The sequence below is a fragment of the Schistocerca americana genome, chromosome 4 (assembly GCF_021461395.2).
Source record: "Schistocerca americana isolate TAMUIC-IGC-003095 chromosome 4, iqSchAmer2.1, whole genome shotgun sequence".
NCBI lineage: Eukaryota > Metazoa > Arthropoda > Insecta > Orthoptera > Acrididae > Schistocerca > Schistocerca americana.
This window is the reverse complement of record NC_060122.1, coordinates 537806109-538027206: the sequence shown is the minus strand read 5'-3', so window position 1 is coordinate 538027206 and position 221098 is coordinate 537806109. Positions and strand designations below refer to the sequence as shown.

The 221098-nt window shown below is 39.3% G+C and overlaps 3 protein-coding genes and 1 non-coding gene across 11 annotated transcripts; 2 read left to right on the top strand and 2 right to left on the bottom strand.

Annotated features, from left to right (window-relative positions):
• The first annotated feature begins 51854 nt into the window (after positions 1 to 51854).
• Positions 51855 to 133557, top strand: LOC124612656 (metallophosphoesterase domain-containing protein 1). Of its 2 annotated transcripts, none has more exons than XM_047140973.1 (5): positions 51855 to 52336; positions 82134 to 82278; positions 82364 to 82637; positions 116055 to 116281; positions 133157 to 133557. In XM_047140973.1, exons 1-5 carry the CDS (start codon positions 52214 to 52216, stop codon positions 133279 to 133281), a joined length of 894 nt encoding a protein of 297 aa, XP_046996929.1. In that variant the 5' UTR covers positions 51855 to 52213; the 3' UTR covers positions 133282 to 133557. The 2 variants fall into 2 exon arrangements, with proteins under 2 accessions (XP_046996929.1, XP_046996931.1); XM_047140975.1 differs by lacking the exon at positions 51855 to 52336 and adding an exon at positions 52373 to 52651.
• On the bottom strand, positions 133327 to 207981 carry LOC124612654 (ribose-phosphate pyrophosphokinase 1). 7 transcript variants are annotated; one of them, XR_006979558.1, is made up of 9 exons: positions 207882 to 207979; positions 158652 to 158841; positions 158124 to 158307; positions 157345 to 157422; positions 138762 to 138985; positions 136848 to 137021; positions 136605 to 136764; positions 133652 to 133796; positions 133327 to 133610 (listed from the first exon to the last, which is right to left on the bottom strand). XR_006979558.1 is itself a non-coding variant. In XM_047140967.1 (8 exons), the coding sequence occupies exons 1-8, from the start codon at positions 207910 to 207912 to the stop codon at positions 133704 to 133706; spliced, it is 1080 nt and encodes a 359-aa protein (XP_046996923.1). In that variant the 5' UTR covers positions 207913 to 207981; the 3' UTR covers positions 133327 to 133703. The 7 variants fall into 7 exon arrangements, 6 of the variants coding, with proteins under 6 accessions (XP_046996923.1, XP_046996922.1, XP_046996927.1 ...); XM_047140967.1 differs by lacking the exon at positions 157345 to 157422 and adding an exon at positions 143211 to 143234 and having other exon boundaries at positions 133327 to 133796; positions 207882 to 207981; XM_047140966.1 differs by having other exon boundaries at positions 133327 to 133796.
• A 6903-nt stretch (positions 207982 to 214884) lies between these two features.
• On the top strand, positions 214885 to 214959 carry Trnas-uga. The gene has a single exon. It is a non-coding gene; the product is annotated as a tRNA-Ser (tRNA).
• Positions 214960 to 219078: 4119 nt separating this feature from the next.
• LOC124613601 lies at positions 219079 to 219671 on the bottom strand. The gene is made up of 3 exons (XM_047142316.1): positions 219503 to 219671; positions 219279 to 219454; positions 219079 to 219153 (listed from the first exon to the last, which is right to left on the bottom strand). The coding sequence occupies exons 1-3, from the start codon at positions 219669 to 219671 to the stop codon at positions 219079 to 219081; spliced, it is 420 nt and encodes a 139-aa protein (XP_046998272.1).
• Between the last annotated feature and the right edge of the window lie 1427 nt (positions 219672 to 221098).

The window sequence follows — 221098 nt, the reverse complement described above, 5'->3', positions numbered from 1 at the left end:
GCAACTGTAGATTTGTTATAGCACACATATATGTAGTAGTGAAGTATCAGATAATGACAATGTGTTTCATTAGTCATTGCCAAACAAACAAAGCTAAATACTTTAGTATTATTTAGTAATATTTTAGAAAGTGCGTTAATGAATTTTTAAGCAAATGAGAATAGCTTCTTTGTTCATGCATATTGGATACGGTGTAATCTAATCCCGATTTTTGCTGTAGAACCAGTTAAATCACACGTGGAGAACAGTATCTTTCATTGAAAAAGTCTTTAAAAATCCAACATGTAATTGAGTAAATCTTGTTTATAAATTACATGTAAATGTTTCTAGTGTAAAATAAGTATCATAAGAAAATCATTTTTAATTAAATTAAAAAAAAAAAATAGTTTGCACTGTTATTTTTCATTGAGGGGCTAAAATTAAATAATCTGTCTAGGCTAAATAAATATTATGCAATTGTACAAGTATGCAGAGCGCCAGAGAGTAGTGTGAAATAGATGACAGTCTGAAAACTGCTTACACCAGTTTTCCATGTAGGTTTCTGCAAAGCAACGTGCTTGGAAGGAGGTGTGGGTGGTCTTTGGCACTGAAGTACTTGTGTTTGAGAAAAAGCAGTTAGTCCAAAAACTCAAAGCTGCTCTGGCAGCAGCACAGATAGAATTAGAACAGCTGTGATTAGCAGTTGGCAGAAATGATATTATGAACAGTGTAGATCTGGACTGTGGTCACAACTTCCAGATCAAGAAAGATGTGTAGGCATTGCTATAAGTCTGTTAGTAATCTAGATTTCTCCAAAAGCTTCTTTGCATTTTAGGAACAGTGTAACAAGACAGGGAAAAAGTACAAAGGCTAATAATAGTCACAGAAACAGAAAAGCCAAGCAGGTCCTTCTGATAGGGAATAATCAAGGGATGATGATCATATTTAGTTTGTTGGGCACTCAACTGCACAGTCATCAGCGCCCATAGAAAGTCCCAATTTTTACACAATCCAATCTAGCCACTGCCATTGATGATGATGATGATGATGATGATGAAATGATGAGGACAACACAAACACCCAGTCCACAGGCAGAGAAAATCCCCAACTAGGCCAGGAATTGAACCCGGGACCCCGTGATCCAAAGGTAGCAACATAGCCACTAGACCATGAGCTGCAGACGTATGTATAATTAAGGGAGAGGAACCAGTATCGATATTGGGTAATGGCTATTTTTAAGGCAAATTCAGAGCTTAGCAATGTTATTTGCAGGAGAAATATTTTAGGGAAAAAAAGGTCATGTAGTGACTATTGAAGATACTGGATGCTATAACTACCAATTTTGTGTGTGCACCACTTTATAATTCATGCTTGAAGTTTGTTCCTGATTTGGCCATTAGAGGCCACACGGTGTGCTAATATGACAGCAGTTGTGTGCACAGCCTACTGGCTGCATCCCTTGTTGGAACTAATGAATATATAGGCCAGAGCACAAGGCTCCATTGGCCACTTGTGTAGTGCTAATTTCCTTATTGTATTGTACCATGTCTTCCAATTGTGCATACTGTTTGAGCAATAAATTATAGTCTTCTTGGGTTAGAACACATTTTCGCAATGAGTACGATATGCAACTCCATGTGTTCCACTTCAGTCATTGGTCCTTGGAGTTTAATTTTCGTGGAGGTGTTGCTTAAATCTCTTCTCGAGCAACAGCAGTTTCCAGTCTATTGACTACATTGACACAACCTGTGCCCTGCCGACAACACATCCACTGCCATTCCCTGTGGACAACGATGCATCGGAAGAATGGCATGCTTACGAAAAATGCCTGCAGAACATTTCCGGGCACTTGGGGTAACAGATATAAAATTATACAAGGCCCATTTTTGTAGTAGATTTCGCATCACAGGTATCAGTTGTGTCAGTTCACTGCCTTACAAGAGCCTTCAAATCCTTCTTTCAGTTAGACGTGTGAGTTACTTTCCACGTATCACTCACTGTAAACATACTCACATTTGCTGTCACTCATATGGAGTTTTACTGCTGCAGAAAGTGGCCAGAACAGTCATAAAGGGCATGGGCATCATAATTTTGTGGCAAATTTCCATAAGGAAGGCTATGCTGATCAAATGGTTCAGTTGCAATCATATGTTTTGCTCCTGGCAGGGAAGTTTGAGAGCGAGCTCTATAATGTGAAATCCTACACTTAGAGAAGTACTGAATGTAGCTCAGTCATTTGAAGTTTCACGGACTGCAGGTAGTCAGATGGAAGCCTGATCTGAAGTTTCAGAAATCAGTTCCTCTAACCGCTCCCTGCCTTCACTCAGTTCGCAAGAGGACATAAAAGCTTTTGCAGCAATCCATCAGACATCTCAGTGTAGTATAGGTAATCAGCAGTTGCAACAACAATAGTCTGCGTTACAACAGTGATCACCTGTGCTCCACTGCCTTTGTGCCCATACTGCTTCATTCAACGTGAGCGGACCACCCACCTGTTCCAAGCACTGGGCAAAGTATAATAAGTGCCATAAGTAAGGACACGTCGCTTCTGTACGTAACTCCTTCCCAAACCTGAGCGAGGATGAAACAAACGTGGATGTGAACAGTGTGTCAGCAGTGATGGTGTCTCAAAGCAGGTTATATATTGAAGTATGGTTGTTTAACAAATAATTGAAAGTGCAGGTTGACACGGGTGCAGCGGCAGCGTTGGTGAATCCTCAGACTTATGTGGATTTGGGTTCTCCTCTCTGACTCCAGTGTCGTGGAGGCTGGTGAGTTGTAACAAACGACAGATTCCCATTCTGTGGCAGTTTTCTGCACCCATGACTTAGGACTGGGTTGTGCAACAGAAATCCAGGCTGATATTATGATGGAACAGTTTGCACAGCTCCATTCGTTCCAGGCCCGTCAGGTACCAGAAACTTAACGGGATCAAGTAAGAGCAGAATTAGACCTTCTTAAAAATTCTGATGTTATTTGACCTATTTCGTCCGTTGAGTGGTCAGCACCACTGGTGATAGTCAAAAAAGCTACAAGTGAATTATACATCTGTGGAGATTTTAAAAAATCTGTTAACACGCAGTCAGTCACTGATTCCTATCCATCACCGTGCTCTGGTGATCTGTTTGAAAAATTGCCGAGGGACCATTATTTTTCAAAGACTGACTTGGCAGAGGCACATTTACAACTGCCACTTGATGACGAATCTAAATACTTTCTAGTTATAAGCACCCCATTTGGGCTTTATCAGTACCAGCTTTTGCCTTTTGGCATGGCCACTGCACCAGCTGTTTTTCAGCGCTTTTTAGAGCAACTTACTGCATCAGTTCCAAGCTGCATCAACTATTTAGATGACATAGTAGTGTCTGGTGCCCCTACAGATGGACATTTGCAGAACCTTTGTGCTCTATTTTCTGTTTTGCTGTCTGCAGGATTAAAGTGCAATTTGGACAAGACACAGTTTTTCCAACCATCCATTATTTATTTGATTTCTGAAGTGTCGCATGCTGGCATTAAACCATTGTGCCAGCGTAGTGATGCTATTGCCATGTTGACACACCCCATGTCCATGAAAGAATTACAGGCATTTTTAGGCAAAACTGCATACTACAACAAATTCATACCAGATGCTGCTACTGTGGCACAATCACTCCGTGAATTATTACATAAAGATATTCCTCGACACACGCGTCTTAGTTTGGCCTTGGTGCCATCGTTGCTCATAAGCAAGTGTAAGGTTCTGAACAACCTATTGCGTATGTTTCTAAATCCTTAAATTCAGTGCAACACCGTTATCCACAGGTACAAAAAGAGGGTTTAGTGATCGTATATACTCTAAAAAATTGCACATTTTTCTATATATATCTAAGTTTCACCTGATCATAGACCACAAACCACAGGTGTGTGTTTTTAAGTCTTTGGCGTCCTTGCTGGACAAAGCCACACATCACTTACAGCGGTAGACTCTGTCATGATACAATTATGAGATACATTTTTGACATACAATGTGACCTGCAAATGCTGACACCTTATTGCATTTGCCAATTCATCCAGATCCAGGCTCAAAATGTTATTGATGGTTGTCCTATTACCAGTGCTAAAACTGCAGCTGCAGTGGCCATGGATCCTCTTTTAAGAAAAGTTGTTTCTTTTGTGCAAAATAGCTGGCTGGACAAACCTCCGGGTCATGCTTCTGATCCTTTTAGAAATTATTTTGCATTACAAAATCAGCTTTTTGTATGGGATAGCATGCTGCTGCAGAGGGTACTGTTCCACAGGTTGTAGTCCTGTCCACTCTTTGGTGTGAGTTTGTGTGTTTATGACATGTGGATCACCAGGGTGTGTCACATACAAAAGCATTAGCATGCAGATGTGTTTTGTGGCCAGGTATCCACATTCTTTTTTATCTCTGTGGTGGGATGCACAGCAGCCTTGGAAACAAATTTGTGTAGATTTTGTAGGACTTTTTTTTTTACTAGCTTGTGATTGATACTTATTCTAAGTTTCCATATGTGGTGTTGTCTGCCTACATCTGCGATGGTAACAATTTCTGCTTTCTCAAAGACTCTTCTGTGTACGTTAGTTACAGACAAGCACCCCCCACCCCCAAGTTCATATCTCAAGAATTTGCAGATTATTATAAAAAAAGTGGTTTTCATCATGTCACGGCTCCTCCTTTGCACCCTCAATCAAAGGGGGAAGTACAATTATGATATGAACATTTAAGAACTTTCTCACAAACACCATGCAGGACATGACAACAGGTACTGCTTTAATCTTCTGCAACACGAACTTGCAATGATTAGTTTGGAAAGTTCTCTTCCTATTAATGATAATTACCTTTTCTGGTGCTACAGAAGAATGCTGAAGATAAGGTGGGTAGATCACGTAACTAATGAGGAGGTATTAAATAGGATTGGGGAGAAGAGAAGTTTGTGGCACAACTTGACTAGAAGAAGGGATCGGTTGGTAGGACATGTTGTGAGGCATCAAGGGATCACAAATTTAGCATTGGAGGGCAGCGTGGAGGGTAACAATCGTAGAGGGAGACCAAGAGATCAATACACTAAGCAAATTCAGAAGGATGTAGGTTGCAGTAGGTACTGGGAGATGAAGAAGCTTGCACAGGATAGAGTAGCATGGAGAGCTGCATCAAACCAGTCTCAGGACTGAAGACCACAATAACAACAACCTTTTTTCTCTCGTAGTATGATAATGTTGATGACGATGCAGTGGTCATCTTCTTGAGAATTATTCCCATGCATTTGAAGATTTGCTGCAGTGGTTGATGATTCACATAGAGGTGAACAGGGGTACTTGAAGCTCATAGAAATAAAATAGTTTTTTTATGAGCTATCCACTTTTTAGTTGTTAGGCACATAGGGAACAAATATACATTGTACACCATGGCAGACGAGAACAGAAGAGCTATTCTACAAGCATTAAAACAAGAGAGGTGTTGTAAAAAATCTGAAAGTACGTCATTTTTAATTTTTCTGCTGCCCCCTCAGATTGCATTAATGTGGCATAATACAAATTAATATATCTTTGGCTCATTCAACTGCCACCTGTATGAATTAATACATTTCGTTTGTCTATGCAGGTAAACCTTATAGGTACCTACACAACTGCTGCCCTACTGTATACTGACATGGCCCACTATCACTGGACGACGATATACAGTAGTGGTGCAATCCAACATCTTCTATTTTCTACCTTTAAACATTTTAAATTACTGTTTTTGGCCTGTATGGGTACGAAAGACCTTTATTTTAATTTTTTCTTTTCCCAGGATGTGGCAGCATTTTAATATCTACATTTATGTTTAGAGATAATTTACAACAAGTGTATTTGAAAGTCAAAGTTTTTGTTCCCTTGATTGGAGTATAACCGTTGCCTGCTATTAGCATGGTTAACCACATGAAGGACACGCATGCAAAATGGTGTATGCTGTGCGTAAACTTTGTGAGTTCGTTGGTACCCCAGCTACAGATAGGCTTTCCAAGTCTGTGATACAATTTCTCTTTTTATCATGAGATTTACAGGGAAAGTGTTCATCACGTTGCTTCAAAGTGGTGTACTGTGGCATGTGCATACTTACATTATTGATGCTGTGACAAATAGGCTCATCATTTATGGCCCAGGGCAGTTGTTCACCGTAGTAATTCACAAATTTCAGCGATTGAACCCAACTTGTATGTTCAGCTCCACATTGGCAATTGATCAAGGTCAAGGTAAAATGCAGTGTTGTCTGCTTTATTCCAAACCTTCCCTGTTGCCAAAGGTCAAAATGTTTTGCTTATGGTAAGCACTTGCAGTTGTTTTTCACTTCAGCGCATCAGTACATTAGTTTGCTGCATTTGTTAATTGTTCATATAACTTCACAGTTCTGTTTTGAAAAGTGATCTTTCAACATAGACCGTAATGGAATAGATACAAATGAGTTTTACAATGCATCATTATTATCTTAAACTAATTATCTATGGATTTACGTTCATAGAATCACTGACATGCCAGGTTTACTCACATATTTTTCTTCAGGTGTCAGTTACATGTCTTGCCATAGGAGCATCAGTAAAACTATTACTGCCGCATACATTCTTTTATAGCCTCTTCATCCCGTTTACATTTTCAGCACTATTTTACAATTTCATAATGTTTCAGATCTTTTGCTCAAGGTTGATATCTTATATTTTAAATGTTCATTATGTGAAATTGATATTTTTAAGTTTTGTATTCACGCAGTTTTGTTTTACATAAGATATTAATTAACCCAATTTAAGGTTCATCTTTCAATATTAACAGACCAACATGTGCACGTAAGTTTCACATGATGTGCATAAATCTCTGTTGATATATCCTATATGATTTGAGTGTCTGTCATTCCAGATTTTGAAGAGAAGAAAACTTCATGGCATGTAAATCGCGATAAGCCAACATAGTTACACTTAGCTACACCTCTTGTAAGTCTACTAGAAGAAGTTTACCAGTCTACAGGAATGGTTATATGGAAAGAAAGAAGCATTCATTTCACTCTGTTATTACAGACCTTCATTTATCTATAAGAGAACTGTTGAGTACATTCTTCATGAACATTTACTCATTTTTATTTTAACACACTTATTTAATGTTTCGTACCTAATGGCAAATTCTGACAGTACAATACCATGTTATACAAGCCATCAACATCAACTGCTTCAAAATACCTGCAATGATTGTCCTTCATTGTTTGTGACTTATACCTTTTTCACTACAGGATATCACCCTTGAGTATTATGATGTGTATAAATACGTCACTATGAAGATTGTGTCAGTGAATAGCTATAAGACAATGTTTGTGTAGCTCATTATCATGTGCAAAAGCACCAAGAACACATGTGCTTGATGTTCTCGTCAATAACTCATAGTATCTGGTATGACCCGTTGTGGTTTGGTAGTATGAGAACTCAAGAACTCAATTTAACTTTTAGAATGTCTGATGTACTGTAGCCTTTTCATATGCACTCATTCACACTATCACATTCACACACATATTTTTATGCTTATAATTATTTATATTATGGTGTGGCCCTTTTGCTTTGGTGCCTAACACCTAATCATTGTTTTCCTTACGTATCCCAGGACGTGTCCATGCAACATTTGCTGGCAGGAAACTTAAAACTAGGCGCGTAGTTGCTTGATGGCTACCAGTGCGTAACTTTTTCAAAATACACATATTCATTTCCCATCAGTATGCAGCTATATGCATCAATCATCTCATGTTATAAGATCGCAAATGTAGTGCAGCTGTTGTTTTGATTTACCTTTTGCACCTGAAAATAAAAGTGTTATCATAGGCAGGCACAGTCTCATTACCTTTTGTAGCATATTCAAAACTTTACATTTATTCATTCCTTCATTGTACATAGGTATCCTGTTATGGTGTTTAGTGTAGCTGGTAGACTACATAGTCAATGTAGATATTTTTTCAAATATAATTTTTTTAAATTTTGTACACTTTCAATAATCGTGAGATGAATTATTCTCTCCTTTTAGTTTTCACTTTTTAGTGGAGACTCTTCATTTCTGTAGCAGTTAACTTATATTGTAAAGTTTCTAAAATAGAGTTTGATTAGCATTCATTTGCTAAGCTGCTTCGGCCTCCCAGTTACACAGTGTGTCAGACTATACTGTGCTGTGCGCTTGCACAAGACTGTTGACCTGTAAGCTAGCCCCACTGTGCCTGCGTAGTGTCTCCCTCTCTCTTCAGTACAGCATATCTTTTATGTCTCAGACGTATTGCTACAGTGCATTTAGAGAGTGCACAGATTATTAAAATAAATCTTTCACTCAGCATTGGAAGTGTTTTCAGAGCTTTTTATGGCTCATGGACATTTAATTGAAATCTTAAGTAACTAAAACTTACATTCTATTCAATTAACAAATATTAAATATATGAAAATCTTTCCTTGATACTAAGCACAAAATTATGATAACATGTTCAAACAAACTGTGTCATCTTGTGTATATGTACACTACTTCTTGGTTTTTTAACTTCTGCTAACTTTGCCAATGCACAAATTCCCCCCTCCCCATGTTCACTGCTGAATGGTAATGGATTAAAAACTTCACAGCGCAACCTTTCCTCTACCGAGGCGGACCAAAATTTATCCATAAATGCTCTCTCAAACTGTTCATAAGTGTAGCATTGTTCTGCCATGTTCCTGAACTACCTTTTGTGCAGGGGTACTACCTTGGTCTAGCATACCTGCTTCAGACCTATTCTTTAATTCTTTTACGTCTTTGTCAGTTTTTACCTGCTTCTTTTGCACAAACTGAGTGTTTAGATTTAGAACAGCTAGTTCAAATGATATTTCCTGTACCTCTTCTGGTAAAGCTTTACATACTGACTGCAACTTGTTTACAGCACCCATCAGGGTGTCCAAATTCTTACATGTTTGTGATTGTGCCTGTTCATTTTAGTTTGTACATCACTTACACCTTTTAACTCACCTGCCAATTGTCCTTCTGTCATACCTACAAATGACACTGTTCGTTTCAAGTTGTTCATACCCTGGGGTAAGTCAGTGAGAAACACTGCTTTTAATTCATTTCCAGTTTTTATGAGTTTACCCGTTAATTCATTGGACAGGTCAGTGCATAATTTCTGAGTAAGATCATTGAACTGTTGTGTTAAATTAACTTTAAGACTGTCAAACGCCTGTTTTGTTCATATTTAAGATTGTTAAAGTTTTGTGTTTGTTTTTCAGCAAATTTGCTAAACATTTGCTTTTGTTCCTTTGTAAAATCATGTTTTAAGTCATTGAATTGTGCTTGCGTGCTGAATTTCACATCAGAGTATCTCATTATCTCTTGCATTAATTGTGTCATGTTTGGGATACTGGCTGTACCCACCATGTTTCATTCAGTTATATTCCCATTAGGTGCCTGTGTCACAGGAAAAGTATAATTTAACAAATTTGTGCTATTGTGTCTTTTGTTCTCACTATGGGAGAAAATGCCTCCTGGTGAAAATCGAGAAGCTGTTTCATCTATTGTAATCATGGTAGCATCCCAGATTAGAACATTGCTGTTGTCTGTGTCCACGACATTAAAAGGGTATAGTTGGCCGTCGTTGCAGCAACTGACATTTTCAACTTCACTGTCATTTGTTGTTAAGTGTGCATCAGCAACATCTTGTGTCTCCTTATTCACTGATGGACAACCAGCAGTGGGCGTATCTGATGCACTCATTTCTGCTACTTTCAATAAAATAATTAAACAACTGAAAATTGTGGAAAAAAAATCCTTGTAATTGTGATGACACCACTTCACCACCTAATGTGTCGTGCATCACTGGCATATACTGCAACTCATTGTTAGTGTGACATAACTGGATGCACACACTTCTCAACATCAAAGTAATTTGTTAACATTAATATCTATCTTTTTGAAAAGAATGCTTCAAATTAGGATAAAGTTGGAAAAGGTGCTGTGACTACTCCTGGAAGAGGCGCTACTAAGCGCAGTCATGCAAGCAGTGTGTACTAACTTTTCCTACCCGCATGTCACTTTTTTTGGTCTTCTCAGTATTAATCAGCCAGTTAATCCTCTCATGTTTATGCATGCCATGTATTTGCCTCTCCCCCATTATGATGGCAACAATACTCCAACCACAAAACAAAAAAATAGAATGACAATTAATATAATGAAAGATTACAAACCATACAATCATGTAACATTTAAACAAAGACCTGATATTTTCTCTCTTTGGCTCTGTCCAATGAGTGGTCATCATTGTATAAAAATACAGTTAATTTGGTGAGAGAGAAAAGTATGATGATAGTGTCATACTCAGCAGCACCTGTCAATTGGTAAAGTTATTTTTTCTTTTCTTTTCTTTTACACAAATAGCATGCAGGACATGATGATAGGTATCGCTTTCAATCCTCTGCAACATGAGCTCGAAATGATTAGTCCTGGAAGTTCACTTCCCATTGATGATAATTACTTCTTCTCTTGTACAACAATATCGGTGACGTGGTGGTAGTTGTCTTCTTGAAGATTATTCTCATGCATCTGAAGATTTTGTTGCAATGGTTCACGATATTCATAGATGGGAACAGGTGTATTTGAAGCTTGTAGAAATAAAATACTTTTCTTTCGTGAGCTATCCACTTTTTAGTTGTTAGACTCATAGAGGACGAATATATGTCTGTACACCATGGGGGACAAGAACAGAAGCATTACAACAAGAGAGGTGTTGTAACAAATCTGAGGGTACATCATTTTTAATTTTGCCACCACCTATCAGATTACATTAATGCGCTGCAATACGAAGAAGTAACTTAATTTTTATATCTTCTCAACTAAATTTATATCTCCCGTGTTACCCAAGGATTTCTGCTAGGTCTTGTTTATGCGCTATGTTTAACAAAACATCATAATGAAGTCATAGAAACTGAAATGATACACATAGGCAGATACTATTTAGTACCACATTATTGTAGGTACAATACAACTAAAGGGGGAGTGGGTACACATACAACAAGTGGAATAAAATTACGGGCCACATCCTTAATGAGTATTGCTTGGAACAACGCTTTCAGCGCTGTTCTTCAGCAAGAAACTTGGGAAACATACAAGACAGCAGTTCCAGACAGTGTCAGGCCCCCAAGATGAAATGTTTTAAACTTTAGTAGGCAATTAAAGTTATTGTTAGTAAGGCTTTGTAGAAATAGTTGAGAAGACATAGAATCTGATGATTTCAATATTGATTGCATCTTGTATGGTACTGATCAAAGACACTCAGAGTGACTGATGTCCAGCTTTTTTCCTCTTGGTCACCTTCCCAATAAGAGTAGCGGGCCATAATTTGACAACAATAGATAATTTATTTCTTAATTTCAAAGTCTTTCATTAAAGCAGCTGTGAGACCCATAATAAATGATTTTTTCATCATGATGGTCAAATGACAGAAGTAAATAGTTACCATCAGGCAGGTTTAGCTAACACACAAACCTCCAGATGTCAGACAGACAGACAGATATCAACAGAGTATCAGCCAAAACTCTGACATAATTTATGCTACCTGCTGTCATCCAGCACAATGTGCATAAACGGTAAGTAATAAGTCACTCCTACAGAGCATGGTTCCTATGCTGCATCAAATTAGTGAACCACTGGATGAAATTGTTAAGAGTTTGCAGAGGCAAAGATACAATGCATAAATTTGCATGTGATTGTGTAGGAGCATTCATACTACATAAACAACACTTACATAGATACTGTATATTAAAAATTGACTTTACTGGCACAACTGAGACAAAAGCACTTGTGAATCATCAATGAATACCAATGTAAATAAGAATCAAAAATGTAATTTACACAGGTACACTGCAAGATACATTACACTCTGTGCACTATTGATTATTGGTTGTGTCACTCCCACATAGTAATCTCCGCCCGCTAAAGCGTGGAGCACCAGGGATGGCAGGGTACTTAAAGTTGACCTCACAGCCTGCATGAATGTGAACAGCTGGGTGGGATGAGCTGGTGAATATCTTCAATAATGCCTTTGGTTCTGTGATGCGAAGTTCAGGCATGGCACAGCTGACCAGAGATTTGGGAGTTGCTGTTACCATTACAGGAGCATGTGAGAGCATCAGGGAAGTGTTTAAAGATGCCAGAAGAACCAATGTGGGTTTGACCCCTTGATTGGTTTCCATTTGTGTGTGTGTGTGTGTGTGTGTGTGTGTGTGTGTGTGATATCATGAAATGTGTTATAGGCTGGCTGGCTTATGGAGGGTGTAAAGGAGAGGGTACAAGGTCTGCGCAGAGCATGATATGGGAACAGTGTCTCACAGACCTGTGCACAAAAACTAGGACAGTTTCATGTTGTGAAACTTGAGTTGTGTGATCAGGCGCAGTAAATGAAGCATGAAAATAAGCCTGTTTGTGGAGAGTTTATTGCAATGTGTAACAGCTTACAACGAATGGTAGAGAACAATACACACACAGAATAAACAGCAAAAGCCAAAGCATCTAAAGAATGGAAGATAACACAAATCAAAGAAAATCTGTGTTGCTCCTTTAAGATAACATTAACATTGGACCATTAACACCCTCCCTCAGTGTTAACTATTAGTCTCACAAAAACAAATTACAAGCTCTAAGTAAGTTCTAACAAGACTCTAAATTTTTCAAATTTTATTTTACCTACTGGAACATCAGCTTCTTGGCCATTTCTGTTTATGTGCTTTAACATAACTTACTTGGTAAAAATTTTCTCTCTCACAAATAAAATTTTCACATCTATGTGCTTTAGTTTATGATTGAACTGTGTGTTCTTGCAAAGCCTTATTACTGGCACATTGTCTTCATAAAGTACAACAGCTCTTTGATTGCCACAAAGACTATGATCCAAATTACTGAGCCAACAAGCTTCACTAGTTGCCATGCTTTACGCTACAAATTCAGATTCTGTTCATGACAGAGACACTATAGGTTGCTTCTTAGATGCCCATGAAACACTACAACTCAAAACTTTGAAAAGATAGCCACTTGTGGACTTTCTGTATACTCTGTCACCAGACCGATCACAGTCCACATAATCAATTACAGGATCAGTACACTTTCCATCCCTAGTATAAACATGCTCAGCCCTTAATGTAACACAAAAACCTTCTGTACATCCAGGCTTGTACATGATTGATACCTGCTTAGAATACTTATAGCTGTGCAAATATCTGGTCTGGAACCTTACATGGAATACATCAGAAACCCTATTAATTTTCTATACCTTTTCTCAATGTCTTTATTTTCAGATTTGTCTCTTTTTAACATACTGTAATCAAACTTTTCCTCCCTGGTAGTTGAAACAAAATTACATTCAAACATATTAAAAACTTCCAACACCTTTTCAAGATAGGTACTTTGGCAAAGAGTAATACTACCCTCCTTTAAATTTTTAACAATATTCATTCCCAAATAGTTCCTAATCATACTAAAATCTTTCATTTTAAAGTTATCACTCAATAACAGCTTTAAATTGTCAATACTCTGGGAACTTGAAGCTATCAGCAGATCATCAATGTGAACAAGTATGTATGCTTTTTGGCTATTTTCTGTCTTTACATACAAGCAATATTCAAAATCACTTCTTACAAATCCTAAGCCAGTTATTACTGGGCGAAATTTAACATTCCAATTTGTGGATGAGTTCTTTAAACCATACATGTGACATTGCTTCAGCATAGGTGCCCTACTCATAATTCTCCAAATAATGCGGGTGTTGAATTTTCCTCCTGGGTCTAAGATTGTATGTCTTCTTGTCATCAAAAACTACATCTTCCCCTGCATCCTGAAAAGAAATGTCTGTTTTCACTGTCTTCACTGATTTGTTGTTCTTCTCTTGGCTAACTTTTATTTTCTTCCACAATGCCAGTTCTCATTTTTTCTTTCTGTTCCTCTAAATCTGAAGCTTTATCTCTGTTCTTTTCATCACAACAAATAGTATCTGATGCTTTTACATGTACATCAGTTTTCTTCTCCCTTTCAGGTTCTGCTGTTGGCAAGAAAATTACATCACAACGCACATCAATTCTCTTTCTAGAAGGTATAAATATTCTGTACTCCTTCACATCTATATCATAACCCATAAATAGACCTATCTTGTTTTTGGGGTATAGTTTCGATCTCTTTTCTTTGGGTACAAGGACAGACACATGAGTTCCAAATATTTTCAAATCTGCTAAGAATAATTCTCTGCCATAAAAAGCTTCGAAATGAGTTTTTATCTTTTACAGCACTTGCACCAGTTTGATTTAGTACATAAGCTGCTGTGTTAACTGATTCAGCACAGAAATGTTTGGGCATTCCGGAAGTCACTGAACAAGCAACTTCAACCAAGATGTGTATTTCCCTTTCAGCTCTCCCATTTTGCTGTGGTGTGTACACAACACTTCTTTGATGAATTATGCTATTTTCACTCAAAAAGGCACCTAAGTCAGTATTCATAAACTCCAGTCCATTTTCACTCCTTAGAATTTTAATTTTCAGATCAGTTTCTCTCTAAGCTTTTGCAATGAAATTCCTAATAAAGCCTTTAATTTCATTCTTCTATTTTATAAAGAATACTTTGCAATAATGAGAGTAGTCATCATCCAAATGCAAAATGATCTTGTTCCTCCAAGAGAATGCATATCCATAAGTCCACAGATGTCTGCATGAACCATTTCAAGTGGGGCATTAGCTCTTTACAAACTGACAGGGAAAGGCAAGTGATGCTGTTTACCTGACAAATGTGCTTCGCAAGTGACAAAGTTGTCAATGAAGCTCACTCCTTTACATGACAAAAACTCTTTCACAAGTGTAGCGCTTGGATCGCACAATTTTTTATGCCAGACACTCATGATTTCTACACATTTAGACAAATTGAAGAGTCCGTGATCGGTATTGACTGACTAAAGTTCAGTAGTGTCATTACTGTCAACCACAGAGCGTGTTTTGTCCACACGTGTCAAAGCAATCATTGACAGTCCTGATTGTGTTACATTTAGAGAAAACAACATATGATACCTCTTATTGACGCGTTTGGATAATGCATGAACTTCACTTTTACTGTTAAAGAATTCGCATTGTGCCCTGTTTCACACTAAACACACATCTTTGTCTCAGGCTCAGATCTAGGGGAAGGGGGGAGGAAAACTGGGGTATCTGCCCTGGACAGTAATTTCAGGAGGGTGCCAAAATTTGTATTCTCGAAGAAAAAACTTTGTTTCACAAAGTGCATAGCGTCCAGCACATGTTAATCTATCGATTATTCATATGATTTTGAAACGCATCCCCATTAGTATTTGATCATTTTTTAACACATTTTAAGTTGATGTCTGAACAAATTATAAACTGATTGTTGAATGCATGCATAATGTACATTATGTCTCGGCTGGGGGAATCTATGTCACATTTAGAAACAAAAAACTTTCCCATAGACAAAAGGGAAAGAGCTATACAAGCTGAACCAAATAAACCCAAACTGGTGAATGTCAATCAGTATGTGTTTATGTGATGGTTTGGGTGTGCAATTGATCAGCATTATTATAATCATTAGCAAAATCCTTAGATTCAGATCACCATTGTGAAAATAAACAACTAACAGAAATAACAGATAAGAAAGATTACACGTTATCTTCTTGATGTATCCAAGAAAATGAAATTTCGACAGAAAATTTTTGCCAGATTACTACACTTCTAAGGACCAGTTGTACAGTGCCTGCCTGGTTGGCTGGTGCTCAAGTTCTATTCTCCAGATATCGCGAAAAACACTTTTTATGAACGCATAATAACGTGTAACTGGAGAATATATATGTGAGATAACTGAACCGGTGATTCTGGCAGTATTAGTGAAGCTAACTGGAGAATAAATTTTGACAATGGCAGGAATAGTTACAGAATTAATTATGGCGAGATTGTTTGCTAGAACGACGAAGTAGAAGAAACAGGGACATCACACAAATTGTATGGAACAATATGAAGTTTCCAAATCTATATCAAAACTTCATTTCTACTACTGCTACTGCTACTACTTTTCGATCCCATGATATTGATATTTTGTGAATTATATACTGTCGTGTTATTGATGTAGACAGGGGCACTGACTTATAAAAAATCTTAGGGAGGGGGGCATACTGGGGGTCTTTCCCCGAGAAATTTTCTAAATTTTAGATGAAAAATAGTGAGTTTTAAAGTTTTTTAAGCATTTTAGAGTCATATTATCCACATTAGAACCCTGAAAACTGCACTCTCGATAACTCGACACTCCGGGAAACTCAACAAGCCTGACACATTTTTTGCCTTTGAAAAAAGAAACAAAACATAAACATGCACGGTATTTTTGTAATAAGCTAATTTAATTTACAGTAATAATCATGCTTATAGATTATTACAGAGCAGTGAATATATAGTTCTGAAAAGACTGAAATTATATTTAAATAAACCCTAAACTACCATTAAAAGAAAAAAACATAAAATATAGCTGTCACACAGTTATAGCACTTTGATCAATAAATGAAATAGCTAATTTAAGTTTACTTTGAAAAAGGTTAAGGGTTCATTAAATAAAAACAGTATCTCAAAGTTAATGCTTTAATACAGTTAATAAAGTTAATACAGTATGCCTAATACTTTCAGTCAAAAAGTATGTAAATAGCAGGTTTTAATTGGGTCTTACACCCTAACAGTATTTAAGTATTTGAAAATAACTAATACATTACTATAGTAATATGGTAATACAGTACTAAACTAGTACTAATATTTCGAAACTGAAAATTTAACATCATGTATGTATTTTATAAAGATTTTTAATATTGCTCTAAATGCCATTATTAGGGCTAGAGTTTCTTTAGAAAGGTGCAAATGTCGACCGTCTGACTGGATTATTGAATATGAAGTTGTTGATGACTGGTCGGATATCCAATTCATCCAAAACATCTCGGTGGGCATGAAGAACAGCCAAGTGGTTCAATCGCTTCTGTCCCATTGTTAATCGGAGATATGACTTCAGACGTCTAAGGGCGCTAAATGACCGTTCTGCTTTTGCTGTCGTGATTGGAACCACTTGGAGTAGCTTAATGCACTTCAATACTTCACATAACATTTCTCCAACTGCAGGCTCTCGTGTAATGTACTTTCTTACATGACGCATATTTTTTTAAGACCAGTTGTTTTTTATTAGCGATATTGGCTAACATATTCAAGTGAGTCCAGTTGAAGCAAACTGCCCAGTAATGCAAGATTGCACCATTTCACAAACTTCAATGTAAATAGCTTTGCAGTGTTCCTTCGGGATTTTGAAAGTATGCGGTGAGCTGGCTTTGTTGTTTTCATACTTCTTTAGTATACTTTGATTCAGAGGACGTGAAGGGTCATCAACTTATGAAGGTTTTTCTTTTAAACACAATTCCCGAAAGTATTCAAAACTATCACGCCTTCCATTCATTATTTTTCCCACATCAGCAACACTTAGATGAAGACGTTGAATTTTTTTCTTTGAAATCCTCTACTGGGTTCACTGCATGGCAATAAAGACGTAAAAAGAAATTGGTCTTGAACTGTAGCATCGACTCAAGGTAGCCTGCACATTTGTTACCTGCCTCTGTTTTGTCCTCTGCAGAAAATGTTTCAAAAAACTCCAAAAGTTCTTCAAAGTTTTTTAATATTCTCGAGATACTAGAAGCTCACATAGTCCGTATTCCAAGATGGCGGCTACAGTAAAAGTTAAGCAAGTGTCCTTCCAGAAAAACTTAAATTTTGCCGTAAAAAAGAAATCGTGTGAAAATTGTAAAGACGAAATCAAGAAACTGAATGAACGCATAACGAGCTTACAGTTCATAATCGGCAGTTTGAAAACGGACATTTCGAAAATACAACAAGAAAATAGTGAACTGAACACGCTAAAACTTGTGCGAGATAGTTCGTCCGTTACGGAAAAGTGGTCAAATGTAACGTGCAAAAACAGCAAGTCCAAAGTGCAAATTCGGAAAACCTGCGAAAGTTACGCAAGCTTTGTGCACGAAAACACATTTCAAGTACTTTCGATCGCCGATAGTGAAAATGCAACTTACAGTTCGCATGAACGTTGGGAAAAGCAAAATGGCACTTTGGGGAATAAGGTAAGAGAAGAAAATTTACTGACGCAAACAACTGTGAAGGAGGTCAATATAAATGTGCCGACCAAAAATTGTGTCGAAGTGTGTGGTAAAACAATACAAAACGATTCGCAAATTGTGAACTCCAATAACAGGAAACTGTTTGTGTTTTCAGACAGCCATGGTCGTGGACTTCCTAGTAAACTAAAAGAAACAACTGAAACATTTTCGTGTGGTATAGTGAAACCGGGAGCCCCACTTAGCGAAATTAAAAAAATGACCGAATCCGCAGAGGCAAAAAATCTGCATGATAAAGACTTCGTTGTACTTATGGGAGGCGCAAACGATGTCTACAAAAATGAAACATTGAGTGCAACGCGCGATCTTAAACAGTGTCTGAGGAACCTCACTCACACTAACGTAATACTTGTCAATATTCCGCATCGCTATGATCTTGTAAGATGGTCATGTGTTAACAGGGAAATAGAAAGTGCCAACAGTCAGTTTGCAAAAATCTGCAAACATTTTAAAAACGTGAAATGCGTTGATATAAGCAGTATTGGACGTAGATTCCACACGCAACACGGACTTCACCTGAATGGCTTGGGGAAAGAATATCTGACAAGCCTGATAACCAGGGTAATAAAAAACCACCAAAACAAATTCAAAACCAAAACGATAATTGCATTGCCATCGCCTGACTCCATTACGAAAACACTTCAAAAAAATTCATTAGAAACTTCATCAGCAGCAGCAAAACATGTAAAAAAAGACCAAATTTTAACAGAAAGAACAGTGGACATCGATTTCAACAACAAAAGAACTACTGTTCCTCATCAGCCAAGTATTATTTTAGACGAAAATAGCAAAAACGAGAAGACTCCAAGTTCACAAGGAAACAGCAGTAGTGGTAGAACCAACATTTGAAGTGTCAGAAACAGCACCACCATCAACAACAACAAATAGAAGGCTGTTGGACAGAAGAAATGCTGAGCCTCCTTCTCATCTCAACGATTTTTTATGTGTGGGCCCGAAGAAAAAGAAGGGACAACAGTAGGTAGTGTCAGGTGTCTCCTCTCTCCTGTCTCAAGGCAGACTCCAATGGATTCTCAGTCAGGTAACAGCACTAATAGAATGAAAAAGCAAGAGGAAGGCATCTCTTTCTTTCATCAAAATATAAGGGGCCTCTTAAACAAAATAGATCAACTCCTTATTAACATTAGTGAAAAGGACAGTATAAATAATGCCCAGATTTTGTGCTTAACTGAGCACCATGTTACTGATAAATGTGCCTTGCCATCTATAGCAAGTTATACTTTAGTAACATACTACTGTAGGGAAAGTAAAGATAAAGGTGGAGTAGCAATTTATGTTAAGGATAGTGTAGCATACAAAGCTATAGATATTAAGAAATATTGTGTGGAACGACAATTTGAGGCATGTGCCACAGAAATAACAACTAAATTCTATCCAATAATAGTGTTGGCTGTCTACAGGGCTCCTTCAGGTGACATAAAAACTTTTCTGCATTCAATGGAACTCCTTCTGTCATGGTTACTTTCAAAAGCGAAGGATATTGTAGTATTAGGTGATTTTAATATAAACTTTTTGACAGAAAATAAGAATAAAATAGACTTTGAGATTGTGATGACCTTACTCAATCTGACTTCAGTAATAAATTTCCCAACAAGAATTACATCCGAGTGCCAAACTATGATAGACAACGTTTTTTTAGATGTAAATAGACATCAGAATTATATTGTCAGGCAGGTTATAAGTGGGCTTTCAGATCATGATGGACAAATTCTCACTATTTATGACGTTAATCTGTTCAAAAAAGAATTTCCTCGATGGAAAGTCATAAGAGTAATTAATGAAGAGGCGAAAGGAACTTTCAACCACAGGTTGCAGCAAATGGATTGGTCTTTAGTATATAGCCATGATGATGTTGATACTAAATTTAACTGTTTTATAAATGAATTCTGTGCTCTTTTTGAAGAAATATTTCCCAAGAAATGGGTCAGAAACAGTGCTTCCAATTCTGTAAGCAAGCCTTGGATTACAAAAGGTATAAAACAGTCATGTAAAACCAAAAGGGAAACTTATGCTGCAATAAGATTCTGTAAAGATGTAGAAAAATGGGAACACTATAGAATATACTGTAAAATTTTGAAGAAACTAATACAGAAATCAAAAGCCCTTTATTATGAGAAGAAAATAGATAATTCTAATAATAAAATAAAAGCAATTTGGAGCATTGTAAAAAAAGAAACAGGAAGAGATGCAACAAGTAAAGAAGATATAAATAATATCAGATATGAAGGTATCCTAGTAGATAACCCCAAAAGGGTGGCTGAGATTTTTAATAAACACTTCCTATCAGTATCTCAACAGATTGGTTGCAAGCCCGATGTTGATGAAGGTGTAACTCTTTGTCAAGCTGTATATTCTAACACAATTTCAGAAATGCACCTTAATCCTGTCACTGTAGAAGAAATTCAAAAAATCATCATGTCTCTAAAAAGTACGAATTCTGCAGGGGTTGATAATATATCTAGTAATTTATTGAAATATTCTTGTGTGTGGATAAGGGACATTCTCTGTCATATTTTCAATGCTTCCCTTCAGAAAGGTGTTGTTCCCAGTAGACTTAAGTATGCCATTGTGAAGCCCCTGTACAAAAAGGAGGATAAAGCTGAACTAACTAACTATCGACCTATCTCTTTGCTGACAGCTTTCTCCAAAATTCTAGAAAAGCTAATACATGTAAGAATTACTGATCATCTCATGAAGAATGGAGTTCTCAGCAAAAGCCAGTTTGGCTTTGAAAAGGGCCATTCAACAGAAGACGCAGTCTACGCACTTGCAAATGAAGTTCTAGAAACCCTTAATGAAAAAATGCTAGCACTTGGTGTCTTCTGCGATTTATCCAAAGCGTTTGACTGTGTTGATCACCAGATTCTCTTGCAAAAAGCAAAATTAGTAGGAATAAGTGGTGTTGCAGGCAATTGGCTACAGTCGTACCTCCAAGACAGAAAACAAAAAGTTGTGTTGAATAGCTCGGGTGGAGTATGTGACACTTCCTCAGATTCTGAATGGAGTTCCATTACATGTGGAGTGCCCCAGGGCTCAATTCTTGGGCCACTATTATTCCTGATTTTTATAAATGATCTACCATCATGTACAAGCCTGCCGTGTAAATTTATATTATTTGCTGATGATACCACAATTTTTATGAGCAGTAGAACAGACAACAATCTTGAGGAACTCAGTAATCACATACTCTCAGATATGGTTAATTGGTTCAAGGTGAATGGTCTCTCATTAAATTCCAGTAAGACCAGCTTTATTCAATTCTGTACAAAAACAGAAAAAGAGAAAGAGATAAGTGTGACATGTGGTAATCAACCAATAGTCAGAATGGAAACAACAAAATTTCTTGGAGTGCACATTGACAAGAAAATGAACTGGTCTTCACATATTATTGATCTCTGTAAGAGGCTTAGCTCTGCTACCTATGCTTTACGGGTTGTCACTACATGTGTTGAACCTAACACTGCAAAAGTGGCCTATTATGGCTATTTTCATTGTCTCATTGAGTACGGAATTATTTTTTGGGGCAACCAGCCATTAGCAAGGAAAGTGTTCATTGCACAGAAGCGAGCTTTAAGAATTATATGTAGATTGCGCCCAAGAGACTCTTGTAGAAATAGTTTTCGTAATCTTAAAATATACACAACTACATGCCAATATATTTTTTCTCTCATGTGTTTTGTTGGTAAAAATATAGATATATTTCAACCAAATAGTAATTATCATGAGCATAACACACGGAGGAAGAATGACATACACAGTGAACTCAGAAATTTGAGCTTGGCACAAAAGGGTGTCCATTACACTGGAGCAAAACTCTTCAATGCTCTTCCTCCCGAAATAAAGACAAAGATTCATAACAATAGCGAGTTTAAGAAAGCACTAAAAATATTTCTGCTAGAAAAAGCTTTTTACAGTCTAGATTAATTTTTAACTAAATAAATTGTAATATTTTAATATTATATAATACAAGTTGACATAATGCCACTACGAATTTTATTTAACCTGAGATCTGTATCTGTGTGTGCTCCGTATCTGTTTTCTGTAGTGTTTTAATAATTCTAAGAAAATATGTATTTTCTTTTTCTATATTGCTGCCCAAAGAATTTACTGTATAAGTTTTTATATAATTATGTACTCAAATTTCTGTATATGCTATAAGATTATCAGACTGTATTTGTAAAAAACTGACTCGTTCCACGTCCTTGTGTATTCAACACAGTTGACCTATGGAACACGAAATAAATCAAATCAAATCAAATCAAATCCGTGGATTCAGGCAAAGGAGTCCTAGACCAGCTTGGTCGTTGGCAGTCTCACAGTGTATGTTTCTGAAAAGTCCCATCCTTTTGTTGGTTTCCCTTACGTTGTTTATTAAGTCCTTGGCTAAAGTCATAATATCCCTCATAGACGTAAGATGGCGGAGACTGTCTGCAACTGCCAAGTCTAAACTGTGAGCAGTGCAGTGCACATTACGTGCTTTGGTTGTATATCCAAAACTAACTTTTTTAGTTCTTTGAACTTACCTCTCATATTCGAGGCACCATCATAGCACTGTTCTCTTAAGTTATCCATTGACAACACAAGACGAGCAAAAACGTCATTTAAAGTACTAGACAGAGTTTGTGAATCAGTGTTGGGGTTCTTGTATAAGCCAGTAAAGTCATAGTTGATGATTAAGGAATCATGGACAGTACGAATACAAAATGACTATTGTTTGTGAATCGAAGAATCACTTGTTTCGTCAACCATAATAGAAAAATGTTCAGTCTTCTTGATTGAAGCCAATACCTTTCTCAACACAGACTTTCCTAGTAGATCAATGATCATGTTTTGAATATGGTGGGATATCCGCTTAAACCCCGAATGCCTTAACCAATCTTTAAACTCAGGTATGTCATTCTTTCGGAGTTCCAACAATTGAAAAAAAATTGAGTTTACATCTTCGTGCCCTCTAATTGCTAGTCCTTGTTGGCATAGTAGTAAAAATTGTCTCAAGAGCTAAACGGCCTTTCTTCATATCACTATCTAACTGTTCATTTGCCGCGCGGGATTAGCCGAGCAGTCTCAGGCGCTGCAGCCATGGACTGTGCGCCTGGTCCCAGCGGAGGTTCGATTCCTCCCTCGGGCATGGGTGTGTGTGTTTGTCCTTAGGATAATTTAGGTTAAGTAGTGTTTAAGCTTAGGGACTGATGACCTTAGCAGTTAAGTCTCATAGGATTTCACACACATTTGAACATTTTGAACTAATCATTCAATTAGGAGGCCACACTTCAGTTAGTGATAGAACTTAGTGCCAGAACACTTTCTTTATGCGTAAACGGATTTTCATGAAGACGGAATTTGTCCAAAGTCGTTTTCCAGAAGAAAAGTGTAACAGATTTTTAGTGTCTGCCTCTTTGCAAGTTTTGCAAAACACTTTTTCTGTACATGCTTCATATTCTAGCCATGTATATTCGATCAACCAATACTTTCTGAAATGATCTTCCCTAACCGGATTGTCCAGGTTTCGACTGTGAACGGTTCTCGCCTTAAGACAACGAAGCAATTGACGACACAATAATTGTTGGAGGTTGACTTGCAGTATCAACTTCCAAGCGCGCCTTTTTGGTAAGAAATTTATGCATTGCAAACTTAATTCACAATACACTAAGAGACTAAAGTAAACGATTAAAATATATAAAATAGTCCACTGGACGCTAAAGTCAGAACCTTAAACACGTCTGCAGCATGCACTGAACGGAAGTATCCACACTGAATGACTGCAACAGCAGGGTGGGCTTTATATAGCCGCAGTGTCCTAATGTCTCGAAGCGTCAGAGCGACGCGAGACGGAGGGTTCCATGCGCTTCTGCTCCAGTCCTTTTGATGTCGCGGCCGCAGCGCTGGCCCGCCGCCGACAGACTTTACCTGAAGGTTCGCTCATCGTGACAAATTCTACGTGTGCCCGCAGCACCATAACACTATCATGATTCACACCACACGTTTTGAGTTAACCTGCCTACTACCGTAATAATTATTTGTTTTAGCTCATTACTGAATACTGAATTTATTTTAAAAGGTGACTATCATCAAAGAAGGAAAATAAAAAATTCCAACATAATTTTGTGATTTTACAAAGCATAATATAACAAATAATTGTCTTAAATTATGGGGGTCCACCCCCCCCCCCCCCCAAACGAATTTTTTGAGGGGGTCTCAGATCCCCTCAGGCCCTTGCCATTTGTGGAGGTAGATAAAAATGATGATTTGTGTCAAGATACTCTTGCTTATTTGGCGTGTGTTACAATTGCCGGAATATTAGAAAGGATTATTTTGTTTTATCTAGCAGACAGTGACAAAATAGATGTAATCAGACCGAGAAATGACACCAGTCTTCGATACTATTTTTAAGCATTATATAATGACATTTTGATTGTTCATGTAGCAAAACGTTTGACGAACTTTGATGAGGTAACAGAATCTTTCACAGAAATGAAAGCACACTGTATAAAGCTGTAGCGAGATTAGAGAGAAAAAATGCTGGGACCTAAGAATTGAAGAAATGGTTCAAATGGCGCTGAGCACTATGGGACTTAACATCTGTGGTCATCAGTCCCCTAGAACTTAGAACTACTTAAACCTAACTAACCCAAGGACATCACACACATCCATGCCTGAGGCAGGATTCGAACCTGCGACCGTAGCAAATTGAAGAAATGTGTACTGTCTTGCTTGTCTCTTGTCCTTACTGGTTTTATGTTGCCTATATTTAATTTCATGTTACACAAAAGAGAAAGTTATTTGCTAATAGGCAATAAAGAGTGCAAACCTCTCGAAGAGTTGTTATTCTCCCAGTCATAAATAATCCCACCTAGTACTAAATGCGAAGTTTTTTAAATGGGGCAGGATTTCAAACCTGGAGCAGCAGAAGCACCTTAGACCATTTTATTTTCCACTGTTCTGAATATAGGTTTGATGGCTTCCATTGCAAAACATACACGTTTCAATTCCACAAAGCAAAATACAGTGCTCTGCAATGGGAAATGCTGTGTGCACTCTGGCACACTTAAGACAAAACAACATGTCTTACATTTTCTCGAACATATGTGTTTTATATACCAAGCTCTTCAGAAATACAGGTGCTACAAAATGAACATATTTTTGATAAACCGATTTTTTAATTTTTGATGTCGTATTTCAAGCTCTCAGGGGGAGGGCACCACTATCGAGTTTTTGCTCTGGTGCGGGAGATCAGGGGCTGCTTTGTCTAACATAGTTCCTACAGAAAACAGATTGAATTTCAGTTGAGGCACAAAAAGCACTCCACTAAGTACTGTTCTGATAAATTTAACTCCGTCATGCATACAGTTCCACTGTTAGTCTTATCACGCCCATTCACATCAAGAAGTTTACCGTCTCCAACAGTAACTTTCATTGAACTTTGCACACAGTCCAGTTTCGTAAACAGTTCTCTCTTATTGCTCATATTCTCGCCCGAACCTGTATCCATGATCCAATAATCTTCCAGGTCAATTAATTGGTTCATACACATAGAGGCATGTACATCCTAGGCCTTTTTGCCTTCCTTCGATTTCAACAGCCTGCAATCAGACTTCAAATGGCCTGTTTTCTTACAATAACTTCAGCTTCTCGTTTCTCTCTTCGCTTTACTTTTACAGTCCTTTGCATAACGGCCCTTTCTACCACAAGCATGACAGCTAATGTTTTGCTGCGTGCTTACAATGGTCAAAGCTACCTCCTGCTGATCGGACTGATTATTTCTCTCTTGCTCAACGAACAACCTTGAAGTTAACTCATTAAGCGTTTGCTTCTCAAAGGGGACAAACTCCCACCCTGAACGGAAATGTTTCTATCGCTCTGGCAATGATATTAACACTTATGTTATTATCATTTTATCTGAATGTGGTTCACCCAATTGCTTCAGTTTTGTATTAATTTCTTCTATTTTCGAGATACTGTAACCACTAAGTCGTCACCAAACTGGAGCAAGAGAAACTTTTGTACGTGAAGACTCACTGCAGACTCTTTTTCATACATAGTCTTCAGTTTCGTCCACATGCCGGCTGACGTATACGAAAGTAGATTGTTGTGTCCCACTGACGAGTCCTGAGAGGGAGTGGAAGGACTGCAAGAATGCGCGTCAAAGAACTTACTTGACAGGAGGTCTCGTGGTCGTGGGCTGCCTTCTGTGCACCTGCTCCACTGAAAAGAGGGCTGTAGGAAGAGCTAGAATACGGAACTCGGCTGGGATCTCAGGTTACACTGGATGCAATCATAAATCTGTGCATGATGATATATACATATAAAACATCCGTTTTACATACACTCCTGGAAATTGAAATAAGAACACTGTGAATTCATTGTCCCAGGAAGGGGAAACTTTATTGACACATTCCTGGGGTCAGATACATCACATGATCACACTGACAGAACCACAGGCACATAGACACAGGCAACAGAGCATGCACAATGTCGGCACTAGTACAGTGTATATCCACCTTTCGCAGCAATGCAGGCTGCTATTCTCCCATTGAGACGATCGTAGAGATGCTGGATGTAGTCCTGTGGAACGGCTTGCCATGCCATTTCCACCTGGCGCCTCAGTTGGACCAGCGTTCGTGCTGGACGTGCAGACCGCGTGAGACGACGCTTCATCCAGTCGCAAACATGCTCAATGGGGGGGCAGATCCGGAGATCTTGTTGGCCAGGGTAGTTGACTTACACCTTCTAGAGCACGTTGGGTGGCACGGGATACATGCGGAAGTGCATTGTCCTGTTGGAACAGCAAGTTCCCTTGCCGGTCTAGGAATGGTAGAACGATGGGTTCGATGACGGTTTGGATGTACCGTGCACTATTCAGTGTCCCCTCGACGATCACCAGTGGTGTACGGCCAGTGTAGGAGATCGCTCCCCACACCATGATGCCGGGTGTTGGCCCTGTGTGCCTCAGTCGTATGCAGTCCTGATTGTGGCGCTCACCTGCACGGCGCCAAACACGCATACGACCATCATTGACACCAAGGCAGAAGCGACTCTCATCGCTGAAGACGACACGTCTCCATTCGTCCCTCCATTCACGCCTGTCGCGACACCACTGGAGGCGGGCTGCACGATGTTGGGGCGTGAGCGGAAGACGGCCTAACGGTGTGCGGGACCGTAGCCCAGCTTCATGGAGACGGTTGCGAATGGTCCTCGCCGATACCCCAGGAGCAACAGTGTCCCTAATTTGCTGGGAAGTGGCGGTGCGGTCCCCTACGGCACTGCGTAGGATCCTACGGTCTTGGCGTGCATCCGTGCGTCGCTGCGGTCCGGTCCCAGGTCGACGGGCACGTGCACCTTCCGCCGACCACTGGCGACAACATCGATGTACTGTGGAGACCTCACGCCCCACGTGTTGAGCAATTCGGCGGTACGTCCACCCGGCCTCCCGCATGCCCACTATACGTCCTCGCTCAAAGTCCGTCAACTGCACATACGGTTCACGTCCACGCTGTCGCGGCATGCTACCAGTGTTAAAGACTGCGATGGAGCTCCGTATGCCACGGCAAACTGGCTGACACTGACGGCGGCGGTGCACAAATGCTGCGCAGCTAGCGCCATTCGACGGCCAACACCGCGGTTCCTGGTGTGTCCGCTGTGCCGTGCGTGTGATCATTGCTTGTACAGCCCTCTCGCAGTGTCCGGAGCAAGTATGGTGGGCCTGACACACCGGTGTCAATGTGTTCTTTTTTCCATTTCCAGGAGTGTATATACATATAAAACATCCGTTTTATATACAATTCTATGTACAATGCCTTCTTAGTAGTGTAGCTTCTCATAGTTCCCTGAGTTTAAGTCCCAATATAGCAAAGGCTGGCGGGCCAGCCTAAGTGTTGACTACATGGAAATAAGTCTAAGTGTCCTCGTAGTTACGCAACACTGCACTGCGATCTCACAAAATATCCTACCGCCCGACCTGCTGCTCCATCACTACTGTCCCAACAATATGGCGGCTAGCCTTTTTATAGCGATAATGCAGCCGGCACCACTTGTTCTAGAAGTTTCCAGTACTCTCGAGCATTGCGCGTGTGTCACACGGTAGCACGTGAGGCCTACGTGACGAACAGGCCGTACGCCATTGCACAGGGTCAGCATTACATATAAGCTACGTCCGGTCATGTCTGCCTCGCTGGTAACAAGAATTTCCTTCCTACATCTCACTTGAGTTTTAACTTTATTTTCTGTCATTCCCGACAAGATGAGTGAGTGGTCACAATAAGTTTCTGTGCTTTTGCGTCCTTTTCCAGAATTGGATCACGAAGGAAATAATAGAACAGAGAGATACCTTAACAGAAATGAAACAGAGAGAAAATATTGAAACCTACAGGCAGCACCAGAAGAAATACAGGCAGTTGATAAGACAAGAAAAAGAAAAATCAATTAATGAGACTATTTCAAAATCAAAAAATTAAATGAGAGCAGCTTGGAATATAATTAGTTCTGAGAGGGCAAGAAAAAATACTCACGGAAAACAAATTAAATAGAATCATCACAGATAAAACAAAAATTGCCAATATCCTGAATAATAACTACACAGATGCAACAGAAAAACTAAAGCATGGATATAATAGGCAAGGAACTCACCAAACTGGAACTGACAAATGTTATGAAAAAGCTAAAAGCAAAAAAGTCTGCTGGACATGATGAAGCGTCAAACTACCTAATCAAGCAGGTGGCAGCAGAAATAATTACGCCACTACTGGATATTGCCAACTGCTCTTTCCAAGAAGAAGTATCTCCAGATAAACTCAAATTAGTTAAAGTCGTACCTGTATACAAAAAGGGAAAGCATGTGGCAACACTTTGACATTCTTTGTCATGAGAGTTTAGCGCGATCGTATCGCTGACGTATTAGAGCATAATCTTTGCCGCTGTTGGCATAGTGACTTAGTGTTGTTTATGTTTATAGTTGTGTTTTCGAGTGTGAAAGTAATAAAAGTTATTCTGAACAACTGCTTATTATTCTATAGTTCGGGCATACTAGAAAGTCGCCACAGTGGTGACCCTGTGAAGAAAACGCAACAGCACACACACCAAATCGGAATAATGACTACACCGACATCAGTAGCGGAAAACAGTTTCGAAAAGGAACAAAGTACGTCGCCTGCTGCGAGCTCTTCCACAGGAGAACATAAAAGTACTCCTATAGGCCAAGGAAATGTCAGATTCCCTGCTTTCTGGACAACGAGGCCACAGCTGTGGTTCACACAGGCGGAATGTATATTTCAACAACGCAAGGTAGCCTGTGATACTGATAAGTTCAACTTTCTCGTTTCACGCCTAGACTTGGAAGTGATAGAAGAAGTGGAAGATACCTTGTCACAACGCAGTTACGCAGCGTTAAAAGAGGCTCTAATACAACGCTACACTTTACCGACAGAACTACGTCTTCAAAAAATCCTCACTGAACAGGATGTGGAACACAAGCTTCCGTCGCAAATCCTCAGGTCATTACGCACATTGGCGGGCCCAGATTTGCAGCCAGAACAATCTTCACGGGTACTGTGGCTACATAAACTGCCAGCCAACACCCGAGCCATCATCGCCGTACAAACAGATGTACCGTTAACGACATTAGCAAAGAGGGCAGACACCATAGAGTATAATTTACGAGAATCTTCTGCTTGTGCAACGGTTAATACAAACCACAATAGAAGCACGGTAGTATACAGCAATATAGAGTCAGACACTGTGGATTCCGCTTCAGTAATTACTTCCTATCATCACCAGCACACTTCGCAAGAATCCGCCATGGAACAGTTGGTAGCACAAGTGGCAGCCGACGCTGGAAAAGACGCAGGAATACATTCCTCAGAGCCAGTCAGAACATTGGAGCTGGTATCACAAACGCTTCCGCGATTCTGCTCGTCATTATACTCAACCCTGCAGCTTCCCAAACTTCGGAGATGGACATTAATGGGTGCGAATGTTCGTCATCAATCTTTTAGGTGCCCGGAGACAGGGGGAAAACGAAAGGGCGCTAAGAAAACGATATTTATGGTTAGCAAATCGGACAGACTATTCATTCAATGCCTTACATCTGGAGAGAAGTTTCTGATTGATACTGGTTCAGAGGCTAGTGTGTATCCTAGAAGAAATAGTGACATCCAAAGAACTACGTCACATCGCGTGCTCACTTCCGCCAACAACTCTGCAATCCCCACTTACAGTGAGGAACGATTGGCGTTACATCTCGAATCTGACTTCATACTGGTATGAACTTTCATAATAGCACCCTATTATTGGTGCAGTTTTCTTGTGCAAAAATCACCTCATGCCAAACCTTGTCAATCGACGATTGGTTCCGATACGCAAGGAAAAGATACTGCCTCCCCTCACTTCTGCATCGGGGCAAATGCAGTGCGAAGTGCCTGATCGTTATAACACTTCTTCCATGCCAGAACGCGTCGTTACGAATTCGTGCTTACAACAATGCGGGACGCACATGTGTGAGCCACGCAAGAAGAAGTTTCGCAAATGCAACGATTCGTTTGGTGTAGGCAATATGACAACGTCAAAGGAGGACGCATCTTTTCGCAGCATATTTCAACGCTTTTCAGCAATCACTCGCGCGGCGAACGCCACCAGGAAGTGCTTTCACAAGACACAGCATCACATCCACACGAAGCCCGGCCAACCAGTTGCATTCCGTCCAAGACGTCTCCAGATACATTACTTGCGGCGCCAGCGGAGTTTGGTCGACTTTTGGCGACAGGTATAGTAACTAGGTCAGACAGGGCGTGGGCTTCACCCATCAACACGATTCGCGAAAAAGACAGTTCTTGGAGGATATGTGGTGATTATAGGGCACTCATTTCTCGGACAATTACGGATCGGTATCCTGTCCCCAATGTGATGGATTTCAATTATAATATCGGCAATGCTACCATCTTCAGTGCGAAGGACTGTGCGATAGCGTACTTACAAATTCCAGTGGTACCGGCAGATGTTCATAAAAACTGTTTGAATACAACTTTAAACCATTTGGTCTTAGAAACGCGGTCCAAACTTGGCAGCTGTTTATGCATGCAGTGCTACGAGAGCTGCCATTCGTTTTTTGCTACATGGACGATGTTTTAGTTTTCTCCCCATTGACGAAAGAACGCAAAGAACACCTGCAACTGCTTTTACAGCGTTTTGGACGCTATGGCATCTTAGTTAACGAGGCAAAGTGTGCATTGGGCAAACATGCAGTCAAATTTCTCGGATATGTGTTCTCGGCAGCAGGTCTGTCACCGCTGCCTGAACGTGTGGAAGCAGTTCAACGGATGCCCCTCCCAATAACATACAAAAGATTTCGCCAATTTCTCGGCATCCTCAACTACTACCGCCGCCATTTACCTCACCTAGCGACAGCCCAAGAACCACTCACGGCTCCACTCATAGGAAAATATACTACAGGAAACCGTGCAATACGATGGACGTCAGAGGCTGAATCAGTGTTCCATAGCTTAAAGGAACATTTGTGACAATCGACCTTGCTGGCTCACCCAAGAGTACATTCGTCCTTGGCGATTATGGTCGATGCAAGCCAGACAGCAGTAGGAAGTGTACTGCATCAGGAACTTGCTGGTGAATGGCAGCCACTCGTCTTTTTTTTTAAAAAAAACCTTGGACCAAAGGCAGCAAAAGTGGAGCGCTATCGACTGCGAACTGTTAGCCATGTACCTTGCAGTCAAGCTCTTCCATTCATCGATAGGGGGGCAAAATTTCACAATTTTCACAGACTATAAGCCGCTAGTGGCCATCTTCGAGCGTGACACAGACCCTGCTTCACCACGGCAATGTAGACAGATAGAATACATCACGCAGTTCACATCATATATACGTCACATAGCGGGGAAGAACAACCTGTTAACAGACTGCTTATCACGCAACTGTGCTAGTTTGATCGCCATACAATGGTCAGATATAGCAACAACACAACTACATGATCCTTTCCTGTGCCGTCTCCTACAGGGCCAGTCAACGACATTACAGCTTAAACGCATTTCGATTCTGAATGCGCCAGAAGGAATTTGGTGTGATGTGAAGAAAGGAAGACAAAGACCTTACATACCAGAAGAATACCGCCGAGAGATCTTCAAGGCCTTACACGATCTTTCTCACCCTGGAATCCGAGCAACAGCAAGACTAGTATCCGCAAAAGTAGTGTGGCAAGGGATACAGAAAGACTGCTGCAACTGGGCACGCTTATGCCTAACGTGTCAACACAATAAAATCGGCAGGTATGTTTTTGCTCCAGTAGCTCAATTTCCAATACCGTCAGCAAGGTATATGCACATTCATGTCGACGTTGTGGGACCACTTCCAGATGCTGGAGGCCACTAGTATTTACTTACGGTCATCATAAGAGACATCTCAGCCGAGTCAGTAGCAAAAGCATTGATATGCTCCTGATTCTCTCGATTCGGTGTAGCACACAACATTACCACTGATCGGAGCAGACAGTTCGAGGGCCAACTTTTGAAGGAACTTTTGCGATTATGCAGATGCAACCATTTTGGTAGAACTAGTTATCATCCAGCTAACAACGAGATGGTGGAGCGGTTTCACCGCACTCTCAAAACTGCTCTAAGGTGTAGTACGTCTGACTGGTCCGAAGCACTGCCTCTGGTCCTCCTCGGATTACGAACAATCGTGAAAGAAGATTTACAGTGCTCGCCCACGCAATGAGTTTATGGCTAAGAGTTGAGAGTCCCAGGGGAATTAATCCCGCCACAATCCTCTCGATTGGCCACTTCAGAGCTTTACACGCAGTTTGCACAACAACTTAGCAGCAGAATGCGAAAACTCCAGCCTATCAACCCTGTCAGGCATGGGGAACGAAAGGTGTTTGTGCATAAAGACTTGACACAAGCATCTCATGTGTGGCTCAGAGACGATGCAGTACGCCCACCACTCGTTTCTCCATACTGTGGTCCCTACCGAGTATTAGAGAGAGGTGAGCACTGGTTCAGAGTCGACAAGAACTGCAATCAAGAAACAGTGTCCATTGAGCACCTCAAACCCGCGTACATCCACGCGGACAATCCCAGCACTCAACCCATGGTGTCAAGTTCACCCAACGAGGAATCCATGTTGGTGATGCCAGAGAACATGGACGAAAACCCAAAAACACACGCAGAGGAACAGGAAGAACAGAATCGGGTTCCAACAGTGGTCACAAGAGCAGGTAGACAAGTGAACTGTAAATCCCCTGACATACTGGAAGCATAATGTTTTTAAAAAAAAGGGGGGGGGCTGATGTGGTAACACTTGACATTCTTTGCCACATGAGTTTAGCGCGATCGTATCGCTCACATATTAGAGCATAATCTTTGCCGCTGTTGGCATAGTGACTTAGAGTTGTTTATGCTTATCGTTGTGTTTTCGAGTATAAAAGTAATAAAAGTTATTCTGAACAACTGTGTATTATTCTATAGTTCGGGCATACTAGAAAGTCACCACAAGCACAATGACCCTAACAAATAAAGGCCAGTATTTTAGTATCAGGCTTCTCCAAAATATTAGAAATTCTCATGCTAAACAGACTAACTGCTTATTTGGAAAAAAACATAATGTAATAACCCCAGCACAGAACGGATATCAGAAAGAGAAATCAACAGAAACAGCAATTGAATCATTAACAGAATCAATTGTACAGGCCTAGGACAACAAGATGGTAGTGTCTGGAGTTTTTCTTGATCTATACAAGGCGTTTGACACAGTTGATCATACAGTCTTTGTAAAGAAACTAGAGAATACTGGTATTCGTGGACATGCAGCAAACTGGATAACATCATATCTGAGTAACAGGAGGCAATACGTAGCCATTAATAACTTATACATATCAAAAGTTAGAAGCATGAAGTATGGTGTACCTTAAGGATTTGTAATGGGACCTGTTCTCTTCAATTTATTTATGAATAATATACACACATGTGAAAATGAAATCAAAGTACTTTCTGCAGATTATATGACTGTGCTAAATGTTTCCAACAATTTGCAGGTACTTGAGCAAAATACATTCATCTCAGTCAGTAGTACAACAAAATGGCTCTCTGAAAATGAATTAATTATTAATCTGAAAAAAACTGTATACATGGTCTTCAAAAATAAACAAAAAGAAGAACATATGGATGTTTTCTTAGATGAAAAAGGACTGGAAGAAGTAGCTTCAGTTAAGTTTTTGGGCATTACAATATACAGTGAGCTAAATTGGAAACAGCAGATAAATAATGTTTCCAGTCAGCTATGATAAGTGATATTTATAGTGAAACAACTGGCTCAGTATACTCACTGAGACCTCTTGTGCACTGTGTATCATGGACTTTTGAAACATACCTGTGATATGGAATCACAGTATGGGGGAACTCAACTATCACAAGAGTGATGAGAAATTTCACATTACAGAAGCAGGCCATTCGAAATGTATTGAAAAAGAAGCAAAAAGAATCATGTAAAAGTTGTTTCAAAGAACTAAACATTCTAACATTTACATCATTGTATATATTCAAGACCATTGTGAGTGCATTACATGATCAAACAAAACTGGAGACACACAACAAGAGGAACAGAAAACAACTGCAGTGCATTCCACATAGACTTAAGATTTTTGAAAAAGGACCCATATACTCTGCCATCAAGTTAATACAAGCAATGCCAAGGGAATTACAAGACCTCAAAAACGAGAAAACGTTCCCCACAGCTCTAAAAAAGTTTCTGATACGAGGAGAATTTTATAGTGTAGCTGACTACATTACCAAACAGTGATCAAAAGTTCATACTGTGAGTGATAAATCTCACATATCATAAAAAGACCTAGCAACAGAAATCAGTGGTAAAAAAATTAACTGTAATTAGGAACCACTTAAGTATAATATAAGCTAATTATATCTCACTAATTATTATTTTTTGTATGTATGATAAGTGATTTTGTGCTGCATAATATTATGAATATACTACATCATAAGTCATTGTATACGATGTAATATATATATATACTGTAAAAGCTCGTATGTATATTTAATGTGTGAGCTATTTTATATTTGATATCATTTAGATTGTAAGCCTAATGACCTGTCCTATGTTACAAGTACATATCTGCACAAAAGGTAATTTACAGGACCAATAAAAAATCACAGTCACAATCTTTCTCCTGTGGTGGCTTAATAACAATGCCATCGATGATATCTAAAAGGCCTTTTACTCTGAATATCACTTCCACTTGGAATTTCTACACCGCCCAATTGTCCCCTCCAGACGACTTCAAACAATGAAATTGTTGCTTAGATTGTTCCATTGCGTCACGTCAACACCACACCGGTAACGTCAAATTCTGCTGTAATGCACGAAACCACCAAATAAATCTCCGCCAATACACTGAAAACAGACTTATCCACTTGCGTCCATAACCTGTGATCAGGTGCAGTAAATAAAGCATGAAAATAAGCCTGTTTGTGCAGAGTTTATTGCACTGTGTGACAGCTTACAACTACTGGCAGACAACAGGTTCGTTCGAGATACTGTTGCAACCACACATATGCGTTCGACGCAGGCATTCTCTCGGTTCCCGTAGTTTGTGAGGGGGTTCCAACTGTTCGAGTTGCGAACAATGGACGATTGCAACCAGTTTCGACTTTCGACTGATTAAAGGAAATTCTTCTGACTGGCTCCAAAGCGTTTAATAAGCCTGCCCCAAAGAGATCAGTGTTCAGTTTCGTAACAGTCTCGTTGAAAACAAGAAGTTCTAGGTTCCTGCTAGTCTTGTAAGGGAATTGTATATCTCAAACTTGTGAAAATCTAATATATCCTAGTGTAATTTTATTCCCTCAAAGGATTTTTTTCTAGAAATGTGTTGCACATTTAAAGCCTGGGGTATCAAAAGCAAAATGATCTCACTGTCCTTTTAACCTTACTTTTAAAATGAATAAATTATTCTCTTCCATACAAGGTTCCAACCACAAGAGCCGACAATCACAAGAGCATTGCTACAAATGACGAGGGCACACCAACTTGGTTCACTTTAGATGTGAGGCGGCATACATAGAAACAAACATGCTACGCTGTTACACATACATTAATGATATTAAGCAGCATACCATAGTCTTAATCCAGTGGTAGCGATAATTTTTCTTCAAATTAGATAATTTCTGGCATTTTTAATGTTTCGGCATTTACTACCTTGTTGTTTATGAACACTGGTACTGCTCATCTGCAATGTATTGTCAGTCAGCTACAAAATTTGTGTTACGGTACCAGAATCGATGCCACAAGTTGATCAAACTTTTTCATAATCAAAATATGTAATAAAAATGGACGTTGACGAGGAAAATGGTCTCAGGGATAATTAAGAACGTCTTGAGTTAACGATTTGCATCACTGGTCCTCCAAGATGTGCCAACTACAAATGAGAAAAAGGAATCGATGTTTTTGGAAATCCGTCGACTGTTATTCATTCTTTAAATACGTTAATCAAACACTGCACCGCTTACGTATTTTTTCATGCTTCGCGCGACGCATTTCGAAAATTTTCTCGTTGTCATTAGAAAATATTTACATTAGTGTTTGCGTTTTCTGCCGCTTGTCTTGCATTGTAGGCATCTTTTTGTTGTTATAAGATACTTTGCTATCCCTATTATGCAGAAAATAAGACACACGCACACCATCACTCATACTATCTGTGTGACTTCCCAGTGTTTTTTTTCCTGTAGAAGGTATATTATGGTACCTTAACCTCAAATGGATGACACAATACAGTGGAAGAGAGGCACAACTTACATACAAACAGCATATATGATACCTATGTAAATATTTTCACTTGACAATGAGAATAGCTTATCGAAACGCATAGTGCTAAGTAAAAAAAAATACAAAAGAAAAAAGAAATGTACATGGTGCACTGTTCCATTATTTAAACCAGAAACATTTGCGCAACGTGAAGAGGGTAAAAGTGTCAATTAGCGATACAGGTGGTCAGACAACAAACACGCGAAATATGCGTTTGAGTAAACCCACGGGTTTCTGACAGTCTAAAGTATCACAAAGCACCGCGTGCACAGTAGAGACAGAGTGAATATGGTTGCACTAGGTTGTGAGAGGTTTACTCGATATACAAACAAAATAAACAGCTAACGCGAAAGTATCCAAAGAATGGAATATAACACAAATCAAAGAAAAATATGAAGATAACATTAACATTGTACTATTAACAAGTAGCACGAAACTTTGTAAAGTGTTTCCAGAGCTATCGCACCAGGTTGGGTAACTGCACATAGTCAGGAAGTGGAATAGGTGCTAGAAATTCCTCTGAGCCATATAGTTGTTCTCCTTATGCCTACTCTGCTAATGAGCAACCAATGTGAGTCTGCAGCATGTTAGGTAGAACTAACAGCACCAGTGGCAAGACATGTATCCAAGAATCATCTTGGCACATCAGCATGGCCTATAAGGTGGAGTGTCATCTTCTCACTACGCTGTTGTTTGACAGGCGGTAGCTTGTTGTTCAACTGCACCGAAAGCCACATAATCTCGACAGTTCCTGGAAAAGACATGATTCAAACTGGTATCCCTGGTTGGTTGTAATGAAAATGAGGCACCCAAAGTGCGCAACCGAAGTTTGAATGAACGCCCCTGCCGTTATCTCTGTGGAAATGTCTTTGTTCAGGATGGCTTCTGCCCATGGACTGAAACTGACCACCATCGGAAATAAGTACCTATAGCTTTAGGAGGGGGAAAGGGGCCCGTAAAATCAATGTTGACATGGTGAAGTCGCACTGTAGATGTCGAAGTAGACCTCCTTGAGCACGTACATGGTGTCCCAATTTGCTATGTTGGCACTGGGTCTAAGTGCGGTCAGAAACCCATGTATCTTTCTTGATCAAAACCCACTCAAAATGATCTGCCAGTAGTTTCACTGTGGTGTTGGTTTATGGGTGTGACAGGTTGTGGGTGCAGTCAAAAACCACTTGCCGAAACAACAGTTAATGTAAGGTTGAGGTCTAGTAGTAGAGACATCAGACCATATTTTAGCTGTGTCATGCAGGGTTTCCAATAGCCATAAACACAGACTGGTGGATGAGTCAGTTAACAGCCTCTGCAGCTGCGGATCAGAAACCTGGCCACTGGCAAGTTCTGTAAAGTTCAACACTGGGGTTAGTCCGCTAATGCCTGAAAAGTAGTCTGACATGATACAGTGAGCTACATGATGCGTGCACATCCATAGTAAAGTGGCATATGCACTCAATATGGCGAAACTGACGAGGGTACCACTAGTCATTGACTTCCTGGAAAACTACCATGATGGGTTTACAGTTGATGAAAATAGTGATAGGTCTAGTCTCTCTGAAGGGACAGAAGTGTTTGATGCTCTCATACATTGTCGAAGTTCCCTATTACAAGCACTCCAACGAGTTGTGGCAGGCTGTAATTTCTCCGAGAATAAAATCAATGGTGCCAGTGCCTGGTCACTTTTTCATGGAGTGCTACAGCAATTGCGAATTGGCTAGCATCCACTACTAAGGCCAGACATTCTGCAGAGATGAGGTGTGCGAGGACCACTGTATAATCTAGGCTATTTTGTGGGTTCTTAAAGGCAGAATTCATCTCTGGCTTCTATGGAATAGAGCATTTGCTACTTTTGTTGTGTCCATCTAAAATGTTAGTTAGAGGTGTCTGAATAGCAGCATTTCCGGGAAGGTGATGGCGATGAAAATTTACCATTCTGAGAAACCTCCTGAGCATTTGTAGTTCTTTGGTTGAGGAAGAGAACACAACATCTCCAATTTTTCCGGTAGAGATAATGTGCCTTGGGCTGACACTCTCTAGCCAAGATAAGCTATCACTGATTCTCCATACATGCACTTATCTGTTTTCACCATGACTCCATGGGTACTTAGCCTGCTTCACATTTTATTCAAATGTTTCTCATGCTCGGCAGCATTTTCAAGGCCAAAGAGTATAAACAAATATACAAATACCTGAATATGTTAGTCACTGTAGTCTTTGGTATGTCTGGACATTACCACAGGTATTTGATTGTAAGCTTTACAAAAATCTAACACACTGAAAACTTCGGCCCTAGCCAGTGCAGTTCTCACATTCTGAATGCATGGCAGAGGATATCTGTCTGGAATGGTTCTGGCATCACGTGTCTGATGGTACTACATGGATCCCATGACCCATTTTTCTTATGCACACAGTACACAGTTGTCGGATGAATGTGTGTGTCTCCTTCTTGTAACATTTCATTGAAGATAATGATGATCTTGTGTAGTTGATGAGGCTCTATTTGGCAAATGTATGAGGAAAGTGTTGTCCAGATGTGATACAACTTTTTGTGTTTGATCACATCTCTGTTGGTTGTGAGTTGCAGTGATTTGGAGGTTGTAGCAGAGAAGAAGAAACGATTCCTTGTTGTGCTGTGAGCCATTCTGTCATTTTTCAAGCAGCTTGAAGATTGGACCTTGCCTCCATACCAGCAGCCTCAAGGACTTTGTTCTCTCTGCATAATTTGTTTGAGATACATTTATTTGCTCCAATCTTCTCCTCCCAATCTTCTCCTCCGAGTTTTGAGTAATTGATCCCAGGTTGCTGTGATAGTGCTCCCACCAGTTACTGTCATCCTCCAGGTTAAGTGTGTTGAGGTTGTCCATCTTGTGATACATGCAATATGACAGTTGTCCTTTGACTCCTGGAGCAAAGTGGTAATTGGATGTATGAACGAGGTGTGCGTTTTGCAACACCACAATCGACATGTACTTTGTAAGGAAATTGGCACCTGGTCAGTGTCCTCAAGGACAAAGATCCATGGCACTTGGTAGAGAGACAATGTCCAGCATCTTTGTTTTTAATCCAAATGTTCTTATGGCAGAGTCGTTGACTGTTTTCAAGGGAGCTGCATAGGTGCATTTGACAACAGGGAAGGCACTAACTGGCAGTGTGCTGACATTCGACCCAGTATTGACTAAAATCATCAACCTTGCAGGGCAATAAGAAATTGATAGTCTTTGTGATGCTGCATAGCTGACCACTGCTGGGGAAGTCGACTTATATGTAGTAACATGAGCCACAGTTATATGTGGCTCATGCCTCTCAACACTGGCCTGTGGAGGTAGGCCACAATCTGTTGCACCTAAAACAGATTATGAGGGTGACAGCACAGTGATTTCCACTTTGTAGTTTGAAAACCGAAACGCCAATGGAATGAGCAAAATCCTATCCATTTATGTTCATGACGTCCAAGTTATGGCGTGTATTTAGTTTGTGCAACTGAACCGTCTGCCTCTGTGTTCTGGAATTAGATCCTCTGCAGTTGTTTAGCCAACTTCTAGAAGTCGCCGCGAATAGATTGGAGGTCCTCAGTGACCCTCTATGGTCCTCAGTCGGTCATGGCCCCACAGCTTGATGGCGCCGCATCGGCTGGGTTCGGAAATGCTTTGTACCCTTCATCAACAACAGTGGTTGTGGCAATAGGCATGCCAGCTTTTTAAAAGAGCAATCTGTGCGCTCTATGGACCACTTGCAGCAACTCACATGTGCAATTAAAGTTAAGTGCACCTCTGGGGTTATCTGTTGTTGCCAAACTATAACAGCAGTATGTCTGAAAGAATGCTGGAACCGATCATAGTGCATAAGTGTCTCCAAAAGTTGGAAGACAAGCTGTTACCACGTCTCTCTTGGTAAAGAAGTTGTGTTAGTCACTGATCTGCTGGTTTCTTCCAGCAAGAAATCACCACCATCTTGTGAGTGCTGTAGGCTTGCAACAGAGAGGGATGTAAAATAACGTTCAGTATCACTGATGAAGCATGTTAGTTGAGGCTGCAGATCACCAACATAAATTGCTCAGATTTGTCGTATATTTGGAGTTGCACTAAAATGTCCTCTGTAAGAGTGAACCAAATATACAGCTGTTTGGGTACAGCAGCGGAGCTCGAATTTGTAATCATGAGGCTACTGACCGGAAAATTTGTAGTAAATGCAAGTGGCATGTGTACGGTTGTCTGAATTGGCAGTATTTTCACATTTGGTTTGATGTCACACTGTACTGTTGTCAGGTTGTGTGAAACAACGTCCTGTGGCACCGGCACTGAAACTGTTGGCATCACTGGCAGTGTTGATCCCATGATGTCAGGTCTGATATTGGTGTAAGGTAACAGTGGTAATGTAGAAGGGTGTTGTAGAACCCAAATCTTATTGTTGATGTCATGGATTACACTGTCAATGGCGTCTTATATATTATGCATGGACAATATGCCAATATGTAGCGAAGTGAGTTACAGATGAATAATGTATCTACCACCACACCGTCGCGCGCAGCGACCGTGCGGCTTGAGATGCTATGTCATGGATTGTGGGGTCCCTCACGCAGGAGGTTCAAGTCTTCCCTCAGGTATGGGTGTGTGTGTGTTGTTCTCAGCATAAGTTAGCTTAAGTAGTGTGTAAGTCTAGGGACTGATGTCCTCAGCAGTAGGAATTCACACACATTTGAGCATTTTTTTACTACCACACCACTTTAGTTCAGGGGTTATCACTTATGTAGGAGCATTAGTGCCACACAATCAATATGGACACAGATATTGTATAACAAAAACTGACTTTATTAGCACAACTGTGTGATAGGATGACCGGAGCGGGCGACGTGGTCGGGGTTGTAGGGCGTGGCTGGGTAGAAGAAAGTGGCTATTTTTAGCAATCTTCCTCTTTATTGTTGGTTCTTCCAATACATTTTCCGGTAGCTCAGCCCCACCGCTCGTTTCGTGGTGGAGACGTGCTGATGCACACAGCCCAGGGAAAGCGATGCCATGCTCAGTCAGCGGCTGTGCAGACGTCACGGCTCGTGACGAAGCTGGGAGTCGCCGGTGCAGCAGTGGGCAATGCCCTCCGCTGGTCGGTCGTTGGGGACAGGGTCACTGATGATGACGACGAACAGCGACCGAACGCTCAATCGGTCGTACTGATGCCGACGCCCACCTCTGATGCCCTTAAATAGTGCAGACCGCTGCTGAATCCTCCGATTACGCGGCGGCGTGTTTATCAGAATGTTATTGATGAGTTGGCTAACGCAACCGTGCCACACGCGGCCCGCGCCTGCGTAATTCTGCTAATGCTGCGTTCTGGCTGTTGATGGCTGCTGCGCATGTACACACATACCGACGCTCGTTGCAAAACTGTGTCACCTGCATAACGTGCTGGCCAGCCTTTGTCCACTGTCTGCCGTGAGGCTGGCGCATCGCGCACTGAGACACACTAAATCACGATTTCGCACCATATTTCCTAAAAATAACCCCTTTTCCTCTACAACTGATACAAAAGCACATGTGAATTATCAGTGAAACAAGAATCAAAGAATGTAGTTTTATGGAGATCTACTGCACTCTGTGCACTGTCAATTATCGATAGTGTCACTCCCTCACTTGATTTTAATTCATACATTGCTGTATGTGACATGTAGATATCTTGAAATTTTATTTAAAATTGAGAGCAGAACGATGTCTCATTTTAGTCTTGTGTTATTGATAATTATATCAGTTGGGTGGTCACCCGTGATGTGTGCAATAAAGTATACGTGAATTTGCCGACTGCTATCAAATACTTATCATATAATTTTAAGAAAACTATTAAGTGAAAAAATTGACTTTTGCACATCTTAGAATCTGATATCTATGTTCGATAAAGCACTGAATTTCTTTCAGTCGTTCCTCATAGTTGCTGTGGTGCATCAAATTAAATAAAGCATTGCGCAAAATTTTAAAGGGTTTGCCATGGTAAAAACCCATTGTGTAAACTTTTTGTAAAGTTAATTTTAGCCCATAAGTTTCTGTGTATTGCTGTGTGTGTAATGTAAATAAGATATTATTTAAATCTGAGAGCAGAACAATATCCCATTTTGTTCTTGAGTTATTGGTTTTTATATTTGGCAGATGGTTGCAGGTGATGTTCCCCTTTTGGTCTCTGCACTTCAGAAAATATGTTTTTGTAACAAATGTCATATTTCATGCATATTTTGATGACCAAACCTTTCATGGTACACTTGCAATGTTTCGGATGAAGTCATCAAGTTCACACGATTCATTTTTGCATTTCTAACAACACGCATGTTCAACATATAAAGTCCATTTTTCACATAACCTGTCATAATAATATTGCCATTGACTTGTTTTCGAACACAGACATTATTATAACTAAAATTAGTACTGTAGCCTCTGCAGGCAATGGCTCTCACAGAGAACAGATTAGCACTTGCATCAGGGACGTACAAAACATTGTCCATTCTAGCATTGTACCATTTATTGTTTCGTCGAATTTGTATGTAAACTGTTCCTTGACCGTACACACACGTTTTGACATCTTGCTTTCCCAATGAACACCAAATTCACTATACGAAACAAAATTCTGTTATATGGGAGTGATATGATTTGTAGCGCCAGTGTCGCAATAAAATTTATTTGGGTCACTGCGATTGCTGGTACACACACCAAGGGTCTAGTTTAGCAGGGGATACAACCTGTCAGCTTTGACCAAAGACGCCAGAATTGGCCAGAGAGCATGTATCACAAAGATGAAAGAGCTAAGAAGAATGTTCAGAAACAAAGGAATGCAAGAGAGAAAAACTGTACTTCACATATATAAGCGCCAGAAGTTTTCATGCTAACGATATCGCATGTTTGTATCTTAGTATTTCTCCGCAAAATACAACGGAAAGCAATGAATGAGATATATTACTAGGAAAGAATACATCACGTTACATGTATGTCAGTTGTATCTCGAAACTCTTTAGAACTGTATTGCTTAAGTGCAGTACGGGATACAAGTTCAGCGTACGTCGATTTCTTAGTTTCAACTAGCATTGCTGTCCTGTTGTTCACCTGAACTATGTATCCCCTGCTTCACTAAACCGTAAATGAAACACCGGATACAAATTAAAAGCTCACTCTAAGTGTGTTACTTAAGTACAGTACGGAATACGAGTTTGTCGTAAGTCGATTTCTACGTCTTCACTAGCATTACTTTCTTGTTCTTCACTTGAACGATGTGTCCTCCGCTTCAGTAAACCGTACGTGGAACACGGGATACAAATTGTAGATGTGTTGTTTATTTCGTCTGCGCTATTACTAACAGTCCTTTCTTACGTACATATCAGTACTACTGATGACAGAAGGACCTACGTATGTAATATATGTATACCAGACTTCCTTTGACCTCTATATATGCACACTGGTAACGAAAAGGTGGAAATAGACGTAAGTTACATTTGCAACCTGTACCACAACTGAACTACACGGACACAAGAAGACGACACATGTAGAATTTGTATCCCGTACTTCACTATGGGGTACAGTTTCTTGTTGCCTTGGACGCTAATAGCATCCCATTCGTTACTTGAACTATATAGCTATATGCAACATTTGTATCTTGATCGCCAATTGACATATATAGTGTCAGTGTAAAGGCGAAGTGAAGGACAGGATACAAATTTTAGTTGTGTCGTCAGTGTAAAGGCGAACTGAAGGACGGGATTCAAATTTTAGTTGTGTCAGGGGTTTCGCATGTGATATAGCAAGTACACATTCGAAAATGTCGTACTGATACTAGTGCTGGGAAATGAAAGAAGATCGACAGCTGAGAAATTTCTATTACGTACTTCACAACACGAAAATACGCATATTGGTGGAGTAAAACAGTGAAATGTGTCAAAATAGTGAAATACAGTGAAAGAAGCAAATGGAAAAGTGAACTTACCACACGGAAAATCGAGGAATAACCGAAGCTCGCCTAGACAGACAGTAACGAAAATTACATACCCACAAAACAGAAAAATCCATCCCTATAAACGAAAATAAGACAGTATAAATTGTCCTACAATAACAAACTAATACTCCAAATTACCTCAATATCATTGCGAATAATTTTAACGTACAATGATAGCGCTTATCCGTAACACAGAACTGTTTTATTATCTATGCCTCGAAGTGAAGACATTATTATCTATGACTAATGTATGACGTCTTTGGTCAAAGCCGACAGGTTGTATCCCCTGCTTCACTAGACCCCACACTCATAGCATATGAAGTAAATGCAGCGTGTTCACTTTCTCACTTCTTCTCTTTTCTTTTATTGCTGTGGACTCTCTGCTCCCCAGTGACCTAATTGTTTGCATATGTTACACGGAAACTTATGTTTTAATTGTGACTTCGTCATCTTTACTTGCTGAATACTTCTTTCCCGTTTTTTGTTTTAGAAACGACGAAAGCTGCACTTCCATTAATGCCTTGTTCGCGCAGTTCAATAGTACAGAGTTTTTCAAGTAATAAATTCAAGCTTTGCTTTTCTATCGGTATCGTATCCCAGAGATCCTTAAAATTGTCGTAGTCTTTTCCCAGTGTAGACAAAATTCGACCATTTAAGATTCTTTCAGATAGCGTATTTTCTTCATGTTTTGCTAATTCATCGTTCAGGTCCACAAATAACTTCTGCAGTTTGGCCACATGTGCACTAATATCTTCCGTTTCATCACGTTTAACACGGAAAAATGTTTCGATCAACATATTCAAACGCTGAGTACTGCTACGTCAAATCGGGCACGTAATTTGTCCCAGATTTCTTTAGCATTCTTGCACGTTAAGACGAGTTCTGCAACGGGTTTACTTAGCGCACTTGCTATAAGACTTGCTGCCTTTGCGTCGTCCTTGTGCCATTCCACATACGCTTCTTTTTGTGCACTTGTCGCATCTTGCGGTAACTCTACACGTTCACGCGTACCGTTAATAATATCTTCTAATCCATATGAACGCAACACCATAGAGATATGCGATTTCCATTTGGCCTAGTCCTCAGGTCTTTTAAGCTTATCAATGCTGACCTTATAATCACCGCTAGCAATCATGTTTCTTTACAGACATAGGCTCATTTCAAATATTGTTTTAATTAAACTATGTTGTTTGCCTTTACACGTGTACTGGGTCCATAACCTGATGAAAAATATTGTTTTAAAGGCAAGGAAACGTTTTATTAACTTTATAATTACACCCTGGATACGAAAAAAAACACATTTACTGAAAGAAAACACAGAAGTTACACAACAGCAAAGAATAAAGATATTGACACCAGAGTCACGGAGCAGCACATAAAAATAGACCTCAAGGAATTTTCTTTTTCCTTTTCTTTTAACAGCTGCAACACAGACTACTGACAATGTTTTTGTCCTAAACATATGGTGGAGTGCGTTTGCAGAGTTTAGCGCGTCGCCATAGATCCTAACCACCATTCATACTGCTGAATCCCAGAATAACAGTACTCGGAGAAGCAAGTGTTTACTAGAGATGGGCAAACTGAAACACGTAAATGTTTCGAAACAAATGAAACAGTACAATATAATGTTTCGATAGGGTGTTTCGAAACAGTGAAACAGTTTGTGTTTTGTAATCTAATAAACCTACACATTTTATCATCTTGAATGTCTACTGTATAAGTATGTCCATATAAACACAAATGAGGTGCGAGAGCGCTAATCATATCGCAGAAAGTATGAAACTATCACTTAGGCGTCTTGGCAGTTTCGTATTTCCTGGTTCCTGCAGCAAATGCGCTGCTTTTGTTTCATGTGACTTTCATACTTTTCAGTTGGTTGAGGAAAGCCTTCGCTGAAGACAGAAGAACCACCACGAACGAAACTGGAGGTGGGGGCAAACTGCAGAAACAACAGATATGCTACTGGGATTCCCACATTCCATTAGTATGGCTAATATACCCATCCTGCTAATTTCCATGCACACAAAGGGAATCATTGTGGATAATAGACACAGTGACTATCGACTCAGAAATAACGCCAAATAATTTGAATAAATAACAAGATATAACAGAAAAAAATTTTTGTGTTTCAAGGTGTTTCGAACCGTTACTATAAATTTACGATGCTTCCCGTTCACCATTACACTATCAGTGATATGTCAAACAGATTGCTTGCAATTATACCTACATCAAATTTACGTACATGTCTAATAACTGTCACTCTACGCCTTTTTTTATTTAAAATATTGTAGTCTTACTTGCGTTTCTTAATATGATTACTGTACATGAACAGAGAAGCATTTGTTATAAAAAAAGTGTAATTTAACTGAATGATTTTCACATATTTATTATTTTGAATGTGAATAGTATGTGTTGTTTTATTGTTTGGTTAGTGTTTATAAAGCAGATGTAACGCCATTTCGGAATAGGACAGTCAGCTAGAAACGAAGCTTTATTTTCGGATATCTTAAGCTTCATGCTATTGCTTGTCTAAAGATTTCGACACTCTTGAAAGTGTTTCAAGAAGTGGTATGTTGTGTTTCAGTACTTGTGCCGAGCCCGAATCTCGTCCGACACAGAGCGGAATGAAACATCACTGTTTCGATACAATTACACCCTTCCAGGCGCAGGTGGACTGAAACAGTCTTATTTTGAAACGACGATACAGTTTCTGTGTCTGGCTCGAGATCCGAGACAGGGGCGGAATGAAACACCACTGTTTCGAAACAGTGAACCATAGCCTTTCCGAAACACTGAAACAGTTGCAGGTATCGACACACTGTAGTGATGGGCTAAACTGCGATTTTCCGATATCAGTGATTTCTGTGAATGCTACTTTTCAGTATCTGTTATTCTTAACTGTGATTTGTCGCAGTTAAGTTAAGGAACCTAGGTCGTGTATCCCTCCGCCACTGCTATTTCTGCTACTTCCGCGATTTCTACGAGTTCTGCGACTTCTACGATTTCTGCGACTTCTGCGATTTCTGTTACTCCTGCGATTTCTGTGACTTACCACCGTATGAAAAAGTTACATTTGTCCACACAGAAAATTGCATCTCAATAAACCTGTCATTGGTAAGTATGTTTTACGTTTGTTCTTCCGTTGGCTTTAATTTTGTATTGAAGAAACAACTGTGAAAATATTAATAGTGTAATTAATATGTAAGTAGCCATACAGTAGCGTAATAGTTCGTGTTTATAGTTAATGAATTCTACCATATTGTTATGTTCACAGGTACGCGAACTACATTTTAGTCACTCAGTAAAGTGATAACTCAAAATATCATTGTCAACAGATCTGGAGAAATTGCCACTGCGTCTTTAGACCGTTTTCGTCAGACGAGAGGTTAGTTTCTAAGTGTTTCGATGGACTTAATTACTTCAGTGAGATCGTTCTTGCAAATGTGAAATATACCCCATTGAGTGGCTTTCATTAGAGCAAATTTTAGCAATCTACTCTGTCAATTATATTACTTGTAATTAGTGACAGCAAAAATTGTTTAATAATCAGTTCTGACTCTGATTACTGGTTGCTGTACGTATCTATCCACATCAAGGCTGTTGAGAGAGACTCCTGAAGATTCAAGACAGCTCTTAGAAGATTTTGCAGTTTAAAAGTGACATAATTGTGAAATAAGTGTGCAGATGAGTGATTAAACTGTGTTTTATTGAAGTTGTTGTGCGATTTTAAAGGAATAGTAAATGTTAAATACAGTGAGTGAATAATGAAAATCTCATTTTCCACATGTTTAAGCCGTCCTATACCCATAATTTTCCGCCACTTATTTACTGGTAAACACTAGTTGGAGAGTGACATGGCGCCCCCCCCCCCCCTCCCCGTCTCCAGAATCTTGGTGTGGCACTGACCTGTAACATATCCCAGAGTCTACAATATGCATTTTGAGGCTGTTGATATGAAAGTGGGAAGTAGAGATCTTCCATTTAAATCAGGAATAGGTTAAGTGCATTACTTGAAAGTAACACAGGAAAAACTTACTTATGTAGGTGGTAGTAGTGTCGGCAAAAAGTTCTTGTGTGTGAAGTTGCCATGTAGAACACCAGGTGTAAAACTTTTATCCCGAGTCTTGAACTGTGTTGGAACAAAAGTGAGGCATTCATATGACCCCAATAACACTGTTTTCATTTCACTACACTTATACAGATGTCTGAGTTCCTCTGTGTTAACATTGCAAAGTCCTGTAAGCAAAACTGTCATATTGGAAGCAGAATCAAACGCATTTGTTACGTTACTTGATACACTCCTGGAAATGGAAAAAAGAACACATTGACACCGGTGTGTCAGACCCACCATACTTGCTCCGGACACTGCGAGAGGGCTGTACAAGCAATGATCACACGCACGGCACAGCGGACACACCAGGAACCGCGGTGTTGGCCGTCGAATGGCGCTAGCTGCGCAGCATTTGTGCACCGCTGCCGTCAGTGTCAGCCAGTTTGCCGTGGCATACGGAGCTCCATCGCAGTCTTTAACACTGGTAGCATGCCGCGACAGCGTGGACGTGAACCGTACGTGCAGTTGACGGACTCTGAGCGAGGGCGTATAGTGGGCATGCGGGAGGCCGGGTGGACGTACCGCCGAATTGCTCAACACGTGGGGCGTGAGGTCTCCACAGTACATCAATGTTGTCGCCAGTGGTCGGCGGAAGGTGCACGTGCCCGTCGACCTGGGACAGGACCACAGCGACGCACGGATGCACGCCAAGACCGTAGGATCCTACGCAGTGCCATAGGGGATCGCACCGCCACTTCCCAGCAAATTAGGGACACTGTTGCTCCTGGGGTATCGGCGAGGACCATTCGCAACCGTCTCCATGAAGCTGGACTACGGTCCCGCACACCGTTAGGCCGTCTTCCGCTCACGCCCCAACATCGTGCAGCCCGCCTCCAGTGGTGTCGCGACAGGCGTGAATGGAGGGACGAATAGAGACGTGTCGTCTTCAGCGATGAGAGTCGCTTCTGCCTTGGTGCCAATGATGGTCGTATGCGTGTTTGGCGCCGTGCAGGTGAGCGCCACAATCAGGACTGCATATGACCGAGGCACACAGCGCCAACACCCGGCATCATGGTGTGGGGAGCGATCTCCTACACTGGCCGTACACCACTGGTGATCGTCGAGGGGACACTGAATAGTGCACGGTACATCCAAACCGTCATCGAACCCATCGTTCTACCATTCCTAGACCGGCAAGGGAACTTGCTGTTCCAACAGGACAATGCACGTCCGCATGTATCCCGTGCCACCCAACGTGCTCTAGAAGGTGTAAGTCAACTACCCTGGCCAGCAAGATCTCTGAATCTGTCCCCCATTGAGCATGTTTGGGACTGGATGAAGCGTCGTCTCACGCGGTCTGCACGTCCAGCACGAACGCTGGTCCAACTGAGGCGCCAGATGGATATGGCATGGCAAACCGATCCACAGGACTACATCCAGTATCTCTACGATCGTCTCCATGGGAGAATAGCAGCCTGCATTGCTGCGAAAGGTGGATATACACTGTACTAGTGCCGACATTGTGCATGCTCTGTTGCCTGTGTCTATGTGCCTGTGGTTCTGTCAGTGTGATCATGTGATGTATCTGACCCCAGGAATGTGTCAATAAAGTTTCCCCTTCCTGGGACAATGAATTCACAGTGTTCTTATTTCAATTTCCAGGAGTGTATTTTCGGGAGAAAAAGGCAATGGTGCTTCGTATTAATATAATACTTTCAGAGTCACAGCTGTGTTTGACCAACCATAACTGATGCTGAATGTGCATGTCGTCATATAATGTGAAGGGCTTATTTCAATAGTGGTACAAGTCCATTACCTCCACTTTTCTGTCTATAATGCTTCTGAAATTAATGATCCAAACAAATATAAATAAAGGTTCATCTCTAGCAAGAAGCCATATGCTTGAATATTCTGGTATCTCAACTGCAGATTTTTCAGTGCTCATTTAACTTTACGACTCCGTATCTCAAAATGAACAAAAATGAACTTGTACCACTAATGAAATAAGTCCTTCATATGCACACACAGCACACCGATCTCGTGAGGCACAAGGCTCTCATAACGAAGTACGTACGTCGGTCAATAGATGGCACTAGGAAAAGAATGTTAACTGCGCTTTTTAGTTGCTACTTGCGACTCTTAGTTGCGATTTGTCACAGAAATCGCAGTTTCTCGGTAGCTAATAGCGTAGTATGAACTTTGCTCAACAGATGGCATTGCTAGCTGCGCTTTTTAATTGCTGCTTGCGACTCTTAGTTGCGACTTGTCACGGAAATCGCAGTTAGACTCGATATCGTATCGCAGAGATAGACGTAGTTCGAACTTTAGCCAAAAGATGGCACTGTTAACTGCGCTTTTGAGTTGCTACTTGCGACTTGTCACGGAAATCGCAGTTGGACTCGATAGCGTACCGCAGAGATGGACGTAGTACGGACTTTGGTCAACAGATGGCACTGTTAACTGCGCTTTTTAGTTTCACTTGCGACTCTTAGTCGCGACTTGTCACGGAAATCGCAGTTAGACTCGACTGCGAATTGCAGAGACGAGCGTAGTACAAACTTTGGCCAACAGATGCCACTGTTAATCGCGCATTTTAGTTGCTAATTGCGACTCTTAGTTGCGACTTGTCACTGAAATCGCAGAAAGCAGTGCTTAATTCGACCAATAGATGGCTCACGTCTTTGAATGTGAAATACTACTTGCGACTACTAACTGTTACTGAAATCGCAGTTAGATTCTGTAAAGTTGTTATTGTGATATCTGCGACTTCTCAGTCACTGTGACTTCTAACAGATTCGCGATTTCCTGCCCACCACTAATACACTCACGTCTCACACTGTATTGAAACATAGAAACAGTGGCCGTGTTTAGTGTTTACCGTGTATGGCAAAACAATAACCTTGTAATGAAAAAAGTTTATGAATACGTACCCGAGCCATTCGATTAAATCTTCTATTTACAGAAATTTAGAAAGCATCCTATACTTGAACTTCCGATATCCGAAATGTTGCCTAAACTCTGAGCATTGACATAGTGTTCTGTTAACGTCATCGATGAACAGGCTGTTCGAATACTAACGTTGTTGGTAATGTGAATCAGTCGGTCGCACTGCTTGGAAATAAAAATATGGACCAAGATTAGTGTGTTTTCCGTTAGTAAATTATTTCTGGGATTCGATAAAGGAACCATTATTATGAGCATCCCTATTCATGAACTGTCGAGTAATCCAACTGCTGCATGGAAAGAACTGTCAAAAAATCAGAAAGTGATAAAAGTTCAAACGGGTCCACCGAAACCTTTGATACCAGATGATAAGGTCAGCAGAAATTATGACGATAATGCAATTAGCTGTACCGCTGAGTACATTGCTGTTTTGCAAAGTAGCATGTATAATATTTTTCTATGTCTATTGTGTACAAGCCAGTCGAAGTATACTTATCCCAGCCTTTATTTGTTTGTTGACCAACCGTAGACAATATGCGTTTCTAGCAGTAGCTGGTAGAAAAGGGAAATTAAACACGTTGACCAAGTGAAGATTTTGTAATTTCGAACGAACTGTTCGCAGGCAATAACTGATGTGATAATACTCAGATAATAGGCACTGTAAATAAAGCTCAAAACGGTACTAGAGGCATGTATCATATAATTTTAGTTTTGGTGTTACAAGCACGAAAGTGCTCATGTATGCGTTCATTTATCATATGAATGTATGGAAACATAAATACTGCTTAACGCTGTAGCCTATAAAAATCACCGCTGTTGAAATTAACATTATTATAATTTTGTTTTATCTGTTGTGAGCAATGTACTTAGTGTTATGTAGTAGGCCTATAAATCTTAACATTCATCATTTAAAGTTCATATAAAAGAAAAAGGTGGTTGAACCAAATTTAATTACGTTAACCGGTGCAACTTTTTGACTTCAGTGAAGTGTAGCACAGTTGTGTTACTGAGACAATGCTCTTCTTGTGCTGGCCTGCTGGTGTGTGAAATACTATTAGTCTAACCCTATACTTTTTACAGAGTTGTTATTTTTGTATATGTTGTCTGTGCCAAAATTTAAAGGTCTCTGGTAGGACATACTTGATATTCTGTTGTTTACATAAAATTGTAGGTCAGTTACATGTTTTTTCAGACGTTTTTCTTGCCATGTGCTGCTTATATTTGTGCAACACCTCTGAGCATAGTGTGCCTCCTTCTAGTAAAGAAATGCATCCTCACTTTCTCTCTGTCATTTTTTTTCTCTCCGTTCTTGCTGAGGGAGATTTTAGTATATGCACCATGTAACACAAATGCTCCCTTCAGTCCTGAATATATAGTTTGGTATTGTGTTTTATGTGTATATAAAATGCTGTGGACACTCCTCCAATAACTACTTTTCACAACTCTTTTAAATTTTAAATTCCCAGTAGTACATCATACAGGTCTATTGAATAAGAGAAAAAAAATCTAAATGTGAGGGTCAAATTTGATATTTCATCATGAAAGAATGGCCTCATTTTTTTAGACTGGACATTCTTCCACCCTATCTTCAATGTTTGTTAATTATTTTACATTAGTTTCAGGACGTATATTGTGTATTGTTATAATTCTCAGGTAATTGGATTGGTATTGTAGTAGTATAAAATTGGCTACCACATGAAGTCTGGCACTGTTCAAATACCATTCAAAATTAAAATAATAGAGTGTGTTTCTTCTATGATAGTTGCATTAACCAGCAGTAACAAAATACAAACTTTCATTTATATCTCCAATTAATATTTGAGAGTAGAGTCTCCTTGTACTGGAAGTCACCTGATGGCTCAGGTAGTTCATCCTAGAGATCATTGTCATTTGCGACACACATTTCTCAGTCTTTGAAAAGAAATTGAAATCTTTAGGTGTCATATCAAGACTGTGTGGACACTAGACTACATCAGGCATTCAGAGGTATCTTCTTTTTGGAATGATTGCTTTACATTTCCATGGATTGTAACACTTTCATTCTGCGACTTGCCTCTTTGGTTGCACAAAGCAGTAAAGATGTTGATTAGCATGATATGCACAGTCTCTGATGAACACCAGAGGCTGAAACATTTCCACTAGTAATACATGAATGTCACCTCTCAATTCACAGTTTATGAGTCTTACTTTATTTATTCACCACATGAACAAGACCACAGTACAAACTATTCTAGACATGCTATTAGTTCATATGCATGAGATCAAATATTCAGGCAGATGGAAGTTACTCTGTCAGCCATCCTCATGTACGTTTTCTGTGGTTTTCTTGAAACACTTAAGCGCATGCTAGGATGGTTCTGTAATAAGGACATGGTAGACCATGCATGCTTTCCTTATGGGCCACCTGCCTTATCCCTGTAATGGGTGTTATTTATTATGTGTGTTGCATATTTTGAGCTATCAATTTGCATTGTATTACCTTGACCATTCATGTATCACTGTGATGTGATCCTTGGAATGAATAAAGATAAATAAATAATGGTCAGCAACAAAAGCAAACAACAAATGATTAAATAAAAAGTAGCACATATGTATGAATATTTTGCATTTTTCAGATGAAACTCATGTTAAAGGAGGTTTGTCACAATTGTTTACGAAATGCTTATTGAATGAATGTTTAATATATAGGTAATTGCTTAGTCAGAGAACACTATTTTCATATGTATTGTACATTACTGAAAGTATCTGAAAAGCAGATTGTTCCCTTTCATACCAGCTCTCTTATTAGTTCCATCCTACACAATTTTTGATTTATTGGAGGAGATCATAAATTGCTGATTGTAGAGTTTCTTGGCATCACGAATTATATTGGCCAGGTTCTTCGTGATACAGACTACAATTATCACAAAAAACGTATTGTCTCTAGTTTTACTGTATGCAGGTAGCAGCCATTTATTTTTGCAAGGCACTCTTATTCCTAAAGTTAGCTAGTTTTTTTAAATGTCCTTTTGTGTTGATGTTGTATAGGTGGGGATTTTATTGGAAACAGCATGTCGCAATGGTGCTGCAGAATACTCATAAATTTCTCGCTCTTACTGTCAGTAACATTGGTATAATAGACATATTTTCAGCCAACTTTGTTGAGCAGATGGGTGACAATTGCTAAATTACTTTTGTTGCCTACAGATCTTTTGTAGACATATTGTAATATTTGTCTGCTTAGGGTCCAGATATATTTAGCATAGTCATGATCCGATAAACCATTAAAGGTCTTGTGTAATTTGTGAACTGATGCCACACCTACATCAACAAAAAGACCAGTACGGGCAGAAGAGATAGTAGCTGTTTTTCTTATAGATTTGTTTTTAATGTTTTCTATGTTATAACTTTTTAACTTATTATTTGTTTTTGGCAAGTTGTTATCTCTCTTAAGAAATTTTCAGGGTGTTTAACTGTTGTAAGTATAAACAAAAGGAGCAAGTAGAGGAAAGTGAGTGGTAGGGGCCAGCCACCAGCCAACCATAGTTCATTCTTGAGTGCAACAGGTTTGCTGTGTTGCCTGTTTTTTAGGTATGTGCAGTGCCTTGTGAAGTGTGGCTGCCCTCCACCTCTTGCCACTGCAATCTGTCAATCGCAAAGTTATTTTAATCTGAGTATCACTGCTTCTGCTGTGGTTGTTGTTGTTCTTGTTGTCATCATCGGTCCAAAGACTAGTTTGATGCAGCTGTCCAAGCTAGTTTGTCATATGCAAGCCTCTTAGTTGCCTTAAAAAAGGAATCAAAATTATGGCTCTTGAACAAACATTATTAGAAGAAACAAAACTGGCATTCTACAGGTTGGAGCGTGGAATGTCAGGTCCCTTAATCGGACAGGTAGGTTAGAAAATTTAAGAAGGGAAATGGATAGGTTAAAGTAGATGTAGTGGGAAATAGTGAAGTTCCATGGCAGGAGGAACAAGACTCCTGGTCAGGTGAATACAGGGTTATAAATACAAAATCAAATAGGGGTAATGCAGGAGTAGGTTTAATAATGAATAAAAAAGTAGGACCATGGGTATGCTACTACGAACAGCATAGTGAATGCATTATTGTAGCCAGGATAGACACAAAGCCCATGCCTGCCACAGTACTACAAGTTTATATGCCAACTAGCTCTGCAGATGATGAAGAGATTGAAAAAATATTATGATCAGATAAAAAAAAAAATAAAAAAAATTGAGATAGTGAAGGGAGACGAAAATTTAATAGTCGTGGGGGACTGTAATTCAATAGTAGGAAAAGGAAGAGAAGGAAAAGTAGTAGGTAAATATGGAATGGAGGTAAGGAATGAAAGAGGAAGCCACCTGGTAGAATTTTGCACAGAGCATAACTTAATTATAGCTAACACTAGGTTTAAAAATCATGAAGGAAGACTGTATACGTGGAAAAGGCCTAGAGACACTGGAACACAGATATTTAGGAACCAAGTTTTAAATTGTAAGAGATTTCCAGGGGCAGATGTGGATTCTGACCACAATCTGTTGGTTATGAACTGTAGATTAAAACTAAAGAAACTGCAAAAAGGTGGAAATTTAAGGAGATGGGACCTGGATAAACTGAAAAAACCAGAGTCGTAGAGAATTTCAGAGAGAGCATTAGGAAATGATTGACAAGAACAGGGGAAAGAAATACAGTAGAAGAAGAATGGATGAATTTGAGAGATGAAATAGTGAAGGCAGCAGAGGATCAAGTGGGCAAAAAGACAAGGGCTAGTAGAAATCCTTGCGTAACAGAAGAGATGTTGAATTTAATAGATGAAAGAAGAAAATATAAAAATGCAGTAAATGAAGCAGGCAAAAAGGAGTACAAACGTCTCAAAAATGAGATTGCCAGGAAGTGCAAAATGACCAAGCAAGGATGGCTAGAGGACAAATGTAGGGATAAGGTAATATATACTAGGGGTAAGATAGATACTGTATTCAGGAAAATTAAAGAGACATTTGGAGAAAAGAAAACCACTTGTGTGAATATTAAGAGCTCAGATTGAAAACCAGTTCTGTATGGTTCGCGGGAAGAACGACTGCCGGAAAGCCTCAATGGACGCTCAAATCTCTCTAATTTTACATTTGTGATCTCCTCGGGAGGTATAAGTAGGGGGAAGCAATATATTCGATACCTCATCCAGAAACGCACCCTCTCGAAACCTGGACAGCAAGCTATACCGCGATGCAGAGCGCCTCTCTTGCAGAGTCTGCCACTTGAGTTTGCTAAACATCTCTGTAAAGCTATCATGCTTACCAAATTACCCTGTGACGAAATGCCCCACTCTTCTTTGGATCTCTCTATCTCCTTCATCAACCCGACAAAGGACAGGTATACACTAGCATATATGTGAGTGTATACCTGTCCTTTTTTCCCCCTAAGGTAAGCCTTTCCGCTCCCAGGATTGGAGTGACTCCTTACCCTCTCCCTTAAAACCCACATCCTTTCGTCTTTCCTTCTCCTTCCCTCTTTCCTGATGAAGCAACCGTTGGTTGCGAAAGCTTGAATTTTGTGTGTATGTTTGTGTGTCTATCAACCTGCCAGTGCTTTCATTTGGTAAGTCACATCATCTTTGTTTTTAGATATAAATAAATAATGTGAATTACATAATTTGAACCTGTACTCAAACCGTGGTCTCCCTGTACAACTTTTTTCCTTCCACTACTAAATTGACAATGTCTTCTGTTTTCTCCAGAGGATGCTCTAATTTTCCTATACTTGATATCTGTTGTTCCCCTAATTACATGCATTTATCTTCTAACCATTCCTGCTTAGCCATTTTGCACTCTCTCTCTGTCTCATTATTTAGACATCTGAATTCCCCCTTGCGCTCACTACATTTGCTCTTTTTTTTTTAATACATATTTTCTCCTTTCATTAATTAAGTTCAATATTGTCTATATTATCCAGGGATTTCTACTAGACTTTGTCATTTTTACCTATGTGAACCTGTCCTACCTTCTTTATTTCATCTCTCAAAGCCACCCATTTGTCTTCTATATGGTCCTGTCTCCTGTTACAGTCCACCATTGCCTATGTTGTCTCTGAAACCCCCAAGAACTTGCTTTTCCTTCAGACAGTAGAAACTCCAGGTTGGAATATCAACAGTATTAGGAAAAGGATAAGCACACCTCATGCACACATGGGTCAGTTCCTTCAATTTATCCAAGTCCCATCTTCTTAAATTCTTACATTTTCACAATTTCTTCTATTTTAACCTGCAGTTCATAACCGGTAAATTGTGGCTAGAGTTAACATCTGTCCCTGGAAACTTCGTAAAATTTTGTTTCAGAATCTCCGTCGTACCATTTTATAATCATTCTGAAGCCTTCCAGTGTCCCCTGGTTTCTCCCACGTATACATCCTTCTTTCATGCTTCTGAGACGAAGTGTCAGTGATGATTAAATTATGCTCTGTGCAAAATCGTACCAGGCAGCTTCCTCTTTCATTCCTCTCTCCTCGGTCCATGTAATTGTACAATTTTTCCTTCTCTTCCTTTTCCTACTATCAAATTCCACATCACAGTTAAATTTTCATTTCACTTAGCTATCTGAATAATTCCATTTGTACATATAATAGACAAACATTCTGTATATTAACTTCCAATGTAGTAAATTGTTTGATGTTTCTCATTGTGTAAGGAGTTATTAAAAAGCTTGGAACAGATACCGAACTTTTGTTCTTTGCAGACTGCTGGAGATAAACACATTGTACAAAGAACTGAACTCAGGCTTGTTGAAAATTGTTTGCATTCGCATGAAATGTTCCATCTGTAAAATCATAGGGACAGTCTTTTTCTTGTCTTACGCAAATCAGCTGGTAACTGTTTACTGATATACTAAATCTAGTTTCCTTGATGTATTTTGTCTCCTTGTTTTTCTTTTTTTCTATTGTCTGTTGTGATGTAGCTCCATCCTCCATGACTTTTAAATTGTGCAGCAGCTACTACCTCTGCTAGCAATTCATAACTAGACAAGTGTGGAATGCTTGCAATCATTATCTGCCATCATTGAAGATTATACTTATGGGAAAAGATTTTAATTTCATGCAGTATTATTCTGTTTCTCAGTGGGATCTGTGCTCAGCAGCTCTTGACTTCTCAAGTTCTCAATTTTTAATGTATATTAATTGAAGTGTACATAGGGATAACAAAGTCATCTAAGGTCAAATTTTAGCTTTCACTGTCATCTTGTTATAGAAATGAAGAACTTCCAGGCTGTGAAACTTAAATATGGTATTGTAGTGCCTGTGTTGTTAAGAACAACACTGCAGCGTTCCTTCGTACATGCATGCATCATTCTTTCTAACAAGACAAGTGCTGCAGTATCATATTTATCGGCTGACACCGGGCAGCAGCTTATAATTATGATGTCCTCCCTGTACAGGAATTACATAATGTATGTATGAGTGCAGGTTGTGATGCAGGAATAACAAGATATGGAAGTTTGGGTCGAGCTGTGAGCTGTTCATAGTTGCCAAAGCTGTTAAGGCGACCAATCGCGTAAAGTGGGAAATCTGGGTTCGAGTCCTCATCGGGCAAAATTTTCAGTGTCTTCATTCCCTTACACAGCTGATTGTTGTTTGTATTTGCAACTGCAAATACATTTCATGTGAAACCTTAACTTTGGGGATATGATCAATGCCCATGTAATTCAGGCTCTAAGTTTTTACGTACATTGGAAGAATGATCAAAGTCACATTTTTCCTTTGGAAGGTTGATCAGAGTCCACACATCCAGGTGTAAATTATTCATTGTTGTTTTTTAGTATTGTGCACTGTTAGTTGTACTGTAGCTTTCTTTTGAGACAGTGTTCGAAAATGGAGTTTGAGTGAGAATACCGGCAATGACTATAAGTGTTCATATGGGAAATGTTTTGTAAATGCAACTAGCACAGAAAGAAATACATTGATTAAAGAGTTCAGTGAAATAGCATCTTATGATAAACTAATCTAATCATTGTGAAGCCTGTATTGTGCTGGAAACAAAAAAAGAATTCTGATGAAGCACAATATCATGACTTCTCCTGCAGTTATAAAGTTAGGGTGTTAAGGGATCTGAAGACAGTTGAAATACCACGAAGTGCTTCTATCAATCCATGGCATTACAAACCGATGCCTCATCACTTTGAAATGTTCCCTAGTCACTACAGGGAAAGCATACATCAACACCGTGGGTAAACATGGTTATAGGCCCCACAAACGTAATGACGAAACAAGAGGCAAAAGTCCTGAACATATACAATCGCTCAAAGGGCGTACTGCTCATTAGAAGACCTTAATGTCAAGAAGCTACACCAGATGTTCTTGAACAAATTCCTGGGTAACCCAGTGTCCTATGAACAATATCATGTAACTTTTGTGACAAAATATAAATTTTGGCTGCCAAATGACAACACGTGCAGCATATGTGATGTTGTCCAAGTTGATTCACAGATAGTGATGCAAAGGTTTCTCCCCAGGACCTGATTGAGAAGAGAAAACACTTATCTGTTTAAAATGAACTGCACAAATGAAAGGCTGACAAGTTTTTTTGAAATAAAGCAGACTGGACAGGGGGAGTGTAGAAAATAAACAGAGTTGTAATTATGATGAATCATGAGGAAAAAAAACCACTGCCCACTATCTCAACAAGTTACTACCAACTGTCACTTTACTCATTTAATATATATTGCCGTGCTACAGCTAAGTCTTTGTTCTACACCTACAGTTGAACCATGGCAAACAAAGTTTCAGATGAAGTTTGTTCTAAGCTATCGTATTATAGTACTGAAGTCATATCCAGCAATGTATGTGAATTTGGTGTATTCTGTGGTTCTTGCCCAGGACAGAACATGAACTACACTGTGTTTCATTGCCGCAAAATGACGCTGATAAATCATCAGAATGGAAGTTAGTACACAACAAGCATCAAACATTCAGCACTAAAACTTTGTCTACAGCAAATGTTTCGAGGTTCGAGAATGTAAACAATTTTGATGTACTTTGTTCTAGTAATAGTCTCACAGAAAGTGAAAACAATCGTAAGAAGAGTGTTCCGATAAACTATCGGAAAAAGGTTAGGTTTGATCTTCCAAAGCCACAACGTTCAGTTAACAGCAATGAAAGTGGCAGTGGTGTGATCCAGTCTGCTGTGAGTGAAACATCAACAAATCGTCTTCACATTTTCGCTGATAGTCATGGCAGAGGCATGGCTGATATAGTGAAAAGCAATTTTAAAGCTGCCGATGTTTGTGGAATTGTGAAGCCAGGTGCTAAACTTCAAGAAGTTGTAGTGGGGTGTGATCCTGAAAAAGTAAAAAACGAATGTGTGATCTTAATAGGTGGCTCAAACAACGTTGCCTGCAATGAAGGGAATGATGTCATACAGTCGCTCAGGATGAAAATATCGGCGCTTCTTCAGTCTAAGGTATTTGTTGTGAACATTCCAAAGAGACATGACTTAAACCCACAGTCCTGTGTAAATGAGGCTATCTCACAAACGAACTCTAAGTTAGCAAAGTTGTGTAAGCATTTTAACAATACTTGTGTTGTAGATATAAGCAGAGTTGGACGAGAATTATTTACAAGACACGGTATGCACCTGAACAGATCAGGAAAAAAAAGCATTAGGTACCCTCTTAAAAACAAAAATATTGGAAGAAGCCCACAAATGTACCCCAAAGTTGTAACCAATCGCACTTAAATGGCTCCAGCCCTCAAGTCAGACTCGGTTTCAAACTCAAATGTTTCAGGAAATTGTTAGTAATGAACGTACTGTGACTGTAGCTACAGATAATTTTTTCGGCAAAAGTTTACATCTGTCCCTAATTCCAAAGAAATGACGATTTTTCACCAAAATGTGGGAGGACATGGTAATAAAGTAAATGACATTACTGTTCTGTTAGAGGAACCACAAGGAATAAAAATACTGATGTATTATGTGTTAGTGGACATCATGCAAAAGGCATTGAAAGGTTACAGCTAAGTGGTTACTGTCAGGCAGCGCATTACTCTAGAACCATCATGGAAAAAGGTGGAGTGTTAATTTATGTAAAAAATAACATATCTTACAATGCATTAGAGTTAAAGAGCCATTGCATAGAGCAACAAATTGAAGTATGTGGTGTTGAGATTACTGTAAATGACTTCATGGCTGTAGTGTTAGCGCTGTATAGATCTCCCTCAGGGAATTTGAATGTATTTCTTAAGCACTTAGATTCTTTATTATCCATTGTGTACTCAAAGTCCAAGAACTTGATAATTACTGGTGACTTTAATGTTGATTTTCTAAATAAGAGCAATAGTAAAGCTGATTTAGTACATTTAATGGAGTCTTATAATCTGATGGTAATAGTAGATTTCCCAACTAGGGTTACTGTTAACAGTAAAAGTCTGATAGATAATATATTTATAGATAAGTCTAAATGCAATGAGATCACTGTACATCCAATCCTTGGCCTTTCTGATCATGGTGGTCAATTGCTTAGGCTCAGTTACATCAGTGTGTGCAACAGTTCCGAGCATTCTTGGAAATCTTTTAGGATGGTAAATGAACAGGGCCTTAAAAAATTCAATGACAGCCTAAAAGAGATAGATTGGAGCCCAGTTTATAGGGAAACAGATGTAAACAAAAAGTAGAATTCATTTTTAAATGAATTCATGTCTGTATTTGAGTCCATCTTTCCCAAAAAAGTAGTTAGAAATAGTCATATAGGCAATGCCAAGAAGTCTTGGATCACTACAGGGATAATAACATCTTGTAGAACAAAGAGGATGTTATACAGTTCTCTCAGGATTTGTAATGATCCAAAGAAACGACAACACTAGAAACTTTGCTGTAGCATTCTCAAGAAGGTTATAAATAAATCTAAAAGTTGTTGTTGTTGTGGTCTTCAGTCCTGAGACTGGTTTGATGCAGCTCTCCATGCTACTCTATCCTGTGCAAGCTTTTTCATCTCCCAGTACCTACTGCAACCTACATCCTACATCATGTCTGTATTTGAGTCCATCTTTCCCAAAAAAGTAGTTAGAAATAGTCATATAGGCAATGCCAATCTAAAAGTATGTGCATAAAATCAGAAATTGAAAGCTCAGAAAATAAAATTAAAACTATATGGAATGTAATAAAGAGGGAAACTGGCAGGACAACAGGGAACATGTCTCAGATAGAGATTAAAACAGGGGACAGTATCATGAAGGAACCTGAGTTGGTTGCAGAAATATTTAATAACCACTTTTTGAGAGCAGCAGAGAAGACAGGCTGTAATGGTTCTATAGAAGAATCATTGTCCCTCCTACAGAAAGCTATTAGCAACAGAATCCCACAGTTATCTTTACCTCCAGTTACTGTAAGTGAAGTCATAAGAGTAATTAGATCATTAAAAAATAAAAATTCTGCTGGTGTGGACAATATTTCTAGTAAAATACTGAAACACTGTTATAAATTTGTTAGTCCCGTCTTATGCAACATATACAATACATCCCTACAAGAAGGGATTGTCCCTGACAGACTAAAGTTGGCTGTAGTGATTCCTCTCTTTAAAAAAGGTGATAAAAGCATTGTTACAAACTATCGCCCATTATCCCTATTAACTACCTTCTCAAAAATTCTAGAAAAACTCATGCACAGGAGGACTGTAGACCATCTCAACTTCCACAGTATCTTAAGCAAAAATCAGTTTGGTTTTCGTGCCGGTCTTTGTACTGAACGGCAATATTCTCTTTCAGCAACCAAGTTTTGGAAGCCATTAACAAAAAAATGTCTCCAGGGGGTATTTTTTGTGATCTTACAAAAGCCTTTGACTGTGTAAACCACCAAATTCTCTTGAAAAAGGCAGAATACTATGGTTTAGGTGGCACTGTTGGCTTGTGGCTACAATCATATCTATAGGATCAGAAGCAGACAGTAATGCTAAATGGCTCTTCTGGAGAACCTGCCTCGTCTGAATGGGGCACGATAACATGTGGTGTGCCTCAAGGCTCTGTTTTGGGCCCACTGCTTTTCCTCATATTTATTAATGACCTTCCTCTTTGTTCTGAGACAAACAGCAAATTTACACTGTTTGCCGATGATACAACAATTCTAATTGACGATTTGATTGATCATGATCTTGAACAATCTACAAGTACTGTTTTTAATGACATCTTAAATTGGTTCTCTTCAAATGGTCTCTCCCTCAATGCAGATAAAACTCATTATATGAGGTTCCATACATCACAAAGTAATATCGATGAAATTAACATAAAATGTAGAGATCAACAAATACAGAAAGTTGAAGATACAAAATACCTGGGTGCTTACATAGACAGTAAATGTAATTGGTCAGTTCACATTCTTCATCGATGTAAAAAACTTAGCTTGGCAACATTTGCATTACGGGTAATTTCTTCAGTGGCTGAAGTTGACACCATTAAGGTTGCCTACTTTGGCTACTTCCACTCATTGATGTCATATGCTATCATATTCTGGGGGAACCAACCACTTGCAAAAAAAGTTTTCACCATCCAAAAACAAAAGCAATCTGAATAATGTGTGGGGTCCATCAAAGACACTCTTGCAGGCACTTGTTTCGGAAGATAGGTATCCTAACAACTGCCTCACAATATATATTTTCCTTGCTGACCTTTGTGTGCAAAAATTATTCTACCTACCAAGACAACAGTAAATTCCATGGCTATAACACCAGAAACACAAACAATCTACATTTCGAAATGAAACGTCTCACTCTGGTACAAAAAGGAGTTTACTACTCCAGCATTAAGCTGTTCAATGCTCTACCACTACGTATCAAATGTGTTCATACAGAACTGCCAAAATTTAAACAACTTCTCAAAGATTACCTGACAGAGAAATCTTTTTATACTGTAAATGAATATCTGAAAGAAAATGTATACCATCACTGAACTTATTGTGTCTAGAAGTAGTTCAATTGATTTTATTGTGCATTGAGCATTAGCACACTTTTCGTAACAACAAATTGGCTGTACCTGTATTTACTCTTGTAGGCCAAATATCTGATTTAACTTTGTGCTCTTATCTTGAACCTTTATTTGAAACTCCTTTTTCTGGCAAATGGTTGTTATGGTATCTAGCTGACATTGTATCTATTACTGTATTTATAATATGTCTTACTTAAACTATGTACAATTTGGCATTGAATTGCCCTTTGTATTTATTGTAAGTGTAAATTGAAACCTATACAATTTGACACGTTCCATATCCTTGTGATTGGCTCACTAACTGGATCTACGGAACAAGAAATAAATAAATAAATCTTGAAGCCTACTGATGGAAGATTTGACCACAGCCACATAACTTTTTTAGTGTGACCAGAATATGGGCCTAGCAAACATAAAGACAGTTTTGTGAAGTGCCAAATGACTGGTATCAAGTAACTGAAAATGCAAGATGACTTCCAGAACCCTTTGTTGTAATGGAGTGTAATCCCTTGCAAAATATAGCAATTTGTAAATTTTGAAACAGTTTTGTGGCTAAGAAGCTCAACAATGTTTCAGTTCATTATCAGATGGTGAAACCCATGATGAAGACAAGTGTTTTTTTTCGTAACATTACAGACATTGTAACACTGGACTTGGATCATTTTGCCTATTTAATTAATGTTACTGTTTTGCATTATTAAATAGGCACTTGTGTCATGTTTAAAGTTGAATAATTAGAAAAAAAATGGGTCATTCTAGGAAAGTCCTGGCAATAGTTCCTACGCTTTTAAATTTATTTCATATGTTTTAAGAAAATCCAGTAAAGGAAACAAAAGAAAAATTCGGAGTAGGTATTAAAATCCATGGAGAAGAAATAAAAACTTTGAGGTTCGCCGATGACATTGTAATTCTGTCAGAGACAGCAAAGGACTTGGAAGAGCAGTTGAACGGAATGGACAGTGTCTTGAAAGGAGGATATAAGATGAACATCAACAAAAGCAAAACGAGGATAATGGAATGTAGTCAAATTAAATCGGGTGATGCTGAGGTGATTAGATTAGGAAATGAGACACGTAAAGTAGTAAAGGAGTTTTGCTATTTAGGGAGTAAAATAACTGATGATGGTCGAAGTAGAGAGGATATAAAGTGTAGACTGGCAATGGCAAGGAAATCGTTTCTGAAGAAGAGAAATTTGTTAACATCGAGTATAGATTTAAGTGTCAGGAAGTCGTTTCTGAAAGTATTTGTATGGAGTGTAGCCATGTATGGAAGTGAAACATGGACGATAACCAGTTTGGACAAGAAGAGAATAGAAGCTTTGAAATGTGGTGCTACAGAAGAATGCTGAAGATAAGGTGGGTAGATCACGTAACTAATGAGGAGGTATTGAATAGGATTGGGGAGAAGAGAAGTTTGTGGCACAACTTGACTAGAAGAAGGGATCGGTTGGTAGGACATGTTTTGAGGCATCAAGGGATCACAAATTTAGCATTGGAGGGCACCGTGGAGGGTAAAAATCGTAGAGGGAGACCAAGAGATCAATACACTAAGCAGATTCAGAAGGATGTAGGTTGCAGTAGGTACTGGGAGATGAAGAAGCTTGCACAGGATAGAGTAGCATGGAGAGCTGCATCAAACCAGTCTCAGGACTGAAGACCACAACAACAACAACAAGAATTTTGATGCTAATCTTTACCTTGCAAAATTAATTCTGTATACTGCTATTAAGTTTTTTCACTGTTGTACTGCATTATTGTAAGTAGACCTAGTATTATGACAAAATAAAAGGTTGCTGTATTGAATATATCCTATATGTCAAGTATAAAAGTGATACATAGGTAATAGTAATCAGATAAAAGAGCAGTTTCTAAGCTTTTAAATTTAATTGTGAATGAACTTAGATCACTTCTTGCAAATTTTGTCTTTTGTTCTATTGATATATTTCTTCATTGTCATTCTGCACTACTGTAAGTGATTATTATGCCATGGTATAACATATAAAGTAGACAATAATTTAGGGGGTAAAATCTATAAATTATTTGTAATTAAAACTTGACACAGTCCTCAAAGCTTAAAATTTAATTTTCTCAGTATCTTCCAAACAGGACTTGAATTATTATTCCCATGTACCGTGAAATTGGTATTCTGCATAGCAGTTGGAAACAGTATGGGTGCACTGACTGCTGCAGTTGCTACTGCACCCACATAAAATCTTATATATCCCAGGGACCCTGAGGTCGTGACTGTCTATAAATGGCTGCAACATTTCCATTATCTTCTCAGGTGGTCAGAAAATAGATCTTATACCTTGTCTTCCCCAGATTCTACATATTTTGCTAAAGGAGCACTGCAGAAAGGAAGGAGCACAATAGGTGATTCATTTCATGATTGTTCAGTATTTCTGCATTTTTGTTTCTTGGAAAGTGCCAACTTTAAATCTTATGCCCCATCCCATTCTTTCGCGACATATACTCCAGAAGTTAATTCCGGAAGTCGAGTCAAAAACAGTTGTAGCACTGTGTAGCAATGTATTTAAAATGACTCTCTTCTGGATGGGGTGGTGAAAACTCTGCATGCTGAGATATAAATCAGTGTACCTCTGGTGTACAGGGCAGCAGCCGCCCATACAACTTTGTTTGCCACAACATCTCAGTATTTCTTCTACTGTTTCGGCAATGAACCAGATGCGTGGGTGCATACCGTTCATGTGATCAATAAACTGTTCCAGAGTGTCGGGACCTTGTGGCTAGATTGTAAAAGTATCACAAATAATCGATAAAATGGAGAACAGTCTTCTCGTACTGAATTTTATTGTATTTGAAAGTCTACAAATGACCATGTCCCTTTATTAAAGTGTCAAATCAGAGACAAAATAAAAATTGAAATGAAACATCTTCGGGGTTTTGTGATCTGTTACAAAAAAAACATTTATGAGAGCCCATTTGTCTGGAGCAGCAAAACTACCACTACTTGCACTACTTTCAAAAAGGGCTAAAGAAAACATCCAGGACATGGTGGAGCACGTTACAGTTACTATGACATTAAACTATCTCTTCCAAATTTGCCTAGCAAGTTTAGAAGAGCCTATCCAACTGTGACATGAGGAAAGTAGCTCTGCATTCAGGACCAAACAGCAGCTGTGTGAAGGTCCAGATGTAGACAGTCAGCAGAGAACCCTGCAGCTTTCGATATAGCAAGAGTAAAAGTGCAATGAGTAATTCAAGAAAGCAGAGTAGAAGTTCGTGATTAAATCAATGATTTCATTTTAGTAACCAAAATATAGGAGTGAGTTGGAAGAATAAATGCAGGTTAATACAACACTGAAAACATTTTTAATCTTTCCTAGCAAACTGTTCCCAAAAACAGTAGATTATTTTTCCCAAATAAAATGTAATAATGTACAAGACACCACTTTGTAGCATCGTAAAGAGAACCAGAAGAATTAGCTGTTGGAATTGATTTTCACCAACAGGGAATGATAAAAATGCCCTTTTCCCCTGAGGGGATTAGATTTTACTGTGCCACTAGTTAATATACAACAAAAAGGCTGAACACTTTTCACTAGTGTGTGAGTGTGTGTGTGTGTGAGAGAGAGAGAGAGAGAGAGAGAGAGAGAGAGAGAGAGAGGGGGAGGGGGGGGGGGGGGGGAAGGGCGTGAGGTAGGTGGCTCACCTAAAGTGTCTTGATCTCTTCAACAAAAAATTATCTTTTGGCAGTGAAATTTTATCACACATCTGAGTGAGGACAGGTAGACTACTTGGAGGAATCAAATAAAGGGGCAAGGAAAAGAATGAGCTAAGTCCAATTTTATAAATGTTATGCACTGAAACGCCAAAGAAACTGGTATAGGCATGTGTAATTCAAATACAGAGATATGTGAACAGGCAGAATATGGCACTGCGGTAAGTAACATCTGTATAAGACAAGTGTCTGATGCAGTTGTTAGATAGGTTGCTGGTGCTACAATGACAGGTTATCAGGATTTAAGTGAGTTTGAACATGGTGTTATAATCAGCACACGAGTGATGGGACGCAGCATCTCCAAGATAGCAATGAAGTGGGGACTTTCCTGTACGACCATTTCACGAGTGTGCTGGGAATATCAGGAACCCAGTAAAACATCAAATCTCCAACTTTTCCGGGGGCTGGAAAAAGATCCTGCGTGAATGGAACCAACAACGACTGAAGGGAATCGTTCCACATGGCAGAAGTGCAACCCTTCTGCAAATTGCTGCAGGTTTCAATGTTGGGCCATCAACAAATGTCAGTGTGCGAACCATTCAATGAAAAATAATCGATACGGTCATTTCGGAGCCGAAGGCCCTCTCGTGTGCCCTTGATGACTGCACGACACAAAGCTTTATGCCTCTCATGGGCCCTTCAACACCGACATTGGACTGTTGATGACTGGAAACGTGTTGCTTAGTCAGACAAGTCTCGTTTCAAATTGTATTTAGCGGATGGACTTGTACGGGTATGGGGACAACCTCTTGAGTCGGTGGACCCTGCATGTCAGCAGGAGACTGTTCAAGCTGGTGGAGGCTCTGTAATGGTGTGGGTCGTATGCAGTTGGAATGATATGGGATCCCTGATACATCTAGATATGACTCTGACAGGTGATATGTATGTAAGCATCCTGTCTGATCACCTGCATCCATCCACGTCCATTGTGCATTCCGACGGACTTGGGCAGTTCTGGCAGGACAATGCGACACCCCACATGTCCAGAATTGCTACGGAGTGGCTCCAGGAATGCTCTTCTGAGTTTAAACACTTCTGCTGGTCCCCAGACTCCCCAGACATGAACATTATGGAGCATATCTCTGATGCCTTGCAACATGCTGTTCAGATATGATCTCCACCCCTTCGTACTCTCACGAATTTATGGATAGCCCTGTAGGATTCGTGGTGTCAGTTCCCTCCAGCACTACTTCAGACATTAGTCGAGTCCATACCCCCCCCCCCCCCCCCCCCCCCCCTGCGGGTCCGGGGGTAAGAATAGGCCCGCGGTATTCCTGCCTGTCACAAGAGGCGACTAAAAGGAGTCTCAAACGTTTCGGCCTTATGTGATGGTCCCCTGTCGGGTTTGACCTCCATCTCTCAAAATTTTTCTGAAGAGCGAGCCGATTGGGGAAGGGCGCCTTACTTGGTGCATTGTGTCCATCTTGCGTTGAGATCTTTCGCCAGCTTATTCGTCGTTGCGTTGAAGTCCTGCCCGCTCTACATCTCTTGGGCATGGATACGCTCCTGCGTTCACTTTCTGCCAAGCAATGTGCAGGGCCACTTTCTGCACTGACAGTGACCATGGACCACATGTCACCTAACATCCAGTACGATAGCCAGTCCGTTGTGGTGGGGCCGCCATGTACCCTGTTGGTTGTAGCCCCCTGACAACACAGGGATCGCTCTACTGATGCCTGCGCCGTTAACTCCCCGCGTATGCCAAGGAGTAGATGCCCATCTCCCTGGGGCATCGGGACTCCCGGCAATGGCCATCCTGCCAGGTGGCCTTTGCTGTGCCTGGGTGGCGCCCATGGGGAGGGCCCTTGGTCGGAGTGGGTGGCATCAGGGTGGATGACACGCAATTAAGCGTGGCACATCTTCTCTTGCTGGTGGCCAGCCACCAGCAGTCTCTAAGCGTTCGAGGGCTCATTTTAAAGGTAACGTTTATGACCCCAAATCGTTCCCCTCCCTCGCCACACCATGGGAGGAACGAAAGGCTATGAATGAGAGCGACAGGTATTCGCCCCGGTATCTCGTCTGTACCAGAGCTGACGGGGAATCGTTTGTGTCTGTGAAGCCTCAGTTCTTTGTCGAACATTTAGAGGACAAGTTCGGGGAGGTGGAGGGCTTGTCCAAGATGCGGTCAGGGTCAGTCTTAATAAAAACAGCATCCTCTGCCCAGTCACGAGCCTTGCTCGCTTGTACGAAGCTGGGGAATGTTTCTGTTACTATCACCCCACATAAAAGCTTAAATATGGTCCAGGGAATTATTTTTCACAGGGATCTCCTTTTACAGTCCGATGACGAGCTGCACGCCAACTTAGAGCGACGAGGGGTCCATTTCGTCCGGCGCGTCCACCGGGGTCCGAGGGATCACCAAGTTGCAACCGGTGCCTTCATCTTGGCCTTCGAGGGTGACACGTTACCTGAGAAGGTCAAGGTGATGGTATACCATTGTGATGTCAAGCCCTATATCCCTCCCCCGATGCGGTGCTTCAAGTGTTGGAAGTTCGGCCATATGTCTTCTCGCTGTGCTTCCAGCCTCATTTGTCGCGATTGTGGTCGACCGTCCCATCCTGATACTCCATGTGCCCCACCTCCCATCTGTGTCAACTGCGGGGAGCACCACCCCCCTTGCTCAACGGACTGTAAGATTCTCCAGAAGAAGTGGAAAATAATGGAATACAAGACCCTGGATAGGCTGACCTACACTGAGGCTAAGCGTAAGTTTGAACGACTGCATCCAGTACGAATGACGTCCACTTATGCCGCCACTGTCGCTCCTGTTACAGTTCCTATAGCTGCTCCACACACCGTTAGCTCTCAGAGCCAGAGGACCACACCTGCCCCCTTGGTGGTGGGGGGCACTAAACTCCCTGTTGCTCCTGCTCCATCTACTTCAGGAGCAACACCCCCCCAACCATCGGGGATGTCAGTTCCCCCTTCCCAGCCGGAGAAGCGTAAGACTTCTTCGGCTCCTCTCGCCAGGAAGGGGTCCCTTGGGGACCTCCCTTCGCAAGTTCCGACCGGTACCAAAGCCGACAGCCGCAAGTGGCTCAAACAACCGCCAGTCCCTGGTCGTAGGGACACACGGTCGTCGTCTGTCCCTGAGACTGACCCAGTGACACCCTCCCAGCCTGAACCACCGAAGGCACAGCGAGAGAAACAGAAGAAGAAGAAAGTCCCCAAGGCTAACGACATTGCGGTGGCACCCATCCCACCACTTCCTACAAGCTCTGCGTCTGAGGATGAGGTGGAGATTCTGGCGTCCGCTGAGGACCTCGATCTTGCCGGTCCCTCTAACGCCACGGGAAGCACTAGCACAGGTGCTCAATCGGAGGCAGCAGGTGACCCAGTGGCGTAATCTGCCTTCCCAGTCCCGTCACGCCTTTCTCAGCCATGGCCAATACCATCCTCCAGTGGAACTGCAGCGGTTTCTTCCATCATCTAGCTGAGCTCCGACAACTTATCAGCCTTCACCCTTTCTTCTGCATTGCTCTTCAGGAAACTTGGTTTCCAGCAATGTGGACCCCTGCCCTCCGTGGCCATCGGGGTTATTATAAGAACCGAGCAGCTTATGAAAGGGTGTCTGGTGGCGTCTGCATCTATGTCCTTAACTCTCTTCACAGTGAGTCTGTCCCTCTACAAACAGCTTTAGAGGCTGTCGCTGTTAGGGTGTGGACGCCACAGGCTATTACCGTCTGCAGTCTTTACCTTCCACCGGATGGTGATGTCGCACTGCATGTCCTGGCTGCACTGATAGCCCAATTGCCGCCACCTTTCTTGTTACTAGGCGATTTCAATGCCCACAACCCTCTATGGGGTGGGACTGTCTCCGATGACCACGGTCGTGCCGTGGAGCATGTGTTGGCTCAGCTTGACCTTAGCCTCTTGAACACCGGTGCTCCCACCCATTTCAGTGTGGCCCATGGCTCTTTCTCGGCCATCGATCTCTCTCTTTGCAGCCCCGGACTTGTCCCATCCCTCCACTGGAGAGTGCATCCTGACCTGTGTGGTAGTGACCATTTTCCCATCTATTTGTCACTGCCCCAGTGTCATTCTTCTGTGCACCTGCCCCGCTGGGCTCTCAACAGGGCTGACTGGCCGGCTTTTACTTCCGCTGCAACCATTGAGTCTCCCCCACAGGGTGACATTGACGAGGTGGTCCGTGTCTTAACCACGTCAATCATTTCGGCGGCCGAGGCTGCCATCCCCCGCTCTTCTGGACTCCCTCGGAGGAAGGCTGTACCCTGGTGGTCGCCGGAGATTGCTGAGGCTATTCGCGACCGTAGGCGGGCTCTCCAGCGTCATAGGTGGCACCCGTCTCTAGAGACCCTCATCGCCTTAAAGAGGCTCCGTGCCTTGGCCTGTCGTCTTATTGCATGGCGTAAGCAGGAGTGCTGGGAGAGGTATGTCTCATCCTTGGGCTCCCGTGTCTCCCCCTCGCTCGTGTGGTCCCGGATCCGGCGGATTTATGGATACCAGACCCCTATGGGTGTCCCTGGGATCTCCTTGGACGGTGCTGTCTGCACGGACGCTGCCGCCATTGCTGAACACCTTGCCACGCACATTGCTAAGAGCTCTGTGACTGCAACTCACCCCCCCGCCTTTCGCTCTCTAAAGGAGCGAGCCGAGCAGACGCCGTTATCATTCCACACGTGTCGTTCTGAAAAATACAATGCTCCTTTCAGCGAGAGGGAATTCCTCGCTGCCCTCTCCGATTGCCCTGATACAGCACCAGGACCAGACTGCATCCAAGTGCAAATGCTGAAGCATCTCTCCAGGGACTGCCAGAGACACATCTTCACCATCTTTAACCGCATTTGGAGCGAGGGCATGTTCCCGTCGCAATGGCGAGAGGTTGTTATTGTCCCCATCTTGAAGCCCGGTGCGGACCCACTGGCGGTGGACAGCTATTGTCCCATTACCCTCACCATCATTTTGTGCAAATTGCTCGAACGTATGGTGGGGCGGCGTTTGTGTTGAGTCCTTGAGTTGCGCGGTCTCCTCGCTCCATCCCAGGGTGGCTTCCGTCGGGGCCGGTCTGCTGCGGACAATTTGGTGCGGCTGGCATCTGCTATCCGTACGGCCTTTGCCCAACGTCAGCATCTCGTTGCTGATTTTTTGATCTGCGGAAGGCGTATGACACCACATGGAGGCATCACATCCTTGCTACGTTGCATGAGTGGGGTCTTCGTGGTTGGCTCCCGGCTTTTCTTCAAGCCTTTTTATTGCGCTGCTCTTTCCGGGTGCAAGTCGGTGCCGCCTGTAGTTCATCTTATACACAGGAAAATGGGATCCCGCAGGGCTTGGTGTTGAGCGTCTCCTTATTTCTAGTGGCCATTAATGGTCTGGCTGCAGCCGTGGGGTCGTCGGTGTCTCCTTCTTTGTATGCCGACGACTTCTGCATCTCCTTTAGCTCCACGACTACGTGTGTCGCCGAACGCAGGCTGCAAGTAGCCGTTCGCAAGGCAGCATCATGGGCTCTGACTCATGGTTTTCAGTTCTCTGCAGCCAAGACTCGAGTTATGCACTTCTGCAGGCGTCGGACGGTCCACCCTCATCCTAAATTTTACCTCGACGGCCACCTGCTTGAAGTGGTGGACACTTGCCGCTTCTTAGGACTCATCTTTGATGCCCCGCTCACATGGGTTCCTCATATTACTCCGCTGAAGCAAATGTGCTGGCGGCATCTCAACGCCCTCCGCTGCCTGAGCCACACATCTTGGGGTGCAGATCGCTGCACGCTGTTGCGATTGTACAGAGCCCTTGTGCAGTCCAGGCTTGATTATGGGAGCCTGGACTATGGGTCTGCATCACCCTCAGTGTTGACGTTGTTAGACCCCATACACCACTGTGGGGTTCGACTTGCAACTGGTGCTTTCCGTACGAGCCCCGTGGATAGTCTACTGGTGGAGGCCGGGGTTCCCCCACTGCAGATTCGCCGCCATCGACTGCTCGCCGACTATGCTGTCCACGTGCATTACTCACCGGGCCATCCCAATCATCACCTGCTTTTCCCTGCCATGGTCCTCCATCTGCCCGAACGGCGACCTCGGTCTGGGCTTTCCATAGCTGTCCGCGTCCAGTCCCTGCTGTCCGAGCTGGGGTCATTCCCTCTTCTGCCTCCCTCCCGGGTCCGTGCACCTACGCCTCCCTGGTGTTTGCCCCGGCCGTCCATCCGTCTGGACTTGGCACAGGGACCCAAGGACTCGGTTCTGCCTGTGGCCCTCCGTCGCCGTTTTCTTGCGCTCCTCGCCTCATTTTCGGGCTGTGAGACTGTCTACACTGATGGTTCCCTGGTTGATGGTCGCACTGCCTACGCTTTTGCTCACGCTGCCCATGTTGAACAGCACTCCTTGCCAGCTGGCTGCAGTATTTTTACTGCAGAGCTGGTGGCCATATTGCGCGCTCTTGAGCATATGCGTTCCTGCTCAGGTACGTCCATCGTCATTTGCAGTGACTCCCTGAGCAGCCTCCAGGCCATCGACCGCTGCTATCCCTCTTCTCCTCTGGTATCCTCTATTCAGGAGTCTGTTTTCGCCATTACCCGCTCTGGTCGTTCGGTGGTCTTTGTTTGGATGCCAGGTCACATTGGCATCCCGGGGAATGAACGTGTCGACAGGCTGGCCAAAGGGGCGATCGACGCCCCAGCTTTGGAGATCGGCCTCCCGGCTCGTGATCAGCAGTTGGTGTTGCGCCGTAAGGTGCTTGGGATGTGGACTGATGAGTGGCGTGGCCTGACATCCCCGAATAAACTGCGGGCTGTCAAGGAGACGACCGATGTGTGGCAGTCCTCCCTGCGGGCTTCTCGCAGGGACTCTGTCGTCCTGTGTTGGCTCCGCATCGGCCATACCTACCTGACGCACGGCCATTGTTTGCATCAGGAGGATCCCCCCTTGTGTCGGTGTGGGTCCCGGCTGACGGTCATCCACATTTTTTTGGAGTGTCCCTGACTGCGCACCCTCCGGCAGTCTTTTAATCTCCCGGGCACTTTGCCTTTGGTTTTATGCGACGATGCCTCCATGGCTGACAACGTTTTAAATTTTATCCGTGGTAGTCCTCTTTATGGTTCCATTTAGGGAGGTCCTGCACCTTTCCCTTTCTGTGTCTCTTGTCCTCGAGTCTCTCATATTTGGTTGCAGATTTTAATGCGTAGTCGGATGGTTGACTCTTTCCCTTGTTTTTGTTCTCGTGGTCAGTCAACCAGTCTCCGGCCATCTTCTTTTCTTCTGTTTCTTTCTGTCTGGTGTTCATCTGTACTCTTCTTGTCTGTAGTGTTCGTTGCCGCATTTGTGTTCTTTCAGTGCCTGGGAGGGAGTCTCCTTCCCCTTGGGGTTTTACCTGCTCCGCAAATTTAAGTCTCGCCTGTTTTTGGAATGGGGGACTGATGACCTTAGCTGTTTAGTCCCCCTTAAACATCCCAACAACCACCACCACCACGAGTCTGTACCACATCTTGTTGCGGCACTTCTGCATGCTCACGGGGGCCCTACACGTTATTAAGTAGGTGTATCAGTTTCTTTGGCTCTTCAGTGTAGAACATTAATATTTCTAGTTAAATCTTTTCTTGATCTTACAGTTCTGTAACATTTACAGTTATTTTGCAAACTTACAAACCTTAACTAACATCCTGTAAATATGTAACAATGTTATTGCAAATTTGTTTGAAGTTTTGATGATGTATGTTAAAAAGTTGAGTAAGAGTTGCTTATCAAATTAAAGAAGGGGATCCGTCCATGACTTCAAAGTAGCATAAACACTGTATTTTCCTTTATTACTTGATACAGAATTGAAATATAATTTAAAAGCAGTACAAGACTGTCTAGTCTGAGAACTTCAAGCAAAAAGGAGGCAACTCTCATAATGTTCTTTTGCTAATGACAAACAAAAAATTTTCAAAATATATAGCTCCTGGTATTTCTCATGATAGATGGGTAATCTGAATCTATATCATAGTAAAAAACATATGTGGTTGGGAGAAAACTCAGGAAAACCCAAACTCTAGTCCTTTGGATTCTTCAACCGGATGTGCTGATTTCAAACAGCAATCTTCTATGCTCCATTATGTCATCCTGAATTTGATAAGCCTTGGGTGAGTTCCATCTACGACATGCTCTCTAAATGGGTTTGTAGGAAAGGGACACTTCTGCACATAGAAGTGCCTCAGGAATCCTGTCCATTGGTGAAAAGTTTCAGCTTTAGCTTCCTAACAAAATGTGCGAATCGTGGAACAGACAACATCACTACCTTTTTTGGCAACACATTCAGGATAAAGGAAAAACGTAATCTATGCATTTGACAAACAGTGGATGTTTAAAGTTTACATATATAATTGTCATTTATAACATAAAGCTTTAGTTGTACTGTTGGGCAGAGGCAGATCCTTGCCAAAATCCATATATATGGCTTCCTTTTCCAGCTCTTTCTGCTTTCCTTCTTAGCTTTTCTCCTCCTCTCATAAAACATGTTTGCTTTCAATTTGTGAAAATAGTTTTATTATTATTATTATTTTGAGCTTTTCCTCATTACAGAGGCTTATCTCCAACATAATAATTTACTTGGAAATTACAATACAAACAATAAACGTTCTTAAACTATACTCTCAAAATATTTCTCCAGGTGTTTCGATACTGCGTGTCCTCTTCCTCTGCGCCCATTCTCCTCATTGTGTGCTGTACATTTTGGAACCAGGTAGTCACAGGTCGTCCTCTTCTTCTTCTCCCCTCCGGTTCCCACTCCAGTATCAATTTTGGTATTCTGGCTTCCTCCATTCATCGTACATGCCCGTACCACTGTAATTTCTTCCTATCCATTACGTCATATATTCTTTCTTTTATTTCCATTCTCCTTATTACTTCGGTGTTCCTTATCTTTTATTTCCTGGAGATTCTTGCCGATCTTCTCCAAAAGTCCATCTCTAGAGCTTGTAATTTTTTAATGTGCTTCATGTTAATTGTCCAGGTCTCCGTTCCATACAGAACCACACTCTCTAATATGGATTTGTATATTAATTTTTTAGTTCTGCTCATTACATTCCTGCTCCATAAGACTGAGTTAAGCATCCCAATGACCCTCCGTCCGCTACTAATTCTTTTATTGATTTCTGACTCTGATTTTCCCTCGATTTCTAAAATGGATCCCAAATAACAGAAAGTGTTTATCTTTTTGATTTTCTTTCCTTCAATGTATAGCTCATCTGAATCATTAGTCAAGTATTCTGTTTTTTCGTAATTAATCTTCAAACCCCAAGTTTTGTATGCTACTGCTAGTTGATTGCACATATAGTTAGCATCCTCCCCATCTTGTGCTACGACTACTTGATCATCAGCGAATAATAAATGATGTAGGTAAACTCCATCTCTTATTTCTAATCCCATACTATTACATTTACGAGACCATGTTCTAAGGCTAATATCTATATAGATTTTAAATAATGATGGTGACATGGGACAGCCCTGTAAAAGGCCTTTGCTTGTTCTAAATTTCTGTGAAAGTTTATTACCAACTTTCACTTGGCAAATGTTATCTTTATACATCTGTTGTATTATTTTAATCAAGGAAGGGTTTATGTTTGCCATATGTAGTGCTCTCCAAAGTAATTTTCTTGGAACAGTATCATACGCTTTTTCTAGATCTATGAAAATTAATCCTATACTTTTTGATTTTTCCCTATGTTTCTCCAAAATCTGTCGTAATGTGAAAATATGGTCTACACATGATCTCCCAGCCGTGAATCCACATTGTTCTTCTTGGGTTCTAAAATTTTTTTCCAGTTTGTTTTTAATTACTTTCGCAAAAATTCTCATTAATGTGTTTGTAACACAAATTCCTCGATAGTTTGAACAAATTTTGCGATCCCCTTTCTTAAATATTGTATTAATGTAACCTAGCTTCATTTCGTTGGGTATTGAATCTCCATGTATCATTTTGTTGAAGAGCTGTGTTATCAGTTTCACAATTTTGTCACCACCATATTTCAGACACTCCAGATTGATATTGCCTGGTCCCGGTGATTTACCATTCTTTCCTGTTCTCAACGCCTGAAGTACTTCACTTTCTAAAATATGGATCTCATCATCTTCATGTCCTTTATCTTCCCCTGTTCCTTCTTCTAGATATTCTTCTCTGTCCTCATTTAATAATTTTTGGAAATACTCTTCCCATTCCTTTTGTGTTATCAGTTGGAGATTAGTTTTGCTTTTTGTATCCTGTCGATGCCCTTTCAATACTGACCATGCTTCTTTTGCTCTCCCAAATCCTAATTTGCTATTCACCTTGGCACATGTTCTTTCCCATGCTTCATTTTTTGCCATCCTTATTTTTTTCATCACTTCATTCTTCTTTTCCTTGTATATTGACCTTGTTTCTTCTGATTTATCATTCAACCACTGAAGGAACGCATTTCGTTTTTCTCTAATGAGGACCTCTAGTTCCTCTGACCACCACTCTGCTGCACGGTAGTGGTTGCTATCTTTTTTACCCAACACCTCTGTTGCTATGATTTTCACATTAGCTTTTATATAGTCATATATTTCCTCTGTACTTCCTTCAAATGATTCAACCAGTTTCCTTTCCATCCTGGCTGCAAAGAGTGTTCTGATACTTTCGTCTTGTAGGCTGTCAATATTAAAAGGTAAATTTTCATCTTTCTCAGTCTGGTTTGTTTTATTTATGTTACTTGTATCACTCCTAGCATTCTTCATGGCCAGAAAGACTTCATTTTAACTAGATAGTGATCTGATCCACACTGGGCTCCTCTATAAGATCTGACTTCTACTGCCTTGAAACTACTTGTTTGCCTAATGATAATATAATCTATTATAGAACGAAGTTCTTTGGTGTTCTGTTGCCAAGTATATTTATGAATGTCCTTATGTTTGAAAAATGTGTTGGTAATTTTTAGATCAAATTGTTCACAAATTGCAATCAATCGTTCTCCATTGTCATTATATTCATCCTCTCCATGTTTTCCTACTATTCTACAAGATTCTCTAATTCCTACCCTTCCATTCAGATCTCCCATGATAATCAGTTCCTTTCGTCTTGGGATTTTTTCAATAGTCTCCCTGAGGGTGTCCCAAAATGTATCTTTCTCCTTATCTTTTGTGTCGTTCGTGGGTGCATATACGCCAATAATCACAACTTCCCTAGCAAATAATGTCATTTCAACAGTTATTATACGTTGATTGATGAATGTCCAATTTGTGATTCTTTCTTTCCATGATTTTTTTATCATAATGGAGACTCCTGCTTTGGCTCTTACTGCTTTTGATACCCCACTCCAGATATGCACATAATTATCCAGTTCTTCTTCTCCTTGGCCTTTCTTCTTTGTTTCAGAGAGTATGACAACATCCATGTTGAACATGTCAAGTTCTGCGGGGAGTAAATTTATTTTAGTGGAAATACCTTGCACATTCCAGCATCCAAACATAATTTTCCGTTTCTCATTGCCAGTTCGTCGTCCAAAGTTCCAATTTTTCTGAGGCATATTATTAGGTTTTTTAGCATTTTTATGTTTTTATGTGAGTGAGGAGGTGGCCCACTGCACAACCCCCAACCTGGAGGACCAGGTAATTTTTACTCAAGGTTTTCTTCCTTTAGCCTTTGATAAGCCAATATCATACTACAAGGCAGCAGTTGCTAGTTTTGGTCCACCCCGGGTATTTTGTTTCCCCGGTACCCACCATATCTGGTGAGCATTCCCCTATCCGCCACCTGGGGAGGCGCCCGATGGGAGACCAGCAAACTCCACACGGGAAAATAGTTTTAAGTTTTCTAATTCTTCAGTTGAGACTCATTGTCTCTGATTTTCGCCACTTCTGTGCACTTTTGTTTTTCCATTTGTAGGCATTTCACTTTGCCTCTGTATTTGTCACAGGTACTACATGTATCTGTGTGAGTATACTCATAGGAAATACACTATGTATGTGTTTTGTAATATGCCTTACGTGTTGCGTAATTCTCTTTGAATAAATTGAACATTGTATTTATGTCCAGTTCATCAGAGAGTATACTTTAGTTGTATCTTCTAACCCATAATAACAATGTCTGTCTGGAAAGGGGGCAATATGCTGCTTAATTTCCAGGGGCTGTTCCCGTGTTTCTCTCTCTTATCAAGAAGGGCATTCCTGGTAGTTCGATGACTAGACACTACATATTGTGTCTTACTTTTTGATATGTCATGTGCCATGCATTGCCATCAATGCCGTAAGAAAAACAAAAACTTCTTTCACTGCATCCCGTATTTGTACTCAAACTGTGTACTCATAGGTTGCATTGTTAAATCTTGCTTCACGTTCATTTTTCCTAGGCCTTTTTCAGTACATTGGAAGTACAGAAAGGAGACCATATAAATAAGCATCCTGCAAAACTACGCAGTCCAGTAAGTTCAGCACTTAATGGACTAAGCCTTTTTGTTGTGTTTCACATGGGCTGAGCTCTTTCTTTCCCTGTACAACTTCTTTTCAAAGCTCATTTACATTATGACTGAGTTAGTTTTCCTGTTCTGTACTTCCATATACTGGTGAAAAAAGAAAAAAATGGACTTAACTTTTTTCCTGGACCCTTCAAGTATCTTAGCAGTTATTATTGTCATTGTGTTCTGTTCCTTCCTGAAATCTAATAGACCTTATTTTACTCTGCATATGAATTTTTTGTTTGCCCTATATGTATCAGTCCACTTTCTTCTCTTCTCTCTTTAAATCCTCAAACAAACAGTATAACATTTAGCACTTGTGTTCCAGTCAGTACTGCAGCAAGACACATTTGGTACTTGTATCTTATATTCTCATACAATATTTAATTTTTTTTACCTTCAAATACATATATTTTAAATTGCAGAAACTTATAAAAGAAAAACTTTAAGTTTAAGCAGTAGTTTAAATAAAATTGCCTTTTGCATGCTGCACAGTAGTTTTTAACATTTTACATATTTTGCCTTATTTACAATGCATCTTCAGTGGGTGTCAGATCAGCATCTAATTCATTATCAGTAAGCCAAACAGCTTTCTCCCATACAGAAAACTGGTTGAAAGGCTGCAGTGACCACAACAGAAACTGCAAACTGTCAACCAATTGTCTATATGAGAGAAAGCTGTTTGGATTACAAATAATGAATTAGATGCTGATCTGAAACCCACTGAAGATGCTTTGCAAATAAAGTGAAACACATCTGGGTGTGCAAGCAAAATTTAAAAAAAAATTAATGTGCAGCATGCAAAAGGTGTTTTTCTTTAAAATTACTTCAATTTATACACTACTGCTGCAAAAATGTCCACCACAAGATATTTGTAACTTATATTTTAAGTTATGTAAACTATGTTCATCAAGTTTAAGCACAGATAAGCTGGGTGACAGACCCAATAACTTGTGATGTATACATTTAAGGATATCAGTGACAATGTATTACTGAAGCAGCTTTTAATTTTCTAATTAATGTTCATACAGTATAATTTTAGGCGCAATTTTTTGTTGCCGTTTGATTTATTTGTAATGTTTCTGCAGGTTCGAATAGTATGTATGAGTGATACACACTCATTGACTCCACATATCAGATTTGACATTCCAGATGGAGATATTTTCATACATGCAGGTGATTTTACAAAATGTGGCAGAGAGGAAGAGGTTATTGATTTCAATAATTGGATAGGTAAGCTTAGTTGTTTCCTAATATTACATCCATGATAGTCAATACTAATATGAAAACTGAATTTACTTGTAATATGTAATTTTAGGTCAGCTGCCTCACAAATATAAAATTGTTATTGCGGGAAATCATGAGCTGAGTTTTGATGAAACATTTACACAGTCTTTGAACAGCAGTCCAGGCGACAGAACTTCTCATACAGGTTACAGTGTTGTTGATAAAATTCCAACATTGGGTGTTCCAAAAGAAAACATAACAGAAGCAATAACAACTCCAAATGTGAAAAAATGTTTGACGAACTGCATATATTTACAAGACGAAGAAGTTGTAGTTTACGGATTGAAAATATATGGCACACCATGGTAAGATATTGTTTGTAGTGTTTACACTTCATTGCCACTGTGCATCCTTTAGTAGTGAACTTACTATCCGTGAATTTACTGTTTATGGGGAAATTTACTTGTATAATTGTCATCATAACAAACAATGTATGAAAAATATCAGAAGTGTCATATCTCAATGAGGAAATTAAAACTTTCAGCACAGGGCAGGAGCATGGAGAGGAACTCTGGCTCATGTTTAAAAGAATAACTGATCATACATTGGACAGATATGTACCCAGTAGAACAGTTCTTGGTGGGAGCAAACCTCCATGGTATACAGTCACTGTAAAGAAACTTCTAAAGAAACAGAGATTACTGCGTAATATGTGTAAAATAAAGCATAGGACTATAGATAGAGAGATGATGAATGAAACACATTTGGCTGTCAACAGAGCAATACGTGATGCCTTCTGTGACTACTGTAGCAGAATATTGTCAAGTGACCTTTCACAGAACCCAAATAAGTTCTTGTCATATGTAAAGGCTGTAGTGTCCAGCCCCTAGTGAATGATACATGAACTGAAATTGATGGTAGCAAAACAAAAGCTGAAATGCTTAACACTGTTTCCAAATATTCCTTTACAAAGGAAAACCCAAGAGAATTGCCCCAATTTAATCCTTGTAACACTGACAAAATGAATGGAATAAGTATTAATGCCAATGGTGTTGAGAAACAGCTGAAATCATTAAAATTGGACAAAGCTCCAGGGTCAGGTTCTACACTGTATTTGTGGCTGAGTTAGCCCTTCTTCTAAGTATAAACTATTGTATATCCCTTGAATAAAAAACCATGCCCAGTAAAAAAGCACAGGTCACACCCTTCTACAAGAAGGGTAATAAAAGTGCTCCACAAAATTAACATCCAATATCCTTGACATCAATTTATTGTCGAATCTTAAAGCATATTCTGAGCTCAAAGACAATGAAGTATCTTGATCAGAATGACCTGCAAACTGCCAACCAGCATGAATTCTGACAACATCGATTGCACTTTTCTCACATGACATATTGAAAGCTTTGGATCAAGGTAGTTAGGTGGATGCAGTATTTCTCGATTTTCGAAAAGCATTTGTCTCATTACCACATTTATGCTTATTGTCAATAAATTTGATCATATTGGATATTAAGTGAAATTTGTGACTGGATTGAGGACTTTGTGGTAGGGAAGACACAGCATGTTATCTTGGATGGATAGTCATCATCAAAGGTAGAAGTAACTTCAGGTATACCCCAGGGAAGGGTGTTGGGAACCTTGCTGTTCATGTGGCATATTAATTTATGTTCTGCTATCAATTTGTTCCTCCACAAAAGTTACTGATTCACAAACACGATACTATTTCAACGACAAATCTCAAAACTAATCTTGCATCCTTTCGGCAAAATAACCGAATTACTGAAACATTTTCCCTCCTACGAACCAATGGAACTTTCAGCTCTTAATTATATTTTACAGCAAATTTTTGTATTACTTATCCATGGTACGGCTGCATGTGACTGCTCCACACTGGAGCCCATCACTTACTCTCCGCATATAACTTGGTGTTTGACCAATACCACCACTGGGACGTTGTTTAATGTTATACACCATGACAATGCTCCCTATAGAGAAAAGACACTTTCAGCTTCAAAAATTCAACGCCAGTGATTAATAGAGAGTATCATTTTGCTGCATCATAACATGAAAGATAGCAGTGCTCCATGCACCCCTCCAATAGAATCTTTTCAGCAAATGCAAGAAAAAACTTTCTTGAAAAATCAAAAGAGAAAATAGGAACCCCGCATAAATTATGATCTAGAAGCAAGAACCCTGCATAAACAAATAATTGGATACCAACTAACAACCCAGCAATGGTTCTGTCTTGAGTTGTTATACTCCAATAGACTAAAAATGTTGTTGTTGTGGTCTTCAGTCTCGAGACTGGGTTGATGCAGCTCTCCATGCTACTATATCCTGTGCAAGCTTCTTCATCTCCCAGTACTTACCGGAACCTACAACCTTCTGAATCTGCTTAGTGTATTCATCTCTTGGTCTGCCTCTATGATTTTTACCCTCCACGCTGCCCTCCAATGCTAAATTTGTGATCCCTTGATGCCTCAGAACGTGTCCTACCAACCGATCCCTTCTTCTAGTCAAGTTGTGCCACAAACTCCTCTTCTCCCCAATTCTATTCAATACACCCTCGTTAGTTACGTGATCTACCCATATAATCTTCAGCATTCTTCTGTAGCACCACATTTTGAAGGCTTCTATTCTCTTCTGGTCCAAACTATTTATCGTTCATGTTTCACTTCCATACATGGCTACACTTCATACAAATACTTTCAGAAACAACTTCCTGACATTTAAATCTATACTCGATGTTAACAAATTTTTCTTCTTCAGAAACATTTTCCTTGCCATTGCCAGTCTACATTTTATATCCTCTCTACTTCGACCATCATCAGTTATTTTGCTCCCCAAATAGCAAAACTCCTTTACTACTTTAAGTGTCTCATTTCCTAATCTAATTCCCTCAGCATCACCCAACTTAATTTGACTACATTGCATTATCCTCGTTTTGCTTTTGTTGATGTTCATCTTATATCCTCCTTTCAAGACACTGTCCATTCCGTTCAACTGCTGGTCCAAGTCCTTTGCTGTCTCTGACAGAATTACAATGTCATCAGCGAACCTCAAAGTTTTTACTTCTTCTCCATGAATTTTAATACCTACTCCGAATTTTTCTTTTGTTTCCTTTACTGCTTGCTCAATATATAGGCTGAATAACATTGGGGAGAGGTTACAACCCTGTCTCACTCCCTTCCCAACCACTGCTTCCCCTTTCATGTCCCTCGACTCTTATAACTGCCATCTGGTTTCTGTACAAATTGCAAATAGCCTTTCGCTCCCTGTATTTTACCCCTGCCACCTTCAGAATTTGAAAGAGAGTATTCCAGTTAACGTTGTCAAAAGCTTTCTCTAAGTCTACAAATGCTAGAAACATAGGTTTGCCTTTCCTTAATCTATTTTCTTAGATGAGTCGTAGGGTCAGTATTGCCTCACGTGTTCCAACATTTCTACGGAATCCAAACTCATATTCCCCGAGGTTGGCTTCTACCAGTTTTTCCATTTGTCTATAAAGAATTCGCATTAGTATTTTGCAGCTGTGACTTATTAAACTGATAGTTCAGTAATTTTCACATCTGTCAACAACTGCTTTCTTTGGGATTGGAATTATTATATTCTTCTTGAAGTCTGAGGGTATTTCGCCTGTCCCATACATTTTGCTCACCAGATGGTAGAGTTTTGTCAGGACTGGCTCTCCCAAGGCCATCAGTAGTTCCAATGGAATGTTGTCTACTCCCAGGGCCTTGTTTCGACTCGGGTATTTCAGTGCTCTGTCAAACTCTTCACGCAGTATCGTATCTCCCATTTCATCTTCATCTACATCCTTTTCCATTTCCGTAATATTGTCCTCAAGTACATCGCCCTTTGTATAGACCCTCTATATACTCCTTCCACCTTTCTGCTTTTCCTTCTTTGCTTAGAACGGGGTTTCTATCTGAGCTCTTGATATTCATACAAGTGGCTATCTTTTCTCCAAAGGTCTCTCTAATTTTCCTGTAGGCAGTATCTATCTTACCCCTAGTGAGATAAGCCTCTACATCCTTACATTTGTCGTCTAGCCATCCCTGCGTAGCCATTTTGCACTTCCTGACGATCTCATTTTTGAGACTTTGTATTCCTTTTTGCCTGCTTCATTTACTGTGTTTTTATATTTTCTCCTTTCATCAATTAAATTCACTATTTCTTCTATTACCCAAGGATTCCTACCAGCCCTCATCTTTTTACCCACTTGATCCTCTGCTGCCTTCACTACTTCAACCCCCAGAGCTACCCATTCTTCTTCTACTGCATTTCTTCCCCCCATTCCTGCCAATTGTTCCCTTATGCTCTCCCTGAAACTATGTACAACTTCTGGTTTAGTGAGTTTATCCAGGTCCCATCTCCTTAAATTCCCACCTTTTTGCAGTTTCTTCAGTTTTAATCTACAGTTCGTAACCAATAGATTGTGGTCAGAGTCCACATCTGCCCCTGGAAACGTCTTACAGTTTAAAACCTGGTTCCTAAATGTCTGTCTTACAATTATATAATCTATCTGATACCTTCTAGTATCTCCAGGATTCTTCCATATATACAACCTTCTTTTATGATTCTTGAACCAAGTGTTAGCTATGATTAAGTTATGCTCTGTGCAAAATTCTACCAGACGGCTTCCTCTTTCATTTCTTACCCCCAATCCATATTCACCTACTATGTTTCCTTCTTTCCCTTTTCCTACTCTCGAATTCCAGTCACCCATGACTATTAAATTTTCGTCTCCCTTCACTATCTGAATAATTTCTGTTATCTCATGATACATTTCATCAATTTCTTCATCATCTGCAGAGCTAGTTGGCATGTAAACTTGTATTACTGTAGTAGGCATGGGCTTCATGTCTATCTTAGCCACAATAATGCGTTCACTGTGCTGTTTGTAGTAGCTTACCTGCACTCTTATTTTTTTATTCATTATTAAACCTACTCCTGCATTACCCCTATTTGATTTTGTATTTATAACCCTGTATTCACCTGTCCAAAAGTCTTGTTCCTCCTGCCACCGAAATTCACTATTTCCCACTATATCTAACTTTAACCTATCCATTTCCCTTCTTAAATTTTCTAACCTACCTGCCCGATTAAGGGATCAGACATTCCATGCTCCGATCCGTAGAACGCCAGTTTTCTTTCTCCTGATAACGATATCCTCTTGAGTAGTCCCCGCCCGGTGATCCGAATGGGGGACTATTTTACCTCCGGAATATTTTACCCAAGAGGACGCCACCATCATTTAACCATACAGTAAAGCTGCATGCCCTTGGGAAAAATTACGGCTGTAGTTTCCCCTTGCTTTCAGCCGTTCGCAGTACCAGCACAGCAAGGTTGTTTTGGTTAGTGTTACAAGGCCAGATCACTCAGCCATCCAGACTGTTGCCCCTGCAACTACTGAAAAGGCTGCTGCCCCTCTTCAGGAACCACATGTTTGTCTGGCCTCTCAACAGATACCCCTCCGTTGTGGTTGCGCCTATTGTACGGTCATCTGTATCGCTGAGGCACGCAAGCCTCCCCACTAGTGGCAAGGTCCATGGTTCAAATATTTACAGTTGTTTACATTTTGGTTAATATGTGTGACAAGTGGGTAATCAACACTATACAAAAATTAAGAATATCAAAATTCCTTGGTGCATCAGTTAAGTCTGAATAGCGTACAACTCATCCTGAACATTAATTTTTCTGAATAAACAGGATTATATATTATAAAGGAATATTCAGAAAGATGTGTAGATGTTATGGGAATAGGTTATGCAAAAAATTACGATGTTGCCAGTTCTCAAACAGTTCAAGACATTCTTTACTTTTCTGTTTCCTTAGCGTAACATAACTGATGATACTTTTCAACTGTAATAAACGTAACTTTTACCTCTTTCAGGTGTACTTCCATAAGCTCAGTAATTAAGATACCCCACCTGTTCTTTGTATAGGAACATTGATCAGTGTATGCAAAAGGAATCTTATTGCACATATAACTGCTGCTCTGTACATTGAAGAAGTCAAGAAATTGTCAACTTTAATTAAACTGGAACCTAATTGGTTACCAGCTGACTACCTAACATAATACAGTGTCTCATAACTGTACATCATACAGTATGTTATGATTCAAGTCATAATCAAATCAGAAAAAAGACAAGAATTATATATCTACAGCAAACAAAATGACCTGACATAAAGAAACAGATGATAAAACTTTTTCTGTAGGTAATGTAAGACAGCCAGACAGTCTGGTATTTGAAATTGGAAAAACATTTCTAACACAAGGAAATACTAGTTGCTGATTAATTATCTGAAACATAACCTTTGGGAAGACATGCGTAATTGACATTTCACTTTTCCATACAATGCTTTGAGCAGTGTTCACTCTCACTGACAGTTAGTACTATCACCTAATTCTATTGCTTCTACTTCTGCTGAGGACCTTAGGTGAGTGCAACAGATGTTGATTGTTGCATAGCGGCCATCACCATGGCCGAAGGTCAGCAACCTGCCCACGTATCATTGCTAAGGCAGCATGGGGTGGTATGCTGAAGCTCAGCCACAGCTATGTGTGTTGTGGCTGTCAGGTGGCAGTGGATATGGCCAGATGCTTGAAGGAACTGCATTGTGTCACAGCTCTCTTCCACTATCATTTTGGCAGCTACTCAGACATATAAATTCTACAGACACTGAGTCACAGACAGGCACAACAAAAAGACTGCTATACACTTTAGGTTTTGGCCAAAATACCTTCCTCTGAAGTAGAAAACTCACACACACACACGACTGCAACTGAAGCCACATTGCGAGGGGCATTGACTTAACATGATGGGAGTGATGACTGGGTTGTGGTGAGGAGGAGGCTGGGGCTGGGAGGGGGAGGGATTGTGGGGTAGGGGTGGCGGACAGTGAAGTGCTGCCGGGGAGCGCACAGGGATGAGGTGGAGAGAGGATAGTGCACCTGTGTGCAGTCGAGAGTTTATATGGAGGGCCGGGGAGAGGTGGGAAGGGGGGAGGGGTGGTGGAAAAGGAAAGAAGTAAAAAGACTGGGTATGATGGTGGAATGAAGGCTGTGGAGTGCTGGAATGGGAACAGGGAAGCAGCTGGATGAATGAGGACAATGACTAACGAAGGGTGAACCCAGGAGGATTATGGGAACATAGGATATATTGCAGGGAAAGTTCCCACCTGCACTATTCAGAAAAGCTGGTGTTGGTGGGAAGGATCCATAAGGCACAGGCTGTGAAGCAGTTATTGAAATGAAGGATGTCATGTTTGGCAGCGTGCTCAGCAACAGGGTGGTCCACTTGTTTCTTGGCCACAATTTGTCAGTGGCCATTCATGCAGACAGACAGCTTGTTAGTTGTCATGCCCACGTAGAATGCAGCACAGTGGTTGCAGCTTAGCTTGCAGATCACATGACTGGTTTCACAGGTAGGCCTGCCTTTGATGGGATAAGTGATGTTTGTGACCGGACCAGGGTGTATACGCCCTGGGACAACCGGGAAACATGGGAAAAAACCCAGGATTTGTTTCATCTGGGAGAAAACTGGGAAAAACCCAGAAATTTTAGGAATTCCGGGAATTTTCCATTCTTTTAGTTTTCATTTAAATTTTTGTAATTTTGACTGCAGTCTACCATCTAAAAACTGATCCTGACCTTATAAAACTACCTGCAGACAAAATCTCCATCACTGTTGCTTTAAACTGCAAGATTACCTGGCAGAAGGACTCCACCAGCTGTCTGATACACCCACATACCAACCTTGCCTCAATGACCCCATTCCATAAATCCAGCAGGATCTCCAATCACTCCTCAAATCCGTAGGCCTATCCCAGAACCTCTGCCAGGGTCCATCTCTCTGCTCACTCCTACCACTCCCACACTCCTACCTTCTACATGACACAAGTCCATAAACCCAACCACCCAGGATGCCACATTGTGGCCGGTTACTGTGCCCCCACAGACAGAATCTCTGCTCTCATAGACCAACACCTTTAACCTATTACCCAGTACCTAACCTCCTATATAAAAGATAACAACCACTTCCTCCATCGACTCTCCACAGTTCCTTCCCTTTACCACATTATGCCCTGCTCATCACTATTGATGCCACGTCCCTTTACACGAACATCTCTAATGCCCATTGCCTTACTGCTATTAAATACTACCTTTCCCGACACCCTACAGATTCCAAACTGACAACCTCCTTCCTAGTCGCCATGACCATCTATATCCTCACCCACAGTTACTTCTCCTTTGAAGGCATTACCTACAAACAGATATGGGGTACGGCATGGGCATCCAAATGGCACCATCCTATGCCAACCTATTTGTGGGCCATCTAGAGGAAACTTTCCTGAACCCCTCACCTGGTTCAGATTCATTGGTGACATCTTTGCGATATGGATCGAGGGTTAGTGTATCTTATCCACATTCCTCCAGAACCTCAACAACTTCTTCTCCATTTGCTTCACCTGGTCCTGCTCAACACAACAAGCCACCTTCCAAGATGTTGACCTCCACTTCAAAGATGGCAACATCAATACCTCCATACATATCAAACCTACTAACCATCAGCAATACCTCCACTTCGACAGCTGCCACCCATTCCTTACCAAGAAGTCCCTTCCATACATCCTAGCCACCCATGGTCATCGCATCTGCAGTAACAAGCTATCCCTCTTGAAATACCCGAGTGTCTCACTGTAGCCTGCTCAGACCGTAATTATCCAACCAACCTTGTACAAAAACAAATATCCTGTGCCTTATCTTTCCAGTCTCCCACCAACTCCCAAGGTCCGGCTACAGAAGAGCATACCCCTTTGTAACTCAGTACCACCCAGGACTGGAGAAAGTGAATTGCATTCTCCACCATGGTTTTGACTACATCTCATTATGCCCTGAAATGAGAAATGCCCTGCCCACCATCATTCTCACCCATCCTACAGTGGTATTCCGCCATCCACTAAACCTACACTATATACTTGTCCATCCCTACACAACCCCTACTCCCAAGCCCCTTGCCTCATGGCTCATACCCCTATAACAGACCTACATGCAAGACCTGTCCCATACATCCTCCCACCACCACCTGGTCACAAACATCACTTATCCCATCAAAGGCAGACCTACCTGTGAAACCAGGCATGTGATCTACAATCTAAGCCGCAACTACTGTGCTGCATTCTATGTGGGCATGACAACCAACAAGCTGTCCATCTGCCAAGAAACAAATGGACCACCCTGTTGCAGATCACACTGCCAAACATGACATCCTTCATTTCAATGACTGCTTCACAGCCTGTGCCATATAGATCCTTCCCATCAACACCAGCTTTTCTGAATCCCACAAGTGGAAACTTTCCCTGCAATACATCCTGTGTTCCCGTAACCCTCATGGCCTCAACCTTCGTCAGTCACTGTCCTCACCCATCCAGCCCCACCCCTCCATGTTCCCATTCCAGAACTACACAGTCCTCATTCCACCATCACACCCAGTCTTTTTACTTCTTTCCTCTTCCACTACCCCCTTCCCCTTCCCACCTCTCCTCTGCCCACCATCTAACCTCTTGACTGCACATAGCTGCCCTACCCTCTCTCCACCTTGTCCCTGTGTGCTTCCCAGCAGCAGTTCACTGGCCGCCACCCATATCGTACTATCCCTCCCCGTCCCAGCCTCCCAGCCTCCTCTTTAACCCCACCCAGTCGCCACTCCCATCATGCACTGCACTGCACTGCACTGGTGCTGCTCCTCACAGTGTGGCTTAAGTTTCCAGAGACTGCAGTTTTGTGTGTGTGTGTGTGTGTGTGTGTGTGTGTGTGTGTGTGTGTGTCTTATTTGTGACAGTCTTTTTTGTTGTGCATATCTGCGACTCAGCATCTCCACTATATGGTGAGGGGCAATATTGTTACATTCCATCTTGGGTTGACCATTGTTTGACTTTGACAGTTCTGTTATTTATGACTGCCACTCAGTTTTTTTGTGGCTGCACAGCATGCGTACATGCATCATTATCAATCTCCTTGCACTGCCTCTTCCACCGTACACCTTTTTCTGTTGTTGTCAGTTTTTGACTGGTTTGATGCGGTGTGCCATGAATTCCTCTCCTGTGCCAACTTTTTCATCTCAGAGTAGCACTTGCAACCTGTATTCTCAATTATTTGCCAGATGTATTCCAGTATCTCTCTTCCTATACAGCTCCCTTTCGTAGCACCAAAGTTATTCCCTGGTGTCTTAACAGATGTTGTACCATATTATCCCTTCTTCTTGTTAGTGTTTTCCATGCATTCTATTCCTTGCCATTTCTGTGGAGAAGCTCCTCATTTCTTACCTTATCAGTCCATGTAATATTGATGTCCTTGTTTATGTTCAAATGACAATATTCCGCTTAAACTCTGCCTATGCTCATTAGCTCCTTTCTGAGCACACTCAGTTGACCTTGGCCGTTTGCTTTCATTTTGTCTCTTTTTGTGTTTCTGCCAGTAAATTGACAAGCCATAATTATCTTGCACATCTTCATGGTGGTAATCATGCCTTCTCTTGTTTCTTTCACTTGTGTTTCCTCTTGACTCTTGTTGCTTCTTCTCTCTTGTGCTTTGTGCAAATCTTCATCATGCTTGATCCACATTATCAGTTATCGTGCTAGGGAGACAAATACAAACGTGCGGTAGCCATTGCATGACCCTGCGTATGGGAGCTTTACGTGTAGGACACACTTTGTTACAAAATGAAAATGACCATGTACCTAATACGAGCAGCAGGTAACTCTTATACTTCTCAAATATTAAAGCTGTTCAGTTGGAAGATGGGAAATAGTTCTTTGAAATATTGACAGTACAAGTCAGATTGCTTTCTTTTATTGTCCCTTTAACACATAACACATTTCCACTTCATGGAAGTCTCTTCATTTACGTTATGTCTACATGTTCCTCCATGAAAGTTACTAATTCACAAACACAATACCATATCACCCACAAATATCAAAACTAATCCTGCATTCCTTTCCATGAAATAACTGAATTACTCATACACTTTTCTCCTGTGAATCTGCGTAATTATACTGTCTAGCAAATTCTTCCCGCTAGTTGCTGACGATATGGCTGCATGTGACTGCTCTGTGCAGAAGCCCATCATCAACTCTCCACACATTAACTTGCTGTATGACCAGTATTGCTGGGGCAGTGTTGACATTATACAACAAGACAATGCTCCTTCCAGAGAAAATGTGCGCTCAGCTTCAAAAATTCCAGAAGCCAGTGATAAGTAAAAAGTACAATATTGCTACATCATAATATCAAAGGTAGCAGTATTCCTTACAATGCTCTCCATGAAAATTTCTGACATTACATGCTATACAATCCATATGATGCCTTATTTTGATAAGAGAAAACAGCGTTGAAGACCTCTTCTTTATATTGGTTTAGTATCCTGAAATTGAGCTTTCAACTTAGTTCTTAAAGGTAGAAGTTAGTCTGCAGTGTCTTTTATTTGAAATAGATCATAATAGACAGTCTCATATTTTCAACTTTAATTCTAAAATAGAGTTAATGGAAAATTTTTCCAGTCACACAAAATTACTTTTCCACACAAAATAGCTTTTTTTCAGATAGGTAGCTGTTTGTTACATCAGTGGATTTCAGTATTATCTCACATTACCAATAAAGGAAATATGGACGTTAGTTGACAACAATTACAGGACTGTAGAGTCTTTTAAATTGCAGTAAAATAATGTTGCACTTTTATTTGTCGGAGTAAGTCAGGGCAGTGCTTGTTGCATCGTTTTAAAACCATCATGTTATTTGACTCTTACTGTTTGACACAACACTTTGACCTTTTCAGTCCTATGCTCTAAGCAGTTTCACAAGACATTCAGGGCCTTATTCCTTTATCGCACTACAGGTTTCATTCATTTTATGCTGCCAACTTATTGATCATTCTTTCACCAATAGATTTCAATCAACTCATTGTATTTTGCTCAAGGGCCAGAATGCATTTGCATCTTCTTTTTCATAAGGACTTGTGAGAAGCAATAGAAAGAATATATGTGGTATCAGAAACAGCACACACAGAATAAGAGGTTGGTGTATCATCTGATGCTAATGAAGATAGACTGAGATACACAGGGTATATACGCGGATGAAGAAAAACAAAACTCCCGGATTTTTCCCAGATTTCCCAGTTAAAAATACACTTTTCTCTTGGGTGGAAATACACTTTTTCCATATTAAGTGACAGTATACTTTCCCTCGGAACTGTATAACTTATATATCCTTTGATTGTTTATGGTTCTATACACTGGCATAGAATTTTCTGGCCTTTAGAAAATGAAACTCAGGAGGTGGGGTGGGTGGGGGAAACACGTTTTGGAAAGATCTTTGATGGCCAGCAACATGTATGCTGCATATTTTCGTATTATAAAGTCGAATTCCACCAAACACCACATGTTACTTTCCAAAGCATTGAAATTGAGGTTGCAATGCACTTTTGTAAGCCAGTCATAGCTCATGTCACGTGAGCTCGCCAACCAATGACAGTGGATATCAGAGCATAGGACACATGATGTAGTCACCCGATAGCAACATCACTGCTAAGTAGCGTGAACACACAAATAGGAAAAGTTAATGGTTTAAATTAATATACATAGTGTTGCTACAAGAAAAGCAAAGCTTTCACATATAATATTGGTCTCGAAGATTAATAAGCTGCAAGAGAAGCTAAGCTTTTACATATAATGTTGATCTTTTCTGCACTTGTTACGCTTTAAGATACATCACACAAAAGTGCCAGTAAAATTTTTAATAACGGCGTAAGTGTCTGAATTTCTGGGCTCTAAACTCTTCTAAATGGCTCGTCCTCAAAGAGTTGATTTTTAAATGAGAATCTAACACTCTGTGACTTAAGAAAATCATCGCACATTCTCGCACATAGTTCATCTTGTGTAAAAGGAAGTTCACTTTGAAAGTAACGCTTTACAAACCACCATTTGCAATATTTTTCCGCGACCTGTTAGAAATAGGTTCGTTTCAGCAGTTGCCAGAAAGCGCCAGATAACAGGCGTCACCGCGCTTGCGCGGCTACGATGGTGTAGGAAGCCTGTATGTTCATATGTGTAAAACATTAAAAGATCTTACATTATCTCATAAAAGAGACAAGACATCTGAGGATACTCCAAGAGCATTGGTATTTCATGAACCATACTGAAATGCATAATTTGGCTTAAAGTGCACATTTGTATGTCCAGTCACATAGGGTAGCCATGTGGTATGAGCCATCTTGCCGCAGTTCGCATGGCTCCCCCCGTTGGAGGTTTTAGTCCTTCCTTGGGCATGGATGTTTGTTTTGTCCTTAGCATAAGTTAGATTAAGTAGTGTGTAAGCCTAGGGACCGATGACTGCAGCAGTTTGGTCCCATACAACTTACCACAAATTAATTAATCTTGTGTCCAGATTCCCAATGAAGTAGGTGTTGACCTGATTTTAAGAATTTCTGTGTGGTTTTCAGGATGCAGATTTTCCTGGCATACCAGTACTGTATTATCTCATGTTTGGTTCTTTATTACGGTATAGTGCCATACGTGCTAGAAAATGAAAACGTGCACTTGAAATGCAGCGAACAGTTGGAACTACCCAATAGTGTGGCACTAAACACTTTACTTCAAATAAATTGACTGTCTCAGTGGAAAAGATTAATAAAATCCAAATTTATTTAGTACACCGACAAAAATGATGTCATTGTTCTCCAAGGTGATTAATGCTTGACTGTCAAAAAGGTGGAAATAAAATAAAATCTGAAACTAATAACATATTTTAGCCTTCCATAGTTATATGAATGTATCTTAATTCATTTGATAGCTCCTTGACACAGAAATTTGTTTTGTTTTCATTTGATGTGAGAGCAGTAAACAAAGAGGAATCAGTAAAATCACTAAATGTAAACACGGGTCACATGGAGAGTACTCACCTCCCCACTGCAACTCGGACTGCTCTGCGCATCAGCCCCAGATGTACGATATTTCTGAACCAGAGCAGTACTAGATACTACCTCGAGTGTTTCAGATAGGACGTAAAAATTTTTTAAAAAGTTGACTTTCCAAAAATATGTTCATTTTGTAGCACACAGCTTTTTGAAGAATCAGATAAATAAAAGATATATGCTCGAGGAAATGTAAGACATGTTATTTGGCCTTAAAGTGTGCCAAAGTGCAGTGCCACACCTCTTCACACAGCATTCTTCTATAGCACTTCACTATAGCTCTGTGAATTCAAATGTGTATATTTTGTAATGGATGCCATCAAACTACATTCAGGGTAGTGGAAATTAAAATGTCCTGTGGTGCCTCTCCTGCTCCCAGTCAGCTGGTCTGACACCCTGCCGCTCAAACAATTAATACTGGATGGGATTATTTGTCAATGCGGAACAAGAACTTTTAAGAAAATTTGCACTCTTTATTGCCTATTTGCTAATAACTTGCTATTTTGTGTGACATAAAATTAAATATGGGATACATAAAACAAGTGAAGACAAGAGACAAGTAAGACAGTACACGTTTCGTCAAGCCTTAGCTCCTAGCTTCTTCTTTTTTTTAAAAAAAAAAAATCTTGCTACAGCTTTACATGGCATGCTTTCCTTTCTGTGAAAGAATCTATTATCTCATCAAAGTTCGTCAAATGCTTTGATACATGCAAAATCAATATGTCTTTGTCTAATACTGAAAAAGCTGCTAATACAAATAGTACCCAAGATTGGTGTGGTTTCTCGATTCGATTACGTCTATTATGTCTCTGTCTACAAGATAAAATGAAATAGGCCTTTCTAATATTGCAGCAATTGTAATACACACCAAATAAATGAGACTGTTTGGGCACAATTCATGAAGTACCAATATCAAGTGCCTGTTAGGCTCACTACAAGCAGAAAACTTTATGTTAGGAAATAGTTCCACAGTTCATTCATATGCTCCAGTTTCTCAAGCTTGAGATCAAAAAGTAGTATTATGCAATTTTTATATAACTTTGGAATCATCATATTCTTCCATAATTTGTTTGATGTCCCCATTTTTCCTCCTTCCTCGTTCTAACAAACAATCTTCTCACCACTAATTCTGTAACTATTTATGCCAGTGTCAAAACTTATTCTCCGGTTAACTTCACTAAACCTGTCACAATCACTGGTTTAGTTGTTGTTGTTGTTGTTGTTGTTGTTGTTGTGGTCTTCAGTCCTGAGACTGGTTTGATGCAGCTCTCCATGCTACTCTATCCTGTGCAAGCTTCTTCGTCTCCCATTATCTACTGCAACCTACATCTTTTTGAATATGCTTAGTATATTCATCTCTTGGTCTCCCTCTACGATTTTTACCCTCCACGCTGCCCTCCAATATCAAATTGGTGATCCCCTGATGCCTCAGAACGTGTCCTACCAACCAATCCCTTCTTCTAGTCAAGTTGTGCCACAAACTTTTCTTCTCCCCAATCCAATTCAATACCTCCTCATTAGTTATGTGATATACCCATCTAATCTTCAGCATTCTTCTGTAGCACCACATTTCGAAGGCTTCTATTCTCTTCTTGTCCAAACTATTTATCGTCCATGTTTCACTTCAAAAATGGTTCAAATGGCTCTGAGCACTATGGGACTTAACATCTATGGTCATCAGTCCCCTAGAACTTAGAACTACTTAAACCTAACTAACCTAAGGACAGCACACAACACCCAGCCATCACGAGGCAGAGAAAATCCCTGACCCCGCCGGGAATCGAACCCGGGAACCCGGGCGTGGGAAGCGAGAACGCTACCGCACGACCACGAGAAGCGGGCATGTTTCACTTCCATACATGGCTACACTTCATACAAACACTTTCAGAAATGACTTCCTGACACTTAAATCTATACTCGATGTTAATAAATTTCTCTTCTTCATAAACGCTTTCCTTGCCATTGCCAGTCTACCTTTTATATCCTCTCTACTTCGACCATCATCAGTTGTTTTGCTCCCCAAATAGCAAAACTCCTTTACTACTTTAAGTGTCTCATTTCCTAGTCTAATTCCCTCAGCATCACCCGACTTAATTCGACTACATTGCATTATCCTCATTTTGCTTTTGTTGATGTTCATCTTATACCCTCGTTTCAAGACACTGTCCATTCCGTTCAACTGCTATTCCAAGTCCTTTGCTGTCTCTGACAGAATAACAATGTCATCAGCGAACCTCAAAGTTTTTATTTCTTCTCCATGGATTTTAATGCCTACTCCGAATTTTTCTTTTGTTTCCTTCACTGCTTGCTCAATACACAGATTGAATAACATTGGGGAGAGGCTACAACCCTGTCTCACTCCCTTCCCAACCACTGCTTCCCTTTCATGTCCCTCGACTCTTATAACTGCCATCTGGTTTCTGTACAAGTTGTAAATAGCCTTTCGCTCCCTGTATTTTACCCCTGCCACCTTCAGAATATGAAAGAGAGTATTCCAGCCAACATTGTCAAAAGCTTTCTCTAAGTCTATAAATGCTAGAAACGTAGGTTTGCCTTTCCTTAATCTAGCTTCTAAGATAAGTCGTAGGGTCAGTATTGCCTCACGTGTTCCAATATTTCTACGGAATCCAAGCTGATCTTCCCCGACGTTGGCTTCTACTAGTTTTTCCATGTGTCTGTAAAGAATTCGCGTTAGTATTTTGCAGCTGTGGCCCATTAAACTGATTGTTCGGTAATTTTCAGATCTGTCGACACCTGCTTTCTTTGGGATTAGAATTATTATATTCTTCTTGAAGTCTGAGGGTATTTCGCCTGTCTTATACATCTTGCTCACCAGATGGTAGAGTTTTGTCAGGACTGGCTCTCCAAAGGCTGTCAGTAGTTCTAATGGAATGTTGTCTACTCCCGGGGCCTTGTTTCGACTCAGGTCTTTCAGTGCTTTATCAAACTCTTCATGCAGTATCATATCTCCCATTTCATCTTCATCTACATCCTTTTCCATTTCCGTAATATTGTCCTCAAGTACATCGCCCTTTGTATAGACCCTCTATATACTCCTTCCACCTTTCTGGTTTCCCTTCTTTGCTTAGAACTGGGTTTCCATCTTAGCACTTGATATTAATACAAGTGATTCTCTTTTCTCCAAAGGTCTCTTTAATTTTCCTGTAGGCAGTATCTATCTTACCCCTAGTGAGATAAGCCTCTACATCCTTACATTTGTCCTCTAGCCATCCCTGCTTATCCATTTTGCGCTTCCTGTCGATCTCGTTTTTGAGACTTTGTATTCCTTTTTGCCTGCTTCATTTACTGCATTTTTATATTTTCTCCTTTCATCAATTAGATTCAATATACCTTCTGTTACCCAAGGAGTTCTACTAGCCCTCAATTTTTTACCTACTTGATCCTCTGCTGCCTTCACTACTTCATCCCTCAAAGCTACCCATTCTTCTTCTACTGTATTTCTTTCCCCCACTCCTGTCAATTGTTCCCTTATGCTCTCCCTGAAACTCTGTACAATCTCTGGTTTAGTCAGTTTATCCAGGTCCCATCTCCTTAAATTCCCACCTTTTTGCAGTTTCTTCAGTTTTAATCTACAGTTCATAACCAATAGATTGTGGTCAGAGTCCACATCTGCCCCTGGAAACGTCTTACAGTTTAAAACCTGGTTCCTAAATCTCTGTCTTACCATTATATAATCTATCTGAAACCTTTCAGTATCTCCTGGCTTCTTCCATGTATACAGCCTTCTTTTATGATTCTTGAACCAAGTGTTAGCTATTATTAAGTTGTGCTCTGTGCAAAATTCTATGAGGCAGCTTCCTCTTTCATTTCTTAGCCCCAATCCATATTCACGTACTACGTTTCCTTCTCTCCCTTTTTTTACTGATGAATTCCAGTCACCCATGACTATTAAATTTTTGTCTCCCTTCACTATCTGAATAATTTCCTTAATTTCATCATACATTTCTTCAATTTCTTCGTCATCTGCAGAGCTAGTTGGCATATAAACTTGTACTACTGTAGTAGGCATGGGCTTCGTGTCTATCTTAGCCACAATAATGCGTTCACTGTGCTGTTTGTAGTAGCTTACCCGCACTCCTATTTTTTTTATTCATTATTAAACCTACTCCTGCATTACCCCTATTTGATTTTGTATTTATGATCCTATATTCGCCTGACCAAAAGTCTTGTTCCTCCTGCCATCGAACTCCACTAATTCCCACTATATCTAACTTTAACCTATCCATTTCCCTTTTTAAATTTTCTAACCTACCTGCCCGATTAAGGGATCTGACATTCCACACTCCGATCCGTAGAACACCAGTTTTCTTTCCCCTGATAAAGACGTCCTCTTGAGTAGTTCCCACCTGGAGATCCGAATGGGGGACTATTTTACCTCCGGAATATTTTACCCAAGAGGACGCCATCATCATTAAACCATACAGTAAAGCTGCATGCCCTTGGGAAAAATTACGGCTGTAGTTTCCCCATGCTTTCAGCCGTTCGCAGTACCATCACAGTAAGGCCGTTTTGGTTAGTGTTACAAGGCCAGATCAGTCAATCATCCAGACTGTTGCCCCTGCAACTACTGAAAAGGCTGCTGCCCCTCTTCAGGAACCATGTGTTTGTCTGGCCTCTCAACAGATACCCCTCCGTTGTGGTTGCACCTACGGTATGGCCATCTGTATCGCTGAGGCACGCAAGCCTCCCCACCAACGGCAAGGTCCATGGTTCACGGGGGGACTGGTTTAGTTATCCCTCAGTTATTCTCCAGTTAGGCGTTGTTAAGGGTTCGTACAACTCTTTTTCCGTGCTACTCCCAGAATAGAACTTACACAGCTGCTAGCCAGGGAGTGTACAACTGGCCCTTACTAGAGTGGAGAGCAGCTACGAAGGTGGGTCAGGGTTTGATGCGCAGAAGCATGTGGAGGTGTACCACATGACTCACAACCAATCGCGTGCCAGTGACATTCTTGTCTTCGTTCTGTGCAGGTCATGCTGTGTTCGGAAGTTCTAAATGTTTATTTCAGACATAGTGTTCTGTGCTGAGTGCTGACTGCCTTCATGGTGTTCATTCTGAGCAATCACGCCAAGTGCTACACAAACCCAGCAAGAGGAATAGTGTTCCATGTGCACCAATGCTTTAAGAAACAATCTTCCGGTGTCAAATGCCAGGAGCAGACAGCTAAGTCTGTGGTGTTGGTTTGAGGATTGCTCAGAGAATTTCCAGCGAAGCTAAGACATCTGTGCAAGCCTGCACCAGGGAAGCAACACAACCGCAAAAAAGAAGTGGGCGAGCTAGACGATTTCGCGAGAAATGTTTTGGCGCATAATGTTCAGCATGTATGCTGAAGACGAATATCCAACAGCAGAGAAACTAGTTCTGCATATGAAAGAAGCTGTAAATTTTAACGGAAGCAAATGGACCATGTTTAGGATATTGAAAGACACGGGGTTCAGGTATCAGAAAATGACCGATGGGTGGAAATTATTAATGAAATGAAGCAATATTGTAGCTACAAGGAGTGTGTTTTTGAGAGCAATGCAGGAAATCAAAGATGGCACATCTCGAATTTATTACTTGGGTGAAACATTTGTTAGTCATAAACACGCAAGGGCTATGTGCTGGAAAATGAGCTATGGGTACAGTGGATTAATAGTTACTGTTGGTAAGGGTAATAAATTATAGTGCTTCATGTCGGATCAGCAGATACTGGCTTTATTTCCCAGAGTAAGCTGATTTTTAAGGTGTCAAAGGCTAAGAATTCTGAAGATTACCACTCTGAAATGATGTAAAGCATCTTCAAAAGGTGTTTTCACAACAATTATTGCCGCACATTCCTGCATCTTCAGTTATAGTCATGGACATTGCGAGCATCCACTCAGTGCAAGTGAGCAAAACTCCATACGAACTCCAAAAAGGCAGACAGTATTGCATGGCTGTCATCTAACGGAATACCTCATAACTCGTCACATACCAGAGTGGAATTGCTGGTTCAACACAAGTCTGCACACAGAGTTTATGAGATAGACAAAATTGCAAAGCAGTATGGACACCGTATCGTTAGATTAACCCCCATACCATTGCCATTACAACCCAATTGAGCTGGTATGGGCTCAGGTGAAAGAAAATAGTGCAGAAAAGAAAAATACATTCAAAATTGGAGATGTTGAGAGACTTACACATAGACAATAGACATCATCTCAACATCTGCATGGGCAGCTTGAGTAAGACACACAGAAAAACTGCAAGATGAAGATTACAAGGGAAATTGGCCAGGAACATGGTTGTGGAACCATTCGTCATAAATCTTGCTGAGTCTGATTCAGTGAAGACGATGGTGTGGATTTCTTGCTGTGAAGTACGTAAGTACCAGTTACTGCTACTTATGACTTGATTTGTGTGAATGTGCCTGCAGCAGCATAAAAAATTATTAGTAGCTCAGGTTTCATCTTTGACCTCGTAACAATGCCGCTTTTTTCATAAAACATATTTTGTTCAATTAAGTACACATACTATAATGCCATAGCAGGTTGCACAATGAAAGAAAATTTTGAAGTTTTAATAATTTGTGACCATAAGGATATCAGGATATCAGAAACATTAAATGGTCTGTTTCTGATATCCTTACGGTCACAAATTATTAAAACTTCAAAATGCTTTAAATGTATTCAATCGCTGTGTGTGCCTAATGTAAGCAATGCAAAAATTCGTTTGATTAACGAAACAAATTGTTGTCATTTAAAAGACGGAACATTAAACATTGAGAGTATTTAAATAAAGAATGAAGCTACGTCGTGATTACTGACAAAATAGTGTGTGTATCATCTTGAGGCTGAAGCTCTTCCATCTGTGTTTGCTCTACAAATAATATGGTGTTTTGGAAGGGATCTGCCTTGAGCAAAACATAATTGTTTCTTTTTGTGCTATCACCCAGAGATGTTTTGTTGAGGTTTCAGCATCATCATGGGGCTTTCATTTGCTTTCTGTTATACAATAGGAAAAATATTCATTACTACTTACACATGTATAAATTAGAGTTTTTAAGAAAGTTTTTATGACAGCATAAAGTTTTGCGTATACCTTGTTACCACAGCCAGTGGTTTTCCTGATTTGTGTGTGTTCTTTACAGCTGTTTTACTTTCAGAGTCTCTTGTCTTCAACCGCATAGAACTTAACGTAGAGAAATCTTTAACTCAATATTTTATACAGTTGGTAACACTGTGACTGACTTTGACATTAATTAATTCTTTGTGCTTGGTTGCATGTGCACACGCGTAAGGATTGTCGTTACTAAGAAAGCAGTTCTTAAAGTTCACTGTGGAACGATGTGTATACTAGCGTGCCGTCAGCTGTCTGGGTGCATGAGCTGACGGAAGGAAATTGGCAGCACAGCAACATACCCCCCCCCCCCCTCTCTCTCTCTCTCTCTCTCTCTCTCTCTCTCTCTCTCTCTGTGTGTGTGTGCAGAATGCACAATGCACCGACCTTTGTAGCTACTCCCCACTCTAGTGTAGCAATCTGGCGAAAAATGTTTTGTCAAAATTTCATTTCCTTGGATACACTGAGGAGATAATATATTTTCTTTCATGCCTGTTATTCCTGTTAGTTGTTTATTTCCATTCTGGTAGCCTCAACCTATGGATTTTGCTGGTAATTATAACAATGCTGATCATTCACCAAAACCATTGAACCACGTAAACAAACAGCGATTGGCATTCACCCGTTCAGTTTTCTTCCGCTCAGTCCCGTCACCTTTTACAGCCTGAAAGTTTATTTCTAGATGCGACGAGGGTTCGCCTGGCAGAGACCTCATGTACAGTATGCACGCATTCAAAAATCAACTTATAATCCATTCAGAAATCAACTTAGAATGTGTTCAAAAATGTTCAAAAACCCCTGAAATTGCCGCCTGGGCAAATATCCCAGTTGCCCCCCACCTTCCCCCCCCTCCCCGGCCCCCTAGATCCAGGCCAGTTGTGCATGTGTGAATTGGGCAGCTTGAGCGCGTCAGTAAATTTTTTCTGGATTGCATCTGGCTGCTTGCTTATACAGCTAGCAGACACACTTCTGTAGTCAGAAGCAGAATAAGGTACTACTCATATGCGACTCAACTGCGCATGCGCAAGAGCCTGCTCGCAACTGCTCAAATGAATGTAAACAGTTGTGACGTCACGGTCATCAGAGACATTTAGTTGTTATGAAGCATTGCATAGTCTTCCTAAAGACTTTGACACATTTAGCTCTTGACAGATGCTTATATGAGCGCTGTGTTTTGTTTTTGTATATTGCACATTTCCTTTGCAACCTAAGTTTCATTTTAGTTTTCTTTCTCTTTTTCATCTTTTATTGCTGCAGTATTATTCTGCAGTAGTGGGATACAGTAATGTCCTTTGTTAGAGTATCGGTTCTTACCAGTCAAAATTACAAAAATTTAACCTAAAGCTAAAACAATGAAAAATTCCTGGAGTTCTAAAAAATTCCTGGATTTTCTCCAGTTTTCTCCCGGATGAAAAAATTCCCGGGTTTCTCCCGGATATCCCAATTGTTCCTGGTCATATACACCGTGGATACAAGAACAAGCACTTTGTTTTGCAACTTTTGATAAAAAAAAATTACGTAACACAGCAATTTGAAGAAATGGGGGAAGGTAAAAAGAGTGGCTGATTGCAGAGTAATTGCATTTCATTTGATTTCTTACCCCCATTTATCTTTTATCTACATAACAGCACGTATGTCGACAGTATGCACTATTGTACGTGAAGGCGTTCATGACTGGATGTCACAGCTGCCAGTATATCTTCTGGGTTATATGATGACGGTCCGTGGAACTTGAACACTTCTGAGGATGTCAATGTTGCTTTGGATGAAATGTTAGGAATGAAAAGGTTTCATGGACCACAACCATATAACGCAGAAGGTATTCCAGCAGTATGCCCCATGTACCTTATTTGGAAAGAAATTTGTCCTGTTCATTAATAGTATTTACAGTTGACAACAATAATGTCCATTTCCTGTTCACCCTCAAGCTTGCAGTCAGTGATGTTCTGTTCTGTCTCAGGTTTGTATTTCTCACAGAGTTACTTGTATGTTAACAGTGACAAAAACAGTATGGTTTACTGATGATGACTTCATCATTGTGCACATTGTATATGGGTTCACTGAATGAAATAGAAGAGTGGCATATCACTATGCTGAATTGATTCTGCAAAGATGGCAGCTATGTCACAGAAATTTTGTATTTATCTGGAAGTTCTTACATTACTGTGTGTGTTATAGAATATATGTCTGTGATTGTGTTTTACAGGATTTTTCATCATTGTCAGGGTATTTTCACAGAAACAATGTAACTGGGGTTACAAAAAAGAAACCAAACAAACAAATTTTAATAATGTTATTGCTCCGTAACAAGCCACAGGTGACCATGGACTGCTTATCACAGACTTCTCTGACTACTAACACTAGATACCAGATAACTCTCTCTATTTAATGCTTCAAACATGTCCATAAATGACACTATTTCAAACTCAGTCACCCTTAACATTTCAGTGGCTGTTTTAGTTCCATTTTATTGTGATTTCATGGATGTACAGGGAGCGGCAAAAAGATCTGATGAGTTTGAAGTACAAATAACACAAATGTTAAGAGTGATAAAAAATGTTGTACTGGTTATTACAGAACAGTGTTTATGGAAATTTAAAAAAATAACATTGGAACAACCGATTTCATCAGTTTAAGATTTGAAGATGACGTCCTTCAAATGGTGCCCTTCTGTGATGAAGCACTCTTTCAGTCTCGCACCAAAACTGTCAAACACCTTCCCTAACATCGCTGGAGACAGGTTGGTGATTTCATGAGTTATGACCACCTTAAGTTCGCCCAATGTGCCGGGCTTGTTTGTGTAAACTCTGGATTTCAAGAAACCCCACAAGAAAAAAATCACAAACGCTTAAATCAGGGGAGTGTGCTGGCCATGCAATATCCCCAAAATGCGAGATTACTCTGCCACGAAACTTACTTTTCAAAAAGTCCATCACCTCATTGGCTGTATGGGCAGTTGCCCCATCCTGCTGGAACCACATTCTACTATGCACTAAGTGTTTTGTCCGAAGTTCGGGGATCAGGAAGTTTTGTAACATCAGCAGATAATGTCGCAAATTGACCGTAACAGTTTGACCAACCTCTTCAAAGAAGTATGGTCCAGTGATACAAGTTTTTGCTACACCACACCACACAGTGACCTTAGGACTATGCAGAGGGTGCTCATGCAGTTCTTCAGGACTTGTGGCAGACCAATAACAAAAGTTATGTTTGTTTACATAATTGTCCATATGAAAATGCGCCTCATCACGCATCATGAAAATTTTTTCATTTGTCATCAAATCAATCATTTGGTCAGAAAATGCTTTTCACTTTGCATAGTCATTGGGCTTTAACTGCTGAACAATAGCCATTTTGTATGGATAGAAATGCAGATCGAACCACAAAACTTGCCTTACCAAGCAGTCAGACATATGCAAAGCAGCAGCTTGTTTACGGGTTGGCCACTGAGGACTGGCTTCCACAGCTTCTCTTACTCTATCGATATTCTCTGGCATCCAGGCTGACCTTGGACAGCCTGTTAGCTTCCATTTCAATGCTGAACTGGTAGCTCTGAAGTTACTCACCAACAGCATAATTGTGTTGCATGTTGGAACTTTTCCTCATCAATCTAAATTAAAATGCCTATGGGATTGCCGCTGCACAGCAACACAGGAATTGCCACTTTTAAAAAACACCTCGACAACAAACACGTGATGCTAAACTGACCACTGCTCCATGGCTACTAAAAATGTCCACTTATAGGCTCTGAAATGCACCTGTCTCTACCCCCCCCCCTGCCCCTCCCCAATTGCCACTCCCTGTAGATGCACTCCTAATTAAGTTGGCAATGAGAAGAAAGTGGTCAGTACCAATAATTGAACTTCTTTCAGTTATGCAACTACCGTTAATCACATCTCTGAGAGCTTTTTTTAGAGTACACATTTAGTATTTTCCCAAGTAACTTGAATATGTTATTATACTGTGTTGCCAAACTGAAGGTAGTACTTTCAGTTGGCGTATTATGTATGTTGTTTTTCAGATGGCTCATACAGCATGTCTGTAATTGCAAATATAAAACTGGCTGTAGATATTTGGAAGTATGGCGCACACACACACACAAATCTATTGTAAGTCTGCAATTGTAAATAAATTTTTAAAAGTCTTTCAGACAGTGTCTGTTGACTGCTGAGGCTCTACAAGAAGGTAAAAGTGCACATCTTCAAGGGATGATGAGATCCAACAGTCAGCTGGAGAAGTTGTTCTGTTGCAAGTATTATGGAACTGTCTCCAGCAACTAATATGATCTTCATCTCTTGCAAAGAGTGGAATGAACCAAGCAACACCATGTTTGAAATTAAATCCTCATCTGGCTGAGAGACTTTGCTGTGGTGTTCAAGGAAGAAAGGATGCACAACCTCCAGTACAAATGTGTATATCAAAAATTTTGTTGTTTGGAAATACATTTTGAGAGAGAGGAGTGCATTACATTTTACGGGAGAAAAATGTTGCAGGTTCTGGCATATTGTGTTGTGTCTGAGTTGCTGTGCACCTGCAATGTTAAAGAGGGCAGGTAGTCAGTTTATGATCAGGTTCACTCACATTGTAAGAGGGAGCATTATATCCATGTTTCTGCTTAGAAAAAACCAGCTGCAGTTTCATTGAAAGAAGTGAGGTTTATTTTAAAGGCCAATAGAAACAAAATGCTTTATTCCATTTCAGTTCCACTGTCAGCCAATTTCTACCTGTTGGTAACCATCAAGTGTGCCTAAAAGCATACCAGTTACAATTTTACACTGCTATAAAAGCATATAAAAATATTCTAAACTGTGTTCAGGGGATGAGACTGCCGTACATTTCCAAGTGCACATGAATGTGGAAGTGAAATAGGATAAAGCATTTTATTCCTAACAACCAACAGGTTAAATTCCTCTATGCACCATACAGTGGCTTGCAGAGTGTCTATGTAGATGTAGATACATAAAAATGACCACCTCCAATAACATTATTATAGCTGTGGACCCAAGCTGGAGGAAACTCTTGAATTAATAGTTATACTAAGATTACTGAGCTCTAGGAGCTTTCACAGCTTTGGGAAGGATACTGGGAAAGTTCTGTAAAAGGCTACATGTGGAAAAGCTGCAACAGATTTCTTCTGCTCATGACTAAGCCTACTCATACAGGTAAAAAGCTCCTGCTCCTCTTGTCAGTTTTGGCACAACTGTTCATCAGATAGCACCGTGATGAATGGAAAAAAAAGATATGAGCAGTTTTGTGGTACCCTTATCTATTTGCTAGAACTGGAGGAGGAATTGTCAGTGAAATGACTCGAGCACTTTCCTTTCTTGCCTGCCTTCTTCCTTTGTCGTGTATGAGAATGTTGCTGCATCATGGGAACTAATAAACAGATAGTTATGTCACAGTAACAATGACATGTTCAAACCAAGTATCAAAACAGGAGGTGAATATATGAACATGAACCCTATACCTATTGCAACCTCTGCCAATTTATGGATGGTGGTTTCTTTTCCTGAAGATTATTTTTTGAGATTTGTGTGTTGCTAGAGTCTAAAAGAAGTTTCAGGCAAGTGGAACATGAAAGAGCACCTACTGCAAATCTCAGTTTTGTCAAGCCATAATTTGTTACTGTTCAGTTAGCTCTTGAATCATGATAGCATTCTAGCACACCAGTCAAAATTTATTCTGACTGTGTAACTGTAGTAGGCTTTTATGTTTTTCTAGATCTCTTGCAGCTCTGATCTTCACTTGACAAAAGTCGGCTTGGGGGTGAGGGGAGGAATCTGTGTATTATACTGTAAAACTTTCCCAATACTCTTTACATTGCTAAGTAGATGAAAGTCCGTCCCTGAACAATTTTTGAAACAGGTGAATAAAAAGAGCAGACCAGTTTTTCCTGAGGGTAGAATGCCTTTGGATTGTCAGATGCATTATAAACTATTCAAAAAAGAATAGGAGCTTTAGGTGAGATGCTTGAAAAGGGGGGAGCATTGTGGAAGACTGTGGCCAGAGAATGAAACTACAATTTGCTAGAGAGTAAGGAGAGGTGAGTTCATAGAACAGTGCCTCAGTTTTGTTTACTTTGCATTACAGACTGTGTAGCTGCTTTAAGAGTCATAAAACTCCAACAGAGGATAAAGATTTCTGAAGAATCAACTCCAGCTTACAGGTGAGTTACTGAGGCAGATGAGCTTTTACTTTTAAGAGTGAAAAAGTTGTAAAAATAAAAAAGGAAGAATGCTTATACGTCACAAGACTACTTCTCCACCAGCTTGGTAACCTATCTGTACAACTTATTTAAGCCGATATTCAATTAAACTCTGTTTTGCCATACGATGGTTTATGGGTAGTGAACATCACTGTACACATACACTATCTGATCAAAAATATCGGGAGAACGCTGTGTAATGAAGAGTCGATCACTAAATGTCATGAGAGGTGGACCGCCGGAATAAAAGGATTCTGGGAGTATTGTGTTGTTCGTAGAGAAGCAGTAACAGTCGAATGGGCTGTCAGCAGAGCTCATGTGGACTATTCATTGGATGGAATCAATGGAAGGAATCGTTTGTGAGTTTCAAAGTGTTACTAGCAGTCCAGCTAGCATAATGACTGTGCACAGGGAGTTCAAAAACAAATGAGGTATGATGGTTGAGCAGCTCCTCACAAGTCACACATTTCTGTAGTCACTGCTAAACAGTGCTTGAGGAGGTGGAACGAGCACGGTCACTGGATAGGTGACTGAAAACAAGTAATTTAGAGTAATGAATCGAGCTGTGGCTATCTCATGTAAAGGTTTGTATTTGGTTTATGCCTGGAGAATGTTACTTGACATCATTTATTGCGCCAACAGTGAAGTATGGAGGAGCAGTGAAGTACAGAGGAGGTTGTGTTGTGGTTTGGGTGTGTTTTTCTTGGTTAGGTTGTGGTCCCCTTATCGCACTTAATACTTTGGAGACCAAGTCCAAGCTTAGCTTGGGCTACAACTTTGTGTTTAGAAGACCACACCTGAATACAGTTTGGGCTGCAATTTTCTCAATGCATGAATCACTTATTGCTTGAAAACTAGACTTGGTCATTTGAGAACAATGTACGGACGTCTCACTACCTGTCTCTTGACTGGTGCTGCCTTCTGTTGTCAATTTCTAGAATTATTTAGAAAGAAACATTAGCAAATGTAACAGCTGTTGTCACGAGTGGCTGAGCCAGTATGATTGCATTCACGTAATTTCGTGCATGTACTCATTAGCTTTCACAGTTTACTGTAATTGTGGTACAAATGTGTCACATTTGTTGGGTGAGCAAGAAATTTTGGAAACTCAAGAGGAAGATATCGTTCAGTAACTCACCTCACACTTTTTTCTTGGAAGGATAATTATACTTTGTCATCATCATTTTAAAATTTGTAATCTATCAAAGAACTAAAGTAAATATGAAAAATAAATCTTGAAGCTTGGGCCTTTTTTTAGTATGTATTACCCTTGAATATACACCAATTACATATGTGCCAGTAACAATTTAAATAATTTTGTAAATGACTAGTTTCGTAGGCCCGATATTCTTCTAAGTGGCAGGTCTCCAAAGTGTTAACAAAACGTCAAACGTGGAAGGATATGAACACATTTTACAGCATTGTGTACTGTGTGTGCAATATTGGAATAGTTTGGAGATAATGATTGATTGTATAAGCATGACATTGCACCTTGTCAGAGAAAGCAGCATCTCTGAGGCAATGATTTGTTGCCAGTAATATTGCTGAAATAGAGTGGCCTGCCCAGAGTCTCAACCAGAACCCAATGGAACACCTTTGAGTTAGAACATTGACTTCACTGCAGACCCCAGCATTCAACATCACTACCTTCTACGGTTTCACCTCTTGAGGAAGAATGAGCTGCCATTCCTCCACAGACACCTTATTGAAGAAGTTGCCAGCAAATTTCAAACCACCATAAATATGAAGGGTGGACCTACCCCATGTTAATATCTACTAATAGGTGTCTGGTACTTTTGATCAGATAGTGTAGCTACATTATGAAGCAGGTCTCTTTGTGGATTCAAAATTAAAAACAATTATTGTGACAGATATAGTAATAGAGAGATATCAGTAATAATGTAGGCTTAGCAGGTTTGAAATTGTCAGTATATTTGTGTGTGTTGAAGATTTTTAGAATTTTGTGTGTACCATCCGAACACGGCAAGTCCCATATTTTGGGAACATTTCTTGTGTGGGGAATTGACAGATTTTAATGGAAATGTTTTCTTTCTTTCATAACATTGAAGTTACACCCAGTGCTGAAACTTGCTGAAGATGAATGTCTCTGCTGTTAAGTGTAGAATTTTTAGTGTGTGCACCACATTCTCAAGTTTGTGCTGAAGTACTGAAGGATATTGTTAGTGCAATAGTGGATGAGTGCACAAAGAACTGCATGAGGAAAGCTTTATGTCTGATATGTTTTCGAAAAGCTGTTTTTACTTTCAAGTTTAGAAACATCCAGATCTCATTTGTTTATCCCATGTAGCTGGGAAGATTGCAGAATAATTACCAAAATGTGGAAATACTGTGTTTATAGTGCACAGCACTTGGGTTTACCACTGTTCAGTTAGAACTGGTAAAAAATAGATGGATTGAAATGTGTACATTAGTAAAAACACTCTGTGTCAAAGCATTCCTTGCATTTTGATGTGGATGAATATGAACAGAATTCTGCACACACACTTTTGACAGTGTTAACCGTTTCTACTGCTAAAACATGTGCATGAGAACTTCTGTGGAGAATTAGCAGATCAGTTACTAACTGAAAATGTTATTGAGAATGGCTACGAGTAGAGCCTGAACTATTGCATCAGATTTTTGTGCAGGGGCAATATCTAATGCTAACACCTACACAAAATGTGGAAGTGAGAGACTCATTTCCTTTCTTCTGCAACTGTTTTAATGTTGTAGGTAAATAATTACATCGAAGTTTCACAAATATCAAGATATTTAAGTCTCTCAGTGTGTCCTATATGTATGAACCAGCAAAGTCAGCATTTCATGTTGATACAATGTGAAGGGACTTGGCTAGAATGAATTAGTGCATAGTAAAGCTTCATTATATTAGGAGCACTGTTGTGTATGTGTGGGAAACATGTACAGCGGGGAAGACAAAAGGGAAGTATTAGAAACCTTTGAAATGAAATTTGGTATTACAGGAGGCTGTTGGGGGTCAGATTGATTGATCAAGTAAGGAGTGAAGACATCGTGACCTGAGTTAACAAGAAAAACTGCCTAATAAAGAACAATGAATTGAAGGGGTAAAGTTATTGGCCACACATTACAATGTGATTCTTTGCTGAATACCGTTATTGAAAGAGTGGTGGAAGGAAAAAATCATAAGGGCTGGTCTAGATACAAGTAAACCTCAACAAGGCACATCATAGATGATGTGGAGTGTTGCTGTTGTGGTGGAACAAAGAGGATAGCTTTCAAGTGACAGGAATAGAGAACTGCATCAAACCAACCTAAAGCTTGTAGACTGAAACACTGTATGTGTATTACTGTCTGAATAACACCTGTGTTGTGGAGACAAGAACAGTACTGATGGGGTCACTTATAGATACATGGAGAACATTGGACGCAAGGGATGAAAAAAGGAGAAACTGATATGATTTGTCAGTCTGTCAAGGGGAGAAAGGGGAGGGCTGAGATTTTTATTAATCAGTTTAAAATATTCGGATGTAAAAAGAAGAAGAAGAAGAAGAAGACATGGATACGATTGTGAATTTTAGTGCAGCTGAAAGTGTGCTGCATTGTACAGCAGATAATGGAAATATGTCCTACATTGAGGCAAAATACTAACAGATCAAAATTAACAGGGTGGAACTGCAGTTTAGGCTAATTGTTAGTGCTCTGAGGTAATGGAATGTTACATATGAGAGGCACCTTGTCAGTATCACAAAGACTGGAGAGATAAGGAATAGGTGAAATCAGTCAAGAATGAATTTGGTCAGTTTAATATATCTGAAGGGGGAAAAAGGAAGTGATGTCAGCTTGATGTTTTAGATTTATTATACCATAGCTTGGTAAATGGTTACCAGGTGGTGCACAAGCCTCCATTGGAACACGATAAACTCAAAATATACAAAATAAGCAAAGAAATATCTTGATTGTGTAATCACTAGTCAGAACAATGATACCACTGGAAAAACTTATGAGAGACCCAAGTTGACATTAAACAAATTGCTACAGGGTACCTGTCTTACATTCTTTACACTATGGACAGAATTAATGAGATCCTAATGATATCATTAAAGAAATTCTTTAGGGTACCGGTAACTGGGATGTGATGACAATGCTTGGATCAGCCCAAGAAAAATAAATATTGGATTAAGTAATTTCACACTCATTTAGCAGTTCCATTTGGCATTCCATCATAGTAAAAATAATGATAGCCTTTTTTGAATAACTGTAGAAATTCAAGAAAATAAACTTACAATTTAATGCTTGAGGATGGAGTTTGAACTCAGTGTTGGATGCTTAAAATTCATTTAATATTTATTGACATTTATTTACATTAGAGTATAGTTTTATGTTAAGAAGTTAAAATCACAGCACACTCACAGACTAAAATGTGTTTGCAAGGAACAGAGGCAAATAGGGTTTGCTCTAAGCAAGACACTTTTGCAGTTGTATAGGTCATGTTACTGTTCATTCCAAAAGGAGCAGAACATTTGGCATTAAAGACCACCAAATTTATTTTATATTTATTGTGGTAGAAAATAAATTCAGATACACCTCAGGGATGCTCCTAAGCAGGTAGCGTCTCAAATATTTTTAACTTTTGCTCACAAAAAGAGTATACAGCTTATAATAGAGAGGTATATTCATGTTATATGACTACTGTAGCACTAGTAAGCAGCTCAATAAATGTATTGAGCAGAGAAAGAGGTCTAAATGATATGGAGGCAGAAGAAATAGACGCTCTGCTGCTGGATAACTGGATACACAGGAATTCAGTGAAATGAAGACCATACTAATCATTAGAGATTCATATACTTAACAAAATATGCCCAAAGGCAGGCTTGTTTTCTTATATGCCATTCTAGCTGAAAGGATGACATTTTCAAACGCCTGTATTTGCTTAGTAGAGAAAAACTGTTCAGAAATGTCTACAGCCTTAGGATTAGAGCTACACAAAAAACATTCCATTTTATTATGTTGTTGCTTAGTGGCGCTGTATTGTAAAAACATAATTAATAAGCCAGAGGATCAGTTAGATCATGATAGCCCCACCTGCTGACAGCATTTGAAATGGGGCTATGTAACTGCTGTTATGAGCTGTTAAACATTAAACTGCTAAATAAAGGAAATTCTTGTAAGCGCAATGAGTACTGTGTTGGCCCAGCTGAGATCTCTGGTGTTGTCAGGATGACAGTGTGTGCAGTGCGGTGGAGCAGGACAGTTGGTGCGTTGGATGCTAATGACACAACATTAGCGGAACAAGAATTCATTCATTAAAATTTACAGTCACATATTCTCTTCTGTGTCGGCACCCAGACTGCCGGTGGTGCTGTGTCACAACTTCAGAAGTTGCTGATGCTGTCTCAGTGAACTGCAACGGGCATCATCCTCAATTTGCAACTTACATAATCACAGTGGTATTGGGGTGGTAGGCATCATGGGCAAATGGTGTAGTCCATTTGACAGGCAAGGCAGACTCGGATGGAAACTGCAAATTACCAGAACACCCTTGTTGACGTCAAAGAGGTTGTGATTAGGTGATCTCTCAGCAGCTTTGCCTGGTGTGGAGATTGTCCACAGCATAACCCATGCAGCAAGGAAGGTTGGGGATGTCGATGACTGCATACAAATATCATTTGGTGACAGCAGCGGTTAGCATGCATCCTGAATATTGGGACATGTCTATAACGCGTTAAGCACTATCAATTCAACTCAGCAAGCTGCAGGTAGAAGTCTCCAAGCCTTCTCATCAGTGGTTGCAAGGCCGGCAGCTCACAGCATCAGTCTAGTAGACCAGATAATGGCAGTCTCGGAGGTGGAAATCGTCTGTGCGCATTGCAGGCTTGGCTTCTTAGTTGGTTTGATGCAGCATAAACAATGAACACAAAAGCCCAGAAGTCTGAATATTTATTACTACTGGTTTGAGGCAGTGACATAATGTCTGGTCAGTGACAAGCGAATGTGTTCTGGACTCATCAGTGCTCTTCACCACACACTATTTCGCAAAAATGGCTTCAGGGCTTCAGCTTACTGTATCAGCAAGCTGATAGGTGTTCTTGTCAAACTTCTACTCTCCCATACTAAATCAATCTTAGCTGCTATAATGACATGATGGCTTCTTCTCACGTAGGTAACAAATCTGCCGAGTTTACACTTAAAGCTTCTTGCTCGCTCTGGGTGAGGCAATCTCTTCGGAACTTGTTCCAAGTTCCACAATGTTTGCTTTGTGCCTGTTTGATTTTGACATGAGGAGTTGGCTGGAGAGGACTTTGAAAACATTTTTTTACATTTTCTATAACATGTTACTGCTATGTAACAGTACTTTATTCAAAAACTGAAGAGTACTGAAGTTCAAATACCCAATGAAATTTAAATTTTTATTTATCGCTCAAAAAAATATCAGGATCTTTGAAAATGATGTAACAACATTCCATCTCCATTCACTTCTTCCTTATTCTTAAAATGAAACTAAGCGAATTTGAATTCTTCGCAGGCAGCCTGAATTTTGCAAGTGGGCCTTCAATGTCCCACGAGGAGCGCCATGTTTGGAGAAGTGGAATAAAATACCTGATGACACAGACATTCTTGTTACACACACACCACCAATTGGTCATGGTGATCTATGCTGCTCAGGTGTGCGTGCTGGCTGTGTGGAACTGCTAACAACTGTTCAGCAGAGAGTGAAGCCAAAATACCATGTTTTTGGACACATCCATGAAGGTAAAATTATTAAGTATATAATTACAAACATTTTAACCTGAATTCCAAAATCATTGCCCTCTTGAAACAGCTTTTATGAACACATTCATTTCAATTTGTAAGCATATATTATTAAACAGAAAATGCCTTCTAATAATTGTCAGTGTTAAATATGTCTAGTAAGTTGCTAATGATGTCATGCAAAGCAGTTTCATGCAAGGATAGGAGAAAATGCAAAGCAGTTTCATGCAAGGATAGGAGAAAAAAAATAAAACACACACACACACACACACACACACTTTCTGCTAAATTGAGATGAATTTCCACAATTTGAAACAGTATTTGTCATGTTCTGTGAATGACAAATTAAAGTGAACTTTTTCTTTATTAATTTTTACAACAGTCATACTTCTTGTGTCAGCTATGTCCACCTTCAGTGCAGCACTTGAAAATTAGTATACAATCAACTATTAAGACAGAAATGTCATCATTACACAACAGCAATATAAAAGAATCTGAGCGAAGTACAGTAAGGTTCAAAGCTAAAAGAAAAAATAAGGACAAAATGTGAAGAAGGGTTGGAGAGGCAAAGAAGATGAGGAGTATACCCTTGTCTGTACTTGTGTGCCCATGCTTGAATCAAAAAATGTTGCTTGCAAAATGCTAAAGAAAGAAACAGTTAGGGGCATGAGAATCTACAGGTCTGTGAAGTAAAAAAATGGAACATGGTAAAGATATCCACATGTACATGACTACTCTGCAATTCACACTTAAACAGAGTGAGGTGGTGCAGTGGCTAGCACACTGTACTCGCATTCGGGAGGACGATGGTTCAATCCCACTTCCGGCCATCCTGATTTAGGTTTTCCGTGATTTCTCTAAATTGCTCTATTCAAATGCCGGGATGGTTCCTTTGAAAGGGCACGGCCGACTTCCTTCCCCGTCCTTCCCTAATCCGATGAGACTGATGACCTCGCTGTCTGGTCTTCTCCCCGAAACAATCCAACAATTCACACTTAAGTGCTTGGCAGAGAGTTCACAGTACCACTTTGATTTTTTCTTGACTGTTCCATGCGAGCTCTGATTTTTCTTGTTTTCTCACAATTGTGGTTTCTTCTTACATGGGTGGGAATCAACAAAATATCCTCACATTCAGGGAAGAGAGTTGGCGATTGAAATTTTTTGTAAAAATCTTGCCACACTGAGAAACACATTTCTTTTAATGATTGCCACCCCAACTTGCTTATCATATCTGTTACATTCTCTCCCCTATTTTGTGATAATGAAGATTGAGCTTTTACCATGTCCTCCATCAAATCTATATGGTAAAGAGCCCATACTGCACAACAATACTCCATAAGAGGATGGACTAGTGTAGTGTATCATAGTGCAAGTAGTCTATTCAGTAGATTTGTTGCATCATCTAAGGGTTCTGTCAATAAAATACAGTCTTTGCTTCAACTTCTCAATAATGTTTTCTCTGCGAAGTACCAATTTCAGTTGTTCATGGTTGTAGTCACTAGGTATATAGTTGAATCAGTATATAGTTGAATCAATACAACATTTTAATTTGTATGGCTTATTGTGTAACTGAAATTTAACAGAATTTTTTTTAAGGAATGTGGATTGTGTAAATCATTTGTTAATATCACTTATGTTTCAATTGATGACTTCACAGCAGTTAGTATGAAATGTGACCGTTCTATCAAAAATCATGAATGCCACCACACAACATCCAATTTGATCAGAATATGCTTGTGAGGAACTGTGTCAGAAGCCTTCTGGAAATCTGGAATAAATTGGAGATCCCCTGTGGACAGAGCTCATTACTTCTTGTGAATATAGAGCCATTTGTGTTTCATGGGAACGATTTTCTGAATCCATACTGGCGTTGTCAGTAGAATGTTTTCGTGAAGGCATTTCATAGTGTTTGAACACAGTATATGTTCCAAAACCCGACTGCAAATCAGTGTCAGTGACATGAGTCTAGAATTAAATGGATTTCTTCTGTTTCGCTTTTTTGTGTATTGGTGTTACCTGTGCAACTTTCCAGTCTTTAGATACAAAACTTTTGTCATGTGAGTGGTCGTATATGATTGCTAAAAATGGAGCTATTTCATCAGCATACTCTGAAAGGAAACCACCTAATTTACAAAGACCAGAAGACTTGCCTTTATTGATTGACATAAGTTGTTTCACTATACTGAGGGGGTCTACTAGTAAATTACTCATATCGGGGTAGCTGTCCTGGATTGAAATTCTGTAACATTTTCTGCATCTTCTTTGGTGAAGGAATTTCAGAAAACCGTTTAGTAACTCCGCTTTAGTGGCACTGTCATGGATAACATTACCATTGCTATCGTGCAGTGAAGGTATTGTGTCTTTGTGCTTGTATACTTTACATATGATGCGAATCTCTTATTTTCTGCCAGATTTTGAGACAATGTTTCATTAAGGAAACAACTGAAGACGTTTCACATTGAATTCTGTGTTTAATCTCGAGCTGCTGTAAAACTTAGCCAAACTTGGAGATTTTGTGATCTTTTAAATCTGGCATCTTATTTTGTTGCTTCTGCAGCAGTGTCCTACCCTGTCTTGTGTACCAAGGAGGATCTGTTCCGTCTCTTGTTTATTTGCTGTATATGAAACTCTCAATTGCTGTTAATACTATTTCTATGAATTTAAACCACATCTGGTCTTTGCTTAAGTAGTCAAGTTTGGGAGAAGTGGAGACTATCAGGAAGGTGGTAAGCAAATTTCTGTCTGCATTTTTAAATAAGGCACCATATTTTATGTTTATTTTTTGTGGAACTGGATGTTACAGTATTCAGTCTTGTTACAATGACCTTGTTGTCAGGAATAGGGAGGGGTAACAGGCAGATAAGGAAAAGTGAGCTGTGAAGTCTAAGCATAGAAGTAGCATTATAAGTAATTACATCCCTTTAGCCTCTTTCTAAGCGAAGCCAGACTTTGTTCTAGAAACAAACTGGACACAGATGAGATAAATGTTGTTATGCTGTATGGCAATTCTTGCCTTAGGTACACTCTATATAAAACTGTGTGTGCAAGCCACTTATCAAAATTTGGTTTGTTATAGTAGTTGCTTCCCACAGCAATTTGGGGTATATTGGTGTTAAAACTGAAAATGACAGGTTTTAGAAGATAATTTTCAGGTTTTATTTTGGAGTTGGACAGAGTACAAACAAGTGGTGATGCAGGCAAGGAGAAGGCAAGCAAGTTACAGGTTCCCTAATCAAGATCAGCAGTACTGGGAGCAGGTGTGTTGTTAAAGAAGAGTCATCCACAAATAAACCAGCTAAAATGTTTGCATTCAAATATTTCCTTTTTCACTTAATTGACTGTAAATTGCACCATAACCTGTGCTATTCATGGGAAAAGGAAAAATTTGAAGAATATTCCTTCATATCTATTACCTGATGACTACTTTTAAATTTATCCATTTAAGAGGAGAACACATACAGGGCAGTTCTATGTTGGCAGTGCTAATTTCCAAGGAGAAAACTATTTGGAAACAACTGTAACATGTATGAACTACTGCTCATGCATATTTCCAGAAATGGTGGTATATAAAAAAAAAGTTATTGTAAGAAAATACAATTTGTGTTTAATTCTATCCAGCAATTTTTACAGCTGATATTTTGTTGCTCCATATTTATCATCTGATTAATGGCTGCATGTGTCTCTCTTACAGATATTTTGAAAATCAGTATTTCATGCGTATGTCTCTCATTTGCAATTTGAATTGATTCCTAATCTCTTCAGAACATCAGCTTTTGATATTCCATAATTAGAAAATAGTTTCTAATACTCCAGTTTTGAAAGCGTAGTAGCACATGCACAACATTTTTGTTCCATGGTCCCACAGTTGAATTAAGACTTTCAGTGAGATTTTACGAAGATCCCTTAGGTGATCATTTGCAACATTGTTATGAGAGTTTTATAATGTTCGCAACTGCCACTAGAGAAGTGTTTATGAGACAGCTTTTCTCACCCGTAATCCATAATGGGTCCGTTATACTTTTCACGAAATTTGACATGTTGCTAACTTTGAACTTTTTTTTCTTCCATTGATCTTAAGGCAAGGGTGACAAAATCTTCTGTATTTTCCAGGATCTCCCGCATTACTTCACTTTTTTTATTTAATCCTCCTGGCTCCTCTATTGCCCATCAAATTCTTGCATATATTTCGTCAGTACTCACTGTTATGAATTTTAATCGAGTGAAGTACCATCCATAGTTGAGATTCCCTGAACGAAAGATTCAAAAAGTTTTCACATAATAATTGAAACTATTTTTTTCTGTTCGTGCTTCTGCGGAAAGAGTACTGTTTGGCTCTAGGTAATGTGAGGAGAGGAGAAAGAATGACATAGCCTATGTGTCTTGAGGGTTCATGAGAGAGGGAATACTTACTTGTTTCCCATTCATAACTGGCTTGCCTCATACCTATCAGCAACTATGGTATGAGTAATCAACGGACGTAACAAGGACTCACAAAAGTGGATTGTAGAGAAATTCACGTTTAAACATACTTGTTATATTATTTATTGCTCCATTGACTCAGAAAACACAACAATATTTCACAACACTTCAAAAGAGATAGTACTGATGGGGTTCGTTTAAGTTGGCAGGAATCAAAAATGTAGGACAGTCAACATGAAATGTACTGATTTGTGTAGTCACTAGGCATCTAGTTTTCTAGTGCACAAAAGTCTGTGTGGTGAAAACAGGAACAGAAAAAGTTGGGTTAAAAGATTTAAAAATACAAAACAAATTAATATGCCAAACCTAAGTAAAACCATAGGCTTTGTATTAAACATCCCAGGATCTCTTGTGAGAAATAAGCATACTGATCAGAGAAACAATAGTACCCTAGAACTGATTAAATCAAAGTTTACCATTGAAATCCACCCCCAGGGGGTCCACAACTCTTTTGTGGATACGTGCGTAGCGAGCACGGGACCCCGAGCTAATGTGGCCCTCCTTCCTTTCCGGGCTGCATACCCTCCCTTTCCGCATCCTTCCCTGTCCCCCATCTTCGCCCCCCCCCCCCCCCCCCCCCTCACCTCTGGCTCTTTCCTTCCCTTTCTCCTCCTCTGGGAGTATGATTTGTGCCTACGTCCGGAGACGGACGCTTGAAACTGTTACAAATTCCTTGCTTTCTGTACTTGCCAGTCTTCGTCCTTCCTGTGTCCTTCTCTTTTCCTTCCCTCTTCTCTTTGCCCTTTTCTCCGCTTCGGTGTTTGAGACCCCTCTTCTTTCCTTTCCCTTTCTCTTTTTTCTTCCCTGTGCGTGTCTGAAGGCCGACCCACGCACTTCCATGTGTAGCCGGTGACGGGGCAACACGTAATTCCCCGCCCCGGGTAGACAGGTAGGACACGTACGTACCCCCTGGTAACGGCCAGGCCCAGGGAGGGGTGATTACCCGAGCTGATACCTTCCGAAAGTGCCGATTGGTCCCTCCGTCCGTTTGTCGGGAGGTGTGACCTGAGGTGTGAACAATCACCTAAGGCGGGAGTGCCCTCAGAGAGGGCCCCCACAAGGGAGGAGCGCGCCATCGGAGACGCCGGTAATCATGGGGGATTCTTCCGCAATGGTTTCCTCACCTTCCACTGTGTCTGCTCACAAGTGTAAGTTCACTGAGTCTCAGCCACAGACAGTTCTTCCATCGTTGCCGCAGTTCCTTGTTGTTTCTCCGTCTGACGAAGGTCACGACTTCTCCACGGTCAACCCTTTCGTTATTCAGAAAGGTGTCGACGCAATTGCAGGTCCTGTAAAGTCTTGTTCCAGATTACGGAATGGCACCCTGTTGTTAGAAACAGTCAGTGCCCTCCAGGCACAAAAATTGCTGCGTACCTCACTACTACACACCTTCCCTGCCCGGGTGGAACCGCACCGTACTTTAAATTCCTCGCGTGGAGTCGTTTATATACGCTCCCTCGATGGATTGTCTGACGAAGAAATTCAGCACTACCTGTCTGACCAGGGCGTAACGGCTGTTCATAGGGTTATGAAAAGGGTTGACACGAACATCATTCCAACCCGCACTGTCTTCTTGACATTTGACAAAGTTCAACTCCCATCGAAAATCAAAGCAGGCTATGAGATAATTTTCATTCGCCCTTACGTCCCAAACCCTACGCGTTGCTATCAGTGTCAGCGGTTCAATCACACCAGCCAGTCCTGTTCCAATCCGGCCAAATGTGTTACGTGTGGCAAGGATGCCCATGAGGGTGCTTGTCCACCTCCATCCCCTCGCTGCATCAACTGTATGGGTGACCACGCTGCTTCCTCTCGAGATTGCCCCGTTTTTAAGGATGAAAAGCTCATCCAGGAAATTAGGGTGAAGGAAAAGGTGTCGACCTTTGCTGCTCGAAAATTATTCGCCAGTCGACAGCCCACCGTGCCTCAGACAGGAAAATACAGCACTGTCCTTGCTTCTCCTCGGCCAACAGAGGAGGCGGCCACGCAAACTTGCTACCTCACCTTTAGTGCCACGTCGCCCATTCAACCTCACCACGTTCGCCTGCCCACTCTCTGGCTCACCCTTCGTCGGGTTCTGCTAAATCTCGAGCCCAAAAGTCAGACACCAAGACTTCGAAAAAAGAGCATACTCGTGAAGAGTTTTTACGTACCGCAAATTCACAACCATCGGTTCCTCCTTCATCTAAACATCATACTTCCAAGAAGGCTACAAAGAAACCCAGTTCCTCTCCTTCTCTGCTGAGGCGTGTCCCATCTACAGCACCACCTGGTGGAAATCGCCCTCGGCCGTCTTCTGTGTCGCCGAGGCGCACTGCTGGCGGCCGATCAACCGGCCGATCGCTGGTGGCAGGAGCTGCTCCTGACCAACCTATGGATCAGGATCTTCTGCTTTCGGCTGAATGCCATTCCATGCTGTCGGTCGCAAGCTCTGAGCAGTCGTTGAGTTGACAGCGACCTTGGTCACATTCCTCCATTTTCTGTTCACCCTATGTCCATTATCCACTGGAATATCCGCAGTATTTGAGCCAATCGGGATGAATTGTCGATCCTCTTACGATCCTACTCGCCGGTCATCTTCTGTCTTCAGGAAACAAAGCTGCGTCCCCATGACCGCTTCGTTCTCCCTCATTTTCAGTCCGTCCGGTATGATCTCCCCTCTGTTGAAGGCACTCCAGCACATGGAGGACTCATGATTCTTCTCCATGAAACTCTCCATTATCACCCAATCCATTTAAACACTTCCTTCCAAGCTGTCGCCGTCCGTCTTTCCCTTTCCGGATACACGTTCTCTCTTCGTACTGTATACATTCCATCGTCCACACCAATGGCACGAGCTGATCTCCTTCATCTTCTGGTCAGCTACCACCCCCCTATTTGCTGGTTGGGGACTTCAATGCCCACCACCCGCTTTGGGGATCTCCACATCCTTGTCCACGTGGCTCACTATTGCTAGACATCTTCCACCAAGCGGATCTAGTTTGCCCCAACACTGGGGTCCCTACATTTTTGTCTGCCTCCACGATAAATTTATCTCATTTGGCCCTTTTGGTCGGTACTGTTCCGCTAGCTCGGCGCTTCGAATGGTTCGCCCTTGATGATACACACTCGAGTGACCACTTTCCATTTGTCCTTAGACTGCAGCCTCAACTGCCATACATACGCTGGAAGTTTGCCCAAGCTGATTGGACACTTTTTTCGTCTCTAGCGACATTCGATGACCGTCACTTTCCCAGCGTCGACGATGAGGTCACACATATTACCGACGTTATTCTTACAGCTGCGGAACATTCAATACCACGCACCTCCGAATTGCCCCAGCGCCCCCCAGTTCCTTGGTGGAACGAGGCATGCCGTGATGCAATACGTGAGCGGCGACGTGCTCTCCGCGTTTTCCGCCACCATCCTACTTTGGCCAACTATATCCGCTATGCCGTCGTGTCATCCGCGATAGCAAGAAGGCAAGCTGGAAATTCTTTATTAGCTCATTTAACACCTTCACTCCCTCCTCGGAAGTTTGGAGTCGGCTTCGACGGTTCTCAGGCGCGCCTAGTTTCTCCCCAGTCTCTGGGCTCACTGTTGCGCATGACACATTAGTGGACCCCGTCGCAATTTCTAACTCGTTGGGTTAGCACTTTGCTGAGATTTCGAGCTCTTCAAATTACCCGCCAGCGTTTCTCCCGAAGAAACGTGCAGCGGAAGTGCGATCTCTTGCTTTCTCCTCTCAAAATCGCGAAAGCTACAATACTGTTTTCTCCATGCGGGAACTCCAACATGCACTCTCTTCTTCTCACTCCTCTGCCCCAGGACCGGATGGTATCCACATCCAAATGTTGCTGCATTTATCAACCCATAGTCTGCGTTACCTTCTTCGCCTTTATAATCGAATTTGGACCGACAGTACTTTTCCCAGACGATGGCGGGAAGCTATTGTCGTTCCTGTTCCGAAACCTGGAAAGGACAAACATCTCCCCTCTAGCTATCGCCCCATTTCTCTCACGAGTAATGTCTGTAAGGTTTTGGAGCGTATGGTGAATTACCGTTTAGCGTGGTGGCTGGAATCCCGCAGTCTTTTAACACCTGCCCAATGCGGATTCCGAAAGCATCGTTCTGCAGTTGACCATCTTGTTGCTCTCTCCACTTATATCATGAACAATTTTCTCCGGAAACGCCAAACAGTAGCAATATTTTTTGATCTGGAGAGAGCATACGATACCTGTTGGAGGACAGGCATCCTCCGCACACTGTTCTCTTGTGGCTTTCGAGGTCGGCTGCCCCTTTTTCTTCGCGAATTTATGGCAGAGCGCACATTTAGGGTGCGGGTGAACACTACTCTCCCGTACTTTCTCCCAAGAAAACGGGGTACCCCAGGGCTCCGTGCTGAGTGTTGTACTGTTTGCCATTGCCATCAATCCAATTATGGATTGTCTCCTTCCTGATGTCTCGGGCTTTCTCTTTGTGGACGATTTTGCGATCTACTACAGCTCTCAACGGACCAGCCTTCTTGAACGACGTCTTCAAGGATGTCTCGATCGCCTCCACTCTTGGAGCATTGAAACCGGCTTCCGTTTTTCTCCCAGTAAGACCGTTTGTGTTAATTTTTGGCGACGTAAGGAGTTTCTTCCGCCCTCCTTACATCTAGGTCCTGTCAACCTTCCGTTTTCAAACGTCGCTAAATTCTTGGGTCTTATGTTTGACAAAAAACTGTGCTGGTCCTCCCACATTTCCTATCTTTCGGCTCGCTGTCTGCGATCCCTTAACATCCTCCGTGTCCTTAATGGTACCTCCTGGGGAGCGGACTGAGTGGTCCTTCTCCGCCTCTATTGCGCCTTAGTGCGCTCGAAATTGGACTATGGAAGCATAGTCTACTCCTCTGCTCGGCCGTCTATTCTTCAGCGTCTCGACTCTATCCACCACCGTGGATTACGTTTAGTGTCTGGAGCTTTTTACACCAGCCCTGTGGAAAGCCTTTATGCTGAGACTGCGAGTCGTTATGCTATTCATCTGTCTACCATGCCTGCTAATCCAGCCCATGACCTTTTTTTCGATGCCTCCTTTGATGTAGGGTATGCAGGCTGCCCCTCCTCCCTACTACCACCGGGAGTCCGCTTCCGTCAACTGCTCCATTCTCTTTCCTTCCGCTTTCCTAAAACCTTCTTCACAACTTGGGGTACAGCACCGCCTTGGCTCCGTCCCCAGATCTGCCTGCTCCGTGACCTTTGTCGATTCCCCAAGGATGGTACCCCTTCACTTGTTTATCGTCGGGCATTTGCTGCTCTATGTGCACAAATGACAGACGCCACATTTATTTACACCGACGGCTCGAAAACATCGTTAGGTGTAGGGAGTGCCTATATTGTTGGCGACACCCCAAATCACTTTCAGCTTCCCGACCAGTGTTCGGTATATACTGCGGAGCTTTACGCTGTTCTCCAGGCTGTCCACTACATCCGCCGCCATCAGCAGATACAGTATGTTATTTGCTCAGATTCTCTCAGCTCTCTCCTCAGTCTCCAAGCTCTTTACCCTGTCCACCCTCTGGTGCAATGGATTCAGGACTGTCTGCGCTTGCTCCACATGGGGGGCGCTTCGGTGGCGTTCCTCTGGCTCCCGGGACACGCTGGTATCTGTGGGAATGAGGCGGCCGATACAGCGGCCAAGGCTGCAGTCTCTCTTTTTCGGCCAGCTATTCAGTCGATTCCCTTCACCGATGTACGGAGCGTTTTATGTCGTCAAGTTGTTCTTTTATGGTACGCACATTGGTCGACACTTCCCCATAATAAATTGCGGGACGTGAAAGCTCTTCCTTGTGCTTGGACCTCTTCCTCCCGAACGCGTCGTCGGGAGGAGGTAATTTTAACTAGACTCCAGATAGGGCACTGTCTTTTTAGCCATCGAAATCTTTTAAGCGGCGATCCTCCCCCACTCTGTCCCCACTGCTCTCAGCTGTGGACGGTAAGACACCTTTTAATTGAGTGCCCCTATTTTAATCCGTTACGCTCCCGTCTACAGCTATCGCCTGATATATCATCGATTTTAGCAGATGACACACGCTCAGCCGACCGCGTTCTCAAGTTTATTAGTGCCAGTGAAATGACGTCAGTCATTTGAAGCTTTTTTTGGGGACAACCAACCCCTTTCTGAAGTGGATTTTTAAGCCTTCCTTCTGCTTTTAGTTCCTCCAATTTTATGACTTTCATTCCCATTGCTGCTGGTTTTCAATTTCGGTTTTTTACTGTTTCCTAAGTCACGGACCGGGCGCTAATGACCATAGCAGTTTTGCACCCTAAAACCAAAACAAACAAACCATTGAAATCAGTTTCGATTATAATTGCAAGGGATTTTTTAAATTCGTGCAGGAAGATAAAAAGCTGCAGAGATCTGGAGATTCTGTAAAGAAGTACTTGTATGGTAAATACAATATATAGGCCTATGTGTAAATTTGTTAAAGATGATTGTGATTATATTTGTCTATTACATGCCTTGAAGAAACATTTTCATTAAATTATATCCATTTTTCATTCCATAGATGCAAAAATGAGCAATTCCTTTTAGGAGTGGAGCATGACAGAAAACATAATGTAACATATTTAGAACACTTGATTATGCCAGTTTCTGTATTTATATCTTTATTTATATCTTTGTCACACATTCCAAGGAAATAGGATGTAGTTACACAATTCGAATTTATTGTGACAGTTTTCCTTAAACTGTCCCTTCATGCTAGTTATGACTATCAGATCAAATATTTTCTGGACATGGCTGTCCTTGACATTAGAGTGGTGATATGAATGTCTCCTGTACACAGATTTCTGAAAACACTCTGCTGCCTCTATCACCTGTCTACATGACACCTCTGACAGTGAGAAATTGACAGCATTTAGGGCACTAGCCTCCACCACTTGTCCATTGGGTCCAGTTTCCCCGTTCCCCATATCAAATGCCTCTGGTTTCAGAACGCATCTAACAAACAATGCCAATATTTGATTTCCAAAAATATTTTAGTGCTTGCATTTCAGTTGTGCGACTGGATTTTTGATTTTCTTTGAGAAAGGTCCAGTTCATAGTAATTGAACGAAGGTCATGGAGTAAAACAGAAGTAATATCTGGTTTTCCCCCAGGAAGTGTTATAAGGCTACTGCTATTCCTGATTTACATAAATGATTTACGAGACAATCTGAGCACACGTCAATCCATTCCTGATTTATATAAATGATTTAGGAGGCAGTCTGAGTAACCCTGTTAGATTGTTTGCAGATGATGCTGTCATTTACCATCTCATAAAGATATCAGGTGATCAAAACCAGTTGCTGAATGATTTAGACAATATAAGTGACAATTGACTCTAAATAATGAAAAGTGTTAAGTCATCTACTTTGCTGTACTATTTATTTATTTACTCTTAGTGATACAAGTTATACGATGAGATCATTTCGATGTTTTGCCAATGTTAAGCATACATCTTGGCCGGTATGACATGTCCATATGGCATCTTGGAGCATAAATGTCTTTTTGTTATGATGTGATCACATTATTTATATGTTTACTTTTTATTTGGATGTTCTTATAAAATTATTTTTGGGCAGCTTAACCTCCAGTAAAGCTGTCAAAATATCTTTATAAGATCATGCAAGTAAAAAAGTAAACTTATAAACAATGTGATCATATCATAATACAAAGACAACCAACATTTACACTCCAAGATGCCATATGGACAACATCATAAACTTAAACATAACCTGATAATGGCAAAATCCCAAAACGAGCTTGTTGTGTAAGTAAGTATACTGATGAGCCAAAGCATTATGACCACTGCCCACCACGACATTGGATGCCACCACGTGACATGGTAAGAAAAGTATGTAAGTGGAGCAGACGCAGACAGGAGATGGAGATCACTCTAGCAAAGGTATGAGCTGCAAATGGGGAAATCCATTGAGATAACTAACTTTCACAAAGGGCAGATTGTTATTACACAGAGCTTATGAACGAGCATTTACAGAAAGAGGTAGGACTGCAAAACTACAGCACTAAATGGTTGGACATCCATGACTTTTCACAGAATGTGGGTTTTGGAGGCTTGTCTGCTGTATAAAGTAGGATACTGGTGATCTGTGACATCTCCGCTGAAAGAGCACAGTGCTGGTGCACGCACGGGTGTTTTGGAGTACACGGTTCATCATATATTATTGAACATGGAGCTCCACAGCATATGTTCACATGTTGACCCAAGGACATCATCAGTTACAGTTGCAATGGGTACAGGATGACACCATTGGGATTTGACTGTTGATCACATTTTTGTTACAGTAAGTCAACGGTCATCTCCACAAGCGCAGTTGTTGAGATGAATGGTTGCTCCACACGTGCAGTGTGCCACAGACACAGGTTGTTGGGAGCAGTATTATGCTATGGGAGACTTTATCCTGCACTCCCATGGGACCTTTGGTAGTAATCGAAGACTTGCTGACAGGTGTAATCCATTTGCCTCCCTTCAAGCTCGATGTCTTCTGCAATGATGTCATGTTTCAGCAGTATAATTGTCTTGGAGGCAGATATGTGCTACAGTGGTTTGAGGAGCATTACAATGAAATCATGTCGATGTCTCAGTGACCAAATTCACCTGTGTAAATCCTATGGAATCCATCTGGGCCACTATCAGGTGCCATGACCGTGTATGCAAATCAGTGGCCCATTACCTGTGCATAGACATCTAATACCACGTAAATCCAACAAACTGTCGGATCCCTGATACAGGGAATCGGTGATGTATTTCGTTTCAAAGACAGACAAACAGGCTACGAAGCAGTTGGTCATAATGTTTTGGGTCATCAGTGTAAATAAATAGTGCAACAAAAAACTTTTACTTAAAATAAAATGTACCCTTTAGAGATTACAATCATGAATAACTTAAATTAGAATGATCACACAGATAATATGGGGAAAGTAAACCAAAGATGGCAATTTATTGGTAGAACACGGAGAGAGTGCAACAGTTCTAGTGCAAGAGATTGCTTACACTGTACTTATCTGCCCTCTTCTGGAGTACTGCTATGCAGAGTGTGTGTGTGTGTGTGTGTGTGTGTGTGTGTGTGTGTGTGTGTAGGACATCAAAAAAGTTCAAAGGAGGGCAGCTCATTTTGTATTATCGCGAAACGCGGGAGAGAGTGCCACAGACATGTGTGAATTGGGGGTGGCCATAATGAAAAAAACGGTTTTTGCTGTGGCAGGATCTTCTCCTCTGCCAAAATATTTTTTGTTTGCACCCATCTACATAAGGAGGAATAATCATCATCATCATATAATAGAAATCAGAGTTCGTATAGAACTTGTTTTTCCTGCATGCTGTTAGTGAGTGTAACAGAAGAGAAATAACATTGTCATTCTATGAACCCTCTGCCAGGCACATAATTGTGAACTGCAGAGGAATTGTGTATATGTTTTTTCTATCATTCGTTACATTTTTGGGGGAATCTTCTTCGCAGTTCATATATCGGAGAGGAGCTGTTGCTGCTTTCATAATTGTCACACGTGACCATAACAGCTGAACCATTGCCTTTATTATAAAGGGGGGAAGTTGTTTTTGTACATATTGAAAATGTACATTGTCATATAACTTTGAACTTAAACCAGATATAATTTCTGAACATCGTTCAACTACTTGTTTTACTATTACTTTCCAAATATTTTCATCGCTGCAAAGGAAGACACTTATTTAATGTATGCATCTTCTTCCAAGAAAACATGGCAGTTAACATCTAGAAAAAAGTTCCCAGAGGTTAGGGACTATTTTAATGTAAAGGTTGTTCACTTGTCAGTGTGTACAGGAGATATTAAACATTTCTGGCATATAACTTGTGTACATATGTGTCCTAAAAAAATCTACAGAAATGGGGTATTGTCCTCTTGCAAATAATAGCAGATTGAACTTTGTTACTTACAAGGGAACCTCCATATTGCACCCCCCTCAGATTTAGTTATAAGTTGGCATAGTGGATAGGCCTTGAAAAACTGGACACAGATCAATCGAGGAAACAGGAAGAAGTTGTGTGGAACTATGAAAAAAATAAGCAAAATATACAAACTGAGTAGTCCATGCGAAGATAGGCAACATGAAGGATATTCTGAGGTCAGGAGCGCCATGGTCCTGTGGTTAGCGTGAGCAGCTGTGGAACGAGAGGTCCTTGGTTCAAGTCTTCCTTACAGCATAAAATTTTATTTTTTATTTTCAGACAATTATCTAAGTTCAGGCACTCACACATAATCAACTTCGCTCTCCAAAATTCCAGGACATGTTCAGATTTGCTTGGACATATGCAGGATTTGACGGTCTACACACAGAAAAATTTGAAAACGTTAAAAACATATTTTGACAGAGCACAGGGAAAAGTGTGCGACTGTGAAACTGTTGGATTCATTTGTTGCAGTTTATGTGACAAACTCTTATGTTTTCATCACTTTTTTGGGAGTAATTCTCACATCCACAATAAAACCTAAATCGGGCAATGTAGAAGAATCTTTTTACCCATTCGCCAAGTGTACAAGTTAGGTGGGTCGACAACATATTCCTGTCATGTGACGCACGATCAAATGTTTTCGGTTCCCATTGGAGAGGCACGTCCTTTCGTCTACTAATCGCACGGTTTTGAGGTGCGGTCGCAAAACACAGACACTAAACTTATTACAGTGAACAGAGACGTCAATGAACGAATGGGCGGATCATAACTTTGCGAAAATAAAAACTTTTCACTTGAGAGGAGACTTGAACTAAGGACCTCTCGTCCCGCAGCTGCTCACGCTAACCACGGTGCTCCTGAGTTCAGATTATCCTTTACGTTGCCTATCTTCGCATGGACTCATTTTGTATATTTTGCTTATTTTTTCATAGTTCCACACAACTTCCTGTTTTCTCGATTGATCTGTATTCAGTTCTTCAAGGCCTATCCACTGTGCCAACTTATAACTAAATCTGAGGGGGGGTGCGATGGGGACGTTCCCTTGTTAGTGGCTTCAATCTCAAGTCTACTGCAATCATTTTTCTAGTAATTCTCTATTTTTTCCCCATCAAATGATTGGTCAGTTAATATTTATTTGGTGCAACACACACTTTGATCAGCATCTTCCATTATTTCACCAAACTGAATCTTCATTATAGATTAACTGCATTTTGGACTGAATCTTAAATGCAGACCATTTATCTCTAATGGGTTTTTATGGACCATCTGAGTAATCAACACACGTAATCCACCAGTCCATACCTTCTTTCTCCTTATATGTCTCACTTACAGTAATGACCAAACATTATGTTGTAGAACAGCTGTAGTAAAATGTAAAAACTTATAAAGGAGAGAGAGAGAGAGAGAGGAAAAAAGGGTTGTCTACGTGTCTTCTCCTAAATTGCGAAAATTATGTTATCATCAATATAGTACTCCACAAAACTAACCTTACTGCTGACTCAACCATGTAGAGTTGGACATGTAAAAATTGTAGTCCTGTTTTGAGATGTTAGCAATGATTTTTAGTCACAAGTTTTACGTATAGAAGAGCTAACCAAGGACTACATCTTTAACAGTACTCAGTATTTGTTTCGATACACCTTAATAGATAAAAGATGAACACCATCCCTATTATGGTTTGTGCACTCCCAGTTTTGAATTGCTGGAACCAATCATTCATTCAAAACTTGCTTAAAGGGACAAGTAACTATCCACCAAGATGAATGGCCACTGTGGCCAGGTGGACCACCCTGTTACACAAAATGCTCAATAGCAGTGGCTGCTTCACAACTAGGGCCATCTGGATCCACAGTAACCTACTGCCTCCAGTCCCTCACCCTCATTGTGCACTGATCTTTCACCTTCCCTTCCTCAGCCTCGTGACACTACAGTTCCACCAGGCAGCACTGTTTCCTGCACCCTCATTCTGTTTCGGATTGTTGTTCCCAGTCAGTGCATTTCTGTCTGGCCTAAACAGCTAGATATATTCTAAATTGGGAAAGAAAATCTTCACTTTAGGGATAAAATTACACCTACTTGTATGACTACATTGTATATTCAGCTTACACACTGCAATTATACGAGTTTATGTCTGCCAACAGTACTACTATTCAGTGAGTTGTCATTACTTGGCTGCCACTGTTCTACACTATGGCCAACTTTTGGCAAATTTAAAAGGAAATTTTATTTTTCTTATGATAATCCTGTTCCAGATAAACGAAACCTTGTCCTTGACAAAACAGGTTTCACAGTATTAAGCTACCACAATTACTATTAACATGTCGAAACAGCCACAATTGTTTACAGCAGTCAACTCATTAGAAGTTAACTGAATTTGCTGAAATCAAATAATGTATTCCATGTGTTATACTGTTTTACATCCATTGTTATTTTGTTTCAGGTTATGGAATTACATCAGATGGAAAAGTTATTTACATCAATGCATCAACATGTGATATAAATTACCTCCCCACAAACCCCCCGATTGTATTTGATGTGTCTTTACCACAGTCTGTAAATAAATGAATATATAGTATATGGTATACTCCACGAGAGTTATAACAAGGAAAGGAATATAAGAACTGATATTTATTCAGCAGACGAAGTATAAGTAAAATGATACAAAGTGTACAACAATGCATATAAAAACATCTTTAGACAGTTCATTTTAAACAGAATAACTGTTAAGTCATCACATACACAAAATAAGTTTGCTGACAAGCAATCAATTACAAGGTTTCTCAAATGTTCTTTGTAAAAGACAGGTCTCAAATAAAACTGAAAGCCAGCTTATTACAACTATGAACAATATTCTCTTTATTGATTCTTCAGTAATTATCTACTTTTGGTTATGAAATTAAGTATCTATACAGAATTTCAATATGTAAAGAAATGAGATTCTTTTATAACCTCGTTCAACATTCCATGTCCACAGTATCTATATTTCTTCAGTATGGTACATTTGAAAATAGATATGATACTGATTCTCCATTGTGTGTCCTACGGACTGCTTCAGCAAACATCATTGACACATCAATGCACTGCAACAGACAAAGAGCACAGAACTTTATTTCTGTTATGACTAACCTCTTGGGAAATACCGTCACTGATAAATTTTAAAGCTGACTTAATTATTTCTGTAAGTGGCAGATATGGCTAATAATTATCTACTGAATTAAAGTTACAGTTAATTAAGAGGGTATTGTAAGTGTGGAAAGTAATCATAACTGAAAACCAGTAAAGGCAATCTACAACCAATCAGGGAAAGAAACTTTTGTTAAAGTCCTTTCAAACATTTTTTCAGGTTTCCATTGGACCCCATTGTTTCCCTTCTCACAGGTATGCCATAAGATTACTCAGTCATGGCCTTATTGGCAGCCTGCCTGACCCTAAGCACTGCTACCTGCTGTGCAAACCCTCATCAAATTCCAATGAATAACCTATAAGATTTGTCTGCTTCTATCAAACTTCCTACGAATCTTAGTTTCTCATTCTCATGCACACATTAAGCTCCTCTACAAAACTACACTGCAGTTCATAAGTGATTGGTAGAGGTTTCGCACACTCCACAGCAGAATGAAAATGTCATTCTGGCTTAACTCTTTCTGTGTGAGCTACGATTTCTCTTATGATGATTATTTTTCCTTACACACACACACACACACACACACACAACACACACACAGAGAGAGAGAGAGAGAGAGAGAGAGAGAGAGAGAGAGAGAGAGAGAGAGAGAGAGAGAAGAAAAATGGCAACTAATATTTCCTGAAACGATCTCCCCATAATGAAATAGCTTTTGTTCTAATGACTACTAACCCAACTCTTATATCTGTGACATGCCCTCTATTTTGTGATTAAAAAAATTCAAAGAACAGCTTGTTCTCTGCCAACCCAATCTGAATAACCCCATACTGTGTGGCAGTACGCCAGAAGAGGATGGAGTAGTGTAGACAGTCTCTCTCATAGATTTGTCACATCTTGTAAGCACACTGCCAATAAATCAGTCTCTGGTTCACCTTCACATTTTCTATGTCATATTTAAATTGTTTGCAATTTCACAGAAATTTAAAGTATTCATTTTAGCACTCATTTGGGTGTCTTATTTATACTCAACTGCCACATTTTCATGGATGTCTTGTCTAAATCATCAATTGAAATGGTTTTGATCTTCTGATAACTTTCCTGTGCAATAAATGACAGCATCACCTGCACACAATCTACAAGGACTGCTGAGATTTACTCTTAAATTCTTTATGTCGATTACGAACAGCAGACGGCCTGCAACACTTCCTTGGGGACTGCCTGATTACCACTCCTGGGTGGTTGTGTTTGTGTTTGTGTTTTTTTTTTTTTTTTTTTTTTTTTTTTGGGGCCTGCAAATTCACTCCACAACAGTCATCACTTGCACACTGTGTACATTAGGCCAGCAAAACAATATTTGCTGTTCTCTCAAGGACTCTGTTCAAGTCCCCTTAAGCCATCAGGATTTATGTTTCCTGTGGTTTCCCTAAATCATTCTACACATTTTGGCTAGGATGGTTCTTTTGAGAAGGCATAGCTGACTTCCTTCTCCACCTTCTCATAATATGAGCTTGTGCTCCACCTCTGATGATCCCATTGTCAACAAGAGGAACTCTGACCTTCCTTCCTTCCTTCCTTCGACTCGACTATTGTCTCCATCTGTGGTTGGAAGAGCAATTTGAGTACAACTGAACTGTTTTAAGTATCAACAAGTTTCTCACCTGCAATTGTCTTCTGCTGGCTGTTGTCATTGGTGCTTAAGTTTTGCTGTGGCTGACAGAAGGTCGGAGGGAAGGAGATTGATTGAGACCGGGAGGGGAGGGGAGGGGGGGGGGGGGGGGGCGGAACCTGATGGATGGATCCCTGTTTGGCTAGAGAAATAGGTGTTTGTTTGCATGAACTGGTGTTGTTGCCATTTTGTTTCTCCCGTTTTTAGAATTAAACAATGGAAAATCTATGATGGGATGTAACAATATCACGAGAAGAAAAGTTGTTACTCACCTTATAGTGGAGATGCTGAGTTGCAGATAGGCACAACAAAAAGCCTCTTGCAATTATAGCCTTTGTCTATTAAGGCCTTCTTTAACACACACACACACACACACACACACACACACACACACACACACACACACACACACACACACACACACACACACCTATAACTGAGTCTTTTTGGTGAGTAGCATCTTCCCTTCTTATGATATTGTTTTCAGAATTAAAGTATTTAACATCCATGACATGTGCCTGGTTCCCCTATTTTGATGTCAACATCATGGTTGGTCCAGATTTCTCATTTTGCTTGTGTATACTTTGTCCAGCACTTTACTTCAACCTTTTGTATTTTATGTTGTTTTACTGATATTGCATGTGACATCTGTCCACTTGTTATCTATGTGTGTGTCCAATAACCATACATATTACTTGGAATTTTAATACTTCGAACTCTTATCACTTCTTAAATGTAACTAAGTGAAAAGGAGCTTATTGTTATATAAAAGCATATAATATTGCCATGTAGCATTTTGACCACAGAAAAAGGTCACTTCTATAATTGACACACTTTATGATGAAATTCCCTTACACTTGCATTGTTTTTGAGAAAAGATTATCCACTGCTATTTCTTCGCACACTATTAAATAGATGAATAATTTAAATGTTATATATTGCTGAAAATTAGAGAAGACTACCTCTTTAGTCCAAAAAGATATTAAGGAGTATAATCAAAGACAGGGAAAAATCACCAACAGGTGGACTGCTATAGTAAAATCTAAGTTCCATAAACTTATTTCTGACATTCATGCTCTTAATGAGAGTTTCACCAACCTGTATCCTAGGACAGTCCTTCATGTGTTGCTCTTGTGGGATAGTGTTGGTTACAACTACTGCTTCGAAACATGCATTGTTTATTCTTGATATTGCAGGCCCCGAAAATATACCATGAGTTAAGATAGCATAAACCTTGGTTGCACCAGCTTCCAGAAGCCTAGTTTTTGAACAAAGAAAATGCAACTGTATCTGCAGTACTCTTTTCTTCTTTTACATAAAAAAATATGAATGTATACTCACTTTTCAGCAGCATGACAAATTGTACCACAAGTGTCAGCCATGTCATCTACCAATATGGCAACTCTGTCTTTCACATCTCCAACCAGCACCATTGCTGCAACTTCATTTGCTTTTTTGCGTTCTTTATGGATAAGTGCGAATTCAACATTCAGCCTATCAGCTATGGATGTAACCCTAAAAAACAGTAACACCAATAATAGTAGCAGCAGCAGCAGCAGCAGCAGCAGCAGAAACAATAACAAGAACTATTCCAGTATCAAGTTAAAATCTTTAGTGTGAGGAGACAGTTTCTAGGAAGTATACAAAAATAAGATGATCCTTCTCCTCTAGCAAAAAACATGAAAAGCATTACAATGACAATATCAACACTGTGTTTTTCATATCATTCAGATAAATTCCAGAGAAAACCCATGCTGGTCTAGGATAATTTTATTTTCCCTTTGTTAGTTTAACTTTATGCAACATTAATAACTTATTTAAGTTATTGTTCTCTCTTATATAATACAACTAACAACTATGGAATTTGAAAGTAGATTTTGATTCACTGTCATTTTCAAATTATTTCCTGCATCATGTCAACCCCTCACACAGGGTAATGGAATTTTTAGATTTTGAAAGCCAGTATTTAATCCGCCTATTAAATTTAAGTTGAATTTGCTCAGTACTTTCTGTCTGGGCAGCAATAACTTACATTTCTAGCACTCTGCTTGGCCTCTGGTCAAAAACACACCCGAAGTGTTGAAGTAATTTGTAAGGGAGGGAGGGGGTGGGGGGGAGGGGGAGAGAGAGAGAGAGAGAGAGAGAGAGAGAGAGAGAGAGAGAGAGAGAGAGAGGGGGGGGGGGGGGGGTGAACATCAATAGCATTAGCGTAAAGGAACCAGTGCAAAGCTAAATATTAGCAATCACTTTTTGCATATCTGTTAATTTCTTACTTTATGCTGCATGAAAACCTACACACTGTCTATGGTATTCTGAGTCCAATTATGAACCTCACTTCCACAGCCTAGAAACTAAGAGAAAATTCACAGTCTAATACAGTTGCTGTGCTGTTATCTGTAAACTTTATTAGTGTTCAGCAATTACAGATGGTAAGTCTATTGATGCATTCTTGCAGGAACAAACACCTTTACATATTTAATGGCACAGAATTAACACACATTCCGATTAGTGCAATCGAAGCAAGGCATTGTGCACTCTGCATATCAATAGTAAATCTATAAGCTATGTTATATTTTACAACTGTTCACCTGCTTACTGCCTATGATTTAAAAGATCTGTGAAATATTTTATACAGAATCAGTGAGTAACGACATTGAACATTAAACTGCTTTTATATAGCACCGATAATCCTAATCTGAGAGCTTTAAAGTGAACATGGCAACTGTACATGAGACTAAACTGTATTTTATGAAGTTGACCAAACAACATTCTTACACATCAGATTACGTTTCTTTTCTGGTGCAGCCACAATGAATTACTAATCCCAGAAATATTAGCTCACGTAATTCCCTAAATGTGACTTTTTTTAAAACTAGTCTATGCGGATTCACTTTCCTTCTAGAAAATAATCAACATGAGAAAAAAAATTGACAATTACGGAGTGAAAAATATTTAAAAATGTAAATATGTTATGCAATTGCATACAATCCAATACGACTAAGTAGTTAGAAATTATTGTTAGCTTTACTTAGTATGTGCACAATTTAAAACATCAGCCTTTGTTGCCAGCATAAATGAAACACACTCATATATGAGCACATATTAATAATGTTTATTACTTCCACTAATAGTTATTGGCCATACTTTGAAACTCGTCTAATTTTCTCAGATACCATGAGAAGGTAGTTTCATAATGTGAGATTTGTGTAAAATTTAAAATACTGTAACTAGAATACCCAAAAAACTGTAACTAACCTTTTGGCACCACCAGCATCTGGTGATACTATAATACTGTTACGCCATTCTACTATGTTTTCTTTAATCCATTTCAAAACAGCTGGTTCTGCATACAGATTATCTACAGGGATATCAAAGAATCCCTGTATTTGAGATGCATGGAGATCCATTGTAATAATGTGATCAGCACCAGCCACAGATAACATATTTGCCACCAACTTGGCTGATATCGGTGCTCGGCTCTGTCAAAAAAATGCCGAACGTACATACAATGTTACATCACATGTACTAAGGTCCATTTGCAACATTATATTGTGGCAAGAAAAATCATAACAAATAATTCTCATATAACCCTTCCTGCAGGGGAGCTGAAGGAGAAATGATTATTAGCTGTATAAAAACACTTCCAAGAAAGAAAAATCAGCAGAAATGTTTACAATGTGTGAATGAAAAACTTAAAAAGTTTAATGTGTTGCAAATGCACCCCAGTTAGTTTAAAAGTAAGTTAGGAAATAGAAATAAAACCATAGTTATAGGAAGCAATGCAAAACACTGATTATTTTGCAATTAGCATTGAAAAAAATACTCAAAACAGACAGGCATAAATATCAACACAAAAACATTTATTTCCAAAGTAACAGTGATTCACTGTAACATATGAAGGCCAAGGAAGTAACAAAATTTGTTATAATTCATGCAGAAGTCTCATGAGGTTCTTGTTTATTAAAGAAAATGTGCAAAGTGTAACAAGGGTCCACACTCATTTTGTTGGCTGGAATTGTATTGACAAACTTTAGCATAGTTCAATTCTAAACTACCAATTTCATAAGATCTTGTGCGCATAGGTAATTCAGGAGAGCGTTTGTGAATGGAGTTTAATAAAAAATGTCTTCCAGTCTATTCAGAACAGTGTTCCCAAATAGCAGAGGAATAAACCTAAGGATTTATCCCATTTGATTTTATCTACCTATTTGGAAAATAACTTTTCCTCATTTTGTTAATTTCAAATTCTTTGTATTCACGTATTCAAAAATGTACCCACTTTCATTTATCTCCAAGACAAGAGAGTTCCCTAAGGGACAATATGTGGAAAGAATTGTAATACGCATAAAAATGATTTTAAGTGCCTTCTCTTTTTTTTTTTTTTGCATATGTACAGTGACACACTGCTACCATGCTAATCATCCAGCAATGCTACTACATGGTGCATCCCAACAACACTAGTTCCATATAAGTTAATGCCATGAGTGAGTTGGGTTAAACAGCGAACACAACAGGACAATGAAGCTATACAAACTCTTACATGCAAATAATTGTTAGTAGTTACGTCATTCCTCCTGAAAAGTTTGGGCTATGTGCACTAGCTGTATGCAGCTCTCTCAATGAGCACCAACAGCATCAATATACACAACTTTTGAGATGTAAAAACTTCAGGCACATTTTCTAATGTACCTGTCACTTTTAATGAAATTTCAATTTTGTGTTTAAGACAGTAAGTATGTAGACATAAAACTTACACAATTAACTATAAGCATCAGTATTTTATATGAATGCAGAGCCTATATCAATCCACAATGTTTGCAACATTACACAATTAAAATAAGTGTTCTGAGTTTTAAGAAGGATGGTTTGAAATTCAGATGCCATCAATCAAAAGAATACCTGACAAGGTACTAACACCAGATTCTGAATAAATGTCTAAGAAATGCCTAACTTTTGTTGCCAGCATTATACACTAGCCTCTAAAGATTCTGTCCAACAATGCCAAAAATACAGACAGAATCTTTCTCCCTGTAAAAACTATAGAAACACACCATTGTACAACCATACTCTGGCTATTAACTGATATGTCTTAGTTTAAAGTTAAGCATGACTGACTGAAGAGCATCATACAAAGCAAGTGTGTTCATTTCAAAGACACAGCCAGCAGCCAGTACCATGTACATTTGTGTGTGTACACAATGTCAAACAGAGTGCTGTATTTTCTCCACCCATGCTGTATTTATGAAGACTTCCATAAACAGTTGCTAGTGATAACTTTTAGGTAAGTGTGGTTGTCTGACATGCTTAAGATCACTGACATTGTAGCCAGTGATTGGCAGGAGGAGGGACGAATGCAACACGAAAATGCTATATCCATCCACTAAGATGTGTTTGGTCAGTTACCACCAGATGTTCAATTAACTACTTCATTATCTTCGAGAAAGAAAATCTCTGTGCTTAGGATATTGGTGTATAATCTCTCAAAAAGCTGACACACACATTTGAGAAGGAAAAGGGGGAGGAGGAAGACAGGAGGAAGGTTTGTGAAGAGTCTCAAATAACAAAGTCTTGAAATAGGAGACGAATTTCTGAGCAGTACTTGCCTTCAAGATACCAACTTTTTAATACTGTCGATGTGAACACACAAAATGCACAGAGTGGCATATCCTAGTTTTCTTTCATAAAGAGAGGAGAGTGGAATGGAAGGGAAGGGAAGGGAAAGCCACCCACACCCCAGGATGTGACAGACCCACATGTTGTGAGGATGAGAGGACGCAAAGCTCACTGAAAATGTTTTCTGGTCTCCTCTTCGCTACATGGTGGTGGTTCTCATTCTGGGTGTGTGAGACCAGTCCTTTCTTTTTAACCTTTCCCACCAATCACCACCTTTTCCAAGCAAGGAAGTAATCAAATGCTGGGACTGTTTAGTGTACTGTGTGTGGGACACGCAGACCTGCAGTGGAGAGGGGGGGAGGTGCAAGCACCATTCTTGAATGGCAGAAATTCCCATTAGCAAAGGATCCCTGACTGTACCTATTTTGAAGTGTTGCAAAGGCAGCTCATTTTCAGTTATAAACAGAAGCATGTACTGAAGAACTGCGTTGTTCAAATGGTATGGAAAAATTACAGATCCTTGCATATGAGCAATGCTGACCAAAATAGGAGCTGTAGTTTTTCCTGTATATGAGGTAGTCATGGCTAGTCAGCCAGGATAATCACAGATTTCCAGCATCTCCCAGATTAAGTGCTCCATCAGTGAACGTGTATGGCACCGTAAATTTCACCTCTAGAAGACCAAATTAATAATAAATTAATAAAGAATAAGTTATTTTTGACAATGTGATTATGAAACAAAATTTTAAATGTACTGGCTACCTCAGTCTGTAACTTTCTCCACAAAACCTGATTACATAACTTTCTGAATGCAAGTACGAAGATTTGAGAAGCCCATGTGTGCTGATTATTCCATTGAGTGAAATACAAATCTCTAATTCATCCTTCATGGGGAAAAAAAACACCAGGACAATGTTTTTTGGAAATGAAAAAGAAACCAAGAGGAACACTAACAAATTCGCAGCTTAATTTTTGCTTATATATTCCACAAATGGATATTTATAGAAACTAAGTTCTGGTGTTATTTCCTATCACATCCCTGTCTTATCCTATCTTTGATTCTGTCTCTAATGGCCTTCTTGGCAACTAGAAGTAACACCCAAAACCACTTCCTTCCTTCCAAACTTTAATACTGGGCTTGCAAAAAAGTTTGTTCGGTCTATTATCTCGTGCAAGTTCATTCCTATCCACTCTTATCAAAATGATATTATATAACTTATTTGCATATTTCCAATATTCAAACGTTATGATAGTGTCAGCATCGTGTGTTCTACACAACTGCAAAACTGAGCTGCAGTTGATTAATTCATTCAATAAAAATCTGTCAAATGATGTTTTGGAGATCTGAACGTGATGCATTCCTAACAGTCACCTTACAAAGTGCATTAAAAAAAAATATCTCAAATGTCGAGAAGCAATCTAGAGATGATTATATATATTTCTGTGGGATGAATTAACATTGGTACTTGCTGTTTGAGAAAACATTTCAGTTCCACTTGGACTGAATATAGCAAAACCAACCACTTGTGTGCCATTTGTAACTGATTAAAATAAATGCCAAAGGATCACTTAACCAGATATATGAATTGTTTACAATAATCTAGAGCATAAAATACCACAAAACTACGCCCCCTTACTGTTTTTAAAGGAGACGGGGGATTCGCTTCACAAATTTATAAATGTTACTAAAGAAATGACTAAAAAGTTGTGTGCTACAGACAACAGCTGACAAAAATGATTCTAGTTTATTCAGTATATAGAACACATTCTATCACTATGACCTAACACCCTGAACAAACTCATTTGCTAACCCAATATAAATTCAGTAAATGCCACAAGAAATACTTTGAACAAGGCTGTAGTCCACTCAACACTAATCTCATGTCATATAATCCTAAACAATTTAACAAATTAGTTCACAAAAATACAATCTACTGTAGCAGAAATAACTTTTTCGAAAGGGAAAAATAAACTGTTAGGAAAAGAGAGACATTTAGAGTAATCTGATGATTCTGGATTTTTCTATTGTGAATACTGCAGGGAGATTAACAAGAGTATCATTTGCTCACGCTATGTTGACACTGTACTCACTGCTGAAAGAACAGGAGCAAAATCCTGAAATGTGTGAAATGATTGTGTTGTTATATACAGCTGTTTAGCTACACAACTATTGTCCTGAAATAAAATTACCTATAAGTTAATGATCTGTCAAAAATACTACAAATGCCAAGCCGGGAACATAGTTACATTTACAGTTATACAGTTACCATTGTGCAGACAGGAAACACAGCAAACTCTAGAAAGACAAGAAACATGGGTCTTACACCAAGTTATATCTGCAATAAACATCGTTGGCATAAATGTATTGAACTGAAACCCAAACAAACAACAACAACAAAACAGGTTAAAAGTAGAGCAGAGCTGCCACAGTGACGGAAATAGCTCCAAGATAATCTGTGAAATGATTATGAAACATTAAATTATTTATATGGATACTTCTGTGGTACTGCCTTTGTATTATTTAATTTTCTGTTGCCCACGATACAAAGTCCTTTTGAAGCATATTCTATTCAATTCTTTCACTGCTCTTTCTTAATTTTATTACATAATTTAATTTTGCACAACATTTCCCTTATTGTAGACACTATTGCTCATGAGTATTTGAATGAACCTATTTTTTCACCTCTTTCTCACTCTTATATATGTTCCGTAAGATACATAAATTGTACTCATTCTTCACATAACAACAATATTTTTGTTCTTAATACCTTGCATTGGTTGATCATAAGATTATGGGTACCTGTGCAACCTACAAACAACAGAGCACCTACTGTCTAAATATGAAACGGGTACAAAATCAATTTGTAACGGACTCAAAGCTTGATTTTCAGCTGTAATATAACAACATCCTGATACTTTATTGCTCTTTCTCTTATCTCACCAATCAAAGAACTTTTCTACACAGTTTATAAAATCTATGTTAACACAATAGGTATTTTATTTACTACTACTACTACTACTACTACTACTACTAGTACACCCAGAAATTCTTTCATACTGCTTTTCTTGTCAGCTACAGAAACTTAGTTCTAGTGATTACAAAATGATATGATTAAACTGTACAAAATCACTACAGAAGTATTTATTACTTTGTAGGGAGACTACGTTTTTAAATAATTTTATTAACCACAACGGGGAAAAGGGGTATTGGCCTAAAAGCATGGTTTGTGATATCACCGATTTCAAAAGCCTTCTGCACACCTGTTAGCTTCTTCATAAAGGGATATCTTGTACTAACAAGAAAATCAGTGCCACTTAATTTTGAGCAGTTTGACATATGGTATCTCCTGATGTGCAAGTATGCTACAGTTTACGTCACTACCTCATTTAACAAAATAATCTACACAATTATCTATAATATCTCACTGTATTTGTCATCATATACAAATAATAAAATATGAAAAAATTGACATCATGCCAGAAATGAGAAATCTTTTAAATGATAAAAAGACTCCTCGAAGGCCAAGTGGTGTTATTGCAGAAATGACTGATACACTCACTGACCTGCTGACGTCAGCAAGACTGTCACAAAACACTCGTTCCGTGGGGGGTTTGACCTCTGCCCTATCAGTCAGAAACCACACAATATTTGTTCAGATAAGCCTTCCATTATTTTAAAGGAGTGACTGCCGAACATTTACACAGTACTTAATATAGCATTATAATATTTCTCCATGTGAAAGGGACTTGTGATTCTACACAAGGAAATAATACTCTCTACTTCATGCTGAGTGTTACTTGAAAATAACTACCTATTCTAAATATTAGAAGTTTGTTTATTTACGCAAATCGTGAAAGACATACCAACAAATCAACTCCATTACCAATTTAAAATTGACATACTTTACAGTCACAAGGAACATTTATTTAATGAAAGCAGACCAAAAGACAGACAGAGGATATCCACAACTGACTAAGCAAACTGCCTCAATGTTAACAACAACAATCTAGCAAAATTTTATATAAGAATGTTACAAGAGTGTCATTATATCTCTGCCACAGGTCACACAAATGGTATCATAACCAGTTATGCCTTATGATCAGATGACCTGTTTGAAAAGAAAAAAGGGTGATAGTACAATACTAAGGAACTAAATTACAAATGAAATACATTATACTAAGTAACTCTTCACCCGAAGAGGTCACAGAAGAGCCCACAATGTAAACACATCTGCAGTGTGATTGTTGGGACTAAAGGCTACCACTGACTATATAATATCTAGTTAACTCTTAAATTGCAAATACAATTTAAGATAAAGGAGGGAGAAACCATAACACACTATGAAGGAATTATCTGAATGGGATGGAAATTGGATGTTATGTGCATGTACAGACAAACAAATGATTACAATTTCAGAAAAATTTGAGAGGAAAGAGTTCACAAACTGAGCAAATAAATAACATGTCTGTTCAACTCGTGCCATTAGGCAAGCAATTATCTCAATTGGCATTCATTGATAGAGTTGCTGGATGTCCTTCTGAAGGATATCTCTTCAAATTTCATCCAGTTGGTGTGTTAGATCATCAAAATCTTGATCTAGTTAGAGGGCCCTGCCCATAATGATCCAAATGTTCTTAACTGGGGATAGACACGGTGACCTTGCTGGCCAAGGTAGGGCTCGGCATGCAAGAAGACGAGCAGTAAAAACTATCACCATTGGTAGGCGGGCATTATCTTACCAAAATGTAAGCCCAGGATGGTTTGACACAAAAGGCAACAAAACGGGATGTAGAATACCATTGAAGTACCGATGTGCTGTGTCGGTGCTGCAGATAACAACCAAAGGTGTCCTGCTATGAAATGAAATGTCATCCCAGACATCACTCCTGGATGTCTGGCCGTATGGTAAGCGACAATTGGGTTACCATCTCACTGCTGCCTGGGACATCTCCAGACAAAGCTGAACCCTTAGAACATAGCAGTATGTCGAGCATATTCTGTGCCCCATTTTGTTGCCCTTCATGCCAAGCCACTCTGGGCTTACATTTCAGCACGATAAAGCTGACCCACACAAGGCAAGAGTTTGTACCTTGTCTTCGTGCTTGTGAAACCCTATGTTGGCCAGCAAAGTGCCTGGCTCTCCCCCAACTGAGAAGTTTTGAAATGTTATGGGTAGGACCCTCAAACAACCTAGAATTTTGATAGTCTAACATGCCAACTGTACAGAATCTTGGCACAATATCCCTCAAGAGGACATCCAACAACAATCAATCCAAGCTGAATAACTTCACGCAGGCCCGAGGTGGACCAACACATTATTGACTTTATCAATTTATGAAGCTGTTCCTCTTGAATAAATCATCCAATTTTCCTGAAATCATTTGTTTGTATGTACTTGTACATTACATCTACTGATTTCCATCCAATTTGAATAATTACTTTGTGGTGTGTCTTTCTTTTTTGTGTTAGAGTGTATATATGATTAAGAATATTCACCATGCACAATTGAGTGTGAGAAACCCTTCTCAGGTAAATCAGTTTTACATCGTGAAGTTTCTTAATAATATACCTATTACCAACTTTATACTATGTAGTCAACTGTCACCTTCAGTCCCCACAATCTAAGTGCAGATATGTTTACATTGCAAGCTCTTCTCTGGGAGTCTTCAATTGCAAAATTACTACGTAACAAATTCAAGTACTGTATGGATGGTTGTGAATATAAGTTAATTTGATTTGTGATTTAGTTTCCTAGTATTTTAGTATTCCCTCCTCTTTCTTCTTAACAGATCACCTGATGCCAACTTGGTGATACAGAAATACTGGTTGTGACACCACTTTTGAAATCTGATGTAGAAAACGTAATTAAAAAATCACTAACTTCTTAACCAAAGGATCACCCACGTAGGTAATTATTGTCCAACAAGCAAAATTTAATTGTAATATTTGCTACAAATACATTAAAAATGCTGTGGTAGCAATGACTGCTCAATCATTTTAATTTATAATGAAATCTTCAAATAAGTCAATGTATTCTGTAAGCCAGAAATGGATAGCGGTGCTCTACAATATAAAAATAGTTTGAGAACAAAAAGCTGCTCAGAAGGTGCAATCTGTTCTGGGATGTATTAATCATGCAGTCAGTCACACTGCAAGCCTATGTGATTATGCAAGTAATTTTCTGGATTAATTTATGATGGATTTAATTGGTGTGTGTGTGTGTGTGTGTGTGTGTGTGTGTGTGTGTGTGTGTGTGTGGGGTGATATTGCAACTGGTTTCGCCACCTCCCTTCCTCCAGTCCAAAGACTGGTCTGATCCAGCTCTCAATGCTTAATTTTGTCTTGTGCAAGCCTCTTCATCTCTAAAGCATCCTACATCTATCTGAACCTGTACTCAAGCATTTGTCTCACTCTACAATTCTCCGCCCCCCCCCCCCCCACTTCCATTAACAAACTGACAATTACGGAACTTTTTTTCTTCCAAAAGTTGATAACTGCCCCAATTTTTCAAAATTCAGATTTTTGTAGTTACGAATCAAGCTTCTTGCCATGCATGACCTGCTGAAATCTTCTGGTCAACATTTGATCTTTGGTGTTGAAAACTATGAGTTTATGAAAAAAACTCTATATTTGTTCTCAGTCAGTTAAACCAAAAGTCAATATGTGCAAACTGTGCTTTGCTTCCGAGACACCTAAAGGCAGGACAATAACGTAGTAAGTCATTGTCAACGATAATCTGACAGATGTTTCTGCAGAACCGATGACAGAAATTAGTGGTTTATATAACAACTTTAACTACTGATTATTGCTCCGTTTGAGCCAGCTTTGTCAGGACGAAGTTTGCAGTAAAAGAGTAAGCTGTTTAACTACAAAATGGAAGTTAATACAAGTGTTTCAGAAAAAGAGTATACCTATAACTTGGTGCTCAGGTTGCAGGAAGTCCTAGTTGAGAGTGAAAGCATACAAGAAATCCAACAAGAATAAGAGAATGCTGGCAACTGCTTGTTCACATGGGATACCAGACATACCAGTGAATCCAAAAGCCTCAGGAAGAAAAGAATACAGAGCTGCTGATCTCACTGATATCACAACTTTTCATTGTCAAGTAGTTTAAACAAAACTGACCAAGATTAATTGTTACTAAAATACGCATTGACATCACCATAACATCAGGAAGGAGGCACAAAGGAAAAATATATTTTGATAAAATCAGCCTAAGGAAAAGAGAGGGCGAAGGAGTACCTGAATGTGCTGCAACATTTCAACCAATGTCAGGGATGTGTAAAGACAGACTACAGTTTAATATTATTGTAGCCAGTATATTTTGTTGTATTTCAATAACCTTTTTTGGCTATTCTGTACTTCTGATTATCAAATATTTATGAAAAATTGTGACACTGAAGTGTTAGTGTTCATTTTGCATAAAAGTGCAATTAAGTATGTTTCTTTTAACTAATGGCAACGAAAAAATGCAACAGAAAAAAACCTCTCTGGACATATATATCAACAAAACTTTTAACCTGCAACTTTGCATTTATTGACAAAACTTTGAAATTTTATCCCTGTACTCAATAAAAATATTTGATATATGCCTACAAAAGCTGTGTAAACATTACATTACTTTGTTTATGTACTTAGTATATGTGTATGGCATTTAAAAAAATTATTTCCATGAAAATTTACTTTTTTGCATGTATTGAGTTTTGATAAAACGCTGCTCAATTCCTTGATGCCTAGGGCGTGTTCTATCACCTAATCCCTTAGTAAAGTTGGGGCATGTATTTCCGATTTCCTCAATTCAATTCAGTACCACCTCCTTTGTTATTCCATCTACTCATAAGAGATGGGGGATCCGCTCCTGAACTGATTCGTAAAGTTGAATCTTTCAAAGGAGTGAACAATCAGTGATTCATAAAAAAAGAACGGTTGCTCCAAACGTTTCCCACAGCACAGAGAGAGAAAGAGAAAGAGAGAGAGAGAGAGAGCCGGAGCAGATCAGTGGGGCCTCTGCTGGTCAGAGCACACTGCACGCCACACAACACAGCCAGCGCCGGCCTCTGCCCTGCTTCTGCCTTGGCTGCCTGCATTGTGCAGTGCCCCATTGGATTTTGTGTTTCACATATGCCGTGCCATCTCTGTGGTTCCTCTGCTGCGTGCAGTGTCTGGCGCACCTTAACTTAGCATCGCACTCCGTCGGCGATCGTTTCAGTCGCACGTCCTGCCCTCTGGGCAGTTGATGCGAGCAACAGGACAGAGAGTCTCCTAGTGCGGAGAACATAAGAACTACCTGCAACAATCTGCTCGCAAGAGAACGGACGATTTGTCTCGGAGCGGGTGACTGGTGGCCGTTCACCTGTACCCCCCACCCTCGGAACTCGCCTGCTCAACGCTCACCCCACCACTCTCGACTCTAGCCAGAGCGTTGAGCAAAGCAACTCAGGTGTCACTCTGAGTCTCTGTGGTCTTAGCTCACGCAGTAATACAGCTTGCGGCTCGACCTGCTTGACTCAGCGCCTCTGCATCGGAGTTCGTCTCTACTGGATATTGTTCTTCATAGTAATACCATTATGTATATTACATAATTATGATATGTATACATCATTTGTTTTTATTTTATTTTTATTTGTTTAAACTGATCAGATTAGGTTCCTGACGGCTCCTCTTACTATAGGATTTTTTATTATGGACACTCGAATTTACGCGTTAATTATAAGCGAACCGATAAATGTATAGCAAAATGTGATACACCAATATTTTCCTTGTTTTATTCTGTGGAAGGCTATATGCAGCACTTTGGTCTTACAGTCAAATTTATATATTTTTTCTTATTGTAGTACGGATTTTGCGATTTTAAGCGTCTTCGGAAGTAAACGTTCACTTTAAAAATATATGGCTTGCAATGTATTTGTACGAGGTTAATGAAATTTTAATACATTATAGCCAAATATATTGTTAATGCAAATCTCAAGTTACAACATTTTTTGATCACCCAAAAAACCACGATAATGCAAAATAAATCAATAATCAAAAACTTTGTCATATCGTGGAAATTTCAATAAACAATACAAAATTCTTACTCATTATCTGTGTTACTTCAAAATAGGATCAATAAGATCAAAATACAGGTATAGTACTGGAATAAACCAAGTTTAAAGGGCAATGTGCCTTCCATTTATTTTCTATTGTGAATGAGTGGTGAGTCATGAAAAAGAGCTAGTTCATTTCAAGGAGTGAACAGTTCTGATCCGATCTCTGAAAAGAACCGTTTTGCCCATCTCTACTACTCATCTTAACCTTCAACATTGTTCCACAGTACCACATTTCAAAATCTTCTAATCTCCTGAATTGCAAATTGCTCATGTTTAATTTTCCATACACACTACATATTAGATGTTACCAAATTATTCTTTTCAATAATGCTTTTCTTGCTGTTGGCAGTCTGCATTTTATCTCATGTTAACAGAATCTTTCATTGGTTCTTGGTAGAACAACATTATAACAAATGAAATGCACCAGTTTGCTTTTGTTCTACAATGTTACTTTTATTGTGTTAACCGGTTTTTCGGCATACAAGCCCATCTTCAGACACTTACCGAGTATTGTTACCAAACAAGTTACACTGTTTGCAAACAACATTGAAAGAGAAGTAACATCTAGATTGAAGCAGAAACATACAGTAAGTAACATCTTTGACAGTGTGGTGGTAATGCAATGAGAAAGTTACTTCTCTTTCAATGTTTGCAAACATTGCAACTTCTTTGGTAACAATACTCAGAAAATCTCTGAAGATGGCGTTGTAAGCCGAAAACCGATTAACACAATAAAAGTAATATTGTAGAACAAAAGCAAATTGGTGCTTTTCATTTATTGCATTTTATATCTTCCCTATTTTGGCCATCATCAGTTATTTTGAGCCCAAATAGCATAACTGATTCTACTTTTAAAACCTCATTTCCTAATCCAATTTCCTCAGCATTGCCTGATTTGACAACATTCATTTGCTCTCTTTAAATGTACAAATGCTATAAACATATGTTTGCTTTCCTTTTACGGAAGCTGTAGAGTCGGTACTGCTTCATATGATTCTACGTTTCTCTGGAACTTCAACTGATCTTTGCCGAAGTTGGTCTCTGCCACTTTTCCATTTTGCTGTAAATAATTAATTTCAATATTTTGAAAACATTAGTGAAAAATTACTGCTATATATCTTCTAGAAACTCAATAACAAGAAGCTTTTGTCAACGCCAAACTTGTTTGCATGAAATTAATTTTATTTGGATAACAGCATATTTCTCTTCCCTGAGCTAACTCTCTTTCAAATGCATAAAATATAATACATAAAACTCAATCAACTGTGAGGCTTATGGAGAACGAGAAGCAATCTAGCCTCTTTCACTGTAGCCACACATGCACTGGCAGTCACGCTGTCACAAGAAGCAGTTCGAGCAATCATTCATGCAGAACTAGTCAGAGTAACCAGGTAGCAATTTGAAGTGAGTCACACTTCTTCGCAAGTGTAAAATTTTACCATCACATCCAGTTGCAGTTTTCTTCATTATTTGTAAGTTAAAATTAACAGAAAACATAGGAAATACAATAATGAACTTCAGTAAAGCTATTGCTGTGTTCTATAACACAATGATTATTCTTCTTATTCTTCTTCTTACCACCACCACCACCACCACCACCACCACCACAGGCAGTGCCTTGATGCTCTGGCCACTCATCTATTTTCTGTTTTCTTCATTTCTCGATAATTTTAATACTGCCCATAGATCTTTTATTATTTTCTGTCTTTGCCTTCCCTTCCAAGTTTGTTCCTTCCAATTTACTTGTTAAATACTTATAGCATCTAAATAAATGATAAAAAATGCTCAGTGTTCCTTTTTCTGGATAGATGCTATGAGTTTCCCCTGTTCTACACTGGATATTCTTTCTTATTCAGCTGGGCTCTGTTAGCCTTCTCCAAAGCCACATTTCTGCTGCTTTAAGTTTTTTCTGTCTGCTTTCAACAACGAACTATCTTCAGTCATACGGGAAAACATCATGATCAATTGTGTTTTTTTTTTCCATACTGAACAATTTGTTTGCTGAAAGATACCTTCTGTCAGTGAAATCATAACTACAGTTGCAATTCTTTTTCAATTTCCAGCCTGCACCAGTAACACAAACAAACTATCATACAAATGCTTAACAAAAACTAAACATCACAGTGCAAATTAAATCCGTCAGTGGCACATAAATTCATTCTACAGCTACAAAACTGTGTGTTGTGCACTGTGTCCCAAATACGAAAGATCAAAATTACACATATGGTATAGGATCAAACTGAGAACTCTCACAATGATGCTGAATAGTGCTACCTTGAAGAAAAAAAAGAAAAAATACACAAATACAGTGTACTACATGTTACAGGTACTTGCAAACATTCATTTAATGTATGATGTAAGATGATGATGTTTCCGGAAAGGAACATTAATGTACAGTGAAAAGTTTGGTAACAGGTAACCACTAGAAACTGAAGAGGAACTGGTTGATACAGGAACTGGTTGGTATGTTTCCAACTGTTTATCTCATTACACAACAAACAGGGATATTTGGATAGTGCACACAGCCTGATGGTTGTTACTTAAAAGTTGTTATTTTTTACCCTAAAGATTTAGAACACCATCACCTCTTCACTCATTAACATAATCCCTGCCTTCATAATATTTGTGAAACCTTCCCTGCATCTAATTTTGAAAGCATAGCCAATGACTAACACAGATAACTGACAAAGAATTCCTTCTCATTACCATGCACTGCTTTGATATTATGTGCAAAAATTAGTCTGACAAATTCAGGGAATGAAGAAATGACACCATTCAGCAAGTCACAAGCACAATGACATCATCATCCTCTGCATACCCAAGATACTGAGATTAAGCAAGAGAGTGAGATTCACACATAGCTCTGTACCATCTGAACAAGCAATAATCTTCACTTTGTCTGGCATAAATTAGAGTTGACTGTTACATCCATCACATCATTTTGTGTCATTTCCAAAAAAACTGTTATTGTCATTTGAGTGATCCAATGAAGACAATAAAATATAAACAGATATATACATGTGCGCATCAACAACTCGGCAGTGATTTGTCTAGCACATACTAGAACATTTGACTATCTTATAACTGTTATTTATTTATACAAACACAGTGTATTACACTTGGAGCAAATGTTAGGCTGCATTAATTAGTTTTATCACTCAAGACCAATTATTTTAGACACACACACCACACCACAGAGAGAGAGAGAGAGAGAGAGAGAGAGAGAGAGAGAGAGAGAGAGAGAGAGAGAGAGAGAGAGAGAGATATCAGTCTCAGCACACCATAATTCCGTAGAGGAGGACAGCAATCACATTCAAACAAAGTTTAAACTGCTGATTAAAAATCAGTAAATGGGACTCAATATAAATATGTGTGGGTGTTGCAGTAAATGAACAGATAACTGTAAAGGAGTTACTGAAAAATTAGTCTATCAAATGTATTGAAATGTTAACAAGTCTAAGAGCCAATGCAGAACAAATTCACATCCCTATCTATCAATGCAGTGCCTGTGCACTATAGGATACCTAGTTTTATTCAGCTGAATGTTTTGCTCTGTGCTTTCGTGATTTTGCATTTTCATAATGAAAGTAACTTTGTATTTTAATTTATTGTAGTACAGAATATCCTTTTTTATCATTTCAGAGGAAAATTTAATTGATCCTAAAACAAAAGGCAATTATGAATCTTATTATTGGTGCAAAAAAAGTACTGTATAGGTGTCAACCTCTGATGTATTAACTACAGTACTGCAAGCACATGCCCAATGTGCGCAGCAAGGGAGAGTGTGAATAAACTTCACGCAACCAGGTGAAAGATACTGAAGACGACAACATTATTTTGTTAAATTGCACATCAACTTACAGAACAACACACATGAGCAACAGCTACAAAGTTGCTGCATGTGCAAGCTCGATGTGCATCCGTAGGTCTCGCACTGCCCTGTGACTTAGCTAACCATCATGTTACCTTAAACAAAATGAACCTGTTAAGGCCTAACTTGCCAAGTTCTTGCCTGCTTGGAAGTGAGCGAGAGCAAACTGTGTGGACTGCAGTGATAGGGAAAGACTGCTGCTCACTCAGCTTACCACATGAATGCAGTGCTTTAATGAGATACTACTACCAACAGTCAGTTTTGGAGGTCCAGGAAGGAAGATTAAACTTTAAATAGCCTATCAATGAGAAGGTAATTTGAACTGAAATTAATATCTGATTACACAGATATGAGACTTTAAATCAACAGTTGCCTTTTCAAAGCAGCTGACAGAGCAGTAATCAACCCAAAAGTTGATTTGAGTAGAACAGTGCTTTACTAGGCATGGTCTTATTAGGGGCAGTATGCCTAGCTGACTGCCCTAGCAATGTTTCTCAACCCTAAGGTTTGTGTCTATTAGCATGTAATGTTGCAAGTATTTGCTGCAGCATTTACATTAGAACAAAAACTTGTACAAGTTTACTTCTGCAAGTAGCTGGGGCAAGGGAATTTCAGAACTTTGCAAGTACTTGCTGAAGTTTTCCCTCTTGAGTCCGCCCTTGAGATAGGCAGGTAGAAGTTTATAATGTCGTGGTTAAAATATCAGAGGAACTGCCACTATTTTGAAATTATTAGTATTAGTAAAGAAAAATTTTGATGAAAAACAAAAAGTCAAGATAATTTTTCTGGTGAAGGAATGGATGCAGGTGTACATACTTAAGTTTTCAAGAAACATTTTACTTATTTCTTGTACACTTTGAGTGCGCAATTGGTAGATTTTTTATTTTATTTTTTTCCCTCCTTCTTCGCCCCTCTTATCTCAAAATCTGCTGCAGCAGTATCTAATGTGTTGTGCTTTATTAATCCTATCCTTAATCGATGTCCTTCATGTCCCACACTACAGGATAGCACTCTACTTTCTGAATTAACAATATCATTCTTTCACTACTGCACAAGTATTTGTCACTTTCCAACGCGTCTATTTTTGTACCGGTCCTGAACACACACAACTTTTACAAATTCCAGAAAAACTTCCAGCGACATGCAAGTTCAGAAATAATTGCAGCACGATGAAAGAAACTGTTTCCACTAACTTTCAGAAGGTACTTGCTGTTTGTTGAACCTTGCAGAGGTCAATTTGCCAGCTGTGATCCACGTCAAAAGACTTGGCAGAAGTAGGTTCTGCAAGTGACTAAGTTTACTTGCTAGTGGATACAGATCTTTAGAACATAGCTAGCTGTAGATGTACCTTCAGTGTAATATGGAGTAAACAATGAGCAACTCAGAATTTTTCACATTAATGAATATTACAATAATCCCTGTATTTACTGTGACTGATTTATGGAAACACCAGGAAATTTAAATTTGGATGACTGAATTAGTATTTAAACCATGCTCTTCCTGCAGATGAGTCTCATATAGAGGAATGTTTGATACGAGTCGTCAGCCTTGACAAGTGACATAGGAAACATACGACAGTCTCTATAAACAATTTAGTGGCTGTAATGTGATGCTATTGGTGAGTTTTTCAAAAGGGCTAAGTTATGGATTAGGCTGTCGCTACAACCAGTTTCTCTTTAGTATTACATATGTTGTCTATGCCAACTCAAAAGCAAACTTACCTTCCTACCTAACCTATACCTCACACCCAGTCACAGATTAATTTGTCATCACAACTAGTCCTGCCACCCCCCCCCCCCCCCAAAAAAAAAAAACACCCACTGCTTGGCTTCACCAATTAACAGAACAGAACAGAATATATGCATGAAAAAGTGATGTGGCAGCAACCAGTATCACTGTGCCACTTAGCAAAGCCGACAACTGGTATTTAATATTCCTCTTGACCTGGTGAGTCCCGCACCTTAATAACTGTGTCACCTTGCTTAGTCAGGAGCAGCAGGACGACGATCGCAGAGCAGATTATCTATCATTTTTCTTGTATATGACACACTTTCTGTGAATATCTCTGTACTAGCATTTCATACATATTCTTATGCTGAATTTGAAACAGATTTTCCATTGCATTTGAAATATGGCAACTTCATAATATTCATTCTAACTTCGCACCTTTAGTTGCCCTAGTTCAAATGTTTCTTGACCAGGATTCAACTGCTCTCAGTAGTGGAAATTACTGTTTAGGGATCATGGAAGCTAAGCCTGTTTATTCGATATTGCCATCACACAACAAAACAATGCAAAATAAAAGACTTTTAAAATATACTGCACACAAGAAACTCAAACCTGAGCAAACCTGTAGATTACGAACAAGCAAATGAAACTTGGTACACTAGTTAACAGCAACAATGCTGCGATTTGTGCTTGATAGGACATTAGCAATATGTCTGATCATGTTTTGCGGTCTTCAGTCCAAACGTCGGCTTGATGCAGCTCCCTAAACTAATCTATCCTAATGATCCTCTTCATATCTAGGCAATTACTGCAACCTACATCTATTTGATCCTGCTTACTGTAATAAAGCCTTTCTCTACCTCAGTGATTTTTCACTCATACGCCCATCACCAATCACCAAACTAACAATTCTTTTATGTCTCTTCTTGAAGCTGTGCCATAAACATATTTTCTCCAAAAATCTTTCTTAATACATCTTCAATAGTTATCTGACCAATCCATCTAATCTGTATTCTTCTGTAGCACCTACAATGATTAGCCTTTGATCACAATGTGGAAACTCAATGGAGTTAAAGAAAAATCTTCCACTGCCAAAATATGGTGTACAGTAGCCACAAGCAATTGCATATTAAGCAAGTTTCCTACATAGGAAGTAATTGACACATCTTTATAACAACATAATCTCACAAGCATAAAGAACTGATTAGTAATGTAGCACAGATACTTTAAGCACAAGCTTGCCCTTCTGTAAAAGCAGGTGACACTACTATTACCATTAATAAAATTTTTGGCCTGTTAAGTAATATGGTATGCATTCCATTATAGACCCACAATGTTGTCTGAAAGAAGAGGAACAGGAGATCAAAGGAAAAGAGGGAGAGTTTACAGCTATTCCACCGCCTGTGCATTCTTCCAGTACAAGACTTCCCACAACAATGACGAGCCATCCCAAAAGAAGAATTGAAATCCCATAACATGTAAATTTTTTTTTTTTTTTTTTAATTTCCATCAGTTTAAGGATATTGTTACAATTACCCGAAACTTCCATTCGTTGTTGGGTTTCAATCTGAAAGGAGTAACATCATTTCCGTTACTTTCCCCATCTCCACCAGCCTGTGAGATCACAAGAAAAAACTTGAACACATGAAATAAACAGGCAAGAATGCCACGATGAGTACACAATGAACTGAAATGATACGAAGGCCCTGAAATCTACATAAATAGTAGTAGGAAAAAATTAAGAAAGCATAGGCACTCAACACTGAAGTTTTAAACATCAGATTACATAGAAGAAAAATATTTAACAATCAAACAATTTCTTAGAAATAAGGAGATGTACATATATAACAAAAATGCATCATAAACAGTTCTTAAAAAGTATAAACAAGTTCATCAAAGCACACACACTTAATGTAACATACCAGCATCCATCTCAATTTTCTTAATATGAATTACCTACTAAAGTATCTACAAAGATGTAATAGTAGAGGAACAGCCGTGAAGAAGTGTACACACACAAATAGCTGTATAAATAGGCCTATATTAAATATCACTGAACGATATTTAAGAACGTTTCACTTTATGTCTATAAGTAGTGTATGTGAGGCAAATATCACAACTGTCCAATACTTCACTGAAAAATACCATAACTGCAGTGCAATACGGAATCATAACTTAACACACGAAGCACAATTCTTGGCCCATCAGTTCAGTCTTGCACGCTATTGCCTTCATATGATACCCTCAATAAAATGAGTATTCTCTTAAATCAACACACATGCAGTAAACGTAAATATATAAATTAAGAAGCATACCTTGTCTTTCTTATCCTGTCTTGCGTATGGGAAACATGGAATGACAGCAGTCACTCGAGAAGCAGACGCTATTTTACAAGCGTTTATCATAATCAACAATTCCATTAAGTTATCGTTTACTTCGCCACTTCCACTTTGAACAATATACACATCTTCCCCACGGACTGATTCTCCAATCTCTACGCTGAAACGTGTAAACAAACTTATACAGCTCATAATAGTATCAGTAAGTTATCTACATAATAAAAAAATCCGTCACACTAAATTAATTTAAGAAGCGAAACAAGATTATTACACAAGTCCTCAAGCAAATTGCTGCCCACATGCTATCCGATTCTATGTTTTTGAATGTTTTAATAACGCCACCAACGGCGCAATTAATTTGAAGCCGGCAAGCGGAAGACAAGAGAACGCTTGTAAAGTTCCAGCACAAAACATAAAGCACTGAAACTTGAAAAAGCGATACAGACGCTGCATGGATCTCGGAAATTTGATGCAAACAAAAAGAGGTAAATAAAAACAACTTACCATGTCTCAAGGTTACTAAATTTCTTAGTAACGACTTTTCCCAGATCTATTCCAAGACGGTCGACAATCCGCTGCGCAAGGTCTGGATGCGATGTACCACTAAAAACTTTGATGTTCGGCATCCTACTCCGAAGCAACACACTAGGCTTCTCAAGGTTTGCACGGATCAGACTTCTCGCACGCACTGGATCTGATAAAACAGGCATAACTGAATACTATACAACCAATCAGTGATGAGCGGATAAGGTATTACATCACTTCCGTTTGACTTTGACAACAAAAGCGATGCCAGCAACTATGTATATAGTCTTTAGAGATTCAATGACTATTTCTTTATATTGCTTTGATATATTGTACGAAATTATTACCGCTCCTTCAAGCACTCGTACAGAGACAAAGAATACTCACGGCTCAGTAATACCAACGAATTTACACGCAAGTGTCAACATCAAAATTACTGTTTATTGATGGTTATGATTTGTGTTCTGCTGAACTCGTGTCATGGGAAACTTATGAAAAAATCTTAGTAAGTGTTCATCAGGAACACTAACAGAAAGACAATTTATGACATTCTATATAACAGTAATTTTGGATCTCAAAACAGAGAGACCGAGCGAGATGGCGCAGTGGTTAGAACACTGGACTCACACTCAGGAAGGCAACGGTTCAAACCTGCACCCAGCCATTCTGATTTAGGTTTTCCGTGATTTTCCTAAGTCACTTCAGGTTAATGCTGGGATGGTTTCTGTGAAAGGGCATGGCCGACTTCCTTCCCTAATCCGATGGGACCTATGGCACAATTGACAACTTTAATACAAACCAGAGCAAAGCTGGTGCACAGTGGAAAACCTTTAGAAACATGAATGAGGAAAATATCCAATACTTCAAATCATGCATTCGGGAGAGTGACTGGAGCTATGCTTATCTTGCAAATTATGTTGAAACAAAATATAATTTATTTACTGATGAACCATCAGGTATATTTGAAAGTGTCTTTCCAAAAAAGGTCTGCAGACTACAGAACAGGCAATCAAGCAAAAACCCATAGCTCACCAAGGGCATAAAAATATCATGCCGGAGAAAGAGAGAACTGTATATAATAACCAGACAATGCTATAATCCCCTCCAAATGAACTATTATAGGACATACTGTAAAATTTTAATTGAAAACATTAAAAAATCTAAAAGTATGAGCATAGAATCTCAAATTAGTCGTTCAAATAATAAAATCAGAACGATTTGGAATGTAATAAAGAAGGAAGCACCTACTGCACCATCTGACAAATTTAAAAACTGCTGTCCCAAAAATTAACGATTTGGAAATAACTGATAGTAAACAGATAGCAGACGCATTTAACAACCACTTTCTAACTGTCACTTCTCAAATAGGTCAGAGTAGTGACCTAAGGGAAGCTTCAGATATTCTGAAACTGAACCTCCCACAAAGTTTTAATGATATAAATCTAACACTTATAACTGTTAATGAAATTAAAAAAAATAACTCACTCATTGAAAAGTAAAGGATCTTCAGGTATAGATAACATCTCTAGTAAACTGTTGAAAGACTGCAGTAATGATGTAAGTGTAGTACTTGCTCACATTTGCAACATTTCTCTTTATAAGGGAGTTGTTCCAGAGGGAATGAAATATGCCATTGTGAGACCTTTTTTCAAGTCTGGGGATGCTACATATGTCAAAAATTATCGTCGTGTCTCTCTCTTAACAACATTTTCAAAGGTTCTTGAAAAGGCAATGTATAACAGGATTGTGGAACATCTTGATAAACTTAATATTCTTACCCAGAGACAGTTTGGTTTTCAAAAAGGAGTTTCCACAGAGCACGCCATATATTCACTCACAAATGATGTCTTGAGGTCTATTAATAGTACGAAGTCACCAGTTGGTGTCTTCTGTGATCTTTCCAAGGCCTTTGATTCTGTAAACCACAAGATAGTCTTGGAGAAGGCTTATCATTACGGAAGCAAAGTGCCTATAGGTAACTGACTAAAATCACAATTTGAAGACAGGAAACAAAAGGTGGTTCTAAAAGGCTGTAACAAAGGATCCTCTAATCTAGTGGATTCTGAATGGGGCAAAACTCAGCATGGAGTTCCCCAGGGATTTTTCCTTGGACCCTTGCTGTTTTTAATATATGTTAATGATTCACCCCTGTCCATTAGTAAAAATTGTGAATTTACAATGTTTGCTGATGATACAAGCATTGTAGTAAATGGTAAGTCTACTGCTGATCTGGAGACTGATGTTAATAATATACTCAGCGAAGTTACAGCTTGATTTTCAATTAATTCTCTTTCAGTTAATATTAAAAAAACTAATTTTATACAGTTCCACACAAAAAATAAAACTCTAGAAAATATAGTAATTGCTCATGACAGCCAGGAACTAGAACAGGTGCACTCCACTAAATTCCTGGGGGTGCACATTGACAGTAGACTCAACTGGGAACAGCATGTGTCCCTTACTTTAAAAAGGCTTTCATCAGCAAATTTTGCTCTAAGAGTCATTACTCATTCTGGGGACATCAACATTTTAAAATCAACTTACTTTGGATACTTTCACCCATTAATAAGTTATGGAATAATCTTCTGGAGTAATTCACCAGCCTCAAAATAAACTTTAACTGCTCAGAAGAGAGCAGTCAGAATGATGTGTGAGGTTCCTCCACGAGCCTCATGTAGAAAACTTTTCACACAGTTAGGTATACTGACTACAACATGTCAGTACATATACACTCTGATGAATGTTGTTAATAAAGACTATGCTCAGTATGAAACAAATTGTTCATACCATAACTACAATACTAGAGGTAAAGATGATCTACATGTCGAACTAAAAAATTTATCACTTGTTCAGAAAGGACTAAAGTATGCTGCTATAAAGACTTTTAATGCATTGCCTAATTATATTAAATGTACAAGAGAAAATGAAACGCTGTTCAAAAGTACATTAAAAAAATACCTGCTTGACCATCCACTGTACTCCTTAGGTGAATTCTTTTCCACAAATAATGCACTCCCTTAATAATAGATGCATTTAGTCTCTTAGTTATTAGATAGATGATAAAATATTATGTTAATGTTATAGTGTGAATTGCTATACTAGTTAAATGACAGCTTGTAAATGAGAAAAGTGATACTTATTAATATCTATATCATTGTATTATATTACTATTCTGTAGCATTAATTGTATTTGTACAATTGTATTGAGACATTCCACATCCAGGTGAATCACTGGCATGTACGGATCCATGGAATATGCATACCAAATAAAATAAAATAATATAAAAGACCCTGAATCAACCAACCAACCGACCAACAAAAACAGAGAAATGCCACAGTTACTGCTTTGGAAATTATTGACAAATAATTTGACACAATCAGAAATTGTCAAAATGTAATTGATATTTTGCAGGATTCTATCCTTCTCTCTTCTATTCTTTTTGGTGCTCACACATTTGCACTTTTACATAGCGCTGTGGCGACACTGACGTTCGAATATTACTGTGGAATATCTTTGCTTTTGCTTTTGATGTATTTTAGTGGTTTTTTAATTCTGTTTCCTGCCTTCGTCTTTGTCAATCTGAGTTCTTATAGCCTGAGTCACCTGAGTGTAAAATTATTTCCCATCGGTGGAACTCACTACACTGTTAGCCAATGAGTGGCTCCTCAACCAAAGAGCATTTGTGACAAGAAAGTCTGTAAAAGGTGAAGCAGCACCACGTTTGTCCTACTAGGAAGTCACGCTAAAAGCACAAGGCATTCGATGCGTCCATGCGTCGTGCCTTTATTTGTTTATACTTTACAAGATGTACTGTGGCTGCGCTCCTTTCAGAAACCTACTTTGACTTTTCGATGGCATCAATAGGTATCTCTGTTTTCAATGTATCATCGTGACAACATTTCCATGGTCTGGACTGTGGCAGCCTTTCTAGCAGACGGATAGCGGTTTATAGAACGAAAGTACTGTACCTAAGAAGCTCCCCCAACGCTACATAAGTTTGCTGGTTATGTGAAATATGTTTTAATTTGTTTGAAAAATAAGAAGTGTTACTGTATTTTTTTCTTGAAAAGTTAGAACCTGTGACTATATACTTATCTTTGCCTAGTGGTAAGTTTTACAATGAGTACTTAAGGAGAAGCTCTGCCCCAGCCAAATAAATATGCTAGTTGGTGGAGTATGTTCTAATTTGTGCGAAAAATTACAGACCACTTCCAGAGAACTAAACTTCCTTTGCTCTTGAAAGTAGCTGAAACACCAGCAGAAATATGCCTGCACCAGAACCAGATAATATTTCGTCTGCTTATGTGCTTAATTTGTAGGTGTTCTTGTATGGAAAAGAAGTTTCCTAAAATAACTAGCTGGTATATTTTCTTTTATATTTTATGGGTGGCTGACAGTGAGACTAAGTCAACTTTTGATTCTTTTTCACATATGTCAGTGTTTTTATGTTTTTTTTGTTCTCACGATAAGTGGTAGTTTGTTTTTACCAGATACCGGTAATCAGTGTGTATTGAATATTAACTTACATTTACGTGTTTCATATTGAATTTGTAAATTATTGCAAATTGTTGACAATGACGAGTCCCAGAAATCTTGAGAACCATGAAGATCAATAAAATTTTCTGCAGCTGGCAGGACTCAAACCTGTACTACCATATTTGCAATTTGACATTCTTATCCACTACTGAAGACTTACGTACTATACCACAGCGACGACTTTTAGGGTGTAACTTTTTCCTGTCACATATCACTCCTAAAACCTTTAAACACCAGTAACTCATTATCTGACACTTAATATCACTAAACTGTACCTTTTTGAGAGCCCCTCAATGTAACAGTGTTTTGAAACAAAACTTAATTATAGGACATAAGTTGTAATGTGGTGAAATGAAATGGGCGTATTGCATTGTTGGCCGGGAAGTCCAGTCCCCGTTGAAGATATATCACAAAAACGTCACTCAGTTCGATTTCTTACAATTAAAAGTCTGTAATGTCGCACCAGTGGTAAAAGTTTCAGAGGATTCAAAGATAAACAGTACTGATTTTCCAAATTGTAAATTGTTCTCCTAGCTTAGCAGTAGTGTTGAAGATTAGGTGTATGCAGAGGAAGGAAGTGAGTTCACACCATGTTCAAATTTTGTCTCTGCAGCGGACTGTATGCCAATGGCTTTGCTGCAGTGGTAACACCGGTTCCTCTCAGATCACCAAAGTTAATGGCTGTTGGCTTGGGCTAGCACTTAGGTGGGTGACCATCCAGTCTGCTGAGTGCTGTTGGCAAGCAGAGGGCACTCAGTCCTTGTGAGGCAAACTGAGGAGGTACGTGACTGAGAAGAAGTGGCTCCAGTCTAGTAAACTGACATAAGGCCGAGAGAGTGCTGTGTTGACCACATTCCTCTCTATATCCGCATCCAATGACGCTTGTGGGCTGATGATGACACGGCGGCCAGTCGGTACTGTTGGGTGTTCATGGCCTCTTCGGTCGGAATTTAGTTTAGTGGACTGTATGCTGAAATGAAACTTCCTCAGCGATTAAAAACAAATTAAAGTGCCAGGAAGTTTCATCAATAATAGTGGTTGATTTTGTATGCTCGTTTCTCCACAGAATGAAGAAAAAAGAAATTTGTGGACGTTAGCAGTATACAGAGGAGATATAGAATGAAATATATTCTGCAGTATTATTGATGTAGATAAGTTATTTTACAAGTCTATCAAATTAAACTGAAGTGTCACAGAAACTGTTATAGGCATGTGTATTGAAATACAGAGATATGCAAACGGGCAGAATATGACCATGCGGTCGGCAATGCCTATATAAGGCAACAAGTATCTGCTGCAGTTGTTAGATCGGTTACTGCTGCTACAATGGCAGGTTATCAAGATTTAAGTGAGTTTGGCCATGGTGTTATAGTCAGCGAACGAGCGATGGGGCACTGCATCTCTACGGTAACGATGAAGTGGGGATTTTAGCATGCAACCATTTCATGAATGTCCCATGACTATCAGGAATCTGGTATAACATCGAATCTCTGACGTCGCTGAGGCCGGAAAAAGATCCTACAACAACGGGACCAATGACGACTGAAGAGAATCATTCAACGTGACAGAAGTGCAACCATTCCGCAAATAGTCGCAGATTTCAATTCTGGACCATTAACAAATGTCAGTGTGCGAGCCATTCTACTAAACATCATCGATATAGTCTTATCCTTGATGACTGCACAACACAATGCTTTACACCTAGCCTGGGCCTGACATTTGACTGTTGATGGTTGTAAACATGTTTCCTGCTCGGACGAGTCTCGTTTCACATTGTATTGAGCAGATGGACGTGTACAGGTGTGGAGACAACCCCATGAATCCATGGACCCTGCATGTCAGCAGGGGAGTTTTCAAACTGGTGGAGACTCTGTAATCGTGTGAGGCATGTGCAGTTGGAGTGATATGGGATCCCTAACACGTCTAGATACGAGTCTGACAGATGACACGCACATAAGCATCCTGACTGATCACCTGCATCCACTCATGTCCATTGTGCATTCCGACGAACTTGGGCAATTCCAGCAAGACACACCCATAATTGCTACAGAGCGGCTCCAGGAACAGTCTTCTGAGGTTAAGCACTTCCGCTGGCCGCCAAACTCCCCAGAAATGAACATTATTGAGCGTATCTGGGATACCTTGCAACGTGCTGCTCAGAAGAGCTCTCCATCCCCTCGTACTCTCACGGGCTTATGGACATCCCCAACAGGATTCATGTGTCAGTTCCCTCCAGCACTAGTTCAGACATTAGTTGAGTCCATGCCAAGTCGTGTTGCAGCACTTCTGCATGCTAGTTGTACCAGTTTCTTTGGATGTTCAGTGTATAATTTGTTTCATAAGGCACATAATTTGAAATAAAATAATATTTTTTCATTAGAAAGTTATGTTCAGTATTTCTTTAATATAATTTCCACTTGACAAAAAATATTGAATTTAAATAGAAGAAAAAATATTGTTTTAAACATAATTTGAACCAGGAACCCTTTCATTTCTTGTCTTCAATAATATTCATTCAGTTACAGGCGTCTACCTCTTAAATGTTTCGTAGTTAGCACTGGTCGGAAATTACCTCATTTTTAGACGCAACTAATTCGATTTTGCATTTTTTAAATTGTGTCGCGTTTCTTTAGGAAATTGATGTCTGGATGCAGATATTCAAATCCTATAAAGAAACGCAACGAGCTTCAAAGGGGCCAGTCCATAAGGTCCTCTTGCGCTGGTTGTACACTCTCCGGTTAGCAGCCAGTTAAGCTGACAAGCTGCTCTACTCTCAGAATAGCGCGAGAAACGCGTGGCACGATCCCAGAATAAACTCGAGTTAACTTAACGAGAGATTTTCGGCCGATTAGCGAAGTTAACTGGGGAATATGGTTTCAGGAATAGTGACAAAAGCAGTTGCAGACAGCAATGACGAGATTTTTTTCTGAACTGTTCAAGAGAATGAGAAAGGAGAAAAAAAGTGAGACGACGCTGGTTCGAAATTTATATCCAGATTTCGCTTATCAAAGGATGCCATACCTTGTCTTATCAATCTTGTACGTGAGAAACTGGAACATATGATGGACAGATGAGATTATTTCTCTATTTTCTAAAATAATATTTTTTATTTGCAGTAATATGCATTTGATTTCAGTACCTCGTCAATTACGTCGTGTTATTTATGTATACCAGGCACATTAAAATGACGATTCGTTCGAGAATAGCCTTATTTATCTGGCTTGTGTTACAATTCCTCTGTAGTGGAAAGGACTGAATCGTTTTATTTGTCAGACAATGCCATAATATACTTAACAATTCGAAAAACCACACCAGTTATGTGTACTATTTCTTTAAACAGCGTTTTCTATTTTAGACAAAATATCGATTTTTCATGTTGCAAAAGTTTTGATAAAACAGTAGCATCCAAGTAGCACACGCCATTTCAATAGGAGGAAATGTTGCTTCACTCTGTTTTCTGTTAGGAATGACGCTTTTTGTAAACAGAACAACTTTCGCCTTTTAGTGAAAATATTAGGATTACAGGCAGTGATTCAGAGCAACAACATTGTCCCCATCTAACATTATTCACTGAAGCCTGTGAACTATCTATACTTACTCGAGCTAAGTTTAACACAGTAAGATTAACAAGGAAGTTAATATTAAAAAAAATGGATATGCCTCAGATACAGAACATAGCTCTTGTGTTTCTCAATTATCAGTATAATCCACATGAGGACATACATATTTATCATAAAATAATAGATATATATGTATATTATAGAAGCAGAACAGAAATCTAGTTAGGTAATGAATCTATGTAGTTGTAGTATATGGAAGGAATGCTTGGAATGCCATGTTTTTCTTTTTCCTTGAATATCAAGTTATTTTCAGTGGCCTCCTTTATTTCAGCTGAAGGTAACTTAAACTGAAATATCTTGTATTGCACATCTGTGATGTACCATTTTTCTGAAATTCATGGCTTATTAAGACTGTTTAGTGTAACAAAAAGTTTGATGATATACTAATGTCCAGAGCTTACTCGACCAGATCTATAGCAGAAAATATTGTTAAATCTTATCTCCTATTGGGACAATAACTTTCCACCTCTAGTAAATACTTCAGAGCAAAAAAAAAAAAAGTACATCGCCTAGACTTATTCCTATAAACAATAAATTAATTGGGCTTACTCAAGCTAGGTTTGACACAGTAAAACTAACAGGAAGTCAGTCTTTTTAAAAAAGCTATGTGGTTTTGCGGTTGTGTTCTCACTTATTAGTATCATACACATAACTACATCATATTTATCATAGAGTAATTGTTATCTGTGTCTCCTTAGTTATTGAATCTATGTAATCTTAATAGTGGTAGGAGTAGCTAGCAATTTATGTTTTTAAATCTCTCTTGAACTGTTAAACAAATTGTCTCCTGTCATTCTTTTGCTCATTATTTCAGTTCTCTGAAGTAATTGAGTGAAAAAGAAATAAACACGTATACATGGAATTATATACTTTTATTCTGGAATAGTTTGTTTAATTTGTATTTTCTGATCCTACTTTTGAGCTTTAAGCTCTTTTTTTAACCAATAAAGTTCTTCCTCCCTTCTCTGGTTCTTATCATGCTACTTTTGAAGCAGCACTGTCTCCAGCTCTGCTAATTCTTCCACATTTGGGAACAAGCATTTTTATTCTGAAAACAAAACTGACTATTTTAAGCTAAGATGACTGCAGAAATGAAAGAACACAGTGAAAGTGACATACCTCAAGTTACTTCCCCTTCCCTCCCAGATGACATATGGCTGCTAAAGATGATTATGTATGGAATAGTTACTGTTCCTCAAACATTTAGGATGAAATACAATAACAACTTTCAGTCTGGATGTGTGCCACAGCTACATTTCAGTCACAGGATTAGAAAAAAAATGGTTGTTTATTGTATATGCCCAATGTAATTATTAATAGTCACATCACAGAAACAAGATTTATACACGCCCAACAACTGCAAAAGTGGATGCACAGTTTTCAATAATTCAGCAAAGGGTACTTTCTGTAGAAATCCCTTGTTTCTTTAATGAATTAATCGTTCTAAGACATAAATACAACAGCAAGTAGCCAGTAATACCTCTCAGGAGTGTCAGTCAAATGAATCTCAATGATGTCTGCGTTGTCACAGTTGGAGACTCTGAAAAGACCAACTATTTCACGAAGCAGAGCGTATTTCGCAGTTGCTTTTACGTAATGTCCCTACTTGTACTGTGGCATCCTTCCATTGATAACTTTATGAAACCATAGATTTCATTGTACACAACCAGGAACTTACACTCCATATATGGGGTGCCACCGCTTCTGCTACCTTTTCTAGGCTAAATATTTACGCATTTCTTTCTTGGAAAAAAATCGTAAGTCTGTTGTAGCTGCTCTGTCGATTTATGTGAAGTTCTTTACGAATGGAAACTGTTGCACATTTTTCCCATACTTTATTCGGAAATCTGGGAAGATCAAACAACAAATGCCTAATCCTTTCAGGGGAGTTAGAATGGAACAATTCTTTTCACATTTTCGGATTTTTATTTCATTATAAAATTTGCCCTTGTACAAATAAAATGTTATACATATATATCACTTATAAACTCATATGGGAAATTTTTTATTTTATTATTGAAATATAATCTACACTGGTTTAAAATGTTAAAATTTTTACGTGCATTACTTCAAGACCTAATAAAATCGGTAATTATTTATATGGAAGGCTGTGGATTGCTGTGTTATAAAGGTTAACAGTGTTGGTCATGTCCAGAAGAGGATGGGTACCAGGTTGAGGAAGCTGAAACAAAGTTTTAGAGACAAGAAACTTTCTGATGGTACAACCATAATAGGCAGGCTGACAGAGAAAATGATTGATGAACTATGGCAGTATTATGGGATTGCCATGAGAAATAATACTGAGGATTTGTTGAAAATGAAGCAGGCAATATGGGCTACCTTCTCCCACAGACTGTCAACTGGTGAAAAACTAGTACGCTACCTTTGACCTTCTGAACCTGATTCATGGTGCAATTACCGCAGTGCCCAGTACTAAAACAGTTCATAGTCATAAATGTTCCATCCCAGTAGCAGTCATGGATATCATAAAACCTATTTACAGGGACCTGGCAAATCCATAATTACTCAAGAATTGTCTGCATGGTCAGACTCAAAATCCCAATGAGTCGTTCAATAATCTATTACGGACTCACTTACCAAAAAATGTTTTTGTTGGAATGAAGACACTAATGTGGGGGGTCAGTGATGCTGTTATTGCTTTTAACGATGGCAACATTGGTAGGGCGAAAGTGATACAGCATATGGGAATTAATTCTGGAGCAAACTGCACCAGAGAACTTGAACAGTTGGACAAGGTTTGCATTGATAAAGCAGAGTATGCAGCACAGTTGGCCACTAAGGAGTCCAGTAAGAAGAAAATGAAAAAAACTTGCAAAAAGATGAAGAGGATGATATACAGTATGGTGCAGGGTGCTTCTGAGTGACTAAAAATAAACAATGAAGCATATATTTGGTGAGTTACAGTCTTTTGAAACTTTAGAAGCTGTTCCTGAAGATTTACGTTTTCTGTTACATTTTTTCCTAAATCTCAAAAACCACTTTGAGTAGAGTATTCAAATTTTCAGGGAGCAATAACATACATATCCTGAGTCCACTGAGCTAAAAGAACATAATATTATGTATAATTAAAATTATTCAGGACAACATACAAAAAAGTACACAAAATTTTAACCATGTGATTAAAAAATTGTATTTGTGAAAGCAGTGGTTGAAATGCAATTATTGTAGTTCAGTGAACTCAGAACATAAAGTTTAATATCCTGTAAAAGTTTCATGTCAATGGCTACAGTGGTTCCTGAAATGCAAGGAAGCCAAGTCACTAAATTTAACATTGTTCAGATAGGTCGTTCTAACCCCCCTTGACTAATTTTACGATAGATGGTGATACTGTTATACAAGGAAGTATCTCACAAACTTAGTTAAATGTTTTACACTAACGTTTTCATTGAATGAGACTGCATAAGTTTTAGTGTTTTCTATTACACTCGTGAACTCGTCTACAGTATCTACCAACCTACAAAATCCTCCAACGACAATTTTCTCTTCTGGAACGCTTTTCGTTCACGTTAGGCATTCTGTTTCTGCAAACGACTACTCAAGTAAATATGGAATGACGTATGCAATAATACTCAGTGTGCTCTTAGGTTGTTGCTGACTTAACTGCACAGGAACGCTATTCCGGGAATGACTAACCAGGGAATTAAATGGTGTCGTACAATGTATGCTCCAAGTTAACCTATGCTTAGCCCATTTTACTGATAGATATCCCTGTATTTATCTAGGGATTGTACAACTGCCCCCTTATCAGGTAAATGCTTTTGACGCCTATTGATAGTTACATGATCGATAGTCTCTGGAGATTTAGCAGAACCCCTTTGAGTGGACGCTAGTCGGCTCCAAATTGTTTGCGTGCATTGTTGATTGTCTCTCTTGCATGAATGTATTGTGTAATAAAACCTCAATCTTACAATCAAATGGTGAATCATTCTTTTCTCCAACGAGTATAGAACTTGTTTTCCCACAGCGGTGACCCTGATTTTACTGCCTCGTGCTGTTATTTTTACGTGTGATAGTGATAAACAGTGCCAGACAGTGGACTGATTTTCCGCATATTTTCCGTTCCGTTTTTTACCTCGGACATCACCCGCATTTCACACCGTATTTGCAGCATTATCAGCTCCCATTACAAGATATTTCGGCACATGTACCTAATGTGAGCAGGTCAATGCTGCCTTGTCGCCACACACCACACAGCTTCCGCTGGTAACGATTAGCCTGTGAACATTTCCTCTCAGGAACGAGTGCCACTTAAACATGAATATAATGCGTCTTTGTCTGCATTAGTGCAACCTTCCCCATTTTAGACTATCCCATCACAACCAGCGAGAGAGTTGTGTTTTGTACAGGAATCACATTGCCGCATTTTGATTCAAGACCAGATGCAGCTGAATGATTTGACTAGTTTCTCATCAGTTATAACAGTTCCGTCTGCGCCGGTTGTGTTTTCAGCCACAGCTGTTGTGCTGTGTTCCTGGGGCATCTCCCTGCATGCAACTTCACCTAGGACTTGAGTAACTCTTCACTGTGTATACTGTCACTGCACTTAAGATGTGCTATACATAGACACTGTGCTTTAGAAGTGTTCCAGACTAGACGCCTCTGAAACATCGATGCAGAGGACAGCCACTCCACCCCTGCTCTGTTCTACACTTGGTTCCTCCTCTGTAGTGCAACAAGATCACGTCAGACACTTACCCAAGCTACCTCAGCTGATTAAAGACAACCCGAAAACTGCTTCGCATTGGTTGACAATATACTGGACAAGGATGCCATCCAGAATGATGATATCAGATTCGTGTGCCTAATGAGGCCCCTACACATACATACAAACTTCGTCAGTGACTTAATTTTGACCCCTCCATCCCTACCAAAATATGCCAATGCACATATGGTTGTTGTTTAATGTTCGTTGGTTCCCTCAAAGATGCTTTGTGGAATATCATCACTGAAAAGCGCTTAAGAGACAAATCCCCTTCATACCTCTGGCAACGATTATGTGCTCTTGTGGGCCTAGAGGTGATGCGTGTTGTTACTCTATGGACATTATGGTTGGTCAAACTACCCCATGACCTCTAACTGCAGCTTCTATCATATTCCATGGAGCTGATGGATGCTGGACTCCTGTTCACTGATAGTGCTTATCACATCATTCACCATTGTCAACTGTTTGCAACGAGTCTCTCTCAGGCAGACAAGGTTGCTAGCAGTGCTTCAACCACTGCCCCATCACCACGCTTGTATGACAGAGGTTGTGCGAAATCTCATGCACTGTGTGACAGCATCATGCTGACACCAGGTTCCTGGGGGCCAGTCACTGGCACTACTAGCTCCTGCTTCCCGCTCTATCCTAGGTACTGCCCCACACTCTGCTGCCACTTGTCACCAGCACTGCATACAACACCTGCCTCGCCCCGCACCATGTCTACCTGTTATGCTGGTTTTATATGACATTCGTTGATTTTGCAAGAGACTATTGACCCCCCATGCATGTGGCACACAAACTCATCACATGAGCCAGTTTAGGTGCCTGATCCCACATTGCTGCAACAGGGCGTCATGTTCAGAGTCAGTTCCCATCCTCAGTTTCTCCTTCCACGATCAGACTTCATGTGTTTGATCAAGCATATAATATAAAGATACGAGATAATATATGGATATGAGTGTCATCCCTATCTCCTTCACTCCTTTGAGCCTTCTCCTGACATCAATGGCACTTCAAGCAACTGACAGTTCCAATATCACCATGCATGGCGCCACTAATCTTCAGCTACAGCTTACACCAGATCTTCCATTCTCTTGGAGCTTTGATGTGACCAATATGGAGGGCCCTGTCTTTGGGATCGATTTTCTTAAACATTTTGGTCTCTCCCCTGACCTACATTCTGCTGCCTTAAGCCACCATACATAGGGCATGTGTGTTCCCAGCTCCTTTGCCTTTTCCCTTCCCTCATCTGCGGCTCAGTATAACCCCCTTGTTCCAGCTATCCCCATGTGCCCTGACCTGACTGCTAACCTCATCAACTCACTGGCAAAGATTGTGACTCAGGTGCCAATATGTCAACACCTTCTGTGTCAACAAAAATATCCTCCACTGCCTGATCACCGATGCGTCAGCCAACGTGGTGCATTCTCTCTGCATGGTTGACAACCTCACTACTGTGTGGGCTCTTGTTGAGGGTTCCAACTGTGCATCTGCTGCTCCTTCATCGCTGGTTCCATTGCAAACACTTCATATCAGTGACTCAAAAGGTATCTACGTTTTGCATGAAGTTTCCCTCTGATTCTCTCCCACCTTCTGTACCTACACTCACAGCATTCCAAAGTTCTACAAAGACACACATTGACGCGATACCTAACAGTACCTGCCATAGGTTATCCACAACGAAAAGTTCTCCTGACTGTTACGATGTTAGACGTTTTATACCAAAAGACTTCATCACATGAAGGCTGCCATACAAGAACTCTTGGATGCAGATATTGGGTATCCATCCGTTAGTAACTGGTCATCACCCATTCACCTGCTTCCCAAGAAAAACGAAACCTTTAGGATGTGCAGAGACTATTGCAAACTCAATGCACGATCTGTTATGAGCGACTACACAGTCCTTCACATTCAAAACTTTATGCAGCAGCTCCAGACCATGCTTTTACTCAGTGTTATTGATTGTCGGAAAGCTTACCACCAGATACTGATGAACAAGGTCTATATTCCAAACACTATCTGCTTCGCACGGTTCAACATGTTGCATTATTGATTTGTGACTAATGTCTGAAGAATGCTGCCTCGGAATCGCAATGGTTTATCAACTCTGTGCTGTTTCCTCACCTTTCTGCTATCCTCACCTAGATAATATCCTCGTCTTCTCAGTCATACACTGATGAACAAGGTCTATATTCCAAACACTATCTGCTTCGCACGGTTCAACATGTTGCATTATTGATTTGTGACTAATGTCTGAAGAATGCTGCCTCGGCATCGCAATGGTTTATCAACTCTGTGCTGTTTTCTCACCTTTCTGCTATCCTCACCTAGATAATATCCTCGTCTTCTCAGTCAGAGAGCGCAAGTGGCACTTAACTTAGGTGTCCAAAATTTTATCGGACGACGGCGTAGACATCAAGCATGAAAACCTGCAACTTTGACGCTATAGCACTGCCTTCCTCAGTCACCCTGTCACTTTCAAATGAGCCTGTCTGACCGCATAGCTTTCATATATGAACTGCCTTCACCCGAAACTTATTATGACCTCAGACTTCTTCTTGCTATGGTGAACTTTTTCTGGAACCATATTCTTCATGGTGCTTCTCTTCACGCCCCCAGAACAAATGTCCTCGTGGGCAAAAACATTCCAGTACACATACGGTGCAATAGTCTGAATGTATGATGCATATGTATAAGATCTGTTCAAAAAATTCTGGAACATTCGTAATTTCGCGCCAGTGGTGTGTTAGAACAGAATGCGGTTGGCATTCCTGCACAAGTCTGTGTTAAGGTGCGTTTACACTGCGATTTGTATCGGCACATATATGAGATACATGTATATACGACTTTGCGACATGTATCGCGACTTGTATGAGTTGACAAGTATCAACCTCATACATGTATGAGCGTGCGTTTACACTGGTTGATATGTATCACTGTGTGATAGCTTCCGACGACGATTTGGAAGTTTTCACATTTTTATGTGCTGATAAACTTGCTCTTTTGGAAAATGATAGGAAGAAAAGGCGGAGGAAGCGTAGATGGTGGCACAGAGAGTTTCTCGCGAATTAACGCCATATTTTAGAAATTATGTTAGGATGAGTATGGAGGATTTCCGCGGTTTGTTATCACTTGTGGCTCTTCTTGTGTCCAAAACCAACACAAACTTTCGGGAAGCGATTCCACCAGAGGATCAGTTGGCAGTAACACTCCGTTTTTTAGCCACTGGGGATTCCTCCTAAAACGAAGATTTCATGACAAAACATTTGCATTGTCGCGCGATTGCTAATGCTGACGTCTCACACACGATTGTCGGCATCCGTTGTCAACATTATCACGCGAGGCCGCCGGAATAACAGCAAAACATTGATATACGTGCCAGATGCATGAAAAAATTATTTAATGTATGACATACTCTGATATATATAAAACTTTTACCTTCACTTCTTGGGATAAAACTTGCACAATGGCCTCGCAAACACGAAGAATAATGTTGCATATGGCACTCTTTGATGTTCTATGCAGATACATTAACGTCGAAACGATAGTCGGCACCTCCAAAACTCAAACAGCCGCCAAAGAGCCTGGTACTACGCATGCGCTAATCGTCAAAATAAGCGGCAGGTGACAAGACGACAGGAAATGATAGTACTGCGCATGCGCGAGTTCAAATGTCGCTCATACATGTCGCGTATATGGCCAAAAAGCGATATACAAAATGTATACGCGACATGTATGAACTCGAGGGTCCGCATACAAGTTCCGTGAATTTTTGTATGAGGTGATGTATCGCGACATGTCAAATTGACATGTCGCTCATACATGTCGCGATACATGTATCCCAGTGTAAACGTACCTTTAAATGTGTAATTGCCAGAAGCGTCACTGTTGTATGTCTTCTAGTTATTGTTCAGTGCTGTATTGAGTAGAACTTTGTGTTGTATAGTTTGCGAATTTTGAGATGGCGGACTCAGAGGAGCACCATGTCTGCATTCAGTTTTGCGTGAAACTCCAGAAAACTTTTACATAGGTACACCAAATGATACAGGAAGCCTACGGGAATGAGTGTTTAAGCAATTCTCAGCATTACGAAAGTTTCACGTGGTTTTAAAATGGCCAGACGAAAGTTTCACGTGGTTTTAAAATGGCCAGAAGGAGATTAAAGATGACCCTCATTCAGGACGCCCTTGGATGCCTACCGACGATGCTCATGTCAGAAACGTCAATGAAATTTTGCATGCCAATCGATGTCTGACCATCCGAGAGATTGCAGAAGGCTGTAACATTTTATTTATTTATTTATTTATTTTGAACCAACATCAACTGATTACAAAAAAAGGTTTTTTTTGTTCCAGTCTTCTGGAGAAGTCAGAGCCTTACTTACTAGGGTTACATATTATTGGCTGGCACTTTTATCTACACAACTTTTTCTAAATTTAGTTGAGAGAACAGAGTTACATACATGGACTATACATAAAAAAAGATTCTTATTGCCATACTTAGATTAAGGAATCTACAGTTTGAGACAGTATTCATATCTGACATTCAAATATTTACAGTTTGTGACACGGTCTAAGATCTGAGATTATATATATTTTTAGATAGATGGTCTTCCATCATATGAGTTTACTAAATCTAGAAACTCATCTATTGAATATACAGGATTGTTTAGAAGCCATAATTTTAATTTCGTTTTTAGTTTTGTAATGGGCAATTTGGAGATATTAGGATGGAAGCAATTCAGTAGTTTTATGCCTGCATAGTGAGGGCTTTTCTCATAAAGTGTTGTTCTATGAGAGATGATGTGGGGTCTCTCTCTACCTCTAGTGTTGTGATCGTGTTGGATCATCTCACGAAATGGTGACACAGTCTCTTGGAATGTATCGTGTTGCCGCCAAGTTCATCCCATGGCTCATGAGTCAAGGCCAGAAAAACCTTTGCCTCCTAATCTGTGAAGACTTTTGGATTACACAAATGAGAACAAGATGTTCCTTAAGAGAATCATAACTGATAATGAGACATGGGTCTACAATTATGATATTTAGACCAAGGTTCAATCTTCACAATGGTTTGGGAAATATTCTCAAAGACCAAAAAAAGCTCATCAGGATAGGTAAAATTTAGAAGCCATGCTGATTGTTTTCTTTGACTTTGAAGGATTAGTTCATCTTGAATTCATACCAATGGGGCAAACTGTTAATCCATGGTACTATTGGGACGCATTGCGATACCAGCAAGATAATGTGAGAAGAAAATGGCCTGAAATTTGATGTACCATTCGTGGATCGTGCATTATGATAAAGCACCCACACATTCATCCCTGTTGGTGCCTGACTGTGGCACAAAAAGTGAAATCACTATTAGATTAGATTAGATGGTAGAAGCCAACCTCGGGGAAGATCAGTTTGCATTCCGTACAAATGTTGGAACACGTGCGCCAATACTGACCCTGCGACTTATTAAGGAAAGGCAAACCTACGTTTCTAGCATTTGTGGACTTAGAGAAAGCTTTTGACAATGTTGACTGGAATACTCTCTTTCAAATTCTGAAGGTGGCAGGGGTAAAATACAGGGAGCGAAAGGCTATTTACAATTTGTACAGAAAGCAGATGGCAGTTATAAGAGTCAAGGGACATGAAAGGGGAACAGTGGTTGGGAAGGGAGTGAAACAGGGGTGTAGCCTATCCCCGATGTTGTTCAATCTGTATATTGAGCAAGCAGTAAAGGAAACAAAAGAAAAGTTGGGAGTAGGTATTAAAATCCATGGAGAAGAAATAAAAACTTTGAGGTTCGCCGATGACATTGTAATTCTGTCAGAGACAGCAAAGGACTTGGAAGAGCAGTTGAATGGAATGGATAGTGTTTTGAAAGGAGGGTATAAGATGAACATCAACAAAAGCAAAACGAGGATAATGGAATGTAGTCGAATTGGGTGATGCTGAGGGAATTAGATTAGGAAATGAGACACTTAAAGTAGTAAAGGAGTTTTGCTATTTGGGGAGCAAAATAACTGATGATGGTCGAAGTAGAGAGGATATAAAATGTAGACTGGCAATGGCAAGGAAAGCGTTTCTGAAGAAGAGAGATTTGCTAACATCTAGTATTGATTTAAGTGTCAGGAAGTCGTCTCTGAAAGTATTTGTATGAAGTGTAGCCATGTATGGAAGTGAAACATGGACGAAAAATAGTTTGGACAAGAAGAGAATAGAAGCTTTCGAAATGTGTTGCTACAGAAGAATGCTGAAGATTATATGGGTAGATCACATAACTAATGAGGAAGTATTGAACAGGACTGGGGAGAAGAGAAGTTTGTGGCACAACTTGACTAGAAGAAGGGATCGGTTGGTAGGACATATTCTGAGGCATCAAGGGATCACCAATTTAGTACTGGAGGGCAGCGTGGAGGGTAAAAATCGTAGAGGGAGACCAAGAGATGAATACACTAAGCTGATTGAGAAGGCTGTAGGCTGCAGTAGGTACTGGCAGATGGAGAGGCTTGCACAGGATAGAACAGCATGGAGAGCTGCATCAAACCAGTCTCAGGACTGAAGACCACAACAACAACAACAGTACTTGATTCATAGATCATGAATACGACACTTCATAATGATGTGGAACATGTCAGGTTAATAAAAGGTGTCTATACAAGATGTTACATTACACAAAATATTACATGACACTTGACATTTTTAATTTTTTTGTGGGGTTTGGGGAAATTACCCACTTACCATATCCAAAAATTCATCTAATGAGTAGAAGGAGTTGCCATTAAGAAATTCTTTTAATATCCTTTTAAATGCTATATGGCTATTTGTTAGACTTTTGATGCTACTAGGTAAGTGACCAAAGACTTTTGTGGCAGCATAATTTACCCCCTTATGAGCCAAAGTTAGATTTAGTCTTGAGTAATGAAGATCATCCTTTCTCCTAGTGTTGTAGCCATGGACACTGCTGTTACTTTTGAATTCGTTCAGACTGTTAATAACAAATTTCGTAAGTGAATATATATATTGTGAGGCTACAGTGAAGATCTCTAGCTCATTAAATAAGTGTCTGCAGGATGATCTTGGATGAGCTCCAGCAATTATTCTGATTACACACTTTTGTGCAATGAACACTCTTTTACTCAATGACGAGTTACCCCAATATATGATGTCATACGAAAGCAGAGAATGAAAAAAGGCGCAGTAAGCTAATTTACTCAGATGTACATCAGCAAAATTTGCAATGACCCTAATAGCATAAGTAGCTGAACTCAAACGTTTCAGCAGATCCTCAGTGTGTTTTTTCCAGTTCCACCTCTCATCAATGCATACAGTCAGAAATTTTGAATATTCTACCTTAGCTACCGATTTCTGTTCGAAGTCTATATTTATTAATGGTGTCATTCCATTCACTATGTGGAACTGAGTGTACTGTGTTTTGTCAAAGTTTAATGAGAGCCCATTTTCAGAGAACCACTTAATGATTTTCTGAAAAACATCGTTTACAATTTCAGCAGTTAATTCTTGACTGTTGGGTGTGATAGCTATACTAGTATCATCGGCAAAAAGTACCAGCTTTGCATCTTCATGAATATAGAATGGCAAGTCATTAATATATATTAAGAACAGCAGAGGTCCCAAGACCGAACCTTGCAGCACCCCATTCTTGATTGATCCCCAGTTTGAGAAATCACCAGTTTTTTGCATATTATGTTAACTGCTTATTTCAACTTTCTGCACTCTTCCAGTTAGGTATGATTTAAACCATTGGTGCACTGTCCCATTCGTACCACAGTACTTGAGCTTATCTAGAAGTATTCCATGATTTACACAATCAAAAGCCTTTGATAGATCACAAAAAATCCCAATGCGTGACTTCCAGTTACTCAGAGCATTTAATATTTCATTAGTGAAAGTATATATAGCATTTTCCGTTGAAAAACCCTTCTGGAAACAAACTGACATTTTGTTAAAACTTTATTTTTACAAAGGTGTGAAGCTACTCTACAATACATTACTTTATCAAAAATTTTGGATAAGGCAGTCAGAAGCGGTAGTATCCCCTTTTTTATTCAGTGGTTTAACAATGGCATACTTCAGTCTGTCTGGGGACATACCCTGCTTCAGAGAGCTAAGAATCCCACTTATTTCTTGGGAACAAGCTTTTATTATCCTGCTGGAAATGCCATCAATTCCATGTGAGCTTTTATTCTTGAGAGAGGTTATTATCTTCCTAATTTCAGCAGGAGAGGTGGGTGGATTTTCAATTGTATCAAATGGTGTATGATGCCTCATCCTCAGTACTCGCCAGGCCTGGTTCCTACGTTTTTTTATTTCCAACGTTGAAATGTCCATTGAAAGATTGAACATTTGCAGAGACAGACGAGATAAAAGAAAAATCGCAGATGGCCCTTCATGCGATCCAGCAAGAGGCATATCAAGACTGCTTCCAGAAGTGGAAAAGGCACTGGGAGCTGTGTATCTATTGTGAAAGAGTGTATTTCGAAGGATACCATGTGTAATAAGTAAAAGGTAAGCATGGAAAATATTGTGGACAAAGTTCCGGAATTTTTTGAACAGATCATGTACAACAATTTCAAGACAGCTTTTACGAATGCCTTCACTGTCACACACCCAATCGCTAACACTCACATCTCCATCACTACGAACATGAACGAATCTTCAATTGGCACTGTTTTGCAACAAAATTTTGGTGACATTTCACAGCCACTATGCTTCTTTTCCAAGAAACTTTCTTCCCCACAATGCAAATGGTCAGCATTATTAGTAATCTATAAGGCCAATCATAACTTCTCTGAGGACATAGAAGCGTGGGAGGTCATGTTTTTCACCGATCACTGACTGCTTGCAGATGCGCTCCATAATTCGGCAGCTGACCTCCCACCTTGCTGTTTCTGATACATGGATCGTATCTGCCAATGCATCATGGCTGCCCACTACATTTTATAGAGCTGACAGTGTTATGGTCATAGCTGACTATATGTTGCATACATGCTATTTCCTCCCCTCGCGACTTAAATGAATTAGCTCACTTGTAAGTGCAAGATCCCAACATCCAGAATTTGTTATGTGATGCCCCTTCATCTTTGACTGTCCAAATATATCACCATTCCGGTTCTTCATTACCGATTTTGTATGACATACCTGTCGATTCACCTTGATGTGTGGTTCCTAAATCCCTATTGTATAAGATTTTCCTTGGTCATACATGAGCTGGCACACCCCAGCATCAAGTCTACCACACACCTCATGACTGAACATCTTATCTGGCCAGGAATTAAAAATGACTGTCGTGCTTAAGTTCATGTATGGTTATCCCGCCAATGTAGCAAAGTTGGTTGACATGTCCAACCTTCCCTGGAACATTTTGAAATCCATAAATGTCAGTTTCATCACGTACATCTTGACCTCGTAGACCCACTCTTCTTTGCTGATGGTTTTAGATACATTCTCCCCATGATCGACCACACCTACATGTTGGGCGAAAGCAGCGCCCTGACCAACATTTCAGTCGATATACTCACATGAGCTTTCATCAACACAAAGCTAACCCACTTCAGCTCCCTCTCCTCTATCACAAGTGATCAGGGGAGGCAATATGAGACATTACTTTTTTCCAAGCTGTGTGCATTGTGCACTGCCAACAAATTCCACGCAACTGGATACCACTAACAGATCAGTGTGTTGGTCAACTTTTGGCAATGCCCTTTGGTAGCACCCTTTTGTGTCACAGTGTATCCTGGTCTGAAGCTCTACTTTGCATGGTACTTGGTGTATGTACCACATTCGCCAGTGGCCTTGCCGCAGTGGTAACATTGGTTCACTTCAGATCACCAAAGTTAAACTGTCAGGCTTGGCTAGCACTTCAATGGGCGGCTGTATGGTCTGCTGAGCACTGTTGGCAAGCAGGGTACACTCAACTCTTGTGAGGCAAACTGAGGAGCTACTTGATTGAGAAATAGTCACAAAAACAGACACTGGCTGGGAGAGCAGTGTGCTGACTTCACACTCCTCCATATCTGCATTCAGTGACATCTGTAGGCTGATGATGATAGGGCAACTGGACAGAGTTAAGTTTAGTTTTATGTACCACTTTCAAGAACGATGTCAACTCCTCATTGGTCTAGCTGCTATATGGTGACCCTTTTGTACATGCAGCCGAATTTGCCGATAACTCTGCTTTGCTTTCTCCATGCCAGCTTCCAGCACTAGTTGAATGCATCTGCCCTCCAAGCACTCATTCTGTGCCTCATGCCATCATACACAAGGAACTTGACCTGTACTAGTTTGTTATGCTCCACAGTGACTCAGGTCAGTCTGGAGCAACCCGCATGTGACCCACCGAGTGTGCCCTGAGATTTGAGTGATGTGTGTGACATGTCCCTCTCTCTCCCTGCTGCGCTTTCTTCTGAGTGCTATAGTCTAGGTTCCAGCTCCCCTCCCCCCACTATGTGTGCCCTCAGATACCAGTGCCTTCTCACATGGCATTTTTGCATTGATATTTCCTGATACTGCATCAAAGACCTCTCCCTCCAATTATGTCTTGGCATGCTCTTCATACTTTATGCTCCCCACACTTGCTCAACGACACTGCCACCAGCTGTGTCCTCTTTTCTTATCACCTTCCACTGGATGCTGACAATGAGAACATTTTGGCTTTGACTGATTCCAAACTTTGTCTTATGGTCGTCATACTCCTCAACTCATACCTCCCCCCCCCCCCTCTCTGTACAGCACACAACCAAATTATTCTACTTTCCCATTTGCACCAACTCCTACATCCACTGCACTGACTACAGAACTATGTCGTCTGAGCATTCAGTGTTGAGCTGCTACTGCACTCCATGAGAAACGATTCAGTCATGTCTCCCTACAGGGCCAGCCAGGACTAGTTACAAAGATGTTCAGGAATCCGACTGGTTGCCACCTCTCCCTGCATATCTGTACCACTGTATCCTCCTCTGTGTGCCACACTGCATGGGAGAGGGGGCCTCTGCAGTGACTATTGGTAGTTACACCGTCAATAGTCACAGGAGCCTTAGCCAAAACTCCATGACTGGTCACTAGTTAGCTCTATCTTGTTCCCATATGTTGTTATTTATGTCTCTTGCATCAGTCTGTCAAATTAATAAAACCTCAATCTTACAATGAAGTGGTGAATCATTGTCCTTTCCAGTGAGCACAGGATCCAGTTTTCCACTAGCTCATATTTAAGCTGACAGGCATAAAATCTGTACAGTTTGATGTCTGACTAAAGGGCAAACACATACATAGTGTGTAACAAATCCGACGATAACTCAAATACATTGCAGTCGTTTTCACAAGCAATGAAAAAACCGACTATGACTTTAAGAATGACTCACCGAGTGTGACATCTAGCAGCAGTTTCACATACTTGGTGTTCTCACATCATGAGCTACCGCCATAGAAGGCTCACGATATAATGTCAAGTATGTGATATGCTTAACATCTATATTGCTGTGTTACATGTGTGTCGTGAATAAGTTAAAAAAGTGTGTAATGCTAACACAGCTCTTATCTAATTCTGTATTATCAGTCCTATAAGTGGTGACACCGGCGAGCACCATGGTAGCTGATAAATACATAACAAGTGAGGTTACTTCACCAGATACTGTGAACATTACCTCTTCAGAGCACTTGTGTCCATCAAAGAAAATGTCTGCCATTCAACATAAATGTCAAATTTCAGACATGTGCCAAGCAGCTCATGTGATATACAGCTTGCTGACAATTCATCAACAAGCCACATCACATCCTCAATGTGTGTAGAAAATTTGTCATCCTATCATAAATGCCACAAAACATGACTTATGGTTTCAACTCGTAGAATTGTCTTTTGAAGGCTACAGAATCGTGGATGACAACCTGCAGTTCATTTTGATGATTGGATCATTAAATTCGCAGACTTTTTTAAATTATTATCTGACATTGTGCATAACGCTGTGCAAGCGAACAAATATATGTGCCTAAGGACAGGACGCATTGCTGGGTGAGTAAACCAATGGATCTTCATATAAAACAAGTTTTATGATGTAAAGTCCTCAGTGACAAGTCACCTGCATAGTGGCGCCACTCCTGGTCCCTAATTTATGATGCTGAAATGACTGATGGTACCCGAAGACAGGTGTGGATTCTTCCGTTTCCTTTTGCAGTGAAGACTGCTGTGGCTGCAAATAATACCTAAAATCTCAACTCGCTGTTACTCATGGCTGAGCAAATATGTAATTTGCTGCTCTATGATAACACAAACTGTTGCCCATGAAGTGCAAGTGTAGTTTCAGATGCCACAGCTAAATGGGAGCAGCTCCCGACAGTGGAACTAGTTAGTTTGCAACAGTGTGGCTTCACCGAACTCAAACAGCAACTCTGACAAATTTCTGCAGCTCCCAGCAATTATCAGTCTGTCAAGCAATGTAGAGCATGCTGTAACGCAGCCAGCACTCCAGACAGTGGTTTAATCAGTCCTGCTTTGGACAGCTAGCTTGTAAGTGCGTACCTAGTGCAATAAGCCAAAGAAAGACAGTGGTGGGGATTAGGCATGACCGGCCACTCCAATAGTAAACTGGCTACGCATCACTACGACAATATCCTCAGTATACAGCTGAAAGTCTAGAAGAAATACCCACTCACAAAAAAAAGCAGATCTCGTCCTTGTATTGGAAATGAGACTATCTGGCATGCCTCACTGATGCTCTGCCAATCACAATTTTTCTACATCTCGCTAATTATATATCCAGTGCATGAGCACAAGTTTTCTATTAACTCAGGATTGGACATCAGTGTTCTACTGTATAAGCACTACTCACTGCCATGCTGTCAAGCACAGCTTGAAGAGGACAATGCTCTGTAACGTTCGCTCCAACAATGCTGTCTGCATTCCACGAGCTTAAATCCAGCTTAATAGATGCAGTGATCCCAGCACATCCTCTTCCTTCTGCACCTTTTGCTATTGTATTGATAATAGCAGACCATGACAGGAAATGCCCTACAACAATAAGTGAGCAGTACATGACAGCTTCTTGGGTTAGTAATGGAACATGCTCCTCCAGCATTACTTTTCCTCAGCAGTAGTTGTCGATACCAGTATTATTTTTCGAATTTTGGAGAGGTCAGTATTATCTCAGTTGCTTTTCTGAATACTTTCTTATAATTTCATACACAGTATATTACACTTCAAGCTAAAATTTATGAAAAGGAATCACTTTATAAAACATTTTAGTTTTGATGTTATAGTCGATAAGTACTAGTTCTGAATGTACAGTTAAACTTATTCTATTTAGAAACATTTGAAATTACGAAATATTTGCGCACTTAAAATCTCTATCATTAATCAAGCAATCTTGTACTGTTTACTATGTTTATTTCTGGATTCATTTATCAAATAATAATCGAAATTAATAATGTAACAAAAACTAGTAGGAATTCATTTGCTAAGAAAATTTTAAAACCTTTGGAATATTGCCTCTGATGTGATCGGACGTACTTTTGTATGTAATTTCGGCTTTGTTAATATGAAAAATCAAAAGACTATATGACATACAGTGTGACACATAAAACTGGGAACGTTTGCACAATCCAATAACGAAAGAAAGAAATTGCATTCATAGTAATTGAAAACTTACAACTTTGCCATTTACTAAACATTGATGGCATTTATCATTTTTTTAAAAAAATTACGTCCTTTAAGATGGCATCCTCCTGTATGAATACATTTGTGAAATCTGCTGTTGAGATTCCTCGTTGACCGTTGCAACATCTGAGTTGGGATACTGTGAATTGCATCCCGAATTCTCTGTTTTAACACATCCAGGGTTCATGGCCGAGTCGTGTAGGCTTTGCTCTTGAGGTAGCCCCACAAGAAAAAACCACAAACGGAGATCTAGGGGACCAGGGAATGTTACCAAATCGTGAGATCATACGGTTGCCAAACAATTCTCGCACATATGCCATTGATTGCCATGCAGTATGTGATGTCGCTCTGTCCTGATGAAAGCAGGCTTCTTGAACGTTTGAAAAGGTGTTCAATGCAGGTATAACGAAATTTCGTAACACCTCCACGTAACGATCGGCATTGACTGTTTTTGTGTTTCCCTGTTCATTTCCGAAAATATCGTTCCGATAATCCTATGTGATGAAACACCACACCATACTGTCACGTTACTGACGTGAAATGAGCGCTTTGTACAAATAAATTTCCGATCATATGGAGCAAAACTGAAGGCAGCCCAACAAAGCATCTTTACACCAACAGTGACGATGCACTACCAATAATGATGAACCAGAACTAATGAAAGTGAGGAGGGCTTCACGTCTACAACCAGGAACATCAAAAAGGAAAAATAAGTACAAACTATATGTGAGGTTAATTTGTTTGTGAACTCCTGTGCTTTTTAACAAAAGGAATAGGGACGAAAGCAAAAGCTAGATAGAAATGAATGCTGCAGGATCCTGTGAGGTATGTTTGAGCTGAGTGAAATCGTAGACAGCAAAAAACAGTAAATACTGGTGTTTTTCAGTTAATTTTTGGCAAAACTTGCAACAGTGAAATCGACAGTGTACATGCCCAGATAGTCAACTTAGTAATCAAGTTCCAGAGTTAAAAAATGGGTCGTCAGAGGGGTGTAAATAAAAAAAGTTGATGTTTTAGAAAATAAATTTATTGTTTTAAAAAATGTGTTTGCAGCTGAGTCAGTGAAACAAATGAAGAATGTTGGTGATGTCAGAATGGAACAGAAGGCCATAGCGGAAAAACTGTTAGTTGGGAGTTAACACCCAACAAGAGGACGCCAATTTATACTAAAAAATTTTAAATGTGGAGAACAATATAACTGTTTTAGACCAAAAAATTTTAGCAGTTCAGGAAAGTTGTATTAACGTAAATCTGTGTGCAAACAATGATATTGTATAGTCTAACACTCCTGTCGAAAGTTTTCGATCACATAATTTACATTCAGTGGATTTTCTGCACCACTGCACGGATAGCTTTGTGTCAGGGATGAATGACAATCAAAAAATTAAATTTGTTAAAAGATTTCTTGAAGGCAAAGGTCTGTCATGGGTAAATTTAAATTTAAGTCAGTGGGAAACATATCAGAGTTTTGAGAAAAAAAATGTAAAGAAATTTTGGCCAGAAGCAGAACAGGGGAGAATCAAAAGCGAGTTTTGGAATGGTCCTAATAATAGGAATAGGGATGGCACTTTGAAAGTGTTTTGTGAGAACCAGGTTAACAAATTAGCACGCCTTGACTAGCCTTTGGATGAAATGACCTTGACTGATACACTTAAAAGGAGATTACCAGGAAGACTGCTGTGGGATTTGGTACATGGACCTGACAATTGTCTTGAACAGTTTTTACCATATGTTGACAGGCTGGATAGGGCAGTAGAAAGAAGTATGTACCATACCAGTAGGAATGATAGAAATCACAATGGGAGTAATCACAGTTACAGAGATAATGGCAACTTCCACTGAGATCAAAGTGACAGTAAGGAGAGAAATTCTGAACAGCAACATAGAATCACCTTAGAGACAGTTCCTGTAAAGTTTCTTGGCATTGTTTGGCAAAATAATTTAGGCTGGCAGGCACATGTGAATTATTTAACACCAAAAATTTCTAAAGGAATATTTATGCTCAGAAAATTACAAGCAGCAGTAGATGAGAAAATTTTGCTTTCTGTCTATTATAGTTATATTCACTCTCATTTAACATATGGGACACTCTTGTGGGGAAATAATTGCTACTCAAAATGCTTATTTACAGCCCAGAAAAAAGCTGTCAGACTGATATGTAAAGTACCACCTAGGACTCACTGTAGAGAATTATTTATTAACTTAGTATTATGACCTTGCCATGTATATACATATTTCAATGTCTCTTGTACATTAAAAAGAACTTGTCTAGTTTTCATCTGAATTCTGATGTACATAGTTATAACACACGACACTGTAATGATGTAAGAAAAGACTACTGCTTATATACCAAAACCCTAAACAGCTTCAAGCACACATCTGTAAAGCTATTTAATAAACTACCAGAGTCAGTTAAGAGTCTGGAGCTGAAAAAATTTAAGATATTTGTAAGAACTTTATTAATTCAGAATTGTTTTTATACAATGGAAGATTTCTGTGAGCATAATTTCTAACATAGATTAATTATTTGTGTATTTATTGTCTTTGTTGTTTGTACATTTTTGATGTTGCTTATACAAGCTTTACATCCCTGTAAACGTTTTGTTTTTGGGCAATAAAAATCAATCAATCAATAAATCAATCGATAGGAATAATGGGAATAAGCATGGGCATTTTAATAGAAGAAACAATCACTGAAGTAGTTACTTGGGAAACGGCAGTTTGCCTCAATGAAGGTCTACCGTTTTGGGGTGAGGATTGGGATACTATATTTAATTATGGTGATGTAAGTGCTAATCACAAACCATTATGTGAGAGTGGTGAGAAGTTTGGTGTAGTATGTACTAATGTTTGTTGATATATGTAAATCTGGTCATGACTGTATTGGTTATGAACTAAGTGGTATATTTGGTGTAGATGTGAATCAAATGTGTGAAGTAACTGAGGTTTGTAAGTCTGGGACTGGTGGCTTATTGCAAACGAATGTAGGTGAGGTAAGTGACCTTGATGGAGATGAGACTTGTATTGTCAGTGATGTTATTGATGAAGTAACTTGGAGGAATGTGATGATCATGAGTTTCAGGTGTTTGTGGAGTTTAAGAATAATTAAATCTCAAAGTTATTTGTAAATGATGTCGACAATACAGGTAAGGTAAGTGACCTATGTGATGTAAGTGAGGGTCATGGAATACCAATCCAGTCAAAACAATTTTTCGTAAATGCCATGCAGAGTAATCATCCAAACAGTGAAGGTGAGGTATTTGTGAGCCTGGAGAATATATGTGAAAACTTTTGAAGTTTCTGTGGGACCAGATTGATGATAACTTAGATAAAAATGCATTTTGGAATAAGTTCGCTGTTGTTAGTCATAATTTGTATCCCAATTGGTTTAATGAAGTGAAGGAGGACCTAAGCAGGAAGTGTAATTTTGACAGTAATGTGTTTTCTGTTCCATCTGTAACAAGTGATGTTAGTTGTGCCACGGAATCTATTCATTGTGCTCAATCTTTACCTGACAACATGTGTAATCGAAGTAATTTTATAGTACTTGTAAAAGTTCATAAAACCTTGTGAAGACAGTGTGGATGGAGCATTTGATGAAATTGAAAGCGATCTTTTGCATGAAGTGTCTGACAGCAGAGAGGATGATTCAGATTTTGGGTGTCCTCACATTAAAATTAAGATTGATTTGTGGGAAGGGAACTGTTTGATTGATACAGGTAGCCCAATTTGTGGTATATCTGAACGTTTTAAAGACAATCAAGTATAGAAAGAATTTTGTGGAAATGCCCATTGTAAGTGTAAAGATAAGAGGAGCTACAGGCAAGCAAAGCAAATTTGTAAAGTCTCAGGTACTTTTACCTTTTAGTATAGAAGACAAAACCTTTGAACATGGATGTTTAGTTAACCCTAGTCTGGAAGAAAATATAATTTTCAGTACCGATTGGATAGTGAAAGTCGAGGATTGTTTTGGATGAAGTATTAAAGAATTCATTGGAAAGGTTTGCATTTGCGTGTGTTTGCAGGTCTTGTTCTCGTTTAAGCTCACATTGTGACCACTAGTGCATTGAGTTTACTTATGTCAGCGCAGCTGTTTATCTTTGTCTTCTTTGCAGTAGTAGTATTTTTTGTATTACTTTTGTTGCATGTGAAAAGTAAGCCATTTTAAAGAAAGCCTGCTATTTTAATTTATAAAATAAGTTCATACACAGTTTTGTTAATCTTTCTTAGCAGATCTCCACTATCAGCATTAGAATTGTTTATTTTGGAACCTAAAAGTAATATTTATGTGAAAACAAATTTCTGTATTTTAAACTGTGGGAAAAGTTGCAACTGTTTGCAAAACATTGTGAACCAAGGAGAGTAACAGATATTTTACAATGATACAAATTTTGATGAGACCTAGGTTCAGAGTTTTGAAAGTGTAGTAGATTCTAAAGCGAGTGAAGCTAAAACTCTTAAGGAGCAACGAAATGAACAACTTAGCAATTTGTCATTGGAGTTTAGAAACATGTTCAGTGAAGGACTATGGAAAATGAAAGGCTATTAGTGGATGCTTTAAATTAGAAATCATCAACCTTTCTTTCTCAAGTCATACAGTATACCATTTTCAAAAATTAAAGATGTAGTGAAAGAAATTTAGAAAATGGTAACATAGGGAGTAATTCAGAGAAGTAGGAGTGCTTACAATAATCCTTTGGTTGTGGTAAGTAAGGGATATGGTGGAATGAGAATCGTTTTGGAGTCTAGACATATTAAAAAAGGGTTCTTATCAACAGAATGACCATCATGAGAACATGGTCAAGCAATTATGCAAAATTGATTATGTAACATTCATGAATAGTTTGAACTTGACCTCTGGATTTCAACAGATTCCACACGAAATTAATTTTAGAAAGTATACTGCAACTTTGTATAGAGGTAAGTGTTTTCAATGCTGTGTGGTGCCATTTGGGATAAGTGTGCCTGTAGCTGAATTCAGAAGTGCTTTGGACTCTGTCTTGGGAATTTAAATGAATTAAAAATTAATTGCATGTGTTGATGACATTTTGGTAACTGGGAAGACGTGGGAACAACATTTGGATCTTAAGAGATGTGGTTTCAAAATTGGAATCAGGTGGTATGACATTGAAAAAAGGTAAGTGTAAAATTGGCGTGGAAGAAGTAAAATTTTAGTGCACATTATATCTGAGGAAGAAATTGCACCTGATAAAAAGAAACTTGATGCTTTTCCTGGTTCTTGCAGCAAAAAAACAACTTAAATTATTTTTTGGGTTAACTGGATTCTATAGAAAATTTTGTAGCACCCAAGCTTTGAATGCTTCATACCTGTGTGAACTTTTGAAGAAGAATACTGTTTTGGATTGGAATCAGAAATGTCAGGATGCTTCCAAAGAGAACAAAGGACAGTTGTGTCAATGTCAGACTCTGTTCAGATTTGTCTCTTCCTTTTTGTATTATCACAGACAGAAGTGATGTTGGTTCAAATGGTTCAGATGGCTCTGAGCACTATGCGACTTAACTTCTGAGGTCATCAGTCGCCAGAACTTAGAACTAATTAAACCTAACTAACCTAAGGACATCACACGCATCCGTGCCCAAGGCAGGATTCGAACCTGCGACCATAGTAGTCGCTCGGCTTCAGACTGTAGCGCCTAGAACCACACGGCCACTCTTGCCGGCAAAAATGATGTTGGTTTGGGTGCTCATTTATTTCACATGCATTTTTACGATGTAGAGTATTGAGTATTACGATGTAGAGTATTGCAAAAGCATGAAAAGACATACACAGTAACTGAGAAAGAACTTTTCATTCTACATTGGGCCTTCGACAAGTTTAAAAATTATTAAATAAATCATAAAGTTACCACCTATACTGATCACAAAGCATTCTGTTATCGCTAGGAGTGTAAGCTGTACCATAACAGAATTCCTCATTGGGCCTTGTTTCTTCATCATTTCAGTTATGAAATCAGATACATTAAGGGCACACACAAAGTAGTTGCTGATGCTTTGTCTAGGCAACCATTAAGGAGTGGCTTATATAACAACTTTGGAGAAGGAGAGAATTATGTACTTGAGAGGTGTGAAGGAGGGAAAAGAAATCTTGAAAATTTGCAAAGATATCAGCGGATATCAAAATTGTGATCAATATTGGAAATTGGTGAAGAGCCCTTTGGGTAAGAAAGGAAAAGAAAAGACTGAACAGTGTTATAAGGTACACAAGGGTATTTTATCCAGGAGACATAGGACTGACTCAGATGACTGAAGACTATGTTCGCCAGAACGATGTATTGATACTTTAATTACATGTACAAATGAGAGATTTGGTCATTGTGGATCAACCAAATTTACACAAAAGATTCAGGACAACATCTATTTTTATAACTTAGAAAGGGGAGTCAAGGAGAAGAATGCCAGCTGTGACAGATGTAAAAGAATGAAGGAAAGTAACCATACAAGTAGAGGTCAAATGCAAAACATACTGCCTAATAATAACCTAGACCTCCTGTGTGCGGACGTCTGTGGACTTTTACCTAAGCCTAGGAATGGATTTTGGTATGTTTTTGTGGTGGTTGATGCATTTTTGAAGTTCATAAGGCTGTTGCCTCTTAAGATATCTACCAGCAAGCAAATCATTTCTAAGTGTGAAATCACTTATTTTCAACAGGTGGACATTTCTTAAACATTTTTTTTCTGACAATGGTTCTCAGTTGACATCACAAGCTTGGAAAGAATTTGTTGAGCATTCTAAAATGAGGCATTTTCTAACTTCTGTGAACCATCTATCGAATAATCCTGCAGAAAGATATATGAGAGAAACTGGAATACTGTTTAGAACATACTGTAGTAAGAATCAGGCCAGTTGTATAGATTATGTCAGTGGTTTTGAGGATGTTGTGACCAGCTTATATCTTTCTTAAGCCGGTTTTTCACCATTTGAAATCACTAGCAGACTAGCTAATGTTACTTCTGAGAAAGTTGAGTTTCCACCATGTATAATTCAGTCACTGCAAGAGAGAGAATAGTGTGTCAGAGAGATGATGAAAAAGGAGGGGATGGGAGAAAGCAGAGACGTGTTGGTAAAGGCAGGTTTTCTAAGTTTGAAGTAGGCGATCTTGTGTTGGTGAAAGCAAAAGAGAAATCTAAAGTGTTGACACCTGAGATAAAGTAATTCTTCGATATTTATGTAGGACCATTCTAAATTCTTGAAAATCTGCGCCATAATGCATGCAGACTTGTGTATCCTAAATCTAAGAAGTTGTATGGATTATACAATATCACTGAAATCAAAGCTTATGGACACGATCTTTAGATATCTATCTTTTTCTCCTTTGTCAGAAATGTAGTACTCTATGTGATCAAAAGTACCTGGACACCCCAAAAACATACTTTTTAATATTAGGTGCATTGTGCTGCTACCTAGTGCCAGGTACTCCATGTCAGCGACCTGACGCCGAAAGTTAACTCTAGAACAAAGCTGTCCAAAGAAGCAAAGTCACAAAGATACGGCGCTCTGCGTCAGAGACGCCACACCTTCCAACGTTTTTGGCGTTATTTTGGAATATGTACACGGCAGCATTAGAGCGCTATACCAGTACTGTAAACTACAGTAGCTAGAAATCGCAGTATTATGGTAAGTCTATTTTTTGTGGATGTAGCATTTGTGAGGAGAGTGTTCAGCTTCGTAATATGAGGAGCTACTTTCTTGAGCACATATTGAAATGTACTCTCGTCCATTCCCAAAGGGATTTTCATGCCACTTTACATCCTCGACTTGCAGCCACCGTAGCAAATTTTGTTCTATATCTCTCGCATCTCACCGTGAAGTCCACGGCTTCACCCTAGTACGTTTCCTTTTCTTCTGCTTTTCTTGCAAATGCAATGACAATGCAGTTGCAGTGCACACGGCTGCAGACTAAGTATAATTTTACTTACGGCATCAGTGGCGTAGTGTGTTTTTGTTAGCAATGACCATTCATTGCCGGGAATACATTTCACCACGAAGTAAAATCTGTCCTTGCTTTATGATTGACAGATTATTATATGTACCTCTGTCCGCTCAGTAAATTAGTAATATTGTCACGTAGAAAAAGGTGTAATTAGATGAATGACGAACACTAACCTTCAGCCACTTGTTTGGACCTTGGCCATCGTCACCAGATAACCCGGAAGGATGTCTCATGTGGTGGCACACAGCTGCTGTCATCGTAACGTCCTCTTCTTCTTCTGTCTCAGATAGATTGCAATCTGTTGAATATGGCTCGAACTCGGGTTTCTCGCCACGTAAACAACGGCTCTGTCGTGGCCTGATCGGAGCCACTGTGTCGTCGATAATGTGCACTATCACAAGTTCCAGTACCCGGCGGCTCCACCAGAATAATGTCACGTAGAAGAAGGTTTAATTATATGAATGACGAACACTAACTTCACTTAACAAAGATTTATTCCGACTTGCACGTACTAGAGCGTGGAGCGAACTGCCTCCAGCCAGGAAACATAGGGTATACATACAGCTACAGAACATTCCAGTAAAATTTGTGGATACTTCTAGAATGTATTCCAACTGAATACAGCAATTAAAATTGTACAGTCCAGATGAGTTTTGCACTCACAACCTCCCAGGCGACAGTTAAGTATCATAACCACTAAACCACGGTGTTACTCAGCTTCTTGTGCCACAATATTCGTAAAGTGAACATTTCATAACAAAACACTTGCATTATATGAAGATGGTGTTTCCAACATCAGCACAGTACACCGCCGATACCATAAGTAAAATTGAACTGCAGGGAATTTAAGTCATCACCGGACATTATGAGGGATCTTTGACGAAATGTTTGATGACAGTGTAATACTCCCTTTTGTGCCACGTTAGAGGTCATTGTCAAAGAAAATTTGATGATATAATATCGGCCTTAGTTCCATCTATTAACACGACAATGCGGTTGCCAACTAGAAAATAACTTTGTTGCGAGCATCCGGACCAACTCACACTTAATTTTTTAATGTGGCAGACTTGAGATTATTTTATAGATTGACAGATACGCAAGAACAGTATAAATTGCAATAGTAGAGTCGTCACAGAAAACCAGATGGTATACAGAGACTGTACACTATTGGGAAGTACAGTATAAAGTATGAAGCTTACTATTACGGCAGTGGTGAGCCGTCGGGAACGTTGGTAGTAGTTGTAGCAGTCACTTGTTTTCCCGAAATTACACGACGTCTGCCAAACTGGGGCACAGCTGGACAAGACTTCTTGCATGTCACTCGGGAACCCCGGAACACATCACACCTCATACTGTATAGGCTATAGTACCGTATTACTGTATTTCTAATTATTTTGAGAAATGGTAACATGAGTGGAAGAAAAAAGAAACGCATTACTATCGCTGAAAAACTGCGAATTTTGAGAGTTGTGGAGGAAACCAGTAATCGAAAGCAAGTGAATATTGTCAAGGAATTAGGAATTTCTGCATGTACTTTAAATTCTATAGTAGCAATGGCAAAGAAAACTGAGAACAGTGCATGTGTGTTCGCAATTTCTACTAGTAAGCGGACACGCATTCAGGGCGGGAAATATGGGGACGTTGTTCAGGCAACATAGAGCATAAGGCATTCTTATTAGCGGCAATGCTTTGTAAAAAAGCAAATGAATTTGCAATTCGACTCGGCATGGAAAATTTCAGTGCTTCATCAGTTTGGCTACATAAATTTAAGGCAAGACATAACATCAGCTGTCAGAATGTATGTGGCGAAAGCAAAAATTTCGATGCCGAGGCAGTGCGAGATTGAAAGGAAACCTGTTTGAAAGAACTGACGTCCTAATAAGCTCCTAAAAACATTTTCAGTGCGTATGAGACGGGCTTGTTTAACTATGTAATGCCCAGTGTGCGATTTGCAGGGGGGGGGGATTTCCCCCCCCTCTGTATCAGACCATCCCCTCCTCTGGTTTTAGTTTATGCATCCCAACCTGGGATGTTTATTTCCCACAAACTGGAGTAAAACTTTACATATAATTTAAATTTGTGGAGCTGAATACTGGAAGTTTTTAATAAGTCTTACTATTAATATGTTTCAGTTTTCTATCATCAGAATAAATACAGCTTTTCACAAATGTGCCTCTACTTTTTGAATTCCCCTCGCATACCTGTATGTAGATGATTTTGTAAATAAGCTTTACCTATAATGTACTTTTAAAGATATAACAAGGGAAGGCTTTTCTGATAGTGCATAAGCTTGAATAGTGAGTTTCGGCATTAACATCTATTTATAAATAGCTGTTTAACCATGTGTAACGCCACGGTCCAAGCTAGTAACATATATAATTCTACTAACCTCTAACCAAGACATCCCCCCCACTGGTAAAAGCACAAATCGTACCCACTAATGCCTGACCGCACAGTGGCTTTCAAAGGCGAGAACTGCCACGGAGAAAAAAAAAAAAAGTAAACGACGTGTATCAGTGCTGTTATCCGCTAACAGTGTGGGAGTGAGAAGGTCCCCTTACTTACGATCGGGAAATTTGCCAAGCCCCATTGTTTTAAGAACATTGTCACGTTTCCCACTAAATACACTAGTAACAAGAACTCGTGTATAATGACAAATTTTTCGAAAGCTGGTTTCAAAGTGTCGATGGGAAAGTGGGTGCAGCAGGCCGGAAGATTTTATTGTTCGCAGACAAGTGTGCAGTGTATCCTCCCCTTACTTTCTGTTTGAGAAATGTGACCGTGGAATTCTTTCCAGCGAGTAGCACGAGTGAGCTCCAGCCACTTGACCTTGGAATAATATACAATTTCAAATTGCATTATCGCAAAACGCTTGTGCAGCATGACATCAGGTGTGTTAAACATCGAGAAAAAGGAAGAAATGAAAATAAACATTTTACAGCTAAGATTTTTACTTGTCATTTATTTCGTGTTGTGCTACCGGAGCGAAAGAACACTTCAAGAAATTATTAATGAATTTGTTTCTTCTGCTAGGCAATTACACTACATTGCAGCATCATGGCACACAGTTTCAGACGATACCATTCGGATCTTTTTACGAAAAGCCGGATTTGGAAATGAAGTCCATGTTCGTGGTGGAAATGGACGATATTTCACCTAATGATGAAAAATGAAATCGACTAGAAGAGCAGGCATTATTTGAGGATTACGTGAACGTTGATGAAAACCTCGTCACTACAGAACCCATGACTATCGCTGAGATAGTGTAGTGTGCATCGCAGGACGTGGACTAGGGAGCAACTGACAATGAGGATGATACAGAAGATCCACAGCATTCCTCTGTGACGTTTAACGATGCAGTAAATGCGTTAGAAATAATTAAACAATTTGTGACGCTATTGCCGCGTCGAAGAAAAAACAAGCAAAAATTCCGGACCTTTTTTTACGAAATGACGTTTTCTTCTGTGTAGAGGTTTACATTTTTCTTTATATCTTTGTTAGGTATGGTACGTACAAGAACAAAAGCTAGAATATGGAGTACCCCAAGGGTCCGTCATAGGGCCTCTCCTGTTCCTTATTTATGTAAATGATATGGGTTATAACAACAATATGTTACAGTTTGCTGATGACAACACCCTTTTTGCCAAAGGAAGAACTGCTGCAAATCACTCCAAGAAACAGACGCACTCTTCCAAAACATTAAGGAATGGTTCATCAAAAATAAAATGAAAATGATTGAAGAAAAAACACCCTTAACAACATCGGATGCCATGATAATATGGAGGCTGTCAAACTGTTGGGCTTCATGATAGACAGGAAATTAACAATGAACGAACACACAGTGTATGTGCGCTCCAAGCTCTCCCGTGTAATATACCTTCTGAGGAGGTTAAAAGGTGTATTGAGTGACCAATATCTCATAATGGTATATTATGCCCTATTCCATAGCCACATTAATTATGGCCTACTGTTATGGGGACATTCTGCATGTTGTAAGGATGTGCTAATTCTACAGAAAAAAGCTCTCAGAATAATCACATCAAGCAAAAGACAGGAGCACAGCAGGCCTATAATCAAGCAGTTAGGAATTGTGACAGTCTTCAGCCAGTATGTGTTTTTATGTCTCATCAGCGTGAAAGAAAACCAAGGAGTCTTCAGCATGAGACAAGATATACACAATCACAATACCCGTAACAAGAGGAGCATCGAAATACCCAGGTGTCAACTGACAGGAACGCAAGACAGCTTTCCATTGGTTGCCCTAAAGATGTTCAACTCACTGCCTCAAGGACTGCAATCCCTGCCGCTAGCTACATTCAGAAGGAGAGTATCACAGGACCTGAAAGAACGCCCATTGTACTCCATTGGTGAATTCTTTGATAGTGACCAAAGTGAATGGACAAACAAATATTGTTTCTATTAAGTATAAATGTCTTAATTTTGTGAATATTTTTTTAATGTATATATGCAATTAATCTTGATGCAGACTGTCCAGTCATGACTAGTAAACGACACAGACCTAGTAATAAAGTATATAACGTTTTGTAGAATGTAACTATTTATGTACTGGATTTTTCATTTGTGTTTACCAATTAATTTGATAGTGTGGTGCTATATTTCACACATACATTTTTCATGCTTATACGTTTTTTTCTGTAGTGTGTTGAAAAATGTGTAAACGAAGTTATGTATTATTATTATTGTGAACTCTGCAGAAAGTGACATACTTTAATTGTAATGAACCCTTTTGGGTAATGTCGTGGGTGTTGTGGTAAATTGAGTGAAGACTCATTTTATTCACATCTACTGTGAATATTAGGATTAGTATCTTGAAATTTCATATGTACAAACCAAACACATGTATATGTTAAGTACAGAATTCTTATGACAGTACATCGTGGAAATGCTCCATACCTTATTTTGTAGGCATTTGTTAAATGCTGCGTTAGTGCAGTCCAACTTGTCTTGCTTGTGTACATAATTTCTTTTTAGTCTGCTAATTGCTAAGTGAATATTACTTTGAGATATCTTTAGTATATATGTGTATATTACCATACTAGTTCATTTTTTCGTTGCATTTAGCTATGTTTATTAATGTACCATATGTGTGAAGACTCTTTGATACATTCTGACTTTCAGCTTTGAGAATCAGACTCCTGGACAAGAAGAACTAGGGTCATCTCAACATGACAAGCTAAGTAAACTTGAAAGTGTATTGTAATCTTTGCTCCTCTCAAAATTTTCGTAAAGGCTTTGCTTGTTAATTACTTGGACTGGGCATTATTTAATGTGGACAATAGAAGCAAGGAGAGGGGAGACTACAGATTCTTTTCCCAGAAATTGTCAGAGGCTCATACAAAATTGAATGTCTATTACAGAGATTTTTTGGCTGTCTATGAAGCCTTTAAACATTATAGACTGGGGGTGGAATCATGCCATTTCACAGTATTTACAGATCACAAGCCAGTTTCCTTCACTTTCAGAATACCCCGCATTTCCTTCTCACTATAGCAATTCTGCTATTTTGAAATTCATAGACCAATTTGCTACTTATACCGATCATTTGCAGGGTGCTGTTAATGCTGTGGCAGATTATTTATCTTGCATTAAATCATTTCTGCAGGAGCAACATCACACAACTAGCTATGGCTCAAAATACCAATGCAGTGCTATAGTAGTACATCAAGAAAACAGACACAGGCTTGTATCTGCAGAAGTTGCCAACGGCCAGCCTTCTGGTGTGATGTGATGTTTCTGACAGCTGACCATGACTTCTGTTCCATTTTATCACCAGAGCAGGGTATTTAATGACATCCATGGACTAACTCATTTTGTTGCCAGTGCCATATCACAAATGATAGTGGACAGATTTGTATGGCTGGGTCTGCGACATGAGTTTTGGCTGTGGGTAAAAATTTGTTTGTCTTGTCAGTCAACCAAAGTGAGATGCCATGTCCGTAGACCAGGTGGTTCATTTAAGGAGGCTCCCCAATGTTCTTCTCATACAACTTCGTAGGGCCACTCAACCCTTAAAAGGATACACCCAATGGGTAGAGGCAGAAACCACATGGATGTTGTGATTTGGCTGCCAGACAGACATAACAACGAACTAGGGCAGCCAGTTTGAGTGCACCTTGTTTAGTGAAATTGCTACTTCTGTGGTTTTATGCACCCTGTACCAAACGGATAGCAATGGCATGATGGAGTGTTGGTGCTAGACCTTCAAGTCAACCCTTATTTACTCGAATCCAAGCCGCACTCGAATCTAAGCCGCACTGGAAAAATGGGACTCGAAATCAAGGAAAAAATATTTTCCCGAATCTAAGCCGCACCTGAAATTTGAGACTCGAAATTCAAGGGGAGAGAAAAGTTTTAGGCCGTACCTCCAAATCGAAACAAAGTTGGTCCATTGTAATATGAGAGACAATTTAGGTTGAATGAATGACGATACAGCTACAGTAGTTTGGTTCGAGTCATAAGCTCAGCAGTTAAGCTTTACCAGGTAGCCACTGCTATGCGTCAGGTGCTCCATCTGTATTTATACGGGTACCCTTCCTTTTCCACGTGCTTCGTCTGGTTTGAATTGATTGCTTATTTTTCTTTGATCTGATAAGTGCTGTTCTCTTTGTTATAGGTGTTTACGTCACTCAGCTGAAAATGCATTACTGTACTGTGCATTGTTTGTCGCATTCTGATAATGAGTGTTTACGGCCTGTCGCCGCTCGCGACACGGCTTGCTTTTGTGCGCGCTTCCGCCGCTTACAATAAAAAAAGACAGGAATTGTCTCATTAGCTAAACCATGGCAAAAGACTGCTATTTGTTGTTGATTACACTGCTGCTTTCTTTGATAATGATCAACAAAAACCAAATAATAGACTGCGTATGATAGATGATGTTCTGAACGAGAGTTTAGCGAAAATTTTTCTCCGTTTGAAAATCTTTGCAGACACCCCTTTAGTACATTACATTCTGCACAGAAATTAGAGTCATCTTAGATTTAAAAATCTAGTCAATTGCCATGCTTCATTTCTGGCTATATCACTATTAGGCATAAGAATAATACGAATATAAACATGACATGATATGTATATTCTTCCGCGTTTGCTGTTGTCTCGCTCTAGTTTCGTAGTTTATTAGGCAGACAGGATTTAAATGAGATAGCGACAAACATGAAAGAATACATGGCAAAATGTTTATATTCGTATTATTCTTATGATGAAGACAATACGGCATGTGATTCACAATTCATAAAAGTTCCTATTAGCAACCATCTCTTCTCACAGGTAGGAAAAAATTCAGAACGTAGAGTTGGCCATATTGACAAACATCCCAGTCTTGCCAGTCAGATTTTCGTGGTAAATTGAAATGCTGCTACATTCGAAGATGAACAATACGGAATTTTTATTTACTTCGTTGGATAATGTATGAAAATGCAGTGGTCGAAACTCGGGGTGGAGAAAAAAGCTCGTCTTCTACCTTTTTTTTTAAATTTATTTACTGACGCAGAGGTTTTGGTGCCAGTATTTATCTTTGTGCCTGCAAAGCATGCCTGTGCAACGCTACATACAGGGTGGTCAGAAAATATGTGAAATAATTGTAGGGATGTTACAGGGCAGGTTGTACTGAGACATAAATGTTAAGAAAGAAATTCGATACGTTGCACCGTTTCCCGAGTCATTTAGCATTGAAGTTAGTCAATCAGATGGTCGCGCGCGTAAATTCAAGTTTCAACTAACGAGACAAAGCACTCGTTAGGCAACACCGCCCCTGGCAGGCCGCTTGAATGCGAGCGCGCGACGCCCCGATTGGCTAAATTCTATGCTAAATAACTCGGAAACAGAGCAACGTATCGAATTTCTTTCTTAACATTTATGTCTCAGTACAACCTGCCCTGTAACATCCCTACAAGCATTTCACACATTCTGAGCACCCTGTATATTTGACGGCAGAAGTTAAATGTGGCGGCACCTACCAATGTTTTTCGGAACTTCCGCCTACTTTGCACTCGATTCTAAGCCGCAGGCGGTTTTTGGATTACAAAAACCGGAAAAAAAGTGCGGCTTAGATTCGAGTAAATACGGTATGTCTCATGGGTGAATACACTCTAGGAAAGGCTCCTCACCAGGTCTACACTTTATGCATCTATATCTGTCACTCACATGTGGACAAAACCCACTCTCATCAGTGAAAACAAGAGAGTGAAATTTCACTCACCCGTTGACTCTTTTATGACACCATAGTAGCGATGTTTGGCCACATTGTGATATCAGTGGTAGCCTGGCGAGAGGCACGTGTGATCTTAGTGCTGCTGTATGCAGCCAGTTCCCCAATGGACCTTTGTGACACATCAGGTGCAACATGTGCCCATATTTCTTCCCTGTAGATGTTTGGTGGGCCAGTGGTGATTCCACAATACAGCATTCTTGATGTGCATCTGTACTATATGGAAGTTCAGAACCAGGTCTGCGGGTGTGGGAATATTCCACAGGCCACTATTGAAAGTAGCTACATATGCTAATAAATTGTGCCCAGCATGTTTAGCAACCTGTTGATACATCCACCCAGTTTAGTCCTGTTTTAATGACTGAAGTTGTTTAATAGGAGTACACACTTGATGGCGGGGCATGGTTGTACCATAGAATGAATGTTGCACAAACTGTTCACTTCTAAACACTGCCTGCAGTTTAAAACAGGGGGTGTACAGACAGACCTCCAGGGCGACATCTGATCGCAGATGACTGTGACAAATGAATCACTTAATACTACAGCCTCTCAGTATGCATATTTTATAGCCTGGTGTGACTAAACACAGTTCTCAGGAGTGTTGCATTTTTTCCCCAGTAGTGTAAATGAATGCTAACATTAAAAAATGTAAGCCTTAATTGGCAAGATTCATGAAAAGTATGTTTCGAGAACAGTTGTGTATAGGTGTGAACTATAGACAAAAGGGAAGCACTCTTAAAATGTTGCGTTATAGGAGTTTGTCGTGCCGTAAGTTAATAAGAAAAAAGATTTAACAAGTAACTTAATAAATCAAACATATAGAGTGATTAAATATGTTCTCACATGAGTCACTGCTGAAAACTGTAGTTGAAGAGGAAGCAGAAGAAACCGTTCACATGTACAGGCCAAGATATGAATCATATAAGGCAGAATGTTGATGATATGGGATGTACCAGTAACACTGAAGTAAAGAGGATAGCTGGTAGTGACAGAACTGGAGATCTGTAACAAACCAGCCTTTATGTTAGTGACGGAAAGAACAATATAGAACTGCTTACAAACTGACCTTGCAACCACTGGACTTTGCGTCACATAGCGACTGATTCACTTATAACTAACAATATTGACTTGAGAGCTAGGTTGTGCAGTGGTTGCTAGCTAGCTCTTGCAAGTCAGCATCTGACAACTATGTAATTGCTGCAGATTGCAGCAAGTAGGTGTTTCAGCATTATGCCATTCCATCCAGCCCCGTTATGTTGATATGACTACCCATGTGTTACAGAAATTTGGGAAACCACTTCAGCATTACGAATGGACAACAACATGGCACCTGGCTTCTAGAAAATAACAGGCTGGGTGAGGGTGCGTATAAATAGCACCTGACCAGCTACCAAGGGGCACAAATTTGGAGACCATTGTAGAGCGGGCTGCCGCCATTTGACACAAAGCAGTATTGTTGCTCTGTCATTCAACAGCACCATTTGTCATATGGCATGCACCAGACTGAATATTGAACTAAAACACTATTAGCTACCGACTGGCTTAGTGACTGCTGTGCCATGCACTGCCAGCCAGATGTTGGGGGCTGGAGTTCACTCACCGGATGACACTACCTCCACCACAAGCCACTGATGGACAGACCTTCAGCACATCCTAATTATTGTGTCTCAGCATTAGCCACTGCTGAGCTGCCTGTACAGAAAGAATGCCCTGCTCCTGATACAAGTTGTGTTTTTTATACCTACTGCCAAGATCCTGACTACGCATTGCTTCCAAGGACTGTGGGTTTGATACCCCCCCTCCCCCTGCCTGCTGGTTGTGGACATGGAGCATTGTTGTATGATATCAGTAACTGACTCTGATTTTAACATGAGCTTTGCTGAATTTGGTCCTGCACGTACCCCACTAGTGAACCAACACATCCAAGGTGAGGAGGTTGGAGCGGTTACTCAGACAATCCTACACCTGCTCTTCCACCCTCCCCATGGCTGACACTACAAAACTACATAATGACACCATTACAGGTTACAGAACTGACCATGTTGATCTCAAGCTCTGAGGTTTGGAAGCATTCAGACTGTGGTGATCACAGTTCTGCCAAACACCATTATTATCTCTTACCAAACTCCTCAGACCTTGGTAGGCTAATATGCAATAATTAGGGTTGTCAGAGCTCTAGTGTGATATGTGAGTTTCTGGATGTTGGTATTTTGACTGGGTGAAATGGTATTGGGAGTAGTGAATTGAGGGAACCTGAGCAATGGATTCAGGCATGGGGCATCTGCAGCTACGCTGTGTTCAAAGTTTTTACACAAAATTGGCTAAATAAATAGGATCATTTACCTTATAAAATACTTGAAACACTAATTCTTAAATAGAGGCAATAAACTACGGAACTATAGGTATCAAAGTGAAGAGAAATTAATGGAGTTGAAAGAGGAATTAAATAATACCAAAAGTGACAGCATTAAAAATAATGTAAGAAAAGAACAAATAGAATTAAAGTAGATCACATATTTTTCTACATGGGTGCAGAGCAGGGAGGAAATTCAGATGTAGGTATTAGTGTCAGTGCACAAGAAAATTAGTGACAGTGTTGCAGATGTAGAGAGCAGCTATTGGAACAGTCAGGTTCATTTTAAAAATAAGCAAACTATATTACACAGAAATAATTATATTCTATGCACAGGTGTACTCTCTCTCTCTGAAGTGGTAGAAGATGTCTGTGAAGAGTTACACAAAGCGTTAAAAAGGAATGAAGGGAGGAAGATTAGAATTAATTGTTCCATTGATGACAGGATCGTTTATTGTGGAGCATGAACTTGCATTGGAGAAGGATGAGGAAGGAAACTGACCATGTGTTTTTTTAAGGAAACGTCACTGTATTTATCTTGAGTGATTTTGGAAAACCATGGAAAACATAATTCTGGAAGGTCCACTCTAAGATTTAAAGCAATGTCCAAAATATGAATCGAGTGATATGGCAACAAATCCTAATGCAATATAATTGGGAATATTTTAATACAAAAGTAGTACAAAATATAAATAATGAATCCTCACAACACCTGAAATGACTCTAGCAATACATTAATAGAGTTTGACAGAAAGAACAACAGTCTTACACTTAGCACACTCATCAAGTAAAAATATAGAAAGTTGCATAGCAAGAACCAAATGAAATTTGTTACATTTAATCAAACAGCAAATAAATTGTACAGGATGTGATTGTCCAAATCACTTTAGAATTTCAAGTGATCATAAACTTTTTAAGCCACAGAATGAAATTATAAAAAGAAAAAAAAATGTTTATCAGGCAGGACATCAGAAATATAGTCTTTATGTGTGTATGTCATATTGTAAGTTTTGTGTGTAAGTAATTCCTACATTTCACCATTTATTTTAATTTTTCTGCCAAAATGCTATCTTTGTTGATGCTAGAGACAAAATATCAGAGAAAACTATTTTTTTATCTGCTGTTGATGACTGTAACAAATGTTTTTGTTTTGTATCAAACAATGGAACATCATGTTCAAAGCAACAGTGTCTTTTTGACACATTTTTGTGACAAACTGGTGAGATTCATGCTTAGAAGGGTATAACACTAGTCCAAGAAATTGTTCATACTGTAGCTAACAGCAGAAGACTTTCAGGGTAAATCTTTTTCGGCTAAAATACTACAGCATGTAAAATCTGTTCATAAGGAAAAAAACAATACAAGGGCAAAGCAAGTAATAAGGAAACAAGATGGCAGCATACTGTGTGTCTGCTTACATGCTTCAAATTACTATACGCCAGTTCAGCTAACATCTGAGCTGCATTTTCTAAGGTTGAATTTTGACCTTTGATTAGTACTCTTGTGCCATTAGCACATATTACTGTTTGAACAGACTTTTAAAGGCATTGTAGGATTACATATGTAGATTAAGAAGAGGAATACATCAACACATGTTATGCTCCCCAAATTCTATTGCTACAATAAATGACTGAAATCATAAAAAAAGTACTTAGTGAAAAAGCACAAAAACAACAAAATATTCTGGTTTTAAATTGGCAAGGTATGGTGTATCACGAGCTTCAGTGTTGAAGTAACTCATTTTCAAACTAAAAAGTGCATATGAACAATGTGCAAGAGACAGCAAGTGAAAAAATGGCAATGTATGTAGATGAAACATCATTTACAGAAAACTGATGAGCAGTTCACAACTAAACTTTATTTGGAGATAGAGCAGGAAAATAAATATTAATAGAGGGACAGAAAAAGGTATTCCACAAAATACAGGCAAATGACATAGCCAACAAGGAAGAATATTATCATTAAATCTGGAGACATAAATCTTAAAAAGCTTTGTGTAGTAGGTAAAGATAGTAAATAAGGTTTTAGAAATTGGTGTTGCATACTTATATGATAAGGAAATCTCATGTAGGTAAAATACATTGATGACCCAAAACAATGTGACCACCACTCACCGCAAAACGGAATGTCACTTGATGGTGTTGCAAGTACATGACATGGTAAGGAAAGTACATAAGGAGAGCATACATGAATGGGGCATCATTCTAACAACACCGCGGGCTGCAAATGGGAAATCCACTTACATAAGGAAGTTTGACAAAGGATCATGGCTATGATCTGGCATCTGGGCACAAGCTTCTTGGAAATGGCAAAGCTGTTCACATACTGCTGTTGTGAGTATCTATGGAAAGTGTTTGAAGGATAGTGAATCCCTGAGTAGATGACAAGGTTTTGAATGTTTACACTTCATCACAGAACATGGAGGTTGGAGGCTTGCCTGCTCTTGAAAGTAGGATAGGCAGTAATTGGTGGCAGGTCTGATGATAGAGTACAATGTTGGTGCAGGCACAAGTGTTTCAGAGAGCATTGTTCAATGCACTTAACTGATCATGGGGCTCTGCAATAGACAAATCCAATGTGTCCCCATGTTTACCTTACAATATCATGAATTGTGATTGCAGTGGGCATAAGATATTCAAGATTTGACTGTGGGTCAATGGAAACATGTTGTTTGGTTGGGTGAATCATGTTTTTCATGTTGATGGTCCTGTCCAGATATGCTATCATCCAGGTGAAGGCTGCTTTAAAAATGCTTGGCACCATGGGAACAGGTCAGTAAAAGCATTATTACACTACTGGAGGCATACAGCTGGGCTTACACGGACTTGTGATTGTAATCAAATATACCATGACAACGTGGACTTCGTGAACATTTTACGGAGAACCTGTGCCCTTCATGCTTGATGTCTTCCCTGATATGATGGTATCTTCCAGCAGTCTGTATCATAAAGCCAGAATTATCCTACAGAGATTTGAGGTGCATGATGGAGAATAGTATAGCATTGTATCATATCTTTCTGTTTGCTAGATTTCACTACCCACTTATTAATATTATTTACTGTTTTATATATTATGGGTACTTGCCACATTTGTATATCTACATGTGTTTATTTGTTATGTATATATACCAGATGAAACCTATATCATGTATATGATCAGTGATTGAAGTATAAATATGAAAATGAATTTCCCACAGTTGTAATAATAAAGTAATTTATTGAGGAATTATATAATAAAATATGCTTCTTATTTCTTTTTTATTTGCAAGTTTTCTAAATATATGTGCAAGCACTGTGTCAAATGTTCACAGCAGAATACAGATCTCAGCTCTGAGTATTACATGATGAAGCACAGTCTTCATGGAAACTGCTTTGTCACCTGTATTATAATAATACAAATCACAGTTTAAATCTGAATTTTATTATTTGTTACAAATACCATCAAGAGCAGGTAGGTGCTCTAGGAAATTAATGTAAGAATTCCATTGTTCTGTAAAGTATATCTGCAAGATAATTGCAAATTTTTAAATCTCTGATGTTGGCTTCTGGCAAGAGAAGGAGGAGGATAAAAAAGTGCTTTTGCTCTAAAAGATTTAGAGAAAAGAGGTGTAACACAAGAACACAACAAATACAGAGTCCAGTATGTAAGTGATGGAGACAGAGTCAAATACAAGATAAAATTATTTAAAGCAAAGTAAATGCATTGGTTGTTTCAAACATGAGGACAGTTTACTATATATGATACAGTAATAGGTACAAGCAAATGGTATATCAAAAGTATATTCATGCACTATGAAGAAATGAAGAAGAACAAAGAAATTTAGCTTAAACAATGTATAAAACTGAGAAGAGTACAGACTGCTTAAAAACAAATAACATAACACTCTGAAATAATTTTTATCATTTCAGCATTGTCTTATATCTTCTTTTGTTTTCAAAGTTTTTCAGTTTTTGTTAATATAAATGTTAATTATCACAGTGTACCATATGCTTTATGTTTTATTGGTTAGAAAATTATTTCTTCCAAGTATGCAATTGCTTGATGAAAGCATTATTGTTTGCAGAACATAGCCCTACATATGAAAATATGCTATAAACTTAATTTCAATCTCATAAATTGTGGTGTAATATTGCTAAGGACTCACCCTCCTCAGAAGCTGAACTGCCTGTAATCATCCTTCAGAAAAGCTATGACAGGGTTTATCTCTAGTGACCTCTGATTTCGTAATAAACTTTGGGTCAAATGATAATTTATGTGAATGTGTTGATCGTGTCCTAACTGCTTCTGACAAAGACTGTAAATATTTCAATGAAGTATGAGCAGTTAGCTGCATAGTGTATTTCTTATATAACTAACATGAAATTATAAAATTTTGACATATGAACAAATTTTAATTTACTTTTCATGCATTTTTTTCTCCACTGGAATCTCTCAGAGTGTTTAGAATAGATTGTGTGGGGTGCATCATAAAGCTTTATAATGGGAAATTTTGTGTGGTATAATACATATGCTCTGGATACATGAGTGGAAAAATTGTTATTTTAAATTTCTTGGATGCATGCCTTCAGTAAATACAACATTTATTTATAATAATTATAAGATCCAATATGTGAAAACTGTCAGTTCAAGCTTTTCTTCAGATTAATGAACACTCAACATAAAAAGATTTGGGGTGGACTATGGCAGTAGCAGAAACTGTGTTAATAATTAGCTGATGTTAAGCCTGATTAAACTTTTTGTGGTTTTTCAGGCTACATCTAACAGAGTAACATAAGCAGGAGAGCTGGTAATTAGAAATATGAAGCAGATAACATGGAATTTTTTACTTATAAGGTTTCTAAATTTTTTTCCGTGTATCAGATGGAAGCTTAACGAAGGTCTTTGCACCAAAATACCGACACCTATTCTGAACCTTAGAAATGGGGGCAAAGTCTACATGGAAATTGTAGTACCCTAAAAAATGCAAAATAAACCAACAATCTTTTCTTTAGCTCAGCACAATGACAGAATACTTTAAAACATAACATGCAGAACTGAGGGTCCTAATTACTTTATCTATGTGTTGACCCCACTGTACCTTGTTGTTTAGTTGAACTTGAAGAAATTTGGTTAGACGTGATTATCTAAAGCATGAAAAAGTTCTTCTCATCCAGGCAAAAGGTGCTACAAGAAAATAAAAGGTATCAAAAAACAGTTTCATTACTGTTTTATTTTTAAAAAATAGAAACTATCATGAAAAACAGACTTATGGATTAGTTAAATAAATAACAACTTCTGTACACAGAGCAGTTTGGTTTCACATCTGGAAAGGGAACAGAAGATTCTGTAGCAAAATTTAGAAAAGTTATTTGGAAGCCCTGACTAAGGAAGAACATGTAACAGACAGACTTCAGTAACGTATTTGCAAAATAATTAATTATGAATTATTGCTATGTAAACTTGAAGCACTGGGAATAAGGGAATTATCAGGAAATGGTTTAAGTCTTACTTAGCAGAGTACAGAGGACAGAAATCTCCCAAATTTTAAGTGGCTCAAAACATATGGTGAAACATCCTTCATGTCCTGAATTTTTGGGTAGTGAAGTCTTAATTACGTAAATGACTTCCAAGCACAACTGACACATCGTGAAACAGTGTTATTTACAGATGAAAGCAGTATAATAATTACAAATAGGACAACAGAAAAGATAGGAGCAAAAGCTGAAAAGGTACTTACAGCAGTCATCAGCTGGTCAATAACAATTAACTCTTAATTTAAAAAAGACTAGTAACATGAACTACAATACAAGCAAAAAAAAAAAAAACTAATACAATTCAATTCAATCTCTTTATTCATCTGTTAACAATATACATTGTATGGATGTAGTCAATTACAATATAGTTTCTTATATTTAATTTGTTTCAAAAACTTGGATAATAAATACAAATATTTTATATCAGTATATATAAATAATATTACTTTTCCATATTCAGATATTCTTCAATGTTTGTAAAAACTATGTATTAGCAAAAATTGTTTAAGATCTACATTGAATTTATGAAATTCTTTAATTTTATTTATTGTAATAGGCAATGCACTAAAAAGTATTTTGGGCTGGTAGTTTACACTTTTTTGGTAGAGTGCTCCTTTGTGGGTGTCTCTGTGAGAATCATCCCTGTTTCTTTGTTTCATGGTTATGATCCTGAATATTTAATGTTGAAAATTCCTGATGAGTTTTCAGAAAGCATGCACATTCATAGATGTATAAGCTAGGAAGAGTCACTATTTTATATTCTTTAAATATTTCCCTGCATGACACTCTGCAGGGAACCTCTTCCATTATTCTAACAGCACTTTTTTGAAGTTTGAAAGCTTGTTTTGCCTTATCTGTATTTCCCCAGAAGACCATACCATATCTAAGCAAACTGTTCATATAAGCATAATAGGCACACAGCAATGATTCAGTGTTGCAACATTCCCAAAGCATTCTTAGCACAGAGCAGCATTTACTTAATTTTTTACTCACAACTTCTAGATGCTTTTCCCAACTCAAGTGCTCATCCACTCATATACCTTGGAATTTTGTGCATGGAGCTTGTGCAATAACAATATACATTGTATGGATGTAGTCAATTACAATATAGTTTCTTATATTTAATTTTTACTCTTCTTACTTAAAGTGCATAATGAGATTATACAGGGTGTTACAAAAAGGTACGGCCAAAGTTTCAGGAAACATTCCTCACACACAAATAAAGAAAAGATGTTATGTGGACATGTGACCTGAAACGCTTGGTTTCCATGTTAGAGCTCATTTTAGTTTCGTCAGTATGTACTGTACTTCCTCGATTCACCACCAGTTGGCCCAATTGAAGGAAGGTAATGTTGATTTCGGTGCTTGTGTTGACATGCGACTCATTGCTCTACAGTACTAGCATCAAGCACATCAGTACGTAGCATCAACAGGTTAGTGTTCATCACGAACGTGGTTTTGCAGTCAGTGCAATATTTACAAATGCGGAGTTGGCAGATGCCCATTTGATGTATGGATTAGCATGGGGCAATAGCCGTGGCACGGTACGTTTGTATCGAGACAGATTTCCAGAACGAAGCTGTCCCGACAGGAAGACATTTGAAGCAGTTGATCGGCGTCTTAGGGAGCACGGAACATTCCAGCCTATGACTCGCGACTGGGGAAGACCTAGAGCGACGAGGACACCTGCAATTCTTCGTGCAGTTGGCGATAACCCTAATGTCAGCATCAGAGAAGTTGCTTCTGTACAAGGTAACGTTGACCACGTCACTGTATGGAGAGTGCTACGGGAGAACCAGTTGTTTCCGTACCATGTACAGCGTGTGCAGGCACTATCAGCAGCTGATTACCCTCCACGGGTACACTTCTGTGAATGGTTCATCCAACAATGTATCAATCCTCATTTCAGTGCAAATGTTCTCTTTACGAATGAGGCTTCGTTCCAACGTGATCAAATTGTAAATTTTCACAATCAACATGTGTGGGTTGACGAGAATCTGCACGCAACTGTGCAATCACGTCATCAACACAGATTTTCTGTGAACGTTTGGGCAGGCATCGTTCGTGATGTCTTGATTGAGCCCCATGTTCTTCCATCTATGCTCAATGGAGCACATTATCATGATTTCATACAGGATACTCTACCTGTGCTGCTAGAACATGTGCCTTTAAAAGTACGACACAACATGTGGTTCATGCACGATGGAGCTCCTGCACATTTCAGTCGAAGTCTTTGTATGCTTCTCAACAACAGATTCGGTGACCGATGGATTGGTAGAGGCGGACCAATTCCATGGCCTCCATGCTCTCCTGACCTCAACCCTCTTGACTTTCATTTATGGGGGAATTTGAAAGCTCTTGTCTACGCAACCCCGGTACCAAATGTAGAGAGTCTTCATGCTCGTATCGTGGACGGCTGTGATACAATACGCCATTCTCCAGGGCTGGATCAGCGCATCAGGGATTCCATGGGACAGAGGGTGGATGCATGTATCCTCGCTAACGGAGGACATTTTGAACATTTCCTGTAACAAAGTGTTTGAAATCATGCTGGTACATTCTGTTGCTGTGTGTTTCCATTCCATGATTAATGTGATTTGAAGAAAAGTAATAAAATGAGCTCTAACATGGAAAGTAAGCGTTTCCGGACACATGTCCACATAACATATTTTCTTTCTTTGTGTGTGAGGAATGTTTCCTGAAAGTTTGGCCATACCTTTTTGTAACACCCTGTATAATGGATAACCAGGAAAATAATTAAGTTATGTATGTTGAGCAGTAATTAAAATAGAATGAACACGTTTGGAACAAGATTTAGCACAGCATCTTATGCCCTACAAATATTAACCACAGTGTATAATAGCTTATGATCATGCGTCACACTTTGCAGACAATCATTACAACATAAGTTATGGCACAATGTTCCAGAACGTAAATGCTAAAAATATCAAAACTGTGTTCAAACTGAAAAAACTGACCAAAAGTTACAAAACACAATGTTCAATCCACAGAGTGTACAGAAGACAGAACAACCTTAAGGTACGGCAATCTTTACAAACAAACATGTGCAGATAAGTACAAATTTCAATTTGCAAATTTCCAGATTTAATGTAATGATATTCTCTGATAGCCATAGATATGGCTTGCTGGACTCTTACATAATGATTTTCATGTAAATGCAGCTTTCATTGTAAAACCTGGGGCACTTCTGGCAGAAATCACAAGAAACATTAACGCTGAAAAATCTCTCTAGTTTGCTACAATACACAGTAACTATTTGGGATGCCAATGATGTGTACAAGAATGAATTATTCCAAGCCACTAACAATTTCAAATAAATTCTGAACTCTACTAGGAGAACACCAATAAACACTTCCTTTGTGACTGAAGAAATCATTAAGGCCAATAGACAGTTTGAAAAGATTTGCAAAGCATTCCAGAGCTCACATTTCTTATCTGTAGGTTTCCCTGAGAGAGAACACTTTACACAACATGGTCTACATCTGAATATTAAGGGAAAGATGTTACTATGCAATAAAATCTGAGACGACATAAATTCATTGGACAGATGCAAGGAGAGGACCCTATTACTCTTCCACATCCTGTTTCCCACTCAACAGCACACAGCAGTCATCATCTTCAGAAGCAACAGGACAGCTTACACCACTGACACCAACAACATTATCAACTAAACCACCTGCAGCAGTAAAAACCAACCACCCATCAAGCAAAAGAAGTTTGTCACCACCAGGCTAGTACAAGGATTTTTCATTGAGCAGATTCAGAAGGATGTAGGCTGCAGTACGTTCTGGGAGATGAAGAAGCTTGCACAGGACAGAGTAGCATGGAGAGCTGCATCAAACCAGTCTCATGACTGAAGACCACATCATCATCATCGTCATCATCATCATCATCATCAAGTAAAAACCAGACATTGAGGTGAGAAGTGTGACAGTTTCCAAGAACAATGAATCACTAGTAATTTTTTACCCAATGTTCATGGTACAACTGAATTAGAAGTACTTCTGCTTGATCAGCTAAAGGATATTTCAATGTTATGTGTGAGTGAACATTGGTTATAGCAAAACCAAGCTTATAGTTATAGATTAAGAGGATTTGAAATTGTTTGTAGCTTCTGTAGAAAGACTTTTCTGGGTGGAGTAACATGTGCATATTCTAAGCAAGGAATTGAGTGCAAAGAAACTAAGTTCAGTAACATAAATAACATTGAAAAAGTGTTTGAATATTTTTTTTGCAATCTTAAAGAACCCAAAGTAATCACTGTGTGCATATAATGTTCCCCATCAGGCAACTTCATGGCATTTTTGGACAGCATAGAAAGACTCTTTGGTGAATTAAGAATTTTTTAAAGAAAACATTATTGTAGTTGAAGATTATAATGTGAACTGTAAATTAACCTGTAAAATGTATCTAAACTGAATAAATTGTTATATTCGCATAATTTATCAGCATCTCTCCATGAATACACTACACTTGAAAGACCTCTAAAACTACAACTGATCAAATATTTTTTGAGTTGCAAGCACTTAATCATAATGTAGAAATGATTGAAACTGGAATCTCAGATCACGAAGCAATAAAATTTAGTGTAATAATGTACTTTGCACAAACTCTAGGAAAAGTGAGAAATACTTTTAGAGAAGATGTATAAATGAGGACAACATTAGGATTTTTAATTCTTTGTTAAAAAATTCAAACTGGGATTTGGATAAATATGACACTGCAGATATGAAGTTTGAGTCATTTCTAGCTTGTTATAAACATAACTATGAAATTGCTTTCCCTCTTGTGGAAATTAAAGTAAAAACAAGAACTAACACTTGGATAAAACATGGGTGAGAAAATCTACAGAGCAAATTAAGAAGTTATTTAAATCAGTTAGGCAAAACCAAATGAAGCAACAATTCATACATCAAGTGGTAACTAGATTTTTGAAGAAGTATGCACCAGATATTATAAGAAAGATTACATGCATAACCCCCATTCTAAGCCAGGAAGTTTGAAACACTGGTATACACCATAACTAAACAACTTAAGAATCTTGATGCACCTGTATTATGATAGATCACAACACAATAAAGCAGATAGAGATAAATACAAGATCATAAAAAAGCACTACAGAACTGCAATCAAGACAGTGAAATGCAAGGCCAAGGTTGATACATTCTTAACTCTTCAAATAAATTACAGTGACATGGGAAGTTATCAAAACTGAAATAAATTGTCAAAAGAAAGATTGCAGCATTCCAATTCCTCCTGATACAGTAAATAAATATGAAACTTCCTGGCAGATTAAAACTGTGTGCCGGACTGAGACTCGAACTCGGGACCTTTGCCTTTTGCGGGCAAGTGCCCTACCAACTGAGCTACCGAAGCACGACTCACACCCCGTCCTCACAGCTTTGGAAGTTTCATATCAGCGCACACTCCGCTGCAGAGTGAAAATCTCATTCTGGAAACATCCCCTAGGCTGTGGCTAAGCCATGTCTCCGCAATATCCTTTCTTTCAGGAGCGCTAGTTCTGCAAAGTTTGCAGGAGAGCTTCTGTAAAGTTTGGAAGGTAGGAGACAAGGTACTGGCAGAAGTAAAGCTGTGAGGACGGGGTGTGAGTCATGCTTGGGTAGCTCAGTTGGTAGAGCACTTGCCCGTGAAAGGCAAAGGTCCCGAGTTCGAGTCTCGGTCCGGCACACAGTTTTAATCTGCCAGGAAGTTTCATATCAGCGCACACTCCGCTGCAGAGTGAAAATCTCATTCTGGAGTAAATAAATACTTTGCCAATCCTATACTAGAAACTGACATCAAGGAAGATGTGATCGAGGCTGAAGCACTGCTGCCATCATTACACAATAAACCAACTGAATGTTTTGAATGGAGTCATGTAACTAGCCGACATGTCATCAAAGCAATAGCTAAACTCAGTAATTCCTGAACAGAAGATTACTATGGCTTTTCTGTTCATTATATATATAAATGATCTGTCTTCCATTTTGCCCTGTGACACTGTACTATGTGCAGATGACACCACATTAATAGCTCAAAATACTAACATGGATGTGTTACAGCTGAATGTAGCAATAGCAGTAGATGTGTGTACCTCTTGGTTTCAGGCTAATGCAATTCGCATAAATAATAGCAAAACAGAGAACATTTTATTTAATCTGAACGCTCCAAGAATGAAAATAAATCAGTGAAACTTCTTGTATTCCATATTGATCAAAGTTTAGGCTGGGACATACATACAGATAAGTTATGGTTCAGACTTGTACGTTTGATTTATCAGTTGTGTAAATTGAGAGGCCATGTAAGTGAAATTCTGCTGCTTTATGTATACTTTGCCTTCTTCAGTTCCCTTATGACATATGAAATTTTGCTGTGGAGAAACTCACCTGGATTAAGACTGTATTTAAATGGCAAAAAAGGCCATCATGTGCATTGCAGGGGACACATCATGAGAATCATGTAGACACTACTTCAAGGAAATGAATGTTATGACAGTACATAGTTTATATATTTGTATTTGCCTAGTATACACAAAAGAAAACCTGTTTAATTTTGGCCTTAGGATCTCAACACACCATCATAACACTATACAGAGACATGCAATTGACAAGCCCTATCCCAGACTAGCAAAGATCCACTATAGCTACAAAGATCTTGGTTTCACATGTTTTAACAAACTACCTAAAATGACCATTCAGTGACCGTGGATAAATTCAAAAGTGTAATAACAAAGTGGGTAAAAAGCAAAGCCTTCTATACAGTGAAAGAAGTTGAAGAATGGGTAATAGATGATTTGGAGTTTTGAGATGAGACTATACTAAATTATAATCTGTAATATTTTATGAAGCTACCAGTGTGATATGTTGAATCACTGTGCTACATTGTGTAAGGCAATACAGAGATAAAATTTATCATTATTATATTTGTATACAGATTATTTAGACACAAAGAGACACACAATATTCTGATTCATTGTAGAATACTGTATTTGGTTTGCAAAAAATGATCAGTTTGTGTTACAATGTACTTTTCTGAAGTAGTTGCTTATGTAAAAGCCTCCTTGCAATGTAATTAGTCAAGGATAATTGTAAAATAACTTTATTATACTGTAACTATAAACTTATGATACCAGTAACATGTAAACATGTTCAAAGGTGAATAAACTTCTATGCTATGCTATGCTATGCTATTCTGTTCTATTCAACAGAACCAAGGATAACAAAAAAATGACATCAGTTTGGAATGTGATAAATACAAACTTAGGCAGAAGCAAAACAAAAAACATCAACATTGTTATTAAAAGTGAGGGAAAAACTGTAAATGATCCTTTACATATTGCCTCTGTATTCATTAGTCACTACACAAGTATAGAATTTTATAAAAAACTAAAGTCATATAATAGCTAATCATAACATCTCTATAAATCCCAAAAATATGTTTGTGTATCATGTAACAGTGCCAGAGTGGAGTACGCGATCAGCAAACTAAAAAATAAATTGTTGTGTGGTACAGATGACATTCCAGATAAAGTAATTAAACACAGCAAATATGTTGTTCCTCTGCTTGTTGAAGTAATTGATGTTTCTTTCAGCATTAGCACTCTTCTTAGAGAACTTAAGCTATCAGTAATGAAACCATTATATAAAAACAGTGACCCTTATGATGCAGAAAACTACAGACCGTTTTCAAAGTTGTCTCATTTCTCAAACATTTTTGAAATACTAATGTATGAAGGACTCTCTGCTGTTTTGAACAAAAGTGGAATATTTTTTATGAACAAAACGGGTTTAGAAAAAATGGATTGACTGAAACTGCTAAACTGCTGTACATAATTTCCTAAAACTTGTTCTAATGCCATTGATTGTAATGGAGTAAACTGTGGATTGCTTTTAGATTTATCTGAGGCATTTAATGTTACTGATCATAAAATATTACTTGACGAACTATACTGCTATGGAGTTCATGGCAGTACTCGTACTTATCCGATAGATATTTATTTTATTTACATATTCATCCATCAGGAGACAATAAATATTGTATGGATGTTTTCCAAAAGTACATATAAATTTATGGGAAACAATTTATGGAAAAGAGACATACAAAATTTTACAGTAAGTAGTACATAAAATAATACATACAAAACTTTACAAAAAGATGTACAAATAATAATACTTGGTCATACAAGACACAGCAATACAACTTTTTATAACAGTATTGTAACTGCATAGTGTGTTTGCCCTAAGGCTTTACATTTGTCTTCCGTAAACAGGAACTCTTTAAATTCACTAGATTCAGATTCTTTATTGGTAATTCAGCATTATTACATCCAATAGACTTCACCAGTTCACTTAACCTATTAATTTTGCAAAATACATTTTTACATACTTATAATAGAGCGAAACATTCCACGTGGGAAAAATATATCTAAAAACAAAGATGATGTGACTTACCAAATGAAAGCGCTGGCAGGTTGATAGACACGCGAACAAACACAAACATACACACAAAATTCAAGCTTTCACAACCAATGGTTGCTTCATAAGGAAAGAGGGAAAGAGAGGGAAAGACGAAAGGATGTGGGTTTTAAGGGAGAGGGTAAGGAGTCACTCCAATCCCGGGAGCGGAAAGACTTACCTTAGGGGATGTGCACGTATGTGTGTGTGTGTGTGTGTGTGTGTGTGTGCGAGTGTATACCTGCCCTTTTTTCCCCCTTAGGTAAGTCTTTCCGCTCCCGGGATTGGAATGACTCCTTACCCTCTCCCTTAAAACCCACATCCTTTCGTCTTTCCCTCTCCTTCCCTCTTTCCTGATGAAGCAACTGTTGGTTGCGAAAGCTTGAATTTTGTGTGTATGTTTGTGTTTGTTTGCATGTCTATCAACCTGCCAGCGCTTTTGTTTGGTAAGTCACATCATCTTTGTTTTTAGATATATTTTTACATACTTAGGTTGATATTGGGCATTTCTAAAAATTCTTATAATGAATAGAATGGATTAGTTAACAAGAAGTTATGTACATTTTCTTTAAATAATTTGTCAGGCTTCATTGACGCATTCTTAGATAATGTGTTATATATTTTAATTGCCATATACTTATGACTATTTTTAGTTATAGCTAATTTATTTTGTGGCAACAGCAGAGAAATACTGGTTCTTGTATAGTAGTCATGCCTTTGATTTGTTACACTTAAATTAGGTAGTTCAACAAGTATGTAGTTAACGCTGTCAATAATATTTAAATTAATAACTGTCAAAATTCTATATTTAATGAACAATGGTTTACAATGTGTCCTATTATCTACCTTAGCCATTACTCTTATTGCTTTCTTCTGGATCACCATAATTTCATTTATTTTTCTGCTGTTTCCCCAGAGTATGAACCCATGCCTTAAAACAGATTGAAAAAAGGCTAAGTATGCTGTCCTTACATACTCAAATGTCACACAACACATCAGTCCTTTCAACAAATGTATAACTCTTGATAACCTAACCACAATGTGATCAACATGAGAGTTCCATGTTAGACTGTTGTCAAGTATGATACCTAAAAACTTTGCCTTTTGTTTTTCTATTTTTGTAGTCTTTGATTGACTGAACCACATATTCTGGGGCTTTTCCTTATTTAATAGTAGACCATTTGCATTAAACCATGATGTTGTATTTTCTTTTGCCAATTTCATACCAATTACAAGGTTATCAAATATGTGGTTTACAGATAGAAAAGTTGTATCATCTGCATACATATACATCTTTACACCTATATTTCCTGGTAAGTCATTTATGTGTACAAGGAAGAGAAGTGGTCCCAATTTAGATCCCTGCGGCACTCCATGTTGAGCCTCGAGTGTGTTTGACAGATGACTTCCTGAACTCACCACCTGTTTCCTTTTATTGAGGAATGATTTGATGAGTTTTAAACTTTTATCACATATTCTATAGTACTCAAGTTTAGAGAGCAAAAGTGACTGGACAATACAATCAAATGCTTTGCTCAGATCACGTAACGTTACCTGTGTCTGAGCATGGTCCTCGAATGCTACTAAAATGTCTGTGACTAAGAGCTCTATGGCATGTATAACTGATCTTCCTTTTCTGTAAGCAAACTGAGATGCACTTAACATATCATTTAGTTCTAGGTACTCATACATCTGCTGATATATTATGCCTTCAAAGACTTTTCCTAGTGCTGGAATTAGTGAAATTGGTCTGTAGTTTGCAGGATCTGATTTGATACCCTTCTTAAAGACAGGAGTCACCTTGGATAGTTTGAGAGCATCAGGAAAAACCCCTTCTATGAGACACAGGTTTATAGAATATGTTAATGGTGCTGCAATGTAGTGTATGATTTCTTTCAATAGATTGTTTGACATATTAAACATTTCTGAACTGTATGAATTTTTCATTTCTTTGACTATTTTAAGAACTTCATGTTAGCGTACCTCTTTAAAGCGTTTCAATGATGATCTTACCATATTGTGATTTAGGTTTGCACTCTTAAGATAATCTATATATGTTACATTGGATTTACTGATCAACTTTTTGTTATTAATCAATCAGCATCATCAACTTCAAGTAGGAAAAGCAACAGAAACAAGAAACCTGTGGTACAACAGGATTTTTGGTATCCAGCCATAATGAAAACTCCAAGATAACAGTGTTAAACGAAAGGAGAAATACCACCAGTGCTCACTCCCCTGTTCTGAAGATTATGACTCTAAATGTGCAGTGCCTCAAGAACAAATATTGTGAACTTGAAATAGCAGTAAGTAACACCCAACCTGATGTCTTGTGTATTACAGAACATTGGTGTAAGGAGCAAGAAATTAGTAGTATTCATATTAATCCATTTAAACTGGCAAATAATTATAGTAGGAAAATTACAAAAGGTGGTGGAGTTGGTATTTACCTTAGACAAGAGTTAGAATTTAAAAAGAGATGTGAAGCAGAGAACTTAAGTATTTAAAAGTTTTTTGAAGCAGGTGCTGTCCAGCTATAAGGCCTGATGAAAAAAGTCATAGTCATAACAGTGTATAGGTCACCATGTGGAAACATAGAAGTCTTTTTTGATAAATTAGAATTGTTGCTAAATAATATTTACAAAAAAGAAACTGTGATTATTCTTTGTGGTGATTTCAATATTAATCTTCTAGTTGAAAGTCAACAAAAAAGGCAATTTTTGGACATATTAAAGAGTTTCAACATGTCACCACACATAAACAATTCAACTAGAATAACAAACACCTCCAATAGCCTCATAGATAACATTTTCTCAAATATGTCAGAAACTGACATAGAGGTAACAAACATAGATTTAGGATTGTCTGACCACAATGCTCTCACCATTGAAATCCCTTTAAGGTCAAAGGAAGATAAAGGTGTAAATAATATTTACAAAAGAAACTTCTCTGTGGAGAGCTGTCATCAGTTCATAAGTATCTTAGAAAATGAAAATTGGTTAGATGTTTTGAAACAGTCAAGTACAGATGAGGCATATAGTGTATTTGCATCGATTTATATGATGAACTTTGAGATGTGTTTTCCAAAGAAACTGACCAGAGTCTAGTCTACTGGATACATAAAGTCAAGTTCTTGGATGACTCTTGGAATTAAGAAATCATGTGAAAACATGAAAAAACTGAATTCAGAGTTGAGGGAGTGTACAAATATTGACTTTATAGAATATGTAAAGAGGTATAGGAAAATATACCGCAGAGTAACTGCAAATGCAAAGTTATTAAGTAATAATATGGAAATAAAACAGTCCAGAAGTAAAACTAAAATAGCATGGGAAATTGTGAGAAAAAAAAACGGGGGTACCTACCAAAAACAA

Coding starts and splice junctions, on each gene's coding strand:
- LOC124612654 (XM_047140966.1), bottom strand. CDS start 207,912: ATGATTACAGGCAGTTCAGCTTCTGAGGAGG. Junction 158,842..207,881: donor CAGTTCAGCTTCTGAGGAGG/GTGAGTCCTTAG, acceptor CTGTTTTATCAG/ATCCAGTGCGTGCGAGAAGT. Junction 137,022..138,761: donor GATGCTGGTGGTGCCAAAAG/GTTAGTTACAGT, acceptor ACTGTTTTTTAG/GGTTACATCCATAGCTGATA.
- LOC124612656 (XM_047140973.1), top strand. CDS start 52,214: ATGAGCATCCCTATTCATGAACTGTCGAGTAATCCAACTGCTGCATGG. Junction 82,279..82,363: donor TGATTTCAATAATTGGATAG/GTAAGCTTAGTT, acceptor ATGTAATTTTAG/GTCAGCTGCCTCACAAATAT. Junction 116,282..133,156: donor TTTTGGACACATCCATGAAG/GTAAAATTATTA, acceptor ATTTTGTTTCAG/GTTATGGAATTACATCAGAT.
- LOC124613601 (XM_047142316.1), bottom strand. CDS start 219,671: ATGAAAAATTCATACAGTTCAGAAATGTTTAATATGTCAAACAATCTA. Junction 219,455..219,502: donor GACTCCTGTCTTTAAGAAGG/GTATCAAATCAG, acceptor CACTAATTCCAG/CACTAGGAAAAGTCTTTGAA. Junction 219,154..219,278: donor AGGACCATGCTCAGACACAG/GTAACGTTACGT, acceptor CCTCAATAAAAG/GAAACAGGTGGTGAGTTCAG.